At 37.8% G+C, this 288,358-nt stretch overlaps 2 long non-coding RNA genes across 4 annotated transcripts; one reads left to right on the plus strand and one right to left on the minus strand.

The window, feature by feature from the left end:
• Positions 1-11,447: 11,447 nt before the first annotated feature.
• LOC150048828 (uncharacterized) lies at positions 11,448-230,604 on the plus strand. 2 transcript variants are annotated; one of them, XR_016539102.1, is made up of 3 exons: positions 11,448-11,866; positions 65,057-65,134; positions 230,467-230,604. It is a non-coding gene; the product is annotated as an uncharacterized LOC150048828 (long non-coding RNA). The 2 variants fall into 2 exon arrangements; XR_016539101.1 differs by lacking the exon at positions 230,467-230,604 and adding an exon at positions 94,821-94,979.
• A 31,617-nt stretch (positions 230,605-262,221) lies between these two features.
• Positions 262,222-275,332, minus strand: LOC150048829 (uncharacterized). Of its 2 annotated transcripts, none has more exons than XR_016539103.1 (5): positions 275,210-275,332; positions 269,174-269,277; positions 267,068-267,144; positions 262,833-262,985; positions 262,222-262,326 (listed from the first exon to the last, which is right to left on the minus strand). It is a non-coding gene; the product is annotated as an uncharacterized LOC150048829 (long non-coding RNA). The 2 variants fall into 2 exon arrangements; XR_016539104.1 differs by having other exon boundaries at positions 267,068-267,185.
• Between the last annotated feature and the right edge of the window lie 13,026 nt (positions 275,333-288,358).

The raw sequence follows: 288,358 nt of genomic DNA on the forward strand, positions 1-288,358 counted from the left end.
TTTCACAAAATAAAGCTAGACACCAGTGACTGGTGACTTCTGCCTGTAATCTGATCTACTGAAGACCAAGATTTGAAGTCATTCCAGGTAAGAAAATCTATGAGATTGTTATCAGAAATTAACCTGCAAAAAGCAGGAAATAAAGGTATGGCTTGGGTGGTAGACCACCAGCCTTGAGTGAAAAAGCTAATGGACAATGCCTAATCCCTGAGTTCAAGCCCCACAACCAGCACAATGCAAAGAAAAAATCCAAGGGAAAACAAAAATAAAGTTAAGAGGGCAAAATTGTAAGGCATTGAGATTAGGCAAAAGGATCTAGAGACTATGGGGAAATGTGACAAGAATGGGGACTGCTATGAATGGACATGGTTCACTGAGTGAAATTTTAGCTCTCTTCACCTATGCAGGCCTTTGTATTTTCACCAAGGTGAGCAGGAGGGAGCTGTGGGAAGCTGGGGGGAAAATTTTTACCTCATTCTCCATGTGGAAACACATGATTGTGAGCAGAAGATGAGCTCCCTTTCTGCCCAGATGACAACGCGAGAGAGTGAGGTCTGGCGTTTCATCATTTGCTACTCATAGTCAGGGAAAATTTAAGTGGCAGTTGCTCTGTGTCTTGGTGTCAGGAAATGTGTGCAGCAAGGCAGCTCTGACGAGGGTAAGAAAGCCGGTGTTCAGCAAAGGAGAGAGCCAGACTGACTTAGTCAATGTTTCTTCGAAGATTGTCTTGTTATTGTTTTCTGCTGGTACTGGGGATTGAACTTGGGACCTTGTTCTTTTCCTTAGTTTTTTCAATTAAGGTTGGTTCTCTACCAGTTGAGCCATACCTCTACTTCTGACCTTATACTCTTTCCTCCTTGAGGTGGCTTCGAACTGAAATTCTCATATTTTAGCCTCCCGAGTAGCTAGTATTAAAAGCTTAAGCTGTAGTGCCTGGACAGTTTTTTTTTTTTCCCAAAAAAGTATATCCTTACTTGAACAATTTCTTTCTTGCAGTACTAGGTTTGAACCTAGGCCCCTGCACTTGCTAGACTGATGTGATACTGCTAAGTAGGTCTCTAGACCTAGTTGTTTTATTAATAGATGGAATAACCTACAGGTTGAAAAATTACTTAAGAAATACTATGCCAGGTGCTGGTGGCTTATGCCTGTAACCCTAGCTACTCAAAAAGCTGAACTCTAAGAATCATGGTTCAAAGCCAGCCTGGGCAGAAAAGTCCCTGAGTCTGTCATCTCCAATTAATCACAGAAAAAGCCATAAATAGCATTGTGGCTCAAATGGTAGAGTGCTAGCCTTGAGAAAAAGGAGCTCAGGGGTAGAATTTAGCCCCTGAATTCAAGCCCCACAACTGCTAGGAAAAAATGCAAAGGAAGGAAAGAAAGAAGAATGAAAGGAAGGAAGGAAGGAAGAAAGGAAGGAAGGAAGGAAGGAAGGAAGGGAAAAGAAAAAAAGAGATTGTATCTAAGATCACATTGGTCAGATGATTTTGAAGACATGCTTTATTTGAGTTAATCAATGTTTGTAGAAAATTGATTTTCAATGCCTAAGTTAGCATCTGGTATTTTCCAGGAAGCTGCCCATCTAGGAAACATCCACTGTGTGTACACAGATGGCTTTGTAGAAGTTCAGGAGAATTCCCTGTGGGAGTGGGTAGAATCCATAGGTGAGTTTTCTCATTATACTAGTGACTAGAATAATAATCTCTCAGCCAATGTTCTTGGCAGAAATGTATAATTTCAGATATAAATATCATATCCATGCCTTCATGAAGAGCAACAATCTAATCACCAAACCAGCTGGGAAGTTCCGGATTGGTGGGGCTTCCTGGAAAACTGAGGTAGCTTTCATCCAGCCTGTATTCTTGAAGTGAGTGGCTATTGCATTTTCCTAAGATTTACATCTAAAGTGGCTTCTCAGCTAATAGGGAGACAGTGACAGATTGAGCCAAGTATATGTGGAACTTTTGTTTGACTTCTGGCTTTGCCAGTACTACTATGCCACCTTGTGAAAAGTACTAATGATCCCTGATTTTTGGTAACTCATCTGGAAAATGTGGAATTTGGTGAGATAATCTCCAAGGTGCTATTTAGCTTTAAAATTCTATGATGCTAAGAATATGGTTTGCCCATCAGTGAAAAGTCACTGAGCTGACCTTGGAAATTGCTTCATGCCAATTAATCTCTTTCCTCCCTTTAGTAGAAAATGATCAGAAACGGATTGCCTATTATAAATCCTGAATATGTTTCCATGAGACTCCTCCTCCACTCGTACAAAAACCAAGCAGGCCAAATTCATTTGTGTCTGAGGTAAATATATATATGTATATATATGAATACTTCTCATACTTGCATGAAGTTAACTCTAGAGGTTATGGTTGCTGTATAAATCACCTGCCTCAGCTCATTACCAAGAAGCCGGGGAACCTGAAGAAGAGAGGGGTTTGAGAACTTCTACTTTTGTGATGCTTTTCAAAGCATTCCTGCTGGGAAATCACTTTGATCAGCACAAAGAGAAAGGATCATTTTGGACTATTCTTGTATTCTGAAGTCTCCAGTGGCGCTCTGGCATCCGCAAGCGAGTTGCTGGCAGGGTGTGACCTTGGTCTATGTTAGTCATCTCATCTCTGTCCCTCCCCCCACCTCCTTGTGTTTAACTCTCCATTCATGGGGGCTCAGAACCTGAGTTTGTTTGTCCTTCCAGCTGGCTGTGGTCCACTCTGACACTCTCAAACCTTCTTGGAGTTTGAGTTGATTTTGAAGGAGTGCCAGGAATTCATTTCAAAAGATTCACACACTTCCCTGCTTCTTTTCTGTGGCAAGAGAGCCTTTGGGTCAGAGTCCCGGAAGACAAATCTCACTAATCTCAGAAGACAAATGTTGCTAATCTCAGGAGACTGTTCACACTGACCAGCCTTATTATCTAAAATCACCATGGAAAAAACTCTCAGTAATTAAACAGGATTTCTATGTGCTGCTAATCATTTTCAGATGATCAGGATTTCCCCAAATTCTCTAATTCTTGTAATTTTTATTTCTGCATAGAAATATGATAAATGACTTGATAAAATAAAGGATTTAATTTTATGTCCCCAGGATATTTTTTTTTGTCAGTCCTATGACTTGAACGCAGGGCCTGTGCACTGTACCTGAGCTTCTTTTGCTCAAGGCTAGTACTCCCCAGCTTGAGCCACAACACCACTTCTAGCTTTCTCTGATTATATGGTACTGAGGAATTGAACCCAGGGATTCATGCATGCTAGGCAAGCACTCTACCACTAAGCTACACTCCCAGCCCCTCAGGATATTTTTCAAATGATACTTTCCATGTCAGTTAAAACCGGAAAATTTTCTTTGTGGACTTGGGCTTCAGAAATTGGGTACCCAATGAATGTGGATCTATGTTCTGGTACCCAGAAAGGAGACTCAAAGGAATACACACACACACACACACACACACACACACACACACACACACACACACACCGGTGTATATAGATATATAACTATATATATGTGTGCATATATATACATAATATATAGGCATATATAGGCAGGTGTGGTGGTTTACGCCTGTAATACTAGCTACTCAGGAGGCTGAGATCTGAGGATAAATGTTCAAAGCTAATCCTGGGCACACAAGGATCTGAGACTCTCATTTCCAGTTAACCCTCTAGAAAACAGGAAGGGAGGATTGGCTCAAGGGTAGGGCAGTAGCCTTGAGCTGAAGAGCTCAAAGACAGATCCCAGGCCAAGTGCAAGCACCATGAACTGCACACACACACACACACACACACACTATATATATATATATAGTGTGTGTGTGTGTGCATATATATACACGTATGTGTGTATTGTAGAATGTGAATCTGGCCTATATACCTCCTTTAGAATCAAACCAAGCAAAAACTTACATCATTTGTACTCACTTCTCATGTTTGGATTAAGGATTTAGATCACATGATGGATTTGATATATTGAGTTGGTGTTAATTGGATTAGCTCCTTTTTGTGTGTCCTTGACCTACCACTTTAGACCTAGACACTCAAGTCTTCATTGGTTCATAGGGATCAAAACACTACCAATGTTCAGTGTAGAGGCTCAAGAAGTTGAGAGCACAAAAAAGAGATGGAACCTGCTGTGTGTGTGTGTGTGTGTGTGTGTGTGTGTGCGCGCGCGCGCGCGCGCGCGCGCGCACCTGTGTTTTGAATTCCCTCCCCCTCCCCCAAGACCAGAGTAAGGAATAGGATCATTATCAATGACTATGCAAGAATCATCAAACAAACCAATATAGTCCAGAGTCAGAGGAATAAGTAACCATTCAAGTCAGAGGAATTGGCTAGGTTACTGTAGTGAACTGCAGTAGAACTTTCTGGAAAAGACATTTTCCAATCTGTATTAGATATATTATTTAGAAGAAATGTCACATGCAAGAGCCATGGGAGTGTATTGAAGATGAAGAGAGGAGTAATATCCAGATACAAGCTGAAGTTTGGAGTAGTTAGGTAGATAATTGAAATATATTGAAATATATTTTAAATGAGGGGAGAATATTCTGGGTTCATTTGGAAAGGCAGAGCCAACATGATGGAATCCTGTGCAAGGATTCCATACTTGAGGAGATGAAACTCAAGACCCAGTCAAAGACCAGCTAAATCGCCTTCTCCACTGAAACTGGAGAGGTGGGGAGAACTGGGCTAAGAATCTCTTGTTTTGGAGTCATGTCTTCTTTTTATTTGCTTATACATGTCAGATTACTTTTGGATACCTAAGTCTCAGTTCCTTTCTTCCTTTCTCCATTACCAAGTCTTGCCTTGCATTTCCAATCCATAGCTAGAGCTTGTTTCTCACAAGATAATCATGTAAAGTCAGAAATAATGGTGGTTGTGTAGAATACTTCTCTTCTTTCCCACCCCCACCAATCTCCTGCCTCCCCTGGCCTTTCATCTATGGTGAAGACTGTCACTCATCAGTGAACAGATTAGCCTCAAGCTCACAGCCAAATCCCAGGGGCACATCTACCTGCACTGACTTGCTTAAAAAGACTTTACTTGTGGTCAACAAATCAATTTCCATACCACAAGCGAGGCATATGATCCTCTCCAAAGGGTGTGTTTCACTTGTTCTTACAGGGAATGTGATGTTTGTCCTTTTGAATAAATACTTCTGCACAGTTGAGGTGGGGCCAGATCTAAAAACAAAAACAACAACAACAAAAGATTGGGATTATATTGTTTGTCTAGCTCTTGTCTCCTTAGGTGAGCTCACTGCTCATAATGACAACTTTCCAGTCTGATCTACCTTTTCTGGAATACAGGGTGGGGCTAAGCATTCTCCAGGCTCTGTTGCAACTGGAAAATCACCTCTTTTCATGTCAGTTTGAATCAGATGCAATCCCTTTACAACTTCAGATTTAAAAAAAAAACTGTGTAGACATGTCAGTTGAATTTCTTTTATGCGTAATTTTCATTTCTTCTTTCTTTTCTTGTTCTTGTTTTGATCTTGGGGCTTGAACTCAGGGCCTAGGAGCTATTTCTGAGCTGTTGTGCTCAAGCTAGCACTGTACCACTTGATCCACAGCTTCACTTTTTGCTTTTATTGGTGGTTTATTGGACATGAGAATTTTACTAACTTTCCTGCCTGAGCTGGCTTTGAACCATTATCCTAAGCCTCCTGAGTAGCTAGAATTACTGGAGTCAGCCACTGTTGTCTGGTTACAATTTTCATTTCTAATTGCACCTCAGTGAAATTAGAGTGTAATGAGAAGTGGGGATATCAACACCAACATATTTTCTTCAGTGTTATTGGAGCTAGAGGTAAGGTAGTCACTATATGACACTTGGTGGTTAGTTTTTAGCTTCACACTAGGAATGTGAATTAGTTTTCAGTCTGATTCCTCTGGGCTAGGATATTGTTATGATAATTTGTGTGCATGTCTTCCCAGACCTTATAAGTATATAAATCTCATGTTCTTTTGAACAAATTGAATGGTTAATCCTTTAATCACTTATTGAGAGATTGCTACAAGCACAGAGCAAAGGCTGGACCTTGCAGCTCAGCAGTTTGAAAGTCATCATTGCTATTCATTTGGTGTATTACCTGTGTTTCTTATTCTTTCTGTCTTCCATTATATAGGAGAGTTGTGGAAAACACTTCCCTGAAAGTGGAATGTGGAGCCATATGAGAAACAAGAGGATGCCAGGATGTAGAAGGTAGCAAAACTGCTTTGGGACATGTCCTTGGTTTTCCTCTGTCCCCTCTCCTGATTCCCCTCAGACAGAACCTGGAATACCTCTATTCAGCTGGTTGGCTGTGCTTTTTATTTAACTTTTCTGATTTTTAAAAAAAGTCAGGGTTGTGTGTGAGTACGTGTGTGTGTGTGTGTGTGTGTGTGTGTGTGTGTGTGTGTGTGCTGTTCCTGGCTTGAATTTAGGGCCTGGGCATTGTCTTTGAGCTATTTTTTTTTTTTGGTCAGTCGTAGGACTTGAACTCTGGGCTTGGGTGCTGTCTATGAGCTCTTCTGCTCAAGGCTAGCACTCTACCACTTGAACCACAGCTCTACTTCTGGGCTTCTAGTGGTTAATTGGAGATGAGAGTTTCAGGGATTTTCATGCCTGGGATGGCTTTAAATCATGGTCCTCAGATCTCAGCCCCCTGAGTAGCATTATAACATTACAGGCATGAGCCACTGGTGCCTGGCAATCTTCTCCTTTGAGCTTTTTTGCTTAAGCCACCACTCTATTTCCAGATTTAAAAAAATATTTATTGAAGATAAGCATCTCATAGACTTTACTATGTAGACTGACCTTGAACCACAGTCCTCAGATCTCAGCCTCCTGACTAGCTAGGATTACAGACATGAGTGATCTGCATCCACCTTTATTTCTCTTAATTTTTCCTCTTCGTTTATTTCCTTTCTTTCCTTCCTTCCTTCTTTCCTTCCTTCCTTCTATTCTTTCTGTTGTTCTGTCAGTTGTGGGGCTTGAACTCTGGATCTGGGTGCTGTCCCTGAGTTCTTCATCTCAAGGCTACAACTCTACCCCTTGAGTCACCACTTCCAGTTTTCTGGTGGTTAATTGGAGATAAGAGTCTCACAGACTTCCGTGCCTGGGCTGGCTTCTAACTGTGATCCTCAGATCTCAGCCTCCTGAGTAGCTAGGATGACGGGTATGAGCCACTAGTGCCCATCCTCTTTTGTTGTTGTTGTTGTTGGTCTTGGAGCTTTAACTCATGGCCTGGGCCCTTTCCCTGAGCCTCTGTGATCAAGGATACCACTCTTTCACTTGAGCCACAGCACCAGTTACAGCTTTTTCTGAGTAGTTTCACAGACTTTTCTTCCCTGGCTGGCATTGAACCTCAATCCTCAGATCTTAGTCTCTCGAGTAGCTAAGGATTATAGGCATGAGTCACTGGTACCCAGATCCTCTACATTTTTTTTTTAAAACAAAGTATTTACATAGAATCTGTGGGCACGTAAGGTAAATGCTTACCACTAACCTATACCCTTATCCATTAAAAAGAAAAAAAATTCCTGTGAGAAAGCAGTGACAATATTCAATGTATAGTTTCTGATACTAAAGAAATTGAGGCAAGGGTGAGGGTTTGGAAGGGTAAGAGAGCATGATAAGTTAGGTGACATTAATCAAGATGCATTATACTTATAAACTTATTTGTTGAATGGGAACTCCTTTGTATAACTATTTAGATATAAACATAAATTTTTAAAATTCATCTAGGAATTAATTAACTACTTTTAAGAGCATCTAGAACTTCCATAGTGTGAAATTCTAGTTTCCTTCCACTTTGTTTCAGTGCAATAAGGCCTTACCTCTTAAATTTTAATATGCAAACCAGTATTCTGAGGCTCTTGTCAAAATGCAGATTCTGTTTCAAAAGGTCTGGGGTGGGGCCATGCATTCTCAGTTCTCATATGCCCCTTGATAATTTGAGTAGCAAAATATTGAGTATGTGACATTAAACCTCCCCAGAAAGATAGTAGATCAAAGCACCTTTAAAAAAAAATTTCTATTAAATCCTCAACTTATTAGATGGTGAAGATGTGCTGTTCAAGATCTAATCTAAAATTCAAACTGTATTCCAACAGAGATTAACTTAATAAAATAAAACTTGAGGCACACAGAGCTATTCCTTTCTTAGTCAATCTGTCAACAAGTATTTATTGAGCACTGACTCTGAGCCTAGCTCTTGGCTAAATGTTATGACACACAAAAGAAAAATGGGACCAGTTCAGTGGAATGCATTTGAAACTTAGGAGGAATGAGAAATAATCATTTTAGGAGAGCTTCCATGATGTGTCACACCTCTAAATATCTTTGCGTGTTCCTATTAACCTTGACAGGTTTTGCTTTATATTCAGGAATAAGAAAGGCTCTGGGGCCCCAATATTCACCTCTACGTGACTTAACCCTCTCTATTTCCTTTTGCCTTATTCAAAAAAGAGTCATCCAATGAGAAGTGGAGACTTGGCCCTGATGGCTGAGTAAAATTAGCCAGGGGATAATTCTAGGGGATCACTGGAGGCCCTGATTCCTGCTGCCAGATTTCCTAAAGAGGCTGCTGAGTTGGCAGTCGTGTTGCTCAGCACAAATGACCCTGGAAGAAGATGAAGTCTACTTATTTGAAGCTTTCTATCTGGTCTAATCCTATCACTTCATAAAGAAGGAAATTATGTGGAGTGGAGTTTGCCTTGCCTCACACGCGCTGAGTACAGAGTGAAGTTCGGTGTTCCTGGCCACAGTTCTTTTCATTGAATGATTTGCTGTAATGACCAGGCTGGCTCACACCCCAGGCTATCCTCTACAGTCAGACTGTTTGCGTTTAACTGTGACCACTTCCTGTGGCTACTGGACTTCTAGTCATTTTTGTTTCTCTTTGGGCCTTCGTTTCCTCATTCGTAAGGCAGGGATAATGGTCACAACTTTTAATTAGTCAAGAGTTAATTAATTAGAATCTATCCTTGTAGAAAATAGGATTGGCTATTTTAGCCCATTTCTCCTGTCAGATTAAGATAACCTAAACTAAATAGCTTATCCACAATAGAAATTTACTCACAGTTCTGGATTCCTGGAAGGCCATGATCGAGGTGTTGGCACACAACCTCAGCATCTGGTGTAGATCCACTCTCTAGTTTCTTCTGTGGTGATGGCGTTGATTTTGTGGTAATGACTGTGTGCTTGGTACTTCTCTGCTGAGCCACACTTGAGTCTTTTGCTTCAGCAGTTTTTGAGATAGGGTCTTTTTGTTCCTTGTATGAACTCATGCCCCAACTGATGACATAGAGTCTCTCAGACTTTTCTGTCACAGCTTAACTGTGATGCTCGCACTCTTGACCTCTCACGTAGAGAAGATGACAAGTTCATGCTAACATGCCCAGGTTTCAGTCAGCTGAGATAGTCTTGCAGATGTCTGGTTGGACGAGCCTCTGGCTCCCATGCGACTACCATTACAGATGGGAACCACTGGGCCCCTGCTGGTTGCTACTTTCAGAATTCAAATTCAGTTTTTCTTGTGGTTCCTCCTATGAGATGATCGAGATCCCAGTTTCCTTCAATTCCTTCTTCAGAACTGCCAGATGGACGTTTGAGGTTCTTAAGCACTGATTGAATATCAGGCCCTTTGTTAAATGTTTTATGTGGAGCTCAATTTTTGCCAACCCTGAATGTAGGTATCATTACTAGTCCCTAGTCATTTCTCCCCACAGGGAGAAACTTACCTAGTGTCTTCTAACTAGTAAATAGTATAGACTAAAACCTAGGCCTCTAACTTAGTAGCTTCATTCTTAACAACCTAGCTAAGCTGGGGGGGGGGGGGAGAGAGGACCTTAAACAATGAGGAAAAGGATTGTATTTGTTTTAAAGCTTCAGATACATTTATTTTCTTTTTCACGAAGAATTAAAAAAAATTAGCACGTTCCATGTTCCTTAGAGAACTGCAATATTACAGATTTATTTCAACGTAAATCAGATCCCTTCTCCAAGGGCTCTGATTGTGGGGAGGAAAACAGCACTGTTTTGTTTGTTTTTTCTGTTGCTGTAGCTCTAGTCCTTTCTTTTCCATTCTTCAGCCCTCTACAGAGGGCCACTTTAGTCTACCAGGCTGCTGTCTGGTGGATGAAGACCCCAGAGTCCCTGAGTCCTTCTTTCTCAGACAGTAGGCATCTTTCCTGACAGCCTGATGTCCTTCCTCTGTGATTCTTTATCCACGGGGTCTGAGCGTCTTTTCCAAATGTGTATTGCTCACGTCTCCAGGGGTGCTCCATTTTCAGTCAGTGGCTCAACCCAAAGAGGCCCTTGGGAAGTGTAGGGACTCTGTCGAGGAGGAAGTGGCTCAATGCCAACCTCCATCGAGTGAACGCGTGTCAGGGTACATATGTGTCACAGCTCTGAAACTTCTGAGGGGCTCTCCTCTTCTCTCCTTCTCTCTCTTTTCTCAGCCACGCACACATACACACAACACTCACCAAGCAGGAGTCCGCTGTGTCATGTGGCCATGGGTCTATTGTAAAGATGCAGATATCTTGTTTTGGGGGTGGGGGGTTGTGTGGATCTCCCATTGTACGAAGGCAAGCAGTACTTTAAGGAATGCCCTCTGGAACATTGTTTCAAAATAGGAACCCTATTTATTTCAGCTTCTTCTTCCTCCCCTGATGCCTGAAGCAATCAGATTGTTCAAGACATCAGAATTTTATAGAGAGTATACATACATTATATGATGAGGCTATGGTATATATATATATAGTATACCATGGACTGTAAACAATTAGGCCTGGAAGTTTAATTCTCAGCAGACTGGGATGGCATTTCAGATTAGAAATGATGACTTCCAGCATTTACCCAAGTTGCCCAATGTCCTACGAGTAGCAAATAACTTTGGAATCAGACAAGAGTTTGTTTCAGATTCTAGCCTTGAGAGTAGTTGCCAAGGTTTTATTTTTTTAGTCCCTTCCTTTCCCTTCCCTTCCCTTCCCTTCCCTTCCCTTCCCTTCCCCTCTTTTCCCCTCCCTTCCCCTTCCTTCCCTTCCCTTCCCTTCCTTTCCCTTCCCTCCCCTCCCCTTTTTCTCCCCTCCCTCCCCTTCCCCTCCCTTCCCCTTCCTCCCTTCCTCTCTGCCTCTTTCCCTCCTTCCCTTCCTTCCCCTCTCTTCCTCCCTCCTTCCTTGTTCCCTATGTCTATTCCTTCCCTTCCTTCCCTCCCCTTCCTCCTTCTTCCATCCCTCTCTCCTTTTCCCTCTTTCTTTCTTTCTTTCTTTCTTTCTTTCTTTCTTTCTTTCTTTCTTTCTTTCTTTCCTTCCTTCCTTCCTTCCTTCCTTCTTTCTTTCTTTTTGTAAATGTATGCACCTCAGGGCTGGGGCTTAAACTCAGGGGTAAAGTGCTGTCCCTTAGATTTTTTTGCACAAGGAGAGTGATAATAATCTACCACTTGAACCACAGCTCCACTTCTTAGGTTTTGCTGGTTAATTGGAGGCAAGAGTCTCACCATGGACTTCCCTGCCTGGGCTATCTTTGAACTTTGATCCTCTGATCTCCACTTCCTGAACAGCTAGGATTACAGGCAGCTGGATTATTGCAATGATTTGGATAGCGTTTGAGGATGTTTGCAAGAGTTCCTGTCTTAGGAGCTGAGTCCTGACAGGCATGAGAGCTTTATGGATCACTGGGGAATCTGTTCTCAAAAGCCACCCTGTGCTCTTTTGAGAGCAAGTTGTGATGAGCAGGAGCCTGTACCCTGAACCCATGCCCTGGCTTCCTGCTCTATGATGAGGTGATGTGAGCCCATCTTCCCAACACTCACCCAGGAGAGTTTCACCAGAGCCCTCCTGATGCTGGCTTGATGCCTGTGAACGTCTGGAACTGTGAGTTAAGTGAGCTTCTTGTTTTCTTCTCCAAAATTTAGCTTGCCTCAGATATACCATCATAGTGTTGGAAACCAGACTACCCAAGGAGCTACGTGTCCAGTTTCTGCATTAGCTTGTAATGCCAAGTTTTGCTTTCTCTATTCATAACATAGGGATGGAGGTGCTGTGAAAATTAACTTGAACAAGGAATATCATGCTCTTGAGTACACTATCTGGAAAAATAACTTGTGCTTGATAACAGTGATAATGGTACCTATACAGTTATCTATTACTATTTTATAACTCTTAGGAGTTCCCATACTTATTCTCCCTACTGGCACCAGTGGGCAGTAAGCTGTAATCAGTACCTAACATAATGCTTCCTATTTCTGATATTTAATAAATATTTGAATGTGAGAAAAATGCTATTGTGTAACTGTAGAGCTGTTCTCTTTCTTTTCCTTTCTTTCTTTCTTTCTCTTTCTTTCTTTTTTTCTTTCTTTCTTTTTGTTCATAAGGCTTGAACTCAGGCACTGTCCCTGTGCTTTTGCGCTCTAGGATAATGCCATATCACTTTGAGCCTCACCTCCAATTCCAGTTTTCTGGTGGTTAATTAAAGATAAAAGTCTTTCCTGCCAAAAAAAGTCTTTCCTGCCTAGACTAGCTTTCAACTGTATCTTCAGATCTCAGCCTCTACAATTATAGGGAGATTTTATTTCTTGATCAGTGAAGTTTTCGTTTTCTTTCCATCCTCTCTCTCTCTCTCTCTCTCTCTCTCTCTCTCTCTCTCTCTCTCTCTCTCTCTCTCTCTCTCTCTCCCCATCTCTCTGTCTCTGTGTCTTTCTTTCTCTCTCTCTGTCTTTCTTTCTTTCTTCCTTTCTTTCCTTCCTTCCTTTCTCTCTCTCTTTCTCTCTCTCTTTCTCTCTCTTTCTTTCTTTCTTTCTTTCTTTCTTTCTTTCTTTCTTTCTTTCTCTCTCTCTCTCTCTCTCTCTCTCTCTCTTTCTTTCTTTCTTTCTTTCTTTCTTTCTTTCTTTCTTCTTTCTTTCTTTCTTTCCTTCTTTCTTCTTTGTCTGAGACCTAAACTCAATATCCTTCATTTTTACTCATTGGCTAATGCTCTACCAGCTGAACCACACCTTCAACCTCTTGATCTAAAGTGATTTTAGGGAATTCTGGGAGTGGATGGTGAGGATCTAGGTTGATCCTTGTCGAAAGACAAAATTGGACAATCTCCAGCAATATACATATGGGCATTCCATTAGCAAGTGTTTCTGTCTCTGACTGCAGATGAATTTTTCCTGGAGGGTTACTAAGATGACTATTCTTAGGTAAATTTGGACTAGGTGATTTTCAGGAAATTGGGAAATGTCTTTGCCCTTCCCCAAACTGCCCAAGTTATCTGAGTTTCTGTGACTAGAAAATGATTTCTTTGCTTAACTATCATTTTAGGATATCATAATTGCAGCTTAAAGAAGAATGCAAACTTAATTAAAAAAATAAATCAAAGACTAAAAGAAATCAAAAGTCCCAAACAAGTCTTTCTTGTTATATAACAGGTTGTGGGTAAGAGCCTATAAGCATGGGGGACCCTCTTCCATTAAGTTATTCTGGGATCTATATGAACAGAGGTTTACCTCATCTTCCATCAGGGTAATCGGTGTTCCCAAGGGCAGAATAGGAAGAGCAACATGGGAAAGAACTATGAACTATGTGGAAAGGCACAGTGGGCCAAATATAACAGAAGTATCTATTATATCTATCCAGACTAAAAACCAGTCATACCTGGCCATACCTGACTGGCAGAAACTCTTGGAGAATGAGTTCCTGGCTAGGCTAGCATGTTCTCATGAGAAGTATGCAATATAGGAGAAACATACATGAATTGTGAACCAGGCTAGGTAGGATGTTCTTTGTTTTAAGGAGCCAATCGCTCTAGAGTGTTTTGGTACAAGCTGGTTTGTCTTTATTAGGAGGAAAAGCTTATTTGAGAACTTCTAGGCCTAAACATATAGCAAAAGGTCAGAGCCACTAAATAACAGCAGTAGAGTGTGTGGGAAAAATGACTGGTCAGATGTCTCTCCGATGGTTCTAGACTTCTGGATGCTTGAAATGGGGCTCTAGGAAAGAGGTCAAGAAAGATGGAAAATAAAGACAAGCAAACCACTGCAGTCTTTCTTTGCCAAGGGTAAGACATGGCTACCTTCCAGAGGCGCTGGGCCTGCTACTTGTGGGCAGTCTTTGCAATAAAGCACTGCCAAGAGTTGCCGGGCAGGGGGCAGGGGTGGTCCCAGGTCCCAGGAGCTGTGGATAGAGAAGAAGGACATGGCTTCTCCTTATTACTTGTAGGCCTCCAAGAAAGGAAAGGCGGGCTCATTATGTCTCTAAGGTAGATTTTATAGTTCTGGATTGGAGCCTAAAAGTTGCATGTGGTTTTCAAATACTTATTTTATCACACTCCGTGATTACTTCCATTATGTGTGGCTAACATTGAGTCTTTTCAGATTTAGTTGGGATATAGAAGGTTTAAATAAGCCCAAGATCAGATGTGTCTGGGATTCCATTTCTTGCATGCATGCTGTAAATAAACGCTGATGAAAAATATTTTAGTTCCAACTTCTGCCACCCCAAATCCTACAAATATGCACATTAAAGCCCCATAATCCCATAAAAGCCTTTTTACTTGTAAATAACACTATCTTGTTTTCCATCTCAAATTTCTTCTCCTGTAATTACACAATATTTGGTTTCCCCTTTTTAGGCAATTCAAATTAAAACTTATTTCATTTCATAATTACAAACATTCATTTTGAGTAAAGACTAATCTGACGGGAATTTGGTTTCAGTGATATTGTAACCCAGACTTGCAATAGCAAAGCAATCCATCTCCTGACTAATGTCTTGGAATCTTTTACAACTCTACTCCAGCTAAACATTTGCATTTGGAAAGTTTTATCCTCTTCCTTGAAATAATAATGCTTTATTAAGAATAGTGTGTGATTCGATTTTTTAAATAAAAATAATGATTTAAATCAAAGGCCTCAAGATATGAAGAATTTAAAGGGTGAGCCATTTTACCCTTTTAGTTTGGGGGTTATTTTATAACTCCCAGGAGTTCCTAAATGGAATGTTGCTTAGAAAATGTTCATTATTAAGTTAGTTTTCAACTATTTCCTGAAAAAAGGAGAAAGAAAATATTCTTTGTCTGGCTATCTTAATAGGTGATAATTTTGAAATATTAGATAAAGTCTATGTTATTACTACTCAGAGTGTGGGTAGAGTAGGAAATAGCATGATGGTCCGTTCATGTATGAAAGGAGGGTGAATGTCTAGGTACACACAGTTTTTATTAACTTCCAAGCTAAAGTGCCTATTGAGTGTTTGCATAGTGATCACTGTTGGCCCATTTGTAGTATTAGAAACACTCCAAAACAATAGTGATTTAAAAACACTGATTTATTCCAATCTTTCATAGCTTCTGGGGTGATGAACTTGGCCAAGCAGCTTTTGTTTGTTGGAGATGGGGGTTCCGCTTGTGCAATAGCTGAGTCTATAGTCGTATAAAACCTCTACTGCTCGCACATAGAGCTTGTAGGCTAAAACACGAGAAGGCTAAGTGGTCATTTCTCTCCATCAGTGGCTGGTGTGCGTGGTGGTCTTGTGCTATGACCGAGCTTTCTTAGTCTGCTTCTATGGAAGCTTATTTTCTCACAGAGCAATGACCCGAATTCACAGACTGCAAGGTTTCTTTCACCTTGGAGCTTCATGGCTGTGTCCGCCTGTTGCTGGTGAGTCGGGATGGCCCAGGCTCATGGGGAGCTCCATGAGTAACTAGTCCTGGTTACTCATGGTTCTGAGAGGGAACGCATGGTTCACTGGAGAGCCCTCTTTGAACTATTTGTTCACTCAGATCATTTTAATGGATGAAAACATGTAAGTTTTGGTGTTGAGGAGAGAAAGAAGGAAGAAGATCTCTTTTGGTTAGGACTACTTTACACTCGTGTGTGTGTGTGTGTGTGTGTATGTGCACATGAGTGTGTGTGTGTGTGTGTGTGTGTGTCCTTGTTTGGGTGTTATATGGAATTACCCTGATAATTGAGAACTTTTGTAGTTTAATTTAGGTTGAGGATAGAAGGAGAGAAATATTAAGAAATGCTAGGTGTCCATCTGCAAAGGTTTTATGCTACATGCTTTTAGGTACTTATGATCATTTTTGTGAACACATTCATTTAGTGCTCATGTTCAAGTCCTTGGTGAGATTGTCATTCATGAGAGTAAGTTATTTAGCTTTACTGAATCTCATTTTTGTCTTATATACCGTGGTTATGTGCTTTTGTTCATGTGGTTTTGTTCATTAATTCTCTTTCACTACTTATTCAGTGACTAATATATTAATCTCATGATTAATTCTTATTAGTCAATGAGTATTTTTTTAAAATTTAAAAGCTTAACATTCTTTTACTTCCTTATATACTATTTATATAACAAATAAAAAGTTATGGATTTAACAAATTACATTTTCTAAAACAAGTAAATAATAGTTAAAGCTATGATTTCTAAATATTTAATTAAAATTGCAAGTCTAATTTATTGTACACTTGCAAATGCTTTAAACACTTTAGAAAGCAGATAGCAAGCATATGTTTATGCATATGCAGTACTAGTCAAGAAATGGAAATATGCCTATTTATTTCTTCAGTATTTTTATTCTTATTGTGTTTATTTTGTACTTGGTAGAAAGATTTGGTGTCTTTTCTCAACTTTATTGAGGTTGAAACAGGTTTAAAAACTTGCCCCTCCCCTTTCCCCTGCCCCATCAGAGTTCCTAATTTCTGCCGTTGTATCTGTGTATAGTCCCCATTTTTCTGGTGTTGAAATTGAATAGGCAGTGTGCTAGCATTTATCCATGGAGTCTAAGTTAGGTGCCTGTGACTCACATGTGTAATTGTATCTACTTAGGAAACTGAGAAATGAGAATGGCTGTTTGAAGCCGGCCTTGGCAGGAAAGTCCATGAGACTGTTATCTCCAGTGAGCCTCCAAAAATCTGGAAGTGGATGTGTGTATCAGGTGGTACAGTGCTAGCTTTCAGTGAAAAACTGAGGGCTTCCTGGCCCAGTACTGACATACACACTCCCCTCCCCCACCTCCCATACATGGGAGATGGGCCTTACTCCACAGATATAAACCTTCATTTTGCATGGATAAATAAATAAAAGAAAGAGCATAGGGACGAAGGTGCATGGTTTAAGTGGTGGAGAGCTTGCCTTGCAAATACAGGAACGGGGAGTGGGCCTTCATGAAACACTGGACCTGCTGGTACCTTATTTTTGGCTTTTCAGCCTCGGGAATTTCTGTGGTTTGTAGGTTACCTAGTCTGTAGTATTTAGCTACAGCATTACAAATGGACAAAAGCACTTACTTTTGCTTTTTGATATAGCACTTTTCAACAAGTCAGATGTGTATTTTCCTTGTTTATTTTTGTGTTTCTGTATCCATTCAAGCATATAGACATGAATGCAGATATCTTTTATCCATTTTGTTCACTGAGGTTTTCTCTGGGTCTAGAAGAATAACTGGCAAACAGGAGTTGCTCAGCAAAGCTTGTGGAAAGAACTGATGTTAAATCCTGGTCAAGGACATTCGGTAGCTTACTGACAGAGCTGTGTAGGGTGTGATCGAAATATGCGTTGTACACTCCATGGTGAATTATTTGGAGTACTGGCTTTGTCCAAGGTTAGTAGGTTTTGTTCTTCTTGATCAAGCATTCCCTCTGAATTACTTATCTGATTTTTATACACCCTTATGTCCACGTTAGGGTGACTTGCTGTGGACTAATGGCCTCATTGTTGGCAGTTCCAACTAAAGCTTTGGGTTAGTTTGTTATCCTGAAATGACAAGTTTCTTTCCCACTGATCAAGAGGACATGCACAGTAAGAGTACAATCCACACCACAGGGATGAAAAGACAGGTAGGAGAAGCTCCAAGCTCCATATGGTGAACAAAGACAGTGTCTGGTGCACATTGAGTTCTCAATGTCATTCTTATTAGGAGTGCTATTTTCAGTTATCTTTTTTCCAAAGACATCTTTTGTTATCTTCTTCCATTGATGTTTAGAAGAAATTCCTTCATCCTAGTCTCATGACAGGCAGGGCATATGTGTATGTTGTGATAATTCTTTAATTGCAAGATTGTCCACTGTGCATTATACCTTTAGAACCAACTGCCATATTGCAACATGTTAAGAGGGAGTAATAAATGACTGCTAAATCAGTAGAGTTATCACTACTGAAGTTCTCACTTTTTCTGCACAGGTCCTTGGAATGAAGATTGTTATCAGTATAAATGCATGACAGATTAATATTCTGATTACATATTATGGACCATGACTTTGACTAGTTATTCTTTCATTTTGTGGGAATACTGGGTCTTGAACTCAGGGCCACAGATGCTTGCTTGGCTTTCCTGAACAAGGCTGGCACTCTACCACTTGAGTCACATTTATGTTTCCAAAGTTATGATGGTTAATTGGAAATAAGGGTCCCTCAAATTTATCTGCTTGGGCTGAATTTGAATCAAGATCCTCTGATTTCAGCCTCCGAAGTACTTAGGATGATAGATGTGAGCCACCAGAGTTTACCTTTGCTATTGCTTCTTTATCCTATTCAACAGCCAACTAAGAAATTTATTTTTATTAGGAAGCCTACAGAATGGGAGAAGATCTTCACTAACCAAACAACGGACAAAGGCCACATGTCTAAAATATATCAACAGCTCAAAAAATTGAATCACTCCCAAACTAATCTCCAAAGAAACAACCATCCCATCAAAAGATGGGCCAAAGACTTAAAGAGAGTCTTCTCTGAAAAAGAAATAAGAATGGCCTATAGACACATGAAGAAATGCTCGACATCTCTGGTCATAAAAGAAATGCAAATCAAAAGAACTCTAAGATTCCACCTCACTCCAGTTAGAATGGCCAGGATCAAGAAAATGAATAACAACAGATTCTGGCAGGGATGTGGCCAGGAGGGATCACTACTACACTGCTGGTGGGAGAGCAAATTCGTTCAACCACTATGGAAAGTAGTATGGCAGTTCCTCCAAAGACTAAACATATAGCTCCCCTATGACCCAGCAATTCCACTACTTGGCATTTACCCAGAAACAAGGGCATACTAAATCCACTAGCACAACGATGTTCATTGCAGCACTATTTACCATAGCAAAGATATGGAACCTATCCAGATGTCCCTCAGTTGATGAGTGGATCAACAAGTTGTGGTATTTATACACAATGGAATTCTATGCTGCTGTTAGAAAGAATGACATTGCCCCATTTGTAAGGAAATGGAAAGACTTAGAAAAAATCATATTAAGTGAAGTAAGCCAGACTCAAAGGAACATAGGCTCAATGGTTTCCCTCATTTGCCATAATCAGTAGAAACCTTGGACTCTTCTAGCAGAGATTTGCAATAGAGCAACACCTAGATACATAAGGCCATACAGTATGATGCTAAATGAAAGGACCTCTAGGATATAGACACAAAAGCCATATAATGAGTGATTGTTTTCCTTAATGTACTATGTTATCTCTCATCTCTTTTGCTGTCCCTTGGTTATCTCATATTGCTACAGTATTTCACTTTGTTATCTGATATATTGGATATATGCATATTTGGTTATTTGAAATTGGATAGGAAAGGGGGGAAAACAAGATGAGGGATGGGGGTGGGGGGGAGGGAAATGGGGACCAAGACATGAGAAAGGGTATCAATGTATATGAAGTAATGCACCTTCCATCTGGCAAATGTAATGTAACCCTTCTATTAATTACAATAAAAATATGTAGAAAAAATAAAATAAATAAAAAGGAAGCGTCTTTTTAATCTTATAATTTATTGATTGGGGAATGGAGGCTCCGAGAGGCAAGCAAAAATTCTAAAATTCACATAAGGAACATGTATCAGAACCAGGATTAGAACTCACATGTAGACATGTCCAAACTGACTCGTGTTTTCTGCATACTTTGTGTTAAGGGAGGGCAGCACTTTAATAGAACACAGCAATTCATGGTTTCTTTAAATGTTCTCATAACTTCATCAATAGGATTATCTTTTCAGCTCCACCCAATAAGGGTCCATTATTTAGCCTCTATTCAGTTCTTAGGAGTAAGAACTGAAGTTTTCATTTAGAAAACTTGAATCTACTCTGACCAAATACCTGATGACAAATAAATGGTGATAAATGGCATTTAGTTATCTAATCAAATGTAAACATTAGTAAATAGCAGTCTGTTATGCTTACATGAAATTATGTGAATACTTCAAGAAGATACAGCCCTAGAAACATAACTTCAAGTACCCATATTTGAAAATTAAATAGATATTGTAAAAATACTGTCAGTAATTATAGTAATTTACATCTCAAAACACTTTTGCTTGTATAGATCTTTTCAAAATTTTTTCAACATTTATTTTTTGGTGGTAGTGATGGGATTTCTTCCCAGGACTTTACACATGCTAGCATAGGCTAAGCAATCTCTACCACTGAGCAACAGTCTTACCACATCCTTGAAATTATTATTATATTTTTTTTTGCCAATTTTGGGCTTTCAACTCAGGGCCTGCGCACTGTTCTTGGACTCTCTCAAAGCTAGAGCACTACCACTTGAGCCACAGCACCATGTCTGGCTTTTTTCTTTGTATGTGGTACCGAGGAAGCGAACCCAGGTCTTCGTGCATGCTAGGCAAGCATTCTACCATTAGGCTAAACTCTCAGCCCTGAATTTCATTTTTTAACCAGTATTATACTATTATTTTATGTGTGTTACTTTAATAGTGATACTGTGCATCTTTTTGTTTTATTAGCCATACAATTCTGTGTGTCCTGTGAACTTTTTATTTTTGCTCATTTTTACATTAAGTTTTTTGTGTGTATTCATTCATTGTGAATTTTTAATAATATAGATGCTGCTCTTGACCATGCAGTTGAATGTGTTACTAATATCTTCCATGTATTCTTTTATTGTCATTCAACTTCAGTCACAAAATCTATTTTCCTAGCAAAATTTTATTGTAAATGTCTTCTCAAAAGAAAATGTCATCTATTGTGAATGCTGGCCTAATACATTTATTTAATAAATGAAACAATATTCAGGCATTACTCATCTTCTGGAAAATAATACCTAATTTAGTAAATGAGAAGCTAACCTTAGAAGTCACCACCATATAATTTTCTCATTAAACAAAGGTATGATAATGTGCCATAAACAATGAAGTAAAATTTCGGATAAACTTGCCTCAAATCAGATTGAAGACAGGAATATTTGATTGAAATAGGAGGCTAAGCCAAAGTTGAAACTTTCTATGTAAAGGGAAATTAATGTGTATATGAAAATCTTCCTTTAGGGTCTCAACAAAGCCCCTTGCCAGGAAAGACCTCTTCTCTGTGGCCTGATCAACCCTTAGCATAGTCTCCTACTTACATGTGTCTTCCAACCCTTATCTCTCATTTGTCCTTGTTGGCCTGAAAAGGGCAATTACTAAGCACTTTGATTGGGTTAGCTGCAGTGGAACAGCTAAAAGGGGTTGGCTGTATTACTTCTTTTCTACATTGACTAGAGGAATTTAGCTAATTCCTCAACTTCCACTTCCCTCTTTGTAAAACATAAAAAAAAAATGCCTCCTACAATGCCACTGTGAAGATTAATATGAACAATGATATATGAAACTATCCTAAAGCTCATCCATTGCTACATATCTCAGGTTGTTTGCTTGTGACAGTCCATTCATAATGTGGTTTTCAAATAATGAATAAATTAATCAATTCACTGAGGAAATGAGGCATGGGAAGGCAAAAAGACATAGGCTTTGCCTTAGTAGGCCTTAAAATTTTGAAGTTTATAGTTAGAGTTTTATGTAACATGGTAGAATTTACGAAATGTTCTCACCTTCCACGTTATTTCTCCATTCATTCAACCATGGGATTTACCATGACAATAAATTATAGCCCTTGACCTCATGGTAGGAGGCAAAACAAGTACACAGGAAGAGGTATAAAATGGTTACAAGTGATAATATTTACAAGTTATAATACACTTGCTGCCTTATGAATCATGAAGTAGAATGGAAAAAGGCAGGTATGGGGGTGGAGGGTGTAGATTAGGCACATGGTTGGAGAATGTCTCTCAGAGGCAGTTGTAGTCAAGCTGAGACCTGAGGGACTCTGTAAAGCTGGAAAGAACTCACTGGAGAAGAATGGACTTGCTGAAGTTCTGCAGCAAAAAATAGCAGAAAGCTCTGGAAAGGTACATTTACAAGAGGTGCACCCCAAAACTCAGGATGGCTAGACTACAAGGAAATGATCAGAAAGGCAGAATAAGGCTTGGATCAGGGAGATTTTTCTGAAATACATCAAGAATTTTAGATTTTATGTAAGTGCAAGTCAAAGCCCCCACAGATCATAAATCAGAGAATTTCTACATGATCCCTTTAGTGTTCTGAGAAAGGAATAGAAGGAGCATATGAAGCCATAAAAGAGGCAGTTGCATTGGTTAGAAAAGAGTGACTATTGAATTATAAATATGACATGTGTTAGGCAGAAGACCAGACACAAAACTCTTCCCTTACCTAACTCCATCTTATCCCTAGTGCCCAAAGATTTGGAGAAAATATTATACCATCCAGTTCTAAAATTGCAGTACTGTATATCAGCAGCCTTGAGAGCTGAAAGGAAATGATCATTCTCAAGAAGTAACTATGATGCAGACGTGTTTCAGGTGCTATAGATCAATCAACATCAAACACATGAAGTTTTGAGTTCTGTGTTAGTTGGTGTAGCTGCTATAACAAAGTTCTGAAGTCAGTGGTTCACAAGGTAGAATTTGTTTTTCACCTCATTCTGAAAGTTGAAGAACAAGGTGTAAATGTCGTTAGTGTCACTGGAGGCTCTTTTCCTCCCTGTGGCACCTTTGCATGGTCTTTTCTTGGTGTGTAATCTGTCCCCAAAACCTTCTTTTCTTATAAGATCATTGGTCATATTATTTGGTGTGAGGACACAATATAGCCCGTAGCATTCTAAGAGAAAAATCTGTTTTAGGGGGAAAACAGGTATGAGAATGTAAATTGTGATATAGTTTACTTACTTCTGGCATATGCTAAAATTGTTACCCTTTTCCTAAGTTTACAAGAAAAAGATGTGGTTTCCTTTCCTAATTAGTTCCAATCGTGATGACTTAAATACTCCACAAAGGACTGTTCAGCACATTTGCTGAGCCTTTGTTAGACTACCAGGCTACCTCTCTACCTCCTCCTAATCATTCCTAATCATGTGAGCGCTCTCTCTCTCTCTCTCTCTCTCTCTCTCTCTCTCTCTCTCTCTCTTTCTCTCTCTCTCTCTCTCTCTCTCTCCCTCCCTCCCTCCCTCCCTCCCTCAATCTCTCTTTAAGAGACAGGTTTTAGCACTCTTCAGCTAAGTTAAGTTTGGAGCAAATTTAATAACAAGTGAAAGTAATGGTCAACACTCAGCACTTAGCAATTCAATGTCCTTCTCTCAGTTTTATCCAAGAAAAGGAGTCTATTTTCAGATTCATTTTGTAACTATAATGGTGGAAGATACCCATCAAGTTTTCTATGGTAGTTTCCAGGAACCGAGTTACAGTTGTTCAGGAGGGATTAGTGCCTTTTCCCCTGGATGCAGATTGAACACATGAAAAGAAGACATTGCGGGAAAGGCATGGTCAACAGAAGCGGGCCTCCAGGTCAGTGAAAAATAAGGAAACCTCAGTCCGTTCTCTGTGAGCGCTGCTTGGAGCCATGTCTGCAAGCTTGCTCTCAGGTTTGTGGTTTCAGCTTCTCTTTTCCTAGCTGGAGCAAGAGATTTATTTCTAAATAGAATTCAGGTGACCCTTTGATAGTAAAGTGTTGCATGCACATTGGGGATGAGCCAGTTAAAATGTTTGACACTAAAAATAATATTTTATATTAACAAGATTCAAAAGTATTTACCAGTCCTTGTCTAATATTCTGTGGCATTAGCATACCCTTGAATAATCTACCATAGAACAGTTAGCTGGTTTATTTAGGAAGATTCTGGAGCCTTTGGCCTCTTCTGAGCTAGGTAAAACACAAAGAGACTTCAGATATTGGCTAAATCACTATTAATTGTGTGATTTCTCAGAGCCTTGATTCTATGCTTCAAAATAGGGCTCATAACCCTTAGATGGTTTGCATCATAGGAAGAACTCAATAAGTACTTGTGAATCAAATTATTTCCCCCCTTTCTTATCTTGTTCTCTTTTGTTCTGCTTCTTCTAAATTCTCTATCTCTGTCTTCATCAAACGTATGAAGAGTTTAAAAAATATTTTTATATTACATCTTTTTTTGCCAGTCCTGCGTTTGGGCTCAGAGCCTGGGCACTGTCCTTGGGTTTTTTCAAGGCTAGAGCTCTACCACTTTAGTCACAGCACCAGTTCCGGCTTTTTTCTATGTGGTACCGAGGAATGGAACCCAGGTCTTTGTGCATGCTAGACAAGCACTCTCCCACTAGGCCAAACTTCTGGCCCCTATATTATATCTTGAAATATATTTTGAACCCTACTATCCAGCTTGGAATTATCTTTAAACTTTGTCTCGAACTATGGGGAAAAAGTCTTGTGTCCTAAAGCATCATTAAACCAGGAAATAAGTGACAGTGCATATTTAGTTCTCTCCAAACTATGCAATAAATGAATAAAAAAGTATGCGTTAAGTGTGACTACTTTTCCAATTTCAAAACTCCTGAGCTACCATGTCATCCCTCTTGGTACCCTGTTGTTATTATCTAAGCCCTCATTCGACCCTTGCTGCTAGCATAGTCTTTGTATTCAAACAAAAACTTACTCAAATGCTACCTTTGTTATTACAAGCCATGTGAACTGGGGCAAGTTCCTTAACTTCTCTAAGCTGCAGTTTTCTCATCTGTAAAGCAATAATAAATATATGACCACCTTAGCATCATCAAAGTGTTGGAGCATTAAATAAAGAGAATATGGTAAGAACAATTGCTAAGTTTCACACGGTTCTTACCACAGTTCCAGATACGAATGAATGCTCAATACATGTTATTATTGTGTTTACTATTGATTCTAATACATTGTGAGTGAAGTTTCCTAAGATGATATGTAGCAGAGAGAAAAGCCAAGTATACAGTAACAGTGGCAGATGGTAATAATGACTTTCATTTTTGTTATTTGTTATTTTTTGTCACAAGACCCCTTTAACAATCAATATAACATACTAACCAACTCTGCCTTTCAATGATCTTAACAATTCAAACTCACGTTGCTGTGATTCAGTAATAATGAGTCATTAACCTCCAGCCCCGGTGCCTGTGGTTGTCTCAGACTTATTTCCATTTTCTTTTTTGCTCTTTTACACACTTACTTTCTTCCCTACCTCTGGTTTGTGACTTCTCAGATTCCCTTACAATTCTACCACTGTCTTTGATCCTGAGGAAGATGGATCAGCTGCCAGCTGATTGTTCTGTGTTTACCTGGGACCTTGCTATCCAGAGTCAGCTTGTCTGATTCCTGCAGACTCCAGCCTTTTCCTGGACACTGATGGCATCCCAGTAGTGGCTTGGAGAACATCTAGCCATGGTTTGAGTTTGGTCATTAGGAAGTCTTTTTTCAAACAAATTATTTTCTTATCTTAAAATGTTTATTTGGTACCAAATTCCACCTTGGATCTTAACTTCTAATCTTTAAGTGATGACTTTTCCTCTCTATTAAATTATTTGGCTTGAAAGAGGACCCAAAGGTCAGTTTACCTTGTCCCATTGGAGGGGAGATTGCACTTACGGTATTAGTGATTTCGCCTATTGGGACTCTAGCACTCTCTGGTACCTGTTTCCATGGAGACTGCTTTATGGGATCTGGCCTAATGATTCTAAGGATCATACCCAAAGGGTAGCGTTCCGTGAGACACATTTGGCAAAAGTAACCTGGGTCTATGCCAAAATGTCTAGAAAGGAGAGACCCTGGCTCTTGGCAACGACCTCAGTTCCAAAGCTGGCCCATGAATACTGCTGGCTAAGGAATGTAACTAACCTGTAGTTTAATTAAAAGTTTTATTACACAGTTAGTTGCTTGAAACCCATACTTTTTTTTTTTTAGAAATTTGAGATAGAATCTTTTTATGTAGTTCAGTCTAGCAGTGAACTCTCAGTTCTCTTGCTTCAGCCTCTCGAGCCTAGAAGAGCTGCACTATTTCTTGCTAATTTGAATTCTATAATCGTCATAACTTGATAGTGAGGGTCTACTTAATGTATGTATGTATTTCAAATTCTTATCAGTAATAAATAAAAAGCAATCCAAGCCTTATCAATCCAACTCACTAAAGGTAAGCACCCCATAACTAAACAGGCAGGTTTAGCTTTAGCTTTCTTTACTATAATATTTATCTCCCATCGAGGTTTCCCAGCAATAATTAAGTAAACTGTGGCGATGTTGTTTGGGTTTCTAGGAATCAGAATCTGCACAGAGACGTGGACAGAGAGAAAGCTTAAACAAATATACATCTACACAGCATTTATTTCAGGGTGGTTTCATCAGGCAGAAAGGTTTCCTTTCAGCTGCCTCAGAGGTTTCTGAAACCTTTCAGGCTAGAGGAGAGTGATTTTTGGTTTGTGTGGCTAAAGCACTGGAGAGGGTGATTGGTTTCATTAGGCAGGGAAGAGTGCTAATATGCAACAGTACTTCTCCAGTTATTGGGCACTTTATGTTAATAACTCATGATGGCTTGAGTGTTTAGGTGTATGTTTCAAACCTGGTGTAAAATACCATGCCATTAAGAATTTAAACAAATTCTAATTTAATTACAGCCAAGAGCTGGGTCCAAGTGATCTTGTGTTTTTGTTGGCTAGTTTTAATATTACAAATTTTGAATAGGGAAAGATTTATTTGCTTTGCTCTTTACTTTGTTAAAAAATCTGGATTGTTAAAAAAATCTTAATCGTTTTAAAGGGCACACACATTTGGAAAATGAAGTGCAATTGAAGTTATGGAAAATTCTATTTTTCTTCAATATTATTTTGTTTTTCACTTTGAAATGTGCCAAGTTTTTCTTGCCTGTGATATATTGATTATTCCCATATTCTTTTCACATTCTTTTTTGTGTGCTTAAATAACATTTCCATTTCTTGAATGGCTTCATTCTTATCACATAATTTTTCGACCATAGGTTGAAATGGGGAAAAATCCAGTTTAAAAATTCATTAAAAAAAGCATTATAGAGTTACCATTCAAGACAACTTCAAAACATAGTGGATAGAAGTGATTTCTTGGCTCCTGATTGTGGGGTGACTGATAATAAAGAATATTTGGGCTCACATATAAACAAAATCACCAAAGTCTATGTTCTTTCAGACCAACAGTTGTAGAATCCTTTGTGATGGCTTTTAGTAAGAAATTTAACTAGATATAGCTTCTATATTTTTTAATAAAATAGAGGAGAGGTGATTTCCCCTGAATATGAATACCCTGGGTATGTTGAGTTTGATTTTAACTTTTAGGCATGAATTTGATTGTCAGTGACATCTGGAAAACTGATGAAAGATGAGAATCCAATGCTCTTCTTCATGGCAGGGCCACATTAGAAGAAATTCTCATAGCCTAGTGGTAGAGTGCTTGCCTAACATGCTCTAAGTTCGGAGTTCGATTTCACGGTACCACATACACAGATAAAGCTGGAAGTGGTGCTGGGGCTCAGTCATAGAGCTCTAGCCTTGACAAAGCCAAGGAAAGTGCCCAGGCCCTGAGTCCAAGCCCAAGGCCAGGCAAAACAAACCCCTAAATAGAAGCAATTCTCATCAATTTTCAGCAATCCTCTGCCACGTGACCTCTGAAATTTCCAATGTAGTATGCCATGAGTTCCCTAAGTGAAAGGGATAGGGCTCCAAGTCCTTTAGAACTTTCATGTATAGGGAAGAAGGAAATGATGGATGATCAGCTTAGGACACTGTGCTGTAATAATTTGTATCAAAATATTTAATTTGATATATATATAATATTTAATTTGGCAAAGAAATAAGAAAATTAATATTGCTCTTTTGTATTATCTAAACTACTCAAAGAGATAAAAACAGATAATGAAGATGAAAGAATTATAGGAATTGGGATGTGGAATTGGAGAAAAGATTCATAATTGCTGATATGTATATGTATATATGTATATATGCATGTCTATATGTGTGTGTATGTGTGTGTTTATATTCATCGAAAATGCATGGCTTGGAGTAATCTCTCTTGCCTTAATTGTTTGACAAGGAATCATTTTGAGAAAGTATGCAGCCAGAAGCCTATCTCTGTTGTTCTTTTCTGCTCCTTCTTTTCTGCTGTTACTTTTTTCCATGGCAAAAATAGAGCTGAAGCCAGGTGTGGTGGCTCAGGTCTGTAATCCTAGCTCATCAGGAGGCTGAGATCTGAAGATCTTGGTTCAAAGCTAGCCAGGGCACTAAGGACCTTGAGACTTTTATCTCCTATCGATCACTAGAAAACTGGAAGTGGCGCTGTGTCTCAAGGGGTAGGGTGGTAGCCTTGAGCTGAAGAGCTCAGGGGCAGTTCACAGGCCCAGAGTTCAAGTCCCATGACTAACAACAACAACAAAAAAATAGAGCTGAGCATGCTAATTGCAGGGCACTCGAGATTCCTAAAAAGATTTATGACATATTATCGAATTATCTTTCAAAACTTCAAAGGTAGGGTTATAAAACACCACATTTATGTTTAAGAATTGTTTATTGACATTTCTCCCTACCCAATTAGGTTCTAAGGGTCCTTAAAAAACAAACACGTTGTGAGCTGGTACTTAGCATGGCACAAGTTCATCATTAAGTATCTGGCAGAGTAGAAATCATGATGGAAGCATTTTCCTAGAGGAGAGCCTATATCTTTACTATTTTCTATCACTAATGTGTACAATTTTTTTCCCTGTATTTTTTCTGGTTAGCATCTATGTAACTATTCTTTCTATGAGGCTTCAAAGCCCTCGTATTTCCTACCTTTAGTAGATGATGGCTAGCCTGTTGAGTGGCTGTAGTGGTTTTTCTCTTGAATTATGTATGTCCTCTTGAATTATGAACACAAGATTAGTAAGCAAAGGAAAGTAGTCTGTAGTGACACTTGCCTTGTTGGGATAAAGAAGGTAGCTTGTGTTTGCATGGCATTCAGCATAGTGACCAGTTTTCAATTCAACTTCTTCACCATTTCATTCCCTCCCAGAAGCCAGTTTCAAAATACTACCTCACACATTGTGTGCTTCCTCACCACAAACACCCCCAATCATTTCCTGAGGCTTGCCTCTGTAGGACACCAAAACATTCATGGGTAAAGCAAAACGCTCCAAATGCTTACCAGATGTCCAAATGTGTGGCATAATTAGGCATCAAACTGATTGGAGTTTTCATTTTTCAGTTAGCTGTGTTGGCAACTTACTTGCAAACACCACCTCAATACAGCCAATGAATCTCTTTTTTTTTTCCCTGAATAGAAGACTGAAATTTATCAACGATTCAATGAATACATACTATATGTAGGTACAGTAGTGAGGATTAAGAAACTGTAAAACTTTAGTAAGTTGGGAAACATAATGAGGTTCTGTTTTGATGAAAATAAGATCTTGTCTGTTTGGAACCAATATTTCAAAAAAAAAAGATATTTTCAAGTGAAGTAGTAATTTTTTACATACTTCTTAAAGATGTACATTTACTATAGCAATTGCATGCTGGAAAATGTGTCAATTTTCCACTAAAATCTTTCTTTTCCACACATATAAAAAGATAGTAAGTGGAGCCAAGTCTGATCTCAAGAGTAGAGAACAGGCCAAGAATGTTCTAGCTTTTCCCAAGGAAGTTACCCTTCACCCTTCAGGTTGTAAAAATGTGGGCACTTGACCACTATGTGCACTTGTCTTGAGGGGAAAGAAAAAACTGCAGCTCATGAAATCTCCCAAAGTTGTTTGAACCACAGGGGTTCAATCATGCCATCTTAGTGGATGAGACAGACAGACATAGAACCAATTAGTCAATATTTTCTTAATATCTCTTTAGCAAAGCACTGGTACGACTGCTAGAAAATAGCTATGTCTATCTCTAAAAGCTATATGTAGATTTGTAGCTGGAAGGGTCTAGAGGGATTATTCAAGTATAGGATCTCCAAATGATTCAAACCTTTAATATAAAGTGGACTTTCTGCCACAATCCTTTTCAGAATGAAATGTCAGCGACTCAAAGGATGGAAGTGACTGATTCAAGGTGGCAAAAATCATTGATGTCGAAGTGAAAAACAGGACAGAATCCTTCCATCACTTGGTCTCCTAGTCTTCTCTCCCTCCTTCCTTCTACCTCCCTCCATCTCTCCCTCATTTCCTTCCTTCCTTCCTTCCTTCCTTCCTTCCTTCCTTCCTTCCTTCCTTCCTTCCTTTCTTCCTTCCTTCTTTCTTTCTTTCTTCCTTCCTTCTTTCCTCCCCTTCCCTCTGTCTGTTTCTCTCTCTCTCTTTCTCTCTCCCTTCCTCCCTCCCTCCCTCCCTCCCTCTCTCTCTTTTTCTCACAGAATCCTCCATGTTCATTCCTTGGTGAGGAAAGACAACTGATAAGGAAAAGCAGGGAATGGCTGTCTGGTTAACATTCATTTATTGCCAGATGACATCTAAACAGGTACTAGATCTGTAACTGGGGGTGCTTCAGACCGAATACCACCCCAGCCCATCTATACCATCTAGCTGTCTATGGGCATAAGGAAGTTCAGTAGAAACTAGTCACATGTGTCTCAGGTCAGCTAAACGGCTGAGTAGGATAATGACATACTTACTGTTGCCAATGCATGAGCATTTTTCTGGTCCTGGCCTTGAACTTGGGGCTAGGTGCTATCCCTAAGCTTTTCCAGCTGGAGGCCATTGCTCTACCAATTGAGCCATAGCTCTGATTCTGACATTTTATTTTTGTAGATTAATTGGGGATAAGAATCTCACAGATTTTCCTGCCATGTTTGGTTTTCAACTGTGATCCTCAAACCTCAGCCTCCTGAATAGCTAGGACTTCAGGCCTGAGCCACCAGGGCTGAGCTCACTGCTACTTTCATAACCTCACAACTATAGCAGATCTATCTCTAACCGGGCCTGGTTATGGGATACCAGATTTGGTCTAGAATTCCAAATTACACAGCTTCTCTAGTTCTCTCAGTCTTGAGCAGAAGGAAGTTTCTGGCACACATGTATCCTGACTCACCCAGGTGGGGGATCTGTGGATGCCAGGTTCAGTATAAATGCATGTAGCCAGTAACACCCACATGGCTATTGCTCTAGGGTAGCATCTTCAGAGAATGGTGTATCGTATCTTGCAGTGAGCAGCAAAGGAGAGCCAGAAAGGAGCCACAGGCTTGCAGAGTCTGGTGCTCTGTTCATCGCATTCCTCCCCAGGACACCCTCTGACAACAGAGGTCTAGCCTTTTAATGCTGGGGCTGCAGCTTAGGATGGATTACATGCACACAGTGAAGCTGTAGCATGAATGTGGAGGTAATTGGGAATGGACACTTTGGGGGTTTATTAGATAAAGTCATGACAGTCTATCTGCATTTTGGGACTCATATTCTTAAGAAAGAAGTCACCAGAGAGTTTACTCTCTGTTTCTCTCCTCCCGCCACATGAGAACTTTGCAAGGAGGTAGCAGACTATAAGCTAGCCTTGCAGACCTCATCAGAACCTGATTATATTAGCACCACGGTCTCAGACTTCTGGCCTCTGTAACTTTGAAGAATGTAAATTCCTGTTGTTTTAACCACCCAGACTTTAGTATTTTGTTATGGAAGCCAGAGCTAACTAATACACAGCTGTTTCCAGTTAGACAGATGTTTGGCACAGCTTTAGGGAAAGATGATTTCAATGATTAAATGCATTTTTCACCCCCAGATGTTTTGGCAATGTGACGATGTAAGCTAAAATGTGTTTGTGGGAAGGCTCTGTGGCTGCCTAATGCAGTAGCTTCTGGGAAAAGGGGACATGGTGGGAGGGGCCAGAGGAAGTTCCTTATGTTTCAGGGCCAGAGAAACATTCGCTCCTCTTTTTTTTGTACAGAGAATAGTAATAGTCTATATGCAAGCTTTTAGTCCATGGAGACTTACAAAATGCATGTGTTCCCTTCTTTAAGCTGCAAACAAATAATATCAAATAAGCCCAAGGGCTTGATGGCTCCTTTCCCCCTCTTGGATGCTGCTTGCCACTGGTGAAACAATTTGTGACTGGAAAATTGAAAAAAAGCGGAGTCTGGACAAGACCAGTGTTGGAGGGACAGAATAATAAAGTTTGAAGAACAGTAACTTAGACTAGTACCTAGTATCCACTATGCAGTGACAAAGGCAGTCCTCAAAGTATAAACATTAAGTGTATACCACTGGGTGCTTACTGGAAGTTCCTCCCCATTCTGAAAACCAAGAAATCATTCTTTCACACATGGAACTTGGAGAGTCAGGTTAGCTACACACAGAGAGCATCCTCTGGTGCAGGGTGGGTAATTTTCAATAAAAACTGGACAGTAAATACTTCAGCTTTGCTAGCGATAAATATTATGACTACTGAACTCAGCTGCTGTTATGTGAAAGCAGCTCTGGACCATCTTGAGATGAATGTGAGAGGCTGTGTTCCTAAAACATTTTATTTACCCAATGAGCCAGAAGACCAGATTTGGTTTGTAGGCTATTGCTTGCTAAGGTTCTCCATTGGGTTAAATGAATCCATGCTCATAAGTTTCTGTAAACAGTGTCTGATTATTGTAATCTCTTTAGAACTGTGGTTTTTGGTTAACTTGTCAAGGAGCAAGGCTCAATAACTCTGTACTATGTTCTATGAAGGAGGATGTAGTGAATTGAAGTCGTATACAGTGAAAAGGACACTGGGTGTATTGGAATAATGTTCTAGTATGTATGTACTTGATTATGCAATTGTGACACTTGGTGGAGACATATCTTAAATGTGGTTCTCTTATGAAAGTAACATGGGACAATCTGGTCAAGCATGAATGCTAACCTCCCTTTCTCTTCCACATTTGCTTTATAAATTGTCTATAGATGTTTTGCACACATAAGACAGTGTAGTACCCTCTATCTCACTGTATGCAGCAAAACTATGAGGCCATCATAGTGACAAGACAAAGAAAACAAATCACTAATCTCCAAAGTGAAATGTCACCATCTTTCGAGACCCATATTACATATCTACATTCACAACACTCTTAAATGATTTAAAAATCTTTTCACTCAGTGCTAGGTACATTGGCTTTTCCATCACTATATTAGTTTTCTGCAGGTGTGTGAAAACATTTGAGCATGATGAATTGTTTCTCCAAGAGCCAAAAGGTAAACGATGAAAGAATTGGATAGAAAACATGTTAACAAGATATTTTATATTAGCTCCAAGGAGCTAGATCAATTACCATGATGTGTTACATGTTCAGAAGTCAGGAAATTCTAAATTATGATTCCCAGTATGAACGTAACTCAGACCCTTTGCACATGCAATATTTTATATGACTCTATATGGTGTTAACTTTAATGCTTTAACATCTATGCTTAATGTGGTGACTATAAATTTGAATTTCTGGACTTCAGAGGTTATAACATTTAACCATGCAGCTGCAATTGACATACTTAGCACACTTCAACTATTACTTGGTACAGTATTTTACCAAAAGAAATCTATATGGATGTGGCTTATTATGCAGAAAAAAATAATATAGTCAGTCACCCTTTAGTCCTGTGGTCCTCTCTAGATCACTGAAATTAAGTACATTTTAGCCAAACAGTTAAAGCACTTTCTGAATTTTGTTCTGCCATTTATTTTAAGCCATTTGTTTACATCAGAAAATGACATGGCAAGTCAGGTATAGATAACTCAAGTCTGTGTCTGGCTACTCAGGGGGCTGAGATCTGAGGATCACAGTTAGAAGCCAGCCCAGGCAGAAAAGTCCATGACATTCTTATATCCATCAACAAGTAGAAAACTGAAAATGGTGCTGTGGTTCAAAGTGGTAGAGCACTAACCTTGAGCCAAAGAGCTCAGGGACAGCTACCAGGCCCTGAGTTCAAGTCCCACAACCAACAACATTAAAAAGAAATGATATGGCAAAGTTAATACAAGTTCAAAGCTTAATTTCAGGTTCTACTATTTGTTGCCTAACACCTGTAAAATGAAGCCCCCTTTGAGTAGAGGCCTAACATGGAGTCTGATAAAAAGGTTTATAAATAAAAAGTTCTGTGTGATGAGAGGTATAACAAAATTTTAACCATGAAGAAACTGCTACCAATCCACTTGCTTCTTCTCAATGCATTTATTTGCTATTAGATATTCATTGTTTTAGACCAATGGATTCCATATTTTTATCCCCAACCCTATGTTATTCAACGTTACAACTTTTTTTTTCTGATTTTGAGTCAATAAGTTTCAACAACACCTGTGGTGGCTACTGCCCGTGTAAAACTAGAAGGAGGAGGGGAGCTCCACTCCGAAACACTTCACTATTGTACTTAGTCCCATGTTCCTTGTTCACGGGTCGGTACTCAACCCCTGGCTCCCACCGACTTGGAAGCACAATTACTATGAATCCTATTTAATAAGCTCAGGTGTGCAGGAAACATTGCTTTTATTTATTTTCTTTAAACCAACTTAATTTTAGCCCCTGGCCTCCATCCACCCACACTTTATTATATATATGCTGTTCACAAAAACCATACTTCAAATATTAGATTATAGAAAGGTTGAAAGGAACATAATGGAAGAATATATGTTATAAACACACTAGCCAGAAGTGAAACTTGGATATCTGTACCACCACTAGATAAAATAGAGATAAAGATAAGAAGGATCACTGGAGATACATGGGGATATTTTTATGTTTAAGGAATTAACTGAAAGACTTTTTTCTTTTATAAACTCAAGGCCATAGCCACAGAATACATAAAACAAAATCTAGCTGAATTAAGGAATGCAGGTGCAAAGTCTAGCAGTAGAGTGCTCACCTCACATGCATGAGGCCCTGGGTTCAATTCCATGGAACCACATACATAGAAAAAGCCAGAAGTGGTGCTGTGGCTCAAGTGTCAGAGAGCTAGTCTTGAGCAAAAAGTGTTCAAAGACAGTGCCCAGGCCCTGAGTTCAAGCCCCAAGACTGGCAAAAAATAATAAAAAAGAATGTACTGACGTGTCCACCATCATAACTGAATTTGAAGAATAAAGTGCCCCAAATGTCGACAATATGAAGTTATTTTAATATAACCTATGCTAACACACAACTGCTAGAATTCTGTCACAATGGTTAGAATCTTCAGATGAATAAAAGGCTCAAGTAGAGTTTACCAGTATTATCTACTAATAACTTTCTATTTTTAACATCTTAATGATTCAAATTCCTTTCTAGTGTTCATGTAACACAACATTAATGTGGCCTTATAAAGCAAGTTTCAACACATTTCAAAATACTAAAATATTGGATAGTATGTTTGTCACCTACAGGGAAATTAAGCTAGAAGTGCCGAAAAGATAGCTATAGAAGCCTAAATTGCTTGAAAAGTATATAATGCACTGCAAATAACCTATGAGTTGAAGACGAAAAATCATAATAACAACTCAAAACTATTTCCAGTGAATTATAATGAAAGTAAAATAAAGAGATCTTTTAAGATAAACTAAAGAAATGAAATGCATGGTCATAAGTAAAGATATTTGTAAAAAGATGAAAAGCTGAAAATGAATATTATTATAACTCACGGAGCTAAAAGAAGAAGAAAGATAAAACTAAAAGCAAAGAAAGGAGGACAACTATAAAGCCTGAAATATAGACTATAAAGGGCACATATACTAGGCTCAAAAAGCCAAAATTTAATTCTTTAAATACAGTAATGCCAGGCGCAGTGGCTCACGTCCATATTCCTAGCGAGTCAGGAGGCTGAGATCTGAGGATTGTGGTTCAAAGCCAGCTTGTACATTAAAGAACAGGAGACTCCTATCTCCAATTAACCACTAGAAAACTGGAAGTGGTGCTGTCGCTCAAGGGGTAGGTGGTAGCCTTGAGCTGAAGAGCTCAGGGACAGTGCCCAGGCCTAGAGTTCAATCACCATGCCTGGAAAAAGAAAAAAAATGTAAAAAGACAGTAATAAAATTGAGAACCCCTAGGAAGCTAACAAAGAAAGTCAACACATTGCCAATATTGAGAGGGAAGAATGGATCCCATTCCAAGCCTGTATACCAGATACTCTGAAGGAGAGTTTGGAATGATCATGATTCAAGGCAGGTTAGAGCAAAAAGATTTTTGAGACCTGAATTCAAACAACTAAAATAAAAAGCAGAAGGCTGTTATGTGCATCTGTCATCTGAGCTATACAATTTAGAAGTGTCATGGTCCAAGCTAGCCTGGACAAAGAACAAGACTGTTTTCTAAAAATAACCAGAGCAAACTTGGCTCAGATCATAAGAGTTTTTGCCTGTCTGGAGAATAAGGCTGTGAGTTTAAATCCTAATACAACCTAAAAGTCCCACAAAGAATAAAAGAAGGGAAAAAAGATAATAAAGTAGAAAACACTGCAGAGATCTTATAGGCTATAATTTCATTTTAAAACAGAATGAACTGAAACAAAATGATATTATGGCAAAAGTAGAGCAACCGAAAATTAGAATCCACAGATAGACTACCAAGTGGTACCTAATCTACCATAGAGGGATCATTACATGTCAGTGGGTAAAATTGCTTGGCCATGGGGCAGAATCCATCTTTACCTATAATTCCACTGGGTATAAAAAGTCAAATTCAGAGTGAACATTAACATTACGTATAAAAAGTGAAATAAGAAAGCTGCTGTTAGAGAGCAGTGAAGAATGTCTTTAGGAACTTTAAAGTAGGGAAATTTCCAAAATGAATACAAAAAGCACTAACCATAAAATGCAAGATTTATGAATAGTGTTAAAGAGTAGCCACATGTGTTGACTCAGGTCTGTAATCTAGTCCCGGTTATTCAGGTGGTAGAGATTGGGAGAATCTCAATCGAAGGCTGTCTAGGGCAAAAAGTTTGTGAAAGTATGTTTCAAACAATAAACAGAATGAGTGGTTCACACCTCCCCTTGAAGATGTATAGCAGTGTAAATAGTAGGATAGTAGTTCTGGCTTGTCTGGCTATAAATGAGTTATTTGAAAAATGACTAAATTAAAAGGGACTACAGACTTGCCTACTAAACAAGAGATAAGACCCTGAGGTCAAACTCCAGTACTATTAAAAAAAGAAAAAAGAAAAAAAAAAGTGAATAGGCAAACTACTGAATAGAAATATTTGCAAAGCAAAAACTGAGGAAGGCCTCATGACAAAATTAAAAGCAAACCAGCAACAATAAATGCCCTGAACTAAATAATTACTAGCTTAGCCTACATACTGTCATAATGTATCACAGGGATAGTTAAGCAATATGATGATTGGGAGGGGGTGGCGGGAGGGAAATGGGACAAAAGCATGAGAGGGAGTATCAATGTGTGAGAAGTAATGCACCTACTACCTGGCGAATGTAACTGTAACCCCTCTATACATTACCCTGACAATAAAAAAAACTAAAAAAATAGCACAATGAAATCCACCAAAAACTGTAACATGAAAAGAAATAGAAGAAAAAAAAAGGTGAGGAGAGGTGGAAGGGTGGTTAAGAAAGAGCAATACAGAATTAATTTGATTCAAGTACATTTTATGTGTATCATGAATATCAAAAGCTACTTTGACATTTATGCTAATAAAAATGTTTAAAGAAAAAAACCCAAATTTTGTTTTATTTTTCATAGTCTCGGAGGCTGGGTAGACTTAAGAAAGCTCTAGGAAGGTTCGACTTCTGGTAAGGGCTTACATTTTTTAAAGGAGTTTTATAATTCAAAAGAATTATTAAAAAAAAAAAAAACCAAAGAAACTTCCAGGAAGTGGCACTGTGGCCCAGTGGTAGATGGCTAGCCTTGAGTTGAAGAGCTCAGGGATGGCTCCCAGGCCCAGAGTTCAAGCCCCACAACCAACAAAAAAAAAGGGGAAAAAAGCTTCCAAAGGGTTGTATAAAGGGATGGAAGTGAACATGCCCACTTAGGTGTTCTGTCGTGATCAGTGTGACGCCTTTCGTCATCTTCTGCCCCCACCTTGCCCCATCAGCACACCAAGTCTGTATTGGTCCGCTGTGCCCTTTTTCATTTATCTGACCCTCTACTACTCCGCCCCACCCACTCAAACTACATTTAAGCGTCCTGACAAAAGCATTGTTCCACTGTCTGTTCATTGTTCAGAAGGCTTCTGTCTTTCAATGGTTCACGTTTATACAGCCTATGCTTTAGACACCTTGATGGCACACAGACAGCCCTGGTGAGGCTTTCTTGTTGGATGGCCACTTTCTTGCCACATCATTTGGCCAAATGAGAGAGATCTCTCTAGAGAGACAAGGATTAAGGCTTCCCCTTTATGACCTTAATTTACTTCCTATGTACAGGTGCCAGCTCTAAGCCATCTCCATTGTGAGTAGAGCTAGTCAGATCTGGCTGACTCAGCTAGAGAAGTAGAAGCACACTTCCTGCTCGTAGAGACGTGACCCACAGGCAGGTCTGCCTAGCTTGCAGGCCATGAGCTGTCCATGCTCCCTGCATTCCCCCCAAGGATCAATGTGGTACCCGCCTCAAGTGCCTCCCTACTAAGTAATTGGCTGGGGGAGACTCAGGAGTTTGGGGTGCTGGAACTATATATTTCCTTATCTGCACAATAATAAATGAGACCTGCCCATGCTCATCTTCCCTGCGTGTGAACTGTGTGCGTGTCGTTCACGTTTACCTCCTGCCAGAGATCTACCCCACACTCCATGTCATCACACATGCTGGCCCATGGAATTTACAGCTTCGACTTCCATGTCCCTGCATGACAAAGTTCACATGAAGCCAATAAAATATGAGGAACAGGATTCAGTTCAAGGCCATTAAAATCCGTTTGAAAATGGATCACACATTTAGAATATAGGGAAAAGATTTTGCATTAAGCACTCTACAGAAGAAAGCAACAGGACAAAATGCATATGTGAGGATGTAAACATAGTTCGTTGTCAGAGATCATAGACAAAATGGACTGTGATAAGACAATGAATAATGACCTACAGATGGGAAATTCAGAAAAGGGCACTAGACACAACAGAATACATATAGCAGGTAATAGGGGGAACTAATGGCCTCATAGACTTTCCTGTCCAGGCTGGCTTCAAACTGTAGTTCTCAGCCTTCTGAGTAACTAGCATTACAATTGTAAGTCACTACCACCTGGCTTATGAATCGTCTTGGTTTTTGGGGGGCCAGTCTTGGAGCTTGAACTCAGGGCCTGGGCACTGTCCTTGAGCACTTTGGCTCAAGTTTAGCTCTCTGCTGTTCAGCCACAACAGCAGTTCTGGCCCATGAATTGTCTCTGAAATACAATAATGGGTCTCCAACCATAATGTATGTGTAAACACACACACACACACACACACACACACACACATGCCCTGACCCTCTATTCAGAGCTCATTAGCTTGTTTCAACTATTTCTGTATATTTCTGTACTGGTCCTGGGCTTGAACTCAGGACCTGAGTGCTATGCCTAAGCTTTTGTATACAAAGCTACTGTTACCACAGCTCCATTTCAGACTTTTTTTTTCATGGCTGGGGTATAGTGTACTTAACTAGAGATGAGAGTCTCATGAACTTTCCTGCTCAAGCTGTCTTTGAATCACAATCCTCAGATCTCAGCCTTCTGAGTGGCTAGATGTATAGGCACGAGCCATTTGTGCCTAGCCTCCTCTGATTTTTTAGGAACTTAGAAATGAAGACTGACAATCACATCAATGGGAAGTAGAAAACCTTAAGGTGAGTCTCAACCATGAGAGCTGAACTAGAGTTATGTTTCTTAGACTTTTTAGAAGCTTTTTCAATTATTTTCCCTAATGACCCCAACTCCTGTGAAACTTTATATATCTGTTGATGCTTTATATATAAGAATCATATTTCTTTACCCTCTCCCTGAGGAATCAATTCTTACTTCCTTAGGACAACATCACACCTATTGAGAACATGATTTTTAGAGAGAAAATAGAATATTTCTGTTTCCCAACTTTTCTTAGACTTGCTTGTCCACCTGCTGCGTTTTATGCAATGCTGCTTCCTCTTTTGCAAATATCACTTTCTGTTGCTTGTAACTAAAATAACTTAAAAAGAAAAGGAAAAAAATCTACTAATAAAGGCTTCAGAGAAAATCCAACATGTTTAAAAATGCTACAGGTCTACCTCAGGGACTTAATGCCAAGATGCTTCCGAACAGATGTATTTTCTTATCAGCACCTGCTTTTTGTATTAAAAAAGACAGATTTTGTTTTTAATTCAAATTGAGGACATTCTGGATACTATATTTAAATCTGCCCATTACAGAAAAGGCAACAGAAAATTGCTTTGAATAATAGAAAACACCTTTGTGTCTGTGTAATTTAGATACTGAGCCTATTACATTTGCATTTTACACATGTATCCAAGCTATCCCACAAAATACTGGAACAGGAAAAGAAATGGTATCTGAATTTAATTTTGTGTAGAAATTTAAAGGTTGGTAGAAATAGAGGATTAGAAGAAAGATCTTATCTCATGTCATACAGTATTACACTAGCACATCATATTTGAAACTAGGATATGGTTGGTTGTTTTTCTTTTGAGAAACTTATTTTAAAAGCACATATATATATATATATATATACCATTTTGATTAGGGTTTTATTCTTGACATAAACTATCTCTCTCTTTTATAGCATTTAAACTTGATTAGTCAAGTTATTGATGGTCCACTGCTTTTTCTCTTCATATTGTCAGTTTCCTAGATTAGATAAATTTATGTTACTACTTTTAATTCTTAGTTTTTATATGTATCTTCTATTTTTACCATATTCATTTTTCCGGTAAGTCCATCTTGAATCTTTTGTGTTATTTTCTTAATACTTTTTGGTTTTAAGTTCTGTTTCTAAGCTTCAAATGCTTCTTTATGCTATAATAGTATTCTTTTCTCTAGCATGTAATTAGTAGTAATAACCTTAAGACAGAAAACAGGATTCCTATGTTTACATAGTTTTCTTTTAGGGCTCTATGAATACTCTGTTTTCAGTGAAGTGAATGAATACTAATTCTTTATCAACATGCATATTTAAAGTAAATATGGTTACTTTTTCCTTTGAGGGAGAAATGTAATTTTAAAAACAATGTTTAATAATGTAATAGATTACAAACCAAGTAATCTGCTTTGATTGAATGCTTTCTTGTATATGAAGAATTGTGGCAATGCATACACACACACCTATATGGATATATATATATATATATATACTCTATGTATGTATATATATGTATATACTCTGTCTGTCTGTCTGTCTATCATCTGCATGCTAGGATATGATGTTCTTGTTCTACAACCCACAGACTTGGAAGCCAGACTTTACAGAAGCTGTCAGTAAATAAAAAGTAAAGAATGGTAGGAGAAAATCATATCAGGTACAGAAATTAACCCTAAAGCCTGAGCTGCTTCCCTTCAAGGATGTATTTGTGACAGGTTTGAAAGGGTAACTTAAGGAACAGAAGATTCATGAAGATATATTAAATAACTTGGAAGTGTTTATATGTGTATACATTAGGTACACATTGCAATGCATGACTGGTGACTTTATTTATTAATAATGATTTAGAAGGTTCACTGTTTTAGGACTTGCTAAACCAGAAAGCCCCAGGCTGGCTTCTGTGTCTTTCTCTTCTACTTTGCATGTTCATCGATGTGCTATAGTCAGAGTTCAGTTATATGGGAAAACTCATGGTCTGTGTAGGTGACAGTGACTTTAGTCGAGAGGCCTGGTGCACCCTCCATCTCTGGGTCTTGTTTTGGCTCCCACACCAGCAGAGCTAATGACAGGGCACCTGCAGTCTGTGGGCTCAGCAATTGCTTTTCGGCTGACAGCAGCTGTCAGCTGAGGGCCCAGGGGATTTCTCTTCACAGAGTGATCAGATGATCTCATCACAAAGAGGAGCTTGGAACTTTGTCCACTTCCTGGGCAAAGAAGAGCTCTCTTCTGGGTAGGATGTAATCAGGCACCCTCTTCTAATCAAATTGCACACTGGTCCTTCCAGTCACTTTGAGCTGGTGTCGATTTGCATCCATCAGCAGATTGATTTGGTAAAGCCCAAGGGTGAGGGAAGGGGTCCGTACTTCCCATGGAAAAGAACAAAATTGCCTTACACGAGGCTGGTGAACTGTTTTCATTGTACTCCAAAGATCCAGTCATGAGATTCTGTGGCCTTTGGAAAGGCAAGCTAGAGAAGTGGGGAGGAAGACCTGTGATTGTGTTGGTGTCTGAACAAGTTCTGTCAGCCAGGAAGGTAAATTCTTGCTTAAGGAGGAACAAATGCAGATGGTACATGAGCACCCTGGTCTGAAAGCCAGAGCCCAGGCCTCTCACTGCTGTCCTTTCTTTCTAGCTTTACTTGCCTTCGGATCGGTGATATGTATGTACAAGGCTCATTCAACACCCAGAAAGAGAAAATTCCTGTGCTGGAGGATGTGGGCCATATGAGAGAAGAAAGATTCAGGAACTTGGTGGAAGGTGATTTTCACATGTATAGGACTTCCATGGCTCTGTGGGACGACATAAAATGAAATGATTTGGGATTGTGAGGTTTTCTGGACTGCAGACTAGCTCTATAAGGGCAGCCATTCTGGATCTCAGCAGCTCAGTTGCAAGGCAACAAAACTGCAGGGCTTGTGTTAGGAGTTCCAGACTTGTTGAATGAATAGGTCAAAGCTCAAAGGATGGGGAGGTAGTCTACACTGCAGTTTAGAGCCCGAGCTCTGGAATTGGAATTGCCCTTCTGGATCTGCCCCTAGTCCTGTATCATTGGACCAGTTTCTGAATCTCTCCTACTCAGTGTCTTTTTTTTTTTTTTTTTGTAAAGCAGGATAGACCTGAACATTGAATTCATAGCGTGTCCTGAGGATTAGATGAGACCATATATAAAAGAAAATAAACCCAGAGCCAGATTCACAGTAAGAGCTTACTCCGGCTGACCTATTTTTGGTATTAATGACTGGAGTGCCTGTGAATTAATTCTGTTTCGTAATGGAAATTAACGGATTAATGGAAGAACTGAAATTTTTCTCCTAACTCTGCTGTTAGCCAGGTGGGTGATTTGAAGTAAGTCAGTTCCTCCTCTTTCTGTATCTCCATGGAGTGCCCCATTTATAGAAGGAATTAGTTGGAGAAGAGTGTCTCTGAGATTATGTCCTGATTTTTCAGTTTAGGGTGTGATTCCAAATTAAATACTTATGTGGACCAGGAGTTTATATTAATAATCCAATTTAAAGGTCTTAGCATCCGGGGATGAGTGTCAGGAATGGAGACTGAATGTGTCTTGGGTAATGTGTGGTTCCCAGTGCCATAGATTCTGAATTTTTCAGAGAAGTCGAGTTTCCACATTTTCTGTAAAGCCTTGCAATTTCTAAAAGCTAGCAGCTAATTCAATTTGTGCTTAATTGTTTTAAATATTGCTTGGAGGCTTCTAATTTGGCCCTCAAAATGAAAATAAAGAACAAAGGTCCGAGTAGTGAAAGTTTTCAGAGCAAACTTTCTCATAGCTGTTGTTGTTTTACTTGTTTATTTTGTTTTGACAGTGGTGGTACTGGGACTTGAATTCAAGTTCTCAACCTTACTCTCTGTCACTTGATCCCTCCATCCCCTTAGCCCTTTTGCTTTTTAGTTTTTACAGATGGGGTCTCAATAACCTCCAATAAGAATGCCTCTTCTCAGATGCCATTAATGTATCAGTTTGGGAAATTACATTTCCTTACCTGAATTATGGGGAAGGGAAACACACACACACACACACACACACACACACACACACACACACACACACACTGTAGTACTAATTGACCTGAAATCTGAAATACAGGGTCTGCTTGCTTGCTTACATGGTTTCCAAAGATGGTAGAACCTCTGTCTATCAACTCAAAATTTTATTTCTAAGTGGTAAGATTTTCTCCTTTTCCTTCCTTCCTTCCTTCCTTCCTTCCTTCCTTCCTTCCTTCCTTCCTTCCTTCCTTCCTTCCTTCCTACCTTGTTTCCGTCTTTTTGGTGCCAGTAATGGGGCTTGATTTCAGGGCTTTGAACTCTTTCTTGGATTTTTTAAATAAAGTCCAGTGTTCAACCACTTGGGCCATATTTATGCTTCTGGATTTTTGATAGTTAATTGAAGATAGAAGTTTCAGGAGTTTTCTGCCTGGGTTGGCTTTGAACTGTGATCCTCAGATCTCAGCCTCCTGCATAATGACCTCCTGAGTAAGAGCCAGGTGCCTCCTGAGCTACAGCCATGAGCCACTGGTGCTTGGCCTTATCTAACTTTTAATTTGATCAGAAATGCTGAGATCCTTCTTTATTCTGATATCTTCATTTACTTCTAGGCTGTATTTAGTTGCTCTAGGGTGCTGAGAATGGTTTAGCCCTCCTTCGGAAAGAACTTAAGCTAACACTTCTACATGCCACTTTTTACAGACACTTTAAAACTAGCTGTAAGTGGGAGACTCACAATCTAGGAAATGAAATGACCACTCAGAATGTCAAGGTTGGAGGAAGGAGTAGTATTCAGAAAGGCCTTTTGTGGATGAAAGAAGGAGACATAGAGCTGGCCTACATGGTCCAGAATCACAGTGGTGGCATTTGAGATAATGGAGAAGACAATCTAGCCTGGATCAGAAGAAAATTGTCTGAGAGCCAGGTTGTTGGTCTAGTAAGAATGTCCTTTTGGATGAGTGGCTGTCAATTGCAACAGATACACAATTTACCTCAACTGACTGGCTTCCTGTAGGCATCAGCAGGAATCAAACTGAGCATGATACAGCCTTTTGATCACCCAGTGGTTGACCAAGTCAATTGATTTTTTTTTTGTAGCTGTAGATTTTCGTTCAACATCATAAAGCCACAACCTAAATAAAGCATTAACCTCTAGGATGTGTTTAAATTGAATTTCTAGATAGATTGGCGTCTATCCAATTTTCTATAAGTTCTGATCTGACTATATCTAATCTCTAATCAAAGAATCCTTGACTATGGGATACTCCCATTAATAGTGATAGCTTAGACATCCATTAAGTCTGGACATTAATTTTATGGAAATTCTCTAATACATCTCCATTAGGATTTTTTTCCTAGGTAAAATTAGTAATAAAAGCTTTTAATAAATGTCATAAATATCTATGTTCAATCAGACTGTTACTCAAATTAAAGCCAGACCAAGATAGAAAATAGTTACCTCTGTTAAAAGTCATGACCTTCAGAAGACATTTTGGAGAAAGAAATTATGTGCTGTGTTATTATTCAGAATGAGCTTGTTACAAAGAATAATTAGCTAGTGGGAGCAGACTACCAGTTGTTTGACTACTGGGTGAATTCCCCAGTTTTGTATTGCATGTCTAAAAGTTCATACAATAAATGGTATCCTGCCTACATAATAAAAAACAAAAACCAGAGTTTGCAGCCAGGAAAATCAAGTTTTGAGTATTTTTCTCTTTTTTGACTAGTTCTAAGACTCTGAGCAAGTAGTTTACATTGTTTGATCTTTCCCTTTTCTAGCTTTAAACTAGTTATTAAGTCCTAGTAAACTGAGAATTTTTACTAGATTTTTTTCTGAGGAACATGTAGGACCATTAGGTGGTGCGAACTAAGCCATTATTAATGTCTTGATTGAGATAGTATGAGGTATTCATAGGTTTTCAGAGTGGGAAGGAAGAGTAACCATAAACCATATCTAAGCAAATGCAAAGCCTTTCCTTGCCCTTTCTTCCTCAAATTCTTGCTAACCAATCACGGTAGAAATGACAGTAGGAAACAATGTGTATATGTTCCTATCCTGTTCTTTCCATTGAAAGCTTTGGGATATGATAATAATTGCAATCCGATATTTGCCTCATTTGACCTGGTCTGTATAATATAACCACAAGAAAGCAAAGCCAACGTTGAAGAAATGTATGTAGTAGGAGTTTACTGGAAACATCAATGGAGAACCAGTCATTCTGGTTTCTTATCCTAAGGGTGTTCCCCTGAACTTGCCCCCACTTTTTTTTTAACATGCCCTTTGTCTTTGAATCCTTTATTTCCCGAAAGTTTTGTGGCCAGTCCATGAAGTGATTATAGTTATGATTTGTAAATACTGTATAACTTATCCAGTCAATACATTTTCAAATTGATTTTGAAGTTTTGAATTGAGGACCTCTTGCTTGCTCAGCTTTTTTTTTTCTGGATTGGTGCTCTACACTTTTGAGCCATACCTCTAGCCTAGGTTTTTGCTGGTTATTTGGGGGATGGAGTCCTGTGGAGTCTTCTTCTTGGGGTTGGCTTCCTACTTTGATTCTTTGAATCTCAGCCTGTTCAGTAGTTAGGACTGCAGGTCTGTTTTTTGTTTGTTTGTTTAGATGGTAGAATGCTCATGAAGGAAAAAAAATGAGGAAAGGTTAAAAATTACACTTGTTTCGGTTTTAAGTGAGAGGGGAAGGCTAGAATATTTAGTTGTCACCTCCTTCAATTTTTCCCCTTGCTATTTCCAAGAATAATAATTAGGAAACTATAGATTTAGCATGATTCGATTTGTAAATAAACTGTTGAGAGGATCATTGATCTATTCTAGGTCACTTAGTTAATTAGCAGAGTGACCAGTCCTGAACCCAGGTTTAGATTACTGATGAAGATCATATTATTTGTAGCTCATTCACTGGACTTCATCCTAGTCTCAGATCCCCCAACACAATAACCCCACGAGGCTCTGATATAGTCTTGTCAGCACAGTTGACACATATAAACACAGGTATGGAGAACAAATGTTAATATCAGTATCGATATCATTTGAAATATGCAATTGAGACTTTTTCCCAGAGACCTCTTTGTGCCAGTACCAGAGCTTGAAGTCAGTGCCTCTCACTTTCACCTAGCTAGCTTGCCCATAGCTGGTGCTCTGCCACTTGAACCATGCCTCCAGTAGGGTATTATGCTGTCAATTGGAGAGTGTCTTGGCTTTTTCTGGATAGGCTGGTTTCAATCCTCCATCTTCGGATCTCAGCCTCATGAGATTGCTATGATTACATGCTTGAATCATTAGCCTTTATCTGGTCCTTTTAAAATTCATATAGATAGTTTTTTAAGTCTAACTATTGAAGTTCTACCTGTAGTCAACTCAGGACACAGCCTTTTGGATTCTGTTTTTTTTTTTTTGTTTGGGTTTTTTTGGGGGGGATACCTCTGGCTTTATTCTGCCCTCCTGCTCACTTTGTTTTTGTTGTTGTTTGTTGGGGGCTTGAGCTTCAGCCCTGAGCACTGGGAAAGCTGTATCATTACCTTGTGATTCTGAAACCCACTGGCTCATCTGTGGGTGAGCCCCAGCCAGGCAGGTCCTAACAGAGCCTACTTATTCTGTGTTGCAATGAAAATCCAACAAACCCTACAGATAGACAAACAAGAATGAAATTAGTTTGTTACAAAGTGGAAAATTGTAGAAAATTTGCAACATAAGCCTAAGCCAATAGAAAAAAAATCACCCATAATTTACTATAATTCAATACTTTGAACATTTTGATATGTTCCTTCTCCTTCTCTTTCCTTTCTTACTTTGAAATGTAGACTTAGTTTATTAAATCAATTTCCTTATTGTGAAGCAATGTAATTTTCATGCCTTTCTCTTTTTTCCCCCCTAGAATCTCAGTAGCTAAGCCTCTGCCAGTATTCTTAGGGTATAATCAAGAAAATTTGTTCACTTGGGTCCTTAAAAATGTACATTTTTAAGGCTTTGGATATCAATTATCTTTTCCTCAATTTTGCTCTTTGTTTAGAGCTAGGTATGGTTTATACAATATTTGTCATTAGGCTTCATGTTAAGCCTATTAGAAAGCTTAAAGTAATTTTCTGTCATAGACAAAAACTCTAGTTCTAGTTATATATCAGAGAAGTCAAGTGTCATTTCAATATGATAATGAAGATGTCTTTAAGAGTAGGAAAATATGTTGGAAATGAACTTTACAACTTGGGAGAGGATGAAGAGAGAAAGTGGGTGAAAGACATGGGAAAGGGTAACAATGTTCAAGAAGTAATATACTTACTACCTTACGAATATAACTGTAATCCCTCTATACATCACCCTGACAATAAAATAAAATTTAAAAAATTTAAAAAAAATTTAAAAAGATTAAACTTTGGAGAAATTAAGATCACTTGAAAGATAACATCCTCAGGCTAGTCTCACCACTCTTCTTTTTAAAATTTGTTTTCCACATATTTTTATTGTAATTAATAGAAGGGTTACATTGTATTCACCACATTGATACCCTTTCTCATATCATGGTTCCCATTTCCCTCCCCCTTCACCCCCCCTCCCGCTCATTTTCTTAGTTATAGTTTTATTTTTAGTGTTGCTGCAGGCTGCTATTATTAAGTACTTGCTCTGTCAACCAGGTTCTGTCTGTACAATCTGACCCTCCCTAATTGACTTAATTCTTAAGGAAAAAAAATAGATATCATTTGAAAGATAAGGAAACTAAGGTTCAGGACATCATACCTTCCCAAATGGCACCCTGCTAATGTGGTCAGCAGAAGAATCACCTCCATGTCCTAATTTCTGGACCTTGCAAAGAAGTGACAATAATGGATTTCAGATCTGATTAATTTAAATTGGTGGAAGCAGGAGTATTACTGTGAATTATCTGGGTGGGCCTGAGGGGAAAAGGGAGAGTCAGCAGAGAAGGACAGGCAGTGACAGAAGCACGGGCCTAGGCACACAGATGACCTCTAGAAGCTGGACAAGGCAAAGGAACACTGTCTTCTCCAACTCCCACAGGAACATTGTCTTCTCCAACTCCTACAGAAGTGAATTTATTTTTCACGTTTGCAAGATCATATAACTATGCAAATTGTCACCCAAGAAATCCCAAAGCATGCTGCCTTCTTAGACTACTTCAATTAGTTCTAGTGAACCAAGAATGCAGCTACTAGGTGGGTGTCAGTGGTTCACGCCTGTAATCCTAGCTACTCAGGAGGCTGAGATCTGAGGATCGTGGTTCAAAGCCAGGCTGGGCACTAAAGTCCATGAGATTCTTATGTCCAATGAACTACCAGGAAACCAGAAGTGGTGCTGTGGAACAAATGGTAGAGTTCTAGCCTTGAGCTGATGAACTCAGGGGTAGCACCCAGGCCCAGAGTTCAAGCCCCATGACCGAAAAAAAAAAAAAAGCAAGAAAGAAAGCAGCTACTTCAAAAAAATCCTCAGCCTTTGGGTTGAGTTGCAATGGGTTTGGAAATAAAGACTTTGCTACCCACACCTGTGGCATCTGATCTATTCCTGAGAAATGTATTCAACTGTCAACGAGTGTAGGTGCACAACTGTCAAGCTTGCTTTTTGAAATGACAGGTAGATAAGATTGGCATCTGTGTCTTCCTGAACAATTTTAATTATTCATTTGCTTGCAATGAATATAACTTTTGTTCTAAAGTCGGTAATGATAGCCTTCTATTGCCCCTTTTATTTCCATGAGGGATATATCTACATTAGAAAAAAGACTTCCATTACATATACATCTGTGGTTACTCTCTTATTTTTCTAAATGTAATTATCCAGCTAGGCTGAATTATGGAAAAGAAATTATAAAGCCTTTCTCCTGCCAACAATCTGAATCTGGCCAGCACATTTTTGGTGGTTTGAATGTTGGGTAGAGTTTCTTTTTATTCTTTCTTCTTTCCCACTGTTGCCCCTGCAGAAACTCTTAAACTCCAACCCACTTTTCAGTGGGATTAATAGTTCTTAAGGAGTTTCCTTGAGTAGTTCACTTGTGCCAAGTACGTATTTGTGCGTCTTTTGTAGGAATATGTGTATTACGTTCATATTAATTTTGAGTTATTGTTCTGTAAGAAACAAGCATACCCATAGTAGCTTTTATCCATTAGGGGTTATTCACATCATGAAGTCATAGTTAAAATTATAACTGGGATTTGGAATGTGGCATTAACTAGGCTAAGTAATACATAATCTATTTTTAGTGAGAATAAAAATAATCGCAACAATTCTTAAGAAAATTGGCTTATGCTAAAAGGGGCTTAAGTAGATCCATGGTAATTGAAGAATAAAAGACGAAATTGTTTTTAGTTATTTGTTTTTGCTTGATCACACAGATCCTGCGCAATTCTCATGCACTATGAGTAGGAGTGAAAAAGGCTGTGTCTTTTCTAGAGATTAAACTCACACACTGGCAGTTTATGTAAGCTCCAGTGCATGCGATTGTTTCACTTCTAGGCAGATGCCCTAGAAACTCTTGCAAACATCCACAAGGGACAAATACAACTAGTATGCTCCCTACTTGCTCTGTGCAGTAGCAAGAGTTGGAAGAGATCTTGATCTCCATCCAAGAAGTAATGGCTTTGTCAGTTTTGTTTTATGTTTATAATAGAATATGCTCATCAAAAGCAATGAGCTCTGTTTCCCTGTGGCAATGCAGAAGTAGCTATGGCTTGCATGTGTCCTCTAAAAGTTTATGTGTGGTAAGTTAGTCTCCCAATTAAAACACTGAAACTCTTTGGAGGTGGGGATATATACCATAAATTTAGGGACCCCACAGAGATTTAGTAATTTTATAAGGAGAGGCTTGAGATCACTGTCACCTCACCACCAGTGCTAGCCTCTGCCGTGCTGTGCCACAACAGTTGCGTAGCTTGCAGATACAGTCACATGGAACTTGAATTTCCCAGCTTCTAGAAGGATAAGTCTTGTCTCTCAGCTGGGCACCAATGGCTTATGCCAGTTATCCTAGCTTCTCAAGAGGCTATCCGAGGACCAAAGTTTGAAGCCAGCAGGGGCAAGAAAGTATGTGAGACTCTTATTCCCAATAAACCAGAAAAAAAAAATAAAGCCACAAGTGGAACTATGAAAGAAGAGGCAGATTGCTAGCCTTGAGCAAAGAAGTGTAGGGACAGTGTCCAGGTCCTGAGTTCAAGCCCTAGGACCAGCACACAAAAGAGAAATGTATCTCAATTATCTATAAATCACCTAGGCAATACTGTGCTATCAGCCCTGGGAATGCTACTATATGTTAAAGTACTAAAGCAAACCTGGCAATAAATTGGCTTGTGGATAAGTTTAACACTAAGTAAAATACTAAGTAGAATATTCAACTCTGAGTTGAACATTACAAGATAGCTGGAGTGGATGGCAGAACATTTCCTAATATATTTCTCCTACTTTCCCTTCCTCTCACTCCCTTCTCCCCCCCCCCCCAACCAAGTTGCTCTGATGCCTGTGTCTCCTTGTAGAAGTTCTGCTGCAAATGGCCTGGAGTGGAGTTTCACATGGTGACATCACATGGTGACGTCTGTCTGTCTGTCTATCTATCTATCTTCTATCTATCTACCTATTATCAATCAGTTTACCTATCGATTGAGCGATTGATTGATTGTGTGTGGGGGAGCATGTACATGTGTGTGTGAGCATGGAAAGTCAGAGTCTCAGGCTTTCCCTCAGATTTCTTGCTAACAACTCTGCCACTTGAGTAAGGCTTCCCTTACTCAAGCATTTTGTTGGTTCTTAGGACATGGAATTTCAGAGACTTTTCTTCCCAAGATTGGCTTCCAACCACCATTCTCTCAGGTCTCAGTATCCTGAGTAACTAGGATTATAGGTGTAAATAAAGGCCTGGCTTAATTACCTTTTGTTAAATTTATCTTTATTGGTTATACAAAGATGTCCAATTAAATGTATCCGTTTGTGAATCTAATGTATTTTTCTCAGCCTCACATCTTCCATCATTCTCTTGAAACAGAATCCTTGCAACTTAGTGCAGAATATCCTGAGCCACATTGCTTAGTCTAGCTGTACCTCTTGAGTGCTGGGATCAGAGGTATGGATCAAACATAGACAACACAACGACAATCACTTTTTAAAGAGTTTCTGGTGATTCAAATATTCAGGGACCTGTGAGAATTATGACCTTGCATCATGGCTTCTGTTTTTCATAGCCCATGGGTACTTTTGAGGACAGGATGCTGAGTGCAAGCAGGCCATGTGGAAAGCTTAGAGTTAGCCTAGAGCTGCTTGATGAACTTTGGCAGCGCCTCTGGGTTAAGTCCTGTCATCATGTTGGACTGAGAGGACAGGCACAACTGTGATTCAATAATGACAGTAGACTGAGAATCATTCAGCAAGTCCAATTGGCCTAAAATTGGAGAATTTCTTTCTCCCATTAACACTTCATTCAGAAAAGATTTTTTTTAAAGGAGGTTTTCTCTGAGAAGAGAATTAATTCTTTTGAGTTTCTTCAGTTATGATATAGAACTGTTTGGTATAAAATTGTAAATAAGTTTATCTATGTAATATGAACATATGCACACATATACACACAGAGTAAAGAAGAGAACAGGAAAGAAAGCCTGAAATGAGTTGGGGGTGGTACCTGGGGATTTGCTTCTAGTATGCATATTCAAGAATAACTTCCTTTTTTAAAAGAGAGTACTTTTGATGTGTAGTAGTTGTCGAAGCCATTAAAAATCTTCTGGAGGACTTACATAGGATCTACTGAACTGTCACAGGCAGTTTATGTCTAGGCAGATCTCATTTAGCAAATTGTCTCCCTTTATTGTTTTTAGTTTCTTGATTGTATATACTCAAATACTATTATATCATCTAAAGATCACAGATGCACCAGGCCCCAGTGAGACTTTCCCTTAAGGAAAGAACGAAGTTATGATTCCCTTCACAGGGGGCAGAATGCCTCCTGATACGGTGAAGTTAATTACTGGAACAGAATGTACACCCTCTCCATTCTGTCATTCTGCAGGCCACTTTCCCAGAACTCCTAGGATTATGATGGTTGTGCTTTTCTAATATCTTTGTATTCTAAGCTCACTCTCCAGGAGAGCGAGAACTGTGGTATGGAGTGGATTTGTGCCCCAGCATGTGCTGGTTAAATACTTTCTATCTTACAGATGCTTATCAGAGTGGGTAATGAATGAACCATTAGCAACCAGAATTTCAGCCTCACTAAATAGGCCTGCCTTGGTGAGACACATTTTCCTATATTTGAAAAACATCAGAAGGCATGGTCTGATCTGAGACCATGTATTTGAGAAACTGGATGCTCCTCCTCTGAAATGAGAAATGCTCTCTCTATGTAATCTGAAATGCAGATTCTTTCCACCTTTAGTTAAACTGATTTCTTTTAAAATATTAATTCTATACTTTTCATAGCACTAAAAAGGTAAATGGTAACCACCTGATTCCCACAGAGATGATGACATTAAATTCAGCATGCCATTTAATGGCTTAATTCCATTTTTTAATCAAGTCAACTATTAAAATAGACTGACATCTGTTACTTTGAACAAAATACCATTTGGAGCGAGGTTTCATAAAGCCATAGGGCTGGGAAATGCTTCAGATACTGCAATGTTGGAGAAAGCTTAGTCTCTTTCAAAACCAACACCAGCAAGGAATAATGTCTACAAAAGGAACAGCTTTGTGCAAGCTCCCAACGCCACGAGTTAGTTCCATAATTCTCCTGTGTCACCTGCTCATATGTCTGTCCTCTTTTATTTTTTTCCCCAAGTCAATACCTTTTACTTGTTTTCTGGCTCATTTTCCTAGAGCTTCAGCTTTATAGATTGACTACTTTTCAATAGTTTGTAGCCCGAAGCCCCCTTTTTCTAGCTTCTGAGCTAATTACTTACCTCTGAAGTTAATTATTTTCGTCATGGTGAGAAAGAATAATGTGCCCCTGACTGCTGTCAGTTTCTAGGTGTCTGGCTGCAACAGCTAGACCACAGAGTTCTGTTCAACATAAATCATTTCACAGAATATCAATAGCAGATCCTTTTCTGTGATCATTGATGGAGTCAGATTTAAAAACAAAACTGCCTGGTAAACATGTCTGAAAGCAGTCAGAAAGTAAGAATGTTGTCCAAACTAAAATGTTTAAGCATTTTACTTTCTGGACTGTTACATTATGGCTTCAGATCCACTCTAAACAGAAGAAACCTCTTGATTAGGGAAAAAGACAATAAAATGAAGATACCTTGGTATTATGCTATTCAAAACACAGCCATGCTTCATTGAGCGTTCCTTGGCATGATCTCTCAAGCTCAAGTTCAACACAAGGTTATTCCAAAACCCTTTTACTGGCATGAAGGAGCTTTGGTTCCCTTTTTGATGGTGTTGGGCTGGCCCTCATCACCATGGATATTTAACCTCTATGAAGGATTCGCTCAGTGACAAAGACCCTTCTGGAGGTGACTTATAACTCCTCAGAATCTAATTCTAGCCTCTAGCCATTCCTATCAACTATAGTTCTGTCCTTATGAACAGACCTTGGAAATCTAACCTCCTTTCTTCCATTTTCAGATCAAGCAAAAAACTCAAAACAAGCAATGCTGTGATCTTTAGGCTCTGAGGCCAGCAAGTAGTCAGTGGCAGAGCGGTGATTAGAACTCAGTCTTCTGACGTGTGTTTTGGTGCTAGTCCTTTTTATTCTTTGTGACTGTGCTGTCTAAAGAGGTACAGATCCCAGGTATAATGCACCTTTGAGCACTAAATTCAATTTATTCTCCATCTCTACTTAATTGTGTTTGGGTTCCTTTTTCTCTTTAGAAAACATTTTAACCTTCAAATACTGGGCCCAGTCCAATGCATGGCTAATCATATGTTACTTTTACCTTTGATTTTCAAAGTTCCTATGGGTATTTTTGTTGGGGGCATTAATTCCTTAGGTTTGAGAATCTTATTAATTGCTTGACAAAAGTGCCATTTTCTTGTCTGCTCAGATCTAGCAGTTCTGTAAAGTAGAACCAACAAGAGAGATTTTTTTTTGGTAAATCACCCACCTTCCAGAGTTAAAAGAGAGAAACTTTCAGGAAAAAAAAAACCTGAAACAAAATATAAAATTCTATCATCAGGCTTTCCTTTTGAAAGAAATGGTTACTGGTATCAGAAAGTATTCTTATGTCAGAAAGTGTTTTTGTGTTCTTTGATCCAGTGCTTTTACTTCCATTTCTATTTTGTATCTAAAGTGTCTATATTTGAAAGAGAATTCTTTAAATACATTGTAGTTTTGTCACCTGGATTTGTACTGGAGCTACATTGCTTCATGAAAGGACTTTCCTTTTAAAAAAAAAAGGTCATTTAAAGAGATGAGATGTTTATTGAAATAAAAATTATATTAAGTCACTTTTAAACAGACCTCTACTATCTGAATAAAGCTATATTTATTATTTTCATTTGGCATGAAAACATTTTCATGTCTTTTAACAGAGGGTAGGTACATGAGAGTGTCCCATTTTTTCCATTTAATATTATAAAGTAAACATAGCCCTGTGTTTTCAGATAGTTTGTATTACTAGTTTTCCCCCCCAAGGAGGCAGAACGTTATAGTATGTTAATGTATCACAACTTATTTTTGATATTTTGTTGTTTCCAGTTTTTGAGGTTTTTCTTTGACTGGGAAGTATAGTCAAGACTTCAGTATAAATATGTCTGTACATGGAGCTATCTATTCTTTCTGAATTTTTATAGTTAATTCTCAGAATTTGATTGCTCTGTTACTACACAGGGACTGGGGACTTCTTCCTGGCTTTCATTTATATTATTTATTTTTTTATTTCATTTACATATTATTACTTTGCTAAATAAAGGTCATAGGTCACCAGTAATCAGTAATCTTGTATCAGTGGACCTGAATTAAAGTTGCATATTAAAAATATTTCGTTGTTTGATTTTGCAAGTGGCAGGCACCACATCTGCTTTACTTTATTTTGTATTTTTACCACAAAAAGAGGAAATTATCTTTTATCACGTTTGCTATAGTTTGTCATGGTAATTTCAGGTTTTCATGTTGAACTTAGGTAAAGAGACGATTATTGATTTTCTTCTTGATACTTACCTTTTGTAAAGTAGACTTATTTCCAACCTGGAGAAAAGCCAAAGGCATCTGAGATATGGAGAAAGGAAGAAAGTTGGAGGAGGAAGTAGTATTAAGATTATAGTCTTTGTCTAGGAAAGGAATTGGGAGGGGCTTCAAATATGTCTTTGTGTACCCAGAATTCCATTTTAAGTTATTTTATTCTCTTAGTCTTCGTGGACATTTTCATTTTTTACTCTATAATAATTTTCTCTTCAGTTTCCTTTGGCTGTAATATTTATACTGGGCTCTTGCCTGCTCTTCATAAATTGGAATAATGTATATGCAGCATAGAAGATTTTTCTATTTGAAAGGAGGCCAAAAGAAAATTTTTCTTTTGCCAAAGCATTTGGGAGTAATCTTTTGTTAGAAAAGAAATTTCACTTTCTATATGTTTTCTACATATTTAGCAATATTTCCTCTTAGTTGAGAAGAATATGGTGTGTGTGTGTGTGTGTGTGTGTGTGTGTGTGCGCGCGCACGCGTGCAAAGCAGGGCCTGGGGCTTGTACTCAGAGCCTGGGCTCTTTTGCTCAAGGCTAGTGCTTTACTACTTGAACCATAGCTCACTTCTGGCTTTTTGGTTGATAATTGGAGATAAGAATCTCATAGACTTTGATTCTCAGGTTAGCTTTGAACCTCATTCCTCAGATCTCAGTCCCCTAAGTAGCTAAAAGTACAGACATAAACCACTGGTGCTCAGTTTATGATGATTTAAAAAAAATTCCTGAGATGATAATACATTTTAGATACTACTCCTTGTTTTTTAAATGAAAGTTGAGATTATGGAACCTCTAGGATAGCTTATGTATAAGTAATACTGACTGTCTGGGAAGCCTGATATCCCTTCCCTGTAACTGTGAGCTGTCCACACGTAGTCTTTCAATCAGATCTGTAAAAACACATAACTTTTATTTTTGATGGCGAGCCTAATCTTGCCCTAACTCCTCAGTTTCATTGGTAGTGGAATGAGAAACTTGATCTCACCAATTAAAGTCAACTCCCCCTGAGACATTTCTAATAGTTCCTTTCAAATAGTCATTGGAAAGATACAACTTGTAATCAGTGTATTACTCTCTTCCTTCTAAGAGACCTTTTCTTCTTCCTTTCCAATCACAAATACTCCAAGAGAAGTGGCTATGGAGAATGGTATGGATGCGTGTGGGTGTGGGTGTGGCAGTGTTTCAATGTGACTGGGTCATAGCTGGATTCCAGGGACAGCTTCTTCAGTTCTCCTGGGCATGCTGCCTTGCACTGTTCTTGCGGAGGTTAGTTAGATTGCTCATCTGATTTTGAGGCTCTTGTGATGCTGAGGATGAGAGCATAGGCTGTGGATTAAGTATACAGTTTTAGTAATTCCTGTCTGGCCCATCAGTCTCTATAGCTGTCCTTATTCACAGGACTTGCTGTGAGTTCTATTTTGTCAAGGTAGCTAATCTATTCTATAGTGAGCATCTTCAAAAGCTCCCTTTAGAGCTACCAAATCTACTCTAGAAGTGTCCACAGCATCCTTCTTTTCTCTGGGTTTAACCCTTCCTCAGGAACATGGGAAAGAGAAACCCTGGGATGGACCTCTTGACCCTTCCAGCTTTTGTCTTCTTTCTCATAATTCTTCTTTCCAGTACTGAGAAAGCTCCAGGTTTTCCCTTGGTATTTCACAAGAACTGACTGGTTGTCCTTGCTTCCCCTTTGCCTGAGGCTTTATGCTTGCGCTTTCTATAGGCAATAATATGAGGATAGTTTTAAGGTGAAAGGTTAGATTTTTGAACAGTAAGATGCATCAGAAGATGGCCAGAATTCCATTTCCATTTTATATTTTTAAAATAACAGGGGAAATATAGAAGGTCTAGGTGAAAATGACAAGGGGTAGCAGAAATCAAGAAATGAATTGTTTAGTATACATTTTATAGAAAACCACAACAAAACTGCCCACATTATTAAAAGGGTTGCCTGCAAGCTGCTTGGATAGTCATCCATAAGCTTGCTTTACATCTTTGGTGCACACACACCCCATATGCACAAACACATAGATAACAGAATACCCCCATTCTTAATAACTAGTGGAGCATGCCACTGTGCTATATTATTTAGGAGATGAACATGATTCTGAGGTGGGCTTTTTGAAATCTTGATGCCAATTGTACATCTCATCAGTAAGCAGATTTCCTCATTTTTTGACTTGCTTGCTAATAATTTGAAAAAGAAATTGCATAACATATTTGAACACAGTACTGAATAATGAGAATTGCAAGAACAACAACAACGATTTTCTTCATACTTTCTTTGTAGCCGGCGATAACCCCTGTAACATATTAATTCATTCCGTCTTTCCAATACTCGTAAGTGGTAGGTACCAATCAGTGAGCAGAGAAGAATTAGAGTGTCATTTTCCACATGTTCAGAAACTGTCTGAGTTGATACAGTTTATGGCAAGAAGCATCTGCAGGGTGAAGAGCTGTAGGCTTTGACCTCCACGGGATCTAAGCCACCTGGCTGGTGCAAGGATGAACTGATTCCACTCTGATTGGGCCCCATGTCTGTATATGTATAGTTTGTAGTGAATAACACTCCCTTGGTATTCTGAATCTAGTACATTGTGCAGCTTGAAGCACGAGGAGAAGCACTTGGTATAAGTCTCCACAACTTAGAAAAGGCCAGCCATGGTGGCTCATGCCTGTAATCCTAGATACTCAGGAGGCTGAGATCTGAGGATCGAGGTTTAAAGTCAGCCCTGGCACCAAAGACTTTGAGACTTTTATCTCCAATTCACCACTAGAAAACCTGAAGTGGCTCTGTGACTCAAGGGTAGGGCGGTAGCCTGGAGCTGAAGAGCTCAGAGACAGCACCCAGGCCCAGAGTTCAGGCCCCACGAATGAAAAAAAAAATGTTAGAAGTGAAGATGACTCATGATTCGATGGCTGCTAACTAGTGTAGCGATGCTGACATTATGTTATAAATTACTGGTGGAGCTGGGTAGTGGTGACTCATGCCTAGCTACTCAGGTGGCTGAGATCTGAGGACATGGGTTCAAAATCAGCATGGCCACTGAAGTCCGTGATACTATTATCTCCAATTAACCACCAGAAAATCAGAAGGGGCTCTGTGACTCAAGGGTAGGGCGGTAGCCTGGAGCTGAAGAGCTCAGGCATAGCACTCAGGCCCAGATTTCAAGCCCCATGACCCAACCCCCCCAAAAAAATTGCAGATAGGCTTTTGCTAGTGGAAACTCATCAGAAGCCTATATTTAGTTAGGGAGAGGCAGTAAGGACAGGTCAAGTGGTGAGGATAGGTCACTATGGTTGTATTTACTTAGACTTAACATTTTATCCTTTGGTCTCAAGCTGACCAAAATATGTCTTCTTGATTTTAACTGATGGGTTTCTTTATCACCTTAAAATTATAATACTTTCCAACATATTGACTTTGAGTAGTGGATGTTAAGTGATCATTCTAGGGCTGAGGACTTGTTTCTGCATGCAAAAATGTGTTGAGGCTGGATGCTGGAGGCAGGAAATCTGTAACAGACTCTGACCTCCAAGTAATCGGTGCAAAGCCAGAAGTGGAGAAGCTCAAGTGGGAGAGTATAAGCCTTGAGCAAAAAAGCTCCAGGACAGAACTCATTACTGGTAGCTTTTAATGCAGATTATTTCTATGGCTATTTTGACCATGCTCTCTAAGCATCTATGTATGTGGTTCTACTTTCTGAGAACAAGGATCTTTCCTTTATTAATTTTTCCAGAGTTAGTACTTTGTACAGTGCCAGCCACAGGGATGAAATACACAGTATTAATCTGTTGAGATCAGATAAAGTGCCAATCTGAAATGCTGGTAAGCTATCTAGAGAAAAATATCAATCAATCAATCCAGAAAGCAAGACCTATACTGCTAATGTAAGAAACTGAGAAATTATTTTTAAATGTGGCTTGCAGTTGAAAGCAAGTTGTAAGAATTATGGGCTCAAGCACTTTCTTCAAGCTCCTTATCATTCCTGGGTGGAGTTTACATAGACTATCCTAGTCTAGAATATTTCTTCCTCCTTTTACCTCCTGTTTGTCATATCTGGCCTTCTTGTTTATGATGAATTTTCTATTACCTTGCTGTTAATTATATTGTCAAACTGTTACATTGTGTCCTTCCAGATCTCTGAAGAATGTTCTTTCTTAAGCTCCCCTGTGTTTCTTATTCACCCAGATTTGGGAGTCTTCTCTATTTCCTAACTTATTATCTTGTTCCTACTCAGAGGTGGGGCTCTTGGTTCTTTACAGCCTTCCTCAGACCTCTTCACTCTCCACATTCTTTCCACCACACTTTTACTTGGGGCCCCTGGCTCCAGTCTTGTTTTTCTTGGGTGTCCTACATTCAGCTTCTTCAGAGCTGCCATGGCCCAATAGCCTACTTCTTTCTGCTTCCCACCTTTAGCCTGTATAAAACACTTTGTATCCTTACTTTGACCATAAGTCAGAAGGGTTTCTTCATTTTGCCTTCCAGTCTATGTTGGATTGCTTTTCTTCTAGGCTCATGGTCACAGGCCCTTGCTTGGTTTGGAGGGGAGTTTGTATGAAGTAAAGTCCAAGTAAATATTTGCTTACGGATGACATATGCTCTCCATAGTTGGTTCCCCCACTAGAGATGTAATTTTTATTAACCAGAAGATTTCGATCACCGTGCTTTAAAAGATGTAAATGTTTATTAGGCTATTTAAGTCAGTCTGGACCTTAGGACAAAATGTTGTACTATATTGCTCTTTATGACACAGGACTTGGAAAAGGAAATATGCAGTCAGCTGGTTCACTCTTGCTGTTATCCCAGACAAGTTATTTATTGCCTTGAGGTTGGTTCTTTTCTACAAAATGGAAATACACACAGAGGTCATAGGTATATCAGAGAGGCTATGTGAAGCTCAATTGATTTAACACTCAAAGTGCAATTGGTAAACATTAATGTACACACAAGGCATTGTTATTATAATGCGGGACTTAAATTATAGCCAAGGTTCTAAGAGGAAATTTTTTCCTCTTGCACAAGATACATTAAAAAATGAATGCAGTTTTATTGCAGCTAGCTAAAACAATTAAAGAACTTAAATGATTCTGTTATACCAGTCCTTGCTGAGTCTCATTGAAGACTCTTTTTCTTTTCCTACAAGCACCAAGACACATTTGAACAATCACCAATCACACTGATCTATAAGTACATCCACAGGGTTCAGAGATCTGGTTTGCATAATCACTGTTAATGTGTCTGTGAATATTTGAAAATCTTGACTTGTTCTTTTTTAATTTTTCTTATTTTATTTTTATTTTTAATTTTAATTAATTATTTTTTTTGCTAGTCCTGGGGCTTGAACTTAAGGCCTGGGCACTGTCCTTGAAAATATTTGCTGAAGGCTAGCGCTCTGCCACTTGAGCCACAGTGCCACTTCTGACTTTTTCTGTATATGTGGTACTGAGGAATTGAATACAGGCCTTCATGCATGGTAGGCAAGCACTCTACCACTAGGTTTATATTCCCAGCCCCTTTACTTTTAAATTTTATTTTATTGTCAGGGTGATGTATAGAAGGGTTTTTAACTCAGTTGGTGAATTTCTTCATTTGGTATATATTCTCTTGTTTAGCAACCCAAGAAAATTGCATGTATGAAAAATGCATTTATTATTAATACTGAAATTCAATGGATGTCATTATTGCATTGGCTGCTACATCTTGTAGGCTAGCCCCAACTCTTAGTGCATTGGTGTAAGTTACTGTGAACATTTCTATTATTGACTTCAAGTCTAACCTCATCTACGACTGCATCCTAATGTGTGCCTAGGGATTTATTTCCCCTTTGCTGATTTCCTTTCATGGAGTCACTGGTAAGGAACAGTTGTGATTCTTCAGGCAGTCCTCATGTTCTCATCTTTCGTGATAGCTCCAATTGACTCTGTGGGAATTATTTGTCAGGTGGAATCACAAGGAAGGAGGAGTCAAGAAATCCTGCTCTCCTGTGTGAAAGGCGATGAGTCCTTAGAAGTAACTACCAACAAATCCTTCCTGTTGTTACTCCATTATGGCAACTGGGACCAGACAACTGAACCCTTTCTGAGACTTTGAATCTTTTTCTTTTTTGCCAGTCCTGGGGCTTGATCTCAGGGCCTGAGTACTATCCTTGGGATTTCTCAAGGCTAGAGCTCTCCTACTTGAGCCACTGCACCACTTCTGGCTTTCTTTATGTATGTGGCACTGAGGAATCAATTTGGATCTTTGTGCATGCTAGACAGCACTCTACCACTAGGCCATACTCCCAGCCCTGAGCTGGTCTTTTTTTTCATATATTTTTTATTATAATTAATAGAAGGGTTACATGGTATTTGCCAGATAGATGGTGCATTAATTCCCATACATTGATTCCCTTTCACATGTCTTGGTCCCCATTTCCCTCCCCCCGATCCCCACCCCTCATCTTGTTTTCCCCCTTTCCCTATCCAATTTCAAATAACCAAATACAAATATATCTGATATATCAGGTAACAAAGTGAGATACTGTAACAATACGAGATAACCAAGGGACAGCAAAAGAGATGAGAGATAACATAGTACATTAAGGACAACAATCACTCATTATATGGCTTATGTTTCTATATCATAGAGATCCTTTCATTCAGCAAGATGTAGTATTTGTACACAATGGAATTCTATGCTGCTGTCAGAAAGAATGACATCGCCCCATTTGTTAGGAAATGGAAAGACTTAGAAAAGATCATATTAAGTGAAGTAAGCCAGACTCAAAGGAACTTAGGCTCAATGGTTTCCCTCATTTGTCATAATCAGTAGAAACCTTGGGCTCTCCTAGCAGAGATTTGCAATAGAGCAAAACGTTGATACAAAAGGACGCTGAATGAGCTGGTCTTTTAAGGAGCTGTTTTGACTAAGAGATTTTAGAGTGTCCTGAGCCTTGAACAGAACCATTCATTCCGTGATTGGATTGGTCTCTTCAACAGCTGTTTTGACTACGATTCCTTGCTTGATGCAGCCTTTTCTGAAATCCCCTGTCTTCCCATTTATATGCATCTAATTTTGTTTCTGCTTTACTCACCACTGTGTGCAACAAAGGAACATTAAATGATTTGTTATTTCCTTCATTTGCTTTCACCTGCCCACTACTGCTGTACATTGGCTTCACGGTGTGTTCTGAATGTCTGTCTTACCAGTTACGTACTTCTATTTGTCTAGTAGTTAATCAGATTCTCAACTCTGTATTTTTCTTCAGGTATCCCTCACTGGCAAAGACTTAGATGGTTTTCAGACACTATGAACTTTTGTTGACTGGTAGATTACAGGCAACTGGGGTGTCTTAATGGGAAGATATACCCATCTAAACTCTCAGAGAAATGTGCTCCACGGTGTTGTGGAGAAGAAATTGAATCAGTTGTTACATCTTTGTGTGCCTCTGGGCAAACCATTAGATAGATCTCTTTCTTTAATTTGCCTTTGCTTCCTCCAAGGGGAAAATGAGGTGAATGAATTATCTCTATCAACTGCACAGGGATGATTTGATGCAAAATGTAAAGTGCTAAATGTGGTTGTGCCCCCAGCTTCTTACAAGTCTGTACTATGTAACTACTACATGGGGGTAACCGGGAGCTCTCTTGAAAGTCTCATGAGGATTTATTTTTTGAAAAGAGAGATACTCTTTATTCCCTTTATAAACAGTTGTTAAGGTTTTCACTTTTTAATCTTCCCTCAGAATATGTTTCTTTAAGAAGAGTGAAATTACAGTTTGGCACATTCCCTATTTCTTTTCTCTTTTCTCCCCCATTCGCATCCACCTACTGTAGATATCTTTTCCACACAGGCATATTATCTGGTGAGATGTATTTTCCTACTCACCGTTTTCCTTTTGGTTGCCTACTCTATAAAAAGATATCAGATATTTACAAATATTGCCCTTGGTCACCCGGATAGACAGACATGGATGTATGTTTGAATTTGCTCAGATAAGGCATATTCACAGTGCTGTTTATATGCCAGGTACTCATCCAGGTTCTGGGATATGTCAGTGAATAAATAATGTACACAGCTATTTGAATTCACTGAGATCCTTACTACAATAAAGTCGTATGCAAGGGTCATTGAGAATGATGTCCCAGAGGAGCTGTGCTGTGACTGAGTCTTGAAGGGCATACATGACAGGAAATAATAGAAGTGGAAGGAGCCACAGATGAACTAGTGTGGATTGGGGGGGGGTGAAGTGCTATAGAGTGATAGAATTTCAGAGGGTTGTGAAAATGGAACAGTTTAAAGACTAGGGAGTCAGCAGCAGGCTAGATTGATTACTTTATGATCAGCAAACAAGCTCCTGATAACCTGACAAAGGCATCTTCTGGGTTGAAGCTGGCCACTCAAAGATCTGACTGATGATGATGGTGAGAAAATTAAACTTGCTCAGCTTACTAGAGGCATTTGATGCTTATTATCCAGTCCTTCTGTGGGAGAAATTGTTGCATGGAAACTCTCTGCATTAAAAGCAGCATCTGCATGGTGTTGTATTCCTGCATTTCTCTCATTGGTGGAGGGAGTTTTATTATTACAAGATGCAAGCAAAGTATTATCAGAGGGCATAAGCACTTGGGAGTTACCAAAATTTGAATGATTCACATGTAGCCTGTAACTGACCATGACATCTTGATTTAACACTCATCTTGCTAAGAAACTAACACAGCAGTTTTTAAAATGGTACCCTTGTCTATGTATGGGTCACTTTGAACCATTTGTATATAACTTCAGATTTATTGGAAATTTTAAACATTCACATGTAATCTGAGGCTTAACAGTTGCTCTGTAAGCTATCAAATATTTATATTGTTTTTTTCCAAATGTATTTATTATTTACTATACTGTCTATGAAATATTTACATTGTTTTTTAAAGGAAAATATATGCATTATTTACATTACTTTGAACTTTTTCTTGATGTTGGTAAAATGACAATATAGAGGCTGATGAACTCCCAGGGATGTCTCTCAGATTTGTCAGTAATCACACAGAGGCTCTGTCCCACAGGAAAGCATCTGATGATAGAGGGATGCTATTAACGTCAAGGTGGGAGAATAAAGCCCTATACTTCTTTTTAGTGCTTAGCTCTGCAGTGTTAAGAAGGAAAACTGAATGATTTCCCACTCTCATCTTCCAGGGTTCTAGAGGTGCCTTCATCTGACAGTGTCTTCATTGGATGTCTTGCTTATCTCTCTGCAATCCAGAGCATCCCCAGGTAAGGTAGCTACTTCTTTTCTAAGAAGATATAATAGAAGGTCTCTAGATTCAACTTACTGACCAAACCCAACTCATAATATTAATGTTCATTTCAGCTTCTATCTATCCCAAGGGATTATGAATTACTCTGAGGTGCCTGGTAATCTGGGTTTTTTAAAATATACTATTGAGGGACCAGGAGTTTGGCCCAGTGATAGAATTCTTGCCTAACATGCATGGAAACCTGGTACAATTCCTCGGTACCACATATATAGAGAAAAGCTGTAAGTGGTGCTGTGGCTCAAATGGTAGAGTGCTACCCTTGAGGAAAGCCCAAGGACAGTGCTCAGGCCCTGAGTTCAAGCCGCAGGACTGGCAAAAATAGAATTAAAATATACTATTGATTCTGATTGTCGGTTAAATAAGGGACTTTTGGAGGGGAACATTGTTCATGAGTTTTATTTGAAAACTATTTGGATCACTGTAAGTTTCTGCCCATCTGGCCCTCTGCCCCCTGTTACCTTCTTTGTAGATGTCTGAATCTATCTTCCACTTTCTTAAAGTCTTGACATACAACTTATCTGTTCAGAAGTGGCATTTGACAAGTCAGGATATTTCCAGGTCTATCATTAGATATATTTTGAAGATGATAAAATCAATTGTTCTCCAAATTCTCAGAATTGCTCTATTGTTTTTATTATTGTTATTTTTTTTGGATTTGGAGACCTATGATCTGTCTGTGCAAAATGAGATTATTTTATAGGTGAAAAATATGGAGTCAGGAATTTGGGGGAATGTAAGTAAATGGTTATTTTCTTGGCAGATTTACTTGCTGATAAATGATTCCATGAAATGATGTCATAGTATTTTTATTTATACAGCTACTTTTAAATATAATAAATATATAAGCCCAATGCTAAAATTCATACAGTAGAAACAGTGAAGACAGACATCTGGGAACGTGCAGAGTCATTAAATCTTTCAGGTCGATGGGGTAGGAGAGTCAGACTCTTAGGGCCCATGGAAATTTTAGCCATGAAGGTTATGCTATGCAATACCAGGAAACTGACTGAAAAATCAAATCATTGTCTTAATTACCACCACCACCACCACCACCACCATCATCATCATCATTTGAAATGGGTGTCATTTCTTCACATTTTGTGGATGAGGAAACTAAAGTTTGGAGATGTTAAATAAGTTTCCCAAGCTCTCAATGCTGATACATAGAGGATCCAGGATCTGAATACAGAGTGTGACAAGTTAGGGGATGGGGAGAGTTTGATGAGAACTGGGAAGATGGGGAGAGTTGGATGAGAACTGGGAAGATGGGATAGAATGGGAGGATATTTGTAGCATTAGAAGGAGGGTTCCCTGACTCAGGCACCAAGGTTCTTTGTGATTAGTAGAGAACTAGAGTCAACTTTATTTCCAGTTCTACTTATAGTACAAGCAAATCCCTCAGACCTTTGGGAAATAAGCATGTTTGTAGTTTTAAATGAAGTAAAACAAGATTGATGCCTTTGATAAATGACTTTTGACTTTGGGTTGGAGATTTGACCTTCAGCGCTTGAAATGTGTTAAGACATGGCTGACCTATGGGATTGTGCAGAATGTACTCCTATGATCAGTTTAGAAGCCTCCCCTTCCTTGGCCGGCCTTTGATGGGAGAGGGAATGACTAAAACTGATGTGCACAGAAACGTAGATGCATGTTTCCCCTCTTTCAGGAACAACAGCAGGAGCCTCATTTGTGAATGGGAACAAATTTGAGTGCCGGACACATATGGCAATTTGAAATAGTGAAAACAGCAATGTTCATCAAATTCTGAAATATATACTGAGGGTGATGTCTGCTACTGCTTTCTAAATTGGAGTTCCTGCTGACATGTGTGTGTGTGTGAGTGTGTGTGTGTGTGTGTGTGTGTGTGTGTGTGTGTGAGAGAGAGAGAGAGAGAGAGAGAGAGAGAGAGAGAGAGAGAGAGAGAGAGAGAGAGAAAGAGAATCCAGTTTTCTTCTCACACAGGAGAAAAAATAATGAAAGAGTAGCATGATGCAGTATACTCTCAGAAGAACAAAATCAAAGAAAAGAAACAACCCTCTCCAAACTAGTAAAATCAAACAATAATTTTGAAAATCTAATTTAGCAATATGAATATTAGAGGTCAAGAGGTTAATTTCACCTTAATTATTTAGTTAATGATGGTACCTAATGCGCAGGTTTAGGTCTGTGAACATGCTGAGAACTTGACTAAACCATTTTCTAGGCATTTTGCTATTGCATCTTTTTTACATCAACTGTCTGAGGTGGATGGTGTTACAAACTTTACACAGGTAGGGGAATTAGGACTGTAAAGGAAAAGTAACTTGCTTGAGGTAACTGAGCCTAGAGATAATAAAGTTAATTCTGTGTGCTTCAGTTTCTCTCTTTAAGTTGACATTTGAAGACAAAGCATTATAAGGATTTGAAGATTTTAAAGATAGCTCTTATATTCAAACAGATTTTCCCTCTTTCTTCTGTTTCTTTCTCTCCCTCAAATTCTCCTGCCTTTTTTCTTTCTTGTTTTCATATTTCACATAGTAATTGTACATATTTATTGGTTATAGGGTGAAATTTTAGTACATGAAATACATCATACTTGGGCCAAGGTAACTGGCATAGGAATTACCTGTGACATTTATCATTTCTTTGTGTTGGGAATATTGAAAATATTTTCCACTAGCAATTTTGAAATATCCATTGCTGTTTCTAATGCTCTGGAGCATTAGAAATGATTCTTTGTACCTAATTGTACCCCTTGCAACCTATGAACCATTTTCTCTTTGTTCCTTCCCCCCCTCACTGTACACTCCCCTAATAAGGCTCAAATAACTATTATTTTATTCTCTACCTCTTTGTGATCAACTTTTTAGCTCCCACATATAAGTGAGAATGTGTGATATTTGTCTTTCTATATCTTCCTTATTTAATTTAGACTATCCTTCATTTCCATCCACATTGTTGAGAATTCCTTTCTTTTCTATGGGTGAATAATATTCCGGGGTATATGTGTACAGTATTTCAACCAAGTAGCAACCAAGCTGTTCCCATTATCTTGGCGATGAACAGTACTGCAATAAACATACAAGCACAGATGTCTTTTTCACATGCGGATTTCATTTCCTTTGGATATATTCCCAGAACTTGGTTTTCTGGATCCTAAGGCAGCTCTAAGTCTATTATGTTGAGGTCCCACCATACTGGTCTCCATATTGATTATGCTTATTTACATTCCCACCAATTTTCTCTGCCTTCTCACAAACGTTTGCTATTTTGCATTGCTTTGTTAACAGCAATTTTAACTACCAAGCCTTATTTTCTTAGCTCCTACTATATTCCTAGGATTCTTCAAGGGAATACAAGGTCCATACATCAAGCAGATGCTATAACTTACAGGACCTCGTGGTGCTTTGTTTGTATATTTCATACAAATAATATGAAATTGACCTCTGTGGAATGAAAGGTATTGTGGGAACAAATGGAATGAGAGGAAGTCTTTTGGGAGGGAAGAGCATTCAAGGCAGATGGAGAGTCTTAGGCAAAGACCCAGAAGTGGAAACAATACAGATCTCTTGTGTGCCTTGTGAAGTCCTGGGATAGGTAGCCTGTACTGATATAGCCACAGAGGGATTTTCAACAGATGTAATGTCAGTGAGCCTGTCTTTGCTAAAGGCCAAAAGGCTATAGACTAACTGGATGAAGACAGTCTCTGAAATTTCACAAATACTGTCTTCAACCATGTGTTATTTCTCATGGTCTACCATCTTGGTTGTATTGACACGAACTCCCCTTCTCATTAAAATTAGGATGACTATCACTCTTCTTTTGTGTCCCTGGCCACAGATTATGAGGCACTCTTGTGAACAATCATTGAAGTTGATGATTATACAGTAAATATCTATTCCAGGAGAGTGAGATCTGCAGTTAAGACAGTCTAAGGAAAAACACCAGGTTGTAGTTACATCTTTATCAATAGCCATCCTAGTTTTAATGACACCAGATGTCCATTGATCAGTGAAATAATGAAATCCATCAGATGACTGGCAACCGACTTGATAAAAATCAATGCATTAAACTAAACATTTGTTCTACAACATGATATATGTGTTAGAATAGGAACATTAAGTGTATTCACACTTTCACAATCCAAAAGGATATAATGTACGACATATCAAAGAAAGAGTGATCTCACTCCTATGTTTAATAACATCACATAAAGTAGGACTCCACATCTCTTATGAGAGAGCATCGTTTTTAATCCCTGTGCTTTCTTCCATACAAGTATCTTGAAAGGTCTAGTGAATTTACGAAGAAAAATCATTGTCCTTTACTTGCTATTTCAAGGTCATGGAAGCTGTCTCTGGGAATTCATTTAGAATGATCTTTGTATAATCAAGTGCGAATTTGCTAGAATGGAAAGTCTTGCACAATAAAAAAAAAATTTACTGCTACAGCAAAGCTGTGCAGAAAAAAAAATCTAACAAACCAGAAAGAGATGTCACATTGTAATGGCGAAATTTGTGGGCACCTCTGATTTTCTCTGGGAAGAAATGCCAGTGCCAATACTATGATGCCAAGATGAGATTTTGTTTCTCAAACTCACACCTTTGCAGTGGTACAAGCCATCATTCAGTTGCATATGGAATACAAGATTTTGTTGATGAATGAGAAAATGAACAGTTGCTTGTTGTGGGCATAGGAAGTGGACACACATGCAGACACACACATGTGTGTTCAGAGAAGCACATGCAGAGAGCTCTGTGTGTCCAGTGCTCTCTTCCTTTTCTTCACACAAAGTCACTGTTCTAGAATTCATGCTGTGTGCTATTTGCAGAGCAAATGCCTCTCTTATTGTCCATGCATGCTGAGTTAATTCAAATTCTCCTGAGTGCCCTGGTCATGTGAAGAGAAAGGCAGATACTGTGATGAAAAGTCAGACTGCTTCAAATATGACAGAGGCTGCCTGGCTGACCTAAGAGTTTACATTTTAAAACCACAGACCCAGTGCTCTGAAGTAGCAGTCACAAAATGCTTAGCAGCAAATCACTACCATGGCCATATAATTCTTGAGGAGGCCTAAAATTGCACTGCCATGGCTTTGTTGCCATATGTTTCTTCGTGCTTTGTTGCCTTAGAAGTTAGAGAGAGTTCAAGGGCAATTGTGTCATTTAATCAGAACTGCATTTGTAAGGACTATTAAAGATAAAATGAAACAACAAAAAATAAAATGCACTGTATGGATATTTGAAAGTGAAACTATATTATAGAAAGTCAAGAAATGCATAAGTTAATCTTTTCTACACAGTAAATTCTGCTGCTGGTAGTTTCTTAAAGAAGGACTGTGTCTGAACAGCACATTATGTGACTAAGCAAAAGCATGCTTCTTAGTAAATAATGCTACTTTGTTGTAAGGATTTCAATAGGGCTTAAATTATACTTCAGCCTTTTATCAGTGGATGAGTTTGGATTCGTGATTGAATCTTCTGGAACTCTCTAGTCTTTTATTATAGAAAATGAAGAAAATATTAACAGCAATCTCCTGAAGTTGTGAGAACTGATAAAATACACTGATAGATTGATACAATCATAAAATGTATCTAGATTACTTATTCTAGTTGATTCAAATATGTTAGAGGATTACATTTAGACATGTAGTTCTAAAGTTTGAGAGGGTGAGGCAAAAGAATATCAGTCTGAAACTAGCCTGGATGACAGTGAGACTTTGTCTCAATAACAAATAAAAACAAAATAGAAAGAAGAAGAAAGAGGAAGAGAGAAAGGAAAAAGGAAGAGGAAAAGAAAGAAAGGGAATTAAAATAGATCATTTTATAATGTTAAGGTCAACTGATTTGAAAGAACAAACCCTCAGGGGAGCATTGTCTTTTAGTAGATTATGAATTCTACCAGGTTTCTGAACTCTTCTCTGGACTTTTCAAAGCCTAACAAGGTAAGCCCCCAAAGATGGTACATAATAAAAATATGTATAATCATTACGTACTCTTTTGGTGATTATCTGTATTTATTCTCTTGACTATATTTTTTAGATAGGAATGTGTTTTCTTAGAGATGGAGGACTTTTAAAGTATTAAGAATATTAATGCCTTGACCATTGTATTGTTGAAGATATTGCCCCATATTTTTTCTTTTTTTTCCTTTTTTTTATTGTAATTAGTAAAAGGGTTACATGATATTTGCCAGATAGAAGGTGCATTAATTCACATACATTGATACCCTTTCACATGTCTTGGTACCCGTTTCCCTCCCCCCCCACACCCCACACCCGTCTTGGTTTTCTCCCCTTCCCTATCAAATTTCAAATATCCAAATACAAATAAATTCAATATATCAGATAACAAAGAGAGATACTATACCAATATGAGATAACCAAGGGACAGCAAAGGAGATGAGAGACAACATAGTACATTAAGGACAACAATCATTCATTACCCATATTTTTTCTTGATTATTTTATGATGTTCAGAAAAATCTTACCCCAGTGAAATATCAAATTTTCTTCATAGTTTCTTTTATTTAGAAAAATTACTGTATGTCTTTTTTATCTAAAATTGATTTTGCTGAGAGTTACAAGATATCTATTTTATTTTTCCATCAAAAATATCGACTAATTTATTGCATGTTCCTTTATTTTGTAATAGATGCTCCCTTGAATGTCTATACACACTCATAGGTATACATTATAAGCTTGTAAGAAGTGTGTGTGTGTCTGAAAACTTTACAAGAAGGAATAGGAGACACACTAGGCCTCCTTGGCACAGGTCGAAACGTTCTCAACAAGGACCAAGAGACACAACAAATCAGAGAAAGGCTGGATAAATGGGACTGCATTAAACTGCAGAGCTTCTGTATGGCAAAGGAAATAGCTAGTAAATTAATTAGGAAGCCTACAGAATGGGAGAAGATCTTCACTAGCCATACAACGGACAAAGGCCTCATATCTCAAATATATCAACAGCTCAAAAAATTGAATCACTCCCAAACTAGTCTCCAAAGTAACAACCATCCCATTAAGAGATGGGCCAAAGACTTAAAGAGAGTCTTCTCTGAAGAAGAAATAAGAATGGCCTGTAGACACATGAAGAAATGCTCAACATCTCTGGTCATAAAAGAAATGCAAATCAAAACAACTCTAAGATTCCACCTCACTCCAGTTAGAATGGCCAGGATCAAGAAAACTAAAAACAACAGATGCTGGAGGGGATATGGCTAGGAGGGATCACTACTACACTGCTGGTGGGAGTGCAAACTCGTTCAACCACTATGGAAAGCAGTATGGCAGTTCCTCAAAAGACTAAACATAGAGCTCCCCTATGATCCAGCAATTCCACTACTTGGCATTTACCCAACCGTCCAGAAACAAGGGTATACTAAATCCACGAGCACTGAACATCATTGCAGCACTATTTACCATAGCAAAGATATGTAACCAACCCAGATGTCCCTCAGTTGATGAGTGGATCAACAAGATGTAGTATTTATACACAATGGAATTCTATGCTGCTGTCAGAAAGAATGACATCGCCCCACTTGTAAGGAAATGGAAAGACTTCGAAAAAATCATCCTAAGTCAAGTAAGCCAGACTCAAAGTAACATAGGCCCAATAGTCTCCCTCATTTGTCATAATCAGTAGAAACCTTGGGCTCTCCTAGCAGAAATTTACAATAGAACAAAATCTAGAGACATTAGGCCAAATAGACACTAAATGTAAGGAACTCCAGGGTAAGGAAACAAAAGCCATATAATGAATGATTGTTGTCCTTAATGTACTATGTTATCTCTCATCTCTTTTGCTGTCCCTGGGCTATCTCATATTGTTACAGTATTTCACTTTGTTATCTGATATATTGGATATATGCGTATTTGGTTATTTGAAATTGGATAGGGAAGGGGGGAAAACAAGATGAGGGGTGGAGGTAGGGGGGAGGGAAATGGGGACCATGTCATGAGAAAGGGTATCAATGTATGTGAAGTAATGAACCTTCCATCTGGCGAATGTAATGTAACCCTTTTATTAATTACAATAAAAAATATATGAAAAAAAAGAAGTGTGTGTGTGTGTGTGTGTGTGTGTGTGTGTGTGTGTGTTTGTATGTACATGTGTGGGCCTGGGGCTCATCTGCTTACTCCTATCTGCTTTATATTTCATCTTAAAAACAGACAAACAAACAAACATGTGGTCCCAGAGTAGGGGCTTGACCCAGGGTCTGGACATTGTCCTTGAGTGTTTTTACTCAAGGCTAGTGCTCTACCACTTGAGCCAAGGTCCACTTCTGGCTTTTTCAAGTTATTTGGAGATCAGAGTTTCCCAGATACCCCTGCCTCGGTTGGCTCATCTCAGCCTTCTGAGTCGCCAGCCTTTGAAGTGTGAGCCACTGGCACCCAGATCTCTTTTGGCTTTTTTTCTGGTACAATATATATTCATTGCTGCAGTCCATAAAATTAATATTCTGCCCAGTTTCCTTTTTTGTTCTTAGTCTCGTATTTAAGCTTCTTCAGTTCTCTCCACCAGTGTGTTCATTCATCTGATTGGCTGACATTTGGTTCATTATTTCTCCCACTGGGTGTACATAGGCACTGTATTACCTGAGTTTTGGAATATGTGAGAATGTATGTTTGACCTTTATGGTTGCATGATACCTTAGGTGAGTGTGTGATTTTATACTTACTTTCCCCAGAATTTTTAGCATTTATCACAGCTCCAGAAAACCTATAGTCCAACCTGAAGAATTCTTATCTCTCGTTTGATTGAATGTTCAATTGAACTGTTTACTGTCCTTTTTATTGGTAGAATAACTAGAGCTATGAGCACATTGTTACTGATGACCACTTTGTAGAATACATTGCCTCATACAGCTTAACTAAAACTTTTGTTTTACAAATCATGTTGTATCTAGAACTTGATGTGGTCTGTTGCTGTATGAAGTCACCCACTTACTTAAAACAGTTGATTTGGTTGGCTTGCATGATTGATGGATTTAGTCAAGAAGGCAACCGAAAAGCTAAGGGATGGCATCTGAATAAGTCCAACATGCACAGACACGCAAACACTCCTTCAAACTAGGGTTTAGGTTTCCATAGTTACTGAATAGCTAGCATTTGAATTGGTTTAATTTTGAAAGTAGGCTTCTGTCCTTACTTCTTCACTCTTTCCCTTCATCTTTCTTTCCTTCCTTTTACACAGTTTATTGTATTATTCTGAGTAATGATATGATATTTTTACATCAGTAAAACACTTAAATAAAAGCTGTAGTTGGCAGAACATGGAGTGGTAAAATCTGGCAATCCTAACATTTCAGAGGCTCAAGCAGAATTCTAGACCAGCCTAAGATACAAAACAAGATTATGTATCAAAAACCTACCTCCACAACAATATAGAAATAGAGCAAAAAGAGAAAAAAATGTTCAATATGAATAAGCCTAGATTCTTTCAACCAAAAATACTAATGTGAACTTTATTTTTGAAATTTAATAAGGTGGTAATCTTTGTCAAATATTTGTTTGCTAACTTCATGCCCTCAAGCTATATTTTCCCAATTAACTTTCAATGAGAAGACAGTAGTGGAAGTTGGCCCAACAATTCACAATGCTCTAAAATATATTATCTTGAGTTTGACTGGAATTCAGGTATATAAGTGATTGTGGTCCAATTTGTAAGTATTTGTGCCTAATGTAGCACCCTGGTCAGTTTTAGTCTTTGATGAGGTAGACTGAGCTTTGGCCCAATGTTTCCAGGGTTTGTGATAAGGTTGTTGGTGAGCTCATTTTCTAAGACCCATTCTTAATGTTTCAGTTATATTTGGCACCAAACTTATATTTTAGTATGTAAAAAGATCTAAGGATAGTTACCAATGAAAATGTTCTTCTTAGGATTTGGGATGAAAATGATTTTAATTTTAAAAAAAGCTTTGTGAATTAACCCATTGTAGATGGGTGTACGTAATTTTCTAGCTTGCATCTTCTGAATTATTCTGGAATAGCTTTATTACACAGACACAAATGGAAACTAAACCTAAACATCAATGTGAAAGTAAAATATCAGAGACTGTTCTTCCATTCTGTATATTTCTCCTGCTCCACCCTTTATTCTTGTGCTCTTCTCCCTTATTTCATCCAGAACTCTTTAATAAGCTTAACTTTCAGAATGATTAAAATGTATAGGTACATAAATTTAAACTAGGACATTATTGTGCACCTTTTCTTTATACTACAATAGAAATATTAATGCCAGCAATTCATATGTATTTGTTGTATAGTAAAGAATCCCTTTCATAGCTTTCCCAGTTTCTCTACATTGGCAGACCTGTCTATGACTGCCTGTGTGGTAGGTTCTCCACTGGATGAATAATACGCACTAGATCAGCATATATTTATGGTGTGTTTACAATGACAGTCACTGGAACAGTTTTGTGTACATTGTTTTATTGGATCTTAGAAACTGTGCAAAGTATATCATTACCTCATTTTATAGACAAAAGAACTGGAAAAGAGAGAGCTTAGGTAAGTTGTTCAAAGTCATACAGCTTAAATGTGGCAGATAAGAGATCAAACCTAAGCAATATCATAAAGAAACCCCATTCTCTTAACTCCTTCCCTTTGCCTACCACCACAAAAATCTCCATATTGTTACTGGAATCTATAGGAAGGAGGAAGGAAAGGTGAGGGAACAATAGACTCCAAAGTCAAATTACAACTCCATCCCACTTAAGTTAGACACAGAGCAATAGAAGATCAGGGATTCTCGTTCATTAGTTCAAGTCCACCAGGCTTTGTGGGCAGTTAGAAACTAGATCTGCTTCTACAAGTGTCTCTATGATTAGAGTTATAGGGATGAAGGCTCATTAAAGATTCATGTTCTAGAGATAAATTTTCCTGCAGTCCTTTATTTAATTTGGCCCTGCAGACCTAGGGAATTGACTAATGCCATTGTAAACACCATAGGTTCAGGACTCAAATTATAGGAAAGAAATAAATCATTATAGATGACTAGCTGGAAGAATTGAGCCCCTGATTGCACAGTTACACCCCAAAGTTTCCATATTCCATAGTCCACTAGATTTGTATTCATTTAAAAACAGAAGGCATCTTTGATGAAGGTGCAGGTTTCCTGTGTTGAGATATTGAAGTGTCGAGTATGGCAGATGCCTGGCAATCAGTGTACCCCAGACCCTTGTTTCCTCTCTGAGACCTCTGGTATTACCAAGCTATACACTTTTCTTCCTTGTTGCCTTCTTTCCCAAAGGCTTTTATGATGGGCATTTTTAATTAGAACACTTGCGATGCACAAATAGACTGTACATCTGACAGCTTCATTCTCAACACATGTTTTCTCTCTCATCCATCCATCTTACTTGTCAGCTTCCTTTTTCCTCCGTGACTATGTTTGAAATACTGCCCCACACATCCTTCCATTATAGAAAGGGAATCTGACACCAACATTTCCTCTTACTCTGTGAGGAGGGTATGATGGCTAGTTCTCAAAATAGCACAGTCAGCACTGTGGAGAGCATTAGTGCTTTGTAGAGAAAACCAAGGAATCCTTTCTTTTTTTTTTTTCCTGATGAAATGCAAATTGTACATTCTATATCTTCCCTCCGTGAGAACACCCTTTTGCCTTGAATAGCTATGCAAGCACCTTCATATCAGTTAAGTGATGACACTGCTTTGACATCCTGTTGGCTCTTGCCTTCAGTTATGTGTGTATTAGAAGCAGAAATGAAATGTGTGTTTTTAAGATATTTTTTGGTCAGGGAGAAGTAGAATTTGAACTATCCTGGTGTTTAAGTAAGATAGAGAATCATGAATCTAGGTGCCTGTATATACCTTGACTGTTTGTTATCACTGTAGTATTTGGTTTAATTCTGAGTTTTGTGATGGTTGAGTCTATATCATAGTCACTACTCTGACACCATTGGGCCTAAAAAAACAACTTGATCACAGAAAACTCATAAATTATAAACTATTCAATTGTTTCTTCAAATACATGAGGACTTATTACATGTTGGCCTTGTTTTTAAGAGCTTTCTAACTCAGAAAAACTTTGGAAATTATTTAATATAATTCCTCATCCTTTGTTCATCAAAAATTTACTAAGCAATAGAGTTTACAGAGATTTAAAAATAGATGTGGTTTCTGACTTCAAGGGGATTCTCAGCTAGTGGAAGTCACTGAAAGTTAAAAATGTCACATGTCATACCTAAAGTTACACATATCATTGCTGCAAGGTGAGGTAGCAGACTTGAATCTTCTATCTCAAATACCAGATGCTCATTTCTGTACCAGTACTACAGAAAAGTGGGGAAACAGGATTTTCCCACTTACCTGGGGCTCATATCCCTTAGTAGTTTTGTGAAGTTGGCTGTTCATGGAGTAATGGACCAGTTGGTGTATGTTCCTGGTTTATTGATTGATTCAAATGTCATCTTTTAACGTGTCAGATACATCATTCTTTCTGGATCCTGGGGATGGAGTCCAGACGTTGTGCATGCGAGGCAATCAGGTCCTCTACCACCGATATACAGCTGTGGTTCAGTACGATGAGTATTCTCCTGCTTCAACACCCCTGATACCTGGGATTACAGGTATTTCCAACATACTGCACCAGCTGAGTTGCTCTTAATTTTGTGTTTATTAAACAAATGAAAACTAATATCTAGTAAGTAGAGTAAATATTAAATAATGACAAAGTCAGATGGTGTTTATTTATAATTGAAGAAAATATAAAGGTCCTCAAGGTCTAAAATGTATCTTGCCCAGAAGCTCAGTACGTCTGGAGTTTCACTGCTATACGTTTGTTTTGGTTGTCACTTTGAAGAGCATTAGAAAAAAGCTGTATTTTTACCATGGGGAGTAGGTAGAAAATGGTTGGTAGTAAAAGAATAGATGCTTAGAAAGCAGAATAATTATTGATCAAATAAGTGACTATCTTAAAAGTGACTCAAGGTATGATAAATGTGTTAGGGAAATGTAAAGGAAAAGGGAATTCTTTGGGGGAGTAATAGGGCTTGAATCCTAGCCTCCCTTGAGCCATAAACAATTCTTATTAGAAATGAGGAAGATAGCTTGACATATTATTTGAGTACTGAGAAACTAATAGGAAAGAAATTATTCTAAAATGTTGTGATGAGTTCTGTGCTGGGGCTCACTTCTGCAATCCTAGCTACTCAGGAAGCCGAGGTCTGAGTCATCATTCACATCCAGACCAGGCAGGAAAATCCAGGAGATTCTAACCTCTAATAAACCACCACACCCCTCCTCCCAAAATACTAGAAATGGAGCTGTGACTCCAATAGTAGAGCACTAATCTTGAGCATAAACAAATAAAAACAAACAAACAAACAAACAAATGGAATATTTCCAAGCCTAGATGAACTAGTATAAAATCAGAAAGTAATTTTTATAAAAAGTAGTTCTCAAAGTGCAAAGCAGGAATCCCAAAGTGTTCCCTGATCCCCATGGTGTTTTCTGATCACAAAATGATCAGAATACCCCTTATGATAACCCTTTGATATGCTTTGTCTCTTCACTGTGTATCTTTCACATACACAATAGACCTTTCTGGATGATCCAGAACATGTCATGGGTGCAGGATCTTGAATGCCAAGGCAGATTTGTTTCCTAGCCATCTTTTAGGAATTCAGGCCGTAGTTTGGAAAACTGTGAAAGGCCTCCACTCTTTACCTGTCAGCTTTTCTTGTTTTAGAAATGTGGTTAGCTTTCATAATGGTGTTACTAATGTATAATGACTTTATTCCTCTTTTTAATGTAAATGTCAATTTAGTATGCCTCAAAGTAGCATAATTATCAATGTTGAGAATTCTGTGCTTTGTAAAGGAAAGCAAATTTGGGAATCCTCAATGGTTTTAACATATATAAAAGGGTCCTGAGTTCAAAGTATTTGAAAATTGCTGGTCTCTTTTGGGTATGAGGTGGGGACTGTGGCCAGAGGAGATGGAAAAGAGAGTTGAGGTTTTATTGTCATGAGTAAGGGGTTAGACCAAAAGGTAAGGAATAATCAGGCTGTAGGAAAGAGAGATACAGACACTGCAAGTGAAGGGAAGTAAGGGGAGTTCATAGTTAAAAATGGGTGGGTCTCATATACCCAGGTTCTCGCTCTTACATGCATCAGACAAAGGGGGCAGGAGAAGTCTTAGGTCAATTTTTCCAGATAATCTTGCCTTTGTGAGTTAAATGTTTGCTGGTAATTTTGTCAGGTGAGACAGTCAGAGAAGGGTGATGGCCTGGGGTTGAGTGTGATCCGTGGGCAGGGAGTGGGTGGGGAATGGAAGGAAGTGGAAGGGGATCAAGGGGTGGCTTAACCAAATGGCTTTCTGTTGTAGCTTTAAATTCACATGTAATTTGCATTTAATTTCTTCTGTACTCTATCTGAATATATTCTGGAAAATAAAGAGATCTTAAGTTATTTACCACCGAGGAAACATGAAGCTTCAGAAAGAGACGCTATGTTTATTGAATACCTACCCCTAGCGACTCTGCTGCTTTTTTCCCAGTGGGACTAGGATTTGAACAGCACTGATTTAACCCAATTATACAGCCCCAGTAGGGAGAAAAGAACTGAGCCCCAAACCAACTCTGTATACACTTTCGCTCTTTGCAGGAGAAACAATGAATCATAAAGATTAATAGTGCCTTTTCTTGTGAGTTTAATAAATAATATCAGCTTACAGGAAGGATGATCAGTTGATATATGTAATTAATGCTGAGTGAAAATGCTGCAGTCAAAGATTTGTACAAAATGCTGTCTTCATAAATATATGGAAGGGTGCTTTTATTTTAAAATTCATGAAGAATGGAGTTTAAGCTTAGTTGAATTCACCACAGAGGTAATTGAAGAACGTCCCATGCAACCAACCCTCCCCCCCATACCACACACACATAGGGGATAAAGAACTTCTACAAATAAACCAAGCGTTTTGGATTGCATTAAGTCAAAGGGAAAGGAATTTATCTTGGATTTCAATGATAAATAAATTTTCAAACGTTTGCTCAAGTGAATTCCTGTCAGGACAAAGGGAAAAATTCATCAGTGGAAAAGGCAGCTTGGATGATCTCTGGCTTGGTTATGCAGCTAATCTTGACATCTGTAGTGGTGTTCAGGCCTATCTTGCCTGAAGTGCTATATGGAAATAATTCTCAGATGTGTTAAAGTGATTCTGTTCAAGCTGTTGGGTCTAATGTGCAGTCTCCAGGATTCACAGGAAATGGAAGAATAAGATAAATGATGTCATCAGGGAGCAATCAAGAATGATATCAATAGATCAATCCAGAACATGGAGCAGTCTATTGGGCAATTGCTTGCTTCACAATTTCAGTGCAGAATAATAATAGCAATATTAATAATATGTGTATGTGTTAGTAAAGTGGTTCTAGACTTTTGCTGTGATACAAGTTTAAAGGTAAAAGAACTTTAAATGTCAAAATGAATAGAGCCTCTATACTGGAGAAGAGAACAGAATTATTGCAATATTTTTTCAAGCTGGGTAGTGCTATTGGAGTTATGTAGGAAAGACACATTATTTTTTTTTTAAATTGGGCTTACATAGTAGTAAATGAGTAAAAGAAGTGACGTCAGCTGCTTACTTTTTTTCCCCCCGTACTGGGGCTTGAACTCAGGGTCTGAGCACTGTCCTTGGACTTTCTCAAGGCTAACACTCTACCACTTGAGCCACAGCACCACTTCCGACATTTTCTGTGCATGTGGCATTAAGAAATCAAACCCTTTGTACATGCTAGGCAAGTGCTCTACTACCAGGCCATGCTTCTGACCCCACTACTTACTTTCAAATGACTTCATATGAAAACTAGAAAGGAGAGAGGAATGAAAAAGAGAGATGACATGGCAGATCTTGCAAAAATTTACCAGCTATGAATTATTGCTGAATTTAATTGCATATATAATGGTTTACAAGACTTTCTTTCTCTATACTGGGATACTTTTTCCCTTATGACAAGAGTTGATAAAGTCATTCTCTCAGCCACTCATCAATTCTAATTTGCATCCCGTCGCATGATATACTCCATATTACTGGAGAGTTGGTGGAGTGATGGTGATAAAACAACAGAATATCATGCCGAACAGTTTGACAGTGAACTCTACTGGACAATGGATATGCAAATAAACTACAGAATGTGCATCCTACTCTGTTATAAAGCATAAAAAGAATCACATTTCATACCAGAGGTAAGAAGGAGGCCTACTTTGTATAAGGGTTGGGCTGTTTAGAAAGGCCTTGCCTCAGAAGTAGCGGTTCCAGGGGCTTCTTTGGGTGTCCTGGCCCCCAGGTTTCCCAACCTTACACTTTCTCAGTGCTTCCTTGGGCATCTCTCAGCATCCCACTTTCTGCGCATCCCACCTTAACCTCTCCATTACATGGTAGACAGTTGATTGATTCATGTGTCTCTAATCTCAAAACGTCAAGGATCCTTAAACTCCCCTCAGAGAATTTGGTGTTCATGAAATAACTTGGTTTTACAGCATCTCATATCATTAGATTATCCTTGTGGTGTATAACTTAACCTTATATCAACAGTAAAATAACCCCATATAGGCAGGTCATAGTCTTTTGGTTCTTGGCTAGGCCATGAGCCTCAGTTATTTGGTCAAAGTTAGTTTCTATATTGCTCTGATTCAAAATCATTTATCATTTCATAATGATAAATGTTAATTAAATAGTGTGTGGATGAGCCTCCTCTAACCAGTAAAAGGTCTTACAAGCAAGAGCTGAGGTTTCCTTTAAAAAACAGAAACCAGCAATTTGACCTTAAGAGTGTGACATGGAAACTAAGTTTCTACCCTGAATCCCTGTGGAATTAAGACTTAAGACTGAACATGAACTCTTAGTGGAGTACCAATATTGTTAGCCTGCCTTATGGATTTCTGACTTTTCATCTCCTATTGGGTCTATTTCAGTGGAGAAGCCTGATTAATGCAAGTGTCAGGAGACAGAAGAACAGTTGCTGTTTCCACTCTATAGATGGCTGCAGGAAGAAAGAGAGGTTCTGAACTCCACCAAAGTCTCTCTACTGAGTTTGTGAGAGCAGAGGCAATGAGGTCTTTGACTTACTAATGGAGGAGAATTTTTGGAATGCATGCAGCCGCTTGCTAAAATATCCATCTGGTTGCTGAAGGAGCCTGTGTGTCTTCAAGTGACAGCTTAATGTTTCCTTTCTTTGGCACTGTGATGGGGCTGGACCCTGAAGGGCTTTCAAAATCCCCGCCTCTATTGAACAGGCTCCTGCAGTGGGACTTGCTGCAGAAGACATGCAAGCCTTCTTTTGAACCAAACAAGCCCTTTGCTGACAATGGGTATGGAGCGCATGCCATCCACAAGCTAAAAGATTGATCCATTCTAGTCTAGAAAGAGTCTCTGTTGAGATGCTCCCTTTTGGATAGATTTTGTTTACAATGAGCCAGGGACTTATGCAGTCTACTCTTGCTCACTGAAATAACTGAAGCACAATATCTGGAACGGTCATTTAGGTATTAGTTGAAAGACAGTGTCCTGAACCTTGACTCTGTTCACACTAGGTGGAAAATGAAATGGGAAACAGGTACAGTCGGGTGCCTTTCTTTACAGTGGCTTTGGTAGAGTCTCACAGTAGGTGGTTTTGGAGAAAATCTTAAGCATTTCTGTAATGCATGGCCCCAGCTTTCCTTTCTGTTAATGGTTAGGAATGTACAATCTAAGCATAGCTTTGGGCTTCCCACCATTACTTCCTTGCTCATATGTTGTGGGACTCTGGCATCCTCTACAGAGCCTGCTACATACACAATTCAGCCATAAGTGACAGAGCCTTGCAGCTGGGCCCTGGTCCTACACCATCCCAGAGATTATGTGGTCTTGTACACGCTTCTTATACACTCTGCCTCATGTTATTCCTCTATAAAATGGGAATAACTCTTGTTTTGTTCAACAGAAAGGTTCAACATACTCTTTCTCCATTTGTATTGAGATTTTGAATTCAGGGCCTTGTTTTTTCTAGGTGAACTCTGCCACTTGAGTTACATCCCTAGTCATTCATGCTAATGTTTCTTTTTTTTTCCTTTCAGATAGAATTTCATGTCTTATGTTTTTGATCTTCCAACCTCTACCTCCTGATTAGCTAGGTACACTACCATGCTTGCCTTCATTTCATATTCTTTATCTTGCTTAGGCATTACAATAATTTCACTAAGACAGGTACAATTACTAGTCTTGTTTCTAAAGTCATGGATACTGGCTGGCAGTGGGTCATACCTATAACCCCGGGTGTTCAGGAGGACAAACAAAAACTAAGGAACAAAACCTAGGCCCCTAGCTCAAGCCCCAGTACCAGCATGAGAAAATAAAATAATAAAGTTAAGGAAAAGGCAGCTAGACAAGCTCCATCTTGTCTGTGGACTCCCATATACACTCAACTGATGGCTCTACAGCAGGCTGCCAGGCAATGTTGAAGGCAAGTCCCTGTTCTCTTTCTTGACATTGGTCAATTCCTCTACCTTTTTCACTCATCTGTTTGTCATTTAAATGGATTTGAAGCAGAAGTAGCAGAAGAGCAGCACTTATGCTGTGGATAATGGGTTCTCCCTGAAGTGAGGCAGAAAGCCATGCTTCTTCTATGCCAAGAATTGTGGGCTGTGCGTCTATTGCAGAGAACATCAGATGCAATCGAAAAGATCACTTTGTTCTCTGAGTGACACTGCTGTGGTAGGCCTAAGAAAGTATCAGCTACTGGAAGTAAGGGAGTAAGTCTGTTCACTTGCTGACGACACCTGGATTTTTTGTGAAGCAAATGATGTTTGATTGAGAATGTGGCTGTTTCTTTTGAAGATACTCTATCTGGTGCATTGCTGTCTCGTTGTCAAACTCAGCTTTGTGAGTTCTCATGAAAGGCTTTATTTCCAGGCAGTCAGAAAGTTTAAGGTCAGAAGAAGGACACAGTGCTGAGTATGTGAAAGCTCATGGGATTTGCTGAGTGATGAGACTCGCTACAACATAGGAAAATAAAAAGCCATTTTCCCCCCATGTCAAACCTAAAATTTATGGAGACAATTGGAAAACAAACACAGGAGAAAATATTCTGAAGGCATTATGCTTTCAAGCATCCCTTTCTATTGAAAAATCCATTTTCTATCAGTCAGTGGTAGGGGAAGACAAATACTTCAGTGAGTGGGCCAGGAAGAAGGGAGAGGTTATTGGAAAGAGGACTGGACCTGAGTGGCAGGAGGTATTGTTGAACTCATGAAACCCTTTGTACTGAAGAGGCCATGCTTTACAATTTCAGCCTGTAGATAGTTCAAGTCCCTAGAGACCAGTGCACCCGATTCTGCACTCTAGCATCACAGATATCCTGTCCCAGCTCTCAAGGGTGTGGTGGCTGATTTCTGAAGCATGGATGATGACAGAAATGTTTATATGTCATGATCTGTCCAATTCGGGGTGAGTATTTCTCTTCAGCCATTCTTACCTTGGGTCTTACTGTAGCCAAGGTTACATCCCTGAGGAAACATGCCACGTCTACAGAGAGGTCCATAAATCATCACTTATGGTACGATATATTTCCATACTCCAGGATAAAGACACAAAGCACTGAACTGGGGGTCATGAGCCAAATCTTAGACCTGTAGCTTTACATTCAGCAAGTGCTCACTCAACTCAGGGGAATTTGGATTGTATGCCTAGAAATTCCATAGATTGCCCAAATTGAGAAGATGAAAGGTTTTCAGTTAGACTGTACCAGAAAGCCCAGAACTGACAGCAGATGAATTCAGAGGCTCTTATTGGACCACAGTGGAGGGTCCCAGGATACACTGCTCACTTTGCTGACTTTTCCTTCCTTCAAGTAGCCTTACAGCATCTTTAGGGATTTACATTGTGCAACGAAACTTCCCCATTCTAATCCTTCAACCACATAGCAGAGACACCAGACTTTTATTCCTGTGGCTTTAGATTTGTGTGTTTCTCTTAACATTTCAGTGGGAGAATGACCCTTGAAGGTGAGTTTCACAAAGAGGATAGAAATGTACAAGAGGGTGTCTTTTTGAGCTCTGCCCAGGCTTTACAAAAAAAAAAAAAGATTCTCTATAGTGTATATAGTGTAGAAAACTGTATTGATTTTTTTTCAAATTAAACTATATTGGTAAAATGTTATTGTGTGGGCCATGGCTGTATTTTGTTGGTTAAAAAATTCATTCTGTTGGTCAGTTTCAAAAGGAACCCCATGTGATAATAAAAGGGTTATCTAGTGGATTTTTTTCTCTAACTGAGAGAAGGAGTTCTGGGAAAATATCAGAAAAACAGATGTTTCTAGCTTTTGATTTAGGACTACTGCTAGACCAAACTACCAGGTAAAAAAGAATAAAAAAGGGGAAGAGGCACATTCAAATGCATGTCTGCCTCCCTCCCTCCCTCCCTTCCTTCTTTCCTTCCTTCCTTTTTCCTTCCTTCCTTGGTGATAGCACTGAGTACTACCCCTTAGCTTTTGGCCTAAGGCTGGGGTTTTATCCGTTGAGCCAAGCTTTTTAGTGGTTGATGGGAGATGAAACTCATGGACTTTCGTGCCTAGGCTGACCTTGAACCGTAATCATCAAATCTCAGCCTCCACAGTAGCTAGGATTACAAACATGAGCCAACTGCTTCTTGTTTTGTTTAAAGAATACGTCTAGGTTATTAATAGAATCCTATAGATTCTATTAATAGACTCATAAGGTATTGAAATTTAAGGGTGGCATAGATCTAAATTTTCTTTCCAAAATAGCTTTAGTTTTTCTGAGAGAGTAGTTTCTTTTTCTTTATAATGTAATGGGGTACACATGTAAGTAAAGGATTTAGAGTTTTTTTAGCCCTAAGGAAAATAATCTGTTGTATACATCTATGATTTTTCTCGTAAAAAGCTTGCTCTACTATATTAGGGGAGAGTAAACAATTAAATAATTACCCTTAGTTTATAAAGATAGTTTCTTTACTTTAGATATTATATGAATTATTATGAGGTCACTGAACAGTGCTCAATTGAACTGGAATTGCTTATGTACTCTAGTGAGCATATATTTAAATTACCTTTGTGTTTTGAAAAACAATACAATCAATTAAAGCTCACATCTGGAATAAAAGAATCACATTTTAGCAATTATTTTAACATAAAGAAATGTTGCGCATAGAGACACTGTCAGTTACAAGAAATCATTACATGTTTTCTCAGGGAATTTCTTGGTAATTAAAGTGTCACTGAAGCATAAGATGCTTTGTTAATGAAAAGATTTTTAAAAGCTCACCCGAGTTTATCATATTTTGTTGAAATGTGGTTCAGTGTTTATTATCATAATTCCTGATTGTTATTGTATAACCTTGAATGGTATTAATGCAAAAATCATGAGTGTAAGCCAAATAATAGCCCACCAAGTAAAAAATACGTCACTCAAGGTGTTGTAATAGCAATCAAAATTATGCTAATAAATATTAAGCCATGTTTCAACAAAAAAGAACGAAACACTTAGAATATATCTTCTTTCTGATTTTGAAAGAATTCATGACACTAATTACAGAATAAAGAGGAAAGAATTTTAAAATTCAACCCAAATGTTGTACTATTTGTTTCCAAACATCTTATTCAGAATAGCATTAATAACATAAATACAATAATCATAAATACAGTTTTTATGGATAAAGAAATTTCCAATATGAGATCTGAGTCAATTTTTCATGTCTGGCATACTATAGAAAAGGCAATACATCATTAATTATTTTCAATCTATTCATGTTAACCCATTGTTAGCTGTAAAACGTTTTCCAACTGTTATTTCAGAAGAAGTAGACAGATTTAAATTAGTTTGCATTTTAATTTTCCAGTCTTTTTGTGACCAATAAAGACATACAAAGAGATTAAATTGGTATTTAAAATTTATAAATGTTTCCTGAGAAGAAATGGAAAAATTCAATAAATTTCTTTCTTGTTTTCTTTGTCTTAATTCTAGTCACAGTACTCAAAGTCAGGGCCTAGGCACTGTCCCTGAATTTTTGTTTGTTTGTTTAATTGTATTTTATTGTCAGGTAATGTACAAAGGGGTTACAGTTACATTCGTCAGGTAACGGGCACATTACTTTTCAAACCTTAATAACCTGTCTCATGTTTTTGTTCCCCTTTCCCTCCCCCCAGCCCCTGAGCTTTTTTACTCAAGGCTAGTACTCCACCAGTTTATGCCACAGTGCCACTTGCGGTCTTCTGGTGGTTAATTGGAGATAAGAGTTTTACAGACTTTCCTGCCTGAGCTGGCTTTGTACTTCGATCCTTAGATCTCAGCCTCCTAAGTAGCTAGGATTATAAGGGTGAGCCACCAGCGCCCATCTGAAACCTTGTAAATGTCATAGGATCGCAGGTACATTCATCTCATGAGGCAATGGTCACCTGGAATGTTCAAAGAGACCAAACCTAAGAAGAAAGGTGTAAGGGAGGTTACCTTTCAAAGATGAAAGGAATGAAAGACTGCAATAGTATGGCCGAGTTGGATATTACCAGCTTCTAAGAGTTGGGATTGAGCCTCTCTCTGCAACCTGTGTCTTGGTTGTTTTAATGACCTCTTTGCATGGAGGGTGAAATTGACATGGTAAGACTATTTCCACAGTGAAAGGTGACAGACACTACCAATTAGGGAATGTTTTTCAGGCAGTCAGTTTTCCAGCCTGAAGCTGGTAGCTTAGGAAAAGAACATGGATCTAAAAGTCACATCAGGCCAGTGTTGTGATTCATACCTGAAATCTTACCTAACTGGAAGACTGCAAATGGGAAGCCAGCCCCATGAAAAGTTTGAGAGGTGCTATCTCAACTAATAAAAGTTAGACTTGATGATGTGGTTTTGTCAAAGGAAGTGTGAATATGTGAATTATAAATGCAAGACCCTTATTGAAAAAAATCAAAGCACAGAAAGACTGAGGACACAGCATAACTCCCCCCCCTCCACCTAAAGAGCACAAAGCCTCAACTGCAAACTCCAGCAATGTTCATTTCAACTGAAATTGTTATCAAATACAGATGTTAATTCGATCATTTCAAGTTGAAGCAAGGATTTCCATTGTTTACCTTGTTAAAAATGACCTTTGGTCTAATGTATAACCCTGGAAAAATATGGGCCAGTGATTTTGAGTTGACTTTAGCATTCATATAAAATGTTTAATAATCATATAGTTTAGATCAGGGTCTGTGCTCTTTGAGTTACAGCAGTCTTATAATTGTTTAAGGTATCTTCACCATTTACTGAAAACTCATGAACCGTACATATGTCATTCCACAGTCTCATTCCTCAGGCTCTCTTTGGATCTCTTTCTCGATAATCCATTTCATACTGAATTGCCCTGCTTGTGTTACTCCTTCTTTCTCACTGTGTGTGTGTGTGTGTGTGTGTGTGTGTGTGTGTGTGTGTGTGTGTGTGAAACCACCACACCCAGAGGCTTTTCCTTGGTGGTAATTGAATGAATAATATGAACCCCTCAGAATGGCAGTTCCAGGTATGCCAACGTCCTAGGAGCTTCCCCTCCACGGAGCAGATCTCAGGATTCATAACTCTTTTAAAAGGAAGGGCTGAGCAGAAAGTAAGGAGGAGAGGGAGGATATCTGTTGAGAATCAGGTCTTCAATTTGGGATTCAAATTTGTTACACTCTAGAGTCCTGATATTGAGCTGCTGATCTGAGACCATTAACATGTTTTCATTTATAGCTGATAACTGAGTCTTACAAAGTTAGGTTTACGTTTCAACTAGTGTTTCGAGATAGCTGTCTGACTAGACCAGTTGGGAGGAAGTGTAAAGAAAAATGAAATGCCTTTGCAGTGTTCATTTTTCTTTTCAAGATTTCATCTTTTTTAAATGTACAAATGACCATATAATAATTGATTAATAAACATTTATGCTTTCATAAAAAATATTTAAATAGGACTTTCACCAAAACATCATTTTCATAAAGCCGTCCCTTTCATTACAATCCTGGATTTCCTTGGAGCTTTATCTGATGTTTTTGTTGTTAATTTGATTTTTAAAAAATAAAATGAGGGCCGGGAGTTTGGTCCAGTGGTAGAGTGCTTGCTTAGCATGCACAAAGACCCGGGTTCAATTCCTCGGTACCACATACATAGAAAAAAGCTGTAAGTGGTGCTGTGGCTCAAGTGGTAGAGCTTTAACCTTGAGAAAGCCCAAGGTCAGTGCTCACGCCCTGAGTTCAAAGCCCAGGACTGGCAAAAAAAAATGAGGTAACTGTGTGTTTAGACTTATGTGGGGTTTCTAAGTTGTCGTATTCACACCTGTAGCTGTCTTTACTTCCCTCATCTCCTTGTGCTAGCAAACGTTTCTGATTTTTGTCTCTGGATGCAAGTCTTGTCTCCTTTTTTCTGTGAGTGCGTTATCTTTAACATTCATGCCTCCGTTCACTTTGTTGAAGCATGTGTCTCTTGGCAGGAATCCTAATTTGTCTACATTTACCGTGGTGTGGGTAGAGCCTCAGTTTTCCTTGAGTTTGTCTCATATGACCATCCCAGTTTGGAGAGCCAAACTCTTTCTTCCTCGTGGAGATCATAAAACGGCAAAGACAAGTGCTCAAGGCTCTTTCCTGAGATGACGACTTAAATTCTCATACTCTCCTGGGGTCCTTGAGAAATAGGCCACTCTCTGATCATTTCTGAGCACTTGCCAGCATGCCTGAAATATGAGGAGAGGGAGAAGATGGGTCTGCTTTTCTAATTAGTTTTTTTTTCCTCCAGTAAGTCATATCCCTTTCCTTTTAAGTGATGGAACACATTAGAGTTCTTAAGAGATGTCTATTTTCCACTGGGGTTTACATCATCATTTTATCTAATTATTTCCCAATTATGAATAATAATTAAACCAAATGGTGATGCAAACCGGAGCAGTAACAATATATCTTTTTAGAAAAGCTCCCCAAAGGAGCTAGAGAACACCAAGGTTGAATATTCTTTGTTCAGACTCAGCAGCCAGTCTTCACGGAGGCAAAAAGTCAGGAACTTTGATTCGTAAAGCATGTCCAGTGTCCTTTGACCAGATTTAGGGGGGAGAGTAGTTCAGTCCTCAACCGTTTTGGTCCACTTTCATGCTAGTTTAGTATTTACAACAGACATAGGCATTGCAGCAGGAGTTGGCCATTGTCTACAGAATAGAAAGCATCTAGGATATTTATGTAGGAGCTAGCAGGCAGTTTTTGAGACAAGTCTTTTGTTGTATTATTATTATGAGTGGATCACTTTGGCACCATCAACAGATCCCTCATCAAATTCTTTACATCTTGGTAGATGGACAAAGAGAGATTTTTTTTAAATCAATTTAAATGCTCTATAAGCTTCAATAGATAGTAAGAGATTCTACGTCTTAAATCAAGTTGCCAAAGTATCTTAAGCTTAGACAACTCTTAAGATCTAATGTGACAATAACAAATAAAAACACATAATTCAATGGTGGCACTACATATGAAGATAGATTTGGAAAGTGTCTGGAAAAAAGTGTTAGTGAATATCCTTTCTTGCCAATCTTAGCTGAAGTAAAGAATTTATAAATGAAACATCATAAAGATTAAAGACATTCTGTCCTTCGAAGATACCATAAATAAAGAGTCAAAGGCAGGAAGAATACCTTCCCCAAATATGTATCTAAAAAGGATATTTATTCAGAATATAAAAAGGTCCCTTATAAAACTATGATAAAAACTGTCTAAACAATAGCATTAGGATGACTAACGCACAAAGAGAAAAGATGATTAACACCAGAAAAATGTATATTCAAGCCACAATCATGTATTAGGAACCTATTAAAATTATCAAAATTAAAATCCCTGATATACATACAAACAGATAATATAAGCTACTGAAACTCACTTTACTGATGGTAATACAAAGTGATATATAATTTCAGATAAATTGATTTACAGTTTCTTATAAAGTTAAGCCCATCTGAAAATTCTGCTTCTAAATATCCAAGAGAAATGAACATGGTACTGAGGAATCAAACCCAGGTCTTCGTGTATGCTAGGCAAGCACTCTACCACTAGGCCACACACCCAGCCCTCTCATAGATTATCAACAATTAATGGAGCAACAATCTATGACATATTCATATGAGGAGATACTATATATTAAAAGAAAATATTAACTTCAATTGTAAAAAAAAAAAAAGATGCAAACAGCATGGATGAGTCTCCTGGATGCTACCTGAAAAAAGAGAAACCAGATACAAAAGAGTATGTGCTACACAATTCCAATTAAATAGAGTTTTAGAGCAGGAAAAAGTAGTGGATGGTGATGAGCTCAGATCATTTGCCTGAAGCAGCTCTGTGTGTATTTCAAGAAGGACTGCAAAAGGGCTCTTAAATGGAGAGTGAATCAAGAAAGGAATGAAAGAACTTTGTAGGTAAGGGAACTGTTTAGGCTTTGTCTTGGTGTTGGATAGAGAGTGTGTCTTTATACATCACATACATAGAAAGCCACTCAGTTTACTCTTGAGATGTGTGTTTCCTTTTACCTAAATTATATCTCAATACAATTCTGTAGGAGTAAATTACACTGTTTCATAGCTTAGAAAGCAAATTCTTATGCAATAATGTTTTCTACATTTTTCTAAGCACCACAGCTCTGTTTTCAAGCATTTTTTTTTGGTCAGTCATAGGGCTTGAACTCTGGGCCTGGGTCCTGTCCCTGAGCTCTTCAGCTCAAGACTAGAGCTCTACTACTTGAGCCCCAGCACCTTCCAGTTTTCTGGTGGTTAAATGGATATGAGAATCTCACAGACTTTAGTGCCTGGACTGGCTTTGAACCACGATCCTCAGATCTCAGCCTCTTGAATAGATAGGATTACAGGTGTAAGTCATGGGTGCCTGGTTTAAGAAAAATTTTATGTGTGATTCCAAGACATAAAATAGACAAAAGCAGAGTTGTTAGAGTTGAAACAAGGAGTCCTAGAGACCGATAAAGCCTGTGTTACTCTCTCTGACCTTATCTTGATACTGTTACCCATTCTTTTCATAACTCAGTGATGAAAGTAATAAAAGATTTGTTTTACTATAACATCAACTGTACAGAAAGAGGCTCAAAATTCAAACATGATGGAACAAGGTCCTGGAAGCTTGGTCATAAGCTATGACTTATGACCTACAATCTATACCTTATTCTTAGTGAATGTCTAGAAAGTCTAAAGAACAGTACTCAAACATTGTGAGGGATATAAAGTAATATAAAATTCTCCTAGTTCTAAAGGTTTTACAGTCCACTTGGGGATGGGAGTTATATGTTCATATTTAGAGAAAACCGAGAGATAAAGGGGATTCTCTTCATTGTATTCAATTCTTGTGTAACTGAAGGGGTCTTATTCTGTGCAGGAGGGGTATATACAGGTAGACTCCAGCATCAGACCACAGGCCACCCTTTCCATTGTGTGTGTGTGTGTGTGTGTGTGTGTGTGTGTGTGTGTGTGTGTGTGTTTAGTAGGGGATGGAAATGGAAGAGAGTTGGTCAAGGTTAACCTACAGATCTTTTCACTGCCAGGTTCTGATGGATCACCTATAAAAGCATTGAGTTAATGCTGCAATTTTCTCTCTCATAAGGTCCTGTGCATCCATCTTTGCAATTCCAGTCCCATCACAGCTGGTGCTATTCATTTATTTATTTTAAAGTTCAATTTGTGATGCAGTTAGAAGAGACTGTCAGCAAGGGAGGATCAGATGGAAAGTTTATTTTTTCCCCCGGCAGGGAAAAGCCAGAGAAGGGAGACTCCTGGTAGGAGGCTTATTGAATTTATTTGGTTAATTTTTTCCCCCTAAAAGTTCTTTCCTCTGAGAGGACATTTTTGAATTTTTCTGTTTAAATGCAGAGCCCAAAGTGGAAAAATTTAAAATTTGATTTTTCTATTTTGACAGCACATACTAAAGAAACAGTGATGTTGACTAAATTTCCTGTAATGAAAGTAGGGAAGAGGTTGAAATTTCTTCTCAAGGAGATTGAAGGCTTCTGATCCTATTTAATTATCTGTTTATCATTGGAGATGCATTTATTTTCATTAATAAAACACTGAGTTAGAGTTATCAGTTTAAACAAACACATGTGAAACTGGGCTGTGGGGATACCAACATGACACCACCCAGTGAAGATGCTTTACAAGGTGCTGGGAAAATCCCCTCTCTGTAGATTTTTCATGTATGTATGCATGCATGTATGTATTTAGTTTTTGGTTGGTCTTGAACTCTGGGCCTGGGCTCTGTCCTTGAGCACTTCAGCTCAAAGCTAGAGTTCTACCATTTGAGCCACAGTACCACTTCTGATTTTCTGGGTTATGTGGAGATAAGAGTCTCATGGACATTTCAGTGCCTAGGCTGGCTTTAAACCATGATCCAAAAAGCTAAGATTACAGGCGTAAATCACTGCACCTGGCATGTCTAGGTTTTTTTATGCTAGAAATGCTTTATAATTTGTGTGAGATATACCAAAGTAAAAGGGAAAGATAAGAATGCAGAGCAGTGGCAATAAGTATGAAAAATAACTTGCATGTTTTAAAGGTTTAGGAAAATTGGAACAAAAAAATCTCGTAGGGTTGGTGCATGATTTCTTAGGATTTTTTTTTAACATGATCATAGCTATCCTGAAGACCTTTTGTATGTCATCCACAATAATGTTCAAACTTAGTTGAAAGGGGATTTTGCTTGTTTCCTCTACCAGTATCTGAGGACATAGATCATTATTAAAACCTCATGAAGAAAGGCTGAATCAAACATATTGGAATATTCTGATTACAATGCAAAAATCTGAGCAATAATATGATAACATTTGAAGTCATTAACCAGCCTAATTTTGTAGTTCAAATTATTTCCCAAATTAAATGTGAATACTTTATAGAATTACGCTGGAAAGGATATCAGACTGAACTAAATACACTGAAGTCTATGTTAGCACTGGTACCAACCAGGAGTCCTGAGGAAGAGAGAATGGGTTGGCCAAAGAGGAAATATTTCTGAATTTTAAATTTTAATTCTATTGGCTTCACTCCATGTGGTAATTATTAACTGGGAACAAATAAAAGATGATATGGTAAATCAATGTACTTAAACATAAGAAGATACTCTAGATAAAATTATAACCTTTTTATGAATTTCCAGCAGGAAGTTAAATAATGAGTTCTAGTTATTATTGGAGATTTTCGAAGTTTTTTCAATATGATAGATTTTTTTTTTGCCAGTCCTGGGGCTTGAACTTAGGGCCTGAGCACTGTCCTTGGACACTTTTTGCTCAAGGCTAGAGCCCGCCCACTTGAGCTACAGTGCCACTTCTGGCTTTTTTTATGTATGTGGTACCAAAGTATCGAATTGAGGGTTTTGTGTATGCTAGGTGAACATTCTACTACTAGACCAAACTCCTGACCCCTGATAATTTATTTTTTGGTATGGAGAGCTTGACGTTAAAATTTAAGGTTTAATTGGTTTGTGGTGATATCACCCATACTGGTATACCTTTTTTCTTTTGTTGCAATGGTATTTTTCTATCTTTCCTACAATCATGTGATTGAATCCTGGCTAGAGCAATGTGGGCAGAAGTGAAAAAAATCCATTCCCAGTCTGACAGCTGCAAAGTTCTACATGGTTCTAAGTTTTTCTTACCCTTCTTACCTTTCAGAGGTGTGTCTCCAGGACAAGATGGCTGACCCACGTGAGAAGAGCAACCTGCTTTCCTAAGTCACATTTTGGAGGACAGTTTACAAACATACACATTGAACTTCGCATAGGTTAGGACTGAATTTCTATCTTGTTAGCTATTGAGATTTTGACTTTGGGATTTTTTCTGCTATTACTGTTAACACTAACCATGTTAATACCTTGACTGACACAAATTCGGACAATATAAGCCAAGTCTACAACAAGATAATGTCAGTGAGTCACTTTTTTTGTATTGACTCCAACAGGAGGCATTTTGTCCTTCTCTTGCCTTATCCTATTGAAAAGCATGGTTGTATAGGATTAACACTAATATATTCTGTTTTTTTAAAAACATATCCCCTGTTATCCTGGTCTTCTCTTCTATCTGCTGTATTATTCAAAGTGACCACCCAGAACACAGATGCTCAATTTGCACTGGGGTCTGGTTTTGGTCATATGTAGCTGAGGGGGCTGTGAAATTTGTTTTCCCCGGTGATGAAGTGTAGACGCCTTTCCTTGGGGGATGCTGTTTTAGCTGAACCCCACTAGGATTCTGCTGACCTGCTGGCCTTCCACACATTGACACACATTGGCCCACAGCCCAGCCCTGCACAGCTGGCTGTAACAGTCCTCGATATGTTAGAATCTGCTCCCAAGAGAACTCCATGTAAGTAGGAGCTGGTAGGAAAACAAAGATAAAATTAATGTAAGCTTTGTTTAAGTATAAAATGAATTCTCCAAGACAAGAATCTTTCCAGGTATGATATTTATCAATCTTATGGCATTCAGGATGAAGAGGTTAGGGATTATTTGTGTGAACACACACATATATGTGTGTGTGTATATATATATATATATAATGAAAGTCTCATTTGCTATGAATGGATGGATATATTTTAAAAAATAGTTTGAATGGTTTCTTTTGGGGAGTAAATGCTGTGCTTATTACCTAGAGAGACTCATAAATCTACACACTATTTTTTTAATAGCTAACGACAAATTTCAATTGACAAGTCAGCTATTTTTTGAAATACAGCCTTATAATCAGGGATAGATCTAGGTTTACTGAGACTGGAAATGTATATGATTTCGAGGATCTTTTTAGTGAAATGATTTCAAGATTAGATGTATAGAAAAATACTATTTAGAATGAGAAAAGAGATTACAGCAAGTTATAACATTAAGAAATTGTCTGCATAAACAACACAAAATTTGTAACTACTTTAGATCTATTTATAAATACACTGTGATTCTTTTCCTTATATTTTAAATTATAAACTCTTTGACCATACATTATTTTTGCTAATCCTGAGCTTGAATTCAGTGCCTTGTCACTGTCCCTGAAATTTTTTTTTCAAAGGTAGCACTCTTAACCACATTTCACCTCTGCTGTGTGTGTGTGTGTGTGTGTGTGTGTGTGTGTGTGTATGGTTAATTGGTAATAAGAGACTCAAGATCTTTCCTTCCCAAGCTGGCTGTGGAAGATGTAGCTGGAATTATAGGCATGAACTATCTGCAGCTGGTGCATGTCTTTATATCACAGTGACTTTGTAACATCGTCCATTCAGAAAGCAGTTGCATAATGCAGTCTTTCCTTTAGCATGTTTGGAAGTTTCTTTGGTTTTGTACATCATATATGGCATTTGAATGGAAATGATTACTTTTATGGTTAAATTTGGGGAAATTTCTATCATTTTTTCATATACGAGTAGTTATGGTTGAAAACATTTTCACAGATTAGCATCAAGCACTACTTCTAAACCTGCTTCTATCTTCTACTTTTTATACACATTCCACTATGCAATGCTTTATCTTGATGAGGCCTTTATATGGGATTATATATGCTAAACTCTCTGCCTTACACTTTAACAAAAATGAATATTAGGAAGGTGAAATATGGATAAATCAGGGGTGAAAGGACAAGTGAGGGGAAGGCAGGCAGAAAGCAGGCAAGATGAAGGGTTAATATGCTTTATATGCATGTATGAACATGGGACAAGAAAATTAGTTAAAATTGGTTTAGGCAAAGGAGGAGAGGTGGATTAATTTTTTTCCCTGTGGTGGGGTTTGAACCTCTTTAGCTCTACTTTTGAGCCAAGCCCATTTCTTGTTTTCTAGAGGTTAATTATAGATAAGAGGCTCAGGTTCTTTTGTGCCCCAGCTGGCTTTGAACCCTGATCCTCAGATCTCAGCCTCCTGAGTAGCGAGAATTTCAGGTGTGAACCACACCCAGCTTAAGAGGTGGATTTTTGTACTGGAAGGATTAAGTGGCCAAGATACATTACATACATAAACAAACTTCTTTATTTTATTTATGTGTTTATGTATTTATGCATTCATTTATTTATATATTTATTTGCCAGTCCTGGGGCTTGAACTCAGGGCCTAGGCACTGTCCTTGGACACTTTTTGCTCAAGGCTGCCACTCTGCCACTTGAGCCACAACCCCACTTCTGGCTTTTTCTTAATATGTGGTACTAAGGAATGGAGCCCAGGGCTTCATGCATGCTAGCCAAGCATTCTTACCACTAGGCTATGCTCCTGGCCCAAACGAACATGGTTAAGGGATCTCCCCTGAGCCAGTAGCATGTGGCTCATGCCTGTCATTCTTGCAACTCAAGATCTGAGGACTGTGGTTCAAAGCCAGCCTAGGCAGGGAAGACTGTGAAATTCTTAACCATCAAAAAGCCTAAAGTGGCCAAACTGGTAGAGCTCTAACCTTGAATACAAAATGCTCACGGACAGCACCCAGGCCCTTACTTCGATTCATTGAACTGGAACCAAAAAACAAACTCCTCTGTACAATAAATTTAGAAAAAAAAACGATTAAAATTCTGAAAAGGTTTAACTTGTGGTTATAATCAATAAAGTACAATAACTTCTGAAAGGAACTTTGACAGTATTTCCAAGTAGAGAGATGGGTTAACAGGACATTACGGTCTAATCATAAAAAGGACATTAGATATACAGTTTCGGGGGCATACAACAGGAACAGGAGGATCACTATTATGTTTACACCAACAGATTTCTAATTTCTCTGACATTATGTGTACTAACCGCATTGCTACTTTTTTTTTCTCATGGCAGTGGTCTTCAAATTAACTAGGAATCACAGATTTGACTTGAAAGACAATGAAAGATTCTGCCAGAATTAGCAGAGTAATTAGAAGTTATGTGTCTTTACTAGACACAAGCACACATTCTTCTTTTGTACTTTCCTTTTTCTTCATTGAAGAGGGGAAAACGAGATGAGGAGAGGAAGTGGAGAGAGGGAAATGAGAACAAAAACATGAGAAAGGATAGCAATGTGTGTGAAGTAATGCACCTTCTATCTGGCAAACATAATGTAACCCTTCTATGAATTACAATACAAATATATTTAAAAAATCTTCATTGATAAATCACTATACTGTACCGAGAACCAATCAGGTTTCATAACATATTTGAAATAAAATTGTTTATACAGGGACCCCACAAAAATATTTGCCTGTCACTCTATGCGTCCTCTCCTCAAGCTCTGTCTCAGTTATACTTGCCTGATTAAAGTCCATAAAGGAGGAAGCTGGATGAAAAGAGGTGCCAGCATAAACTTCAGAGGTAAAAATTCTGTATGTAACCACACAAACACCTATGTTGTTGAATATTTTGTTGAGTCTTCTCTCAGGGTTTTGGTAGTGCATCAAGCAAGTATGCAGCTTGGCAGTTAGAGTCATAATAGCTCCATCCAAAAGCCATTTCTGGCAGTGAATCTGAGTCTGCAGGACAATGGTGTCTTTGAAGACTACTGGCCATGCTTTACCCAGACAAGGGTTTAGGACTCATCTAAAAATAAAATAATTTCAAGAACTTTTTATTTACTTGATTTTCCCTAGATCCTTTCCATTGCAACCTACTCAAAACCCTGCAGAGTAACTTTTTTCCCCATTCAATTGACCTTGATAACAAATACAGCAGAATTTGATTAATTCATCTTATATGTCCATAATTAATGTAAAAGGGCCAACAGTCTCTCAGCTCTTAGAAAAGATCTAATAATGAAGTTCAAGTGCAGTTTAATCGAACCTAATTTTAAGAAATATAATGGCTAGAGAATTACCATGAAAAGTTGTAAGTGCTATGCAAATGTAAAATATCCTCATTATTATTGTGATTATTAGTGGAATTCCTATAAGCTAATGTTCACTTAGTTGCTGCATTATAAAAAGACAAAATAGCCCAATTTCTCTGGCCTCCTGGATCTTGTCTTTTTTCTCTCTGTCCTTTATCTGTTGTGTCCCTAGTCCCAGCCAAATGCCTGAAATTTGGTAAGCATTCAGTAATTACTTGTTGAGATATTAGATAAATGATCTCTGAATGTATGTTTATAAAATTTCCTTTATCAGATCTTGTGCTAAGAACAATTCTTTCTGACTGAATGATACTCGATGTATGGATTTTCTAAGGATGAATTCTTAGAATTGAAATTTTTACACTGTAAGCCTTGAATCATTTTTATAGGGATTGCCAAACTGCCTTTGAGAAATTTTTATTTATTTAAAAATTACTTAACAAGGGTCTTTTCATGTCAGGCACTGTGCTAAGCACTTCTGGAGAAGTAGTGCTGATTAAGACTTCAAGTCCTCATAGACTTAGATTATAACCAGGAAGATAAAAGATGAAAGGCTATCAAATTTAAAAATAATGTAACTTCAGTAGTGGTGAGTGCTATGAAAAAAAATTTAAAAAGAGATGAAAGAATTTTATGTTTGCATTAGTATGTTTACATATTCATTTAAGTCTTTCTACTATGTGTGGCCATGGGAAAAGAAACATATTAAGACTATGAGGTTAACAGACACAGCTCTGAAATGGTATGAATTCCTAGGGACTTTAAGTAACTCTTGGCTTACCTGGTCAGTTGGAGGCTTCAAAAATACATATGGAAGGTGAGGTAGCTCATGCCTGTAATCCTAGCTACTCAAGAGGCTGAGATCTGAGGATTGCAGTTCAAAGCCAACCCCACACTACAAAGCCTTGATACTCTTATCTCCAATTAATCTCTAGAAAATGCAAAATGGTGCTGTGGCTCAAGGGTAGGATGGTAGCCTTGAGCTGAAGAGCTCAGTGAAATTGCCGAGGCCCAAGGTTCAAGCCCCATGAACCGCTCCCTCAAAAAAACCAAAACCAAAATAAAACAAAAGAAATACATGAAAATTCAGCTTAAGACTTTTCCACAGTTGCCCAAAGTTACCGGGCAACTAGTAATAGTTGCTAACTAGAAATAGTCACTTGTCTTTTGAGGAACTGCCATACTGCTTTCCATAGTGGTTGAACGAGTTTGCACTCCCACCAACAGTGTAGTAGTGATCCCTCCTGGCCACATCCCCTCCAGCATCTGTTGTTATGAGTTTTCTTGATCCTGGCCATTCTAACTGGAGTGAGGTGGAATCTTAGAGTTGTTTTGATTTACATTTCTTTTATGACCAGAGATTTTGAGCATTTCTTCATGTGTCTATAGGCCATTTTTGTTTCTTCTTCAGAGAAGACTCTCTTTAAGTCTTTGGCCCATCTTTTAATGGGATGGTTGTTTCTTTGGAGATGAGTTTGGGAGTGATTCAATTTTTTGAGCTGTTGATATATTTTAGATATGAGGCCTTTGTCCCCTTTGTCTGTTGTATGGTTGGTGAAGATCTTCTCTCATTCTGTAGGCTTCCTAATTAATTTACTAGCTATGTCCCTTGCCATACAAAAGCTCTGCAGTTTAATGCAGTCCCACTTATCCAGCCTTTCTCTGATTTGTTGTGATTCTTGGTTCTTATTAAGAAAGTTTCGACCTGTGCCAAGGAGGCCTAGTGTATCTCCTTGTATCTTCTTGTAAAGTTTTCAGTGTGTCGGCTTTTACCTAGAGATCTTTGATCCATTTGGAGTTAATTCTAGTGCAGGGTGACAAAGAAGGATCCAACTTTAGTTTTCTTCGGTGCACTATTTACCATAGCAAAGATATGGAACCAACCCAGATGTCTCTCAGTTGATGAGTGGATCAACAAGATGTGGTATTTTTACACAATGGAATTCTACACTGCTGTCGGAAAGAATGACATCGCCCCATTTGTTAGGAAATGGAAAGACTTAGAAAAAATCACATTAAGTGAAGTAAGCCAGACTCAAAGGAACTTAGGCTCAACGGTTTCCCTCATTTCTCATAGAAACCTTGGCCTCTCATAACAGAGATTTGCAATAGAGCAAAACTTTGATACATAAGGCCATATAATATGAAGCTAATTGAAAGGACCTCCAGGATATAGAAACAAAAGCCATATAATGAGTGATTGTTGCCCTTAATGTACTATATTATCTCTCATCTCTTTTGCTGTCCCTTGGTTATCTTATATTGTTACAGTATCTTACTTTGTTATCTGATATATTGGATATATATGTATTTGGTTATTTGAAATTGGATAGGGAAGGGGGAAAAGAAGATGGGGGAAATGGGGACCAAGACATGAGAAAGGGCATCAATGTATGTGAATTAATGCACCTTCTATCTGGCAAATATAATGTAGCCCTTCTATTAATTACAATAAAAATATGTAAACACACACACACACACACACAAAAAAAAAAAAGATATAGTCACTTGTGGGGGCAGGGAGCGTGGCCAAGTGGTAGAGTGCTTGCCTAACATGCACAAAGCCCTGGGTTCCATTCCTGGAAATTATATACACAGAATAAGCCAGAAGTGGTACTGTGGCTCAAGTCATAGAGTGATAGCTTTGAGAAAGCACAATTACGGTGCCCCAGGCCCTTAGTGCAAGTTCCAGGATTGGAAAAAAAATAAGAAAAGAAATGAAAGAAAAAGAAATAGTCATCTGTAGAGACAGGGTGTCACTTAGAGACAGGGCCATAGTGGCATGAAGGGAGATTAAGGAGATAAACTCCATCAATAATTCATCACAGTAGTTCATGTCCAGGAGCAGCTGAGCCTGACATATTGGCAGAATAACCATGTAAAGACAGGGCCAGGTTTGCATTGAGAAGAACAGAGCCCTTTTGAGGTTCCATTTTAGAGGTCAGAATTAGTGAGCCAGTACCATGATACTGTTTCTCCTACAATTGCAATCCCAGAACCCTGGGGCAAGGCTAGAGAAACAGAAATGCTTCTTCTCAGGATTGCACTTGATAACCTATTTTCAGACTGTTTACTTCCTATCACAGAATGGTGAGGTTGACAGTTTTGCTTGCCTTTGTTCCATGTGTGGGGTAGAGTTGTGGCATCCATCAAGTTGGGAGTTGAATATTCTGGCCATCTTGGTTGGTAACGAAACATGCCAGATGTAGTACTTGATCCTGCAAGGATACTTTTGTATGACAGTGGCAGGAGTGACATCAAGTGAAGGAGTAAAAGAATTCTTTGGTTATACTTCTTAGGATTCCTTTGTCTTCTGGTAAAAGTTACAAAAAAAATCCTGTAACAACCACTAAAAGGATGGAACCATTGAGATGGATTCATCTCATCAAGCAAAAACCTCAGTCGTCTGAATTGCTGGCTAAAGGCAAAGGGACAAAAATGGACTATAAAAGAAGGGAGAAACAGTTAACACTTATAGCCTTGAGGCTATAGATATTAAGCTTGTTGCCAGCTTTCCAAATTCTTGCATTTCAGTCCTCCACTGGCCAGTACTTCATCTGTTTTGTTTTGAGATTTATTTCATTGGGGGATTTTTCCTTTCCAAGATTTTAACTTCTCATGAAAGCCAGCTTCTTCTGTTAGTGTCCTATGCTAGGTAGCATGATCTCTCATTGTTCTCTTTGTGCCATTTTCACTTTTAAGACTGATTTTCTTATAACAATTCATTATTAAATTATCTCTATAGAAAAACCTAAAGTAGATTTTGTTTCCCAGAAGGGATCCATCCCACTATGTGAACTGTCCTCATGTATGGTTGCAAAATTGGCTGTATTTCCTCATGGTAGGTATATTTTCCTTCCTGGTATGTGACTTGTATCAGTTCCTTCTTGAATTGACTATTTACAAGTTGGGTAAGAGGGGTGATTTCTTAACTCATCTTTTTTGAGATAGTTGCATTTTCATATGTAAACTGTGAGAATTATTACAAGCGGTATCAGGGATCTTCAGTTGATATCACAAAACCACAACATTGATGATGATACAATCAAACATTCATCAGATTTTTCCTGATTTGGGGCAGAAACATTGATCGTAATTGTAACTTGGATTCTTGATCATTTTTTTTCCCCTCTGTCAAGTGAACCAGCCTCTGAATCAGAGATACCGGCAACTAAGAGCCTCATAGTAAAATTGGCAAGAAGTAATTCATAGGCATTATAAGAACTGGTAGATGAAGTTGTGTATTATTTCAGAATAACTGATTTGCAAACAGAGAGATGAGGAACAAGAATTACCGTGGATAGAAGAGTGAGCCACAGCTTCAAACTCAGGTGGGTGGAACCATTGGACCACTGAGTGAAGATGTTCACAAGGAATAGCAGAGGATCCCCATTCTAATCGAGTTGGCACCAGGTGCAGAATCTCTTGGTGGAATGAGCTGGGAACATATGTCAGATGATGTGATGAGATGTGATATTTTGAAAACCTATTTCTGTTCTTTGTTTTGAGATAGAGTTTTACTATGTTGTCCAGGCTGGTCCCCAATACCTGGGCTAAAGAGCTCTTCCACCTGTCAAGTAGCTGGGACTGTAGTTGTGCCCTACTACACTGCGATGCTGCAGTCTCAGTGAGTGAGAAGGAGGCTGGTGAGAGATGCAGAGGGCTGACTGACATCTTGTAGGTTATGATCAAAAGAATGGATCTTATTCCCTATATAGAGCATTATAATTGATCTTTCTGACAATTATGTCCTTCTTAAATAAGGTTGAAATACACAGCCCAGTCTTATGCTCTATTTCTAGCCTTTGTCACCTAGAAGAAACAAATCCCTTCTCATTTGAGACCAGCTATACAACTGAGGATAGAAGAAATGTCTTCTCCAGTCTCCTTACTTTAGTCTGCTCATGTTCATCAAATTAGATTGTGTCTATTCATGTCTATTTCACCTCCAAGTTGGATATTCTTTGACTTCATAAAAATATTTCAACCCCCATTAGTCAATTTAGATTGTGTATACTTTTCTGTCATTGATAACACAATACCATAGACTCAAGAAGTTATGAAGCCAAGAGGTTTCTTGTGACTTTAGATGTTGAAGGATCACCTCTAGTGACGGCCTTTATGCTGGTCCCAAGGAGGGGATTGGATAGAGCACAAGAGAGACAGGGAGAGCATGTGTTTGTACTGGTCTCTTTCTCTCTTCATATAAAGCTTCCAGCATTAAATCCCAGGCCTCTGTCCCAATCTGAATCACTTCCAAGTGTCCTATCTGTACACAGTAGAGCAGGGATGACTTTCCACCTGCTTCACCCCTCACAAGAATGACCTAATTTCGGCAAGAATGACAGATCATATTCAAATCATAGCAGATTGCCTTTTGTTTCATATTGTTCAGGAGAGCGATGTTACATCTTAATTTTAATGATTGGTAATTATATATTAATAACCAATACTTTAGTACATCCTAAGACTTTAGACTCTCTAGAATGGAGGAGGCATCTCAGGTACATATGAAGGAGTGGACTTGTTGTTATCACTCCCATTCACTTCATTATTCTAAGGACATGAAACTAAGGGTGGGTATTTTCAATGAGAATATGGGAACCCAATGTATTCTACTCATAAAATAGACTTTTCTATTTGATGATGGTGATGGACAAGAGTTAGGGTTCTATGACCCAGAGAAACTTTTTCTTTAAAGAATTACTACCTAAACTTGTTTGTGGATAGGAAGCCCTTGGGAATCTTGTGGAAAATCAGATTCTGAATCAGCAGATGTGGAGTAGGACCCCAGATACTGATTTTCAGCAGATGTTGCTGGTCTATCGAACTACTTTTTTGAATAATAAGCTTCTGAAGAGCTCAACTCAGCAGGGAATCGCTCTGTCTGCCAAGACAGAAGTATTCTCACCAGCTCATTATGCTCTTAAGTGGATTCCTTCCATTATTTCAGTCTGCACAGAGAGCCTATAGTATTGTACATAACACCTCAGAATAACTGCCTTTCAACCATCTCTCAGTTCAGTACTTAGAGCCTACACAGAAAGATGATTGACTCCCAAACTGTTCTTGTTCAATTTCCTGTGTAACTGCATGACTGTCTCCATGGGACAGTGATGTGACGGATGGTAAGAGGCCAGTAGACTCAGCTATAGTTGTACAATGTTTCTTTAATGGCAATGGATATGGAAACCAAAAACTGTTAGAGAAAACAGAGACAATAAGGCACACTCCCAGATGAAGACTTCCCAGGTCCCTTGGTCTCTATGGGAACATACAGCAGCTGTTGGTACCACTTGCATGGAGTTAGAGTTGTTGCACTGGTGAGAACTGCCTCTTTTCCTTATTGGGGCACATTATTTTCATATCCCTGAATGATAATGAGATTCGGCTGGCCCGTCTGCTCGCACTCAGTGTAAAAATAACCTGAGCACCTTCCCCGTTTATGAATGTACACTGAAAGAGCAGCTGAATCATGGATGCGATATGGCACGGCTGAGCAGATAATGTCTGCAAATATCACCTCTGCATTCACTGTGTACACAAACACAGGACAACCCTAGAATGTGATGGAAAATACCTTCTCAAGATCAAAAGAAAAAGTCAGTGGCTTATGTTTTCCTTTGACTTTCATCATGCTTTTCCTTCTATGTCACCAGTATTGTGAATGATGCAAATGTAATTGTGTTTTATTAGAAAAGTTCAGGGATAGGAACATGTGTAGGGGTATTTTCAAAAGATAGGAGAATGCTAAAATTGGAAGCAAAGCAAAAATATTGTCATTCACAAAATTTATGATGAAACCACACCATTTCTAAGCCAAAATGCAATGATGGACTCTATAGCTGAATTTCCCCAAATTATTTTACCTCAGAAGGGTTATCTATGGCAATCAGCTCATGTCTTGTGTCACACTCTCTTTGTGACTATTTTGGTCTTTAGGTTATGTGTCTGCCCTCAGTTTCCCCAAATGTAATGGAATCGATATTTATGCCCTAGTAAAATTTGTAAGCTAAGTCTCTTCCCCTCCCTTGTCACTCCCCTTCCCCTCCTTTCTCACTTCATTTCCCTCTCCCCTCTCTCATTTTCTCCTCCCACATGTAAGCAAGGACAACCTGTGACCACAGGAGATAACTGTATTAGGATAAAATCTAACATTTTGGGGGGCCAGGAGTTTGGCCTAGTGGTAGAGTGCTTGCCTAGCATGCATGAAGACCCGGGTTCCTTTGAACCACCTACATAGAAAAGGCTTGAAATGGTGCTGAGGCTCAAGTGGTAGAGTACTACCCTGGAGACAAGCCCAAGGACAGTGCTCAGGCCCTGATTTCAAGCCCCATGACTGGCAAAAAAATGCATACAGTAGAAACAGGTAAATGAATAAAAAGGTATATTTTTAAGGCAAAAACATTGGTAGTTGGTTATATCATTTTTGGAGCTTATTCTGCCCGTAGACTTCCAAATCATTTATTACATGCTTTTGGAGAGGTTTTAGGTTCTATGGACTCTGCTAAGAGACTGCACAGGGCCAAATAGTAATTTGCTTCATATAGATGCGTGGCCTTTGATAAGGTTCTTAAAATTTCTTGTGTCTTGTTCTTACTAGTAGAATAAAAATGAAAATAGCCGGGCACGGTGGCTCACACCTGTAATCCTAGCAGCTCAGGAGGCTGAGATCTGAGGATCGTGGTTCAAAGCCAGCCTAGGCACTAAAATCCATGACATTCTTATCCCCAGTTAACCACCAGGAAACCAGAAGTGTGGCGTGTGGCTCAAAGGTAGGGAGGTAGCCTTGAGCTGAAGAGCTCAGGGACAACACCCAGGCCCAGACTTCAAGTTCTACAACTGACAAAAAAAAAAAAAGAATAAAGATGAAAATAGCATCTAACTTTCTAGTATTATAATGAGATTAAATGAGTATCTGAGTTACAAATGTGGGCTAAACAGTGCTGGTTAGTTACTATTTCTACTACTGCCTCACAGCCACTACAGTGTTCCGATGTTATTCTGAAATCTTCATTCAATCCTTTATCAAGTGACAACACTGTATGTAATTCTTTATTTAGCCAAGATAACTTCCTTTTTGTCTCTCAGTCTTTCTATGACTCTGGCTCTCTCTTTTCTTCCCTTTGCTCTCCTCTTTTCCTCTCTTCTCTCTTCTCCCTTCGTCCCTCTCTCTTTCTCTCTCCCTCTCCTCTCATGTGAAACTAGTATTATTTTGGCAATCAGCATATATAAATATTATGGTAATTTTATGATTAAATTTACCATTTTAATTTTACAGAAGCCATAGTAGGTTTCTATTTTCTGAGTCCAGTGGAAGAGTATTTCTACTCTGGATCGATAAAACCCCACTGGATAATATTCATTCCCAAATCTGTTGGGTGGAAATGCATCATTGTTTACCATCCAGAGTACTTTGGATAGAAAATTAAATTGAAGCTTAGGAGTGAAAAAGCAGACTGTCTGACTGAAACCTGAGGATTAGCACCGGGAATTGTGGTGAATGAAATACCTCATGTGCTGATGGAATGTGTTATAAATGAAGGCATGCTCACTGTCTTCTTTCTGGTCTGGTCGTAGGTGTTCTTACCCTAAAATGCACTTCCTCAGTAGAGAGTCAAACAGCACATGGCAGTTACATTGATCATCAAAGCATTTTTGTGGCCTGCTGATTGTCTATCTTGAAAGAGGCAGGGAAACTCCACAATTCTTATAGTCATTAATACCAAACTCATTTTGCCAGGGAATTAAATCATTGAGCATATGTGGTGCTATGTAACTTGCCCTCCATCCCTATCCTATGACATGCCAAATTTTGCTGGACTTAGAGAAAATATTGAGTTTTACAAAGAAACTTCCTTTGGATTTCCATAGGAAATGTGCAAAAAAGTATGTTAGGACTGAGGTCTCTGGACATACATGTGTTTCATTTGTAGGGCTGTGGTGAAACTTTCTGAGTCCAGTGTGCATGGCTCACACACCCTCTGCTGATGGGAAAAAGCTGTTCAGACTGGATTTTCTCATGCCACAGGGGTAAGAGGATGTTATTTTTAGGGTGAGAAAGTATTGAGTTAAAACCTGGAAATGAAGATCTCTTAAGCTTGTACCCAGATTGGACAATTTTACATTCTTCCTAGATGCCTGCTCATGGGTACGTAAAGACCATGTGATAAAAGTGGATGCTGCAGGGTTCACATTTCTTTGTGTTTGGCCGAGGCAATGGAACACCCTCTACAAGGCTGGATAAGATACCCAGGTATGGGATGCAGTCGAGAGTATGATCCATGTGAGATTCAGTTAGAACTCAGAAAGTGTCCCTCTTTTGTTTCCATTTATCTAGAGGAATTTTCCATTCTGGAATGCCACAATCTCAGATGCACTTTTCTCCTATCACAATAGAAATTACAGAGGAATCATTTCTGTGGAACTTCCCTTTTCTTTTTTCTTTTCTCCCGTAGGGGGAAAAGCTTTTTATTTCTCACCTTCCCTAAAAACCTATTTAAGGTAACTCCCAGGAAAGCAGTGACTGTTTTGTCCTGTCAATTCTTTCCTTAGGACCTAATATACCTTTGGGAACACAGAAAATATTTCAGATTGATCATACTTGTCATTGGTAATATTTCTTTGCCTGTGAATTATTTGTAAAGTCTAAAATCAAGGAATGATGTTGAGATTGATTAAACAAGCCAGCTGGTAAGAATTCAAGTCAGTCTCTACTTATATTCTAGAGAGAAAGCACCACAAAATCAGATTTTTAAAATGATTATTTAGTGCCTGTCATTTCTCCTTCATTGTACCCACTGCTACTATTATTAATTGTTTAGAGATGAAGAAACTCAAATCCTGTGGGTTTAAATTTGGCCAGGTCTCACAGGTAATAAATGCTGGGGTCATAGTTCCCAAATTCTGTATTTGTACCTGACATGACATCTGCTTCCCAGGACACAGATGGCTGGCAATTCCTTTATTTAATGAAAAACATAACAGAAATGGTCATGTAGTAATTCTTACCTTATTTTTTCTTCATACTATATAAGAACTGTTTCCTTGTCTGAATGGTTTGAACAAGACAAATGAATCTTTAATAGAATAGAATTATAAGAATCATTAGTGATTGTTGTCCTTAATGTACTATGTTGTCTCTCATCTCCTTTGCTGTCCCTTGGTTATCTCATATTGGTATAGTATCTCACTTTGTTATCTGATATATTGAATTTATTTGTATTTGGATATTTGAAATTTGATAGGGAAGGGGGGAAAACCAAGACGGGTGGGGGGTTTCGGGGGGGAGGGAAATGGGTACCAAGACATGTGAAAGGGTATCAATGTATGTGAATTAATGCATCTTCTGTCTGGCAAATATCATGTAACCCTTTTACTAATTACAATAAAAAATAAAAAAAAGAATCATTAGTGTAGGGGTAAGAGAAGTTCATAACTCTTACGTTACTGGGTCTATCTGCTTTGAACATTCCAACTTCACCAAACAATGCTTTGGAGACCAATTGGTCTAGGAAAAAAATTTCAATCATTCAATCAACGCATTTTATCTGTAGATAAAATTGAGATTTAAAGCATAGAGGGGAGTTGGAATGGGGCAAGGGTGTCTTGTTATTTTGAATTTGTTACAGACGTGTGTGTGTGTGTGTGTGTGTGTGTGTGTGTGTGTGCAAAGAAAATGTTCAGCAGTGATAGAACAGAAAAGGGTTCAACTTAAGACTCAGTCATGACTTAGCAGCTTATTAGGTTATATTTCTTAGTCTCTGAGATCCTAAGTATCTTCTATGAAAGCAAATGTAGTCTTTACTAAAAAAAAAAAAAACCATTGTGAGTGCTAAGAGGACACACGGTACAGTGTAATATGTACATTATGGCCTCGGTAAGATTTGGAGAGGTAATCAGTAGGTTGATCTCTCAAGAGGCCATTTCTAGTTATTACATTCAGCTTATTTAGTTTTGTATGGTGTTATAGATGAGGGGAAAGGAAAGAGAAAAATTGGTCTTGGCATTGACCTGAACTTACATTCCAGAACATAGCTGTGAGCTATACTTCTTAATAGCAATGATAGCTACATCACCAATGATAATGATTTTTTTAAAGCACCAAATCAAAAGTTTTGTCAGCCTGACAATCTCTTTATGACTTATGGCAGGACACATCTTTCTTAGTGGTATAGATTCCTTGTACTAGGCACTAGAAGGACCCTCTGAAAGTCTGCAGTCAAAGGAGCAAATTTTCTCTGTTCTAGAGAGATGCGATGGTCAGTTTCTCTTTGTCCAGCTCCTGACCCTAGTACATACCTAATGGGAGTTTGGTGATTATTGGAGAAAATTGTCTCTCTGCATGTGGATCATTCTGTGATGAGACTGTTGCTTTCATAGTATACCATGTGTGTCCTTATTAAGCAAGAGAAAATCAGACCTACTAACTTTTCATAAGAGAAGCTACATTTTTTGCCAGTCTTGTCCTTGAACTCAGGTCCTGAGCACTATCCTTGGGCTTTCTCAAGGCTAGAGATATACCACTTGAGCCACTGCACCACTTTCAACTGTTCCTATGTATATGGTACTGAGGAATTGAACCCGGGTCTTCGTGCATGCTAGGAAGGCTCTCTACCACTAGGCCACTCTCCTGGCCCCAAGAAGCTACCTTTTAGATTTTGTTTTCAAAAGTATTAAACTGGAGGGTTAGATTCCAAGAGACTAGGTTTCATTCATTCTGTAATGAAACTTAGAAAACAAAGCCTGCTTGAATGAAAACATTTCATGAATTCATCAAGTGCTGAAGTGCCTTAACTCGGATCTGGAACTGGGGCTTTTGTTCCTGTATTTTGAAATTGGCTCTCTGTGGGCAGACTTTTCTAATCTTGTGCTTATGACTTTGTGGATTTCTCTGTAGTGCACACATTGAAACCTCAAATTTCTTCGATGAAGTGAAAAGCAATGGGAAAACACTTACACAGACGTGGGATAGAACAGAACAAGTCTTCCTGCATTATTTTCATCTTTCCCTCCTTTCTTCTTGGTTCTATCATGTGAACATAGAACTCATTTCTAAGATAGTTGGTTTTCTTTTTAAATAATACTTTGGGTAAAAGCAAAAAGCAAAAGCAACACAGACAGCCTTTTCCACTTCATGAGCTATTTTTGCAAGCCCACAAGATGCATTGGGTCATTTATGATTTCCTGGTGAGCTTTTCTTAATTGGATCTCAATGAGGTTCCATTTTGTTCAATCAACACCTTAGAGAGAAAATTATTTGTATCAATGTGTAGCCTGTTTTTGCTGTTTGTTTTGATCATCATAAGTCATTTATTGTTTAAAATTGTATCATTGATTGATGAAGACAGTCATTAAAAAGCTAAGACTTTAATTACACAAAGTGGCAAAGTATATTTACTTTTATTTCTCCTGTGGGAAGTTTGCAGAAACATTTTTCTTCTTTTTATTGTATCACAATTGATGAAATTATTTTTTTAAATGGCCTAAGTAGAGAGTACTACTCAGAAATTGATTATGGAGCTCTCTTCCTTTCTTCCACCCTCATTCCTTTCCCTTTTTCCCATTGCCTTTCCTTCCATTCCCTTGTCTTTTGGCTCATTGTATGTTAGAAACCTGGTTTTTAATGTCATTTACAAAGTAACATATAGACAGTGTAACTTACTGTAAAAGACAAACTATGTTCCCATGCTATTTTGTGATACATACATATATGCACATCTGTACATACTTCAAAATATATTCATTTTAATTTCTTCTCTGGGAAATGGATGTATGTGTATATGTATATATGATTTAATCTTTTTTTAAAAATAGTTTTTATTGTAATTAATAAAAGGGTTACATGATATTTGCCAGATAGAAGGTGCATTAATTCACATACATTAATCTTTAAAACAACCCTACAATTTAAGCATCATTGCCCATAGATAAGAGATCTAGAGACTTACAGAAGTTAAAACATTGTCCAATATTACATTACCAGGCACTGGTAAACCTTCACAGTGTGCTACCTCCTGCATTTCTTTCTGTTATTACAACAAATTATCATACATATAGTGATTTAAATAATGCAACTTTGTCTTATATTGCCAGAATATCTGAAGTCCCCAGTGATTCTCACTGGGCTGAGAGGATACTGTCAGTAGAGTATTCTCCTTTCTGGAAGTTTAGAGAAGAATAGGTTTTCTTGATTTTTTTTCCTATTTCAAGATGCTGCCTCTATTCCTTGACTTATGGCTCAGTCCAGTGTCCAAGCTAGCAATGTCTGATTAAACTTGCTTCCCTTGCATCACTGATATGCTTTCGTTTCTGCCTTTCTTTTCCATACTTAAAGAGTCTTATGATTACAGTGGGTCTACCTGGCTGATAATCCAGTATATTCTCATTTTTTAGGTCACATCTTCATCTATTTACAACTTAAGTTTCCCATTAAATGTGGTCTTGAAACACAGCATACTCACAGCCTATGGAGATTAGACCAACATCATTGTGGAGTTCATTACCTTGTTCAGCCCAACACATCTCTTCAAACAAATGAAGCTCCATGATAATTTAGAGAGAAGTGATACTTTTTTGTAGAGGTTAGAGAAAGGTTCGTGGAGTTAGTGTCATCACTTGAGAAACAGGCAAAGGGAAAAGAATACGCCCAAGGGAACTATTTAAAAGAACATTTGTATGGAGATGGTGCAGGCAGGCATGGGTACAGGCCTCTTGTTCTCAAAGGATGCTAAACGATGTCCAGTATCGTATTACAAGGATGTCTGGGATGTTTACCACAGCAGATAGACCTGTGGAAGTCTCTTTCTCTTTTTCTCCTTTTTTTGTCTTTTAAAAGCAGGGACCAGTTTGATCAATGGATATGTGGTCAAGGCGAAAGGCAGCTGAAAAGGAGAGGACTAAGATTCAGAAAAATCTATTGTGTCATTGTTGTAATTGATTGATCCAAAAATTACTTTGGAGGAAAAAAATTGTGGCAGTTTAATATCTGCATGATACAGAAGGCAGAAGAATGGGAAGAGCAAAAATGGCAGGGTGCATTTAAACCATCTTCTACTGGAGTAGTATGAACACTGACAGATACAGGGGGGAGTTCAGCTCAGTTTGGAAAACTTGGATGTGAAACAGCAGCCATGTGCATAGTAAGAAGGAGATGCTATGTGATAGTGGCTCACACTTGTAATCCTATGGAGGCTGAGATCTGAGGATTGCATTTTGAAGCCAGCCCAGGCAGAAAAGTCTATGAGACTTATTTTTAAAAAACTACTTAGAAGAAGCCAGAAGTGAGTCTGTAACTCAAGTGGTAGAACACTAGACTTTTGCACAAAGAAGCTCAGGAACAATGCCAAGGTCCTGAGTTCAAGCTTCAGTACTGACAAGCAGAAGAAAGAAGAAGATGAAGAAGAAAAAGAAGATGAAGAAGGAGGAGGAGGAGGAGGGGAGAAGGACGAGAAGGAGGAGGAAAAGGAGGAGAAGGGGAAGGGGAGGAAGAAGAAAGAGGAAGATGAAGGAGGAGAAGAGGAAGAGGAAGAAAAAATGGGAATTTTCACTTATCAACTGAAGGGTGACGATAGATGGGGATTTGATAATGAAAAATCTGTCCCCAAACCAACAAATGACTTTAATCACTGCTTAATCTTAATGTTCTATTTATATTCTAATAAGTAACCCATGCTGCCCATATTCAGAACTGGTTGAAGGCCATGTAATGAATACACATAAAAGAGTGTTGTACAGACATTGAGAGGCTGTATTTTAGAATGATCATTATAATTTTGCCTCTAAATAATGAATCTGCATAGATACACATGCTGGGAAGTGGCTATCCCTTGGAATGTTGTGATAATCACCTCAGAAACAAGTGCCAACACTTCCTCAGCCTCTTCTGTGCTGTACGCATTGTCATGGGCATACTTTATAAATATTTATTTCATTTAAAAGATAAACTCATAAAGAACATCATCTCTGTCCTTCTCATGATGAAGAGCAACACTTGGAGATGATCCATCTTGTTCAAAACCACACGAATCCAGGGGATGGGAAGTCCGTCTAATTCGGCGTTCATATCTACCATGCTGCATTTCTACTGTTTCCTGTTTTGTCACTGCCTGTGGGGCGAGAAGTGGATGCAGTTAATGTGGAAATGGTGACTAAACGAGAGGTTATATTTTGCATGCTGCAGTTAGTTGTCCAGATGTGACTTAGCCACGAGAACTGTCATCCATGCCTAAGAGTGTGTAATAGAAAAACAAAAACAAACAAAAAACACACCAAAACCAACAAAAAAGGCATGACTCTGAAATCTCAAGTCAGACAGAACTGTGACTAGTGATTATCTTTGATCGGGGGTGATTTTTATTTTTCTCCTTTGGCTTACTAGAGTTTTCTACATTTGCTAACTTGATTTTCTACAAAAAAAAACAAAAAGAACACACATTAGAAATATAATTCCTGGGAATACATGAATGAAACTGGTTAAAAAGAACATTTACAAAACAGAGTTCATCTACATAGTGACAACCATTTACAAAGAATAACACATCAGCTTTGCATCCCCGTGCATAAGAATTTAGTTTCACTTAGGTGATGGCAAAGATAAGCTGTCATGTAACAAGGAGACAGATCTAGAATATAGATTCTTGTCCAGGTGATGGGCTTTTTCATTTGCATTGTTGTTGTTAGCCAGTATAGGGTTTGAACTCAGGGTTTGGGTACCCTCCCTGAGCTTCTTTTGCTCAAAGCTAGAGCTCTACCACTTGAGCCACAGCTCCATCTCTGGCTTTTTTCTGAGCAGTGTATTGGAGATAAGAATCTCCTAGCCTTTCCTGCTGGCTTTGAATTGCAATTAATACAACTCAACCTCCTAAGTAGCTAAGGATAAGACCATGGCATCCAACCTACTTTTCAATTTGAGAATCTGAAAAGTATTTTTATACTCCAGCTCTTATAGCTTGGCAGTGAGAAGGAACATTGTAGGTCAGGAAGGATATCTTTCATGTAAAGGGGCTCTCCTGTGCGCTTACTCCAAAGGCGTTACTGCATTTTCAGTTTTACAAAGATTCCCATGTTATCCACTTAAATACTATTCTAACTTTATCCCTAGAATTGTCTCTCACTCTAGCTTCATGCAGCGGTGTAGGCCCATTTAAAAGTAAATTCCACTCTTGGTAAATGGAAAATAGCTGGTTATCTCCATTAGACACTATTAGATGACTCTTGAGGCTGAAAACCTTGCTACTTAATCTTTTCAATTGAGGCTTGACTTTTAACCCAGTTTGCTCTGCAATTCTTTCTCTTGATGGTCTTAACAGTATTCTCAAAGCTAAGAAGAGACTTCCTAGAATTTATACCTCAGTAAAACACCTAAAATTAGCTCAGATGACCACTTGGAAAGATGGAAAAGGCTGTCCCAGCATGCATGTTCATAGAATATGGAGACTGGAAGCATCAGGGTTCCAGATAGCAAAGGCAAGCCAATCATGGCAATACAGACCTGTAATCCCAGCTATGTGGGAGATGTAGGTAGGAGAATCATCAGGTGAGCTCACCTGTGCAAAACAAACAAATAATCAAATTGTGAGATCTTAGCTGAAATGTAACTGAAAGAAAAAGAGCTAGGTATCTGCCTTAAGAATGTGACTTTAAGAGTGTGAGCTCTGATATTGTAAGCCCTCCAAAAATGAATAGTGTTCATAACTATATATCTCAGTGTTTACCTGAGCAGCTCAGAGTAGGTGCTAACTATTATGAAGAATACATAGTTCCTGTTAAAAGTGAAACACAATGATTGGTCCAGTGTCATCAAGTCCTTAATTCTTATTCTTGGCATTGCTTGTTTGTTCTTGTGCTTTTTAAAAGACAGGTTAGCTCTCCTTGTGTTTATTCTGCTGGTTACTCTTCTTGCTTCTCTCCAACAAAACACCTTCATGCATTTGTTTCATGCTTCATTGTCTTTATTTCAAGGCTCTATTCAAATACACCAGGACATTTAATCTCCCAATGCAAAATGTCAGTCACTTTGGATTTATATCACCTGCAAAGCTTCATGCTGGGCTGCAGATCTGTCACCCATGTCATTTGGGGAAATGTGGCATACCAATATTCTTAAGTCAAAATTAGAAAGAAATCCACTAGTAACTCTCCCCCAATATGCCTCAGGTTGACACGGATCTATCGATTACTCTTCTGATTACAGCCTCTGTGATAGCTCGAAGGATTCCTTCTGCTATCTATCAACTCCTGAGGTCTCCCAAGGAGCCACAGTTGAGGCATTAAAATAGTTTATTGGCACAGAGCATCTTTAGTCTCAAGAGAACAAGACATTTTATACAATAAGTGGGTGGTAAATCACATGTTTGAAAATTGAATTATTTTAAAAATGCTTTTAGGTATTGTTTAGAGGACACCTATAATAAAACCCATTGTCAGATGAAAAATCTTTAAGAAAAGTTAATAACTATTCCCCAATGTATTTCCTTGTGATTGGCTATTTTGTAGCAGGTTTTCTCAAAGGAAATCACCTCTACTTATTTTCTTCCTATATGCTTTCTAACATCTGCAAGGGTTACTAGCACCAAGAGCCATGTGTGACTTATCTGAGGATTAATGACTCAACCTCAGTGCTTCTTTGTTGGTATCCTGGGCTCCCTCTTAGACCTCACAGCCTTGAATGCCCCAAAGAAAAATAGTTCTTGTACCCCAAATCCATCCATTACCAAAGGTAGAACTTTCTAATTTGCGTACCTTTCTTGTGTTAGGGATTTTAAAAAATATAGCATAGAGCAAATCATGTTGAGTGAGACAAGTGAAGACCTAAGGCTCAAAAGGCACATGGTATCCTTAATATGTGGCTATTAAATCCAAAGAGTACAAGAGCGAGGACTCAATAACTGCATACCCAAAGCTATGAACATGGTAATGGAAATATAAACATAACTATATAGACATAAAAACCTATGACTCTATAGACATAATGTTTTATTTCATAAATTAATATGTTTCTATGACATAGAAACCCTTAGCCTAATTGTGATTAAGTTCTAAATACTAAGTCCCAGTGATTGTAAATAGAGATTCCCTCCTTGAACACTTGCATGTTAAACTTGTCATTTAAAATATGATGTAAAAATCAACATTAATAAATTCTTTAAAAAATAATGAAAAATTGAAAAAAATATAGCATGGCTTGAGAGTTACTGGCCAGATTAGTTCTAATTTTGTACACTGCTACTGGAAAATAGACTGGATGTATTTCAATGAATTCAGCAAGCATAATGAATTTATCATTCTCCTGTAATCCTAATTTAAAGCAGATACCTTTGTACATAATTACGTCTACAGAAAGACTATGGTAGATTTAGAAAAATGTATGCAAACTTTTGTGACAAATTGACAACCCAAATAATTTTTTAAACTATTATATTAGGAATATTTTTATATTGTGTTTGATCTCTTATCAGATATAACTTTCAAAGTAACTTTTTAAAAAGTTTAAATTTTATTGGTAATTGAAGAAACAAATACTTTCACAAAATGGTCTCTTTGTAGTGGTCTCTGTTAAAAGTTTCTATAAGCATAAAGTTGTAAAGTTTTCCCAAAGATGTAGAAAAACATATTGGCTGCTCTGTTGATGGGAGTTGGTACTTTGGGCCAGCTATGTAAAAAGTGTTAATATGTGAATATGATTGAATGAGCAGTACTGTTTCGAAGTCTTTACCTGAAGGGAAAGAACTGGAACATTGATAGTTATCTCCAGGCATTTATTCTAGTCTTACTTATTAATAATCGGAAGTTTACAATGGTACAATGATAGGTGATAAGTCAATAGTGTACTAAAAAAATTGATGTCTATAAAATATTATAGTTACAATTTAACGTTATGGAAATATATTGAGTAGTATAGTGGTTACAAAATAATAAATATAGTATGGATAGAAACTATTTGTTAGGCATGAATGAGGAAGGAGCCTAAAAGGATATCAACTGAGATGATAACCAAATAATAATATTTATGCTTATACGTAAGTGTTAGATTTAGGCTTTTTTGTTCTGTAATTTTGTTTTGTTTTGTTTTGTTTTTTCAGGGCCTGGCTTGAAATCTGAGCCAAGGTGCTGTTTCTGAGCTCCTTTTGCTCAAGGCTAGCACCCTTCCACTTAAACCCCAGGGCCATTTCTTCTTTTTTCCTGTGATAAATTAGAGATAAAGAGCCTCATAGACTTTTCTGCCCAGGCTGGCAAAGTTGGTAGTCTTATAGCTTGTCTTTTTATTTCACTGTTTTTTTAAAAACTGAATTTATCAACAAAGATCTGTTAAATCTGAAACATTTTTAATAAAATCATAAACATTTATAAAAATCCCCAAAAGATAGGTCTGCTGGGTGCTGGTGGCTCAGGCTTATAATCCTAGCTAATTAGGAGACTGAAATCTGAGAATTGTGGTTCAAAGCCAGCCATTTTCAATTAACTACCAGAAAACTAGACCTGGCACTGCTGCTCAAAGTGTTAGAGAGTATACATGCATACATATACATATATGTCTGGGGAAGAGAAGAGAATTTTTTTTGACTTTTTTTTTTTTTTTTGCAAGTCCTGATCAGGGACTGAGCACTGTCCTTGGACTTTTCTCAAGGCTAGCACTCCACCACCTGAGCCACAGCATCACTTCCAGCTTTTTTTTTATGTATGTGGTACCGAGGAATCAAACCCGGGTCTTCGTGCATGCTAGGCAAGCCTTCTACTACTAGGCCAAACTCCTGGCCCCGAGAAGAGCATTTTTATATGACTGAGAATGTTAAGTTCTCCATGGACAGTTAGCTATTGTTTTGTTAAAAGTGCCTCCTTTCAAATAGATGAGTTTTGTGCTAGAATATACAACTATCACCTATTTGCTCTATCTATGATTACCAAATGCTTTACTAATGGTGAGAAAAAGATGAATGGCCTTCCCATAGATTACCCTTTCCCTTTCTCTTAAACTCCAGCCCAGAGCTGAGAATGAAATTTTACTGAGTTAATGCTTGGGTGATGTGACTAACGAGAAATAAGAGTTCTGTATTCCTTCATTAAAACCTTCTGATAGTTGCTAAGTTCTGAGCACTGTTCTGAGAACTTTGCAAATATGCACCCCTTTAATCCTTTAAAGTCCCTTGGGAATGAAGGATAAACATACATTTCCATAGTTTATGTATGATAATTCAGTTTCTGTACAATAGGTGCCTAACGGATAGGTCAAGTGCCTTAACTGAGCTCTCAAACAGCCAATAGGCATATAAACATTTATCCTTAAAAATTAATAATGACAGTTGTATAGATGAGAATAGACATAGTACTGACCTGGAGGTCTTACAACAGGAAGGAGCTAAACCAAGTGATGACTGACTCCACATCAGAATATTGTACAGCCATGAAAATGCCTTGATACTGTTTAAGTGGAGGGAGAAACTTTTTTTTTCAATAAAATATATGTCAGAGGAGTCAGCCATACATCAAACATCATAATTTTAAATAAAATAAAAGGCTAGTAAATAAATATTTCCATATATTAATGGCACTTGCTTAAAAAAAGATTGTGGAAAATTTTAATGTATTTTTAATTCCTTTCTGATTTTACAAGAAATAGAATAGATGATCTTAGGAATTGCAGTTTTTCCTCTAATTTCTCTCAAATAAGACACAACATATACCTCAGGAGACATGACACAGCAATTTATAACCTAGATGGTCTTATTCAATGGCGGTACCAAAATATATGACTTGAAGAAATACCTTAGGTATAACAAGTATTCATGAAGGTTTGTACACCCAATGAATTTGGCCCCAAATGGCAAATTTTGGGGAATATGGGTCATTTATTTCTTTTAGTGCTGACATTCTAATAGATTTTTTTACTTAATAAAGGTCAAAAAAATAAAGAAAAAAAGTCAAAGAAAGAGTTGATGGTCGTCTAAGTAGATGGCTTTTGACATCTGCTGGGAAAATCTCTGAGAAAAAGTGGTGTATACAATTCTACTATTAAATATTAATTTGGTTCCTTTCCCTGCGTATTTTAAACTCTGATTCATGGAATCAAACCACAAGAATGTTTCTGTCCAAAGGGTGACACCTCTGACACACTCCCAGTAAGCCATTAGATCTACTTTTCTCTAGCCAGAAGCACAGACAGCTGGAAATAGGAAAACTAAGAGCTGGTTTCTCGCCTGCAAGAAAATTACTCATTCTGAGATGGGAATGGAAGCTGACGTGGGGCCTGTGATGCAGGGAATTTGCTTTGCTCTCTATGTTTCTTTGTTGAGAGAGGTATTTGCTAAGCTTCCAAGACTACAGGTGATTATTGGTGATTAAAACATGCTCTGACTGATCTTCAATGCTTTTGGCAAATTGGTTCCACGATTCACTCACTCCTTCACAGATACCAGAATCTAAGAATGAAAATTCTACATGTGGCCTATGTACACCCCTCTAAAGACATTAAGCCATCCTTAGATTATGATTACAACCAGTGTCTCATAAAGGAAATGTAAAAATATTATTTCTTAGGGAATAACATGTCTTGTTATTCCCTAATGAGCATATATAATCAGTTCAGATCCATGCTTTTTACAAATGTTTCTAATGTGAGGGTTGTTGAATCCATGTATAAGATCCACAGATAATGAAGGGTCTCCCATAATACCAGACACACAGAATGTGGCTTTGACAGTCAAGTCTAAACCTGCTGCTTGGTGAAGAAAAGGCTGTCTGCCACAGAACTGTGGCAGTGATCCTCAGACAACAGACACATCTCTTTGGAGATGGACAAAAAACCTGTTGTTGGGTTAAAAGGATCTTTGGCAAGCCATGAAGTTACTACCTATGATTCATTCCTTGGTGGAATATACTCTCACATTCAGCTGCAGCACTCAAGGGTGTCTATCGTCACTGTCTAGCAATTGCTTCTTCTTAATCCTACCTATATCTCTTTTTTTGTCTTCTTGATCCAAACTAGATTAGTCCTTATACATAGACCTTTTAATTTTGTACTCTTCATGGTCAAAGCCAATTGGACTTCTTGGATAATTGATCAGTGTTTTCATTCGTTATTTTATTAGAACTTTCTCTTAAAGCACTAGTATCCACTTGTCCATTGGTTTGAGCACATCTTCTTCAAAGGCATGGGAGAGAAAGGAACAAGAACATTTGTAGATTCATTTTTTTTTAAATTATGGCTTCATGTCATAACCTCTGCCTTTTCCATGTTTGCAAAGCTCCATGTTGTCAAAACTGTGGACATGCTCTTTTCTGGGTTCCTCCAGACCTTTGGCTATTTTAAATGTTGATGTGTTAGAAAGCTTTGACTCTTGTTTTGTTCAAAATATCTGTTCTTTGTTTTTGATTTTCTTTTCCTTGGAGAACATGCCCAAGCTTATAGCCTCAGTAGACAGAAGATATTAAAGCCTCTCCCCCCAGCCTTGAGCTTGGCCCCAAGAGTTCTTATTCAATCCCAATGTTCGTAGACATTGTGCTGACTTCGAATGAATAGTGGGCATAATCCAGTCTGCCAATATCCTCCAATATCCCTCTAGCTTCTTAGCTTTGTTCTGTAGTTTATTCTTCTGGACACCCAGGCAGGAAAATACCGAACTGCCCTAGCTTCCTATCTTGTCTTTATTCCTTGGCTAGTTTTCCTTAAACTCCTTTTGCTCTTCTTTTGAATTACATGTTTGCTGAATAAATAGAACATTTTAATGTAAAACATATTTAAGATACTTATGTGAGTCCTTGATTTTATTAATTTTCATTTACAAGCAACAGAAGTTCTACATTATATGTGACATAAATCCTATGCTATATAATAATATGTAGTAGTATAATAGCATATCAACATTAGATATAGCAGAAACGATGCTATATTTTCAGTAATTCAAGTCTCCATTTTAACTTGAGTTTTCTGTTCTTTCTTGTCCACATTCTCAGTGATGCCTGTAGTTTGCTGGATATTCTTAGTTAATTCTTATATATTTTTCAAGATCTGGTAATATTTCAAGCCAAGCATGTTTAAGCCCAATAAAATTTGCTATTGTAATTATAAAGGCCATTGCAATATGAACTCCATTTAAGTAGTGGTTTGTCTGTTGAAAAAATAAAAAGAAACTAAGTTGAATTGGTTGGAAGGAGGTAAAAACAATGAGTTGCTGGAAAACTAAAATCCATAGACTAAGTTTTGATATGCCTTTTAAGTCAATTAAGTGACTACTAAGCACATGGATCAGAGACCTTCTAGTGTGTCTTGAGAGAATTTAGCATGATGATTCAATGCATGAGCTCTGACATCTCTGGGTTCAAATCCTATCTCCCTTCTAACTAGCGATGCTTGATATTGCTTATTGATGAAATGAAGATAATACTGATTTCCATCTCATGTGATGATCACATGAGCTGACTCATTTAATGCATGTAAAATACTTTCTGGCCTATAATAAGCACTCAGTGAATATTCTTCCTAAGTAAAAAAAGAAGACGAAGAAGAATTGAGAAGAGTTAAGACATAGAATCAATCTAAGAGGAAATATAAACAATTCCCTTGACCTTGCACAATTCACAAAATAATTTGCTGCTCTAGCCACTTTTCTGAGTAAAGGTCATTTTAGCTGCAGTAATTAATAATAATAATGGCTGCATTTCCATGGTACATTAATGACTCTTGAGTAATTTATGACTTTTCTCTTTGATCTATTGTAAAAAAAACACAAAAATTAGTATATTAGAATCCAGGTTTTAATCCTCACATTGCCACAGTCTACTGAAATGACAGCCATTCTCATTTTGTATTTAAGTTAGTTAGATGAAACAATGTCTACCTGTCTATCTCAGGGGTAGAAGATCATAAGGGTCCAGTGAGATTAAGGAAAAGGGGATAAGGGAAAGGCTAGGAATCTGCTATAAGTGTTAAATTACTAAGTGGAAAATTATAAGAAAGTGTAAAAAAGATAAGTTATTACATGACAGCTATAACAAAGAGTATTTTGTCTGGGGGCTTTTTGGGTGGCTGAAATTTAAGGTATTTGCTATTTTTATAGACTGTACCTGTAAATGACTTTAGCTCTGTGTTCTGCGATTCACATTTATTATATGGAACAGAATGGCCGTGGGCTTAAGTGACAGGATATGGAACAGAATGAAAATGGGAGCTCAGCATGGGATCTGGACTTACTTTGCATCTCTCAGTGGAAAATTCTATACAGAACATAGCTTTTTTGGATTATATTGGACTGAAATTGTTTCAGATTTAAAGGTGTTGATCAGCTTGGCTGTCCATTGTTCAAATAAGGTCTATGTCAGTGATGTCAATGCAACATGTTTGGGAAATGTCACATCTGTCTGCAATTGGCTACTCCTCAATGGGAGAAACACCACTGGCAGCCTGGGTACCAGATGTTGCTTTCAATCAAATAGAGGTCAAGCAGCTTTAAATGAAGAATGTTTGTGCCTCCCCATCCCCATCCTTAAGAGAAACACACAAGGTGGTTTTGTTGGAATCCTAATTGTTTTAACTTATGCTCTCTATTTCCTTAAGTATATGATATTGCTATGTGAATATAACAATCCCCAATGGTAGTGATTGGTCCAAAGACAAGGAAGAAGCCACCAGGACACCAGTATTTGTATCAGTCACGCAAATCAAGGTCCATTCTGGGCGTTGCCATTGGAGTAGTTGAGGGAGCTTCGAAAGATCACGTGACCTGTTCAGATTTTTAGCTTTTTTTAAACTGATTAGTGAGTGCATTATCTTTGATGGTGTGTGTTAGCTTCCTGCAATTATGCAGATATGAAGGAAACCTGGCCTTGGCTAAACCGTGGGACAGCCACCTGGAAACTCAGTAAGCACAGTGCGGTTTCCAGGGTAAAAGACTCAGCTGGAATTTCCTATTAGCCCACAAGGGGAAATGGGTTAAAGCATCTGGTTGAGAACATGTTCTTTGACAGTGAGAAATGATGATTGTGAACTTGTTTTAAAGGACTCTTAATTTTAATTGAGCCTCTTCCATCCAATAAAAAAAAATGTCTCATCCCTTAACGAGCCCTGTGTGATGGGAGATCTAGGAATTAATATCTACTTCAGGTGGGTTTGCTTTTTGCCCATTTGTCAAGACTTTTTCATGGGAAGACAGGAAAACAGGAAGGGAAAATATCCAAGCATGCCAAAACCCCATCCATATTGAACATCCATTAAGTGAGAAGTGCTTGGCTAGGTGCTGCAAGAGATGAACAGGATTTTCTGATGAGTGAAACTTGGGGAATTATTTGCCCTACTTTTGTCTGTCTTCTGGTTTCTCTCTGCCTTGTAATTCACCTCCATTACTGAAGCCAGGGGCAGGGAGGGGGGGTTCCTATTCACTTGGGAATTTTGAAAGAACAACTAGTTGGATGCAGACTTCTTCCTAGAAACCAGCCTCCCTGCAGAGAGCATTTGCTATGGGCTACATTGCTCCCTGTGGACTTCTTGCTGTTGTGTTTGGCAGGAAAACATGATGTTGTAGTGGTCCAGTAATAGTTATAAAAAATACTCTAGTATTTTTTTTTCATTTGCCAGTGATATCAAGAAAGCAAAAACATAAGAGGAAATTTAAGGGGGACAATTGTGCTTTACGTTGACCAAGATGTATGGCTTTTGGCCACCAAGTAAGTTTTAAGGCATGGTCTTTTGCTATGGTGATTTGTGAGAGTTTTGGCAAAACTGAAGGTAAGTTTTTTGGTTGGAAGCAGTGGCTCATGCCTGCAATTCTAGCTATTCAGGAGGCTGAGATCTGAGGATCAAGGTTCAAAGCCAGCCTGTGCACATAAGGACTTGAGACTTTTATCTCCAGTTAACCTCTAGAAAATGGGAAATGGGGCTTAGCTCAAGGGTAGGGTGGTAGCCTTGAGCTGAAGACCTCAGGGACAGCGCCCAGGCCAAGTTCAAGCCCCATGAACCCCCCCCCAAAGGAAAACTCAAGGTAAGTTTATATATATATATATATACATATATATATATATCATTTAGCTATGAGGACTTAGGTGACAGTCTTGATCTTGGTGAATAGTAAAAATTTACAAAAATTTTGTCTGCCAGCATAAAGTTGTTTTGTTTTGTTTTGTGCTGGTCTTTGGGCTTGGATTTGGGGCCTGGGAGCTGTCTCTGAGTTTCTTTGGCTCAATGATAGTGTTCTACCACTTGAGCCATAACTTTACTTTTGTTTTGCCTTGCTGGAGGTAGTAGCTTAGTGGAGTCTCACTTTCCTTGTAAAGATCTGGTTAGCACATATAAACAACAAGATATCTGATAGAGAAGACATAATATCTCCACAGGCCTTTTAAGCATTGATGGATTAAAATCATGCTAACTGTATATGAATGTCAAGGCTACAGATCTACAAAACTCTGATAAGATTATTTTTCTTTTCAGATTGTTCATGATGAAGCTGGGGGTTGTGAACCCAGCAATATGAGGTTGGCTGATGTGAATTCCATTCTTTATTCAGATGTTAGCAAGTGAGCTAACCTTGAATTCATGTGAGTGACTGGCAAATTTGAGAATACAGAATAGTTCAAGAACTTTGTTAGTGAGTTTCAAAGAGATTCTATTTTTATAGGTGGATATACATTTCACAAAATCATGCCAGAGAAAGTTAGGAAGCCAGCATTTTGAAGAGCATGTAGGCCAAAGGGCTTTGACTCTACCAGGCCCTTGGGCTCTCAGGCATGCAAGAGCAGTGGAACATCGTTCAGAAACTCAGGAGGTACTTGGGAATAGGTGCACTTCTCAGCTAAGTGATCTATAAAAGAGGCACAAAAATGATCTCACTGAGGCAGATGGAATCTCCCTGGTCACCAGAGAGTGAGAGTAGCAATCAGATAGAGCTGGGTTCCAAGTAATACTAGGAAAATATCAAGGAATCGAGGTACACTGTGAAAAATGTGTAAATCCCAAGCTAGACGGTAACTGCTACCTGATGTAGCTGCACAGGTAATAGAAATAGTCTGGTATGACTAAAATTAATATTCTTAACCAGAGGGGAGCTCCTTGTGAAATGTTGGCTTTCTCCCAGTTTGTTAGGGACTGGCATTCTTCCAGTTTGATGTGTGTTTATGGGGGTGGGATTTTCTTGCAAGTCCTTGAACATTTCAAAATATGAAGCTCATCATTAGTGTTTGGAATTGAATGAATATAACTTCTTTTTCACTAAACTGAAAGAGACAGTCCAGGCAATAGCAAGTGAGGCTGCACCTATAAAAGCAAAGAAGAAGGGGAATAAGACGATGGATTTAGGGACTTAATTTTTATTGGAATTTAACTCAATTAGGTAAAAGAATTAAATCTGAGTATTAGTTCTGTTGAATGTCAATGGCTTTGCATTTTAACTTACTTGGTGGAGATTATTAATCTCTCCCTGGGAACTTCAATATGAAAATTTCTATTAAAATACCTCTCATGACAATAGTATTGACACCAATACTATATAATGGTTGCATGTTGTGTGTAGAATACATGCTTATATGTTATTGCCTAATGTGGTCATTAATGTCACTGTACTGTGGTGTGGCATGGTGTAAGCTGAGGGAGATAAAATATAGTGTGACTTCTTCTACCTTGAGGCATCATGGTCTTGGAATTCATTTAATTAATATATTGTTCAGATGTATCCCAATATATGAACAAAACATAAATTCCTAATCAGTGGTCCTAGAAAGATGGCCCGTGGAGCCACAATTCATATGTCCTTCCCATATGACAGTGTGGGAAGGACAATCTCATGAGAGCAGAGGTGAGACTATCCTTATAGATTAATGAGGTTCTTTTCTAAGGAGGATAAGAATATCCTTGGCTGGCTTAATCAGTTTAATTCCATTGCTTTGAGGAAACAAAAGATGAGGAGTATACATGGAGACCAACCTTATCTCCAGTCCTGGTGGTTTTTGGTTTTTTCCAAGTAGAGGAAAATTTATTGCTATAATTTTTGACCTCTCTTCCATTGCCTCCAGGGAGTTCAGCTGAGTGAATAGTCTGATTGGTAAACTTGTTGCAGTCAACTCTACTCTCTGCTCCTTTTAGGAGTGAGCATGCTGAAGGAAGCAGTCATCTTGCGCTGCGTCTCAAATGTGCTCCTCTCTTCCAGTGCCTGGTTTGTTATAACTCAGAGGACCTTTGAGTAAACACCCGTGGCTCTATCTTCAAGCAACTGATTATAAATATACATTTATCAGAAATGTGGATGAACTTCCGGTCTCCTTTCTGAGCAGTCTTTGATTTGTATTAGTTGATTTAGTCACAATCCAGGTGTATTAAAAGTGTAGAGGATAGTAGAACATCTTCCAAAAGCCCAATAGTCCTCCAATAATAAGGTGTCTATTCACAGGGATTATATAAAGGATTATGTATCAAGTATTGATTAGTAAGGGAAAGGTATTGGTATATGCTTCAGGATTACAGATAAGGAAAGATTAGGGGGAATGTTAGGGGAAGGGGTGTGGGCTGTGGCTATCATCTAAGCTGTTTAAAGTTGAGCCATCAAAATGTGCTTCATGGAGCCCTTGATGCCTGAGATGAATCTGACAAAACAACAGACTCTGAGGCTCCTGATTATACTTCTTGGCATCATATCTGGCTTCTCTTTCTTCTCAACCTGTATAGATCCAACAAAATGATGTGCTTGTGACAGATGGACTTTTAAAACAGTTCCAATAACTCTAAAAAGTGCCCATAAAAGATATTACAGAAGAATACTTCCCTTCTACCTCTTCTGCTACCTACTCTCTATCTGTTTTTCTTCATTTTAGGGACTTGGAACTTTCCAGAAACTACTTTTACTACAATAGGAATTGAATTGAATGGAATGTAGCTCTTTGCTAATTTGGGATACTGATTTCACAGTGTTATGTTTATTTTATGTTATTTTATTTGGATAGAGTCTCATCCTGTAGTACACATCATCCTTGAAATCCCCCGTCCTTTCTGGGCCTCCTAAATTCTAGGATTACAGGTACATACCACCATGCCTGGTTGCATTGTTACTTGTTATAAGTATGTGCAGTTCTCAGTGTAAATCTGGATCCAAGAGAGAAGCTTTCTTTCAAAGACTCAATCATCAGACATGGCATGAAGCTTTTAGGCCCTGAATTATCTGCTGCTCTGCTCTGCTCTTTAATGTAAGATATGGGGTTAGGTGTGAATTCTCCTGTGTTTTACCCTTGGAATGTTTTTATTCTTGTCAGGTTTGTCAGTTCATCTCATTGGATTTTGTTATGTTTGCCCATAGGGAAACTTGGGAAACATTGTCATAAACATCTAGGCTATATTGGGATTAATAATAGATTGTGCTGAATTATGAAATGCAATAGGTATCTCTTGGCAGTTAAGGATGAAAGAAACGGTCATGTTTGTTAGCCACCTAATATGCATAAGGGGTATACATAAACCAAGTCTATTTCAGGAATAGCAAGTCAATTTTAGCTTAAGAATTGGCTCTGAGTAGAAGAGAATTGAATTAGACAGAAAAAGTTACAGAAATAGATTTTTTTTTTATCTTGAAGAGTCTTTTGTTGTCTTCTGGTTTGGTCTTGAAGTAGAATCAGAACACCTGTATTCAAACCAAATCTATGCCAATTAGTAGCTATAAAACTTCTTTATTTCAAACTAACATCCGTTGCCTTCAGTTTGCTCATTATGAGAATGACATTTTCATAAAAGATGTGAAAATACCTTGTAGAATTCCAAAACATTTTAAGTGCTCAAAGCTTATTTAAACATATTGAACCTAAATCTATTCTTTTCTCCTATTTTGTATGAAATAATTGGGAGTTATAACATTTATATAAATTTCTAGAGTTAAATGTGGTAGAGATAAAATTGAAATTTAGTTTTCATTCCTTTTTGCTTTCTGGTATTACAGTACTGAGACTTGAACTCAGGTCCTGGGTACTGTGCCTTAAGTTTTTTTGCCCAAGGATATTGACCTAATACTTGAAGTACATATCCACTTCCAGATTTTTGCTGGTTAATTGGAGATAAGTCTCATGGACTTTCTTAATGAGCTGGCTTCAAACTGTAATTCTCAGATTTCAGTTTATGAGATTATAAGTACCTAGGATTATAAGCATGTACCACTTGTGCCTGGCAATTTTTTCTCTTTTTTCTGCTATCCAGTGGTCTTTTTTATTATATGATGGTCAGTGTGGCTTGATTATTGACAAGCTAACCTAACAGACAGAATTCTTAAAGGATAAGAAAGATTGTGCTTCTTTATCAAATTACCAATGATTTTAATATTGGGAACTGGTAATCTGCAGGATGGGCTAAAGAAAGGAAATGTACTAGAAGACATTGGATTCTGTTTCATTGTATCCTTCAAGACTACAGAAGACAAGGCTGTCTTGTTGATGATATACAATTTAGCTTCAAGCAATGTATAATAAATGCCCTAATACACTTATATTGAATGAATGGATAATTAGAAGGCAGTACTTTAATACATAAATAAATAAATAAAGGAAATATGTTGAGAGAATGAAATGCTTGTTTTGGTTACCTACAGTTATTTAACTTCCTTTTGCTAGAAGAAAAGTAGAAGATACAAGTTATATTTTTTAAAACCTCACAAGGAAATGATCAATGCTTCTGGATAGGTATTTTCAGAAACATACTATTTGAGTCAGAACTCACTTTTTCTTGGGAGTTCATGATGAGAATTCAGTCTGGTGAGAGCATTAGATTCAGAATCACAGAAAATTAGACTTGGCTTTGCAACTTAATAATCAGGTGATTTGGGACAAGACTCACAGGGAGGAAGAAGAACAAAACAGAAAACAAGGCCAACATGTATAATTGATAGGTATATATTGAAAAAACACATATGTATATTTACAGAGATTCTCTTGCTATTGCAATTTTTTTTTCTCCAGGATGGGCTCTACTTCAGCCAATGGAACAAACACAAGGAAAAAAAATCAAATTGTGCATAAATACAGAGATATTGGGGTGTTATTTTCTGGAACAAAGACAGTTCTCAACTTTTCATTTTATAGATTATATGTTTACTTTTACAAATTATTATGTTTATTTTACAAATAATACCTTTGGAGAAAAGTAGAAGCCATATTGAAGTAGAACTCAGTTTTTCTATCTATAACCAAGTTTGAAAAGTAAAAGAGGTCAATGAAGAGAGGTGTTGTCTTCTTTGAATTCTCACTGAGTCCCTGGCCACATCTCACTTTCTGCCAGGCAGTGCAGTCACTTCTGTTCATTTTATTTACTATGTTTTACTTACTTATTTTTTTTTCAAACTACCTACATCACAGTTGGCATTTATATCAGTCCCTCTTGTCTTTTGAAGAAAAGCTTTCAGAGCCTGAATTTGTAAACTGAAAATTATTTATTCTACTGCTCATTTTTTCAGTCCTTTTATTAGCATTTATTATACAAAACAATAGGTTTCATTGTGACATCTTCAAACAAATTCATATAATGTATTTTGAGAATTTTCACATGGTCCTAGTCCTGTGTGGTCACTTTCTCTCTATCTTGCTAGTTTTCTACTCTTAAAATAGTACCTTTTCTACATTCATGTTTTTTCATATATTTTTATTATAATTAATAGAAGGGTTACATTATATTCATCAGATAGAACGTGCATTACTTCACATACATTGATATATCCTTTCTCATGTCTTGGTCCCTATTTCCCTCCCCCAACCCCCACCCCTCATCTTGGTTTCTTTCCTTCCCTATCCGACTTCAAATAACCAAATATGCATATATACAATATTTCAGATAAACAGGTGAAGTAGTGTAACAATATGAGATAACCAAGGACAGCAAAAGAGGTTTTTTTTTAATCTCTTGATTCTGAGCCAAATGCTGGTGGCTCATGCCTGTAAGCTTAGCTATTCAGGAGGCTAAGAGGATCATGGTTTGAAGATAGCTTAGGCAGGAAAGCCCATGAGACTTATTTCCACTCAACCACCAGAAACCTGGAAATGGTGCTGTGGCTCAAAGTGGTAGAGGTCAAGCCACGTAACTGACAAAGATTAACAAACAGAACAAACCAACAAACAACAACAAAAAACACCCTCTGCTCATAAGAAAAAACACTCAATGTTTGTGTTTTTGAGTCTGGTTTATTTTACTTAACATAGTGATAGATTTCTAGTTCCATTCATGTTCCTGCTAATGACATAATTTCATTCTTTTTCATAGCTGAATAACAATCCACTGTGTGTATATTTGTAATATTATATATGATGCACAATAATCCATTTTCTTGATTCAGTATTTTCATGAGCACCACTGCAAAGCTTGTAATTTGGTAAGTGTGAATAGTAATACAATTAAATGAGTGTGCAAATTTTCATTCCTGATTATATGGTAGTTCTACTCTTAGTATTTTTTTCATATATTTTTGTTATAATTAATAGAAGGGTTACATTATATTTGCCAGATAGAAGGTGCATTAATTCACATACATTGATACCTTTTTACATATCTTGGTCCCCATTTCCCTCCCCCGAACCCCCCCCACATCTTGTTTTCCCCCCTTCCCTATCCTTTGTATTTGGTTATTCCTAGTATTTTTAAGGAAACTCCATATTGATTTCCACAATGGCTAAACTAGTTAATATTTTCACTAATAATTTATAAGGCTTTCCCTCCCTGTGTCTTCACCTGCATTTGTTACTTGTTTCCTTGAGAATAGCAACTCTGACTGGGGTATTGATAGAATCACAATGTTGATTTTCTTTTCTTTTAGGACTAAGGATGCTAAATAATTTCTCAGGCATTTATTAGCTGTCTGTATTTCTTCGGAAAGCTGTGTGCTTCTTTCATTTACTTAGTTGCTTGTTATTCTGGCATTTAATTTTTTGAGTTCTAAAAAATAAATTGTGATATTAATGACCTGCCAGATGAAGAGCTGATATTTTCTCCCATTTTGTAGAATGTCTCTCTAGTAACTAGTAACTATTTCTTTTGCTGTGTGGATGGTTTTTAGTTTGATGCAACCTCCTATGGGTTTTTTTTTTTTTCAAAAAGTTCTTTCATATGTCAATAGCTATATGTTTCAGCCTACTTCCTTCATTTTCTCATTGTAGTGGTTTCACAAGATAAGTTCTTACAATAAAGTCTTATTCTAATATGAATTTATTTTAGTATAAGACAAGAGACAGGCCCAGTTTTAATCATCTGTGTATGAACATCCAGTTTTCACAACAGCATTTGTTGAAGGGGTTGTCTTTCTTCAATATATGTCCTTGCTATCTTTGCCAAGAACAATGGCTACAGTCCAACAGTCCATCAGATGGCTGTAGCTGCATAGGTTTATTTTTGTATTCTCTATTATATCCCATTGGTCTCCATATCTGTTCTTATGCAAGTACTATGCATTTATTTTTTTGTTACCATGGTTCCATAGTAGTTTGAAGTCTTGTGTTGTGAGGTCTCAAGGTACTGCAAGTTTTGATCTGTATTGCTTTAGCTGTTTGAATTTTTTTTTTGCTTCTATATGAAGTATATGATTGTTCTTCTATTTCTGTAAAGAATGTCCCTGGAATTTTGCTGGAAATTACATTGAACATGTATATTGCTTTTGGCAATATAGTCATTTTCACAATATTAATTCTGCTGATTTGTGAACATGGGAGGTCTTATCTTCTAGTATCTTCTTCAATTTCTTTTATGGTTTTCATTGTAGAGATCTCTTACCTTTGTAGAGTTTATGTCAAGGTCTTTTATTTTTTGAGGCTATTATGGAAAGGATTGCTTTCGTGATTTCTTTTTTTAAATTCATCATTGGGGTATAGAGTAATTATTGATTTTTGCATGTTGGTTTTTTGTCACTTTACTAAAAGTACATATAAAATCTAACATTTTTGGGGAAGAGTCTAAGATATTCTAAGTGAAGGAAATTATTAGCAATCAGGGAAGATCTATTTGTACCTCTTAAATTTCTTCCTCTGGCCTTAAGGCTCTGGCCAAGCATTAAAGCTCTTTATTAAATAAGCACATAGAGAATGGACACCCTTGTTTTATTCTTGATAATATAGGATATGGTTTTACTTTTTATTCTGTGTAATGTTGGTTATTAATTTATTGTATATAGCTTTTATCATGTTGAAGTGCAGATTTTTGTTCCTAGGTTCTTCAGAGATTTTTTTTTAATGAGGACATATTGAATTTTATGACAAAACATTCTGCATGTATTAAATTGCACATGTGACACTTTTTTTGCTCTCAGTTCTCTTTATGTGCTGTATTTTGTTTATTTCTTTATGTGTTGTAATATCTTTACTAATTTGCAAATGTTGAACTATTTTTAGGTTCTTGGTGTGAAACCAAGTCTATTACAATGTATTTTCAAAAAGTTGTTGAATTAAGCTTGCAAGCATTTTATTGAGGATTTTTGTATCTATGTTCTTCAAGAGAATTGGTCTATAGTTTTATTATGCCCTTATCTACTTTGGGTATGAGAGTAATATAGTCTTATCAATTCAGAAGTATCCCTTTCTTCTACTTCATAGAATAGCTTGAATTGTATTGGGATTGATTAAAGGTAATTCTTAAAGGTATGGTAGAATTTAACAGTGAATTGGCCTCTTTTCTGGACTTTAGTAAATTATCCTCACTTCAAAAATATTGCTTGCTTTAGACCTATAATTTATGTTTTTGGTTCATCTTGGTAGGTCATATATGTATAGAAATTTATACATACATCTTATATTTTCCAATTAATTAAAATATAAGTTTAAATAATATCCCTTAACAATAATCTAGTGCTGGGAGTGTGGCCTAGCAATAGAGTGTTCGCCTACTATGCATGAAGCCCTGAATTCAATTCCTTGATACCGTATACACAGAAAAAGCCAGAAGTAGTACTGTGGCTCAAGAGGTAGGGCTCTAGCCTTGAGAAAGCTGAATGACAGTGCTCAGCCCTGAGTTCAAGCCCCAGATCTGGCAATAATAATAATAATAATAGTAATCATTCTCTGGTATTTCTTACAGTATATACATTTATCTCTAATTTATTACATTTTGCTACATTTTGACTTATCTTTCTCTTTTGAACAATCTGGCTAGGACTTTATCAATCTTGTTTATCTTTGAAGGAACCAACTATTTACTTATTGATTTGTAATTTCTATTTCATTAAGTTTTCTACAAACTTTGAGTTTTTGCTTGTCTTATTCTCTAAGAACTCAAGGTTGTTCTTATACCATGCAAACCACGGCTTACAGAATTTTGGTGACTAACTGATGATAGGAGTGTCTGGGTTTTGTCTGCTAAAGCTTTGGACCTCAATTCTCAAGTCTCAGCTTGCATAATAGCTAGGATTAAAGGTATGGAACCTTAAGTGTCCAGCTATTGTCTGATTTAAAAAAATGTGAATACTCATAGTTATGAAATTCTCTCCTAGGTTTGCCTGTGCTGTATGCCAAAGGTACTGGTAAATACCATTTTTCTTTTTACTTTTTTTTCTAGAAAATTAGAAATTTCTTTTCTAATAGCCTCTGTGGCATCCTGATCATTCACTTTCCCTATGTTTCTATAGTTTCTGCAATTTCTCTTTTAGTGCTTGACAAGACTTGCTCAATGGCCTAAAATGGATGTAATTGGGAGAACGTTCCATGGGGTTCTGAGAAGAATGTGTATCCTGAAGCTATTAGATGGAATAATGTGTAGAAGTTTATAAAATCTGTTTTTCTCTGTGAACTCCAAAGTTTCTTTGTTAATAGATGTGAATGTACTATTGAAATCACTTTTTATTACTTTATATGGACCTGTCTTTCTCTTTATATTCAATAGCTGCTTTTAAAATGAAATTGCTTGGGTAAATGTTTTGTGAATATATGTTTACAATTAAGTCTTTTTGATGAATTGTTCCTTTAATTTATAAGTAATGATTTTATGTCTTCTTACTAATTTTGGCTTGGATTCTGTCAGATTTACATGTATCATGCTTGAGTTCATATTTCATTTACTTGAAATATGGTTTTCCAGGTTCTCACTTTTAGCTTGTATGTCTTTGCCAATAAGCTGAATTTCTTGTTGAAAGAAAATAATTAGATCTTGTTTTCGGTCCAGGCAGTATATACCTTTTCATTGGAGAGTTAAGATCATATACATTAGGGAATTGTGGGTTTGCTTCATTAATGGAATTTAATTATAATTAATTATATTAGTGTATTAGTACATTTTTCTATGCATTATGGTCATGAGATTTAGCTTTATAAAGCCCCAAAGCCTGTAGATATGTTCCTTTGTGTGTTTTGTTTCTTCTATAATGCTGATTAAATGATCTCGAATTGTTTTTGCTCATGTTTAGCATGGAAGGTCTTCTCTTCTTTGATTTTAAAGGAATTTTTTGTTGGATATAGTAGTCTTTGTTGGCAATTATTTTGTTTGGGGATTTGAAATACTGGAACTGGAGTGTCGGCTGACAGGTTTGTTTTCATGCCCATAGACATCTTTGTAAGTAGTTTGGCATTCTTCCTTATTGCTCGCTGTATTCTTTATTTTTTCTGTATTCTTTTAACAGTTTAACTATATTATGACATTAAGAGGTATAATATGACATCTCTGTTTGGGTTCTAAATGCTTACTGAACTTTGGTGTCCTTTTCTTTCCCTAGATTTATGAATAATTCTGTAATTTCATTGAATGGGCTATGATTTTCATTTTTATCTTTGTTTCTTCTACCAGAGGATTCTTAAATATGGTCACTTAATTATTGCTCCAGAGATCTGAAATATTGTAGTCATGATGGTTTTTTTAATTTATTGCTGAGTGTAATGATTCTTCAGTCCTTGATACTCTTTCTTCTGTCTGGTCTAGTCTGTTGGAGAAACTTATCTACTTACTGAGATTTTTCACCTCCAAGATTTCAATTTTCTGTTAGAATTTCTGTCTCTTTAGTAAAATTTTCATCCTGCTTATTAAATTTATCTTCTAATTTGTTGAATTTCTCATTCAGGCCTTAAATTACTTTCTTACTTTATACATCTGGTTACTTGAATCACTTTTTGAGGAGAATAATTTTGAGGAGAATAAACATGGTTTTTTTTTTTGGCATTGGCCTTAAACTCAGGGCCTGGGCACTGTCCCTGATCATTCTTCCTCAAGTCTAGTCCTCTACAATTTGATCCCCAGCTCTATTTCCTGCTTTTATGTTACTTAGTTGGAGAGAAAAGTCTCACAGACTTCTTGTCTCAGCTGGCTTCAAACCACAATCCTTCCAACTCAGTCCCCTGAGTAACTAGAATTATGGGTGTGAATTACAGGTATACAGGCAGGTGAATGAATAGCTTAAAAGTTGACTGTTAAACTCTTTTTCTGTCAAGTTATTCATTTCAATGTCTTTAAATTCAATTATTGGAAAGTCATAAATTTTTGTAGGAATTAATGTTACCTTCTTCCTATTTCTTCTTGTTTCTGCGTTGCAATTTGTCCATATGTTGTGGTGGCTGTCTCTCCTACTTTTATACTCAGGACTTCTAGTGAGCAGCTGTTTTAGTACTCAACCAATGCCATGTGGAGGGGAGAAAAACAAGCTTCTTTATCAGCAATAACATAAAAACAAATCATAGATGTATGTCTATACTATTAATCTCAATTAATGACAACTTCAATGCCAGTAATGAACATAGAAAAGGAAATGGTAAAAAAAAAATGTAGAAGATGGTATGGAGTTTAAAATCAGTAATGGCAATAATGATAATAATTAAGGAAAGGAATGATGGACAGATTCAGGGAAAGGTGACCAAAGTAAGAAAAAGCTAAGGAAAGTAATGTTTAAAAAAAAGGTAAAAAGGGGGCTGAGAGTTTGGTCTAGTGGCAGAGTGCTTGCCTAGCATGCACAAAGACCCAGGTTCAATTCGTTAGTACCACATACACAGAAAAAAAGCTAAAAATGGTGCTGTGGCTCAAGTGGTAGTAGCATTAGACTTGAGAAATCCCAAGGACAGTGCTCAGGCCTGGAGCTCAAGCCCAGGATTGGCCAAAAAAAAAAAAGGTAAAAGGAAAAAAAAAGAACAGGGGAGGAAAATACTAAAGTCGCAGACAAGCAAAATAAGTAATTTTTTTTAATTTAAAAAGAACTGTAAAAGCTTTTATGTGAGGGAGATGCTCTAATGTTGTAATTTGTCAGGTGGAGAGGTTACAAGCCATAGCGAACTCTCCTTTGGTGTCTAATGCTCAGGCCGAGAGCCAGGAGCCTCAAGGCTCAGTTGTCAGCTCCAAAGTTGAATTCACTTAAGAAATGGGCTTCTCTTGTTCGCCTATGGAGAGCGACTGATGTTAGCCTCCATGACCTTTTGGCCTGCGGGCTGGGCACGTGCCTCCATAGGTGGAAAACTGAGAAGTGTGTCAGAAAGTGAGGGATGCAAACCAAGGCCTGAGATCTGCACTGGACCAAGGAAGCAATGGGAAGAGCAGTTAAAGGATCCCAGAACTCAGCCTTCTTTACACAGTGCTGGCAGAGCCCATCCAGCAGTAAGACATCTGCCTGGTCCAGAAAGGCCCAGGTAATGGGACTCAGTACTCTCCACTCCCCTCTTTGCGGCCTGGATAAAGTCCCTGCTGCTTAACCTTGTCAGGGAGCCCATATCCAACCCTCATGTCCTTCCACGACAGGGCTTCTTGTTTGTCTCTCCCACTCACACACTGTGGAGGTGTGTGGCCAGGCTGCGGGATGGAGGCTCTCAGAACAGTTCAGTCATAAACAGCAAGCTGCCTCTGCTGACAGTGCCTGACTAAAGCACTCTGCAAAGAGAGAAGGAGCTTTACTGAAAGGCTCTTATTCTGCAAGGCTACACTGCTGGGAAAGAAGGATCACCGTCCCCATCAAATCCCCACATTCGACTGAAGGCTGGTAGGACCTGTGGCTTGAGGCTGGCGCTGCCACTTTGTGGTCACCGGAGGCTCCCTGACCTGTTTCCCTTCCCCTACCCCCCAGGGTGCTGATGGTTGGAGCCATGGGCTATTTTCCTACTTTTTTTTTCCTGCAGAACCTGTTAATCTGCACTTATCATTTGCTCTGTGACAGAGTCATAATTCCAGTACACTGTTCCTCCTCTCCTCAGTCTCTCCAAGTCTTCCTGACGCTTGTCATTCTATTTCATAGGAGAGAAGTTTTGTCTGCTCTTTATTCATTACGACAGAAGATTAGGAGTCCATGATACTTGTTCAGAATACTTAAAATTAACTCTATGCTTGAGGACTTGAGCATTTAAACACTTGACCTTGAGAAAAGCCTTTAGTGTCTGAAGTCAAGGCACACTGAGAAGACGATATATTCTGGCTCAGCTATTATTATTTTCTTCTTTTCTTGTACATTAATTTTAGTGTCACGGTGATGTACAGAGAATTTACAATTTCAGATGTAAGGTAATGAGTACATTTCTTGTCAAACATCATTACCCCTCCCTCATTTTTCTCCCATTTCCCTCCCCTCGACTCTTCTCTGTCAGTTTTTTTTTTTTTTGCCAGTCCTGGGCTTGAGCTCAGGGCCTGAGCACTGTCCTTGGGTTTTCTCAAGGCTAGAGCTCTACCAATTGAGCCTCAGCACCATTTCTGGCTGTTTTCTATGTATGTGGTACTGAGGAATCGAACCCAGGTCTTCATGTATGCTAGGCAAGCACGCTACCAGTAGGCCAAACTCCCAGCCCTTCTCTGTCAATTTTTAAAGTTCATTTCCAACATATTGTCCTGTGAGTATGGCTGTTGTGTTGGTTCACACTCTGTCCTTTGTCTCAACATTTTGTTGTTCCCCTTCTCTTTCCCAAATGGGATAAATATACAGACAAAACACATGGTACCCAAATCAAGTACAGTGACAACAGGGGCTAAACTCAAGGACGGTGCTCAGGCCCAGAGCTCAAGCCCCAGGACTGATAATAAAATTGAAATAGGATCCCCATTCAAAAGATTTTTCTTTTCATGAAGAGGATGTAGGACCACAAGTGGAATCTAGAAACAAATAAATAAGAAATACATGAAATCAGAGAAGGCAGAGAAAGGGGATTTAGAGGGAGGATAAGAGATGGCACTGGGGTGGATCAACGTACATGCAATAAACGTTGAAGGCATCTCATAATTCATTATCTCCCAGAAGTCCCTGCAGCCTAATAGAATTATTATAAACTTCAGATGTATATATATATGCATATATATATGATATATACAATTCTGATTTCACTTTCTTGCCATTTCCATTGAAGTTATGCACTTTTGTATCCTAAACACATTATATTAATGTTATTTTCTTAATTTTCCCTTGCTTTTTCATACAGAATACCTTCCCTGCATGTTTTTCTTTGTGCCTGGCCTTCTCCTTAGGTGTGTGTCTCACCTCTCTAAGCTTGTCTTTTCATCTGTTAGATGGAGATGATAAAATTACCTTTCTCATGGAGGCAATTGGGATAAATCAAGGTGATCAATGAGAAAGACTTAGCATAGACACTGGCACATATGAATTTACTGTTGTTACTTGATATGATTCATTTTTTTCCTTATCTGCTTGTTCATTTCCTGATAGTCAACTTAAAAATACAGTTTGCTTTGAAGCATACTCTTCCTAGTCAAACAAATCATTTTCCTTTCTCCTATTCCTCCATATGATGCTGTACTCATTTATATGGCATACAAGTGAAAAGTAGTTAGATATCTGCTTTCCCCAGAGAACTGTAACCTTTTAAAGATGGTACCCATATCTTAGTCATTTTTTTCACCATCGAAGAGAGTTACGCAAATAAGACATTATTTAAAATTTGCCAGCTGAGTTTTTTTGAGACAGTGAGTGACTAAATGAGTTTCTTTTTTAAAGATGTTCCATAACAGGTAACTTGAGGTGCCTGAAAGGAGGGTGCTTCTTTTAGTGCTTAAGGACTCAAGTGTGTGCCATCAAAAATAGTCCTTCACTGAGAAGGACTCTTCTTCCTTGCCCTTTTCTCACACTCTGGATAATTAATCTCTCAGCTCAGATCTGTGTCCACAGAACAAACTAGACAAATAGGAGCATGATTCAGAGAATGTGGTCTCTACCTTTCTTGAAACATACGAAGTGATTCTTTTGCTTTCTTCTTCCCTTTAGGTACTACGCTATTATGTAGAAAGTGAGTGAGTCTTGGAAAAACTTAGCTAAAATGTGATTTGAATGTTTAGAAAACAGTCCTATAAACTGATGAGCTGTCAGTCAATACAGTAAAACTGATGATTTCCTCTTGAGTAGAAGAACCTCTACAGAAGTATCCAAGGACTGACAAAGCCGCAGGATTAACAGCCATAAACTTTATAGCTTATTGAAGCATGAATTTCTGCAGAAAGGTAGGCATGATTCCTGATTTAGTAGATTACTTAGTAAAGTTCAAAAATCAGACTTGTATCATAATGGGATGTGTATGAGCTGAGATTGATGAGCTAAAAGTAGAAAAGAGATAAAAATGTGGAAATGAATTCATCATATTCTTTTCTTGTCTCACATTGTATGATTTCCTAGAGACTGTTTGTATACATGATGTGTATTTTTACCAACTGCGTGCTAGGAGAAGAAATTTAGTGACTAGTTAAAAAATTTCCTTGAAAGTACATCAACTTCTTACTATATAAGTTATTATGGGATTTTTGTTTGTTGTAACACTAAGCCCTAAATGACTTTATGTATGTGGTTGTACAGGTAGAAGTTCCCAGAAAGGACAGCAAAGTGAATGCATAAAGTTAAATTTATCTTAATTAGAAGCTCTTTTCAATACTGTTTCTTACTAGGAAGATTGAAGCTACTAGCCATAAGCATCTGGAACTGTTTGACCTATCTGATTACTCGAGACTGCTAAAATAATATGAAATCTAAGAGTTCTAAGAAATCGAATATTTCGTTTTACCAAAAGAACTAAAATGGTCACCATTTGACAGGCTGCTTAATTCCTTTTGGCCTGTGTAGGCCCCTTGCCTCTAAATGAAACTGAAACGGAACTAGAAATTTAAATTGAGGTTAAAAGAGAGATTATGTGATGGTGGGTCAGGTTATCTGGGCCTAGGATGCTAGCCTTTGGCATTCAATTGAAACATCTGGAGAAAATATGAGATAACTAACGCATCCTAAAACTACTTAGAAGAAAACTCTTCATACATGGCTACTTAAATAGTTAATCAGAGGAAAAGCCAGTCACGGGTCAAAAGTGCGATATATAAACTTTCATGTTGAAAGTCTAACTGGCACAGATTCATAACAATTCACAATTTGTTTCAATGTTGAAACATCCCACATTAAAATACATATAACATTTCATTCTTTAAAAAATAGTTTTAGAGCACAAAACCTTCATCCTTTCCCAAGAATTAGGCGATGGACTCTGTTCCTTGTTTTACAGAGGGGGAAACCGGGACTTTATGAAGTCATATGGGACCATGGTGATTCTGCCAGTGTTATGATGACAGATCTTAGTTAGATGCACTAATTTTTTTTTTTGCCAGTCCTGGGCTTGAGCTCAGGGCATGAGCACTGTCCTTGGACTTTCTCAAGGCTAGAGCTCTACCACTTGAGCCTCAGCACCACTTCTGGCTTTTTTTTTCTATGTATGTGGTACCGAGGAATCGAACCCGGGTCTTCGTGCATGCTAGGCAAGCACTCTACCACTAGGTCAAACTCCCGGCCCAGATACACTAATTTTTAAATCCTACTAAATAGTACCATAGAGTATGTTCTGTGTTTTGAAAAGTTATTTTCTATTGCCAGCCTGTATAGTAGATAGAATGTACTTGGCGAATCTGAATAATTTTAAGAAACACTCCAGCTTTGGCCACTCCTTCTAGTGCCTTTACTATGGGAATGAATGGGTTGGGAAATTTAAAGTCCATCTGGCAGATGTCTATTGTTCAGTGGTTCTGTACATCACCAGATGGGGCAAAGAACCAGGCTTATCATCTAAGTAAATATTGTTAAATTATTTTCCATTGTTAGGGTTTGAGCCTCATTAGATTTACAGCTGAAAAAATACCATTAGCTCAGTGTTTATGACTAGCTACTGCTATCCGTTTTGGATTTGGCATGATAAATTTAGCAAATAACATTAAAAACAGCTCTTCTGCCTGAAGGATGTAATTGAATTGCACTATAGCATTAAAATATTACAACTGGCTAAAAAACCCTTTTTCTATTATCAGTACATTGTCATTTTAAAGCTTTTGGATTGGCAGATACAGGTTGGAAAGAATTAAGAATGAACTCATTTAAGTAGGTCAGTCATTTTTTTGTGACAGTTTTTTTGTTATTGTTTAAGTCATTTAAAGTGAATTGCAAAGGCTTGAAGAGTTTGAACAGAATCACAAGCATATTTGTAAAGTCAATTTTCAGAGGACAGATCCTGCCCCTTGCATTTTATTATTCAACTGGGCACCGTACTTAGATTGCCGAAGGTCTGTTGATTGCATAAGTAATAGGCCACTTGGATTTGCAATTAACCACTCACACCCTTGTTTTTCCTTGCAACGCAAGAGGTTGATTATGGGATTGTAGGTATAATAATTAGCACACATGAAAAGAAAAACTCAGCAGAAACCCCTAAGAGTGTCCTTTTATTGAAAGCTTTTAAATATGAACTAATTGGTTTAGAAGTTACAGGAGATGGACTACAACAAGTGCTACCTCAAAATGTTTTGTTTGCAGTCTAGTTGTTCTTTGGGATAATAGAAATTTCACCCCCCAATAGTGCCATGTTGGGATGGATTTCTCTTCCAGGTTGTAAGAGGAGACATTATTCATGTGGAATGAGGAAGTTCTCAATTCTCAGTTCCTTCTTCTTCTCTATTGGCTGTTATTATGGAAAATGTAAAATACCTAGCTAAAGGACAGCCCAGAGGAATGCAATACAATCTATTCATCTTTTAGAATGTCTTCTCTATTTCCTTCCTTTTTTTAACATGAGTAGTTATCTGCTTCTTCTAATATGGTAAATGAAGAAAATAAGACATTTTGGTATAACTACTTAGAAAATTAGTAAGTGTTTAATGATGCTCAAAAATATAGTTGAGTTCCCAGAAAAGGACAGGCCATGTTCATGTAATAAACACTGATATGATGTAAATTGGATGCTTAGAAATGACCTATAGCCTCAAGTCAGCAGAATTACAAGTGGTATATGACAAGTATCACAACATACAAAAGTTTAAAAATGGATTAAAATTTACAACTAGCACAACTTACGAAAATCACATCAGTTTTAAGCATTCTTATTCAATTATCAGGTTTGATGGACCATGTGGTTAATGGGATATATATATATATATATATATGGAATATAGCAGTTTTCATGCAAGAAAATTACAGAATGTTCACATATTCTGATTCAATTATCAGGCTTGATGTACCATGTAGTAATGGGTCATATATATGGAATCTAGCATTTTGCATACAGAATGTATTTTCTATGCAAAGTCCACACACAGAACTTTATGAAAATTAGTCACATATTAGGCCACATATTAGGGTTAAAAAAATACCCCTTCAGGTATCACATTAAATCACTTTGAGAAAAATGGAAAAGGGAGTCCAAGAAGAGAGAAGGAGGAAGGCAAGGCAAGGAGACAAAAGGAGACAGAGATCTTTTCTGATAAGTTGGTAAATTAAGGCAAAACTGAACTTGTAATTTAAGTGAGAGAAAGTTCATCTTAGAATTCAGAAAAGTGGGGAGCATGGCCTAGTGGTAGAGTGCTCACCTCGCATGCACAAAGCCCTAGGTTTGATTTCTCAGTACTCATGGTCAGAAAAAGCCAGAAGTGGTGCTGTGGCTCAAATGGCAATGACAGTACCCAGGCCCTGAATTCAAGCCCCAGGACTGGAAAAAAAAAAGAATTCAGAAAAGGTGAACATATTGAGACCTCAAGAGTAGTAGAAGTATTGTTTCATTTGTTTTTGTTTTTGTTTTTACCAGTCCTGGGGACTGAAGTCAGGGCCTGAGAACTGTCCTTTGGCTTTCCTCAAGGCCAGTATTCTACCACTTGAGCCACAGCACCACTTCTGGCTTTTCTATATATGTGGTACTGAGGAATGGAATGCTCTTTGTGCATGTTAGGCAAACACACTAACACTAGGCCCAACTCCTAGCCCAGTAGTAGAGGTTTTTGAGATGCAGATAAAGTCATATTAGTGAAGTAAATTTGAAGTATTGTCTATACTAGAGTAGAAAAAGAGATCTAATTCCCAATAGAAGAGGCAAGGGAAAATAGAAATAGACTAAACTAAAGAAAGTAATATTAGTATAGAAAAAAAATTAGAACAAAGAACTAAAAAGGACCTTAAATCAACCTAAAAGTTTGTTCTGTGGAAAACTGATGACTGATAAAAAATAATCATACAATGAGGGGAGAGGGTCGGGGAGGGAAATGGGGACAAAAACTTAAGAAGGGACATCAAGGTGTGAGAATTAATGCATCTTCTACCTAGCGAATACAACTGTAACCCCTCTATACAGTAAAATAAAAATTAAAAAAATAATACAAAAATTATATACAGGAACAACATAAATATATGCTAATTAATAAATGTTATTCATTCCAATGGGGATGGATTACAATTTTAGATTAAAGGAACTGTAAAATAATACGGCTGAATGATTTTGGGATAATAAAGTTGAAAATATATAGGCATTTTCTAAAGAATGCAAGATTTTTATGACTGACTAGAGAAGAAAAATTAATAAATATTTGAATTGGCAGTAAAGACTTTTTGAACCCCAGCTCCACTAGACCCATATAATTTTTATCAAAAAAAGAATAAACAAACCATTTCAGGAAATACCATAGAAAAGAAATTTTTTATCTTTTTGGTTGTGGGGCTTGGATTCTGGGCCTGGATGCTGTCCCTGAGCTCTTCAGCTCAAGGATACCACCCTACCCCTTGAGCCTCAGTGCCACTTCTGGTTTTCTAGTGGTTAATTGGAGATAAGAGTCTAACAGTTTTTAATACCCTGGCTGGCTTTGAACTGTGATCCTCAGATCTTAGCCTCCTAAGTAGCTATCATTACAGGCATGAGCCACTGTGCCTGGCTGGAAAGGAGAGCTTTTGAAAATTTGAAAACTAGTATTTCTTTGTCATAAAACCAATCAAGCACAATAATATATATGTATACCTATATGACAATTTAATGTACAAATGTAAATGGAAACATAATAAATAATATAATAATAATATAACCCAGTAGTGTGTGTGAACATTGTGATAAAGAAAACTTTATCTAATTAAAAGGAGGAGTTTTCAATTTCAGTGAAATCAATCATTGCAACAGAACACAATAGTACTTGAACACAGTAATTTTTTTCCATATATTTTTTATTGTAATTAATAGAAGGATTACATTATATTCGCCAGATAGAAGGTGCATTAATTCACACACATTGATACCCTTTCTCATGTCTTGGTCCCCATTTTCCTCCCCTCAGCCCCACCCTTCATCTTGTTTTCCCCCTTCCCTATCCAATTTCAAATAACCAAATACAAATATATCCAATATATCAGATAACAAAGTGAGATAGTGTAACAATATGAGATAATGAAGGGACAGCAAAAGAGATGAGAGATAACATAGTATATTAAGGACAACAATCACTCATTATATAGCTTTTGTTTCTATATCCTAGAGGTCCTTTCATTTAGTGTCATATTATATGGCCTTATGTATCTAGGTTTTGCTCTATTGCAAATCTCTGCTATGAGAGCCCAAGGTTTCTACTGATTATGACAAATGAGGGAAACCATTGAGCTTATGTTCCTTTTAGTCTGGCTTACTTCACTTAATATGATTTTTTCTAAGTCTTTCCATTTCCTAACAAATGGGGCGATGTCATTCTTTCTGACAGCAGCATAGAATTCCATTGGAACACAGTAATTTTTAAGGGAAAACTGCAATAATTCCAACAAATTAACAAAGAAATTTGACCGAGTTCAAGCTAGTAGGAAGAAATAGTCTTAGCCTACTAAGACTATGAAGGAATCAAGTGTCTTAATTTGATAAAGGGAAACCACCAAAGATCTACAGCAAATACCATTGCTACAGGTTAATTTTAGTATTATGTTTAAAAAATATTGCTATTGCTGGGCATTGTGGCTAACATTTTTAATCCTAGCTTCTCAGGAGGCTGAGATCTGAGGCTCGCGGTTCAAAGCCAGCCTGGCAATAAAGTCCATGAGACTCATCTGCAGTTAACCACTAGAAAACCAGAAGTGGTGCTGTGGCTCAAGGGGCAGGGCATTAGCCTTGAGTTGAAGAGCTCAGGGGCAGTGCCCAGGCCCAGAGTTCAAGTCCCAAGACTTGAAATACATATACAACTATATATATAATTATATACATATAGTTATATATATATGTATGTGTGTGTGTTATCTTTAAAGAGTTGTCCAAAAAATTGCCATTCACTGAAGCAGATTATGAATAATGTATCTTGATCAATGTCATGCATTTATGCCAATCCACCTTGTCCTTTGCTTATCTTAATTTTAGGTATGTATTGGATGTTTTGCAATTTAACAAAACAGTTTGTGTGGATAATTCACCTTGATCTGTGTTACCACTTCAACATCTTCACTCCCATTTGACCTATCCTTCCCTTATATTTTTCAGTTCTACAGTAATTACAATGAATTTTTGTCTACATTCTTCCTGTTTCCACTCTCATTCTCATACCTCTTTCTTTTTGGCCCCAGTATCCCTCTTACAAGTACCTATTTCCTGGTACTTGTTGTGCTTTGACTACGTCTTTAAAAAATTGTACTGTTTAGGCTTTCCATAGCATTTTAAAAATTTCAGTCAATGCATTTAAAACCCCTTACTTACCACTCAGTGTGGTGTTTACTTGCATATTTATAGGCACAGTCTAGCCACCAGAAATGAGGAAAATCAGGAAACCTGTTTCTCTGGTTCTGGCTTACTTCACTTAACATATTTTTCCCCCAGGTCTTTCCATTTCCTTACAGATGATACAATATTATTCTTTCTGATGAGTAAGCAGAGTTCTATTGTGTATGCATACACATTTTCTTGATCTGTTTATCAATTGAGGGGCATCTGTGCTGATTCCATATCTTGGCTCTGGTAAATAATGTTGCAGTGAACACAGTTGTGCTGGTAGCTTTAGTGTGGACTTGTTTATACTCTATTGGATAAATGCCCAGTCGTAGAATTGTTGCATCATAGGTTCATACTGCTTTCTGGAGAGGCTGAACAAATTTACATTCTCACCAACTGTGTAATAGCATTCTGTTTTGGCCACATCCATGCAGGCATTTGTTACTGTTAATGTTCTTGATATTGGCCTCATTCTAACTGGGGTGAAGTAGAATCTGTTTTGGTTTGCCTTTTCTTTATGCCAGAGATGTTGAACAGAGCTCTATTGGTCATCTTTACTTTGTCTTCTGAAAAGTGTCTCTTTAAGCCCATTTATTAATTGGGTTGTTGTTTTTTTTTTAAGGATGAATTTTTGGGCTTAGTTTTTTGAGCTCTAAGTGTATTTTTTGGAATATTAGAATATTTTGAATATTAGACCATTGTATGATGTACAGCTGGTGAAATTTTTCTCCCATTCTATAGGTTTCATCTTGCATTATGGCTTTTGCCATACAGAAACTTTTAAGTTTGCTCCAAACCCGTTTATCCAGTCTTTATTTGAATTATTGTGATTCCAGAGCTTTACTTAGAAACTTTTAACCCATGTCTAAGAGCCCTAGGAATTCCCCTATCCCTAAATTGTCTCTGTGTGTCAACAGTATCTTAATAATATTAAGAAAAGTATTGAAGTCACTACTGTTTAAAAATTTTCTGTTTTCTTTAGTATCAGTTTGTTGTACAGGTGGGTTTTATTTTGACCTGTCCACATTATACATACAGTCACTTGCTCAGTCACTTTCACTCATTCTTTCTTACATACTTTCCCTCCCCCCAAGCTGACCTCCACAACTGCATTGTTCTGTTTATATGTACATTTTGACCATATTACTGTCCTTTGCCCTCGTCTCTCTATTTGTCCTTCACTCTCCCATCACCACCTGAGAGGATATAATTTCAATTAATACAGACGATAGGGCCAAGGTTGTATGGTAGATAAGAAATATAAAATAGGGGCTGGGAATTTCACCTAGTGGTAGAATGCCTGCCTAGCATGCACGAAGACCTGGGTTCAATTCCTAAGTACCACATACGTAGAAAAAGCCAGAAGTGATGTGGTGGCTCAGGGTAAAATACTAGCCTTGAGGAAAACCCAAGGACAGTGCTCAGACCCTAAGCTCAAGCCAGGACTGGCAAAAAAATAAAAAATTAAAATTAAGAAAAGAAATATAAAATAGATAATGTATATAAATGATTATTTTTGTTCTTCACATTTATGATATAGTTATTATTTGTATAGGTGATCAAAAGCATTCTAAAAATGATATGAGTTCATCAAGTTGTTCTTTATTGGGTCACTATGTAAAAATGGATACCATTCTACAATAAGCAGAATATAAACTGAAAAGAAAGTTTCATTAACAGTATTAAAAAAAGATCCATTAACAGGCTTATAATGGATATTATCAGCCTAAAATTTCATGTTTGAAAACAAAAAAGAAGACTTGAGTAAATATTGAGTAAAAGAAGACTTGAGTTCATATTCTTTAGAGATAGAATTCAACTTGTAAGAAAAGTAATTTGTATCTTTATAGTTAAAATAAAAATACCACCCAATTTCACAGTACAACTTTAAAAATCCTCCATGAATTTCTTTGTAAAACCAAATATCAAAATAACTGAATATCTCAAAAAATATGAGGAATGATTTCATTTATATTACATAAAACTTAATATCTAGAAATACAAATAGATTAGTAGTTATACAGAATTACAAGGACTAGGAACAGAAAAGAAGACCCAGTAACAGACCTAGGTAGAAGGAATAAAGTACATGATATAAGAGGCATCATAAATCATTGGAGGAGAAATAAACTTCCCCAAACAATTAATTATTCAACCTATAGAAAAAGAAAAAGCAAAATTAAAATTTGCTTTTTCAGCATACAAAATAAATTCCAGAAGGATTAAAAATCAGAAGGTGAGAAGAAAAAATGTTAAGTATTAAGTGGGAAATGCAAGGAAGAGTTTTATAATATTATGATAGGGAAAGATTTCTTAAAATGAAATTTTAAGAAGCATAATCAATAGAATGTCATGTTCAGAAGACTATTTCTAAGATATAGTATCTGAAACAAAGAGAAAATACCACGATTACACAGTGAGGGCGTGTTCTTAGATAGCTGTTATTTAATTTTCTGGGCAGTTAAGTGTTTTTAAAAGATTTTCATCATTAAAAATGAAAAACTAAGAAGAGCTAAAAATGACACAGCAATAAAAATTGAGAATAGGGCAGAAGAGCTAAAGACAGGCTTGCTTTTTTGTTTCATTGTGGGTTTTTTTTGTTTTGTTTTGTCTCCTTTCTCTACCCCAACCTCCATCCAGCTGCAGTATTATTTATACTAAATCTAATCACTTGCCTCTAGCCTCTTTGTAGTTCAGTTTAGGACATGATGCTTTAACCATGCTGAGAGTGTTTGGATCTGAGTATAGACAGAATTATGACTAAGAAGTGCTTCTGCTTCCATCCCCTAGAGGAGTTTTCCTTCCTCTCTAAGATACCATGAAGTATTTTATTGGGCCTGTGACAAAATACCTCTTATGGGGTGGATGTTTTCTCATTTCCATATGATAGCTCCTAGTCACAGCGTGCCAATTTACTTTTGCATGTTGAAAATGCCTTTTGAGTGGTATTTCAGTGGGTGCATTTGCACAGATGATTCCCAGAACAGTTGGAGAAGAACACGCTTGTAGCTTCACCCTTTTTTGCAACTGCCCAAAGCTACCAGCTCAGATAACCTCATGGATGGCAAGTAGCTAAGCACTTCATCCTACCAGTTCATTTGCATTACCTGACACCCTTCCTTGAGCACCTTGGATTTTCTCCTGTTGCCAAGGGAAAGCTGAGTAAATGTATATGGCCTCACATAGGACACTGAAATGACCTGGGCTTTCTTATTGGGCCAGTGTCTGTGGACACAGGAGTTGAGGCTGTTACTAGACCATTTCTCTGTGAGAATGGTCTTCAATTACAAACTGAGATATAATTAGTTACAAACTGAGGAAATCATCAGACAAATGCTGTTTTGGTAAACAAGTTACAAGCTGTTAAATGTGAAAAAGAGAGAGAAAGTAATCTGTAGCTAGCTCGCTAGTTTATAGTAGTTTGATTCAAGGCAGAACATCCAATGTCTGCTTGAAGTCTTGTTTCCATGGTCTGATTTGGGAGCTTGGGGGAAGCACAGGTATTTAAAGACTGTCCAACTCAAGATACTAATTTCTGAAGTCTCTCGTTAGTTCAACAACTCGATCACCAATAGAAATTCAGTGATTCATCAGTGGCAGTAGGTGAAACAGACATTGCTCATGCTCTTTCCCCATCCCCTGAGATCACTTCCACCCCTTCTGTGATTCTCTCCTCTGCTCCTGATTTGACTTTCCCTCTGAAAGCAGAATAATGAGGGCCTGGAGTATAGCCTAGTGGTAAAGAGCTTGCTTAGCATGCACAAAGCCCTGGGTTCGATACCTGGTGGTACGACATACACAGAAAAAGCTGAAAGTGGCATTGTGGCTCAGGTGGTAGAATGCTAGCCTTGAGAAAGCCCAAGGACAGTGCTCAGGCCCTGAGTTCAAGCCTCAGGACTGGCAGAAAAAAGAAGCACAATAATGAACCAATAGAGGTTGCTCTGTTACTCTGTCTCCTTAGAGTTGCAGAGATGTGCCTAAGAGTTTAAGGCCACTGCCCCTCATCTTTAGTGACCCCCTAGCCCAGAAACTGCTAGAGGTGTGACTTTCACATGCCAGTTTTTAGCTTCCAAGAAAACAGTGGCAATTCCTAGCACTAGCCTGTTCTTCAGATTTCCTATGGGATCGGGTTTCTTTCTGGCCTGTCTGACTGTTGCTCTTCCCATATTTTTTGTTTTTGCTGCATATTCCATGACACTTAAATCTCAGCATCTACTTCTTGGGAACAAAGCTGATTTGTGGATGCTTTTTAAGAGCTGAAGTGTCCTGAACACATGAGATAGAGAACACTGAGTCAAGGAGTGCCAGGAAGGGAAGGAAAACCCTAACCAGAGAATCTGTGTGTCCCAAGAATAGAGTGGGAACTTGGCTGATTTGCCTCTATACCACCTCTAGTTTCTGCCATGGTAGGAGGGAGCTGTACCTTTCCTTAAGGCATGTCTGGTCACCCCTCTCTCCTACCTCAGAATGGTGTTCACATGTGAGTTTAAAGAACTATAATTTTGCTATTTTCTTTTTTCTTGAGAGAGGCTTTATGGTCTCTGATTTGGTAAACTCTTTGGAAACATTTCTCAGATGTCATCTGGTTTGGTAAGACATCCATGTTTTATAAGGAGGTAAACCCTTTACTAGTTAAGAATCTAGTTATCAGTGGGGTGTGTTATCGTCCGAGGCTCACTTGAAGAATTCTGTCTTTGTTTATGGATGCACATATTGTAAAAGTTGGAAGCATGACTGGAAATGGTACACATTAAGACGAGATGATATAGTTTTCCCTTGAGGACCAGGGAGAGGAATCAGAATGAAGGAGGTTTTCAAGGATTCGGTTATACTGAATTATTAATAGACTGTAACTATTCTGTTGTCTAGATTTACATATAGTTAAGCTGCCTGATAGGAACATATATGCTAAAAATAAAATAGCAAGGAATTCTCACAAATGTTTTTACCTGATGTGATGAGCTGCAGAAGTACATAAAGGAGATGATGTTTTCTGAAATTAGTCAGGGAATGAGGGCTGTTGTCAACTTTCTTAGTGTGTGGCTTTTAGCTTAGCATGATACAATGGAAATTTCTGAATTTGTGGAATTGTCCTACATCTGAGCCCTCTGATATTGTAGCCAATAACCCCAGATAACTAATTTAAATTATTCAAAACTTGTAAGATTAAAAGTTCAGTTCCTCATTTGCACGATCCTGTTTTAGAGTATTCAAGAGTTGTTTGGAGACAGTATCATTCCAGATAGCATTCCAGATGGAAGCCTCAAAGGACAAATTTTATGAAACCACAGATGGGGAAACCAAGACCCAGTGTGTAGTTATTTATTTAAATCAATTGTTATTATCTATAATTTATAAAGCATTGCATTTACTGCTTTGAGGATAAGGAATGAACAAGGCTGTTGTCTCTGCACTTGAAGCCCTGTTGTCTAAGTCAGATAGATGGGACATGCATGTATGAAACCATTTGACTGTAAATGCATATCTGCATATATACAGAACCAGACATGTTTTCACTATACGTATAAACACCTTTGGAAAGTTTGTACTATTTTCCTGAGCCTGTGTTTTTTTTCCTAAACAATTTTCTTCCAGGGTTACCATGATTAAAAGGATAGTTTGTAAAATATATCTTCTCCCTTATTAAACATACCAACCTGAATGTTTAAGAGCCATCTTGACTCTTAAATTTAACGTACTTCAATTGATTCCCTGATTTACTCTGAAAATCTGCTGTCTTTATGGTCTTCCCAACTGGATCAACCCACCTTTGTTAAATCAAAAGCCTTATCTCCGGTTTTCTCTCATCATATACTATGTTCAAACTCTTAGTATATGTGTTTAGGTCTATCTTTGATCCATTTTTTACTGATACTGAGTAAGTTATGAACTGAAACTTATTGTCTGAAAGCTCAATGCCAAGGTTTTAGCAACTGGTAAGCATCTTCCTGATGGGTTATCAGGTAGTGGAAGCAGATGGACCCATTCTCCTAATTCCCTTTGAAAAAGGAAATGAATGTACCCACCTGGGTGAAGGCCTCATGATGTAGTCACCTCCTGAAAGTCACTTCCCAATGTGATTATACTGGCAATGAAATTCAACACAAATTTTGGAGGAGCCAAACATCCCAACTGTATCAAGCAACATATATATCTCCAAGTACATCAGGTCAGCCAACCCCTCACCCATGGGTCTGTGGTTACTGAGGTCCAAGCTACCCTGCCTGTGGCTCAGATAATTGGGAAATCTTTAGTTGGTCTTTCTGTTGACACCTCCTACCTATACTATGTAGTTGGTTCCTTTCTTTTCTTATTGTTGGCTGCCTTGATATTGCTGAAATTGAGATTCCCAAAAGTCAACAGTATTCTTCTGAAGGGATAGTGATCTTTCTTTGGTGGCCTTCTCCTTAACACAAGTTATATCATTTGTCCTAAGGTTTTGTGAATTTTAAATTTTTGGTAAAATGGCACATATATGGAATAGAGATTATCATCCTTTCTGGAATACCACAGAGAAACAGACAATGAACTACACATTTCTTAAAGAATACTTAATGTCAAGTTCTAGGTAGGAGACTTTCTATCTTAATTTTGCTGAGGAATCTTTGAGAAGCAATCCCTATCAACACTCACAATAATTGAAGCATTCATTTTCCTTCCAAAGATGGGTGTTGGAGAGTTTCTGAGACCAGACTCAATTTTGTATACTAACCAAATCAGTCTAGATTCTCATTGGACTATGCACTTGGCAAATATTTATTAAGGATCAACTGTATTCAAGCTGTGCTGAGCTGATTCAGATAAGAATAAGGCATAGCCCTAGTCCCCATAAGGCTTTCCTTTTTCCAGTGGCATAGAGAGAAATTTATGCCACTTATTTCATTAGACTTCTTAAAGATATGCCAAGGGTGTTTAGGTCATATTAGAACACTAAACAGCTATTAATATCCACAGTATGGAAAAATAATTGTCAAAATGATTTTAAATCAGAGTTCATTTGCACTTTCATTATTAAAGAGAATCCTTTGCCAGTTTTAACTAAAATGTTATGATTTAATAACAGGTGTTGAAACAGAAAACCGTTTATCGTTGCCACCATAAAATATAGAGGTTATGAAAATTCAAACGCAGTATACATTTTCTCCATGACACTAAAACATTTTTGAAGGTAAAAAAAATAATCCTTTCTTTAAGAACAAGTAGACATTTGCCTGGGGAATGTGATATATGAAGCAAGATCTTATGCTAGACTTATCTTCCCCAGATAGATATTAAAATGAAAATTTTGATTTTATTGTGACTTGAGAATCTTTATTATGCAGGTTGATAACTTCACCCTTTCCTCTATTCTTTTGGTTAGTATAAACTCCATGATCAATTCAAGGTGTCATTTGTTTCTAGTGGAGGGATGTTTTTAAGCCCAAATTAATATCTTCAGGTAAGTCTTATTCCTCCATTCCTTCCATGAACATATTTCTAGTTACCCCCCCCCCACACCCCTGTTTCCTATTTAAACACAGATTTTTTCTTTCATATATTTTATTGTAATTAATAGAAGGGTTACATTATATTCACCAGATAGAAGGTGCATTATTTCACAAACATTGATACCCTTTCTTATGTCTTGGTCCCCTTCCCTCCCCCCACTCCTGCCCTTATCCTATTTAAAATAACCAAATAAAAATATATACAATATATCAGATAACAATAACAAGGTAAAATACTGTAACCATATGAGATAACCAAGGGACAGCAAAAGAGATGAAAGATAACATTGCACTTTAAGGACAGCAATCACTCATTATATGGCTTTTTTGTTAAACCCAGAATTTTAAAGAATCTACTGGACCTCAGGCCTTTCCTGAAAATGTAAAAGTCATTTGCCTTTAGAATTTTCAATCCATTCCCACCAGGCCTGGATAGAACTTACTTTCCGCTCTATGTAGGAGAAGGAATTTCAGTGAGTTGTGTGTAAAATGTTATTAATGCAGATATTATTTCATGTGATGAAGATAGCTCATAACTCGCCTGTCTGTCTGGAGGCCATTCAGAGCAATTGTCAATATTATACTCATTTTATGGTTGATTGGTCTTTGTGCACAGAGGCTTACCGCATATAAATTAAGAAAGAATTTTAGCCTACAAAATCCAAAAGAAATGTCCATTAGAAAAATAATTAATTTTTGCTAATGATATCTAACTTCACATTATTATGCCTTGTAAATTGTAATAGCAAATAAAAACTGAAATCACCAGATAGGCAGTATTTGGTCTGTGAAAAAAAAAGGATGGTATTGGCATCCAATCGAGTGTATTCTGCTGCAGAAGGTAATTCATTTTGGATTTTTGTCACTCTTGATAAACAGATTAAAACAAGCATTATGGCAGAAACTCTAACATTCACCAAATGTTCAATCACTCCCCTATGATTCCTAGACTCCCTTATAGTTGCAAGAGGTCATATGATCAGTTCTGGCCCATAAGGATCTCTGTGAGCAACAATGATCCTCGTCACTGCAGATTTACACGTGTGAGCTCTCCACACTCTGCCCCTGGTGCAGTAATATGAAGATAAAATAGTCAGGTGTAATTGTATTACTCCATAGACCAGTGTCTTTTTCCTGGGACCCTCACTGAGAATGGAGCAATGTTCCCTGCTGCTCTGAGACAGGCACTCCAGGTGTCTGTCCATATTTACTTTCACAGTGTGACTTTACTGAGATTTGGGCTCTATTTGTTACAGGAACATTATCTTGCATAAGGTCCAGTACCTTCATTGGAGAAATAATGTGTTTCTTGGTGTCTGTTAACTATTCTTCCTAAAACCAAAAAGAGATTGATCATAGAATTGGGGTGTGTGTCTTTTTGCGTGAAAAAAAAGAACCCTGAACCCTGACATCTAAGCTTATCAGTGGCATCACTACTGAAAGAGTTGTCCTTATTTGCATAGCTCATAAGGATAATGAAATTAAAAAGGAAAAACCTGAAAAGGCATCAGGATGAATGGACAATATTTTGTCTGATTTTCTTTTCTTCCTTTCTAAATATACTTCACAGATGCAAAAGCACCTGGACAATCTTGGGAATCAAAATTGTGACCATCAAATGTGGAAATTCAGCATATTAACATGTAAAAATATAATGGGATCTCTTTCCCTGCAGCTGTTTCTGATGCACAGTTCATTGTCTGTCTCAATTAGAAACTCCTCTTTTGCAATACCATTTCCTTCTCTGTGGTTGATTTGATCAAACATCCTATTGTTTAACCCCACAACATAGCTTTACCAAATCAACCATAGTATTGTTCAAAACTCATCATTCATTACATTATTCTTCATCAGGGCTCATGATACTAATATCTACAAAGAGGCATGGAATCTCAAATGAAGCTTCTCTAATCCACTTGACTACAAAGAATCTGTGAACAGTTTTCGTCCCTTTTTATTTTTTAAAGGAAAGCAAAACGATTCAGTTCTGTATGGATTATGACAGTACCAAACAGATGCAAATAAATATTAAAGTAATATATTTTTATGTTGGATCACAGCCCAAATTCTTTGCCCCAGAAAATTACATAAATGCTCCAGTGCGCATGTGGTTTATATTTAAGGTGTAATGAGCTGTTCAACTAGAGAAGGGCAGGCAGGCATTTCAAAAATAAACATCAAATTTTAACAAAGACACATCCACTTAGTTTGCAAATAGCCCTAATGGTTTCAGTTTATTGCAGCTACTTCTGCATTACAGCATCTTTGGGTGAAACCCAATTTCCAACTCCAGTGGATTTTAGTGAATCCAAAAAGGTTGATGTGTATAATTCTTTTATGAAATAATTATTCAACTGTGATCCTGTTGTCAGAGTGAGCACAATCTATAATGAAAGGGTAGCAATTAGAGTAAACCAGAGAGGCAAATGGAATATGAGGTTCCGAGGATGTCTAAGCAAGGCCACGAGTCCATCTAGCCACCAAACTCTGTTCCAGTCTATTTCTGACATGCATCATAATGATAGCCTCTGTGTGTTCTGATGACCTTGTGTTTCATAGCCCTGCCTAGAAAGCCTGAGAAAAAGCAATAAATACACTCTGCCTGATTATAATGTTTAAAGGGGAAAGTTACAAATGCTTAGAACACACATACACATATAGAAGCACATACCCATACACACACACACACACACACACACACACACACACACACACACACACACCACTATTAGCAACCCATCTTGCTTTTGCCTCAGTGAGTGAATCTTTATAACTAAAGCTATTGTCTTGATTCACAGTTCATAGAAATACTGGCATTGTTGTCTTTTCAAAGTTCAAGCAATAGGATCCTGAGTTCTAATATACTTGTATGTTCTACTTTATAAACTATAAACTGTTAACTTCCCCTGGGGTTTTCCAAGGTTCAACCAATAAAGTGCCAACCAATCTGTTTCATTTCAAGGAAACAGCTAACCTCTGATTTTTACATTGCCTGAGGTTCATTTATTGACAATACCACCTCCCTCTGCAGCTAGAGAATGGGGGGATAATTGTGTCATTCAAAGGATGGCTAGGAACCCCTTAAAATGACAAGTTTTCAATTTTTCCAAAAAATGATATGAGACAACGGAATCAAGAAACTAGGTCAAATGATATTCTTAGGTTTTCTCTAATCAATGCTATAATTAACTACACAAATTACTGACACCAATATTTGTTTGTATTAAAATTGTGATTAAGATGAATTTAGATTTGCTTTCGTATCAAAATGATTTCCAATCCCTTCCTTGGCCCATATATTTCTTTATGTTGTTATTTCTAAAATATAGATTAGGTACATTACCTACCTATTGAGTGAAATTTTCTTAATTATCTGAAACTTCTTTCTGTTTTTTTACAACTACAGTGAAAAAAGGAGGAAAGGAAGATTTATTTTTTAAAAAAGGTATTTTTTTACCAAAAATATAAAATACAATGAAGTCTAATGAGTTACCTTAGAGGAATTTATTTTTTTATTATTTATTTATTTTTTTATTGTAATTAGTGAAAGGGTTACATGATATTTGCCAGATAGAAGGTGCATTAATTCACATACATTGATACCCTTTCACATGACCTTAGACGAATTTAACTTCTATGATTTAGACTTTCCTCCTCCTCCTCCCCCTTCCTGCTCATCCCCCTCCCCCTTCCCCCTCCCCACTTCTCCTTCTTCTCCTTTTTCTCCTCCTCCTCCTCCTCCTCCTCCTCCTCCTCCTCCTCCTCCTCCTCCTCCTCCTCCTCCTCCTCCTTCTCCTCTCCTTCTCATTCTCATTCTCCTCCTTCTTCGTGGCCAGTCCTGGGGCTTGAACTCAGGGCTTGGTCACTGTCCCTGAGCTTCTTTTGCTCAAGGCTAGCACACTTCCAATTGAGCCACAGTGCCAATTCCAGCTTTTCTTGTTTATGTGGTACTGAGGAATTGAACCCAGGGCTTCATGTATGCTACATAAGTATTCTACCACTAAGCCAGCCCCCAGGTTTTCTTTCACCCAGCCGATTATGAAATGTCTTTTAGAGAGATGGAAGTTACTAAACATCATTCTAGCACATGTGATGTTTAGATGTCCTGTAAGTTGTTGCAGTGCCTCAGGCAGAAAACTCCCTTATTCACATCCCCTTAACTGGTTTGGGCCTATACCTGGGGATTTTTACATTTTACAAAAAGGGGAGATTGCAGTGGTCTTCATAATGCCTTGGCTGAACACACAGCAGGTATATATTCAGGTAGAGAAAGTGAAGGGCTAGAGAAAGTGAAAAGACTGTAGGTGGCTAGGGAAAAATTCTGGAGGAAGTTAGTTTAAAATAGAAGCAGGAAAAGCAGAAAATAAAAATCCCCAAAGAATATTTTGTAGTGATATGAAAAAGTTTATTCTATCACCAGGAATAGGGAAATCAGTCCTTGGTTATGGGTGGGAAGTGAAAAAATATTCATCCACTTATTATTTATGAAAATGTTTTCATAGCCTATGTGTCAAGCTTGTCTGCCCACCTTCTTTCTTTCCTTCTGTCCCTCCTTCCTTCATTCCTTCCTTCTAAGGCACCACTAGCGTTTGAACTCAGGGCCTCACGCTTACTAGATAAGTGTTCTCTACCAGTTTAAGTTTTCTATTTGTTTAATGACTAAGTAGTATGATCATTCAAACATATCCCAGGGATATGAAGTTACAAAAATTTTAAAAATACATTCTTTACTCTTTTACCTTTTCCTTCTAGTCTTTATCCTTTCTCTCACTAAAATATATGTAATCCGTAATCTTGTTACTCAAAGTATGAGCAGCCCTTGAAGCCATAGCACTGGTATTTTGGGAGCTCAGAAGAAATGAAGCATTTCAGACTGTTTCTACCTGAGAAATAAAACATTGTGGGCTTGAGGATTGAGAATGTGCATTGTAGTGAGAGTCCTGATAATTCCTCAGCCTGTTAAAATGAAGAAGTGCTTTCTTCGAGTCTCAATTTTGTCTCATTAAATACTAGTTTCCCCCACCCCCAGCTATGAGAATGTGTGCTATTATAGAAAAAGTTAGAAACAAAGTTGGAAATGTTGTTAGTAGTGGACAAATGATAAATCCTAATGTAGTGACAGTAGAGAAGACAATGAAGAGCAACTGCTTTCTCTCCCATTCATCATCTTGCAGATACTCCAGCCCCTTTCTTCTCATGACTGAAGTGCCCACCAAGATGTGATTATGAATGGAAAGAGTTCAATAAAAAATGTCTGCTACTTACATGCTTTGGGCTTTAAAAAACAGGTTCTAGTTTTTCAATAACTGTTCAATAACTGCATATTATATAAGTTTAGATTATAATTTCAACTGATATATAATGTCATAGTGATTGGTTGTATAATCAATTAAATGTTAAATTTCACTCTACTGTGTCTCTCTTTTATTTATTTATATATTTTGCCAATCCTGGGGCTTGAACTCAGGGCCTGGGCACTGTCCTTGGATACTTTTTGCTCAAGACTAGCACCTGCCACTTGAGTCACAGCACCACTTCCAGCTTTTTCTGAGTTTGTGGTACCAAGGAATGGAATCCAGGGTTTCGTGCATGCTAGGCGAGCACTCTACCACTAGTCTATGCTCCCAGCCCCTACTGTCTCTCTTATGTCTCTCATTTCTCCCTTGATATCTTGTCCTGGACACTCTGCTAGTCAAATGAGTTTTACTGAATCTTGTTCAAAAGGAAACAGACCTGTTCCTAACTGCCCAAGTTGAGAAATTGCCAATAACGTGCTGAGCCCAATAGGGCAGACCTGCCTGCTTCCCTCCTTGCTTCAGTTGCTCCTACCTGGAGCCTACCTCGAGCAATCTACCTGTGTATGATCACTAGCCCCTCCTGTGCCTGAATATTGTTTGTGCCAGCGAACTTTTGCACTACCAATGTTACTTGGTCCTAGTTGGGTTCCACGAGTTTCATGTTAAGGGTTTTGTTGTTCCTGGAGTGCTTTTACTGCCCCTGAGCAGCCGACTTAGAGAGAAGGGCTTCCGGCCCATCCACATGCTGTGTTGTGGCAGTGTATTTGTAGTCCAAAGTTCTGCAAGACAGCTTTGCATAATGTCATTCTCTGGGTCCTGCTGTTGGAGATCAGTGGTGGGAGGACATCTCAAGAGGATTTCATTTAGACATAAAAATACCAGACAGGGATAGGATGGAGAACCAAAAGCCTTTTTAAAAAAATCCCCAAATGACTACAGACCTCTTGTAGTCTCACTGCTCCTCTTTTGCACTGAGACCTGAAGTCAGGACCTGCAATGCAGCTGAGATCCAGTGTGCATATGAACAGTGTTCGTGCTTCTGAAAAGCAGCTTTGCCCTGTGAGGGACAGATAACCCAGCTTAGCAGCTGGATGGATGGAGAGTCTCCATTCTGAGCACAGCCCTACACCCATCAGACTTTTCTGCTGTGAGAGAGGACTACAGCATTCAATATATTTTTTATCAAAATATAAAGCTAATGGAACAGTTTGACTAGTATAACGTATTTATTTTGATCTATAACATACTGTTTGGTATGCTATAATAAATTTAAAATTAGCGACAGTAAACAAGAAAAAATGCAAGATCATTCTAAGAAAGGCTTTTCTTTTAAATAGTCAGAATAAAATTTCAATTTGATATGGAAATCAGATGCCAGTAGAAGGAGCTATTGTTGGGTGGATCAGAGACATGAATAGATGCTTTTGGGGGAGAGGGATTCATGAGCCCTGGAGAGAGATTGCCAATCTGTTTACAATTCAGTGCCTCATTGTAAGTATGCATATTCCTTCCATCTTTTTAAATCACATCTTGAGGCCAGGGATTTTTTTAAGGTCATTTAGCTTTTGGAAAACGATGAATTATGGTGAAAGCATTGTTCTTTCTCTGACTTTAATGTGCTCATTTACACAAAAGTTAGAGGGAAATACTTCTACTTAAGCTCTGAATCTGACCTCCTTGTAATCCCTGGCATAAAATAACTTGTCATTAATGACTTCTTGCATTCTCCATGCTCATTGCTGATTACACAAATATTTTCTTAACCTGTGATAGCATCCAGTGTAAAAAAGGATGTTTGTCATTTTTACAATAATAAAATACCAACTGTAAAAACGTGGATACTTGACTCACCAGAAGATTGGCATAGAATTCATAAACCCATCAGAAGAGACAGGGAGAAATTCGACTGGTTAGTGTTAAACACAGAAAGGGAAGACATTCGGTTCTTATTCCAAAAAGCATGAAATAAAATGTTGACCTAGTTGTCTTATCAGGTGACATTTGAATGCAACTTAAGGGGAAGAATGACTGATGATTCATTTAATGGCCACACAAACTTAATAAAACAAAATCTGCGAAAGATTTAAGCTCACCGTTTTTCTACCTAGTTGTTAAATATTTGCTTTTCACTTTCTTTTTTTTTTTCTTTTTGTCAGTCATGGGGTTTGAACTGGGTGCTATTGCTAAGCTGTTCAGCTCAAGGCTACCATCCTATCTCTAGTGCCACAGTACTACTTCTGGTTTTCTAGTGATTAATTGGAGATAAGAGTCTCATGGACTTTAGTGCCTGGGCTGCCTTTGGACTGCAAACCTTAGATCTCAGCTTCCTGAATAACTAGGATTACAGGCATGAGCCACCATGCCTGGCCTCACTTTCATTTCTTAAGAAGGGACCAAATTTTAATGTCGGGACTGTTTAAGGATTGATTTTATCAGCATTTAATTTTATGTCAGCAGCTTGGAACAATCTGGTTCCTAGCAGTTTTTATGGTTATATGGTTGCTATTATATTTAAATCTAGAATTTGATTATATGAATATAATGATCATAATTATGTTAAATAAGAGACTACTAATAAAGGGAGGTGGAGAGAATAACATTTATTGGAAATGTAGTCCCCACCAGGTATCTCTGAATGCTCATTTTGACTTCAGACTTACATTTTGTAAAATTAGTATCTGAAGCCATTTTACTCCCAATAAACATTTCTTATGAAATGAAGCATTCGGAAACCCTTTTTGATATCATGTATCAATAATAGAATCACCTATTTCTCTTTGACTTGTGGCTAAAGGGCAAGTGAGCCAGTTCTGGAAGCATGCTTATGAAAGAACAACAATCTATACAGTTGGTTCCTGCAATCCAGATGCCTGCAAATAAAGCACATACATTTGTAATTTGGGTGGGTCAGTCATGGAGCCTGAACTCAGCCTGTGCACTGTCCCTGAGCTCTTCAGCTCTATCACTTGAACCACAGCACCACTTCCCATTTACTGGAGGTAAATTGGAGATAAGAATCTCACAGACTTTTGTGCCCCAGCTGGCTTTGAACCGCGATCCTCCGATCTCAGCCTCCTGAGTAGCTAGGATAACAGGCATGAGTTTCTGGTGCCCAGCTACTTTTGTATTTTGTAAAGAGCCAAGCAAGGATAATCAAGCCAACAAACTATACTGAAGGAAGATAGCGTATCTTTACTGTGTTTCTGTTAAGTGATAATGAAAAATGATTAATGAGCTCACAGGCAATCAGACTCATGAATATTTTTTTGCCAGTCCTGGGGCTTGAATTCAGGGCCTGGGCACTGTCCTTGAGCTTTTTTAAAGCTAGAGCTCTACCATTTGAGCCACAGCACCACTTCTGTTCTTTTCTATGTGTATGGTACCAAGGATTCGAACCCGGGTCTTCGTGCATGCTAGGCAAGCACTCTACCATTAAGGCAAACTCCTGGCCCCAAGACTCATGAATATCTTTAAGTTAAAATTATCTTTTGGGGCCGGGAGTTTGGCCTAGTGGTTAAAGTGCCTGCCTAGTATGCACGAAGACCTGGGTTCGATTCCTCGGTACCACATACATAGAAAAAAGCCGGAAGTGGTGCTGAGGCTCAAGTGGTAGAGCTCTAGCCTTGAGAAAGTCCAAGGACAGGGCTCAGACCCTGAGCTCAAGCCCAGGACTGGCAAAAAAAAATATCTTTTGGGAAGCAAAAGTATGATAGAGCAATTTCTTCAAATCATCTATTAGCAACATGAATACAAACCAAAAATCTGCAGAGAAAAACAGCAATAATTATAATGTCTCAGTCTAATTCTGACAGGTAAAGAAAACTAAATGTGCTCCTTCAATTTGAAAATCAAAAACAGAAAACACAGTCCCAAAATTCGAGGGTAGGCAGGAAAATCCACTCTCCAAGTAATTTGTAGGTCCTAAGCAATTTTTAGGAGACAGAGCACACAAGCTTCCACCATATAGGATGCTAAAAGTTAAATCCTGTGTCTCAGGTATATGAAAAGTAAAATGGGGCAAACTGTTACTATATCAATCATTTACAATCTTACAAAATGGGGACTGGGCCTGGAATTTGGCCTAGTGGTAGAGTACTAGCCTAGATGCACCAAGACCTGGGTTTGATTTCTCTGTAGGAATTCTACCTGCGTAGAAAAAAAAAAAAGCTGCAAGTGATGCTATGGCTCAAGTGGTAGAGCTCTAGCCTAGAGATTGTCCAAGGACAGTGCTCAGGCCCTGAGCTCAAGCTTAGGACTGCCAAAATAAAAGGGGTGGGGAGATATTAGAATGAATTTAGTTGATCCGCACATGCTAAAATTTGGATGTAACCACTCAGTGTGATGTAGGGTTGCCGAGTGGATGGAGGACTGTTCAGAGTCACAAAAACATTCAATTTCCAGATGCCCTGTTTCCAACTGAGTTAGAAAAAGATGATGACAACACACCCGACATCCTCTGTTCCTTTTTCTAGCTCCCCTGCTGTAAACGCTTCCTGAGATATATTTAGTGCCTTGTTTTTCTCATTTTAGTAAATAAAAAAAAAACAAGCCAAGTACTGAAGTATTGTCTTCACTATGTTCTTTTATATATAGGCAAAAATTCCAAAATCTCAAATATTTCTGGTCCCAAGCATTTCCAATATAAAATGTGTACATGTAACACCATGGAGTAAAGAATTAAGATGAATGCTTACACAACTATAGCAAGAACTGGACAATGTCTTCCACCTGCTAGAAATGCTGTTTTGTAACTATGCTTTCTTCCCTCCATAAAGGGAAAGTCTGCCATGAACTTCAAAGTTATAACTTCTTTGCTCTGATTTCTGGTATTACTTCCAGTGATAGGCAAAATATTTGTCTCTTCAATTTCACACTTTTGTGCCAAATTTGCTAGAACCTGTGAACAATTTGTCTTGACTTTAGACTTACATCTTAACTTCTAGGGACTAAATATGGTTTCTCTCCACCAATACTCATGTTGAGGCATGAGTCCTTGATGAATGGATAATGGGAAGTAGCCTTGTTGGAAAGAGTTTGGATCATGGATCTTTTTTTTTTTTTTTTTGCTGGTCCTAGGACTTGAAATCAGGGCTTGGGCACATGAGCTTTTGTGCTTAAGGCTAGTGGTCTCCCACTTGAGCCATAAGTCCACTTCCAAGATCATAGAATTAAGACCTTTATGAATAAAGATTATTCTGAGGGAGTGACTTCTAAGACGCTGGGTGCTAAATTATTTACTGAAAATCTGTTGTTATAAGGCAGAATATGATCTTTCATCTTTTTCACTTGATCCTACTTGCCATTTTAATTTTTGCTTCCATCATGTGATGTTATCTGCCATGTTCTGATGAAGCCTGAGGCCCATGCCACACATGAATACCTGATTTTAGCTTCCCTACCTTCAAAAAATATGAGTTAAACAAATCTTTTTCATTTTTTATGAATTTCTTTTTTTTTATTTTTGTTTTATTTTTTTTGCTAGTCCTGGGCTTGAGCTCAGAGCCTGAGCACTGTCCTTGGACTTTCTCAAGGCTAGAGCTCTACCACTTGAGCCTCAGCACCACTTCCAGCTTTTTTCTATGTATGTGGTACCAAGGAATCGAACCCGGGTCTTCATGCATGCTAGGCAAGCACTTTAACCACTAGGCCAAACTCCCGGCCTTTTATGAATTTCTAAGTCAGATTTTCTATGATCCCATAAGAAAAGAGTCTAAGACAATAGCAGAGGAGACTTTTCCCATGTGATTTAGGTAGGGCACTTTAGCTGAAGAGAGCATCTTAGATTATCAAATGGACTCAATGTAATCACAAGGTCCTTATCAATGAGAGGGAGAAGAAGAGGCCAAAGAGATAGGGAAATGAAACAGAAAGAGACACATGCAGAGAGAGAGAGAAAGAGAGAAAGAGAGAGAGACACATACAGAGAGAGAGAGAAAGAGAGAGAGAGAGAAAGAGAGAGAGACAGAGAGAGAGAGAGAGAGACAGAGAGAGAGAGAGAGAGAGAGAGATGCACAGAGTGAGGCAGAAGAGTCAGAGGAGGAGATGGAAAAATAAATGTGAAGGTCAACATAATGCTGCTGGCTGGAAAGGCTCTTCAAGCAAAACTCTATGGAAACTTAGAAAAGGGAAAGTAACAGTTTGTTCCTACAGTATCCAGAAAACAAATAAAAGCACACAGAAACATAGCTTGCTGACCTCTTGATTTTAGTATCATAAAACCCCTTGCAGACCCCTAACCTTATGATAATACCATTGTGTAAGTTTATATCACCACAGCTATGCAAGATATTGCAGCAGCAGCAGCAGCAACCCTGCATCCCTCAACATTGCCTATCTTTTTTTATTCTTTTAATAAGTTGAGCACTGGAGAATGACTTTTACTATCTGGATTTTTCTTCTGAATTCTCTGTTGCACTTGGACCATTTATTTTTAAGGTAGAATCTAGACGTGACCAGATCTATATTACAGAATTTGACTTGGACATCAGTGTTCTGCTTATGGGCTGGAAAGCACAAAAGACTGGGATTAAAGGACCTTTATAACAATGACAATATTTTTTTTAAAAATGAAAATAACATAAAGATGCATTGTACTCACAAATGGCCATGTTGAATTGACACTCTTTTTCTACCCCTACTTAAAGATACAAATAACAAGGTATCTTTAATATGTGGATATTAGATCCAAACAGTACAAGAGCGAGGACTCAATATTTGCATACCCAATGCTATGGACATGGTATTGGAAATATGAACACAACTACATAGACATAAAAATTTATGACTCTCTCTATATAATGTTTTATTTCATAAATTAATATGTATCTATGATATACATACCCTTAGCCTAATTTTGATATGTTCTAAAAACTAAGTGCCCGTGATTGTATATAGAGATTCCCTTCTTGAACACTTGTTTGTTAAACATGTCATTTGAAATATGATGTAAAAATCAATGTAAATAAATTCTTTAATAAAAAATAACAAGCAAACAAAACAAGAAATAGCTGGATCTGAAAAACAACAACAACAAAATAGTAAGACCAGAGAGTAAGAAGGAAGGCCTGTAATAGAAGCTCTAAAAATTAAAATTCACATAGATGAGAGGAATGAGGTGACCAAGAATAATTTCAAATGGGTTTGGAGAAGTGGTAACAGGCACTGGAAGACAGTATAGGAAAAAAGATAACATCTTGAATTTGAACTCTGTTTGAAGCTCCTGTTAGTGTATACTGGAAAATATTAAAAAGTTTCATCTATAGCTAATATTTTAGCTGTGGAGTTGACCTTCTTTTTAGGTCATGCAGTTGATGAGGGAGCAACAGAAACTCTGATGAATGAATCCAGTCTTAAATACAATGGAGATGTCCTACCTTATCTTCAAAATGGGTAATTACTTTGTTGTTCAATGGAAGTTAATTTCTACACCCCCTTTCCTGCTCCTATCACATAATAGGTGCAATTATATCTCTCACTCAGGGTGATATAATTAAATATCATCCTTTGTGGCAGTGCATTTCCAAAGAGTTTTCTTAGGCAGCTGATTTAGGCACTTGTCAGGCTTATCACACAATAGATAAATGTTTTCTTCATGTAGCTTAATATAACAGGATATCTGCCTCTGAATGGGAGTGTTTCCAGAGTGTCTGGGCAAACGGTCCATTTATTGTATCTGACAGCTTTATTGCTTTATCAGTTATTTGCCTAGGGAGGATTTTATTATATGTAGAGCACTGATATAAATTATGGGAAACAGAATTGATTTTTTTAACATAGGTTTGATTCATTTTTTATTGTTTGCATGTGCTGAGTGTGAGATTGCACATTTTGTCCTTGAGTATTTGTTTCATTTTACAGTTATTGTCCTGGTTCTAAAAATACTGGTGTTTACTTCACAATTCTTTTATTTTTGTGTGATTACATACTAGCAGCAAGCCATTACACTTGTATACTTAAAAACAAAATATTGTTGTAATATATATGAGTAAAATATATGACTAATAAAATTAAGTGAATTAACTCAAGGGAAAGTTCAGGAGTTCGCCACTTCAAAATGAGCAGAAGTGATATCACTTTCCCTTCTAGTAGTCAGCTGGAGAGGCCGGAATAGAGCCTGACTGGAGAAAGCTATGTAGCTCATCACGTCAGGGAGTCAGCCTTGCAAGAATGCTGAGAACCTTTCTCAATGGGGACTGGATATAGAAGTCTGGATCTGCAAAGCGCTGCTGTGCCTCAGGACAAGAAGGAATAGAAGGAATGTTGGTGGAGATACCGAAAAATAATATTTTCTCCCTGGGAAAGATGGCAACAGATTTCACAATTCACTCATCAAAAGTTGTAGCAGTTACCCTCAACTGTGTTCCCAGAAACCCCCGGGTTGTGCTCATCAGTTTTTTTTTTTAATTTTTTTGAGTTATGATTATCTTGAAGTAGTTGTACAAAAGAGTTGCCATTGAACAAAGCTTTTATAAATACAGTATGTCTTGATCCATGTCACCAATTCTGTGGGTCCATATAAACCTTCAGAACCTTCTTAGACTCCTGAAATTATCAAACTATCCTCCCCCCTGTCATCTTATAACCAGTGACAGGCAGATGCAAGGATAAAGAAATTCAGCTTCTTTGTCGTTAGATGATCAAGTAGCAATTTACAGTTCATGGCTTCCTTTGAGATCAGGCTGAATCAGGCTTTTACCTGAAATCACCTTTTGAGGACATGTTCCCTGTCTCATCTTGTTTCCCTACTCCTGTGCACTGCTTTCTTAGAGCAGTGCAAACAAATAGCTTGTATCTGTGTTTTAAACCAATTATTTACTTGTGTATAGCCAGAGTAATGGGCTTTTCTTTTTGTTGCTGTGGGAATTGAACTCAGGGCCTAAGTGCTGTCCCTGGGTTTTTTTGCTCAAGGTTAGCACTCCACCACAACATTTCCCGTCCTTTTTGAGCCTTTTGAGAACTGAGATTATAGGCATGAGCATTTGCTCCTAGTTTGATTACTTACCATTTATTTTGTTTCCCTTTCTCCTCTCCCTCCACCTTTCTAATGAACTCCTTTTTACTTGAATTCTCTTTTCCTCCATACGTTTCACGTATAAAGTGAAACATACAGGGCTTTTGTGGGGGGGGCAATCTGGGTTATTTCACTTAAAATGATCATCCCCAATTCCATTCCTTTTCCTGGAAACCTGTTTTGTCCTTCATTTCAGTTGAATACAACTCTTTATATATTACCATTTCTGTATGCCTTCATTCATTGGTGGGAACCCAGGCTGATTCCACACTTTGCTATTTATGATGAATAGGTACCACGACAAAAATGGGTATGCAAATATTTTTATGGTAAATGAGTTGGATTCTTATACCTAGAAATGACATAGTTGTTTTTAATTATTTGATGAATCTTCACAATGATTGCACTTGTATCAATAATTTACCTCTCACCAAGTGTTTATATAGGTTCCTTACTCCTTGCATCATCCTTGCAAGAATCTGTTGTTTTAAATTCTCTTTCTCCCCTTCTCTCATGGTTTGTGCTACTGGGGTTTGAACTCAGGCCTTGTACCTGTCGGTCAAGAACCATGTGAGCCATGAACTTTCTTCCTCTTCCACATACTCTTTTGGTTATGGTTTTTTCGCAGACTTGCCAATTTTTCCCAGGGCTAAATTCAAACCTATATCCACCTACTTAACGTCTCTTGACTATCCAATGTGATAGGTGCATAGTACCAGGCCTAACTTAATTGACTGAGATGAAGTAAACGTTTAATTATTACAGATGCTTTTATCTTGAGATGTTACCCAGACATTTTTCTGTGGTCATTTCAAAATTTTAGATATTACATTAAGGTCTTTAATGTACTTTGAGTTTATTTTTGGACAAAATAAGATATAAGATCTAGTTTTAGTTTTTTACATGTAGAAATCCCATTTCTGCAAAAACATTTGTTGAAATTGTGGTCTTTCTCTAACATATTAGTATGGTTCCCTGGTCAAGATCAGGTGGCTGTAGCTGTAGAAGATTATTCCTGTGTCCTCTATTCTTTTCAATAGGCGAACAGGCTATTCTATGCCAGTATTCTGCAGTTTTCCTTGCTATGGCTATATAGTAGTTTGAAACCATGTGGAGGTTTTTGCTGTAGATTGGTTTGGCAAGTCAAGATTTCTTGTACTTCCAAGTGGATTTTAGGATGGTTTTTGTCAGCTCTGTGAAGATTGTCCTTTGAATTTTAATGGGAATTGTTCTAAATTTATATATCATTTTTGGTAATGTATTTGACTGATTAGTAAACATGGTTTTTGTTCATAATTTAGTATCTTAAATTATTTCCTGTTAAGCTTTATAGTTTACATTAAAGAGTTGTTTTTTTTAACATTGATGGTAAGCTTATGTCTAGGTACTACTGATAAAAGCTACTGATTTGTGTATGCTGGCTCAGAATTCTGTTAATTTACTGAAAATGTCTATCATATTTTTGATTCTTTGGCTTGAGGCTTCCAGATCTTATAAGTAAAGGAGAATATCATCTGACAACAGGGTTTCTATTTCTTCTGCCTTTTTATTTCTCTATCATACTGTATTTCTTTGGTTAAGATTTCAAGCACTAAAAGAGAGTGGTGACAGTAGACTCACTTGTCTCATTCCTGATTATAGAGGAAATGCTTTCAAGATTGTCTCATTTAGGCTAATGAGCCACTGGTTTGCCAGTGATTATATTAGTTATGTTCTTGAATCTACCTGTATTTTATTTTACATTTGTTGGTTTGCATATTTTATATTCCTGTCATGAAGCTGGCCACGATGTATGATCATTGTAATGTGTTGATGTGTTCAGTTGGTGAGGCTTTTATTAATGATATTTGTATCTGCATTCATTAAGGAAATGAATCTGTAATTTTCTTTTTTGTATATCCTTGTCTAGTTTGTATAGTACTAATTCATATAATTAAAGAGTAGTATTTCTTCCTTTCTATTTCAGAGAATAATTAGAGAAGCAGTGATGTTAGGATCTCTTTAAAGGAATGACAGAATTCAGCAACAGTCCTGAAATTAGATGGAGAAATTCTTAATTGCTACTTTAATCTCACTGCTTTCCATAGGTTTCTTAGGTTTTGTGTATCTCCTGTGTTAATTTTAGTAGGTTCCTTTAGGTATCTTCAATTTAATTTAATTTAATTTCTTTTTGTTGTTGGTGGTGGTGGTTGTGGGACTTGAACACTGGGCCTGGGCGTTGTCCCTGTGCTCTTCAGCTCAAAGCTACCACCCTGTCCCTAGAGCCACAGCACCATTTCTGGTTTTCTGGCAGTTAATTGGAGATAAGAGTCTAATGGACTTTTTGTACCCAGGCTGGCTTTGAACCATGATCCTCAGATCTCAGCCTCCTGAGTAGCTAGGATTACATATGTGAGCCACTGCACCAGGCTTATCAATTTCTTCAGCTTGTACTTATATTCAATGCTACATATTTCTCTGTCGATTTAAAAATATAACCTCTGCATATAGTAACATGGGCTGATGATTATGTACTCTCAAAACTTGAATAGATTGGGGCTGAGAGTGTGGCCTACTCGTAGAGTGCTTGCCTAGGTTTGATTCCTCAATACCACATACACAGAAAAAGCCAGAAGTAGTGCTGTGGCTCAAGTGGTAGAGTGCTAGCTTTGAGTAAAAGAAGCTCAAGGACAGTGCCCAGGTCCTGAGTTCATGCCCCAGGTTTGGCAAAAAAAAAAATAGAAAAAACTTGAAGATGTTACTTCATCCTTTTCCTGACTTTTAGAATTTCTGTTGGGTGGTCCAAGGTAACTCTGATGTACTTGTCTTGTATATGACTTAACACTTCCCTATGATAACTTTTGTTTCTTTTGTTATCGTTGTTCTGTATTCTTGGCACTTTATAATGTGACAGTACAGATGCTTTTCTGGTCATATCAATTTTAGAGTATTCTAAATGCCCATGAATTTGGCTGTCCATGTCTTTCCCTTGATTGGGAATCCCGTAATTTCACTGGAAAAATTCTTGCTATGCCTTTGGTTTTGTATCTCAGCTTCTTCTTCTACCTTAAACTTTCTTATTTTAGTTCTATTTAACCACATGTCCTAAATTTCTGTTCATAATTTCTTACTTTCTGTTTGTTATTATTTCAATCTGAATGCAATAATTCCTCAACCTTGTCTTCCAGCCCTAGTATTTTTTCTACCACTTGATCTAATCAATTATTGATACTACTATTAAAGATTTGCTTATTGTATTTGTAATTTCCAGGATTTCTTCTTTTCTAGAATTTCTCTGCGAAGAATACTTTTTCAAGTTGCAAAGTTATTATCCCAGTTTTGGACTGATATCCTCATTTTATTCATCCATTCATTTGGATTTTTGTTAAGTATTTGATCATTTAAAAAAACTGTATCTGCATTATTTGGCATTTCAGTCATTTCAAAACTTTGGCTTTCCATATTTCCTCTGCTTCTCCTTTGTATTGGAAACATCTGTTTGGCAGATACTTCCTTTAAGTGTTCTTAGTGGCAGCATCCTAAGGAGAGTTCAGTCCCTATTACTTACTATGCAGAAGAGAAGAAAGAGACTAACATTAACAACAATTCAAAATAAACCAGATAATAATAAATGTAGAAACAATCTAGAAACTTTCACTACAACCTAAATACAGAAAAGAAAAAAAGCTAAGATACATAGAGTATGAAACAGAAATGAAAAAAATAATAAAATCTGAAAGTACTAGCATTTAAATACAAGAGATAAAGAAAGACTAAAAGAGATGCAGCAAGTAGAAAGTATGAGATGTAGGCATAAAGCAAATAAAAAGCAAGATAATTTTTTAAGACCACTTACTATTTACTTCTTACTGAGATCCCTCTCCTATACAGATTTCTGTCCCTAGGATTGTTTTACACTATATTTGTTGCGATGGAGCAGAGGAATATTGAGTCAAAATTTTCTCTGAAGTCCATATAGTTTAGACAAGAAATGGTGTTTTGCAAGCATAGCCCTTTTTGGGATTTTTGTGGTACCACACTGATTCTCAGGGCTGTCCTGTATTTACTCAGTGGATAAAAGAAGTCTTTGGAGCTTGGAGATATGTAAGTGTTCAGGTGTTTGCTTTTCCTGACTGAAAATGTTTACTTTTAAGGCCACTCTGGTATTCTCAACCATGGCACTAGTGAGCAAATTAGAGAACAGTTTCAGAGATGTCCTTTTCCAGTATCTGTCTTCCGCACAAATCATGAATCTTACTTTTTAAACTACACTTTTACAAAGTATCAGATTTGTGGAATTCTGTGAGGATTTCCTCCTTTCTTTCTTTCTTTCTTTCTTTCTTTCTTTCTTTCTTTCTTTCTTTCTTTTTCTTCCTTCCTTTCTTTGTTTCTTTCTTTCTCTCTCTCTCTTTTTCTTTCTTTCTTCCTTCCTTTCTTTGTTTCTTTCTCTCTCTCTCTTTTTCTTTCTTTCTTCCTTTCTTTCTTTCTTCCTTTCTTTCTTTCTTCCTTTCTTTCTTTCTTTCTTTCTTCCTTTCTTTCTTTCTTTCTTCCTTTCTTCCTTCCTTCCTTCCTTCCTTCCTTCCTTCCTTCCTTCCTTTCTTTCTTTCTTTCTTTCTTTCTTTCTTTCTTTCTTTCTTTCTTTCTTTCTTTCTTTCTTTCTTTCTTTCTTTCTTTCTTTCTTTCGTAGGTCATGGGGCTTGAACTATGGCCCTGGGCACTGTCCCTGAGCTCTTCAGCTCAATGCTAGCACTCTACCACTTGAACTTCAGGCCCACTTCTGGTTTTCTGATGATTCATTTGAGATAAGGGTCTCGTGGGCTGTACATGCCCTGGCTGACTGTGAACCCCGATCTTCAGATCTAAGCCTTCTGAGTAGCTAGGACTATAGGTATGAGCCTCTGGTGCTCCGAGAGGATTTCATTTTCTAATTCACTTAAAAGAGAGGATTTCTTCCTCTTTACCATGTTGCCTAGTGACTACTGTTTTCTCTATAGATCTACAGTTTGATATTTTTGAATTTACTTTGGTCTCTGGCTACTATAAAGTGTTGCAGGTTTTCATTGCTACCATCTGCCTCTGATGTTTTGTGGTGATGCAGGAAAAGTGGTGGGTGCTTTAATACACCAGTTTTCTCATTCTTAATTGTTTGTGGTTGAAGCCTGAGTTTAGAATATGTTTGTAGGACAGTCAGGAAATCAACAGTTAAGGCACTAGAATTACAAGTGTAAGAGCAGTGATGATTGTGGCTTTTTTGACTGAATTTGTACCATTTTCCAAGCACAGTGTCAGTTATCTTACATATAGATTTTAATTATTTCAAATAAACCCATGTTATCATATCTATCTATCTATCTATCTATCTACCTATCTATATGGTATCATCTCTCTCTTACAGATGAAAAAGTAAATGTTTAGAGACATAAAGCAACTTATTTGATAACAGGTAGCTTAAAAATAGGAATTAGATCTTCAGAGAGGGTCAACAGAAACATAGATTGTAGGATTCTCATCTTTATCTCCTGCATCCCAGTAGGAACACATCTTTCTCTGAGCCTAAACGTGAAGTGATAGAGACCTACCTGATGAATACATAAAAACCTCAGGGACCCAGGAAAGCCAATAATTCACTCATCCATTCTAGCCATCAGACTTTCTTTTTCTTTTAACTGTATTTTATTGCTGGGGTAATGTATAGAGGGATTGCAGTTACATTTGTTAGGTAGTGAGTGTGTTACTTCATGAATCTTGAAACCCCTTCTCATGTTTTTGTCCCCCCTTCCCTCCCCCAACCCTTCTCAATCATCTTGTTTTCCTCCTTCCCTTCCCTACTTCAAATAAACCATATAAATGTATATACAATATACCAGGTAACAAAGTCAGCTACAGTAGCCACATGAGATTAACCATAAAGGGAAAAAAGGAGAAAAGAAATAACTTCACATAGTACATTAAGAACAACAATCATGAAGACTTTCAAGTTTGTCATTTGGGATTATTAAAAAGCTTAGTAAGAACATGGATGGTTTGGGATAAATTTAATACTTTTGCTAGAACAAAACAATGGAAATATTTTTTTGGTTTCTCATATGCAGGTATTTAGTATATTTACTGATCACATTGACATGGCAATGGAGAGCAAGGAATATGTTGAATGTGTGAAAAATGTTGTCTGGGGGAAATCTTCGACTTTGCAAGCAAATTGTCTCCATAGATAGCTTAGGTATTTGGACCACTACAGTATCTATGGTATGAAAGATTTCTCATGTATAAATTACAAAAATTCTATGTATGATGGAAGATTAAAATGCTGCATTAATATCTACCCTATTTAATAGGGAGGTTCAAGATGGTTTCTTTTCCATAAGAATTTTGTATGGCCCCACAATGTCAGGCTGAGCCACAGTGCCTGACTTCTACTCTAAAATCTTTTTAACCTTGAGAAAACCCACTTTTTATTTATTCTTCCCACAACCTTGATTTAGTATTTTCTATCTATAACACCAAAATAATAGGCAAGTTTTAGAAATGATGCCTTGTCTGTTGGGACCTCTAACCCTTGCTTGATGAATCGTCTGTGGATTTTGCTATCTATATGCGTGGTTCAGAGCCCTCAGTAAAAAAATTTGTAAGTAAATTTCATTATTTTCTCTAAATTATTTCAAGTAATTCATTAATGCTTGAGTTAATAGTGTTAGCAAAAAGTGCACAAATCAAAAGTACCCAGCTCAATGAATGATCCTAACGTAATCGCAGCTTTGTCACATCACCTATGTTAAGAAACAGAGCATCGTAGATTCCTAGAAGTGCTCCCATGTCTTCTCCAGTCACTAATCAACTCTCACATTTCCAAGAACCACTATCCAACCTTGAGCATCATAGCTTAGAAATGCCTGCTTTACACCCACCTAAATAGAAACAAACTGCGTCTATTCATTTTTGGTCAGTGATTTTTCCTTCAGTAGTCTTTGTGAGAATCAGGCACATTGCTGTGTGTAATTACAGTTTGTTTGTTCTGCTTGTTATATAATAATTCTACTATATAAGCATGCTTTAATTTATCTGCTGTGTTGCAGAGGAGTATTTTTGGCCATTGGTTTGTTGTCAGTTTTTCTTTTGTTGTTGTTGTTGTTGTTTTTAGGATACTAGAGGTGTTTCAATGAACATTCTCATTTCTTTTACTGAACACATATGAGCATTTGTAAAAGGAGATACTTAAGACATTCCAGGTCCTAAAGCATACCTGTATTTAACTTTTTTAAATTAGCATTGCCAAATAGCTTTCCAAAGTGATTTTACAGGGACATTTCACATGAGTATATGAAAGAAGGCTCAGGAAGTTTCTGGGAATATGAGAATGCCTCTTGTTTGGTGGGAATGTTAGTAGATATTATGCTGTAAGTGAGTATTGACATCCAGCAATGTAAGAAACCACACTTAGGAGTAAAATAATTAGGACCTCTGAAAGGCAAATGGATCTGCTAGCTTATATAGAAAGGTAGGGCCACAATTCTTTGCCAGTCACTGGGGAATAAAGCTGAGCAGAGAGAGGGCATTGTCTGACTTTATGAGGCTTCTGGAACCTGGACCTTTGTGTTAAGTGCTGCTTGCCTGACCAAGGGTCCTGCCCTCTTTTGGAAAGGAGAATTTTCCAGACCTGGCTAATGAGCATAACAAAAGCAAGTCCAGGCAGGGAGAGACAGGTAAGGATGGCTCATAACTGCGTATTATATATCTATAGTAGTTGCCTAATCCATCTGGTCTGAGAACCAGACATGTGGTTTAAGACATAATGTGTAATAAGTTTCAGGTCAAACCACTAGGGTTGTAATCGTGTGAGAATATTCCTTATACATTTCACTTTCCCCTTAAGTGCCTTTACTTCACATCTTTAAACATATGGATAGTGTGGTTTCTACAATGTAGAATGAGTAATGAGTTTCTATAATGTAGAGTAAGTAATTTGTAAACAAAACCAAGACAATCACTGAGGAGATTCTGGTCACAAAGAGTCTCTGTGCCTGTCTGTGAATACTGCAAATCTCAATTTGGACAAGAAAAGCAGTGATGGAGAACAAGATTTAAGGAGAAAATATTAGCAGTTAATCTAAATTACACTGAGAGAAGGATGGGAGCCCAGGTAGCAACTAGTGGATTTTCCTCCTTATATTTCTGTTGATTTCTATATAATTCTTAACGTATATAATATACTTGTAATGGACTTTTCAAGTTTATTCTGAAAAATAGAAACCCAATGATATTGCATTTTATCAGCACTCAATGCTATCACTATACACCTATAATCACCAGGCAAACGTGAAGGCAACTTGTACTGCTATAGGTTGCTGAATGGTATGAGGAATTATGTGAGTTGTTTCAGAGAGAGATTAATGAGAAAGGGGCTGACATAGGTGACTAAGTCATTCCTTGGCCCCTGGCCTGCCTCCAATCTGGGCAGAAAGGTTCTTTGGGGTTTCTCAGCATTAAGACCCAAGCTGAAGTAATACCCCATAATTATGTACTTCTCTGTCCTTTATGTATATAAGCTCTTAGGGCCTTCATGTGGTTAAGAGAATATAGAAAAGGACAGGATCCTCTACTGGCTTTGTGCCATCTCTCACAGGATGCCTTCCTTCAATGCAAATTTGATTCCTTCCTAAAATATTTCAAAAAATGAACTTTTTTTAGAGCAATTTTAAATTCATACCAAAATTGCATAGGAAATACAGATAATTCCCATATGTCAGGAGATACATGCATAGGCTCTTCAACTATCAACGTCACATACCAAAGTCCAGAGAACAGGGACCAGATTATAATATTGGTTACACTCTGATGAAGCTACAGGATACGCTGTTATCAGGCCAAGTTCACAGTGGAAAGCAGGTTTTTTCCTTGGTGTTGTCTGTTCTTTGGGTTTTTTTTTTTGACAGTACTCAAGTTTGAACTTGGGACCATTCCATTGATAGGGAAGCACTAGCATTATTTTTATTGTTAAGCATGAATTTTTATGTAATAATAATTTTATTTTTTCTAGAATGCCATATGGAATATTATTCAGTGCTTAGAGAATGAGCTATCAAAGTATTAGAGGATATGAGGTACCTTAAATCCACCTTATTAAGTAAAAGGAGCCAATATGAAAAGGGTGAAGAGTGGGAGGGAGGGTGGGTAGTAAGAGGGAGAGGGAAGGAAGAAAAGAAGGAAGAGAGAGAAAATAATTGAATGAATGATGATCAAGTTGATGATGATGATGATGATGATGATGATGATGATGATGATGGTAATGATGATCATGATCATGATGGCTTGGAATTATATCATAGTTTACTGACTTGATGCCTACTTGGATATTTTGTTCCTCTTTCTTATTTTTTTGCAGCTGTGGGGCTTGAGCTCAGGGCCTGAGCACTGTCCTTGGACTTTTCTCAAGGCTAGTGCTCTACCACTTGAGCCTCAGCACCACTTCCAGCTTTTTCCCATGTATGTGATACCAAGGGATTGAACCCAGGCCTTCGTACATGTTAGGCAAGCACTCTACCAAACTTCTGGCTCCCTCTTTCTTATTTTATATTTTAAAATATGCCTTATTCACTATCTTTTTTTTTCCACTGTCTAATCCATCATTAATTCTATCCAATATATTCTTCATCTCAGACTTTGCAATTTTATCCAGTAGAGGTTCCTTTTTAGTCATTTTTAGAATATTTTCTTTATTTTGAAACATATATCAACTGCCATAATAGCTTGTTAAATGTCTTGATCTGAGCATTTAGTATCTATGTCAATTTTATTTTTGTTTTGGTTTATTTTTGCCATGTGTCTGATTTTTTTTAACTAAACTACAGATATTACAGGTTTCACCTCCTTGAGTGCTGACTATTTTTTTATTCATATACACAGTTTTGAGTTTTATTATAGGAAATAGTTTGTTCCTTGGAAACCATTAGATTTTCAACTCTTGATATTGTTAGGTGAAACTGGTATATGTAGCTAGTTATTCCTCCTCACTATAGTGACAGAACATTTCTGAATAGTCTACCTAATTTTCTGCAAAATATAAAATTCATTTCTAAACTATTAGTTAGTCTAGGCTCTGTTTCATGCTCTTTGTGAAAAACCATGCACTATAACTTCTAATATTTTCAAGTGGTCCTTTCCCAGCATGGGTGGTTTTCTCACAGGCATGCATTTGATCAGCAGTCCTCATGAGTATTCTCCAGGGGGCCTCTCTGCTGATCTTCAACTCATTCTCTGTGAAAGGCCCTCCTCTCCAATATTTCACATGTGAAGTCAGACCAATTTGTCCTCTCAAAACTCTCAGCCACTTTCCTCCTGTTCCTCCAACTCCTCCTCCTCCTCTTCCTCCTCCTCTTGCTCCTCAGTCTCCTCCTCCTCTTCTGCCTTCTCCTCCCCTCATTCTTATCATTTTAGTGTGGTTAGGCACCACCTGGCTTTGCATTTTCTCTACCATAGCCTGGAAATTCTCAAGGCTGAAAGCAGAGCCAACCTTTTTGGTCCTTGGTTCTCAGGCATTGTTATGACTTACTTTGTAATATTTAGTGCCTTGAAACTCTTTTTCTGTTTATTTGTTTGTTTTTGGTGCCAGTCTTGAGGCTTGAACTTAGGATCTGGGCAGTTTCCCTGAGCTTTTATTGCTCAAGCATTGTGGTACTTGAGCCACAGTTCCATTTCTGACTTTTTTTTTTTGTGGTGGTGGTTAATTTATGGACTTTGTTGTGTGGGCTGGCTTTGATCCACACCTCAATCTTAGCCTACAGAGTAGCTAGGATTACAAGCCGCTAGTACCTGACTGTATCTCATGGTTTTATATTTAATTCTACTTCCTTAATATTTTTCAGGAGGAAAAAAATTTCTTTATTCCATTTTGTCTAGAGGCAAACACCTCTGAAAATTTAATTTGACTCTCACCATTATGTATCTTCATGTTTTAAATCTTGCAGACAGTTTTCTTGTTCTTTGCTATTGACTTCAAAGATTTCCATTTCCAAGTCCTCCTTGCTTTTTACAGTGTCTGGATACTACTAAATTATTATGGTTTGGAGATCCTATATTCAAGAGAAAAAAATCAACATATGTACTTTTTCTGTTGCAGACATGTGAGAGGCAGGAAGGCACAGGAATATTCCAAGAATATTCTTCTGTCTTTATTGTTCATTTCTATTGGGAAATCCTGTTAAAAACATTGGATTTTCCTTAAAAGTCATGAAGAAACAGTTTAAGTATACTGACCCTAGTTATGTGACAGCTATAGACAATGATCTCTTCCTTTTCTGAGCATATTTTCTAGAAGGATTTGTGTAGCCAAATAATAATAAAAATAGATAAAGTTTGTCATGAGAATAACACAGAAAAAAGTAATTTTCCATACAATAGTTCTTATTTCTATAGTCAATATCAGGTATACATGCATTACTATTTCATCATATTCAGTCAAGCAGAAAAATGTATAGATTTGTCTCAAAGAAAATGTCTTGCACAGCTCTGGTCCAATATGGGCAAAATGAATCATGGGAGAATATCCATTTTAAACAGCCATTCTGATCAGTGATGGTCTTTCTAATGAGGTCAGAAGGATTGACGCTTGAGAAACAGAAGCCCTATTGTTTCTCAGGAGTGTTGAATGTTTGGTACACTTTGCAGAAAGTAAGAACTGAGCTAGTTAAAGTCTAAGCAGTGGATTAACAGTAGCATGGTACTTGTCTTTTTAAAGGAACCTCAATTACAAGGTCAGTGTTAGTGTTGGGGAAGATGTTGATGGATGGAATTGACAATTCCATTCCTATGGTAGCCCATAACCAGAGAGATTATGGTCTAAAGTAAGTAGCAAGATTGAAATGAGAATAGATCAAAGTTCATGGCAGAGAAGAAAAATGAAGTGTCTTAACAGAATTGTACCAGGAAGAAGTTTTTCGCCAAAGCAGAGGCAGTTTCTCACAAGGATTTACTGGGACAATATTAACATGCTCTCCTCATGTCTGATATGGGCAGCTAAAAGGTACCTACGTCTACATAAAACATGTTTGCTTTCACAATTCCTAATTAGAGTTGGGTACTAGACACAACCTTAAAAACAAGCAATCTCAAAAATATGCTGGAAGCACAATTGATAATTGTGGAAGGAAGGATACATTTGGGTTAAGTGGTGGTGTCGCTGTTGGAAAACACAGTAGTGAGGAAAACAAGGGCCTGGTTCTCATGGCACTTAATTCTAACGGGACGAATGATATATGCCAAAGGCACAATTTCGATGAGTAAAATTTAAAAACAAGCAAAGGAAAAACAGGACTCCACCATCTCTTCAAGAACATATTATGTCTTACAAATAAGACATTAAGGAAGAAACTTAAACATATTTGGCATTTTAGTTGTAAGATCCTTTGAAGTGTGTCAGTTCCCTTCCTATCCTTTGCAGATGAGAAGATATAGTTGCTGGGTCAAAGTGTGTGAGTTGTCTGAGAAACGCGGGATCACATTCAAGTCTCTGTCCTTCCCACCAGGATTCTTGCTTCTGAAGGCTTCTTTTCTGAGAGCTTTTCAGCCAGTTTAGCTATGTTTGTGGGAAACCTCTGACTTGGTTCCTTGGAGAAAGCATTGTGTGGACAGTAGTTTGCCATGCAGGGCCAAGAAACAAAGGCGGCTGAGGGTAACTGGAGCACATCCTTGAATCATCTGTGAACATTTCTTCCTCTACCCTGGTGGGACTGATTGCAGCCACTGAGTGTCAAGAGGAGTTGGCCTTGGTTCATTTGGCCTAGAAGCCCTCGAGGCTTCTAGGTTGATTCATCAGGAAATGAGCCTCCCTCTTGCCTTGTAGTTAGTAGACCAGTGGGGGCTGATTGGGAAAGCTCCCAATCACTTCCAGAATAGGAGAAGTTGCTGTGCTTAGATTAAAACCTCAAATGTAGGGCACAGGTCAGGGGATTTTCAAAGCTTGCTATTTGTCCGGAGTGCTGTGGGATACAGACTTAATGTAATCTCTCTAGTGTCTGTTTTGAGATGCACCTTGAGAAGTTATAAATAACTGCCAGGAGATTGATGTTTTCCAGAAAGCTGATGAAAACGTTTCACTACAGCAAGCTGACTGGCTCTGAGAAGGGAGAAGAAAGGTGCGATCCAGTCAAGTCTCCACAGTTCCATCCTAGCACCCTCCGGGGTAGGCTGTAAGGCAGCTTTCACAAAATAGGGCTTCAAAGTGCTGGAGAGTCTCTTCCAACAGAAAGAAATCCCAATGGCCAGTAGGACGCCATGAAAGAAATTCAAAATGTGTGACCTCGAGGGAGAGGTGCACTCCCCTGAAGAGAAAAAAGCCTCCATGCTAGCTGCGAGGATCTTGACGCCAGAGGACTCAAACAGTGTCAGCCAGCTGTGCTATAAATCCCAGACATTCACAAGCTCCAGGCTGTAGAGGCTCTCCCAAGTTTTGCTTTGTTTCCTATCAATGGTGGTAACAGTTCCGCCAATGTTCAGCAATTGTGTGAGGAGGATAATACTTAGGGGAAAAAAATCAGTCCAGTATTGTTTTATTTTTATGCCCTATCCAGACAGAAGGATCTCATCTATTCTTCGCAAGACATTTGTCATTTTAGTCTGCATAAATGCTAGGCTGAGAGAAAATGCTGATACCACTTGTCAGAGAAAACTGTTTACAATTGTCCCTCCCTTCTTTCTTAGGCATTTTCATTATCATCTTTTCAGCTTCACAGAAAGATGAATTAAACTCGTGTCCTGAGTGTAAAGCAGAGAAAGAGCAAACTGCGTTGGTTATGACCTTAAAATAAGGTCAACAGTGGGGAAAAATACTGTGGACTTCAGTTGTTAATATTTACTGGGAGAAGTTGTAATGTTTTCTTATCTTTGATTACATTTACCAGGATCAGGACTCCTCTGAAGACTCTTAAGTTCATTCATTCATTCATCCACTCATTTGTTTATTCATTTTTGGCTTTACTGGGTGAGCAACTCCACACATATTCACAGAGAGGACAGTGAAGAGGACCTCTGAGCTCCTCGTATAACCTCAGAAGTTTGAAGTCTCCAGAAGAGGAAATCTTTTCCAAATCAGAGCTTTCCAGACACAAGAAGAGGAGTACACTGAGCAATAGATTTCCCTATCAGGCATTCTTATACATTCTCTCACCAAGTGAGCTTAAAATAAATCTTTCCATTTTCAGCCAAAATACACTTTTTAAAAATATGTTTCAATGTAAGCCACACGGGAATACAAGGAGAGGCAAATATTGTTAACTCCTTTTGTTCCCCCTCTTGATTTTGCTAATTTTCCTTATCATTTCTTTTTAGGATAGAAGAAATTGATGTTTTTAATAGATGACTGGTTAAGAGATATTTAAGAACAGCATTAAAGACAGATAATTTTTCCTGGGGATTTTATTTTAGGATGTCTATATTGGTTACTTACTTCAATCCTCTGTGTGGTTTTGGATACAAATCCTTTGACAGATTAGGTTTTATCCTAAAGCAGCATATCTCAAACTTCAGTCATTTTGGTAAAACCTCAACAGATTCCTGTAGCTGCTCTTCAATTATTATAACTAGATAGCATGATTTGAATTCCGTTTTCAAGATAAACAAATTTGTTTTTAATAACAGTGATGATTTTATCTAGAAAAATACAATATAATTACAAGGAAAATGAACAATTTCAAGTTGCAGTCTGGCAATGCCTTTATGATAAACAAGAAGTCTTAGCCTATGATTGATGATGTTACAGAACTATCCAGAACAATCTAAGATATAGGAATCATTCCTCAAAAGAGGAATTATGGGGCTGGGAGTTTGCCCTAGTGGTAGAGTGCTTGCCTAGCATGCATGAAGACCTGGGTTCGATTCCTCGGCACCACATACACAGAAAAAGGCCAGAAATAGTATTGAGGCTCAAGTAGAGCTCTTAAGGTACAGCTCTAACCTTGAGAAAAAGAACCCAAGGACAGTGCTCAGGCCCTGAGCTCAAGTCTAGGACTGGCAAAAAAAAAAAAAAAGAAGAAGAATTATGTTTTCTTGGGCTATGTGACTCACAGTGCTTGATGCCATACCTGGATATGTTTTAAGGCCATTTCCTGAACCTCTGGTAGATTTCAAAAGGCCACAAGATGGCTGCACTTCAAGTTCTGAGAAGCCTGTGAGAGGCTACACTTTCCTTATTACCAAGGCCTTCCTGTGGTAAATGGCATGGTGCCTTTTGTCCAACAGCTATTTATAGTTTTTCTTCTAGATCTATAGTAATTAACTTCATTCAGCCATTTAGTGACCGTGGATAACTGGAGAGAATCCATGTACTGCTTCAGTAGGCTGAAATCTGGGTAGGCAATGACATCTGTCATCACCCTCCAATGCAAGCTTCTTGTATCAATTATTCTTCTCTTTAATTAACAGATTGATTTTGAAAAATAAACTTCGCAATATGTGGATGTGAGTGATTGTTTCCAGCCAGTGTGACAGGAGGCAAGAACGCTAGATCATGACGGAACTGCCTCCAATAATATACTAGCCAGCAATAATACCAACAGGAAGCCATTCATCAGACCCAGCTTTCTCCTATTTCATCTGGAAATATAAATATCACATTTTTAAAAGAGAGAAAGATGAGCTGAGAAGATGATGATGGATCAAGTGGATGACACAGTGGGCCAGCCAAAGCTTTTAAACATGACATTTTTCAAATCATGGCTGTAGAGAAGAGGGAAGAAGAGGAGAAGAGCAAACTGTACTTTTACAAAAGCAGGCCAAGCTGCAGTGATTACATGGCACATTCTTCACTCATTCTAAGAGCTGATCTCAAGTTTCTTCAGGTCCATCCATTCTGAAGACATTGTCACGTTGCAGAGAACTAGATTTCACAACAAAAATGATTGTTGACAGGGAAAGGAAATTGTCAGTTCCTTACTGCAAATTCATCATATGGGATCTTTATAGAAGAGCTGTGTGCACGTGTGTGTGTGTGCGTGTGTGTGTGTGTGTGTGTGTGTGTGTGTGCATGCATATTTGTCTGGTTTCAGAGAGATTGTAATTGCACAGATAGAAATTGCTAAGGATGACCCAGGTCAAGAAACAGAAAGACTATCTAGGTATGTGCTGGTAAAATATGAGGGTGGATTCTGACCAGAATAGTCTAGACTTTTCTTGATGATAAAATGCAGATGATTCTTTGTAAGTATGTACTTGACTCTGAGCTTGAAGTCTTGAGTTTGGATCATCATCTGAGAGGAAAAAAATAGGACCAGTTAATAAAATATTTTCCCAAAGAAATAATTCTTTGAAATATGTGAACAGCAAAGGAAGAAGCTTGGAGCCAGGCTATTATTTACTGTACTCTTTCCCCATCTCTCGCCACCCTAGGTGGTGGTATAAGATTTCCTGTCTTTCTTAGTGTCTTGGCTGTCTTTTTACATTTTCCAGAATTTGTGTGTGTGTGTGTGTGTGTGTGTGTGTGTGTGTGTGTATGTGTGTTTGTGTGTGTGTGTGTATGTGTGTGTGTGTGTGTGTCCTGGATCTTAAAATTGGACTGGGCACTGTCCCTGAGCTCTTCAGCTCAAGGCTTCCGCCCTACTCCTGGACCTGGGTGATGTCTCTGAGTTTTTCAGCTCAAGGCTACCTCCCTACCCTCAAGCCAAGTCTCACTTTCCGTTTTCTAAATGTTAATTGGAGATAAGAGTCTCAGGTCCTTTTTTGCCTGGGCTGGCTTTGAACCTTGATCCTTAGATCTCAGCCTTCTGATTACAGGTGTGAGCCATCTCACCTGGCTCAGAATTCTTGTATTTGAAACCTTGATGCAAACAAGCAAACAAAGGAAGAACTTACTATGAGAACTTCCCAGCCCAATCAAAGGAATTTTAAGAATTGATCTGGTCATTTCTTCTTTTGAAACCATTCCTAATAAGAAAACCACTGTGGAAACTACCTCCTCTCATTTGTACCTGGCCTGCAGACTAACCAGGCTGTGGAAGAGAAAAGATTACAGATAAGAAGTTATAGGAAACTTTGTTTGGTACACTCTCTACTCATTTTTAAAAGATACCATGAAAAGCTTTTGGTCAAACCAGCCTCTAGGAAGCAATGCATTTTTTACATAAAGGAAATATTCCCAAGAAGAATGGTTATGAATTTAATTATAAGCTCTTCTCTTTGCATAAATTTGGCTTAGTCTAAATAAGACTTGAAACATGGAACAATGTCCATGGAGTACAATTCACCAATTGTTACTTTTAATTATGTTCACATGCATAATTCATAGATGCACTGCATGGACAAGAGGAAAGAAAAGATAAGAAGGAACAAAAGAGATGAATTTTCCATCAAACAATTACTATATAAATAGACAACATATTTAATACATTATTTAACAAAGTGATTCTTTGTTCTTGCCAGTCTGGGACTTAAAATGTTAAAAGAATCCTCAAACATAACATTAAAAAATTTCTAATGTCTTTCTTATGAATGAAATAGAGATGATTAATTTTTAAGAGTGGATGGGGGAATCTGAAAAGATGTTTTCTTCCAAAATATAAAGATTTAAGTATGGTTGACATTGAACATTGTGATATGCAATTTTAAATTTGCTTCCACCAGGACATTTTAGTATGGGAACATTTAGCAGTGACATTATGGGGTCTATAGTCTCTCTCCTCTTTTCCTGTTCCCTTTTTTGGTTCTAAGTATAAATCACACAAGGTGTTTGCTTTGTATAGTGACTGGTACATTGAACATTTTAGAAAACCCTCATATAAGAAGGTGCAGAAAGTATTAGTAGAGAATCTAAATTTTTACTCCAACCACACATTTTTATGAAAGGATATGATAAAATAGACACAAGCTAGTATTCCTTCCTGAAGTGGAAAGTCTAAACAAAATATCGCTTCACAAAATTAAATATGCTAACAATCTAATGTGATCTTTATACTTGAGCATTCTTATAGCACATCAATGAGCAAAAGGTTGGATTTAGGAAGGAACAAGAGTGTCAAGAAGCTAAAGAGGCAAATGGGCTCAGACAAAGCTTTCTTTAACCTATAGAGAGAAGCTCACAATCAAAATTTGTTCTGGATGATGCCAGAAGAAAAAAATGTCTGCTTCATTTTTCTGCTGTGTCCTCTGATGTCTTTTCAGATTAGCCATCGCCTTTGACTCTGTTGTACTCCAAACGTGATTCTGTTTCTCCATCCATGCTTTTCTCCAGCCACTCCTTTTTTTTTTCTCCCTGCTCTTTGAAATTGTATCCCTTTGTATAAATTCTTCATTTGTGCTTTTTAAATGGTGGGTGAGAGGAATCTGGAAAGTGTTTACTTCCAAAATGTGAAGATTTAAGTATGGCTGGCATGACGTATTGTGATAACACAATGTTAAACTTACTTCTACCAGGGTATTTTAGTATGGAAAATAGTGGCATTATAGGGCATATAGTCTCTCTCTTCATTTTTTTTCTATTTTTTAAAAATGGTGCCATATGGGGTGGCTGAGGAACAACCGAAATTTGTTTTTCACAGTTTTGGAGGCTAGGAAGTCCAAGATCAAGGCTCTGGCAGATTCCGTATTTGGTAAGGACTATTTTTCCACTGAAAGTTTGGGTGTTGGGAAAGAGATGTGGCTTCCTTCAGGACACTAGTCCCAATCAGAATCAGGGCTCTTATCACCTCCCAAAGATATGTTTAAGGATGAGGTCTGTAACATGAGCATTTGGGGGAGGCGGGGGGTGTGGAATAAATATTCAATCCTCTAAGGTCTTTACGAATTAGGTTTTTGAAATTATTATTATTTGCTTGCTTTTTAAGGGTGAAAAACACACATTCAGCCAAACTTTTTGTGCTTCTCATGGTACATTCCTCTCTTTACTGAATGGGAATACGAACAGAAAGATTTGGGTTCTCAGACTGCCTGACCATTTATAGGCAAATTATTTTACTTCTTTGGGCTTAGCTTTTTTCAACTGTCATCTAAAAGCTTTAGATTGGGTGATTGTTAATGATTCGCCATTCATTAATGATAATCATTATTCCAATCATTATCCTAGAATTTTAAATACTAGTTATCATGTTATTATGCAGTGATATATAGTCCTATCTTATTTTCCTTATGGGATTTTAAGCCCATTTGCAAGTAGGATTTAGGTACCAATTCATCATCTAGCCAGGTGGCTTGCAATTATAACCATTGCCCAAATATGGGAAGAAAAAATACATGCTGCTACCTTGTCTTCCCTAGATGCTAATGTGAAACTCATTTCCCTGCTCATCTACTGCTCCTTCAAATTCTCTCAATCTCTGATCTTTGTGTAATTCAAACAGAAAATGTTTCATAGTGAGATTTAGTGAAGATAGGTATTTGTAGTTTATAAACGAGAACAGTGTAAAACAGCAAGAAGAGGGATGACAACGTGAGACAGCTATTTCTCCTCTCATTCAGCAAGTATGTCACCATTCCATGAAGCATAATGTTAGTGGAGTAAGGTTCCCCACATTTAAATAAGACCCCAATGGCTGCCATCTTCCCCTGGCTTGATGTGTTTGTTTGTAGTGTTTCCGATTAGAGAACTACCTTACCCTTTGGGCATTAAACATTGCCAGAGTTCCAGAGAGTTTTGTTTTTAATATCACATCCTTTTTATGCCAATTAGAGATAATCTCCTTGGGCTCTTAAGTAATTTGTCTGTGTAATCTCAGACACACTGAAAAGAGTCACAAATCCTTTGCTGATTGGAAGACAGTAGGGACTCCTCTGGCACCTTTAGAAATCAGTCAAAGCATTTAAGTCAATGTGTTGTCTCTTTTCTCTTTTTTTCTCCCATTCTTTGATCAAATACAGAAAACTTCACAGATTAATGTTCAAATTAACTTGAAACCAGGTTGATGGAGCTTAAAAAGCACACACACACACACACACACACACACACAGAGAGAGAGAGAGAGAGAGAGAGAGAGAGAGAGAGAGAGAGAGAGAGAGAGAGAGAGAGAGAGAGAGAGAGAGAGAGAGAGAGAGAGAACCTGGCCACTCAACAATCTTAATGAACTCAGGAATTAGAAATGTCTCCCAAGGAAACAAAATGCTTAGATTAGGTTTTGAGAGGCTTTTGCTTTCTTGTGCTTCTTTTCTATTCTTGGTATTTAGAAGGATTAGCAATCTAAAGTTTATTTGCCCCTCTTTTTTATTAATGTGAGCTGCTAATATCAGCAGAAAGAGCCAACTTGATTGGCTTATTTGATTCCTGATTGATTATAATAATTATGTTTCCATCTTACCTTTATTTAGTATTTTGGAACACCTCCAGATCATTCCATTATCATTTAGGTAGTGACTCTCACATTGAAGAAGAGAATTTTATAGAAAGGAATGACTGCTTTTATGTAAACTTAGAAAGGCCATCATGATTAGTCTAATCATAACAAGAACTGTGATGGGAAATGCCCTCACCACATGGCTAGTTCACCACGTAGCTCATGGTTGCTGGAGCCAGCTCAGAAGGCTGCGCCCTGATTCCTTGGTTCCTCCAGTCCCAGAACACATATTGCTTGAGTTGAATTTTTATAACTCAAATTGTGGGTCTCTCTGGCCTGGAGTCTTGAGTTGATGCATAGTCTAACATCTAAAGTTTCAAATTCTGCCCACCATACCAGGTGGAGCATTTCTTTGCATTTCTCTTCATTGCTTTTTGGTAAAATTATAAAACTGATGCCTTCATGCATTTGGTGATGTGACTTTGTTTTATTTATTTAAATTCTGCTTCATAATTTATGTTTATTCCTTAGCGACTATTATTTGAGAATTTTTCTATCCACACAGTATAGTTATCCAAAGTTGCGGAGGAACTGATGGCTCTTTCCATAGACACAAACACATGCTGAATCAAAGAAGCTCTCCAGCCACCTCTGACACCATCTTCTTGTTGTTTCTGCCTTTTCTTGCTTTTTTTTGTCTCCATGATATAGCTTCTTTTCTTAGAAACATGTGGGCTTGACTGAAGCTTATTACAATTCATTACAATCTAGCAAGAAAGTAACATTGAAAGCTTTCCACTCTACCAGCCATCACTGACTGAGAACATAGAGAGATCAGGTGCCATTCACAAGAGCATGAGCACAAGGTGATAAGAATGTCTAAATTTTATCAAGAGAACTAGCATTTCAATTGGAATTTAGAAATACATAATAATCCATTTCATGATTGAAAGAATGAGCAAGTATGTAATAATTTCTTCCAAGTATAAATTGTAGAATTATTGCGAATTATATTAACTGCCTAGGGGTGATTTTAATTGGTATTGAAACATAAAGTTGATGAGTCAATACATCAGTTTTAGAAACTCCTCCCCCCAAAAAACCTCCAGAAAACATTAATGAGTGAAAATACACCTTACAGTGATACTCTCAAGACTTTCAGTCTCAAATTTTTGGAAGTAAACATGTTAGCCTGTCCTTAGCTATTTTCTGATTACAACAATATTTTTGGTAGTGAAGTAGGGGTAGAAATTTCAGTGCTAATGAGCTGGTATACTGGAGACTAGGTGGTTTTCAGTTGAATCATGCATAGAATAGTGAAAATACGCCTTTCAAAAGTATGCAGAGCTAGTCACCAATGGTTTGTGTGTGTAATCTGAGCAACTCATGAAATCTGAGGATCATGGTTCAAAGCCAGCCCATGCATACAAAAAGACTTTTTATCTCCAGTCAACTAACAAAAAGCCACAAGTGCAATTGTGACATAAGTGGTAGAGTACAGAGCTTAAGCAAAACAGCTAAGCAGAGCCTAAGGCCCCGATTTCAAGGCCCAGTATAGGCACATGTTGTATAGTGTGGGTAAACTCATTCACACATACACATGCAGAACAACTTTGAGATTATGACTATAAGAGAAAAAAGATTTTCAGGTCAACATGTGAAAGAATGCAAATCAGCCAAGGACCAAAGAAGTCAGTAAGGGCAGAAAAGAGACATCAATCATGATAAACTTTTCTAGGAACTCATCAGTGACATTAACAAGAAGCTAGAGGTCATGGTTTTTCCTCCACTTAATTTGCATCTGTTATTATCCTTTACATAACCCTTGTGAAATGCTGCATGGTAGAAGGAACAGACGATTCTTTTGCAGAGGAGTCCCTGAGAGAATCTGAGGTATGCAGGGACTTGGGTATGCATGCAAGAGGGTGTGGAAAATGATAGGCGGAGTTCTACATTTAACTTTAGGTCTTTTGGCCAGGGGAAGAGATTGGGGAAACTACCCAGATGATCAAGCTTGCAGCTGCTTATACAGTGTATGAAACAGTGCTCTGGTTATTTTCTGTCTCAAACGCCACTAAAACAAATAAAAAGAGCTTATCCAAATAATAAGACATTCATCAGCAATTAATTGAAGGGAGAGAAATGATCTGTTCTGAGATGTTCCAGTCCAGAAAGCATATCACCCATATTATATGAAGAGGCCAAAAAGAAGCCAATCAATTTTACCTTCCAACAAACTAAACAAAAATAAGTTCACTCACAAACTGAGACGCTAACTGCCAGCACCCTGGGTAGAGGTAAGCCATATTAACCATGATGTCATTCCTGAGAACTGAGGTTCTGAACAAAAACCCTTCCAGAGCTCCAAGTACCTCCTGCTCACGTGACCTCCGTCAACATGGATACATTTCCAGACCCTCTGAAATTTTCGTAGAAGCCATTGTGTTCATTTGTCTTTCTATGGATTCCCAGAAGACCACTGTGTTACATGTAATGCATGCGCAGGACATTTGGGGGTGAGAATTCGTCACAGCTCTAAAAATCAAACTCGTGGGGATTTGTAGCACTGTTTTAGATTTCAGCTTCCTGCCTCTCCTTTCTATTTTGGTTTCCTGATGTTTCACCATCTCCTCAACTGGCTTTAGAAAACAGAGTTCTGTTTAAGTTCTTCTCTTTTTTTTATTAAATGGGGTGTATTTAGTAGGACTGGATTCTATTACATAAAACTATGTTGGCAAATTAATTGCTAAGTATCATCTTGTCATGGCAAACTTATATGTGCACACACACAAGTGCAATAAATCACTGGTGTGGCATAAATGAGTTGCTATAAAACATGCATTGCCACACTCAAAGGACTCATAATTACTTTGTCATCATGGCCATCTTAGGTCTATCCAACAGTGCCCCAAACTGTCTGGGTAGCCCCCAACACAGACTGGTGTTACCACACCCCAGACAAATAAACAACAAAAACAAGGCTTCAGCGTTCTGAACCCAGCATCCCTTGTTGGCAGGGAGAGTTAACAGATAGCTGAGGTTCCATGTTCTCTTTGCATTAAGGTTTTATGGGAGGAAAAGTACCTAATTTTTTAAGAAGATAATCATTTCTCTCATTTTTAATCACCTCTCAAATGGGGTCATGCGTTTTTATGCTTCTTATAATACTTTGTTTTCCATGATTTCCAGAGACTAAAGATAATTACACAAAATTTATAAATTATACACTAACGATAATTACTTTTTAATATGTTTCTAATGGGCAACGAAAACTGCACATTGCTAAGTAACATGGGTTAGTGAAGTTACTTAACAAACTTAAGTAAGACAAAATTAATCCTCCTGCCTGATTGTGTAATTCTTCCAGTAGCCTAGTGGAGCAATAGAAATTTTAGATGAGAAAATGAGGCCTAACAAGATTTGGTATGTTGCTCAGTCCATATGTCTAGAGAAGCCAGGGGCTACAGTTTTATCTTAGAGATTCTGGCCCTAGGACCTTACTGTCAGTCACTGTGCTGGGTCCTGGCATGTCTCTGCTCTTCCCAAATCTTAACAAACCTACCACTTGGCACTATGCATCTATTGTTGACCTGAGTTCTCACTAGAGTACAACATGTGAAGTCCTAGGCTTGTTTTTACTTCTTACTACTGTCAATCCAGCTCCTGGATCTGGGCCAGGAAAAGAGTGAGCATTTAATAAATGTCAAGTGAACAAATGATGAAAGGGTTATGTCTCAAGTGGAAAGTGTTTTGTGGCCGCCCCTTGGCATGTGTCTGTGTTTGAGGTATGCAAAGAGAAAGATGTCAAAGGAGCAGATAGAATTTGAGTCTTCAGAGACTGCACTATATTACTTGAAATCTTGGTTACAAAGGTGAGGAGAGAGGACAGAGCGACCATGGAAGCTCCTGGGTCACCACAGTGTCTGTAGCCTCTATGGCACTGCCAATGATGGCTTCAGAGGCACTCAGGGTCAGGGGCAGTAAGAAGATGTTCTCTTGGAAGCCTTCTGTAGCCTCTCAGATGGTTATCCTAGAGCTACTCTGCAAATGGCAGCCAATCGTTTAGTACTGAGACATGTCTTTGGCAGTGTGGTCCTTGTCAAAATTCCTGCACTGGGAAGTCTTATTGTTCGTTATGTACCTGAAAGTGTTATTGGTAGATGTTACTTCAGAAGACTGAAACTGTTAAAAAGATAAAAATAATAAGGTTGCAGAATCTGGTAAGTTGGGCTATGTTTGGCATGATCATATTTAATATCTCTTTGAAGAAATCTCAGAAAAATTCAGAAGGGATAAAAAGTTATTCAGATCTGTTTTAATAGGGCATAGTAGAAATCTAGAAGTAGTAACCATCTATACTCTAAGAGTGGTGTAAACTGAGGACATACAGAATACACATGATCATGTTCACACACACACATTCACACACACACACACACACACACACACACACACACACACGGCTTTGTGACAACAAATCACACCACCAATTCATGAAGTGTGGGCAGGAAGTATAAGTATGTATCAAGTGGGCAAGATGGCAGGTGCACTTTAAAAAGTCCTGGGCTGGGATGTAGCTCAATGGCAAAGTGTTTGCCTAGCAAGTTCAAAGTCCTGGGTTCATTCCTCAGTACCAAAAACGAAAAGACAAAAAAAAAATACCGTTTTTAAAAAAGGTCTCTCATAAAGTCCCACAGGTCTTGGGTCTTGAAAACATGTACTTGCGTAACATACCTGTGTATGCTCTGTTGGAAACATGTTGGCAGAAGCAGGAATACCCAGATCATGTGACTCATCGACCACCCAGAAGCTTGGACAAGTGAGAATTATATTGACATACTATAGTTCTGGGAAATCCATCAAGTCACTTGGATAAAATGTCTCTATCTTTTAGTAAAAGTGGAAAAATGTCCCCTTACCCAATGTGGGTGGGAATAGAAGCCATAGGAAATGAAACAGAAGTGAAGGATTGAGGGTTGGGTGGGGAGTGATTCCAGAGATGGTTGCAAATGTGCTTTCCTTAGGGGTCCACATTTGCGGGGGTGGGAGGGAACAATGCATGTTGCTGGGGAGACCAAGGATGTTCTCTTTACAAATATTTTCTTGGATTTGAGTCACATCAGGAGTGAAGAACTTTCTTTTAGCTGTCAGCTGAGTTTGTAGAAGGTGGCAAGCATGTTATTGCAGTATACAGTGATAGAGTCAGGAGAGACGATAAAGACTGAGAAATTACCATGCTTCCTAAAGAGGCCACAGAGCCTTGGAAAGACCAGGGTCCCTTGGTCAGGGTCCTGTGGTCCAACACAGGAGCTAGGGAGTTGCACAGGCCTTCTTTTTTCTCTATTGCTGCTGCTATGTTTTTCCTTCCTTTATCTTTATTGTAGGCACACTGGAGGGTTGTCTACTAGCTCTCTCGTCCTTCCCTGGTATCTTCTCCATAAAGGGTCTATAATGATCTGGAGGAGTGTCTAATAGGAAGTATAATGAGGGGAAAGGGCCCTGTGCCTTCCTCTTTCCACTCCTGGCTTATCATCTTTAGCTTCCCTGGTCTCAACTCAGCAACTCAGTCTTTCTGCTAATAATGTAGGATTTCTACGCATTGCTATGTTAGCACTCTCCCTTGAATTCTGTAGCTATACTGACAGAAGACTTAGGCTTGAAATCTTATTTTTTTCCCCATTAAATGTTTCTCTTCAGTATATGGTATGCAGAGATCTCTGAGCACAGGAAAGATCTTTTCTGTTCTAATCCTTTAACTTTTGCATGTGCAAATATGACCACATTTGAAACTATCAAAGACTACAAATGTGCTAGGCTAACAGGAAAAGAACTGGGGTAATAAATCTTATGTCCCATTGGCCATATACATTGGAGAACCCAGATAAGAAGACAGAGGGGACTGGAAGAAAAAGCAAGAAAACATAATCTGAGATTTTTTTCGGGAGGGTAGAATGAAGCTCCCAATTGAAGGGAAAGCCTAGGGAGTTTGGAGGGGTTCCCTTCCCCTCTGCCCAGTTTCCTTCCCTGTCCTCACCTTTTCTCTATGTGTGCCTTTTCTTACTTTGGTCTTGACTTATCTCATTCAACATGATTTGCTCTAGCTTCATCCACTTCCCATTGAATGCTATTATTTTATCTTGTCTGTTGGCTATGCAGAATTCCATTGTGTGTGTGTGTGTGTGTGTGTGTGTGTGTGTGTGTGTATGCCACATTTTTAATGCAACCTATTTATTTATGTATCCAGTGTACATTGATCAGAAACATACCTTTCATCACCTTCCCCCTCTCTCCTCTCTGTTCCACCGGGACAGTGATAGTTCCTATTTCTTTTTTACATATGTGCGCTGAGCATTATGACTAAAAGTGTACTCTTCGTTTTTTCCATTCATTTACTTCTCCCCTTAGCCATCCCCAACAAATGAAACTAAGTTCCAGCTTCTAGACAGTGAGTCTGAAAAACCTGTATCTGTCAATTGTTCTAAAGGATTACTCCATGGTGTTTTACTCCTGTATGTATTATATTTTAGTCAGTGTGACAGCATATATAGGTATATGCCCTGTGTGTGTTTACATGGGAAGTAGTGTTTTGGGCCTCAATTCCACATATGAGTGGAAATATGCATTGCTTGTCTGATTTACTGGCCTGATTTACTTCAGTTAATATGAGTGTTTGCAGATCTATCCATTTCCCTGAACATTTTATGATTCCATTTTTTTTATCATGGGGCTTGAATTCTGGGCCTTGGTGCTGTCCCTGAGCTCTTCAGCTCAAGGAAATCACTTTACCACTTGAGCCATAGTGCCATTTCCAGTTTTCTGGTGGTTAATTTGACATAAGAGTCACATGGACTTTCCTGCCCAGGCTGGCTTTGAACTGCAATCCTCAGATCTCAGCCTCCTGAGTAGCTGGGATTCCAGGCATGAGTCACCAGTGCCTGGCTTATGATTCCATTCTTGAAGGCTGAATATAATTCCATTGTATGCATGTATATATATATAATCTATATATATGCCTCTACCAATAAATGCTACTATTTCTGTTCTCATTTCTATAGTACCTTCAGAATTTGAAAATTTCCATATTCATATCACAGAGAAGTCTTGGGAGCAAGTATGACATTGGACTCATTCCTAAATACCCACCCTGATTTCTCTTTTCTCTCATACTTTTTTACTCATTCTTCTATTACTACTGCATGTTTTATTTTATCTTTGTCTATTTGCTATTCATCTGCCTCTTCAATTGGATTATAAACTCCCTGGAGGCAAGATCAATCCACATTGACTTCATTTTCCTACCACATCAGCAAGATCATACATATATCATATATTTTAGTTAACTCACATATCAGAAATCTACTATGTACAACATTGCAGAATCCCTATTCTGTCTTCTTAAAATTAGATTTGTTGTCATGGAGGCATCAGTGATTGTGATATATAGATCAGAGATAGGAATTAAGCAATAAGTCTTGGTTATTGACAAGTAGAATGCTAAAGTTACATTTCTACAGACCTACTTCAAGCAGATGGAGTAATATTCATTAAAATGTGTGAATGATCCAGCTGGTGAAGAATATGCTGGGAGATGGAGCATAGATGTGATCGAGTAATAATTTTCTTTCAAATGTTATGACCTTTCAAAGAAGTGTCTTCACTTCACCATTTCACATCCTATATAAAAAAGGAGGGCAGTCTCCTGGGCTTCACTCCTGACTTACACAGTAGCCTAGAAACTGCACTTCAGCTTGAATCCCTTTGTAAAAAAAAAAAAATCCTTAAACACCAATGATTAATTAGGCATAGAACAGTGCCTGACATATAAGCGATACATGCATGTTTGATATCATTATTTCCATCCTTGAAGCAAAAGAATAATCAGGCTGCAGTGAGGCAGGCCTGTAATCCTGTCATTTAGTTAAAGCTCCTTTCAGCAGAACTTCAAGTAATTAACCAGTTAGCTTGATAGCTAGCTAATAAATACAGATAGATAAATAAGTAACTAAACAGAAAAGATAATAAAATTAAGAGTCTTGTATTTAAGCCCAGAAGTGCAAATAACTGAACATTTCATCTACCATTCTATTTCGGTAAAATCTGAGCATACGCATTGAGCTGTGACCCCTAATTTGGCTGACATTTAATCATTTAGAACTTTCCCTAGTTACCTGAATGCTATTTCAGACAGGTATAGTTTCACCACAAGAGTATGCATTGCTTATTTTCTCTTTACTTTCTGTTCTCATTCTTGAAACCCTCCCCTTAGCCTATGGAATTCTTTGTTTTCAAGCCTCCAGATGATATGCATTCTGATGTGATCGTAGCATGGGAGGCACTGCAGGAGACACACAGAGGCCGTGCTTCCACTCCTCATCCACAAATTCTGGTATGATAATCATATGCAGATTTAAGCCACTGTTTTTGTGGCAACTTCTTTCTTAAATCTAGATATCCTACCTTTCTTTTCTTGAAAAAATTATTGTTATTGTAGAGTTGATATACAGAGGAATTACAGTTATATGAATCAGGTAATGCATAATGAGTACAATTCTTCTTTAACCATGTCTCCTCTTCCTTCTTTCCCTCCCTCCCTCCCTTCCAGTTTTTCCCTCCCAGCATCACCCACAAGATGTACAGTTCAGTTTCTACATTGCTATTAGTGAGTATCATTCTTGTAGTTGTTCACCCTTGTTCCACCTTTTCTGTGCTTCCCCTTGCACTCCCAAATGCAAACAAATAAGACAAAAGGAAGAGAAAACAAAAACAGCAGCAATGTCAACTAAAAATGTCTCCTGTTTCCTTTTGTTTGAGTTCATTTCATAATTTTGTTTTTGCTAGTACTGGGGCTTCAACTCAGGGCATGAGCACTATCCTTGAGCTTTCTTAAGGCTAGCACTCTACCAGTTCAGTCACAACACCGTTTCCAGCTATTATTGTGTATGTAGTACCAAGGAATCAAACCCAGGGCTTCGTGTATACTAGGTAAGCACTCTACCACTATGCTACATTCACAGCCCAGTACACACACACACACACACACACACACACACACACACACACACACACACACATATGTATGTATATATATATGCGTTTTTTGTTTGCCAGTCTTGGGGCTTGAAATCAGGGCCTGAATTCTGTTTTTGGGTTTTCCTCAAGGCCGGCACTCTATCATTTGAACCACAGCACCACTTTCGGCTTTTTTTTTTTTTTCAGTGTATGCGATATGGAGTAATGGAACCCAGAGCTTCATGCATGCTAGGTAAGCACTCTACCAATAGGCCATGCTACCGGCTCCCCCATAAAATATTTCTGTATGATACTATTCGCACAGCTATTGAACCTTTGTTAACCACTCTTCTGAACATCCCCACCAGCATTTATTATTGTTAGTTTTCCCGATAATGGCCATTCTAACGGGTCTGTGGTGGAATCTCAACGTTGTTTTGATTTGCACTTCTTTAATGTCTAGAGATATTGAATATTTCTTTATGTATCTATTGTCCATTCTTCTTCCTCTGAGAAGTTTCTCTCTAAGTCTTTAGCCAATTTAGTGATTCAACAAGTTGAGGCTTTGAGGTTTTATTCTTGGGGCTTTAAGTTTTTGACCTCTAAGTATATTTTAGATAAGAGGCTCTTGTCTGATGCATAGTTACTAAAGATTTTCCCCCCATACTGTGGACTTTCTATTTATCTTGCTAGTTATGTCCTTGACAATTTGTTATTTAGTATTGCAATGTTACTATGATACAGTAACCAGCATGTAATTAGAGCTCACACATGGCACTGAGTCCAGCCGTTTAAGACCCAAGACCTTTGCTTTGTCTTCTCAGCTAAGTTTTGAGTGTTAGAGGATTTAAGGTGCATGGGCTGGCCCAAATTATTTTTTGACAGTATTGACATTTGAAGTCTGGGCCTCATGCTTGTCAGTTCTTTATTTCTTGAGTCATGCCCCTGAACCATTTATTGTTAAAAAATCTTTTAGTTGGGGCTGGGAGTGTGGCCTAGTAGTAGAGTGCTTGCAATAAAGCCTTGGGTTCAATTCCTCACTACCACATACACAAAAAAGCTGGAAGTGGCCTTGTGGCTCAAGTGTCAGAATGCTAGCCTTGAACAAAAGTGTCCAAGAAGAATGCCTATCCCCTGAGTTTAAGGCTCAGGACTGGCAGAAAAAATGTTTTAGTTAATTTTAGATAAAATATTGTACTTTTGCCCAGACCAGAATTTGACCACATTCCTCCTAACAATGCCTCCGAGAACCCTTTCTGTTTGTGTGTGTGTCTCCCTGTATCTCTTCATATGTCTCTGTCTCTCTCTGTCTCTCTGTCTCTATCTCTCTGTCTGGCTGTTTCTCTCTGTCTCTCTCTTTCTCTGTCTCTGTCTCTCTCTGTCTCTGTCTCTGTCTCTCTCTCTCTCTCTCTCTCTCTCTGTCCCTCTGTCTCTCTCTGTCTCTCTGTCTCTCTCTCTCTGTTGTAATTGTGGTAATTGTGTCTGAATTTAGGCCTTGCACTTGCTAGGCAGGCACTGTAACATATGAATCATGTCCCCAATGTCTAAGCTATTCTTTTATTAGTTTACATTTAGTTATATGGGTTTCTTTTCCTACATGCTTACAATACATTCCAACTGCCTTGGTGGCCATAATTAGAATGAGATTACCTTAACTAGGTGAAGCTCCAAGGTTCAAGGACTCTGGAAGAGTGGCAGGGTTCTGCTTCTAACCCATGCTTGTTTGTTTGTTTGGTTCTAGTAATGTACATTATATTTAAAATTACATGGAAGATCACGTTTTGATTAAAATGATGATTGAAGCTGAACACGGCACTAACTCACTAAATAGCAAGTATCTTATTAGCAGTTTGTTTTACATTCTCACAAGGGTTTTTTTCCCCCCATAATAATTAGGTTATAACATTATCATATAAACTAAGAGTACAGATAATTTATGTTCTCTAAATTTAAATCATTTTGGACTTAAAAGTGGATACCAGAGATTATCTAGGTAATTCTCTATAGAATATTTTCTTTGCAATCACTGGTAAAGAAATAATAACATTGGGATATACAAGTCTAGAGTTCTTTATTTGTTTTTAACTAAAGATGAGTCTCAATTTCTTTTGCCACACCATTCATTCCATTTCATAATTAATTTTTATAGTCAAACAATTTCTTCACTGTTTGGTTATAATTTTACATTCTAGCACTGTCAACTAAGTTCTCTCTCTTCATACATATTTAACTGATAATTTCCAAAGTTATCAGTTATTACTTTGAGCCTGTCTTGGTTCTTATTGCATGAAATGCTACCTTCCACTTAACTTTTTCTTCCTTGGAAATTCCCAATTATGTTTGAAGGCTTGTTCTCAATGACCACTTGAAAATCGAGTAGACACTTGCAGTGCAAAACTTATCCCTTCCCCAGCACCAATGACTCCCACAGTGGATGGCATCTTGGTGATGCTTTCTCCTAAAATGGAAGCACTTGAAAGGAGGAAACACTTTTTTTCTTTAATTTGTTGCCTTTCTGGTATTGTTTGACCCATAATAACTGCCCAGGAAATGCTTGTTGGCATAATACAGAGAGAAGAGCCATCTACTGCCAAACCTCCCTTTTCTCGGGAAGCATCTGCTTTGTGGTACTGGCTCATGAGGCCTTCTTGAATGACAATCACAGCAGAAACAAAATCTCAATGACTCCCACTTTCATGTGATTGAAGAAAAGAGGATGGGCTGTTTTTCTCTGCCAGTTGTTCAACAGATGTTAGTCAGGTTGCATACGAATGCCAAGTTACATGCGAGAGATGCCAGTTGTTTAATGTTGGCTAATCTTAAAAGGCAAAAAGAAGAAACTGCAAACGATGACCTTTCTCTAGGGATCGCTACATTTCTTGGTGACATGTTGCTATGCAATAAAAATAAATAAAGTTTCTTTGGGAAAATGTAAGCCAGGGAGAATACTCCTTCTTGATGAAGGCTTTCATTGTCAATACATGTTCTTCTAAGCACAATGCTAACCATATGCTTTATTGTAATACTGTGACAATATGCATAATTCTAGTCCTGGCTCTCTTGTAGCAGGAGGCTTGTTTGTGTGGATATTTATTGATGCAATATATGTTTGTTGAGTCAATACATTCATGTATTTATTGTTTCGTATTGATCCATATATTCATTGGGTTAGTAAGTTTATATTGAGTCACAAAAGAGAAATAAAATTTTTCACACTTTCCAAACTTTCTACATAAATGTTGAAGGACTATTTTTAGATCCTACATCCTTTAAAGAACCAAAAAGAGACAAAGGACAGAGTACAAAAGGTGAAGCAATGCAATAGTGATACTTTCAAGATACTATGTTGGAAATAAGCTTGGGGAAGATGGAGTTGGCGAGGGCAGGAATGGGAGAAAACGAGGGAGGGAGTAATAATGTTCTACAAGAAATTACTCATTACCTTACGTATGTAACTGTAACCCTTCTGTATATCACCCTTAACAAATAATAATAATAAAAAGAATCAGAAAGGAGAGATCAGAAAGGCTGAATTCCAAGGAGATAATGAACAGTCTCCCTTAGATCATGTATAGAATTCTTTATCCTACCTCTGTTTTGTCTTACGCAAGATTCAGAAAGCTAACCCAATGTTACTTCCCCAGTCTAGTCATTTAGCCTTAGGGAAACTAAGATAACCCGGGAGATAAGCAGAAAACCATTCTTGAGGTGATCTAAGGTGGAAAGGAGGGTAGAAGTCTGATTGTTACTCTCCAAAAAATACGTATGTTCACCTGATCAAAGTGCATTGCTGATTATTTGACTTTATTCCATCCAGTCTCTCATTACATAAGTATGTATAGATCACCTCACAGTAAATCTTGCTGGATACACAGAATATAGCAGTGAGTAAAAATAAAAGCATCTCTGACAGCAAATAAGAAACCATCTCCATAAACATAAAATTACAAAGGTGTTAATGGGAGAAACTGGCAGCTATCATGGCTATGAGGATAGTGTATCTCTTCCTTCCTTCCTTCCTTCCTTCCTTCCTTCCTTCCTTCCTTCCTTCCTTCCTTCCTTCCTTCCTTCCTTCCCTTTCTCCTTTTCTTTCTGTCAGTTGTGGGGTTTGAACTCAGGGTCTGGGTGCCATCCTGGAGCTTTTTGCTCAAGGCTAGTGCTCTACCACTTGGATCCACAGTGCCACTCTTAGTTTTCTGGTGGTTAATTGGAGATAAGAGTTTCACAGACTTTCTTACCATGGCTGGCTGGGAGCTGTGATCTGCAGAGCTCAGCCTCCTGATTAGCTTGGATTACAGGCTTGAGCTGCAGGTGCCTAGCTGTATGTTTATCTTTGACCTTAAGAATCTTGAAAATAATGCTTTACTAGCAAGTCCTGCAGGGAGATTATTAGAACAATATTAGTTTAGACATGAAAGATTCCATTTACTTTGCCCTGTGCTTACCCACTCATACGTTTTGAAAGATTGCTCATCATCCCTATGGTAAATTAATAGCTCTTTAATTATTCTTTTAAAAGTCTTTAATCAGTAGTCCTTAGAAGTCTATTCAGAGCCACTTAGGTTTGGCTGGTGTTGAGACTTGACTGAAATCTTCATCCTGATCATTTTATCTTTCCAAATAAAGAAACACACATTGTCAAAGGCAGCGTGTTTTAGGGTGAAGAACATGAGCTTTGTAATTTTGCCTGGGTAATTGTTAAGGCTGTGATATTAAAATAATCATAGTTACCCTATCACTTGGAAATTGACACTAAGCTGTACAAATAAAAATAGGTAGTAATTACCGTAAGCAAAAATAATCATTTTGTTTATACACATCAATGGATGAGGAGAGAAGCCATAAATAGCAACTTTAAAAAATCAACAGTCATAGCCAAAGAAAGCATGTGGATTTGTATTTATTTTGGTTTTAAATTACATGTCAAATAATTCTGTAGTATCTCTTATGGAAAGCAGCATGGCCCTATCTACTATGCACATTTTTTCCCACCTTGAAGAGAATTATTTGCAGACATCTCTACCTGACTTGTTTTGATGCATTATTGACTTTCATGCCTCCAAATAATATTCTTGAAGGAGTTTGTAAAATGTTTTTTTTTTCTCTTTTTTGTGGGTCATGGGGCTTGAACTCAGCCTGGGCACTGTCACTGAGCTCTTCAGCTCAAGGTGACCACCCTATCCTTGAGCCAAACCCCACTTCTCGTTTTCTAGAGGTTAATTGGAGATAAGAGTCTCAAAGTTTGGCCTAGTGTTGGAGTGCTTGCCTAGCATGTACGAAGACCCTGATTTGACTCCTCAGTACCACATACACAGACAAAAAGCCAGAAATGGTGCTGTGGCTGAAGTGGTAGAACTCTGTCCTTGAGAAAGCCTAAGGACAGTGCTCAGGCCCTGAGTTCAGTTCCCAGGACTGGCAAAAAAAAAAAAAAAAGAGTCTCAGGTCCTTTTGTGCCCAGGCTGGCTTTGAACCTTGATTCTCAGATCTCAGCCTCCTGAGAATCTATGATTACAGGTGTGAGCCACCCCACCCAGCTTGTTTTTTTCATTTTAATATATTTTGGGGAGGTCCTGGGGCTTGAACTGGGGCCTGGGTGCTGTATCTGAGCTCTTCAGCTCAAGGCAACTACCCTACCCCTTGAGCCACAGTGCTACTACCTTTTTTCTAGTGGTCAATTGGAGATAAGACTCTCATGGTCTTTAGCACCCGGCTGGCTTTGAACAGTGATTCTCAGATCTCAGCTTCCAAGTAGCTAGGATTACAGGCCTGAGGTACCGCACTGTGCCCATTTTAATTTATGTTGACTGTTTACCTTGAAAAAGTAATATTAAAAAATCTTTCCCTTTTCTTCTTCAACCTTGTGCATACTTCTACAATTTTCCTACTGGAATGACACTTTTCCTTTCTGTCCTTCTTTTAAAAAAAATGATGAGGCTGGGAATGTGGCTTAGTGGTAGAGTGCTTTGTATCTAGAATGCACAAAGCCCAGGGTTCGATTCCTCAGTTCCCCATAAACAACAAAAAACGCCAGAAATTGCACTGTGGCTCAAGTGGTAGAGTGCTAGCCTTGAGCAAAAGTGGCTCAGAGACAGTGCCCAAGCCTTGAATTCAAGACCCAGGACTATAACAAACAAGGTTTAAGGATCAAGGTTCAAAGCCAGCCAGGGCACAAAAGGACCTGAGATTCTTATCTCCAGTTAATCTCTAGAAAATGGGGCAGTGGGGCTTGGCTCAAGGGTAGGGTGGCAACCTTGAGCTGAAGAGCCTGGACAATGCCCAGGCTGAGTTCAAGACCCATGACCCACAAAAAGAAAAAAAATGTTTAAAAAATAGTAGTATATTTTGCTCATAGTTCAGGACATTGGAAGTCTAGACAAAAATATGATGCTGATATTTGTTGAAGGCATTCTTGCAGCATCAAATTGTGCTTCTTTAGGCCAATATACAATGTTTACATATGTATGACTAGGTCAATATTATTTGTAGCAGTCCTATAGTCAATTATCTTTCTTCCTTTAATGTAAAATTTTGTTCTCAAAGTTTTCTTCTTTTTATATATTGTTTTTCTATATATTGATAATGAATTCAAATTCAACCTCAAAACTCTTTGCCAGTTGTCTACCTCTTGTCTAAAACCGAGACTCATTAGGTAGTCTAATAATTTCAGCTGTCTGAAGATGTCTGTCCTGGAGAATTTTGGCCTATCCTTAATTGTATGGGGTTTGTTTGTTCTATTTCTCATCTAATATCTTTTTTCTTTTTGCCTGTTCTGGGGCTTGAACTCAGAACCTGAGCACTGTCCTTGGGCTTTCTCAAGGCTAGAGTTCTACTACTTGATCCACAGTACCACTTCTGGCTTTTTTTTTCTATGTATGTGGTACCAAGGAATTGAACCCAGGTCTTGGAGCATATGAGGCAAACACTATCACTAGGCTAAACTCTCAGCCCTGTATCTAATATCTTAAGGTAACTTTTCATAGCTTTCCTTTGAAATTAAATGTTCCCCTTATGCTATGTATCCCCTCTCATATTATGTCAGTTTAGTGCCAAATTATGTACCCTTTCATGATGAAAGCTATTTATCTATTGCACAAAGTTCCCTGCATATGCTGATGCACTGTATTTGGACCAACATTCTAGCTCACAGTATTGAGCCACCACATTAAGGCAGGAAGAGGAGAAACAACCAAACCAAATTATTGGCCAAAGCAAATCATACATCATACCTGTTAGGGGTACAGAGAACTATGTGCTTAGAAAGAAAGGAATGACAGGAAATATTAATTATGTAGCTTGCTATGCTTTCTGATTGTTTCTTAGTGCAGGCAAGCTGTGAGGATCAGGTCTGTGAGTACTCTGACCACCTTCACAGAGAGGTATACTTGAAGTACATTTTAGCCAGGTTCCATACTGCTTATGTTTTGTTTCTGGTCTAAATGCCTTTAGCATTTGAATGACAGCTGCTGTTGGCGTTGACTGGATATCAGATCCACATTGGACAGGACCTAAACAACAAATGTTCCATCATTTCAACTAACAGATGTGCATCCTTTCTTCATATTGATTATAGGGCATTTGGGCTGTTTCCATAACTATGGCTATGGTGATTGAGTGGCAATGAACATGAGCGTGCAGGTGCCTTTATTGTATTCTAGTTGCAATCTTTGTACAAATGCACACGAATGGCATCCTTTTCTAGAACCATTGTGAGCCAACACTTCTTCATTTAAAATGTATAACTATGATTTGGTAAGCGTATTATCCACTGTGCTTGATGTTCTGTTTTGTTGGTTTACTTTATGACTTAATTTTCATCATGGCTCTCTGTGTTCTATCTCTGAAAATTATATTTAACGATCTAAACTTGTCCTCCAATTTGCTTCTTGTGTCTGTATATATTCTGGACAAAAAAAAAGCTTTGGGGTTTCAGTACTTCTGTTGAATTAATTTTCAAGAATTCTCATATTTCAATGGAAGTGTGGAATGTGAAGAACAATATATTGTCAAATCATGGGAAAAGTGAGTAGCTATATCTTGAAATAACTTTGGAGAATTGTTTTATGGGGACCATACAGATTTTTAGATGTATCAAAGGAAGAATGTTCTCCTCTGGAAAGAAAGAACAAATGTTAGATATTCAAAAAATGTAGTATTTCTAAACTTCCAAAAATGGTGAAAAAGTTTTGATTTTGCCCATTACTCTTACTAATCTTTTACAGCCTGCAGGAGAGGAAAAAGTAAAGAGCATTTGGTAGAGAAATGAAAGAGATGAGAAACTTAACTCATGGAAGGTTATGTCCCTAAACTCATCTTGTGTTGGATATGCCATAAGTAAAAACAAAACCATAAAACAACAACAACAAAAAAAACCCCTGCTTTTCACTACTACTGACCATCCCAGCATAGTCTACACTACCTTAAATGAGTTCTGAACATTTATGTCAGTCCATAACTTGGCAAACTTACCTATTCCAAGCCTATTTTAAAATAAAGTGTTATAACAAAACAGTCACTGGTAACACTTGAATATCCGTTGTCTACCTGCTACTCTTCTTTTTCTTTCTCTTTCCTTTCCTGTCTTTTTTCTCTCTTGCTTTATGTCTCTCTTCACTCTGTCTTCTTTGGTTTCTCCTTACTCTTCCTATTCCTATTTTCTTCCTTTCCTCTCTCCTATAATCCCTCTTTTCATCTTTCTCCCTTCCCACTTTTCTTTTTTCCTTTCCTACATCTTTTCTGCTTCCTCTCCCTTATCCCTTCCTTTGTTTTATCTTATTTGTTTTTACTTATTTCTTCTTTCATCATTCAGGCTTTCCTCCATCCTTGTTAGACTCCTTTGACAGGAGTATAAATATTTTATTTTCTTCTTCTAAGCAGAATGCATAACCTTCTATGATCTCAATGCTTTAAACCATCTAGCATTTCTTGTGAGTCACAGGTTCTATTCTGCTCAGGGAAATGATTACTTTTGTTTGGTAAAGAGGTAAGGAAAAGAGAACAAAAATGAGCTATCCCCAAGGCACTACCAGAACCCTCACCTTGTTCTCAGAACTAAGGCAGCTGTGGAATCTCAGTTGGTTAACTATCTAGGAGTTACCCTTGACTGAGAGAAGCTCTTTTTCTTAACATTATAATTTGGGGGAGGATTGGTGAAGGGGGACGATGTTTGTATCTGAAGCTTATTAAGTTCAAAAAAACAAATTCTGACTCCTTTGTCTCAATTAGTACAATTTAGTTCCAGAGATATTAAACTTTACTTCTAGAGATCCTTATTGCAGCCAATCATAAATATACTTCTTCTTTTCTCTTCTGGGTTGAACTTGTATTCAGAACAGAAGGTGTCTTAGGAAGGCTCAAAAGGGACTTGGAGCTTGGTTCCCTACAATAAGGAATAATTGGCTGGACATGTTGGCTCATGCCTGTAATCCTAGCTACTCAGGAGGCTAAGATCTAAGAATCAAGGTTCAAAGCCAGCCCAAGCACAGAAGAACCCAAGACTCTTATCTCCAATTAACCCCTAGAAAATGGGAAATGGGGCTTGGCTCAAGGGTAGGGCAATAGCCCGGGGCCAAGTTCAAGCCCCATGACCCGTTAAAAAAAAGAAAAAGAAGGAATAATTGTTGTTTGCTAGCTTTAGGAGGCTATTAATTATAGGGACAATGGTTTGGTATGACTGTTTTTGGAAGATGTTGAGGCATTGAGAAATAGTAAAAAGAGATTATGTAGAAACAGTTACTTGGAGTGGGGCCCTGGTAGCTAATGCCTGTAATCCCAGCTACTCAGGAGGTTGAGATCTGAGGATCATGATCCAAAGCCAGCCCAGGCAGGAGAGCCCATGAGCCACTTCTCTCCAATTAACCACCAGAAAACCAGAAGTGGCACTGTGAGGCTCAAGTAGTAGAGTAATATTCTTGAGCTGAAGAGTTTAGGGACAGTGCCCAGGTCCAGAGTTCAAGCCCCATGACTGACCAAAAACTATGTCACTTGGTGTGTGTGTATGTGTGTGTGTGTGTGCGTGTGTGTGTGTGTGTGTGTGTGTGTGGACTTAGGATCCTCCGGTAATAGCATATACCTATCTTGGTAGGAATAGATTGGTATCCAGGTTATCCTTTTTGCTTTTCTCACCAGTAGGGCCTAAATTAGAAGTGCATAATACTTCACAAGTTTTACACATGGTATTGCAAGAGAATAAGGGACTCAGTTGGCAATAAAGATGCAATTGTACCCACATAGTTACGGAATCCATTTACCTTACAGAAAAATCATGCAAACTGTAGAGTGGTAGAAAGCTCTTCGAAGTCCAAGATGAAGCACCAGATTAGAGATGATCCCCTTCAGAGAAGGGAGCTTGCTCTCAATGTGCAGGGTTTATGCTAAATAATGATTCTACTATGTTTCCATGTCCCCAAGGTTGATGTCTAGGGATTGAGGGTAGGAAACACAGTGGTGGGATTCCACTAGGGAATGTTGTGAGCCAACCCATTAAACTTCATACCTTGGCTTCCATTCAGTCACTTTGCAAGATCCTTCTGTTGAAAGACCAGCAGGCAAAGAAGAGAGCCGCCATTCTGGACAGGACAATTGATCTTACCCATCTACCGTTATACAATGAGGGCAAGGAAGAATTGGCATGGGCCTTAGGGTTTTCATGACAAATCCTGGCACACCCTTGTTCATTCTGAAGGTATTTGGACAGAAGCCCTGGTGTGAGAAGAGTATGTTAACCAGGAACTCAGACCTTTCAAGAATGAGTGCATTGGTTATCCCAGTAGATCATTCATCAAGAGCAGAAGATGAACTAATCAAAGAAGAGCCCAATCTAGGGGAGGAGAGAGTATCTGTTACACTTTAAAAGACAGTGTACACTTTTAAAGAAAGCCAAATGGGCCAGGCTATAAATTTTTACAGTCCCACTACATCTTCCTCATGTAAGTTTCTTTAGGAAGATACCAATCAAAATGTCTGGATGCAGATTTGTCTCCAAGTCAGCAAGCGAAGTGTCGAAGAGGCCGTGTCAGCCATTCACATTCCCCTTTGCGATCAGGACTTTACTTTTTAAGCCAGGAGTACTGGGAGATGCTAATAGTCAAATGCTGCATGCTATGAGAATATCTTCTGCCTGAGAGGAGTTGCTTGGGCCAAACTCATATTCCCTCAATGTAAGCAGTCTATATCCACAGACTGCTTGATGTGTCTCTTGACCTTGCTTCCATGGGGTAACTCTGGACAGCTCTTCCAACTCCTGAGCTCTTCTCGGGACTGGGTGAGGCCTCTCTTGTATCACAGATTAGTTTTTGGTCTGCCTCAACCTGTTCCCTATAGCTCTTGTCAGTGTTATTTCTGAGCATGTTCCCCTCATAAACCTTCTGTATACAACTCTTGAAGTCTGTTGCCTAAGAAACCCAGGAAATGAAATCTAGTAAAAGGAACTTTTATATGTATTTGGAAGAAGCCTTTGGAAGTCTACGCACATACTAGTTACTTCTAGTGATTGTGACTAATGCTATCCAGTCGTGGGAGAAGGAAAAACTGAAATGAAATGCTATTTCAAATAACGTAAAGATGATTCATTAGTCTCAAGGAAATCACTTCAATTGATCACAGAGAAGAACGCAATTCTGTTTTCTTTGTTTTTTTATTGTTGTTGTTGTTTGTTTTTTTTTTCACCGATCCTGGGATTGAGCTCAGTGAGCGTGGACTTTCTCAAGGCTAGAGCTCTACCACTTGAGCCACTGCTAAAAAATAGAAGCTATCTATGAAAGCATATTTGGTCAGGGGAAGACAAAAGAAAGCCTCACTGATCTCCCATATGCTTTGTTTTGTCCTTGGGTGTAGTTTATGGGCCGAGGCAGAGAAGAGAGGTACAAGAGCCACTAGCAGTAGTAGATGATCAAGATTCTTAGGGTTTGAACAGCACCTCTTTCCTTTCCAAAACACCCAGATTTTCCTGTGGATAATTAATCCTTTGCCCCCGGGCATTTGCTCCAGGAAGGAGGAATCTTACCATACTGTCAGTGCTGTTTTCAGCCTCCACTTACTGCCGAGTAGTTGGTACACTTCAAATCGGACCAGATGTGTTACTTTCTGGAAATCTGAAACTGCAGAAAGGCAGAGGTGGTGGTGGCAGTAGCTGGCTCAGTAAAGAAGTCCCATCCCTATGTGTGAGGTTACAGGGAAGGCCAAGGTGATGGTGGTATCTGTTCCCAAGTGGTGGTATTTGGTCTGCCATATTTCCTGCTGTCTTCCCATGCTCTGTGTTCAGGCTCCTATCCTTGGTATGAGCTTCTAATAGGCTTTAGATGGCATCTAGGCGTGAGAGGGTTCATTTCCTCCACTCATTAAAGAATGAAAAGGTGGGAAGCTTATAGAGTAAGTTTACTTGGAAGTGAAAGGAAAGCAGTGAAAAAGGAGGCTGGAGAGATTCCAGAGAATCCAATGGCTCCTCACTGCTGGTGGTTTTTATAAGAAGAACTTCCTCCCACATCTTCTTTGGGTTTTACGCTAGTGACTGGCTGGTCTGTGCATCTCCTGTCCCATCTCTTTGCATGGGTTGAGCAGGCACAGAGGAGCATTACAGGAGCCAGAGTAGAATGGCCACGTCTTATCTGCCACATGTGATAGCCACCACTTGTAATCTGTCTCCCTACTAGGTTCCCTTTCTTGCCCTCACCTTCAATAAACAATATTTGTGGCCCCAGCTGACCAACCTTAGCTTTTATTTCATATGATTAATTACATTGATTTCAATCTGCCAGACCCAAAAAGGGTGAGTTGACATGAAAAAGGACAAGTCCTTGTTCATGATCCTTTTCTAGAGCTAGAATCCCCAAATATGGAAGAGATAAAAAAAAAAAACAACAACAAAACTAAAACACAGCACTTGGATAGTTGGCTAATGGTGGAGATTAGAGAGAAGTACACAGTTTCTGGTAGGTGATAGTTTTTTATGCTTACAGATGAGAGCCTCTAGATTTCACAGTAAACAAATAAACATTAAATTTCTTTTGACTATCTTAGATCTGGAGCCTATGAAAACGTGAGAACAAGAACTCATTCTAGAGTAATAGGAAACTCAGATGACTCAAAAGATGGGGCTTTATTGTTATCAAGCTCTGCTCATTTTCTGGACACTGAGCACATTCCTGATGACAGCTGGTTTACTTATCTATTTTTCCCTCTCTTTCACATAAAAAGGAGTGCAAGATGTGCAAAAATGCTTTTGGTTTCTGTTTTTGTAATTGTTTGCAAGCTAGCTAAATGGTAATGTACTGTACTTGATTTTCTGTTTAGAGCTGCTGGGGTTTCTTTCAAACATCTTCCACATATTTCTCCCTTTGTTATTGAAGACTAGGAATAATGCACATTCCTGAGCCTGCATTTGCATCATGTGAGAGACCTCTGAAAGAGACTGTTTCCTAAAGAAGTCAGCTAGAATGAGGAGTGGGTGGAACGTGGTGAGAATCCTGTTCCAGAGTGTGTTTTACCCACACAGATGGGAGGGAAGGAAAATGCTCTACCCCCGCAGGCAGCTAACACAATGATCTCCCAACCCACTGGACTTCTTTGCTTCAAGTTTCACAACTGAGAAAATAGGGTACTATCTTCTTTATATAGAGTTTAAATTATTTTAAAATTCAGTGATGACACTTGGCCCCAGGGATCCTAGAGAATAATAACATCAAGGACTTCCTTCCTTCTTTGTTTTTTTGATATGTAGCAACCATCCTCACTAAGTAAGCTGGGGATAAATATAAAAAGCTGTAATACAGGTATTTCTAAGCAGATATCCTTTCTCCTGCTGTCAAATAGATAACACTTCTTTGCTGAGTATCTGGACCAACAGTGAACTCATGGGACCTCTACCAGGATTAGTTTTAAAAATTGACAATAAAAAGGACTTTTTCTGCCTTCTTGAGATATTCTTTCTGTTAGCTTTTACTGGGTGATGATTGAGACTATTATTTATGTCCATTATAATTCAGTTTTTATATCAGATGCTCTAATTTGTCTGTTTGATGTTCCCCGCCCATAGCTAATGCTAAAATCATTCATACAATTTCTACATCTATCTGTGGGAGCCAAAAACGCCTCATCTAGGCAGAAATAATAGTCTTGTCACCCTTAACTTCAAGAAGGCTGTTTAGTAAGATCTCTTCTAGAATGAATGCAGGACTATTAGGTGCAGAGAAAAACAGGAGAGGTGGGAACATGAGGAGAAAATTAAGTTTTCTTCTTACTGTTCAGTAATTGGGTTTATAAACTATGATAAACTAGGAGATACACCCGAAAACGTTAAAAAGGAAGTGCACCTTCTGGGGTGATTCTGCTATTGGGTCCAGTATTCAGAGAACTAACTATAGCTCCTCATGTTCTCTTTCTTCCCATTTCTCAGGCTTCATATCACAATTTCAGCGCACAGGTAAACTCAAGGAATGTGTTTCAATTAAGTAATAATATCTTGTGTTTGTGGTTCTAATGCTAATGGATTCATTCATTCCCAGGAAGTGTGAGCTGAGGAGAGCCCAAGAGAATTTTCTGCCCCAAGGGTCCGGGAAAACCACTTTCCTCTCTTCACACGTCATTTCTATGTTGAAATTCCTTCTGTGGGTTGAGACTTTGTTATGACTTAAAAACAAACGTTAACTAACAAGATTACCATATTCCAGTTGAATCTCTATCAATGCTGGGTGGGGACTTTTTTTTTGCAAGGAGACTTCGTGGAGGATAAACCAGTTCCACCAGTGAAGCAGAGTGTGGGCAAGTCTTTTTGTAGATGGTATCTCTGAGAGGAGAGGTGAGATATGGGGCAGAGGCAATGTGGGGAGAAATAGGAGGAAGCAGAATCTGCCATTCAGGCAGAATCTTCTGTGGCTGTGTGGTAAACCAATGACGGGAAGTTTTGAACATCTCTATTCAAAAATAAATAGAAAACAGCTATCATGCAAAAGGAAAGATGGCAGCACACATCTTAGGCCCTGCCTGTGCTGTGAGTTTGTACAGGATGGGCTGGTTGCCACTTCCAACTTCTGAGTGGACTTGATGGATGTTAGGGGAGGAATTTATCTCTGATGTTTACATAGTTATGGTATTGTGTGTGTCATGTGGGCAGACATGAATGAGAAGCAATGAGCCTAAAACTGTAGGAAGAGTTGGATGGTATGTCAGATAGTGAATCACAAATTTCCAGCCACAGCTTTATTAGATTTAAGGCAAGGGTACTACTTTAGAATCCTGTTTTAATATTCTATCTATATTTCTTTAAAACAGTTATCAAATTTGTTTCCCTGTGTCTGTCTTTTATTGATTACAAATGTTCCTAAATGTCAGGACCATGGAAAATGACAAAAAAAAATCAGTTCCTCATGTTCAAAAGGACCACATTCACTCCAAGACATCGTGAAGAATAGGAAGAAATATATAGATATATATGTATAATAAACAAATAAAAAGGAATTACTACACAGATGATTTAAATCACTCGGTTTTCAAAGATATAGAGAAACATGTTTTAGTGAGGGTGCAAGCTGCTTGGATTTGAATTTAATTTAAAGATGGACAGTTTCTCTTTAGGGTAGGCATTTTGTCTTCCTGAAGCCAGAATAGATTTCATCCAGATGCTTCATGTATTTTTTTTTTTTTGCTCTGAGAGCATACATTACATGGGAACTGAGCTGAAGGAGCTGAACAAAGCAACCTTGTAAATTCCAAATTTGGGTGATTGCATCATCGATGTCCTAAACATACTCAGAGTCCATTCCAGCTTTTATTTTTATTGAGCATTTGCAACTAATTCCCACTGATCAAAGACAATTTAGTCGGTTTTTTTTCTTTCTTTCTTTCTGGCAAGGAAATAGTGCTCTGAAAAGATGATATGGGAATCTCTCTTCTCTCTAACAGCCATACAGATCTGCTGCAGCAAGGGAATGGAGAATTGAGAAAAGCAGTGCATTTCGGGAGTTCATTAAGTGGCTGAATTCATTAAATGCTAGAAGGAGATAATTTAGACCTTTTCTGTTAACACAATAATTTGCAACTGTGTAATTATCAGGGTTTGCTTTAGTCTGGGATGAAAATCTGATATTTATACTTAAATGAAAATTATCTACCACTTAGACTGGTAAAAATATGAGCTGTATAGTTGTAGTTCTTGCTAAGATGTGAGGCTCAGGAATCACCACTTTGCATTCTCTTAATGAGGCCTTACACTGGGGGTGGGCAAAGCAGAGCAGTGAGGCCCAGGGAAGAGGTGGTGTCTGTATAGGATTCATGGTCTAACCAGGAGCCAAAGTTTTTAGATGAACCAGGAAACTCACATCTGTCAAGTTGCTTAGGTGGAAAATAATAAAGATGCCATTAAGATTACTTCTGGGCAGTTCCACATATTCTGGGATTCGGACTTAACTCAATTTGGAAGGCTGTCTTCAAGATAAAGAATGCAAATAATATGCATTCTAAGGTGTTAAAGGGATTGGAATTGACCCTAAAAGGGACCTGGCACTCAAGCCTTATTAGAGGTAAATCTACCTCTGTTTCTCAAAGGAATGGAAAATGATACCCTCGCACATACCAGTTGCCCCAACAAGCCAGAAAAAAAGGGCCAACATTTGTGCCAGAGGGTGGTGGTAAGGTCCCCTCTAGAACGATGCATGGTGGAGAAAGACTTCCATCAAGAGAAAGCGGTTTACAGAAATTCTAAGGTGTGGTCTCAGTAGAAGCTTCCACCATAGGGCATCCTCCTGTTTTCTAAGCATGATTATTTCTAGGTACAAGGTCACTATGTATTTATGACTCTTGGCTTGCACTGTGGCACACTCTATCATGCCATCCTCACAGTACGCAATGCTCCCAGCATTCCAGCCAGTACTTTCTGCCTTTGCAGTTGTGAAAAATGAGTTAACAGAAGGTTAAGCAACCAGATGTTCATCCTGGGGTCAGAGCTGAGCTATAGCATGGAAAACCTTGCTCTGCTCACAGAGCTCATTCTGAGAGGGTCTCAGAGGGCTTCAGTACATACAGTTTTGGTTATGGGGGAGGGAGGGAATGACCTCTCCCAGTGGTCTCACTGACAGCTTAAGTGACACCCACTTTCTGGAATGAGGACTTACATACAAGAACAGCATGAGTGATTGTGCCCTCCCCTCTGCTTTGACAGCTGGAATAAGAACCCTTTACTTGTTCTGGGTTTAGGAAAGTTATGACCTGGAAGGATGTTAGGAATTTTGTATTCCCTGGGATGAATAGCCATGAAATGGTATGCTTTCTCTCTCCTAGGGATATATTCTAGAATATACTCTTATTCTGATGCTGATGATAGAGCCTATTTTGGTGAGTTATCAAACAGGTAGAATTCCTGTTGGAAAGAAGGAAGAACACATGACTGGAGAGAGGAGATAACCCATGGCGCAACACATGCCACACAAAATAAGGCTCTTTGATAGAGAAGTCCTCCTTCTCTTAGTCACTTTGTCTTTTATTCTGTAATAATCCCTCATTCCCTCACCTCTGCCTCCCAACTATACATCTTTGGACAGGGAGCTTAAGATCTCACAGATTAATCCTTAAGCTTAGTTTTACATGAGACATGTGATTTGTTCTGATTAAGAGCAAAAGATACTCGTTGTGCTCTAGGTCTGTAGTAACTGGGTATTCTTTTTGCGACAGCAAAGAACTCACCAGTCATCTTGGAAAGTGGATTGGAAGCCTTGGAAAGGCGAGTTCTGTTTGTGGAAGGAACTGCTCAGGTTCCTTCCAAGTCTGGGGATCAAAGCGAACACACCCCTATTCCTGGGACAGTGCTTAAATGCTTGGAAATAATAACTGAGATGGGCAGGTTTGGAAGACATGGAAATAGGCCTGTCAAGTGTCAGTTTATACAGGAGGCGATGGAGTATGTACTGACATCTTGTAATCAAAAGGAAAGAATTATACTGTGTGTCTTGCCTGGGAAAAGTAGCCTGCAACTTAGCAAGTTGTATTTTATGCTCCCTGAACAGAGCTCTCAGAAGCCTCCCCTTATGTATGTATAAAGCAAATATTTAATGGCATTGGTGGTGGTTTACAAATAAAGTGTGGAGCTGGTTTGTTTAGTGTAAAAGAAATGCACTCCCACAGATCAGATAAAAACCCAACCCATCTCAGCAGGTACTAACTTGTTTAAGAAAACCTAGCTTTCAACAAGAAAAACAAAAACAAAAATACAAAAAAAACCCCAAAAAACAAAAAATGAAAACTGGGCGGGCTTACCAACTTAATCAGACTTTGGCAGCCCTTGATCTACTCTGCCAAGGATCTACTACTTGGGTTTTTAATTTATGATTTTAAGTGAAATGTTGGGCGAACAGAGAAAGTCAGCTACTTTCAATCAACTGGGAATCAATCGTGAAGTGGAAGGGGTGTTTATTTATTTGTTTGTTTTTAATTGCTCTAATAGATTGAGAAGTCTGGAATGACAGAGTCTTCAGGCTTTCACCAAAGGAACAGTGTAGAGATAAGTAAGGGGAGAAAATTTCTAAGCAGTCATGGAGGGCTGGAGACTATAGTGTGATTCTTTTTTTTCTTTCTTTTTCTCTCCCAACCTGCCTTTCTGAAAACCTTCATCTTCTAGGGGCTGCGACTGAGTTTTTAACTTAGGATGTTTCTGAGAAGAGCTATATAGGACAGAAGTGCACGCCTTGCTGTTGCCCTATCCTTGACCTTATATTCTTTTCCTTGAGAACCTTTTCTGAATGACCATTAGTTTCAAGCATACAAAGAATCCGCCAAATGCATTCTCAGCAGAATGATATGGATATATTCTGAAATGTGTTGTTATCCAGCTTAGAATTCCCGAAGCCTTTGCTCTGTTCATTTCCTTGCTGTCGTATTGCCTGCGACTCAGCATGTTTCTGAACAGTGTGTTGAATGCACCTCCTTCTTGGTTAGCTTAAAGGAATATTTTTGTATTCTAGATACAAAGCTAGAGACAGAATTTTATAATTTTGGTTAATAGTAAAATATACTACATCTACCAACAATGGATAAGACTATGCACATAGATATTTAACCGGTAATTCAAGACGTGTTTTTCAAATTTTGTTATTGTACAGGTGATGTACAGAGGGGTTACAGTTGTATAACTCAGGTAATGAGAACATTTTGTTTTGAATTCGTGCCACCCCTTCTCTCATGTTTTGCTTTGGAGGGGTGCAGGATTAAATAGGATCATACTAAACATATCAGTCAAGTGATGTTTTACAGTTTGTTTTTAACTTTGGAAGAGAAAGCTGATGAGAAGGGATGCAGAATTGAGAATAAGATTTCACTTATTTTTTCTGGTGCCAGTCCTGGGCCTGGGCACTGTCCCTGAGTTTCTTGCTTAAGGCAGTGCTATTTGACTCACAACTCTGTTTTTGGCTTTTCAGTGGTTAATTGGGAATAAGAGTTTCATGGACTTTACTGCCCAGGCTGGCTTCAAACTGCAAACCTGAGATCTTAGCCTCCAGAGTAGTTAGGATTACAGATCTGAGGCTACCAGGCCTGAGACACAGGCCTGATTTTGAATGAAAATGGGGTTCCATGGTGTTTCCCAGTTTGGTAGGATATAGAGTAAGTTAAAATGATGAGCTTTTCATCTAGAATCCAGTTCTCAACCAAATGCAAAGAGCCAGATAGGATATTTCCTCTGTATAGTCTTCTTGGAGGAAATTGATCTAAGAAGACTGATTAGATCAACAGGAAACTAGAGTCAAGGGAAATGCGCCTTCATTCAAACTCTGCACAACAGGTTAAACATCAATAATTTGTGGAAAGGAGTTGTAGTAAGGTGTTTAATGACACCCTGAGGTAAGAGCACTTACTTCAGAATCCAAGTTTTACCACTTTCTAGATGCCTCATTCTGGGTGACTTTTATGTTATCTAAGCCCTCTCTTGCCTCCTCAGCTGTCAAATAAGGGTAAGGATTGCTGCGTGCATGTAGTCCATGTAAAACCTTAGCACAGTGGTTGGAACATGGTTAAGATTTCCACGAAGCTAAGCTGTAGCTCTGCTACTGTTACTGAAGGACTTCTCAGAGTCTTTAAAGCCATGCCACAGTGTGTTGGAGTTTGTAGAAGAGAATAACGTAGTTTAGTCCTTCCAAAATTTACTTAATCCTAAACCCATTTCTGCAGATTATGCTTATGTCCATTTTTGTTTTTATATAATCTTTGAAAAGTATAGTGACTGATAGATCTTTATGAAATAGAGGCTCATATTTCTTCACATTTACAGAAATATCCCTCATTTTATTGTATGTCCACAAAGATGCTTGATTCATTCACCATGTATCAACCCTGAAATTCTTAGCCAGTTCTTGACCTCTCTCTCTTTTTTCCTCTCAACTCAGTTGGCCCTTATCACTTTCATTGTATTGTAACTTGTACATTTTTTTGTGGATCATGGAGCTTGAATTAGGCCTGGGCCCTGTCCCTGGATCTTCAGTTCAAGGCTACCACCCAATCCTTGAGCCCAGCCCCACTTCCCATTTTTTCAAACATACATTTATTTATTTATTTATTTATTTATTTATTTATTTATTTATTTATTTTGCTGGTCCTGGGGCTTGAACTCAGGGCATAGGCACCATCCTTGAGCTTTCACAAGGCCAGCACTCTACCACTTGAGCCACAGTACCACTTCTGGCTTTTTCTGTGTATGCCCCACTTTTCATTTTCTAAAGGTTAATTGGAGATAAGAGTCACAGGTGCTTTTGTGCCCGGGTTGGCTTTGAACCTTGATACTCAGATCTCAGCCTCCTGAGTAGCTAGGATTACAGGCATGAGCCACCACGCTCAGCTAACTTGTACTTTTGTTCTTGACATCATTATCGTTTTGATAGATGTCTTGTTATGTTGCCCTTGGCTTATTTACATACCAAGAGCTTTCAGTTTAATAATCTATCACTGTTAACAGATCTTTCTTCAAGAAGCAGAGTATAGGTTTTGAAACGGGTCCTGATTTCTTACTTCTCCTATTCAAGCCAATATGAACCTTGTTGATCAGTTTTCTGAATTTCTGGAGTGAGTATAGTTAGTACTTAGTGCAATCAGGGTGAGCTCTGCTGTTAATCCTCGTCTGTGGATGAGTGTGTGCGATGTAACAGCCTGGATGCAAGGAGGAGAGGCTACCTCCCTTTCTACCATACTGTACTTTGTAGCCACTATTTCATTAATTTCTCATTCAGGTATTTCTGTTCTTTAAAGGAAAGTTTATTCTTTAACTTTTTTTTTAGTTGTCAAACATAATAATCATATGTATTTTTATGTATTTATGAGCCTATCCATCACCTCAAACATATCACTTCTTCATAATGAGAATGTTCAAAACCTTCATTTCCATCTGTTTGAAATGGACCATACATTGGTGTGGCCATCATCACCCAACAGTGTGACAGAGCATCAGAGCATACTGTTCTTAATTGTAACCTGGCACCCAGTGTTCAAAGCTCCTTGCCCTCCTAGTTCTTTTCTTTATACTTTTATGTGATATTGTGAGGCTTTGATTCAATAATATTTTATTGACCATTATTTAATCTGTTTTGTCTAAGAAAAAGTGTCTGTTGAACAGCTGGTTACAAAATGTAGATATAATGCAGTTTGTTGCAGATACATGGAACACAGGCTCCTGACATAAGCTAATCTCCCCTGAGCCTCATCCTTCACTAGCTAGGTGACCTTGGCAAAGTTACTTAAGCTCTCTCTGCTGAGGGATTTTCCTGTATAAAATGGATCTCTTCCTAGGGTTAATGCTGATATTAAATAAGATAGTGGACTATACCTTGCATTGAAGTGCTTTGCATCCAGTGAAACTCGTAGGCATTGTAACTAAGGCTCATGGTCTGCTTTCTTAATTGTCAGCATCTGGAGGAGAAGCAGAGGGGGCTTTTGAAGGAGGAAGAATTGAAGCAGGAGTGGCAGAGTCTACAAGGGGAAGTTGGGTGCCACTGGGGGCATGGTAGGAGATGAGATTGGCACAATACATTAGAACTCAAAGTGCCATAGATTTGCATTCTCATTAAGGCATTGTGTAGGCAACAAAGAGTCACTGAAAAATTTAAAACACACTGGTAGGATCTTTCGTTTTTTGTTTTGGGAATCTCACATTAAGAGTAGTAAGGAGAAAGAATAAGAGCAAAGAGACCATTGAAGCAGGGAAAACCAATTAAGATTCAGTTCCACCATTCATTCTGTTTCCCCTGGTTCCATTTCTTTTTGCATAATAGAACTTTCTCATGTAATTGCCATTGATAATCATTGAGAAGAATCTCTTCAGACTTTTTAATCTTCTTCAACCAGGCTAGGCCTATTTGATTCACCTGATCCACCAGGAATATATTCAGAAACAAAGAAGCACACACATTCTATGCTTTATTTATAAGCATTCTCTCTTGTGTGCACCACAATTATAATATTGCTTTAGAGAATTGTTCTGTCTCTCTCCTCTTGCTCCCTATTTGTGTTAAGGGTTCTCAGTTGAGTGTACAATTTCAATGGCAAGTGTTAAATCTATACCCATAAAGGGGAAAAAGACAATAAAAAGAAAGATGTAGGTAACTATTGGCTCTTCTTTGAAATAGGTGCATAAGCTTGGGTAAATAGGGCTGGCCTTCTGCTCTAGAGCTTCCTGCAACAATAACATCCTTGACACTGGATACAGTTATGGGATGCAAGCTTCCAGTTTGGTTAGATGCACAGCCTTTTCTCTACTGAAGACGTTATGGATGCTGTCATCACCTTACCGTTAAATTCCTAGTCTGCTTAAAATGAAGTACCAATACCCCTGGGTACCTCACTTTTGAAAAACAAACTAAACCATCAGATGAAACCTTGGGGACTTGAGCTTTATCTCATGCTACACACTTCACTTTAAAAAAATGACTCACTTTTCTGCCAACTCAATATGTCCATGAAATAGCCCAGCTGCTGCTACAACAATTATTATTCTGCCTGAGATGATCCCTATAGTTTCAAGGCCTTGCAAACATCCATCCATTCTGAGATGGACTGGAGATAAAGCAGACAGGGCTTGGCACTGGAGGCAGACAAGGATGATCAGCCATGCTATATTATGACAGCTAGAGAACCATCCCATGGTCTGACAGAAAAACAACACACTTTTGTGTTTCTCAAAGATGAGTTTACATGAGAACCTGCTCCACTTTGCCCCAAGACAAGTACGGTAAATGACACAAGAGGCTTCCATCTATGAATTGTCCAAAATTTCAAAGTGACAGACCTAAAGCTTATAAGGAAGCATGGATGCCCCTTGGAAACTCTACTCATGTGCTCTGTCTTTTCCTGTAATCAAATGCTAAGATCTAATTAGACGAAATTCAAGATGTACATAATTGCAACTCATTCAGAAGAGATTATTTTGAGAGGTTCAAAATGAGAAAATATGCACATTCCTTTATAGACTTTATTGAAACAAAGTTTATTTAAATAAATATGCACATATACACATGCATACATACTCTATAATGACTGATATATACTGTTGACCTTTTGCTGACTTTTCAGCAAAAGTACTTATTCTGGACTATTACTGAGTTCGCTAGGAATGTTGCCATTTCAGTCACCATTTTGTAGTTTCTCCTTAAAATTTCATCCATCTTTGTTTACAAGGCAAAGTAAGTGCAAGTCTTAACTAGATCTGTTTGTATTTGCATAGTAGAGTTGCAAATCCCTTCCCAGTTGTCTTTGAGGCCATTTTAGGTAAGGTGAGAAACCTAGGAGAGGCACTATATGATACATTACCTATTGAGGATTAGCTATGAGAACAGGAATATCTATTTGTAAAAACAAAGACAAACAAAAAAATCTGACACAGGGTAATCACTCTTATCATAAAAATTAATTATATTGAAATTATATTTCATTCCTTTCCAAAGTTACTGGAGAATGTCTATATGAGGTAAACAGGATTAACCACTCAAGACATTAGAAATAAAGGTGAACATTGTTCAATCAAAATGTTTATCTTGCTGATTAGTTAAATTGATCGTTTCAGTATTTAACAACACTGTTAAATGCTTGAATTGAATTTTAGTTTAGTCAGAATTATTAACCCCATAGGCTTCTGCTTTAGCAGACAAATCAACAAAATGAAGAGCTGATTTTATATCTAAGGGTTCAATATCAAAAGATGAGAACAAACGTATGTCAGATTCAGTTTCTGACTTTGATTTCAGTGAGTCACACCAATCCTCCTTCGGCCCAGAGACTCACAAGTAAGTTCACCACAGGTCTATGATTCCAGAGCAATGAATGCATATTCTTGCCCAAACCATCCGTTCCTAGATTATTTGAGACCTTGCCATTTCCATCAGGGATTTACTTGGGACTTGAAGAAGAGTGGACCTCTCACTAGAATGAAAGTAAAGCTAGTCAGTGAATTCAGATTATGGCCTTCTTGAAAAAAAAAGCAAAAAAGCAAAGTTCTCCTATGCTTGGGGGAATTCCCAATCTATTCTAGGCTGAAACTTCCAAGGGTCCAGGGAAACTTCTGGTGATAAGGCCACGACAACCATGGGCACCTCAAGCCAAATGTCACTGGAAAATGCCCACAAAGGGGGACAGTATTTGTTTACAGCAGTCTCAATCTCTGTGGACTGTCCACCAGTTTTTGTGTGGAAAGCTGACTATAGTGGAATGTTACTGTTATCTTTAAGAAATTATTTTTGGCTTGTTTCTTTAGATCACATTGTAGATCTTAACCTCTTGTAAAGACATAGGTACTGAATTGGAATTAACCTCTCCCTTACTCACAGATTTTTGTCTGATTTGAGGAAGGACTATTTAAATAGAAAAATCTTAATTTTATTATTGCTAAAAATTCTGGAGGCTTGAAGCCTGTTGGCATGATTTGCTTCTTGGTGAGTCTCTCCTGCTTCTTACATTGTGCATGTCATTACTCAGTGAAGCATGAAATATCATCTCTTAATCTCTAAAAGAAAAGACATTAAATTATTCCCTTATAATTCAATTACCTCTCAAAACCTAATATCATCCTATTAGGCATTAAAATGCAAACATGAATTTTAAAGGGAAACAAACTTTAGTTCAAAACACAATCTTTTTTTCTACTTATTTCTTTTGTTGTTGGTAACTGAACTCGGTGCCAGAATAGGCCCAGCTTTACTTCTGGATTTTTGATGGTTCCTTGGAGATGAGTCATGGATTTTCTTGTCTAGACTGGCATTGAACCACAATCCTCCCATCTCACGCTCCTAAGTAGCTCAGATTACAGATGTGAGATCCAAATTTCAGCTTTAATCTACTTTTATTAGTATATGACCTGTACTTCTTACTCAGATGCTCAGCATTTCTTTTCTTGGTGTTTCATGCATTTTCTGATTGGCTCAGACTATAACTTTGCCTTCTCCTTTCACTTTTGCCAGCATATTCTACTTCTTAGCCATATTTAGTTATTTGTTATTTTCCACCTTGACATCACTTCATGCTTTTGTTTGTGCCATTCTTTCTGTCTGCTTCCATTGTCCGTCGTGTGACTGATGCTCATTCTTAAAGATCCATATCATGGATATTTGCTATCTCCTTATGTTCTTGCTCAACTTCTCCAGATAGAATTAATGAAACCCTCAATTTCGCTTCCTTACCATTTTATTCTCAAATCATAGTACTTACCTCATTACTGGTGAGGTAGTATAGCTTTATGTGTCTTATGCTAAAACTTGTAAGTTTTTTGAGGTCAAGTAAGCTACTTATGGGTAGATGAATGAGGTTCTGGGAGGCCTGAGTTTCTTATGATCGTTCATGTTCATGAGTTAGGAGAGTAGTTGTCACTAATGGATAGAATTGTCTGTGAATGAGGAAAGAGAGCAGGGAGTTGGCATAAAGATGGGAAGACAAAGGTCTCATGATGCGAGGCAGAGGCAGAGGTTGGGTAAGATATAGGGGTCAGTGCTGGACCATGAGTAGTGATGAGACAGGAAGGATGTTCTGAAACATGAGTGTGAACATTAAAATTGTTATCTCTGTGAACAGATTTCAAGGCAGTACTCAAAGGACAGCTGGGGGCAGTAATGACAAGTGAGCAAAACATTCTGCATCAGGGTGTAGAATGCAGAGAAATGGACAACTGGCCAGTAGAAGTTAGAGAGGAAAAGGAAGGATTTGAAAAAGAAGGGAAGGAGGGGAGAATGGATCTCTTTCCATGTATAGCTGGAGGAAGATGTTGTCATAGGTTGGAGTTTTAATGGGAAGACAGGGGAGTCATGTGAAACATCAGATAAGGTATTAGCCATGCGGCCAGAAAACAACTCGCCTAGTTATTATGTTCCCAAACAATTTTCTCCTCAATAAGCATCTCATAGGATGTGGACTTCCTGAGTATTCTTAATGTGTTGGTGATCCACATAGACTAGAATTTAATCCTGGACAGATTTCTGGTGATTATACAAAGGGTGTTGATTGACTTTATTTAATACTCATTTCTTTGCAGTTAATACTACTGGAGATGGATTTTAGCTGTTCCTACATGAAAAATTTGGTTTCTCTTTTCAGTGACTTTATGCAACTAATATTTCTCAAGTTATTTACTAGCCTTTTAGAAGGCTTCTTCCTAGACTAAAAGAAAAATACATTGTTTTGTATTTTTATGCAAGATGACTTTGTCGAGCACTGATATTGTATCCCACATGGTAGGTTATAAAATAAATAAATAACTTCTGTATTTTCTAAGATCTTTCAAACTTTTAGAAGTAATGTGTGCCCAGGAACAAATAATATTTGTTGAAGTGTTATATTTTCCCATAAACTTTTAAAATGAGAACTTCTAGCTCTGACCCTCACACATTCACTCTTTCATTAAGGCCCTTTGCATTCTCATTTGTATTGGGCCTCAAATGCCTCATAGTTCCTATCATTATGTTTCCAGTGCTTAGATTTTGTCAGGCTAGGATCAGTCTTAAAATATCTTGTCCTTAAGCTATTGCAGTGCTTGAATAGAAATGGTTAAATATTTGTAAAGGGACTCCCTTTGTCCCTTTGGTTTGATTCATTTATTTTTTTTTCTCTGCAAAACTTCAGAGATGAAGACATGAGAATTTTCTTGATCTTTGCCCATAAGCACAGGTAAGACATTGTAGCTTCCAGCCAAATAATTCCCCCCAAATGCCACGTAGGTGGCAAAACTTCAGAGATGGAAACATGAGAATTTTCTTGATCTTTGTCCATAAGCACAGGTAAGACATTGTAGCTTCCAGCCAAATAATTCCCCTCAAATGCCACATAGGTGGCTAGGCATTTTTCTCAATATGAAATACTAGCAGAACCCTTAGACCAAGGATCAAGAGACCTGGCTTTAAGTCTGGCATAGAGATTAATTCTTTGCATGACCCATGAAAAGTTACTTATTGTCACTGGGCCTTCACCTCAGGAAATAAGAATTTTGGATTAGTTGGAAAGCTTAAATTCCTGCCCAATTTGAACATCTGTATTTCTAAATGCCTTCCTTTGAAGTACCATGTAGGAAACTAGCTGCTAGGTGTTAGAACAACTTGGCATTCCGAGCATTACGAACACAGTGGGTCTTTCTATTCACATTTAAAATTGTACTTGTAAGTGTAAAATTTTGTTCAGATATTTTCCAGAATTAGTTTTGCTTCTCTGCCCTGACACACGTGTCTAGAAAGAAAGAGAGGTAAGCAAAGGCTAAGGTACAGAATCCAACAAAGCCAGTAATTTGAGTATAAGGCTGTTTTGTCAAAACCATAACCCCAAGTTCCTGGAAGCCTGAGGAGGAAAGCATTATACATATTTCAGAATTGGCTGTCCATGAATTCAAAGCGTATTTGGCTATGAGGAATTCTGTATCAGCGTTTGTTATCTTCAAGTATCTTGTTCTCCAAGTGTCCTCTATAACCTCTGCTTGGCAGAATCCCAAAGGACATAAGTTGACCTTCCTTTTCTGGACCTAATAGGAAGATGCTGTCATGGCTGAGATTGGCTATTTTGGTCACAAAGAAAAAGAGTGTGGCATGATCTGGCAATGTCTCAGGAACAGACATGTTTTCCTTTTTATTTTACTATTTCACCTACTTTTATGTTGTCTACCAAAGCCATTTCTGTGTGACATTGGAGAAACTATTTCACTGGTGTACAGTCTCCATTTTTTGTTATCAAATATGCTTTATGAACTTCTGGGTTGCATGAGACCTTTATGAGATAATGTTTTTGAAAATCTATTTTAAACCATTGACATGATACATATGTTGGTTATTATATTCTGTTAGACAAGTAATAGCCAGTAAAGTTATTTTTCTTTCTCAAACCCCCAAAGACAGTAATTTTCCATCTAAAAGATTTTTTTTTTCATCACAGTCCTATGAAGTATAATCTGCTCCATCTACTTCTAGTAAATTTGCCAGTTTGGTAGCTTTGGACCAGATTGGCTAAATTTTCTGTAAATCCATTCTTAGCAATCCATTTGTTATTGTTGGAACTCCAGAGTTTTCATTGATGCTGGTAGCTGCCAAGACTTAACCACAACTGGAGAAATAATCATGGAAGTCAGACTTGCACCTGAATTCCTTTACATTCATGCCTTTAAATCTGATACTTGAAGTATTTGTATTACACATTATGCAGCCTAATTTGCTGAAAATAAATCAGGAGTTAATCAGCACCCAAACCCTGGGGTAAATGTAGATTTTGGGGTCAGCAGTAATATGAACATCAAAAATGGCAATATTGATGAGTAATATTAACTCAAAAATCTGAGTATCGTGTCAATGAATAAATGGAGGTCCTGGGTCCACTGCCTACAAGATTTCTAGAAGGATCTTTATCTAGAGTTATACTAGCATGATTATTTTGCCAAATGGTTCTGTGCATAAAGATCAGACGAATTCGAGAAGAGTTCTTGTTGGCATGGGGAATTAAACTCTGTGCTTGTCCTGTGTCTACCACCCTTGTTTTCCACTTAGGGGCCACTGGGCCCCTCAAGATTATCTGACTTACCAGAGCTCTGTGATGCAAGATGACCCCTTTGACAGGATGTGATTTAGGTTGGAGCTGCATTACACATGTGTAGTGAACAGGGCAGATTGCAAAAACCCACTGAGGCTCAATCTTTTTGTTGACATTGGTCTGGGCCATTGTGACAGCAAAGTAACATACTTGCAAATGGAAGAAGCAGCCTGGATGTGAGATAAAAAACATCTTCTTGGGCCGGAAGTTTGGCCTAGTGGTAGAATGCTTGCCTAGCATGCACAAAGACCCGGGTTCGATTCCTCCGTACCACATACATAGAAAAAAGCCAGAAATGATGCTGAGGCTCAAGTGGTAGAGCTCTAACCTTGAGAAAGTCCAAGGATAGTGCTCAGGCCCTGAGCTCACGACTGGCAAAAAAAAAAAAGAAAAAAAAGAAAGATCTCTGGAAAGCAGTCAGGAAGAGAGGAGACAGGTCAGGGATAACTTGCACTAAAGCTAGTGAGGAAGAATGGAGATCCCAGCTGGGTGCAGTAGCTCACACATGTAATTCTAGCTACTCAGGAAACTGAGATCTGAGGATCAAGGTGCTTTAAACCTGAGACTCTTATCTCTAATTAGCCACCAGAAAATGGGAAGTTGGGCTTGGCTTAAGGGTAGGGCTGAAGAGCTCAGGGACAATGCCCAGGCCCAGAGTTAATTCCATGAACCAGCCCTCAACGCCCTGCAAAAAAAAAAAAAAAAAAAAAAAAAGAATGGAGATCCCTATTGAGTCCCACTGTGCTTGCTTTAAGTACCTGTGTAAAACTTAACATTCATGTTTCATGTTCCTATGAATAATATTTTTTTGTGTTTATAAAAGACTAAGTGAAAGAATCTCTTCCAGTGTTGGTCAAAAAGAGTGATCTTCCTCCAAGAAGACCTTCCTTTAGAGCCCCAATTTGTGCCTGGGCTTTAAGAAGCCCAACAAGTATGATCTGATGTAGTTCTATTTCGCTCTAGAGAACTGGTCCTTAATGAGGTTTCCAGAAGTGTGGTTAGATGAACTGATCAAAGGGCCAAATATATCTTAAAGTTTTATGGGAACATGGCTGTTCTTATATTTATGCATTGGTTGTGGCTGGCTTTGTGCTACAATGACAAAGTATAGTTAACAGAGGCATACTTACTCAGAAATCTGAAAATATTTCTATTGGCGTATAAAAAAATGTTTGCCCCCAGGGTGTGGTGGAGAGGGAAGGGAAGATTGGAATATCCTTTGGCAGGAAGCAATATCCAGGTATACAATATACTTAGAACCACAGACAGACATTCATATATTTACTTTGTGTTGTTATTGCTAGGGTTTCTGAGCTCTTACTATATGTCAAATACCATTCTAGGATGCTTAAGAAAAAGAATTATTGTCTTCATGGACCTTAATATCTTATTAAAGTAGACGGACAAAAAAGTATTTGTCATAAGGATATTATGTTAAATTGAAGAAAGTAGTATGGTAGAAAGTAGAGTAAGAATGTGAGGTTGAAGCCTGGTACTAGTGGCTCATGCCTCTAATCCTAGCTACTCAGGAGGATGAGATATGAAGATTTCGTTTTGAAACCTAAAGCCTGTGCAAAAACATCCTCAGGAACATAAGCCATATAATGAATGATGGTTGTTCTTAAGGTACTATGTTATCTCTCATCTCTTTTGCTGTCCCTTGGTTATCTCATATTGTTACAGTATCTCACTTTGTTACCTGATATATCGGATATATTTGTATTTGGTTATTTGAAATTGGATAGGGAAGGGGGAAAACAAGATGAGGGGTGGGGGTGGGAGGGAGGGAAATGGGAACCAAGACATGTGAGAGGGTATCAATGTATGGGAATTAATGCACCTTCTATCTGGCAAATATAATGTAACCCTTCTATTAATTACAATAAAAAATACATGGAAAAAAATCCTCAGGAATTTTATCTCAAATTAACCAGCAAAAAACTAGATCAAGTAACAGAGTACCAAATTCGAACATACAAGTTAGTCAAGAAATTTAGGCCTTGTGTTCAAGAACCACTACTCTGGCACAAAGATGAATAAATGAATACACTAAAAGATACATAGATGGGCAGTACTTGGAAAGTTTAGAAATTTCTGGGCATTTCCAGAGAATGTGGCAGGTGAATGGTTAGCTCCCTAGACCTGGGAGAAGAGCATTTCAGGCCAAGGAGAAGCTGGGGGCAATGCCTCTGAGTATTTTCTATAGGGTGTCACATTAGCAATCAGTGAATGAACATAAATTAGCTTTCAGCCTCATGAAAAATAGTTTGGGAAGTGTTGGTTCACCTACCCAGGCAAATTCTAACAACTCCTGTAGATTTTCTTACACTTTCATTCAATTATGTGATATTTCCATCCAGTAGATCTGAGACTGGAAATTTGTATTTTGTGCAGTGTAGGAATGTTAGTTTTCCCAGGTGCCTCTGTTTGGTAGTAGTTTCGGCTCTAAATCAAAATAAGAATGCCCTCCAAATACGCTGAGAGTCACTCAGCCTCAGCTTAACCACTTCCAGTAATGAGCAGCTATTAACTCTTTTAGAGAGTTCACTCCATAAAATATTTATAACATTTAATTAATTTATTCATTTATTCAACAAAAATTGTGTAGCCTCCTACTGGGAGGCAGGTAGTAGAAATATAAGAACACGTGTTCAATGCTTTCATTGTTTTCTGTTTGTTTCTGGTTACAGACTGTATATATTTTCATTTTAGACAGATTAGGGAAAAAAGTAAAGCACATAAGGAAAAAAATTGTTCTTTATTTTATAGGTGGTAATATTTGTACATTGGCATATTTCATTTAATTTCTTTTCCCATTATCTTTGTACATGTAAAGGGCTGAAATCTCTTCTTTAACTTTTCTTTTCTATCTTGACCAGGAGACAAGGTCTCACCTTATAGCCAGGCTGGACTCAAAATTGTAATTCTTTTGCTGAGACATTCAAGTGCTGTGATTACAAGTGTTCACTATAATTACAGCTGACATCGCCTTTCCAACTATTGACTTATTTTAAATATCTCTGCTACTACAACATATTTTCCCTCATACATGTTTTTAAACAGCATCAGACTATTATATATATCTATATAGAGAAATATCTATATCTATCTATCTATACATTATATATGTTTATATATGACAACTATTTGGGCTATTTCAAAATGTTCATTACTCCCAAATTCTGACATTAATTTGCTTTGTTTTTAAATTTAGTTTAGTTTAGTTTAGTTTTTGCCAGTCCTGGGCCTTGAACTCAGGGCCTGGACACTATCCTATGGACTTTCTCAAGGCTAGAGCTCTACCACTTGAGCCACAGCACAACTTCCAGCTTTTTTCTATGAATGTGATACTGAGGAATCGAACCCGGGTCTTCATGCATGCTAAGCATGAACTCTACCATTAGGTCAAACTCCCAGCCCCTTAAACTTGGTTTTATTGTCAGGATGATATACAGAGGAGTAACAGTTATATATTTAAAAGTAATGAGTAATGAGTACAGTTCTTGTTGAACATTGTTATCTCCTCCCTCATTTTACTCCCACTTTCCCTCTCTCCCACAGCCTCTCCCCCAAGTAGTACAGTTCATTTCCAACATATTGTCTTGTGAGTATCATTTTTGCATTGATTTGTCTTTTGTCCTTTTCTCACCATTTCAGATAAACATGTATATGTGATGCAGGGTTCCCAGAATCAAATACAGTGGACAACAAGGGATATACTGAAGAAAAAAAATGAAAGAAAAAAGAACTTTACACAGTATATTTAAAACACCATTTTCTTGGCATTTCTAAAGCCCTCAGGTAAGTGTCTAGAAGGGAAATATTTTGAAATAAGATTTTCATCTTTGAAGTAGATTGCCAAATTATCTTTCTAGAAAGAATGATCCAATTTCTATTCCCTTTTTAATTATTTGAAAATATCCATGTCTTCATCCTTCACATTCTGTTAAAGAGCTATAATTGCTGGTAAATTCTTTCTTCCACTCTGAAATTTACATATGCAAATCTTTAAACCATTCTAACTTTTGTCTTCTAAATCTTTGTGGAGTATACTTAGTTCTTTTTACAACTCTTTTCTTTTTTTTCATATTTTTTTATTGCAATTAATAGAAGGGTTACATGATATTTGCCAGATAGAAGGTGCATTAATTCACATACATTGATACCATTTCACATGTCTTGGTCCCCATTTCCCTCCCCTCCACCCCCACCCCTCATCTTGTTTTCCCCCCTTCCCTATCCAATTTCAAATATCCAAATACAAATATATCCAATATATCAGGTAACAAAGTGAGATACTGTAACAATATGAGATAACCAAGGGACAGCAAAAGAGATGAGAGATAACATAGTACATTAAGGACAACAATTATTCATTATACAGCTTACAACTCTTTTCTTTTGCCAATCCTGGGGCTTAAATTCAGGGCTGGGCATTCTCCTTGGACTTTCTCAAGGCTAGTGCTCTACCACTTGAGTCACAGCACTACTTTTTCTATGTATGTGGTACCGAGGAATCAAATCCGTGTCTTCATGATTGCTAGGCAAGCACTCTGTAACTAGGCCACACTCCCAGCCCTTCATATTTCTTTTTAAATTGACTTTGTTTTTTGGGAATAAATATACAATTATCAAAAAGAAGTCATGGCAATGATACAGTTATTCCTCAATATTTCTCATTCCATTTTCTAGAATGTGAGCATCTTATTTAACCAAGGAGCTTTCGCTGAAACAAAGAAATGAATGTTGATACTTGACTATTGACCAAATGGCAGGCTTTGTTTGTATTTCATTGTTGTTTCACTAATTCCTCTTTTGGTCTCCAAAATCCAATGAGTGCAGCACCACACTGGATTGAGGCATCACATCTTCATAAACATCCATTATTTATTTTTAAACTGTATTTTGAAGTAGTTGTACAAAGCAATTTCAATTTAACACGTTAGTTTGTGAGGACAATGTGTCTCCATCAATCAGGTCATCCCTTTTTCATCATTTTCCCCTATCTCTCCCAACCCCTAGGTTTTTCTAAATCTATTTCATAATCATCTTCTGTGTGTGACAATTTGAGGTTTTCCTTAAACTCCACGATCCTGCTGAAGAGCATTTTGAAGAGTACTGATCAGTATTTTGTATATTCCTTGTTGTCTTTGTCTGCATGGCTTCAACAGAATACCAGGAAGCATGATTTATACTCAAAAGGATGATTTAAGAAACTGATATGTATTTCTTAAGAGTTTGGAGACTGAGAAATCTGAGGTCAGGGTGTAGATACTACTGATGTCTATGGGAACCTGCTTCCTAATTGGTAGACGACTGTTTCTGGTTGTATACACACATGAATGATAGACTCTGATGTCTTTTAGAAGGATACTAATCCCATTCAAAAAGACTCCACCCTGAAAGGCCTTACAATTAGTTTACAAAGTTCTCTCATCGAAAACTGTGACATTGAGAGTCAAGATTGCAACATCTGAATTTGGGGGAGAAAGAAACATTCAACCATAGCATGTCTTTACCTGGCATTTTTCTATAAGCAGATGAGGTCAGGGGAAAATATGGAGAATGTAAAATGACTTTCTCTGGTGGAATCAGGTGATCTCATCACTCAACAGCAGTATGGTACCAATTGTGTGCTCATTTGTTAAGATTGGATTTGTTGTCCATGTACAGTTTTTAAGTGAATCCTTAACTTTAACCTATACATGAGTCTTTCTCTCTTTTGAGAATTTAACTATGAACTACAATCTCTTACATACCTTATCTCTTCCTAGCGAGTGATTTACAAATGTCAGGTAATTCCATTCATGAGACGCACTGTATTTTTGTCACAGTTTCCCATTCTGGGGCCATCTCCCTGAAAGTTGCCATTTCCAAAGTTGCACATTGTTTCATCAGAACATCCGTCCCCTTCATCTCCATCCAATAAAGTGGGAATGACTTACTCAACTTCTTGGCTGTCTCTAGATTTTTACAATGAGGCTACTCATGAAGGGAAAAGGGAGTTTAGATTAAACTTAGTAGGTAAAAGTTTTAAATATTTCAACCTTACAAGTTCACTGATTTGTCATGGGAGAGCTATGAATTAACCATGGTGGGAGAGTTCCAGGGGTTTCTCTGGGGCTGAAGAAATCCTTGGGAAACTCTTTAGAAGCTGGTCACAATCATCTAAGTTATCACATGGTACTAAGGAAAATCTCAATGCATATTTCCTATTTATAAAGACATATGGTTGTAGATGGCATTGAATATCATTCATTTCCATTTAACGTTCATAGAAAAAAGCAAAGCACTAGGAAAAGCACAGCTTTTGCAGCAATCTCTTAGCAGATGCAACATTATAGTATCTGGGAATATGTTAATTAATCCATGCAAATTACTAATCAAAGTACAGTACCTGGCATGTACACATTCAATCAGTATTCATTATTATTACTATTATTATTTAAGTTGGATTAAACATATATCAAACTGTGAATACTTTTTATAAACCCAAACTGCTCTACAATATACATACCGTAGAAACTCATCCAGTAGATTAACTGCAAAATATTGGTTATCTTTATTTAATAAACAGCCTCTTTCTCTCCTTTAAAATGAAATTATCATTTTAATTTATGCTGGGACTTCCCTACAATTTGTGTACCATAAGTTAAAATGTTGGAAACAAAATGCCTCTGCAATGAGTAAGTATGGAAATGAGATCACATATTTCCCTTAATAAGGATCTTCCCAGCTGTTATCTGATAGAGATTCCCAGAACAAGAGAGCATCTAGAAAAAGCAGAAGCCTCTACTTTGAGTTTCAATTAGGTAGATGATCTCAGCAGTGTCTAAATCTTTATCAATGGTGATCTCTATCTACACATTAATTTGAGATTTTCCGAAAGACAACTCTGCTTTTCCTCATTGGTAAGTACAGTCATGAATTATTTGTAGACATCGTTTTTGGAGTTTAGCTACCAAACAACTCCTCCAGAAAATAATTTAGTTAGTGAATTAAACATTGCTTGCCTGACTACAAGGAGCTGATCCAAAAGAAGTGCTGAGCTGGGTTAGGGCGTCTTGGTTTCATTATGCAAATAACTGTCCCAAGAGAGCTATTCCAAAGACTATTAGCCTTGTTCACCTTTAATAACCTAAGATCTCCTAGAAGTGATGTGATGTGCGCAGATGAAAATATGTTCTGCCTGTGGGTAAAGGTGCTATTAATGCATAATTCTTTAGCTTCTTCTTACCTTACAGTGGAGTTCTATTTTGGCAAACCTCTTGGGTTTAGTTGTCAGAGAGATAAAAGTTTGTGAGTACTGCAGCAGAATTTAGAGTGAATCTTGGCAACTTTAGAAGGTCAGTTACTCTTTATGGAGAACTCTCTTTATTTGTGGTAATCCTGCATTCCCTTTACCATGTTGTACAACTGATTGCATTGCAAACTCTAACTGGTGCTCCCTGGTTAGAAACCTATTAAACATAACCCCGTTCCTGTCTGTGTGTGGATATGTTGAAATTCTCATTTCAGATGCAGTCTATGGTGCAAGAACAGCTGATTTGGAGGTTCTGTTAGTTCTATGAAGATAGTGCTGCTGTCTGCAAAAGTAAGTCCTAATAGCCCTTAGAAGTCTCAGGGAAAATATTAACATTTGAGGACAAAATGAATACTTCAGAAATGAAATGAAACTTTCCAGCCCTTTGAAAAAGTATTTGCTTGAGGCAGGCATCTGCTGACATACCTTTGTGTGTCACTGAGACAATGTGATGGTTTACATGTCAGAAATAGTTACAAGTGGATGTCCCAAGAAGTTAAGCACCAGTACATTCAACACTAGGAAGGTTCAAGAATGCTACTGGCATGAGGGCTGATGCAGATAAGGAGGAATTTTCATCTTTGCTGATATAGATTAGCTAGTGGCTTATAAAAAATAACATCCCTCATTCAGATTTCATGTATCTTCTGTCTGTGAGCATTTGGAACTTAGGTGACCCTCAGAGTTCTGCATTGTTTGGTTGCTGGACAATGAGACCACAGAAAGAAGGCAGTGGGAGGAGGGGCTCGATGGAAGGAAATTAGATCACTGAAGGGGTGTCCCTGCAAGAAATTGTGAGACTTGTACTCTAAAAAAAATAATAACCTGTCTATCATCTTTGGTGTTTTTATGACAGAATAGCAGATTCTGTAGCTTCTAAACAACAGAAGTGTCTTTGTTTCTGTGTCTTTAAATAGTTGTTACAAGGAGGTTGTAATTGAATATGTTCATTTATGCGGATGAAGCATTTTGATCAGAGGATTACCCTTTCAGCATCCCCCCTACCCATCCTTTCCCCAAGTCTCATGGAGTTTTCTAATTCCATTTTCATGTATGTATGATTATGATTTATGATTATTCATATACATCATGTATGTATGATTATGATTTATGATTATTTGCACACCAATCCTCTTTCCAGTTTTCCTCCCCAGTCCTTAACCCCTTCCTTCTCACAGAAGACATGTTTCGGCTTCCTGATACTGATTTTGTTCAACTGTGTGTATTAATGGCTCTGCATTGTTAGACCATTGCATTTCACTCTTGTATATACCATACTTTAGTTACATTGACCATATATGTATATCAATATATACTCACAATCTTTCTGTCTTTCATCTATATCTATACATATGTGACTTTGACACCTTATGTGATTACAGGTATATTTAACTTTTCAGTCTATATCCATATTTGAGAGAATGTATGTACCCTTATCTATCTGAGCCTAATATGATTTCTTCTAGATTAATCCACTTCCTAATTTCATTCTTACTTACTTTACTATGTATGTATGCATGTATGTATGTATGTATATATATGTCTGTCATCTGCCTTTCTATATATATCTATTATACAGATGTATGTATGAATGTATATATGTATTATGTATGTATGTATGTATGTAGATAGATCCATTTCTGTTACTGAAGGGCATCAGGACTATTTTTATAACTTGGTTATTGTGTTTATTGTTGCAGTGAACATGGGTGTTCAGATGTCATTATACTTTGATTTATATCCATTTAGATGAATACCCTAGAGTGGTATTGCTAGATCACAGGGTAATTCTACTTTTAGTTTATTTGTGTGTGCTGGTCCTGGGGCTTCAACTCAGGGCCAGAGCACTATTCTTGAGCATTTTTGTTCAATGCTAGAGCTCTACCACTTTGAGCCACAGCACCACTTTTGGCTTTTTTGACAGTTAATTGGAGTTGAGAGTCTCTCAAGCTTTCCTGCCCAAACTAGCTTTGAGCCATGATCCTCAGATACCAGCCACCTGAATAGCTAAGTTTATAGGTGAGAGCCACCAGCACCAGGATATTTTTAACTGTTTTGAAGAAGCTCCTCAATGCTGACTTCCACAGTTGTTATACCAATTTATACTCCCACGAGTAGCATATGTATCAGCTTTCATCCCCTACAAACCCCCCAAGCAGCATCCTTCCCAGCATTTGCTTTTGTGTTCATGTTCTTGATGCTGGCCTTTCTGATTGGAGTAAAGTGGAATCTCAGTGTCATTTGACTTACATTCTCTTCATGTTTAGAGGCATAATGCAGTTCTGTGTATATGTGTTATACATTTGTACTTCTTTCAAGAAATGTCTGCTTAGTTAATGTGCACATTTGTCAATTGAGTTATTGAATCTTTGGGGATTTAGTTTTATAAATTTCCTGTACATTCTTGTTATTACACTCTTGTCAGGTATATAGTGGCAAAGATTTTCTCTCATTCTGCAAGCTGTCTTTTCAGCTTAGTGACTATATTCTTCACTCTGCAAAAAGTCCTTTTCTTTTTCATGATATAATTACATTTGTCAATAAGCTCTTCTATCTGCTGAGCCATTGAACTTCTGCTCAGAAAGTTCCTGCCTATAACAATAAGTTATAGTGCTTTTCCTGCTTTTTCCTTGCTTTTTCAAGGGCGAAAGTTTATTTTTTACAAGATGGAAAGTTCAGGACTGAGAAGTTAGCATCTATTGCAGGATGCCCTGCTGATTCATCTCATGACAGAAGTAAAAAAGAAAGCGTGTGTGTGTGTGTGTGTGTGTGTGTGTGTGTGTGTGTGAGAGAGAGAGAGAGAGAGAGAGACAGACAGACAGACAGACAGACAGACAGACACAGAGAGACAGAATGCATGAAGACAGTTTCATAGTCTAATTACTTCCTGATGTCCTATCTCCCAACAATATTGCTGCAGTCAACACATGACTTTTATAGAAATTTATATTTCTGATGAGTTGCACTTGGAGAGAGTTTCAAGTCACTAATGACAAAGCAAGTGGAGCATTCTTTTCTGGGCAATTAAATTTCTCTGTGCTTATTTACTTGAGGTTCACTGGTTCCATTGGGCATCTGAAAACTTGCTGGTGAGCAGAGGTGCATCATAGCTTTTACTATATTTAGTTACCATCCATTTATTTGAGTATATTGCCTGCAATTTTCCAAGTATAGGGTGAAATATACCCAAATGCTTCATGGGATATTTCAATATCCAAAATGATTTTTATTGTTTCTTCAAACTGTAATAAAAGAGGTATTATCTCTTTCATTCCCCACTGGATTTTAAATTTAGAGCAAGACCAGCATCTGCATTTGACAGCCAGAGGTGTAAAGTTAAATCGATTTGATACCAGAATTTGAGACGAATCATGGGCATAGGAAACAGTTATGAATTTTTGAGTGAGGAGGAAGCATTGTTAGATTCAGCCACTATCAGATCAGTGCATGTATTGGCACACATTCCAGCTTAAGATTTCACAGGACAAGAGCAGAGTAATCATAAAAAATGGGAGTTAGAGCAATTTCCAGCTAGAGAAGAATGAAGAAGATGAAAATAAGCCTTGATGGAGTAAAAAAGCACTTTTGAATATTTTTGTCTTTTCAATTTTCATTTCCAAATAAATAGCCTTTTGATTTGAAAGACTATCAAGAAGGCATTGTAATTTGAGGCATGACAGAATGCTGAAAATTCATGAATATCTCAGTGGCTTGAGATTGAATTTACTTGATGTTCCTGAATGTTTGTATTATTTGAGAGGAGACTGTTCACAATGTACAGTTTTCAAGAGGATGCATGACAGTCCAGAGATACACCACAGATTGACAGCCTCTGTCAAATATGAGTTGCACCTTGAGTCATCGTCACCAATCATTATCCCTGCAAGCAAATTTCAATCACCTGCAATTCTTTGAGCTCCACGGGCCTATAAATTAACATAAACCATAAAACCATAGTCTCTCCCCCCCACAATTTGTCATACCTATCATATTTTTGGTGGTCATGAGGCTTGGACTCTGGGCCTGGGCACTGTCCCTGAGCTCTTCAGTACAAGACTACCACCCTACCCCTTGAACCACAGCACCACTTGCTGTTTTCTGGTGTGACGCCTATCATTTCTATCTTTAATATAGCAGAGCATTTGAATGGGGCTAGCAGGTCTTCGGCATTCAGTGTGAGGTATTGGTGTTCAGAAACATGCTGAAATGAAATCACTCTAACCTGACATCAAATATACATACTTCTTCCTTGTTCACACAATGAATCCCTTACATTCACTCATTGGAGGTTATGGCGATGAAGAAAATAAGAAATGCAGCAGCATTCTGCTGAGAGGGCACTCTAATTTCCCAAGCTCAAGGACTTGTTACCTGTTTATCTATCTACAAGAGAAAAGACAATAGTGCTTCCAACTGGTTTCATGCTGTAGATATCAGGTGTACTGGAAGCATTGTGCACGCATGTTCACATGTGATCTAGAGGGATATCTTCATTCAAACTCATGCTTTCCCACCACTGAAGATTTCCTGTGTGGCTCTGTAAAGACCCTTTAACTGTTCTTCAGTGAGTGACACAACTTAGTAAGGAAAGAAAGAAAATATGTCTCACTTCTACTTTGCCATATTGATGAATTTATTTCTTTTCAAGTTTGAAAAATTCCTAAACTGAGAGAAAGCAGAGGGTTTTTTTTTTGTTTTTTTTTTTTACATTTGTAGTAATGGTATTGTCAGCTTAGTGTTTCTTTAGGAGACAAAAACTGATGCTAATTGAGAGGAAAAAAGTAAATGCCCTGGCACACAATTTTACATTTGATATGGAAGATTATCTTGGTACTAAAAATGATGGTTATGTTGAAAACCAAAGTCTCAATGATAAAACTACAATTTTATATCACAACATAGAAGGTTATATTCTGTTATTCTAATGTTCACAGAACTTCAGGTTTCAGCCTCCTGAGTAGTTAGGATTAAAGATGAAAGCTCAAAGCCAGCCCTTGCAGGAAAAGTCCATGAGATTGTTATCGCCAATTAACCTACAAAAAACTGGAAGTAGAGCTGTGGCTCAAGTGATACTACTGTGTTTGAGAACCAAAGCTCAGTAAGAGCCAACAAGTCCTGAAACCCCAGGACCAGCATAAAAAATAAGAAAGAGAGAGAGAGAGAGAGAGAGAGAGAGAGAGAGAGAGAGAGAGAGAGAGAGAGAGAGAGAGAGAGAGAGAGAGACAGAGAGAGACAGAGAGACAGAGAGAGACAGAGAGAGAGATTGCACGTGAGGGAGGGGGAGGGGGAGGGGGAGGGCGAGGGAGAGAGAGACAGAGAGACAGAGAGACAGAGACAGAGACAGAGACACACACACAGACACACAGAGACACAGAGAGACACAGAGACAGACAGAAAGAGAGACACAGAGAGAGACAGAGACAGAGACACAGAGAGAAACAGAGAGAGAGAGAGAGAAAGAGAGAGAGGAGAGAGAGAGAGAAAAGAGGGAGGGAGGGAGGAAAGAGAAAAGGAACAAAGTAAAGAAGAAAGGAAGGAAAGAAAGAAACAGAAAAAAAAGTAGAAGGAAAGAAGGAAGAAGGAAGGAAAGATTTGGAGACAAAGAGAGGAAAGACGAAAGGAAAGATGGAAAGAAGAAAGGAAGAAAAGAAACAGAAAGGAAGAGAGGAAGGAAGGAAGGAAGGAAGGAAAAGAAGAAAAATTTTGGCTCTTGGGTATGTCTGTAAAAGGGATATGTAGAATAGCCTGTGTTACTCTCATCTGCTTTTCCATTATTTGAATTCTTTTAAAAATGGCCCCAATCAAGTGCCATCTTGTGTCAACTTACAAAACTCCTGGATTTTGTGAGAGAAGCATTGTTTTGTTAATTAAGTTTTAATGAAGTAAAGATGTTTAAAGGCTGAAGTAGAGTAAGGGTTATAGAATATTTACCCATCTTTTATTATGCTGTACTATAGTTGAACATCTTTGGATTTTATTTCATACATCTGTCCATCCAATTCAGGCAGCAAGATAGAATATGATTAAAAACTTTAGTAGCTACATTCAGTAAGTACACATTGAAAACTAAAAAAGAAATATGTATCTTTAATGACAGATTTTACCATTTAAAGATGAATCAAGGTGAAACTTGCAAATACAATTCGTTACATTTGTGCATTTTCATTCAAAATTAGGTATCTTTATTCATATTTAGGGCATGTTTCGTTGAAAATTATTGGTCAACATTTGATTCCATGAAACCTACAACTGACAATGTAGGTTCACATATCCATGTTGTCTGAGCTTATGTAAATTTTCTGATAATTAAATATTTACCTGCACGGGTGATGTTGATCAATATATATTGAATTCATAAATTGTTCCATTAAATGGCAGCTCTTTTGTACAACTACTTAAAGATAATAATAAAAAGTACCCACTTTAAAAATTAGAGTAATAGAAATTAAATAAAATATAAAATTCAGTTCCTTAACATTATGCTCCAAATTTGAAGTACTCAGTAAACACATGTGACCAGTAACTACTGAATTGGTCAGTCACCAGAACAGAAAGTTTGGAGAAGCGAATTTTTTTTTTTTGAGAAATACATAGAGGAAGGTGAGAAAGCACTTGGGGAGCCAATTTCATTGGCTTTGGTTAGGAAGTCACTAGCTATGTAGAAATGAGTGGCTGATGTCTCTGATTTGTAAGTTGACGAGATCCACAAGGGCTTTGGTAAAGGAGAGAGAAGAAAACCAATAGCTGGAAGACAGTCCTGGTGCAGCAGCGAGAAGTTGATCTCAGCCGCATCCTGAAAAAAGCAGGCAGTTCATATCCCTCTGCAATGTCCAGGACAGGAGACCAAGAGGAATAACATTGAGTTGACGGATAGTGATGCTGCAGTTGTGACAGAGAGGTCTGAAGTAGATGTCCTTTACTGAAGATGAAGAATTGGGGGATATGGGATCTGGGAGAATCAAGTTTCATTTTGACAGGAAGATTTCCAAGTGGACAGCTCGGTTTGAAACTTAGGGAGAAGTTAAGTCTGAAGAACGCGCGCGTGTGTGTGTGTGTGTGTGTGTGTGTGTGTGTGTGTGTGTGAACTAGCTAGTTTGGGTCCATAAACAGGACAGTTGGCTACAAAAGGGAGCTGGGACGATGTGACTTCCCCTCGGGATCTTTCCTCTGACATCCAGAGGCAGGTAGACTAATGGCTGGCTCACAGGTGCACAGGGTGTTATCACAGCAGATACTCTGCCAGAGCAGTGGATTCCAATGAATCCCTGACACCTAAAGCACAATGAACACTCCAAAAGAAACCTATTGTCAATGCCTGATGTGTGCTCACATATTTCACTCACTACTGGCCATTTGTATTTGATAGCTTCATATGTGCTGTAAATTCAGTCTATGTAATCGCCTTCCCTTCATCCTCAAGCCTCCTCTGACTCCTCTCTTTACTCTAAGTAGACTATATTAGTAGCCCCACTAACACTTATCAGGCCAGGAATTGGAGTCATTCTCAGATCCAATATTCCTTTTAATTTGTCTTCCAGTATTTCTTAAAACCCGTTTTTACCTCTCCCACCCCTCCTAACTAATACTGTCTTAGGTCAAGCTCTACACATTTCTTACCTGGAAATAGACTTCTGCATCTAATTTATTCCTCCTTAAAATTGTCAATCATGATTTCCAGGGACTTATATTATGAAATATAGATCTCTTTATCCCTTTATAACCTGCTCTGTAAGGTTCCTCGTGGTACATGCAGCATTCAGGACAGGATTCTGGCACAACCTGACTACTCATTTTCTGTTGCTCAGTGATCCTTCCCCAAACTTAATGTTCCAGCAATAACATATTATCTGTTTCCCCAAGAAGAACATACTTTTGGGAGGCCTGTGTGCTTTGTATGAACTTCCTTCTATACAATAACAGTCATAACTATTTTCTAAAGTTTACTTTCTTGGGGGAAACTTGCTAGAAAAGAAAAGTGACATTTTTTTTCTCATGTGCTCCCTTTGGTCCTTAGGCACATTTTTTGTTTTGTCCAGAGAGCATGGTTATTGTTGACTTATATATCTATAACCACATACTTAAAAGGATGAGACTATTGTCTCTTTATCACTTTTGCTGTCCTTGGTTATCTCATATTGTTACAGTATTTCACTTGGTTATCTGATAGATTGTATATATGCATATTTGGTTATTTGAAATCAGGTAGGGAAGGGAGGAAACAAGATGAGGGGTGGGTGTGGGAGGAAGGATATGGGTACCAAGACATGAGAAAGGGTATGTATAGTAATGCACCTTCTATCTGGTGAATATATTGTAACCCTTCTATTAACTACAATAAAAATATATGAAAAAAGAAATGTTCTGTGGTGATGATCATTGATTATACATGAATTTATCAAAATCTGTAGAACTACATGACTAAAAAGAATGCACATCATTATATAAATGTTTATACCAGTCAGGCTCCAGTGGCTCATGCCTGTATTCCTAGTTACTCAGGATCATGATTCAAAGCCAGCCCAGTCAGATATAAACAAGAGATTGTTATCTGCAATTAACAAAAAGCTAAAAGTCGAGGTGTAACTCAATCTTAGCTGAAAAAAGGGTGGGGGTATTGCTGGGGGAGGGGATTGCTCCTAGCCCCAATACCAGCACACATACACACACACACACACACACACACACACACACACACACTCAGAACCTGACAGCCAAATAACGTTTGGGGTGTGAAATTACCATCAGTCTTCCAGACCCATGGGTTCTACACCTGTGGGTTTAACCAGCCCTAGATCGAAAATATTTGAAAACTTTTCTTTTGTACTAAAACACGTTCAGTCTTCTTCATTTGTGCCATCATTCCCTAAGCAAACCTCAATATAACTTTTACCTACATAGTTCTTACATGGTATTAGGTAATAAGTAATCTAGAGACTATTTGAAGTATATGAGAGAATATTCATAGATTTTATGCAAGTCCCATGTCATTTTAAAAAAGAAGCTTAAGCATATTCAGATTTTCCTATCTTGTATGACCCTAGTACTAATACTCCAAAAGATACTAGGAAAACTAGTTCTAGATCTGAATTAAATCAAAACTAAGCTAGGAAGTAAAAGGGCAAAGATGCTTAGGTAATTTATCTTGGTATGAGCTGTGTCAAACTCCACAGATGGCTGCTGTCTGCATGGAAGAGACACTCACAGAGACTGGGCCATACAGATACTTTCCTGTTGAGAGGAAGTTTATCAAGGGTATTTTTAACATCTCACTCTACCTGGTTCAACTTTTATCTTATTGGGTGGTGCTATCACATGTATTCTTGACTTTGACCAGGTAAGTCTGCAAGTGACATTCATCATACTGTTTATGATGTACTTAGCTTCTTTTAAACACCCGTTTCCAAACTGAACTGAGCACTTATCACTTTACTAATCCTTTCAACAACTAAGACATTACCAAAAGAGCAGTCAAAGCTCTCAAGTTAAACTTGGGCTAGATGGGGAAATCTTTAGGCAAATTATTTAGTAACTCTGGATTTCATTTTTATGCTATAAAATATATACTGCTTTACAGGATTGCCATGCACATTGGTGACAATATACTTATAGCCTGGAATATACCAAGTGCTCTCTATGTAAGCAGGGATTAAATGAATTGCTCCATTTTCCTTCCCTAATTTACCTACCTTCCTTTCATAAAATGGGTCTCTTCCCATACGTTTTTCTTATTGGTGATGTATTTTCCAAAGGCGGTATCTCTTGTCTGAAAATATGAGAGTAAGTACATGAAGAACTCTGGTCTATTTCAGTTTCTGCTCTATCATCAACTACTGGTCTATCATCAACTACTCTTGTCCTCAGGATAATGGATTCAATACCAGCAGTGCCACCTTGAAGGGCTTCTAGAAACTTCTGATGAGATTGCCTACACTCTGTGTGTGTGTGTGTGTGTGTGTGTGTGTGTGTGTGTAAAATGCTAACCTTCAAACAGCAATAATAATAAATGTAGCTATGTCACAGGGCTCAGTCTTTAAAGTATCCAGAAACCTTTGTTTCCAGATTCTTACCTACCTCCTCCGCCTGTCTCTTCTGGGTTGAAATGTCCCAAGAGCCACATACAACGTTCCCTCCTGGACCAAACTCAGTTGTCTGGGAGCCGTTTCAGATCTGGAATTCTTCAATCCTCTCCCTTTCATGATTAAACACAGTCAAGCAGTGCATGACACACAAACTAGTAAGAGCACATGAGACATCACAGCTATTGTCTGCAGGCACTTAACTCCTGGGAGCTCAGTGATTCCTATATTGCTTCCCTTTCTTCTCCAGACTCACCCACATCTATCCTCTCAACGTTTTTCTTGGTTAAAATGGCACCTTGGGAGTGTCAGTGGCAGGCAGTCGTTTAAGAGTTATTTTGTTAATCCTAGCTCTAGCTTAAAGAATTATGAAGACAGTTGAACCTGAGATAATTGGAATCATGAGGTATTTTCAAATGCAGGTTTGCATTTATCTTTTTAAATATCTGTTTCTGTCTAATTTAAATGATTATTTCACAGTCCCACGATGTGAGTAGTCCAAGGAAGTTTGGGAAGTGTCATCTTGATACATATGATTTTTTTTTTATTTTTCTTTTTTTATTGTAGTTAATAGAGGGGTTACATTATACTCACCAGATAGAAGGAGCATTACTTCACACACATTGATACCCCTTCTCAGGTTTTTGTCCCCATTTCCCTCCCACCTTCCCCCCACTTATCTTGATTTCCCCCCTTCCCTATCCAATTTCAAATAACCAATTAAGCACATATAAAATATATCAGATAACAAGGTGAAATATTATGACAATACGAGACAACCAACGGATGGTAAGAGAGATGAGAGATAACATAGTACATGAAGGACAACAATCACTCATTATATGGCTTTTGTTTCCTTATCCTGGAGATCCTTACATTTAGGACACACGTGATTTTTTAAAATAGGAAGTAGGATTTACTTTAAATTATTGGATGGGATTTTTTTTGCTCTTTGACTTTAAATATCATTCCAAGAGTTTTTGCAACATGATTCATTTTATGTCAAATCTTTCCACTTCAAGGATCTTGCAGTAGAAAGAGAAAGGTCGGAGTCCAGAAGGAGAACAGCAGGGAAATATGACTTACACTAATGTTCAGTCAAGAGCTCTGAAGCTAACAGATTTTAATTCTAAATATATTCAATAGTGAATTTCACAAAATGTCTGCCACTGACTTCAATGATTATGATATACTTGCAAATAAATCACAGTTGAATTCATAGACCCAAATTATTTATTGTAAAGAAACAAACACGGCAATATGTTTTCTATGCCTTTCCAATTAGAGTTTATATCTATTTATCTTTGTGACGGGATTGCCTAGTTGAATTTTTTAAAGTATATTATGACATGTTATTGGAGCCAACTAGCTGGAACACAAGGTTTCTGAGACTCAACATTCATTATTTATCCATTTATACTAATAAACCTTTATATTCCATATGTCCCCAGCTCAGATTTGAACAGAGTCTAAGAAGCACAAAATGTTTTAAATTTAGGACATGACAACAATTGAATTTGACAAAGAAAAATGACTTAAAGTGTACCCATTTCCCCCCACGGGAAGATAAATGATAAAATTTTTTTAAGATGCCATTCCTTTCACTTTCTTAGGATAAAAAAAAAGTAATGTGAAGAAAAATCAATTCCAAGATCATGCACCATCATAAGGAGAGAGAGAAACTGATTTGAAGATGCAAGACTGGATTGAGTTGTGATGTGAAAGTTGCTGGTCTTTTCCTACTGAAAGGCAGAACCAATTGATTTATGATCACAACTCTTAGCTTACTTTTCTGTTTTAAGTGCTCTTCTTCCCTCCCTCCCCCTTGAGTAGGGGATGTAGATACTAGGCGACATGTCTCTTTTAATTTGTCACACTATGTCTTAATTATCAGTGCACAAAGATCAGGCTACAGTATTTTCTAACTTCAAAGGCGTCCAAAGTCTGAGCAGCAAGAGGGAGCTACAACAATCCAGGATACAAAGAGACAACAATGTGGTGTCTTCATATTTTAGGAGTCTCAGCTTATTTTTTTTTTATTGTTGCACATCAAAGGGAAAATGAAGACCACAAGGGCACTTTTACTTTTTGTTATTCTCTTCTTAAGTGACTGATATCTTCCAATTCAATGTTCAGGCTACAACACATAAAGACATTTTTTTCTGAATTTAATATATCTGATTCTTTATGAATTTGTAAAGATCACTACCTAAGACAAACTGGACTAGAAGAGCAGCATGGTCATTGAGAAAGAACATTAAAGCTCTCAGAGGAATATTTCCAGGACGAGATGCATTTCAGTTTTTGCTGGGTAACAATATGTGACAGCAATAATGTAAGTGACTGTATTAGTTTTGGTATCCGTGGCAGCCACTAATCTTGTACTGTTTACAAGCTTGACTGTCAACATTGTCCTAATCATTCTGATAGGTGAGAAAACCCAGGCCCAGAGTGGCTCAGGCTGTACGATAACTTGCCAACTATTGTACTGAGTTGTTTTGCTTTTTGTTTGGGGGGAGAGGGAGGTTATAAGGCTTGAACTCTGGGCCTGGGCATTGTTCTTGAGATCTTCAGCTCCAGGCTGCCTCCCTACCCCACTTCTCATTTTCAAGTGATTAATTGAAGATAAGAGTCTCACAGCTTTGTATTACCAGGGCTGGCTTTGAATGGCAGTCCTCAGACATCGGCCTCCTGAGTAGGTAGGATTAAAGGCAGGTATCACGTCACCCCATTGAGTTTTTATTTTAACCCAGGCTATTAGAATCTGAGCCCATTTTTCATGAGTATTAATAGTTTAGTGGAGGCTCACCTGGGACTAGAGGAGGTAAGCTTCCAAATTCAGTAAATGGAATATGAGCAAAAATCAAAAAGAGTGAAAAACCAATCTCAAGATAATGGTGACTCAGTCATAAAATTCAGCATGATTTTTTATATCTGGATTATGATTATAACTTCCACTTAAGGATTATTGGGATATTCAATAAATAAAAGCAGATATCTAAAGGCACAGAAACATGGATGTACACATACAATATGTGTCTATGTTTGCTTATATGATAATCTATGCACTGTATCTTCAGTGAAATATGGTCTCGGATTCTGGTTTCTCAGTGGGAAGAGAAGGCACAGCATAAGCAGTTTATGGTCATTTCTTGGGAGTGGATTCTGACCACTTTTCTGGATGAAATGCTCTTTTAATGCTAGGTCAGTAAAAGATGGACTGTGGGGGAATTAAAGGTTGATTGTGGCTCAGAAATAGGAGCATCCACAAATCAAAATACCAATTGGTTCCTGTCTCATCCATTCCTAACTATCATATTTGTTTTTTCCAAACAACTCTGCACTTGAAGATATTTGGAGATTTCTGAAGTAAATGTTCAAAGTAGGTAGATGATTCATTAAAAAAATATCACCGTAGCATTGCATTTTAATGGCTTGCTAGGTAATTCTCAGGAACGCCTGCTGTTCTTCTATCAGGTAGTGAGTGACCACTCCCTTCTTGGTGACAAAGAGTAGCATGCACTGAGGGAAGAGAATATTCAGCAAAATGTTCCTATTTTGTCCTATAAGTCCATTTCCCTTGACTTAGGAGAAATGGTGAGATATACAGCGTGATGTGTGTCTCTAGTAATCCTTTCCCCATGATAGAGGAGAAGAAGCTTTCACTGTGCCAATTGACTTGGAACAAAAAGGACATTCCATATGCACAAAAGATTGAGAACCCCAAGCAGATAACATGCCATTATCTCTTAATATGCTGTTTGAAAAGTCAAGGGTTCTACAGAGAAATGCACTCTGTAGATGGCTTCCCCGTAGAGTTGTGAATACTTCACTCATAGTCTGTGAGATGAATCACTTAATTTTTTTTTTCCAAGGAGGAGAACATTGCTATTGGTGCTGTGATCATCTGGATCCTGATTCTTTGTATTTCTGGGAATTAGTCTGTCTCCCTGGTCCCTTGGACATGCTGCATTAGTGGATTGTAATAATCCTCTCACAAATTACTGGCCATTGTAGTTGACGCTCATCTTTGAAAGAAGTCATATTAACCAAGATAGATTTATAAATAAATTGTCACCCACTCCTAAGATCTTTAAGAAGCTCTTAAGTCACTGAAGAGTGTGACACATAGCTATGTGAACATAGATGTTTGCAATAGGTAATACAATCAATTTATACCCTTTTGGGATTTTCCATTCTGAGGATTAAATGAATCATATCACTCACCATTCATGGCATCTTCTTATTACTGCTCTAAGACGCTTCTCTTGCTTTACTTATTCTTTATGTCCATTTACTTTTCTAACTTCCTCACCACAGCCACTCGTTTTAATATGTAATCATTCTGATACATTGTCATCAAATACTTACTGTATTTTGCTTAGATTAATTTTTAATTCTTACAAGTAGGTTTTGGATTCTAGATATTCTGCTTCCTAATTATTTTTCTTTATTTTATACTCTGCTTCTTGGATCTGCCCATGTATATAAAAGTTTCTTAGTCCAACTGGGTATTCATCCACAACACTTACCTCTCAGTTGTCTCCAGTTTCCATGGCCAGGAGCCAGGCTGTATAACCATGTACATAGCTGCCACATGTAGGCCTGCTTCATGATTCATTTGAACGATAGATATACTCAGGAGCAGAACCGCTGATAAAAAGTAAAATTTATGCTTAATTTAAACAAATATTGTTAGATTGTCCTAGCCTCTCAGCTATATGATGTAGCAGATCTTAGCTTAAATTCATACTTTCAACATTATTTGTGGTACTGAGATTGCTTTCACATGCTTTTGTGCCTCTTACGAATTCGTTCCTCTGTTTTATGTATTTGTCGTTGCCCAGTTTTCTGTGGGGACTCCTTGCTTTTGCCTTTTGTTTATAATTGCAAAACTTCTTTGATACTTAAAAAAAGAAGCCATGTACATACTTTCTCAAGCTAAAATTTTCCAGCTCTCCTTGTAGCTAAAATTGTACAGATGACCCCATTCTGTATAAAGTAGATTTTACTCTCTGAAAAAGAACTAAAGGTCATCAGTGGATTGTCCTTGACTTTCTTGATCCTTGGTCCTGACTATTGTCAACACGATATCATATTTGCCGTTCTATGTCATCTGTAATTGCAAGAGTTAGAAGCATACGAGCCATTTTTTTTCCATAGAATTCCTGCCATCAGAGTTTCAGTTTAGAGTCAGCAGTTATATGAGATTTTTGAAGGTAGAAGAAACAGATGCTTTTTATTGGTCATTCACAATAATAGGTCAGTTCGTGGTGGAGATTTTTTTTTTCAGTAACGTAGTTGGTGTGTTGTGTGTGTGTGTGTGTGTGTGTGTGTGTGTGTGTGTGTGTGTGTGTGTGTTGAGTGGTAAAACCCTAATCAATTATTTTCTGTGGTTTCTATGTCTTTTTAAGTCTCCAAAGTTGGGTACAAACTCATAACTAATGGTAACCTGGGTATGCCTACATTCCTTCAGGTTTTCCTCCCAGTGAGTCCATAAGCACTGATTCCATGCAGGAAATGGGTTCACAGGTGGTGCTATCAGCACTTGCAGATGACCCAGAAGTCCTGCTCCAGCTGGCACACTAGGTTGAAGCCAAGGAACACAAGTCCTCGGAGGATGTCACTGGCCCCCTGCCCAAGCTCCTGTGGTTATATTTCTTGTTGTGCCTAAGTAAAGACAAACGAAGTGCATTTGCAACACTCATATTAGCCAAATTTCCTCATGTTCATAACCAGAGGATTCTTCCTTCTAATACTTAGTTTCTCACCTGTCAAATAGATGCTTTAAGGTTTAGCGTGGATCCTATCCACAGAGTCATCACGGAAATTATTAGTCTTGAAGTTAAAAAATAAGTAAGGTGTATGGCTCTTCTGAGTGATATTCCTAGGGAGAAGAGTTCATTTAAGTAGGGTGGGTTTTTCTGTATGCAAGTGTGGATCTTCAGTTAAATAAGTTCCTGCAAGCTGGGTCGCCATGACTTAAAAAGCTTGTAACCTTAGCTACTCAGGAAACTGAACTACAGATGGTTGCTTTTAAAGCTAGTACAGGAAGAAAATGCCCACTAAACTCCATTTCCAAAATAATCATCAAAAAGCAGGGTTGGTGGGGCTGGGAGTTTGGCCTAGCACAAAGTCCCGGGTTCGATACCTCGGTACCTCACACTCTGAAAAGAAGCAGGAAATGGGGCTATGTGGCTCAAGTGGTAGAGTGCTGGCCTTGAGGAAAGTCTAAGGACAGTGTTCAAGACCTGAGTTTAAGCCCCACGACTGGCAAAAAAAAAAAGCAGGGTTGAGGCATGGGTCAAATGGTAAAGGATCAGCTAAGCAAATGTGAGTTTAAAATCTAGTACTAGTTTAAAAAAACAGAACAATTAAGGCCAAATAACAGTATTTGCATTGCATTAATAAGCAGAATATAGAAATTTATGAGTGAAATACATAGTGTATCTTAAAGTATATTGAGGAGGTTGGGCTTGAGATAGCCTTATATAAAGAAAATCATCCATATTATGTGTATAATTTTTCCACCTAATGGATTCTTTCATAAATATTCTGCTTACTATAATAATTTACTTTCAATAAAATGGTCATTTAGAAATGCTCTATTGGAGGCGGGTAAAGGAAGAAAGAAAGTGTGGATTATCTCTCCTTCACAAAGGCTAACTAGAAGGACACTAGGTTCTTTACTTGTTTCTGAGACTAAGAGTAAAATCAGTGGTTTCATTGGGAAAATCTAATTTACATGCCCAGCACTTTTACATACTGTCTTCAATATAGAAAGCCATTAGCCTCATCCACTTTCTTTAGGTGTGTTCACAAATGAAGATTACCAACCCCATCAAAAGAACAAACAAGAAGACATACGATGTGAACATGAACGAATGGCTGAAGCATATAATGCAAAAATGAATGAAAAACATGAAATCATTATTATTTTTTCCCAGGTTATTTATTTGCTCATTCCAAATCTTTGCAGATTTATTTTATTTCATGGGTACATGAGGGTTACAAAGACATATCCATGTTTTGGCTTGGAATTCTCATAGGTACCTGTATTTTCAAGTCGCTTTATCATGTTTGTGGTCTATAAAATACAAATGTTGCTCGCTAAGTGCCAACACACTAGGAGTTCACAATTATTTTTGCATTGTTGCTATAACTTATATTCTCTTTTCCAAAAGTTGAGAGTTTTAAGTCATGATTTAAATACATGCTAATGACAATATGAAATGTGTTTAATTGGTGACTCTCTCTCTCTCTCTCTCTCTCTCTCTCTCTCTCTCTCTCTCTCTCTCTCTCTCTTATTCTTAACACTGTGAATGATATTCTGGTCTCAGTAGACTGACAGCAAATTGACAAACCACAGCAAAATTGCTCCTACACTGAACCAGGGAGATAAAATGGCTGAGTGACAGGTGGGACTAATCAGTTCATAGGTAAAAATCAAGATTGGATTTGATGAGGGGATTTCTTGGTCTGTGGTGGATTCAATTCTCTTTTCAATATACTGAAAAGCCATCTTTTTTTTTAAGCCAAGTTTGATTTTCATTATTCCCCAACCCCAGCTCTGTCAGTTTTCCGCAAAGGGACTTCGCAGTACTGGATTTCCTTAGTTCTGCAGCTCACAGAACAGCATGAAAGGGAGATGCAGAATTAACAGAGGTGTGGGGAAGAAAATTAAATATCTAGTCCCCCGTGGAATCCATTTTGGAAATCTGTTTTTAGTTATGTCAATGGTTAGCTGGAAAAAATAAAAACTAAAGGTGAGATGGCAAGGAGCTTTTTATGTTCAATTGATTATAGACTCAGTTCTTCACTTCTGGCCAGCTTTCCTTAAAGCCAAGGATGGCAGTAAGAGAAGGGTTCGTATCAACATTCAAATTTGTGTGATATGTATAAGAAATTGTGACATCGGTACACAAAAGATTCTGTGGGACTGGGAGTTTGGCCTAGTGGTAGAGTGCTTGCCTAGCATGCACGAAGACCCGGGTTCAATTCCTCAGTACCACATACATAGAAAAAAGCCGGAAGTGGTGCTGAGGCTCAATTGGTAGAGCTCTAGCCTTGAGAAAGTCCAAGGACAGTGCTCAGGCCCTGAGCTCAAGCCCAGGACTGGCAAAAAAAAAAAATTCTCTGATCTCTAGATCAACAAAGAAATCACTGTATGGACTTCTCCTGAGCCGTACAATCAGTCTTTCTTGACTTGGCTTTTTAAGTGCATTTTAAAATAAAGATTCTCCATAAATCTTACTTTAAAATGTTATTGTTATGATAAAAGTGATGTACAGAGGGGTTTCAGGTACAGAAGTCAGGTTAAGAGCACATGTCTTTTTGGAAAATGTCCTCTCTCTCTCTCTCTCTCTCTCTCTCTCTCTCTCTCTCTCTCTCTCTCTCTCTCTCTCTCTCTCTCTCTCCATACATTTGATGTCCTTCCCCTCATCTTACCCTCAGAGGCTTTTCTGAATTGCCCTCAAGATAGGAATTTCTTTCTTTCTTTCTTCTTTTCTTTCTTTCTTTCATTTTTTTTTTTTTTGTGGGTCATGGGACTTGAACTCTGCCTGAGCCCTGTCACTGAGCTCTTCAGCTCAAGGATACTTCCCTATCCCTGGGCCTGGGTGTTGTCCCTTAGCTCTTCAGCTCCAGGTTACTGCCCTACCCTTGAGTCAAGCCCCACTTCCCGTTTTCTAGAGGTTAATTGGAGATTAGAGTCTCAGGTCCTTTGGTGCCTGGGCTGGCTTGAAACTTTGCTCCTCAGATCTCTCTCTCTTGAGTAGTTAGGATTACAGGCTTAAGCCACTGTGCCTGGCCAGAATAGCAATTTGTAGATTAGGTTCAGAAAATCTAACTGGTGAGGAATATAGTAACATAGTAAGGTGAGGGAAGGAAAAGGTCTTCATGTTGTGTCTTGCTTCTGTGGATCTCAGGAGCTAGAGCCTGTGTGGATTCAAGTCAGCTACAGACTTGTAGAATTGAAGATGACATTTGGGCATTACTGATAGGAGCTGTGAAGTTTAGGGAAGAAGGAAGTTAATTCCTTTTTCAAAAATTTTTGAGAAAATGTGCCTGGCTTATAAGTATTTACCTGTTACCTACCATTATTGTTCTATTCTATTTTTAAATTAAATTTTGTTAATCATTTCTACATGATAGACTCTTTTATAATCAGTTTAAATCCAATTTAGAATATGTTCATTTAGATTTAAAAATAAGTTTGCTCTGTAATTAAGTATAATATATGCTACTTGTAGTATATAAATATATTCTTTGTATATGTATATATCTGCATATGTATATCCTAAACAAAAGCTGAAATGTAGTCTGTCAACTCATTCCCAAGCTCCCGGAGAAATTTAATTCTCTAAGATACTCATCTGATTTTTCCTTAGAATAGTCCTAAATGTTCATGAAACCTTAAAGTTATATGCATAAAAACCACTTTTTCATGTTTCCCCATGGGCATACACTCACCTAGAAAAATGTACAATTTTCTATTGTGCATGTTCTTGTGATTTCTTATTTACCTAAATGGTATTATGATATTATACTGTATGTTGACTGAAAATGATGTTTTTACTCAATAGTTTGCTTTTGACATTTATTCATGTTGCCTTGTGCAAACTCAAGTCATTGCTTTTAACATCTAAATGCAGTTCCAGCAAATAAATATGCAACATTTTATATCTTGGCAAGTATTCTAGTCCCCAGTTGTCTCTTGACCACAGAAGTTTATAAAGAGGATTCTGAATCATGCAATGAGCAAGACTCTTCCCAGAAACTAAGCTTTCCATTTCTTTTAGCAAGTTCCTCATTCTCTGCAGGTGTAGGTGTGCCTCCTTTGCCAGTCCAAGGTCACAAAGACAGGTACCCTCAACTCTCATCTCCTTCTTATTAGCTGATGGGTTTTGCAAGAGGAAAAAGCAAAGGAAAGATGTGTCCACCCTTTGCAAATGTCAGAAGGCATGGAGGTGCTTGGTCTGAGACGGATCTCACAACAGCTTTAGCCCTGACAGGAAATAGGGATAAGTAGACACATATAGAGACCCCTTCTCTGTTGATAGCTATAGACTACTTTGAAGTCAGACCCTCAGAAGTTACTAAGGGCATGTTTTGAACAAGCAAACTCGGCCATAAAATATAAATAACAGTCACCTGAGCCATAGGTTATAAAGTTTTTTTTTTAATTTTGCAAAAAGCCTTGATGGAAAGACAGAGGCTAAGAGCTGGCACCAGGTCAGCACAGAATTTCCTCAGCTCAGGAAAAAAAAAAGCAGACTTCATCTTGCAGTTCATGATGCTATGAAATTTCTAATTTGAGAATTTGAAAAAAGATGCACAATCTGTTGCTTTGTACAATCCATGGATGGAAACGATTGAGTCCATCTGCTCATCAGGGAAAGCTAAAATGTTTATTTTTTCCTTTTATTTTTTTTAAATTTCAGGTGTAGGTATTTAGGAGGAAAAAAGCAGTTACTAAAATTAATCGTAGGTAGGGCATATTTTAAAATGTTTAGCTCAGAATTTGGAAGAGAGAATTGTTAAAGTGATGTTGAGGATTGAGAATTGAACTTGTTTATCAGTTTCTTTAACTAAGATTATTTTTGTGGTGTTTTTCTACTTGATATAAGATTCCATATCAAATGCATGATTAGAGAAAACAAATATGATCTTTGCTTTGCTGTGACTTTCAGTTTCCTAGGAGGCAAAGAAATAAATAGTCTTGCTAATATAATTTCTCATCCTTGGGGTGCTCTTGGCTGCTATGAGATATTTCAAATGTAGGAAAAGACTGACCCCCCCCAGATATCAATTGGAAGCCAACTAGAGACTTGAAGAGTAACCAAGAGTGAGATGGCCCAGAGCAGGTGACACACCTGCAGATGTGGGGAGCTTTACCTATAAGAGATAGCATACTTAATGTCCTCTTGGACAAAGGAACAAACTTCCTTTGTAGCACTGAATGGTAACCCCTGTCACTCCAGGGCAAAGAGAAGGGTCAGACTTGACGCTGAAAGGCCAGAAAGAAGAAATGAGTGATAAAGAGGAGGGCTGGAACCTCTGCTAAAGTTATTTGAAACAAAATAAAGCTAGTGAAGTATCTTCATTGATCCTTAAGCTTGCTGAATAGTTGGTAATTTAAGGAAATGAGGGATTGAAAAGGTAGTTAGCAGGCTGCCACACTTGTCAGGGAGATCATTATTTCATAGGGAATTCTACAAATTAAACATTCCCTTAATGTTAAATAGGCTCTTTGCTACTCTTCAATGACTGTCCATTCTCACAACTTCTATGTTTGCCTCTCAGTGGTGAATGCACAGTTTATTTCATCTAAATAGACTTTCCTCTGGAATAAAACTGGAATTCAAGCCTGCCTTTCCAAGTGTCTGACCATTTTATTTTCAATGCATAACTGAGTTCTTAAGTTCAACTAGACTCACTTTGAGAAAGCATACTGAAAGTCTGTCACAATGGTGGATGATGATAACATCTCCCATACCCACTCTTTTTTCTTCCTTCAGAAATTCTTTCCTCTGCCTTGTTCTCATACTGTCTTCACAGTTCATTGACCATTTGTCCCCTTCATCCCTAGATGTAGGTCATAGGTCCCTAGTCCTCTGGGGATGCCACCTGCCAGGACTTCTCACTGGGCCCTGTGCTTGGCCTATTCCCTTGCCAGGGTAGGAAAGAGTTTCAGACCTTTCCTCACCTCTGAGAGAAAAACTTTCATTTGGTGTTTGCTCTTTTTTTTTTCTATCTCTTTTCTTTTTTTTTTTTTTAGATTTTTTTTAATTGTAATTAGTAAAAGGGTTACATGATATTTGCCAGATAGAAGGTGCATTAATTCACATACATTGATACCCTTTTACATGTCTTCGTGCCCATTTCCCTCCCCCCCACACCCCCCATCTTTTTTTTAACTGAATCAGGTAAATTCAGCCTGCTAATTTGATGAAGACTAAATTTTTACAAATATCTTAATGAATTTATTCCTCCCAGGCAGCATTTGTATTGGAATCCAAGTTTTATGCAGATGGTTTCTTCTGAAAATCCCAATGAAGGACTTGGGTGAAAGGGCTCCAGAGAACTTTTCAGATAGTTTACGAGCATGTCGAGCAAGGGAAAATTTGGGATGCTGTTCAAATCTGGCTACAGAAAGCTGCCATTCAACTCTTGGAATTTTTGCGGACTGCCTCCTGTCATCTGATGGGAGGAGATGGGGTTGGGGGTCACACAGATGGGGTAAGCAGCATCATGTGCTGTGTCACATCTTTCCTGTTATAGGCTATGTCACCAGGGCTATGTGTTGTCGCATTTTGGGACAATAAACTACTCATCTATCCCTTGCAGTCAATCCTCTAAAACTTTGGGACATGGGAGTCTCAGTGATTGATTCTTATGTTTCCAATGGAGTGCAACCCAGAACCCTTGCTTTTAGGGATAAGAAATCTTCATTTTAGTCTTCAATAGTGTGTGCTCATTGATTTCGAAAAGGAGATCATTATTAGATTTTGTAACTCATTCTTAATACATTAGCTGGAAGAGATAATAATAGGAATCTGAGAAGCCCATAATTTCAAACATTAGAAAATATAAAGTTTGTCTCTTTCTGTTTCCTAGGCACACAGAGAAGTTGAAAGGCTTGTTCAGTCAAGACGTTCAGTCAGTGATAATTTAAGGCTAGACACAAGACTTCCCAATTTCTCGGTGTTCCTTCAACCAAATTCAACCAAATATTTCTTCCCTGACACTTCTATCCTCTGCAGGGAAAAACAATGCTGGATGAAAACTTGCAATGGACTGAACCCATGCAGAGATTTGGTCAGAGTACTTCCAAGTTGAGGAAGGCTGAATACTCCAAACTCTGAAGCCTATTCAATGAAACATTTTGCTTTGACTATCATTTACTGTTTACTTTTTGAAGCATGCTACTTTGACTGGCAAGGAAACCTGATTGCATTTATTATGGGATGAAAACAGAGCTTCTATGCGTCCATGACATAACCCCGGGGAGCCACCCTTGCACTTGAACTTGAAATGGGCCTCTTACCTTGTCTTCATTCTTCTCTGAGAAATACTCTCCCCATTGCTAGTTTGCCCAACTAGAAAGTGGAAGCACAGACACCTCACTGTGCCATAGTATTGGTGTAATAACCTGGCAGGATCCCATCTTTCTTTTCCTCTCTTTGTCAATCCCTATGCAACTGTTTATATCTCTCCTTGCACCAGAGCCCCTACCCTCCTTTTCCAAAATTACTTTCAGTAATTACTACAGCTCAAGGATGCTGTCCAATCTAAAATAGCTAATGAGAACCAGTCCTTCAATCTAAACCGTAATCAGCTTATAACAAGCTGCCTTTTCCTGTGTTTCATTACTGTGACACAATCTATTTTTCATACCTCAAAATGATAAGGCAGAGTTGGATGTAGAGGGGGAGAATTGCTCTGTATCACCAGGCTTGCGTGAAAGGGAGATGGGCTTAAGCATGCAGAATTGATTTATTTGCATTCTTCTATTGCTTTGGTGGTTGCATCTTTGAAGGAAGTTAATATCGAATTTTTGATTTGCCCTTAAGAACAGCAGGGCCTGACAATCAAGCATGCTTATTATTGCTAGGAAGAAACACACACACACACACACACACACACACACACACACACACGCGCGCGCGCGCGCGCGCGCGCACACACACACACACACACACACACACACACACACACACACACACACATGCGCGCGCACAAGAGAAAAAATCCAGCATAGCCCAAGAGTTTCATAATTTATTTGGACATGTGCAGACCTGGAGTAGAAAATGTTTCAAATCCTATTGGAGAATCTAACAGTGTTGTCTCTCTGTGCTTATTCTCCTAGAATTTGGAAGATTGTTACCTATTACCCCACCAGGTACTTACCTTGCTTTCCTTTTTATATGCCTTTATATATTCCTTATTTATTTATATAAAAATGAGACCCACAGGCATCAACCGTCGAGCTCCTCACTAGATGTTTGGGAAGTCTGCTTGGCTAATCCTGTACAGTCTGTTGATAAACACCCCGGCTATTTTAATCTCCTTTCCAAGTTTATCCTCCTGGGTTAATTTCCAAACAGTCTTTCCCCCCACTCTGGTGTGATTAAAGCTTAGCCTGTCTGATTGTCTGCATTCTCCGGGCATATTTTTTTTTCTGGGCATCTGAGGCCAGAGCAGAGCCTGCCTATTAATCCACCCTAATGATTAAAGCATTGGAGAGCTGCAACATTTGATGGGTTAATACTGGTAGCTGAGTCCTTGGATTTAATCCAATTCAGTCATCACTTTGAATGTGGCAGGTTGATGGGACTGTGCTGTCATTGTCCATTTTAGACTGCAAAGACTAGGGAAGTATAAAAGCTAGTCTGAAACAGCTAGACAGATCCTAGAAGTATATACGTCAATAACCTAAAGATATAAAATGCAGATTAGGTTTCTTTTGTTACATAAATGTTAATTAGCAGAAAGAAGAAAAAATAAACCCTTACAAAGAACCCCCACCCCATCCTTATTATATATGCCTCTGTGCTCATCAAACCAGGGGAAAAAATTTTAGACTCCATCAGCTAGTTTTTAAGAGTTGTTTTTCCTTGCTTTGTCTAAAAATATGTAAAAGGCGAGGCCAAATTAGAAAAATCTTTCACTCCATCTCTTCATTTTTATAAAATAAATGCACACAACTCATTGCAAGCGGGAGGCCTGCCGATTTACTCATTAGACACAATAACTAGTGAGCTGGTGTCTCGCAGAAGTGGAGACTTCATCAGGCAATTAGAGAAGGTGCTTCTCGCCTGCCTCTTCATCCTCAAGAGCCCTGGGATTCAAAATGCTTTTAAAGTAGCCAGGCTGTCAGAGAACTCAGCTTGAGCATCTGCACTTCAGGAGAGTCCATAAATTAACTTCCAGTACTTATGGCATACTGAAAGAATGAAGTTTTGCATTGGAATTCGTGGCTTGTGTTTCAGGACGTTTTTGTGCCTGTGCCGGCTGTACCTGGAGAGTTTTCTGCCTGAAACCTCTGCAGGGGGGTCAATTCTCCTCCCCCTAGGAATAGCATCCGGTTTCCTTCTTCATCTCATTCAATGTGACCCTCTGAAAACATTGCCTTTACAACTTGTTTTCAGGGGACAGAGCTCACTGCTCTCTCCGGAGTGCCAACTCTGGCCCTTTTTTCATTTGAGTGTGAAGTTTAAAGAGGACTCGAGTTAGCCAGCAGTGTATCTGGATTACTAAATCATTTTCTTAAGGAGCATTGATTTCCAATATGCACAATCCCTAGCATACTTTATGCACCTGCCAACAAACATCACAATTCTGAATTTCACCGTCAGTGCAAACACTTTGTGGGTTCATGTGCTTTGCTCTTTGTAAAGCCAAGTTGCTTCAGAAATAATATAAATGTATTTTCCCACATACTTTATCTTAGTTGGCATGTACAAAAGGAAAATTATTGTTTTTGCAGTTCAAAGCATTTGTTGAAAAACTAAAGATGGCCTTCCTATCATCCAAACTTGGTTCTAATGTCTTAATATTGATATTTTCTTTTAACTAATGAATTTGTAGATCTTTAAGGAACTGTGAAGATATGTCTAATGTCCATGGAAAAAATAGTGCATTTTCTTTGAGTGTTTCCTAATTCTCACAAACGTCACTCCGTTGGCCAACATTTATAAGTAAAACTCAGGGGCAGGAAAAGAAACCCTAACATCTAGATAAAAGAAAAAGGAAGTATCTTCTAGATAAAAGATCTCATATAAGATATATATATATATATATATATATATATATATACTTTGTCTTCAGGGCATCCTAACAAAAGCTTCTAGTTTTAACTTGCGTGTGAGATTTTGCTTCAAAGTGTGTAATGATTTATTTTTTTTACATATTCAAAGTTTTCTGTAAGTGAAATCCATAAGCAGTTGATATTGGGGAAATATAATTGTACTCTCCAGATCCCCGGAAGAGGGATTAATAAATTGGAACCTGTGGGTTGAACAAGCCCGATGCCTGTGTTGGTAAATAACATTTTATTGGCATACCAACAAGAAAGCACACTGATAATGTATTGACATTTCCTATGTATTTAAATGGGGGGGGGGGATGTAGTGAGGATATTCAGATTTGTCAGTGCTTGGTCTGGGAGCTGCAACTCTCATACCAGAATTTCCAAATAATTACATTTTACTGAACAGAGAGAGGAAATACTAATACAATGTTAAACAATCAGCCTTTAGTAAAGTCTTTGAGAATTATTTTAGAGAGTATTTTGGGGGTTTTGCTTGTTCATCCGTGGTACCAGTAATATTATTGACTGCACTTAAGACTCTTTTTTTGAGGGGGGAATGGTGCAGTATGGTACTGTTGAGTCATATCACTCATCTTGTTTTTGTTTTGGCTGGTTATTTTTATGATAAGTTTTTTCACTACTGTTAGAAATAGCTGGGGGTGTAGGGCTATCACATAGGAATAAGGACACCAATTTGAAAAGAACTTGGCAAGACAAAGTTTATTTCTGCAGAGGAGTTGACCCTCAGCCAGAAATTTTGCAAACAAGCATCTGGAATGGGCAGATTGCTCTCTCTTTTTAGACCTAACCCAGCAGATCCTGCCCCTCTGCTCACATTGGCTGAGCTCTGAAAGTATGTGTCTTAATTAATGGTTGTAGCTCAAATTCAAGGAACTTTTAACAGAATCTCTTAAATTAAGTTCGGGGGCGAGGATGGGAGGAGGATGAGGCTGTAACTATTGTTAACAAGGGTCAAGCCACCTGTCCAAAGCAGGAACTTTTCAAGAAAACAATTCTCCCAAAATTGACAGCAAGGCCTTGAACTGCTTTCATACATGAGTCACTTTTCTCCCATGACCCACCCAGTTATGCACCTGAGCCAAGATCTGACTACATTAAAGTTTCTCATGGTTGCTGTGATTCCAGGTGTATGTCACACTGGCTAGCCTCTTTCCTGAAAACTGAGTCTCAGGGACATCCTTTGCTGCTCAGGTTAGCCTGGCACTGAAATTCCCAGCCCCAGTTTTCCTGTTCTTTAGGTGGGCCACTGCTGTCAGCTATGATTGGGATATGGTATCCTGTGTGGGTGGAAATTTCTTTTTTGGCCTGGTCTGCCTTTGAAACGTGCTCCTCACATTTGCAGCTTCCTCAATAGCTGTAATTGCAGGTGTCAGCCACCAGCAGTTGCTTTTAACATATATATATATATATATATATATATATATATATAGCCAGTTACATTGATCTATAATCAAATTAGGATCCTAACCTAAAACTGCTCAAAATAAACCATGGACTATGCAAATTATTTTAAACACCAGTGGCCTACAGATACAGTTTCTTAAGGATGGTAAGATAAATGGCATACACTTATTTTCAAGGAGCTTAAACTAAAATCTAGTAGGAAAATGGAGTCACTGTGATCATATTACAACGTATTATATTTATACATCAATTTACAAATTTATATGAAGGATTTTTTTTTTTGCTAGTTCTGGGGCTTAAACTCAGGGCCTGGGTGCTGTCCTTGAACACACTTTGCTCAAGGCTAGCTCTCTGCCATTTGAGCCACAGTGCTACATCTGGCTTTTTCTGTGTATGTTATACTGAGGAATTGAACCCATGGCTTCGTGCATGCTAGGTGAGCACTACGAAGGATTTTTTTTGTAAGAAGAAAATAAGTTAAAGTTTAAGAGCTAGCCAGAACATTTTTTTCTATTAGAACTATTTTCTGAGTAAAGTAGTCATGTTCTTGTCAGATGCCAGTGTCTCATGCATGTAATCTTAGATACTCAGGAGGAAGGGAACTGAGGACATAAGTTCAAGGACAGAAAGTTTGTGAGACTCTTATTCCCAGTAAACAACCAAAAGCTGAAATCTGGAGCTGTGGCTCAAGTGTTAAGAGTACTAATCTTGAGCAAAAGGGCTAAGAAGTGGTGCCCCCACCCTTAGTTCAAGCCATAAAACTAGCACACACAGACAAAAATTCATGTCCCAAAGTGAATTTTTATTGTGTTGATGATCAGATAAATGATGGGATAGAGACAAGATGAAATGGCTAGATACTTGGCAGCAATGGTAGACCTCCATGGCAAAGCACATAGCTGGCACACACGAAGCCCGCAATTCAATCACCAGCACCAAGGAAAACAAAAGTATGGAAGTTTGTGATCCAGGATTTCACAATTAATGTTCTTTTGTGTTTACATTTTTATCTATTTTCTTCTTGGTACCTTTCTCTTCTTGCCTCCAAAACTTTTATAGTCTATCATGTAATAATTTGTTCTATTTTTCTCTATAATATGAAACAGTTGTGTTATTTAATATGGAACTCTTTTGTTGCTATAGAAGGCTATTACTTAACCAAATCTTATAGAAAGCAATGAACTGCTCAAAAAAAAGATTTGGATATAATTTATTATCTTTACTATTCTCATCATTAAGATTATCTAACAAGATATGAAATAAGTAGAAATATCTTCTTGCATTCCCATTCAACATTGTACTTGGGTGACCTAGATTTAGAATTTCAGAGAGTGACTCTGGTGAAAGAATTTTAGTTATACTTTTGACAAATGCTGTAATTAGAAGTGGGCTGTAGTTAGCTAACCTGTATCATCTTTATGGAATGTAAAGGTGATTTTTCATGGGTTTATTCATCTGACATGTAGGTCTTAGTTATAAATTGTCTCCTCAGAATTTAATTGATCAATTGGCCAAATCAGATTTTATGCTGGCCTGGGAGTGAAATGTATTGAAGATTCTGAAAGAGAAGAGAGAAATCAAATTAGGAAGCAGTGCTCACTGCAAAAATCTCTATCTGCAACAATGAATTCTCATGGACATGGAATGGCAGCAGACCTGGATGGTGCCATCAGAGTATTCCTTACTTCCCAGTGCCCATGACAGAATAAGATTGGGCCCAGGATGGGTGGCAGGAGTTGTTGCAAGTGGAGAAGAAGCAATGTGGCCTCAAGTACACAGGCAAATATTTAAAACTCTGTTTCAATGGAAACAGAGGTAAAACTGAATCCAGAGGTAAAACGGAATAGCAGCACACACAAAGGCTCTCTAGTTAATAGCTGTGGAGCAGATATGGTGAAAGGAGGGATCTAAGGCCGCATGGAGGTAATTTGTAAGCTCAGAAATGAGGGACAACAACACTAGAACTAGAACTAGAGGAAGGACATTGTAAGTCAGGTGAAACATCCATAAAGAGAGATGGTGGTGAAGCCACTTTGTGTAGCTGCAACTTACCAATCTAGCAAGAACTTTACTTATTAAAAAAAATGCAAGGGAATTCTCAGGGGAAGTAAGTGGGAATACTTATGGTCTATTGTGAGACTCAATCTGGGCATCTAGTACTGTCATAGGATCTCATAGAATCAAGAAAAATGACAAGTAACGCTATTAAAATGGTGGACTGGAGAATTCCAATGCAAACATTGAATTGGGAGGTGTTACCAGGGTTTACCACGACCTGACTTTAGTTAGTAAAAAAAAAAAAATAGACTACAAAATTTTATGTGAAATCACTGATTTTTAGTTGAACAAGAAGTCAAGAAAATAACAAATTTTGTTCTAGATCAAGCCAGAACTGTCATAGACCTGTAGACTTACCCTGTTTTTCAAGAAAGGAAGCTAAGTCAGGCTCTTAGAGCAGACTTTGAGTCATATTGATAAATAAACTCTGAATAGAGGTAGAAGGATTTCTATTCTCTGGGGATGATCAGAGTGGCAATGGAAAGAAAAAAAAAAGCCAACATCATGTTTTTGAATGCCTAATCCCTTTTTGAATTAAAATCAACCTGAAATGCTCAGCAACTGCTTGACTCTAAAAGCATATTTTTTTCAGAATGCAGTGGGTTTTCAACACCCTCTCGCTCATTTCTTTGTTTGCAGTTTCAGTTTGGGATAATTTTTTGCCTCCCTGGATTGTTGGTGGTGAGAACTGTAATCATCTGTGATTAACACATTTACTGAACATGCTTTCTAGGAGCAAAGCGCTGTGCTGGATGTCATAGTGATTTCCTCAGTGTAGTTTACTTTACGAATTCTATCCCAGAGTTCCAGATTACACGATGGATGGGTGCTTTGGGAGGGCAGTGAGTTATTACGTAAATTATGTGGAAGAAGGTCATGAGCAAGTGCTGTGAAGGAGGAAGGCTGCTTTCATTGGCTCTGGCTCCAGAGGCCTAGGGGGCTGCTGGAGAAGACCTGCTGGCTTGCTGGGGTGTTTGGTCTGGGTGGTTCATTCCCATGCTATCTTGTGAGCTTTGGCTTTGACTCTGCTGGGAGCCAGGATTGTGGTGCAGAGCCTTCCTACAGAACATTGATATTTCTCATTTCCTCGACAGATAGGATAGTTGTCTCTCTTTTCATGGGTCTATATTCAAATGCATTTGCATTTAATGCCCTTAGTGGTCAGAAAGAACTGTGAGCAAAAACTGAGGAGAGACACACAGACAGGCCAAAGATGACATGACTGTTTAAAAAGCATAATAGGTTTCTTTCACCTTGCCTTTTGTCTTTCCTTAATGTACATACTTTGTTTGCTTCTCAACTGCCTACATGCAGTATTTTTTTGCATCCATTAGAGAACAATTTCCAGTTTATTTAGCTTGAAGATATAATGACTTGTGGGTCATTCTTCTGTAATGCAAATATTATAGTTACTATTTGCCATAATACTGTGGCTAGAATGCAGAGTCCTGAACTGATTTATGGCTGGCACTCTACTACTTGAGCTACACCACTGGGTGAGCATTTTGTTGGTTAAATGCTGAGACATTATCATAGATTATCCTACCTAGAAAGGCTTTGAATTGAGATTCTCAGGTCTCAGCAGGTGTGATCCCCTGGTGCTTGGCAATAAATATATATTCTTTGAGGTGGGGGGGGCTGCTTTGTAAGTGGAACACTAAATCCTTTTAAAGTGCCAAAACTAAGTAGTGAAACCTTAATGCTTTAGTCTTAGAACTACCCCAAAAGTTCAGAGCTTGTTTCCTTATTTCCATTTGACAAAATGAAGATGTTATAAAGACCACATAAAAAAGCCCACTTAACGTGCTTTGCATGAGATTTCACATGCATTCTGTCCTGTACATTTAGCCATTATGTTCTTCACCATCATGGTTCACATCACTACCATAATCATCCCCAGCAGGCCACGTGGTAGGACACATCTTACTGGAACATCCATCTACTGTATTTAAGGGAAAGACTAATGTGAATTCTGCAGTAGACAATAAGTATCACTCTTATGTTAGAACAACCACAACCTTACAGTTGAATACAAAGGTCCATGTGGGTTGTCATTTTTTAAGATTAAAATAAGACATAGCAGAATTAAACTCTTATAAAAGGGATCCCTTGAAGGAACAGTTTTCCTCTATTTTGGGGAGTAATTCAGAGTAGAGATCTAGAGAAATTGTATCAGTTGTACTAGTTGTTAAAAATATCCTAGTCCTCTTGCAAGTATCAAAACTCATTCCCTTAAATTGCTTATTTGGCTATGTGTATTTTGTCTGAGTCCAAAATACAAAAATACATGCAGTTATATATACACACATATATATAATTTTGAATATAAATGTGTATACACTTATGTATATAAATGTTATACATATATACATTTATACACATATATGTACACACATATACACACATGTATATAATATCTATGTATATGTTAGTTATAATATGTACTATAAAATATAATATATATTATGCATATATATAGTCAAAGCTTTAAGCTTCTTAGCCAAGCACTCTACCACTTGAGCCATACCCCTGTGTCTTTTGTGTTTACTTTGTTTTTCATATGCATATAAGGTCTCATGTTTTTGCTTGAACCCAATTTTTCTACCTCTGACTCCTGATCAGCTGGAGTTACAGCTGTGAATTGCTTGAACACTTTTTTAGACTCTTACTAGCTCTGACCAATGTTTGAGGGTTTTTCTGTCATTTATCAGTTTAATTTTCCATGGATGTGTACATTGGACATTTTATCTGGTACCTCATTTACAGTCCCACCATGCCTACCTACAGCTTGAGCAAAATTCCTCTAAACTTGTTTGGGGGCTGCAAAAATCATTATTTGTGCAGCCAAGGTAAAGAAACATATTAAAATATTGACCTGGGAATTCCCATACTTAAAGGGATTTCAAAATGTATTCCCAAGAAGATGAAAATATACTGAATATAGCTCTGAAGCTCTGACTGTCCTCGGTATCTCTCACATTAGGAAAGATTCACCTTGCATTCATGCTGGATATATGAACATTATGTGCACTTTTAATTCATCTTCTCTCTATCATACAATAGTTATAATACCAATGTGGAATAAAACTATGTGCTAATTGATATGAGTTATGAAAGAGTACGCCAACTATTTGGGGGAAGAAACTGAACAAATATTTTGGGTCAAAAATAATTGCTAAGTATATTGCAAACCATAAAGAACCTCTAAGGCACCAAAATAATTTCTTACATAAAACTTTCCAATATGTGCAACACAGTTTCCTACAATGTGCATATTGTGGCCTAAAGTTTCTGTATCTATGACACATAGGTTGGGTTATAATCTAACATTCCTAATGGCATCCACAGGCACAACTGCATGTGCTTAGACACCCATATGCATGCAACGTTATTCTTATGCTAATAAATATGTATACATATGGATTCCCTGGTCTATGCCTATAGATGTACAAAATACTTTGCGGAAGTTCTTTATTAGCGTGATGGGTATATTCCAAAGCTCATTTGATAATAATAGCTGTTTCCATAACCATGCATGTGTTTTGACATGGAACGAAGCAGAAATTATCATATGACACTCACCTCTGCTGATGGAGGCAGGGGAGGCAAATGTTATTGCTTGCAGGCTTGGAGCTTCATTAGTATGTGTGGATGAAGTCCTGCATCAAATCAAAGCAGTACCCTCTTATAAAGATGGATGCTTCAAATAAAAAGTGTAACATATGGGAACAAAGCAAAATACCTTTACTACCTAAATGAGCATACATATTCAAATATTATTCATAGGAACATTACTTTCTAATAGACTTTACAGAGATCTGATGAATCTAATGTTATTTTCAGATAAAAGACAAAGCCATTTAAGCTCTTACTTTTACTGTCATTCTTTTATTTTGCCATACCTTCCCCTCCCCACCCTGTTTAATGTGAATTGTTTAGCTTTAAACTTCACTTTCCCTCTCCTGTTTCAGAGAGATATTCTCAGACACAAGAATAATTCCTGCTGGTAATATTGCTCATTAGGAATATATCCAAGAAAAGAAGTGAATGGTGGAGCAAATATCTCTTCATTTCCAGTATGGCAAATAAGCTGTCAGGACAACACCCTCGCCAATTGGAGTAATTGAGCATCGGGTTCAGAGAGCAGAGCTTGGATATGACATGACAAAGAGGCTTAGGGAGAGCTATCCATCTTCTTTCCCCTAAGAACTGCAGAGTCTTCAATAAAGACATCTGTTAAGTCTTTATTTCCTACAGCTAGAACTAGTCTTCTTACCTTTCAATTAGGAATGGATGAACTTCAGAAAGGTAAGGTTTTCATTTTCTTTTTTTTTTTTTTTGCCAGTCCTGGGCTTGAGCTCAGGGCCTGAGCACTGTCCTTGGACTTTCTCAAGGCTAGAGCTCTACCACTTGAGCCTCAGCACCACTTCCGACTTTTTTCTATGTATGTGGTACCGAGGAATCGAACCCGGGTCTTCATGCATGCTAGGCAAGCACTTTAACCACTAGGCCAAACTCCCGGCCCCTTCATTTTTTTTTTTTGCTGAAGTTTAATGGATTCCATCCCCTCTTCTCCTTTGTTTCTATTTGTTTATACCCTCAGGGTGACTGCTATTAGTTACAAGTTATTTGGTTTTTCTTTCTTATTTGCATGCAATTAATTATTTTTGTGATATTGGCCATGGCAGAAGAAATAAAAAATTCTGTTGGAGAGAGTATCTTTCTTACTCTCTCTTTCCCTTCACTGCCTCCCAACCTTATTTCTGTCTTTCCTTCTTTTGTCCCTCCCATGTTTTCCCTTCTTGCCTTCCTCTGACAGTTTATATATCTTTTTTTTTTTTTTGCCAGTCCTGGGGCTTGAGCTCAGGGCCTGAGCACTGTCCTTGGACTTTCTCAAGGCTAGAGCTCTACCACTTGAGCCACAGAACCACTTTGGGCTTTTTTCTATGTATGTGGTACCGAGGAATCGAACCTGGGTCTTTGTGCATGCTAGGCAAGCACTCTACCACTAAGCCAAACTCCTGGCCCCTTCTTGCCTTCCTTTTCTCCATCTCTCCTCTCCCCTCCCCTCTCCTCCCCTCCCATTTTCTCCTCTCCTCCCCTCCCCTCTTCCCTCCCTCCCCCCTCCCTTCCCTGTTCTACTCCCCTCCTGTTCACTCCCTTCTCCTTCACGCCTCTGTTCTCCATTTCTCTCCCTCTGTTCTCTTCTTTTATTTTTCTGTAATAATGACAACATTTTATGGCTGTTGGGTGAATTCACTTAAGATACTGCTTTACCATCATCAGTTTCAGATAAATTCTCTCTTGCTCATATTTTTTTTACTATTTTCATAAAATTAATGCCTACTTTGAAAGAGTCTTACCTTGTCGATCCCATTTTTATTTAAGGTTTAGACTCTTTCCTTTTCAGAGTTCCTAACTAATTTTCTAATTTTCTTTACATGGAAGGTTGATATTTCCAAATTATTATTGTCAGCACACTTTAAACTTTAATGTTAGTGCATGGTGTAGATGCTAGAACTTTTTACAACTTCTTATCGCATATATATTTGTTCTACTATAGTGCTTTTGAGATATAATGAGAACAAATTGTATTATCACTTTTACTCATATCTTATCCTAGTGTCCTCCCTGTACTAAGCCAATCACTCATTAAATAGCCATCCAATTATCTATCCATTTACTCACCTACTTAGTAAATATGGTATCTCCTCTTTAGTTGATTCCTGCTATATTCTGTAGAAATAAGAGTAGCAAAGAAGACATGGTATCTGCTGCAGGGAACCAATTATCTAGTTAAAATGTAAAATATGGTTGTTTAGAAAAATCACACAAATTAATTCTTTCATTAGTGATACTGGGGTTTGATCTCAGGGCCTGTGCTTCTAGGCTGGTACTCTACCATTTGGGCCATACCTCTAGTCATGTTTTATGCTAGATATTTTGGAGATGGAATTTAGTGAAATATTTACCCCTACAGGTCTCCAATTTTGATGCAGCATACCTGAGTAGCTAGGATTACAGGAGTAAACCATTGAACACTGGTGTTTGCCCATAATTCAATAATTGCATTAAAATTCTGATGATGTGTGTGTGTGTGTGTATGTGTGTATGTGCGCGCGTGCGAGCGAGCGAGAGAGAGAGAGAGAGAGAGAGAGAGAGAGAGAGAGACCTTGAAAACTTGTAATAGAGCAGGTGAACTTGGTTAATAAAAGTAAGGATGACTAACCTGAAAAAATGATGACAGAACAGGGAAACAGAGAATAAAAGAGAAAAGGAAACAAGAGAAGGAAAAATATAAAAGGATGGAAAATGGAAAATAGGCAGATTAAAATAATCTTTCCTGAAAATTTTAAGTTAAAAGTTTCTAACTTTATATCTTATTTATCACAGACTTTATATCAAATTACTAATGCTTGGTTTTCTAATTTATACATTGTCTACAGACAGTAAACAGTAAGAACATTTTAATGTCATTTTAATCAATGGCTTCATCTTCTGTAATTGGTAATCAGTAAATATTTCTAAGTGATGCGAATTATACCAGAACTTGGTTAAGATCCTAATCAGGAGTAGAACTGGGGAGCCTCAGTGCTATAGCAACAATTCTGAAGTATAAAAAGCTTTAAGGATGAGAAGAAATGTAACTCAGTTAGTGACTGACCCTTGTTTGGTAAAACTTTACCTGCATTGGACATTCGTAAAGTGGACATTTTCACAGATATTTTCTGGAAAAGATATAATTATAAGGTGCTTGAAAAGGTGTTATGTAGCTTTTATAGTACATGCATTATATTGTCTTCCTAAAACTTTCAAAATTCTGTATTCTAAAAGAAAATAACTGGCTCTAGGAATTTCAGCTAGATGCTAATCTTCCTTCTTTTTCCAGTCTTTTCTTTTTTATAATTTAAAAAATAGAATGTCTTGTATATAAGTTTATCTGATTTGGGGAAGGGAAGCAGAATCATGAAAACAATGGGACAAAGCATGAAGCAATGCAACAGTGATATGCATCAGACACTGTTGTCAATGAGCTATACAACTTGGGGAGAGGGAAAGTGTAAGAAATGTACTCATTGTACTCATTACCTTGCTTAGGTAACTGTAACTACACTGTACATCATCTTTACAAACTCTTCACAAACTCTTGGTAAGTAGATTTGCTTCAACTCCTATGTGTCAATATTTCGTATGTGGATTATCTGAAGAGATGGCTGGTTGCTCATATTCCTTTTTAAAATTACTTAATTTTTTATTTTCCTTTGTTATTGGTACATATTTAGGAGGTACAACGTAACTTGTTTCGAGTATTGGCCATTTGAACCACATTGCCAGTTCTCCTTTTCCTTCATTTGCTCTTCAGATGAAATCTTGTGTTTTTGGCTTGCCTTGAACCATGGTCTTCCACATCTCTGCTTCCAGAGTAACTGGGGATACAGAAGGCCATGGCTGGCCTCAGTGTGATGCTTGGATCCATACAGCCATTTATGGTGAAAAAAATCCTATCTTAGCTAATAATACCATGCATTAGTTTAAACTATATTCAGCCTACTGTTCATAAAGTACCAGAACTTACTCCTTCAAAATACGTGCAACAGTATATCATATTTAACCTCTCCCACATCCTGTTCTTTCCTAGGGTCTATCCCTAGAAACCACTATTCTGAGGTCACGTTTTTATATTCCACACATGGATAAGATCCTATAGTGTTTGAGTTTCTGGGCCTGAATTACTTCATTTAACATCAGTTCTTTCAAGTATTTCTAATTGTCGCAAATTATGGAATTCCATTCCCTTTATGGCTGAATCGTATTCTTCTGACTATAGACACAACATTTTATCGTCTGTTCATCTGTTGATAGCCATTTAGAATAATCCCACATCTCGGCAAGTGTTGTGAACAGTGATGCATAAACATAGGGGTGCTGATGTCTCTTTGATATGCTGATTCTATTCTTTCTGAATTGCTGTTTCATATGGTAGTTCTGCTTTTAATTTTTGAAGATTCTCCAAGCTGTTTTCCATAATGGCTCTATTAATTCACACTATTATCAAGAGAATTTGAGTCTTCTTTTTTCTGTACCCTTACTAGCATTTGTTACTTGTTCTGTTTTGTTGACAATAGACATTCTTACTGGACTGAGGAGATACTTTGTGATTTTGATTCGAACTTCTTGATGGTTAACAAGCTTAAGCTTTCTACCCGTATCTTTTGGTAATTTGCATGCATATTTTGAGAGTTATCTATTCAGATCACTTGACCTTTTTTAGATTGATTCTCTTTTTTAGTTGTTAGGCTTTTGAGTTTAACTTTCTGGATACTAGTCCCTTGACACAAGCATAGTTTCATTTTTTTTCTCATTCTTTATACTGTCTCTTCATTCTGTCAATTGTTTTCTTTGCTGGGTTAAAAAAAAAGAAGAGCCATATAGACATAAAAACCTATGACTCTATAGACATAATGTTTTATTTCATAAATGAATATGTTTCTATGACATACAAACCCTTAGCCTAATTTTGATTAAGTTCTAAATACTAAGTTCCAGTGATTGTAAATAGAGATTCCCTCCATGAACACTTGTATGTTAAACTTGTCATTTAAAATAGGATGTAAAAATCAACGTTAATGAATTCTTTAATAAAAAAATAAAAGAAAGAAAAGGAAGCACGTGCTGTGCATCTGTGGTTCACAACTTTAATTCTAGCTATTCAAAGGAGGCTGAGATCTGAGGTTCGAGGTTCCAAGCCAGACAGGGCAGGGAAGTGCATGAGACCCCCATCCCTAATTAACTACCAGAAAACCCAAAGTGGCACAGTGGCTCAAAGTAGAGCTGTAGCCTTGAGTGAAGTAGCTCAAGGACAGCATTCAGACCCTGAGTTCAAGCCCCATGACTGACCAAAAAATATTTTTAAAAGGAAGCTTGTTAAATGCTGTGTGCAGTGGCTCATGCCTGTAATCCTAGGTACTCAGGAAGCTGAAATCTGAGGATCACAGTTCAAAGCCAGCCCGGGCACTAAAGTCTGTGAAACTCTTATCTCCAATTAACCACTAGAAAACTGGAAGTGGTGCAGTAGCTCAAGGGGTAGGGCAGTAGCTTTGAGGTGAAGAGCTTAGGGACAACACCCAGGCCCAGAGTTCAAGTCCTGTGACCTACAAAAAACAATAACGAAAAAAGCTTGTTAGACATAATCCCCTTTGTCTTGTCTTATATTTATTTATTTATTTATTTATTTATTTATTCACTTCACTTTTTTGTGGCCTATGGTTCTATTTTATATCTCCTAACTCTTTGTTGAGACTAATGTCTTGAAGTGTTTTCTTGTGGCTTCTTAGCATGGAGTCTTATGTTCAAGTCTATATTTCATTTTGAGTTGGTATTTGTAACTGGTGACATGGAGGTTGAATGCCATTCTTCAGCATGATTTATTGAAGATTGTCCTTTTTCCTGCTTGCTTTTTCACAATTGTTAGGAAGTTGGTTGTCTGGGCCATACATAATTGCATATAGACGGTAGCTTAACACTAAAGAGGCTGAGGTAGGAGAGGCTAGAGTTTGATAAGAACCTAGGCTATGTAAGAGGACTTTACTTCCAGAAACCAAAGATCAGAAAGTCAGAGGCAAAAATCAGTTGTTTTTTATTGGGGGGAAGAGGAAAAGGGGAGGTGGGAATGAGAGTTCTCTCTTCTACACCATAAGTATTTTTGTTATTATAGATGACATTTAGTTAGTTATACCATGTCATTTCTTCCTCCTACTTTGTTGCGTTTGTTTGAGATTACTTTAGATATTTTGTAGTATAATTTCTTGTACATTTTAGGTTGTTTATTCATCTGAGGCATGACACTGGAGTTTTGATGAAGGTTGTATTGACTGTACTGACTACAGCTTTGGATAGTATGGGAGATTTTAAGAATAATAATGTTTCTAATCAATGAACAAAAATATCTCTCCATTATTTTTGTATTTTCTACTTTTTCATCATTGTTTTTTAGTTCTAATTGCAGAGGTCTTTCATCTCCATTGTCAAATTTATTCCTAGATATTTTATTTTTTTGGAGCTAATATATATGGAATTTTTCGTGAAAATGGAGATATTACAACTGATACCACAGAAACACAAAAGTCCATAAAAGACTGTTGTGAATGCCTTGAATAAATAGATAAATCCATGGGCATATGTAAACTACCAAAGTAAATCATAAAGAAACATCAATAATGAGCAGATTGAATCAACAATAAATCACTTCTCACCAAAGCTTAGGACATGATAGCTTCACTAGTAAACTCTTTACCACAAATTTAAGGAAGAACTAATATAATCTCTCCTGAAAATATTCCAAAACTTAAAATGGAAAGACATCAGATTTATTCTTTAAATTCAAACTTATCTGATACTCAAACCGAAAAAAGGTTAAGAAATAAAGAGATTATAGGCAAATATTCTTGGTTAGCAAAGAAATAAAATTTCTCAACAAATACTAGTAAATCAAACTAAACATTATATTAAAATGGTCCATTCCAACAATCAAGTGTCATTCACTAAAGGCATGTAAGGATGGCTCAACATTTACAATCAATATACGATGATTTCAGACCAAACCATTCAATCATTTGATAAATGAATAAAGAACATTAATAGGGCTCAACATTCCTTTACAATAAAATTTCTCAATAAATTAGATATAGGAGTGTGTCTCTAAGTAAAGCCATATATCACAAATCCACTATTCATGTTATACCAAGGAGTTTAAATCTATTTCTCTAAAAGTTGGAACAAGTTCAGTGTGCCTACTTTTGACATTTTTACCAAAGACACCCCCAGAATTCATAGCCACAACAATTAGACAGGAACAAAGCATAAAGAGTATTCCAAATTGGAAACTAAGACGTCAAAATGTTTTTGCTTAACTACTTTTATTCTTAAATAATATTTCTAGACCAAATTAGACATGCTAGCTCTCCAACTTCTCTTGTTCTGTCCATGGAAGACTCAGTATGTAAATGATGTGTTATTCCAGGAAGTTTGAGGTTAAAGAGATGCCCAGAGAATGCACTTCACAAAGGGAAAGAGAAATTCTCAGCACTGCAAGCTGTGGCTTTATGTCAAAAATCTCGCCTTTCTGGATGCATGATTTGTTATTGGAGAAGAAATGTCATTCGCCCGAGGCTGTGCCTAACACTAATAAGCAACTTACTTGACTATAGTTCTGATTTCCCAATAGAGACCTATAAGTCAGTATGGAAGCCTGTTTTAGACTAGAAGGACACTGTTTCCCTCAAATAGATGCACTCCTTCCTCTAATCATTAGCAGCCTCTTTCAAAATAGGAAAACAACATTTTCCCTTAATATTTTACATGATATCTTAAAAAAAAGTTAGACAGAGTTAGTGAAAGGAGTCCTTAGTCACTTGGTGAAGAAAAAGCTCTTGATAAAGTCCATTGAATGTAGTCCATTTTATACTTTGGAAAGCTAGGCCCCTGTATGTAGCAATTTATCCTTAAGAGCACACAGTAAATTAATGTTAGAGTTAAGTAAGTTAATGTGAGACTCAGTTTTTTCATTTTTTATGGTAACATTGGGTACATGTCTCGTTAATAGACTTATTTTGTTGCTATTTTCAAGGAAATAAAAAATCTTATATTCCCTTAGAATTTTTTAAACTCTAGAAGAGATATGAATTTCCCACTAGTTATCTTGTCTAACTTATCATAGTTTCTCACCTTCATTTTAGTTTCTTTCTAAAATCTCTCCAGTCAGCCTTTCCTCTTTCATGTCCAGCATTTGCCAGGGAGCTGACATTCACTACCTGCTGACCCTACTCCACTTAGCGTTTTGCATTTGGACTTTCCCTGCTGAGCTGGAGACTCTGGACCAGATTGTGATGAAACATATGTGAGAATCTCTCCTTTGTTCTTCTCTTGGCTCCCAACTCTGGCCATGTGTTCTAAGCAGGACTTCCAATTAGACTGCCTGAAAGAAAAGAGCAGATTGGAGATGCAATGTCTTTCTCTGCTGCCAGCAGGTCTGGGGGTGGCATAATGTGTTGCCCAAAAACTCACTGGGAAAGACTTGCTTCCAAAGAAAGAAAATATGACATGTCAGCCTGCAGGTAGAGAACAGGAGAAATGGAAAGTGTGGCAAATCTGATCAAGGTTCTGCCTAGATTAAACAGCATGTTCAAATCCTGAGAAGGAATTTAGCGTGTCCTAAAGCAGAGTCTATCCTATTCTTCTAGTGTGTGCACATTTAAGTTCTGTGTCTCAGGTGAGTTGTTGAAAGTAAAAGACCTTTGTATCTTTAGTATACTCATCAGCAATATCACAAATTGTAAATATATATATATACACATATATATATATATATATCTGTAGATGGGAAGTGAGGTTTGGGTCACTGCTATAGCTTCAGTGTCAGATGGAACTTGGCCTGAGGTATATACGAGGGTGCTATTTAAAAATTTTAGTTACTAGTCTGCTATGGACAACAACAACCAATCAGAAGGCTATAAATGGTCCAATATGGATATGAATCTCATTCTATTGAGCACTCAATGCATGTCATATGAATGACTTAATGAGAGGGCCTGTGCTGATAACAGGCATGAATATAGAGTTCTGAATTGATTTTACGCATAAACAGGTCTTGAGCAATTTACTTATTACCACAATAAATAGGAGAATATATATATAGATTAATATGTGGCTATACATGTGCTTATAAAGATTTATACATAAATATTAATATATATTATATATATGTCCTTCACATACACAGTCTTCACATATATTCTTAACATATATGAAAATAATCACCCTATATAATAATCAAAGCAATGCAAATTAAAGTGACATAACTTTTGCCAATGTTTAAGAGACTTGAGGAAAAATGCACTTTGCACAGTAGAGGTATGCTGTCTCTATAGCTCCAGAGCCCAATTAATGTACTTGAAATTCAAGATTCTAAAGTAGATGTTTAGGAATTGGAGCCCTTTCAACTTCTTTCTCAGTGTGATAATTCATGGCTAACACCCATCACAACATTTAATTTCCTAACTGATAAGTTTCTACTATGGGCATGTAGTTGTAGAGGTAAGGATAGTATCAAAATGTGGCTATATGGTAAATTTAATTCTGTACCAGGCCTATTCCTCCATCAAACCTCTGTTGTTTATTTTATAGCATTAGTATTCTAAGATAAATACCAGACAGGCATAGGTGGTTTATCACTATAATCCCAGCTACTCAGGAGACTGAGGTCTTAAGATCCCCATTCTGAGTCAACTTAGGCAGAAAAATGTACTAGGTTCTTATCTCTGAATAACTAGCCAAAAAAATAGACTTAGAGATGTTGTTAGTACTAGCTGTGAGTGTTAGAATCAAAGGAGAGCCTGGGGCCTAGAATTCAAGCCCCAGTATCAAAACAATAATAAAAACAAAACAACAAACAATACAGATAAAAAAGAAAATGATAGGTATTACTTTAAGCAATGTTAATCAGTGATTAGCTCTTCTATAGCTTTCTTCTTTTAACATTTGTATTTTTGGCTTCTGGGATAAAGATAAATCTTTCAACACACCCAAGACTAGAATTCTTGGGATCATCAAAACTTTATGTTTTTGAGGAATGGGCTTTTGTAGTTGGGTTAGAATTTATGTATTTCTTAATTCACATGTTTGGGGAAACAAATTTGAACTCCTGAAAGGATAAGCAAATTTCAAATTTTATTTTACAAAATTTTACATAAAACAGAATAAAATCTTAATGATACTTTTAAGTGCTTAAAAGTATTTTCAGTTCCTAAATCTTTCTAACCCCCTTTTCTTAAAGCCTGGTGTTTTGGGGACATCTGGTTAGGAAGAGAACATAATAGGGAACTGGAAATCTTGGATTCAAGGCTCACCTCTGCCATTGCCAGTAAACTATGCAATTAACTGGAAAATAAATTTGTTTTCTAAATCTGGATTTTTTTTTACCTTAATGTCTTTTAATATCTTACTATGCTTTCTCATCTTAAAATCCACAAGTATAATAATACTTGTACCGGAGGATTATGGTGGATACTAATTCAGATGACATATCAAAACTATAAAGCATTATATACTTTAAGTCCTGATTATAATTTGGTAACGATGGACCATTTGCATAGATTGCACCATTAACATGATCAATGGTGTGGCTAATTGAATTAATGGAAATAGCAAGTCATATAATCAAATCCTCAAAGAATTTCTCTGAGTAGGATAATTGAAAGTCCCCTTGGGTCCCAGATAAACCTATGTGGGCCTGTTTCCTCATTTGCAAAAGGGAACCATTGCGTCTGAGCATAAGACTTTTTTCCAGTGCTGAGTATGAGGCAGAAAAAAAACCATATTTTAAAGAAATTGTCATCTAAGTTATTTGAAAGTAAGATATTTTTCACATCATTTGACCCTTTTTGAAGCTGAGATGGACATCTGTCATGTTGGCATCACAGTTTTCAATGATATTCTGTGTGAAAACACAAAGGTCAGGGTGTCCTTGAGGAAGCTGGTAACTATCCTGGTGCTAGCGAGCTTTCACCCACAAGCCAGTCTGGAGGATCCAGAAGCAGTGGGTTCATTTATCTCCTTTGGGGCCTGCTATAACATCCAGGATTCTTCATGCTGAACAGTGAATTGGCAAACTAGCTTCTGCCACTCTGAGGTGCAGTCAGAGTTACAATCCCTCAAGTACTTTTGTGTTCTTATGTGGGCCCACTGGGTAGCTATGAAGTTTTTACAGTGGTACAGCATGGTGAAGCTCTGAGACAGATTAGGAATTATGTCCAATGAATGTCGTTACAGACTGATGTCTTCCTCACAGATCTGCTAGTATGATGGCTGTTAGGGTGGAAGAAGAAGGCATTTCATAACGTAAGAGGCTGCACAGTACAGCTTAAATACATTGTGTACTTACTGTGCTAAATAAGCTCTCCAGCATTTCACATGCACCATTTGATTTTTCTCCTCTAGACATCTGTTTTAGGAAAGCATTATTAGCTTCTTTCTCATCAACGGATGATAGAACTTGAGTCAGAGAGAGGTTAAGTTGCCCATAGCTACATACACACCAACAGCTGTTTACAATCGCAGACCTAAAGGACCAGTTTAACTGTGTCAGTGTTACTGTGTCACCATGCATATTTTCAGCAGTAGATGTACACCTGTATGAGCTGGAGCACACTTAATGTCTTTGAATCCCTGCACAGAGGACAGTTTACTCTTCCACAGCAAGCATAAAATGTTCTGGATATCAGCCAGCACCTACAATGTATGCTTTCTCCTCCACAGACATGAATCAGGGATAACTGTTTCCAGTTAGCTTCCTACTGTAGGAGCAGAAGGATAGTGAGGATGATGGTGTATTTGTCCTCAATTTGCTGATGGTTGAATTTCAAGACGAACTGAACAGAAATTAGTGTGTGTGTGTGTGCGTGCGTGAGAGAGAGAGAGAGAGAGAGAGAGAGAGAGAGAGAGAGAGAGAGAGAGAGAGAGAGAGAGAGAGAGAGAGGATAAAAAGTGTGGTATAAGCATGTGCCACAGAACATGAGGTTATTTAAGGGAAGAGAAAATGTTTAAGAAAAATACAGAGACTAGGTAGAATAAATAGATTTCCAAGAATGTCTCCAAAGTTTTCCAGTTATATTCGGTTTGCTATTTATTGCAGAAAAGTGGGGCAGTCCTGCATTATGCTTGGCATTTCTACATAGAGTTGAGGCTGAATGACACGAAAGACTCATCACACCAGTTATTTTATGCCAGAGAAAATGATGTCAATGTTGATTAATGCATATATGATCAGGTGGGATTTCATCCTCAGGGAAGGAATAGTGAAATTATCACCTAAGTGAAGGTAGGTGAATTGAATATGTAATACACCGTAACTCTCCCAAACTTCATCAAAAAGTAAAAGCTTTATGAGAAGTTATTTTATATACTGCCTTCTAATCTGTTTTCTCCTTAGAAGGAATGGGATGTGAATTTAGATTGGGAAGTAAATGTACTAGAAACTGATCAGGGTGGCGAGATTGGATGTGAGTCGAAGGCTGCAACCATGCCTCATTCCATGTGGCAGTTCCCTTCTGTTCTCCCAAAGGGTTCTGTTGCTCAACTGTGGAGGACACACATGGAACACATCTCCTGCACATGCTCAGGGAGTTAGCTTGGGGAGGATAGGGAATGGGGAGACTGGGAAGAAAGCCTGTAGCAGAATGGAACATAATCCTGATATGGAAAATTAAGTTCAGACTCGAAAATCCTACCTATGAAAGAATGACCCATCTATTAAAATCAAATGTGTACTTGCTCAGTGACTGGAGACTGTCACACTAACAACACCACAGACATGGTAAAAAAGGGATCATGAGTAATTTTTTTCCTTTGGACTTGACATCTTGTTTGAATATTGCTATTTAAGTAAGTTAAACAATCAAATAATGTGTATTAAATTATATTTAGTATTAAGTATTTTAGACTGCAGTTGTATAGGTACACTTCTTTAGACCTACACTTACTTAGATGTAATATACACTTAATATTTGCAACTGAAAAGAAAAAGGTTTGTAGTCAATTTCATCATTTGACAATGGAGAAAAATAGCAGTTAAAAATGCTACGCCTTTGATTCGGTACACATTTGCAGTGATGAGGCAGGCTTTGAACTCATAAATCTCTGCACCTATATCTTCCTTCTGTTACTCTTGGCAGTTTTCCTCAGTAATCATTTATAGTCTGATAACTCCTGTTGAAATCTGAATCATAACCAATCAGATGTATCATACCCAATCCCAGGAATTGGTAAATAAATGCAATCTCATTTGGGAACTAGGTCTTAGCAGATGCGATTTCTTTTGGGAAGTGTAGATGAGGCATTTATCTTTGTTGATCAGAGTAGGCCTCCATTGCTATCGCCAGTGTCTTTGTAAGAATTAGGTGCTGGTAGCTTACACCTGAAATGCTAGATACTCAGGGGGCTGAGATCTGAGGAATGTGGTCCAAAGTCTATGAGACCCTTATCTCCACAGAAGCACCAAAATACAAAAGTGGATCTGTGATTCAGGTGGTCTAGTGCTAACCTTGAAGACAAAACTATGAGAGAGGGCTAACATTCCATGTTCAAACCCCACTACTGGTGCACACACATGTACATGCATACATACACACACACACATACACACAAAGATGTAGAAGTATATGAAATGCTCATATGAAGTGAGAAGATGGAGAAAATGAGCAACTCAGAAAAAGTGGGCACCCTATAACTCTTATAATACTTAATATTAACCATCCTACTTTCCTACCCAACCTCTGTGCAGACTCCACAAATGTTGACAGTTGTTAAGACAGAGTTAGTATTTCTGTCATTGCCCATATCTTGCTGCTGCTGTTAGTTGTTAGCTCTTGTAATCCTTCTTGTACTTCCTGTTGTCTGGACTATTTATTCTTCACAACTGAGTTCATATACTTGGCATTTCAATAATTTCCCTTCTCATAGTGAGAGTAAGCTAGACATGCCTCTGAAACCTGATAACAGCAATGTATAGAACTACAAACTAGAACCATACAGAGGACAGGGATGTAACTTTATATCTTATCCCAGCATTTCAAGCATCTGACCTAGTCCCTAATACCTCATACCTGGTATCATAGATGCTCAGTAAATATGTGCTGAATTAATTAATGATTGTTCCCTTGGGTAAACAAAAGAGATGAGAATGAGTACATTGGAATCGTAGTTAGTTGTGGCTTTGTCATTCCCTGAGTGAGGCTTTCCAGAAAGCCTTCAACCATTTCTTCCCTGCAGAGGGGATTTGGGAATGCCAGCAGGAGTGCCCTGGCTGAGCTGAACCACTGTGATGGTGCCTAGGGAGACAGGCAATCTTTGAGGTGCCCAGGAGGTAACCTTTATTTAATTGGCAAGATAGAAATCAGTGGCACATATGGTATTAACAAATTTAGACTTTGGATTAGTTTGCAGTGATAGTGGCTGTTCAAAAAAATAGTAGAATAAATTCAAATGATCTTCAAACTATTTTTTCATGTGTGTCCAGGAAAATTTCCCAGTACATTTGTTACATTTCTTTGCTCAGTTTTTTTTTTTTGCCAGTCCTGGGGCTTGAACTCCAGGCCTGAGCACTGTCCTTAGTCTTTCCTCAAGGCTAGCACTCTATCACTTGAGCCACAACACCACTCCCATCTTTTTTCTGAGTTTATGGTACCAAGGAATCAAACCCAGGGTTTTGTGCATGCTAGGCAAGCACTCTACCACTAGGCCATGCTACCAGCCTGTTACATTTCTTTAAAAGAGATCAGATACTTAAACACTATTAAACAAAAAAAGAAAAGAAAAACTTAGCAATAACACATGTCTTCAGTCAGTGAGAATCAAATAATTGTTTGTCCTTGTAATTAATTATATCATTTGGAATTTGATGCAAAAAACAGCTTTATTAAAAAAAAACTGAAAGAGACTCAATAAAAGGAATTATTGGCTTAGTTAAATTGCTGGGACACCCGGAGGTGCAGATATCAGAAACCAGCAATGAAACCCTGAGAAAGCAGCATGATGACCCAAGGCTATGATGACATTGCTTCAGGTGCTACCATGTCCGCAGAAGGTGGGGTGTGTTCTGTGTGGCGTGTCTGTCAGTCAACAGTAACAGCACACCACGCTGCCTGAACATTATGCATCCACTGCAGATCCAACTCAGGGCACTTGTGTACTTCACAATGTAAATTTAGAACAGGGATCGTTAGCTCTAGTGCAAGTCCTGTGCCTAAACTTTAAATTGGCACGCTGTGCTGCCTGAAGAGATTTTGAGTTTGAGGAATAGCAAAGGATCAGCATGCCAAACCAGACTCTTATATTCAGATGGTTGTCACCTTTAATGACTAGATCAAAGACATAAGCAATCAAAAGACGCAAGTGAGACATAGAGAAAGTCTGAAAAATTGAGGACCAGTGTCCTGTTCCTACACCCAGGTGTGCATACGTGTGCACATGTGTGCATGCACACAAGCACACACCCCCCCCCCACACACAGATGAGGTCTCTGAATCATTAAATTGCCTTGCACTGTAGAGGGATTTTGCCTAATCTCCATTTTATGCCTTATATGGTCATCACTTTATGCGACATTTTCTAAGAAGTCATGTCCCGTGCATCTATGCATTCTAAATTTTGTACTTTCAACATTCGTAAGCTAGGAACCTCCTGCTACAGTGATTCCAGAAACACGATCACTTTTTAGGAAATATACATGGCGTATTTAGCAGATCAACAAAGAGTAGGTTACAGAACTTTCCTTTCCCTGGGAAAGATTCCAGCCTTCCTCTCCAGTGTCAACATAAAACTTGGACTGATAGCAAAACCAACTTTTCTATAGTTATTCTTGATAACATATCATATCTGTTGTTCTCTCTTTTCTCCCAAGGTGTGCATGTATGTATATATGTGCATATATGTATGATTTTGTATATGTGAGTGTTATATATATACATATATGTAAATATAAACTTACATTCCTACACATACCCTAGTTCTTGCTAGGCCATTTTAAGAGCTCATTATCCAGGCTTCCTTGATATGCTGCACTTATCTCTTATAAAATTAACAACCATGACACTATGTTCAAATTAAAGTAATTTAACATTGGTCTAATATTAATCTTCCATAATGTCAAATTCTGACTTATCCTAGTAATCTCTTTTAGATCTTTTCTTGTGATCTAAGATCTAGTCAGAAGCTCACGTTTACTTTTGTTGTGGCATCTCTTTAGATTAAGCTCTATTAGATTAATTCAACTAATACCTTTTTGTCTTTTATGAAATTAATAGTTTTGGGAAACCTAGGCAAATGGATTTGCAAAGTTTCCTCAGTTTGCTTTGGTAATCTTTACAACTGAATGTATGTTACAATCTTTACGTGAGTACAAAATTCTCAGTGTGCTGGATCACTACACGTGTCACCTGTGCCTGTGTTGATATTATTGAATTTTGTTCATTGATTGAGATGCCTACAAGATTATAATGATCTTAGAACTTCCACTCGATTCTGCCTTTTTCTTATATCTTCATCAATTTTTAATTCTCCAGAGACATAGCTCTGAAGTCATTAAAATAAAACAAAACAACAAATAAGAAAACCATTTTTATTCAAGACTACACACACACAGACACACACACACACACACACACACACCACACTATTTTGCCAAATACAGATACTCTAACTGTATTATTTCTTTGTCATAGTTTTTTCTCTGTTATTAAAAATAATCTTAATTTAGCCCTTCAAAATTCATTGGGCAAAGGCCTAGTCACCACCCACTCATCTATACTTTATGTCTCCTTTTAGGATCTATGCATTAAAGAAGGTAGATATCAGCAGTAGAGTTCAGTTTTCCTGAAGGTATTCTACTTGTCAATATAGTACTTGCCATTTGCTTTGTCTTGGATTTACTTGATGTAAAACATTAACTAAAACTAAACATCTGTTTAATTTTGAAATTTAATGCTCTGCCTCATTTTTACTCATTATCTCCACTAAAATTTTCATTTATCAATGGGCCAAATAGACAAATTTATCTCTCTTTTTTTTTTTCCCCAAAAGGAGCCAGTCATCTTAGACTAGGACTGGTCTTATTCCAGTATGGCCACTTCTCAGGTTGTTAAATGGTCTTCATGCCACAATGGCCTTAATGTGATGTCTTATACCTCAGCTAAGTGAGGAGTTTATGCCTCACATAAACTCCTAATTCATGATAATGTATAAACTATGTCTTTATAATTGCCCTAGTAAATTAAATCAGTATTTATAATGCCTTGCTGAAAGTCATTCTTAACCTTAGTTTTCATTTAAAAACCGCTACTGAAGTTTCTTCATACTATTTGCTATAGAAAAAGTAGATTAATACTAATGTCCAAAAGAACTGATTGTATCATGGACCAATTGGGTGCCATTGGCTTTCAAGTGAAAGGACCCCATTTCATCAAAACCACAGATACAATTGGTTGAAGAGTATGAAAGAAGAATGGCAGCGAAATATGGTCTCTTTCTCTCTCTTGGTTTACTTCCTCCTTGTTTTGCATTTTCAGTACAGTTTCCCTCATGTGCCAATTTTGGCATGGCCAAGTCCATACTGATATTTTACTGAGCACTACTAATGGAAACAAGCTGCATAATCCTTTCCCAGAGGGCTGTTACAGACTCCTGATTCTGTGGCTCACTGTTCAAGCGGGGGTTAAATTTATATCTGACTCAATAATTGCAGTTTTTTGATTGGCCACAGTGAAATTCCAGTAAACATACACAGAACAAATGAATTTTATGAAAAAAAAAATCAAGGCTTTATTTATTTATTTATTTATTATTTACAGAAGAGTTAGGAAAACTGACAAGATAAATGACTTGTCATATGATCACTGTGGTTTATAATGTATGCTTCTTGATCCCACATCTTCAATAAGTGAAAATCTACTCACAAAAATGTCCTCTCATGTTATAATTTTTGTAATGGCTGTTCTGTGTTTATTTTTGGTAAAAAATGAATTAGATGCCATCGTCTAAATGTTCCTTTTTATGTTATTTTTTTTATTTTAATTTTTTGGCCAATCCTGGGCTTGGGCTCAGGGCCTGAGCATTATTCTTGGATTTTCTCAAGGCCAGAACTCTACCGCTTGAGCCACAGCACCACTCGTGCTTTTTCTATGTATGTGGTACCAAGGAGTTGAACCAGGGTCTTCGTGCATGCTAGACAAGCACTCTACCACTAAGCCAAACTCCTGGCCCCTGTCTAAATCTTGATAAAGAAAGTTTCCAGGAACTTAATTCTTGATGGAATAGCATAGCTTTCTCTTACATTGTAGGAATGACATATAGATTACCTAATATTTTGATTATAAAAGTAAAACATAAACGTATCTTTTAATTGTGCTTTGCAAAGAATACTCATTTTCCTATCAAGTAACACAAGTAAAATAAAAAGAAACAGACCATAATTCATCAAAACATAGTAAGAAAACATACAGAGGATGCAAAACAAAAGATAAATATGAGTTCTTCTTTGAAAAAAAAGACCACGTCCACTTTCTTCCCAAAATTTTTTATGAATTACAAAAAAATGACCTTTAAACTACCTTGAGATATAGCAGCTGACTAGAAAATTACAGTTATTAGCAGGATAACCAGAGATTAGAGTATTGTAAAAAAAATACTAAGAGACAGATGTTAACAATTTGCAACCTCAAAAGACAGCTACAATAAAACCTTATATTGTAGTATTTCTAAAGGATGATTCGGGGATTCATGATAATATATTGTACCTACAAATCTGAATGTGAATAAGTAAAATTGCCTTTGTGAGAAATTTACCATGAAAGTTTGATTTTTATAAATGATGGAAAAATCACTAATTATATTTATCAAGTATTCAACTTTGCCCTAAAGATGTTGAAGTATAATGTTTTCTTTTATAATGAAAATATATATTTCTAATTTTGAAAGACATTCCTACTATAAAACTACATCCCGATTCTGCTTTGCTCACTGTTAACCTGTTGGAGGAAAGAGAATGTGAACTACTAGTTAGAACCTCAAGCTGAACATAAGAATAGTAAGTTATGTACATCAATGCTAATTTCCATTTGATCCTGGTCCAATCATTCTTTTCTTGAAGAAATTTGTGACAGATCCTATCTGTGTAAAAGTGGAAAATAAAAATATGCAACCCATTCGGTTTTCCTTCTGAGGTTTCTCAGGTTGCCTAAAAGGACAGGGAAGTTCAAGGATATGAGTTCTATTCTCCTTCCATAAGAGTCCTTTCTTTGACTCTTCCTTGTACTTGCTCTGATCATTCTGTGCCAAAGTTTCCTTATACATTATATGGAGCTTCTATTTGCTACTAGAATTATGGATTTGTGAAATAGTTGAAACATTGCTGGGATGTTGAGATTTGTTGTTACCAATACTTGAAAATCTTAAATGATGACATTTTTTAAAATGGTGAAAACCCAACATATATATATATATATATATGTATATTTCATCTCAGAAATTTCATCGTACTTCATCTTTACTTTTCTTTTGTACTATATATGCACCTTTTTGTACTATATATACATATATTTTGACAATATAAAGATCTTTTCTCATACCTTTATAAAGATCTCAATGGCTCCTGTAGTTCATTAGTAGAGTTCAAGTCTCATGGATCTGGGTTTGACCCCTAGCACCACAAATAATGTTTGTGAAAATCATTACAATTGGAATGTACTAAAGAGATATTTCTGGCATTAAGGGCAGAAAGTTAACTCAAATTTTAGCAAAAAAAATATTGTATTTTTCTACCTGTGTTTTATTCCCTATCCTGTAACTTCTTGAAGAATAAAATACAGTCTGATTCACTTTATATTTCCATAATGCTGAGCACAGTGAATATGAAAACTCAAAAAATACTTATTTAATGACTGAGGAAACAAATGAAAAAAAGTCATAGTGTTTAAAGTGTTCATCTACAAGCTCAGCATTTAGTGTGTATGTATATATATATGTATAATATACATATATATTGTGCATTTTTATTCTTATAAATATATACATTACCACAAACATCCACATTTATCTGATAGAGCAAAAATATATGTAATATAATAGATATATTAAATCATCATTGTATATATACATTTTGTCAACTAAATATAAGAAAATGCCTCTTTGTGGGGGATTTGATCCAGGAAATGATAGAATTTCAGTTGAATGTTTATGGAAGGATCAGAGATGTGAATAGACTATAAACAAGGACATTTTAGGTTGAGCTAGGCTTAAATTTTTAATCCACTTTCTGGAGACAAATGAGATCAGAGTTATATGAAGAACACAGTGTCCAAGCTGTTTCCATTAGATGTGCTGTTCATGAATATATCTAAGTCCTCATTAGAAGAATCACAGATACATTTCTACAAGATGGACTTTTCTCCCTGATAGAGTTTACACTAACTCACAATGTTAGATTTACTTTGTGAATACCATGTGGGGGAACTCTATCATTGAATAATTGTTTTTCTGTGAACTATAGACCTTTCCCTTTACTGATTGTAATTGATGGTTACAGAAAGTTGTGGGAAAAGATGTGCTTATTTCAACAATTTTTATAACTCAACATTTTGTTTTATGATAGCAGAGTGTGCTACAAATCAAACTTAATATGTGTCAGTATATTTTTCAGTGCTACGCCAAGACAAATTTGAAAGGAGTTAATTCATTTAGGTGTTAGAATAGAGTATGTACATGCGGAAGCATGAAAAGTGAAGTGGTGTAATGCTTTTCACATAAAAATGGTGTTTAATAAATATTGCCTAAATTGGACTGGATTATTGTCTTAACCAGCCTACCCCATTCCCTCACTTTTCTTACTTTTGTAGGCTATATATTAAATTCTTAACAGTATTATCTCCCTCTTCTATTTCTTCTTCTGCCCTTTCCCCTTGACCTCCCTTCCTCACTCTTCTCAAGAACTTGCTTCCTGGTGTTTATTTTGTTGAACTTTGACTTTTCCTGTTTGAAGAATTATACTCTTAGCCGGGCTTGGTGGCTTCACACCTGTAATCCTAGCTACTCAGGAGGCTGAGGAAGGGCAGTAGCCTTGAGCTGAAGAGCTCAGGGATAATACCCAGGCCCAGAGGCAGGATGGTAGCCTTGAGCTGAAGAGCTTGGGAACAGCACTCAGGCCCAGAGTTCAGGCCCCTGACGGCCCCACCCTCCAAAAAGAATTTTACTCTTAGCAGGCACAGTGGCTCCCGCCTGTAATCCTAGCTACTCAGGAGGCAGTGATCTGAGGATCCAGGGCCAAAGCCA

Source organism: Megascapheus bottae, chromosome 21 (assembly GCF_031878675.1).
Source record: "Megascapheus bottae isolate mThoBot1 chromosome 21, mThoBot2.hap1, whole genome shotgun sequence".
NCBI classification, from domain to species: domain Eukaryota; kingdom Metazoa; phylum Chordata; class Mammalia; order Rodentia; family Geomyidae; genus Megascapheus; species Megascapheus bottae.